Below are 251109 nucleotides of genomic sequence, written 5' to 3'. Positions count from 1 at the left end.
TGCAGTTGCCTTAGATTCACTTACCTAGTTAGACCCAGAGGAATTTCTTCTACTAGTTTTTGTCCTAAATGCCTTGTTTTCTCCCCTTTTGGTCTCTAAATGGCCTGGTTAGCCCTTAGTAATGCTCTTCCTCAGCTTCCATCTAGCCTGAGAAGGATGTTCTCCATATAGAGTTAAGTGAGTGCCTAATCCCTCTTTTTGTAAGATTGTTCCCACATCTTGAGGAACAACAGCTCCATCTTCAACTTCTTATTCTTTTGATTTTATAGTTTGGTAGATTTCAAACTGGAATAGCTAGCATGTGCTTGCTAAATAATTTTATGCCAGCCTTATCCTGTATCCTAGCTGTTCTTAATAGCAGGTGCAAAAATGCCTCTTTTTCAGCAAGGTTGAAATTGGGAATGTCCTTTTGAATCAGAAAAAATGGGCCATAGACTCATTCCCCAGCACAAATGGGCATTCTATGAAATGGTACTGGCCCCAGGAGGATTTCTTCAACCACTCCTCTACTCTTGGCCTTGAACCTACCTCTGGATTGGATCTTACTATTGTAGCTGCTCATAGCATCCTCCTGCATGCTTAGAGTAATGCTTTGGGGGAACACTGGTAAAACACAGTATTTATTTTTTCACCTCCTTTCAGAGGACTTGGAGGTAAGTTGCATTCATTCATTGACGCTTCCCTCTTGCCGTCTTATAAAAGCTTGCACTTTGTTATATCAGCATTTGTTATAGCCAATATTTAAGGATAAGATTTAGAAAGTCTATCATGGCCCATCATCAAACTATGGCTTAACCTTGCAGCATATCAACTTTTGTTTCAAGCTAGATATCTTTATTTGATATCTCTAGTGCAAGACCAACATATCAAGAGATCTAGAGACACGAAGGCAAAGGTCTTGTATTTTTTTCCATCCAGACACCTCAATTTATTTTATACATTTGTTGATTTTTCCTGTTATGTTTTATATAATATATGGAGTTAACTACAAAATAAAATAACAGTAATAAAATAACAAAAGAGGATAATATTTCCTCTTGTGCTTCTCTTTTTGTTGTCTACAGAATTTACTTCTTTTGTATTTTCCCTCTGCTCCTCACCCCCAAATGAATTTCAACCTAGTCTTTTTTTGAAATTATGCTTCATCCATTGTTAGATCATTAGCTCTACATGGTCTACATAGTCCAGAATGCTGTTCCTCTGACTGTCCCCGAAGGGCACATTGTGGGGCAGAGAGAGTTAAGGGGACTTCAAGTGGTTAGGGAAACTTCAGAGGTAGTATACGAAATGGGGGGAAGAAGCACTCATGTGGAATTCAGGAGAATTGGATCCTAGTCCAAACTCTGGCATTAACCGTATGACCTTGGGCAGGTCACCTAACCTAATGACTTTGAAATTCATCATCAGTCAAATGAGATGTTTCCAAATCAACATTTCTTCTGCTTCTGTAGTTCTGTGAATCTCATTTCTGAAAATCCTCAAGGAGGTATTTTATCATTTTTTCAGAAATGTCTTTTTATCAATACTCATAAAAGTTCTTCGTGTGTATATACTTCTTCCTCTTTTACATTTTGATCATATTTTAACTGCTCACCCAGAGGAGCTCTGGTCAGTATTTCCTTTTATCCTGTTGACAATAACTCTTAATGGCTGCCCTCTCTTGTATACAATGAGCCAATACTCTTTTTTGTTTTATATTTTCATACCTTCCCTTTTCCTGGACAAAGCATATCGAGATCCTGACTCAACCCAAAGAAATGTTCCTGCCTTCAGAGTGAGTAGGCATAGGTAAGAATGTGGATGAAACTTCTATAAATTGTAGTGTTCTTGGCATAAATATGAATTATATAGTTTTTTTAATATATGAAGTAGTTACTAAATATTTACTTTTTACTGAGGTTATGTATTTATTGCCAAGATAACTATAGAAGAATTTTCTGGGGAAATTCACCTTAAAATATTGAGATAATTCAAGAAATGTCTATAGAAAGTTGATTGATAATCTTAATTTTTTATGGTTAGTCCTTTCCGTTTTTATAAAGCTCCTCATTTATCTGTTTTGGGGAAGCCCAAAGTAAGTAGTTGGGACCTTATATTTGTTTTACCCTTATTTTTCCCATTAAGTAATGGTTTAAGAATACATCAAGCATCTTGATTTGTTGTTAAATAACTAGTATTTATGGGATTCCATTAAATTAATTTTAATAAGCCTACCAGGTTCTTGTGAAAACCCATATTGGGATGTGTTTGATTTGTTTCTTTGTTTTAATTCAGTGTTTAACCCTAAGGGTGTTATATATCCATAAATACAATATTATGAGAAGACATAGTGTGGGATAGGGACTTCTCTGGTGGTGCAGTGGTTAAGAATCCATCTGCCAATGCAGGGGACATGGGTTCAATCCCTGGTCTGGGAAGATCCCACATGCCACGGAGCAACTAAGCCTGTGCGCCACAACTACGGAGCCTGCGCTCTAGAGCCCATGAGCCACAACTACTGAAGCCCTCACGCCCTAGAGCCCACGTGCCACAACTATTGAAGCCCATGTGCTCTAGGGCCTGCGTGCCACAACTACTGAGCCCATGTGCTTCAACTACTGAAGCCCATGCACCTAGAGCCCGTGCTCTGCAACAAGAGAAGCCACCGCAGCCAGAAGCCTGTGCACCACAACAAAGAGTAACCCCTGCTTGCCACAACTAGAGAAGGGGCACATGCAGCAATGAAGAACCAATGCAGCCAAAATTAATTAATTAATTAAAAAGACATAGTATGGAATAGTAGGAAATGCACAGGTTTTTAGATAGAGGTCAGTTCCATTACCTACTATGTTATAATCTTTCCAGTAGGGCTACTGTAATGCACAACTTGGGGGGTTCACCATTCATATTTGTTGTGTCCCAGGGTTTGCCATTTTCATAGAGTATAATGTGACTAATGCCCCTATATTAGTATAATGATGGCCTTGCTATCTGAGCCTGTTTTCCTACACTGTAAATGGTCCCTGAATCAAACAGGGTTCCTTAGAACTCCCTAAATGATTAAGATGAAGATGAAAGATGATTAAAGTGTGTTATCTCCCAAGCCATGGCAGAAAGGAGCTTATATTTCTAGGCACAGCGAAGCTCCATTCTACACTGCCACCCTTCTGTTCAGTCTGTATTGTTCTGCCACACAGAGTTTGCCTAGATTATCATAGCTCCCTTACTGGGCTTGCTTATGATTCACTTGCTCCAATCCATCCTTTACATAGGAGCCAAACAACCTAAATTTCATATCTGAGCATGTCATAGCCTTACATTTATCTCCAGCATACCACTCTGTTTCAAGCTTTCATCCTTTTGCACATATTTTTTTACTGTAGTACAATATTGAGATTACTTGATTTTCTTTATAGTTTTCCCACCTAGATTGTGAGCACCTTGATGGCAGATAGTGTGTCACACATCTTTTATTCCCAATATCTAGCATAGTGACAACATGTAGTCTACTTACAATCATAATAACATTTACTGAATAGAGTTATCTCATTTAACACAGTTCAGTGGGGCAGATATTATGGTCTCACTTTTAAAGTGGAGCAAAAATGGTTTAGGGAAGTACCAACACAAATAACAGGTGAGAGAACCAGAATTCTAATCTAGATCTATCAAATTCCAGAGTTTAAATTCTAAACATCACCCCACACCATTCAACAAATATTTATTGAAATAAAAATTATGTTTTTGTGGCCTCTAGATGGATATCCTCATCAAATATCACTCAATATTAGCCTGAAAGTCAAATCTTAAGGATTACTCAGTAAGTTTGAGGGTTTTTTTACAAGTAGGATTTGTAATTTTTGTATATATTCAGGAGTTGAGTTTTATGAACTTAATAATTGGGTATTTTACAAACCTGGGACGGGATCTTTGACGGTGGTATATGGGCAAAAATTCTTAGGTTACATATGTTAATCTTCTTGGCACTGGTGTTTGCTGTCAAAATTTTGCATCCTTTTAGGGTTACCTTGTTAAAGAAATATATACACTTGAACAAGATGGTGATGAATTTATCCTGCAGCCACACTTTTTTTTAATGTGTTTAAATCAAACTAGCCCACAAAAAAAGTAGAACTAATAAATGAATTCAGCAAAGCCGCAGGATACAAAACCAACACACAAAAGCAGCTGCATTTCTATACACTGACAATGAACAATCCAAAAAGTAGATTAAGAAAATAATTCCATTCACAATAGAATCAAAAAGAATAAAATACTTAGAAATAAACTTTACCAAGGAAGCAAGAGACTTGTACATTGAAAACTACAAAATATTGTTAAAATAAATTAGGATATAAATAAATGAACTGACATCCCATATTCATGGATTGGAAGACTTAATGTTATTAAGATGTAAATACTACCCAGAGAGATCTACTGAGTCAATGCAATCCCTATGAAAACCCTAATAAAGTTTTTTGCAGAAATAGAAAAACCCATTCTAAATGTTGGTGGGAATGTAAATTGGTGCAGCCACTATGGAAAATAGATGGAGTTTCCTTCAAAAACTAAAACTATAACTACCATATCATCTAGCAATTCCACTCCTGGGTATGTATCTGGAAAAAATAAAAACTCTAATTCAAAAAGACACATGTACCCCAATGTTCATAGCACTATTTACCATAGCCAATATGTGGAAGCAACCCAAGTGCCCATCAACATATGATTGGCTTAAGAAGTTGTGATACATATACAATGGAATATTAGTCATAAAAAGAATAAAATATTGGCATTTGCAGCAACATGGATGGACCTAGAGAATATTATGCCTAGTGAAATAAGTCAGACAGAAAAAGATAAATACTATACGATATCACACATATATGGAATCTAAAAAATAATATGTGAATCTATATACAAAACAGAGACAGACTCAGACATGGAAGACAAACTTAGGTTACCAAAGGGGAGTTGGGAGAGGGACAAATTAGGAGTATGGGATTAATAGATACAAACTACTATACATAAAATAGATAAGCAACAAGGATTTACTGTATAGCACAGGGAATTATACCCAATATCTTGTAATAACTTAGAATATACTCTGAAAAAAAAAGTCTACTATGTTATACAGCTAACACAATATTGTAAATCAAATATACTTCAGTATTTTTAAAAAGTTATAAAAAGAACATAAAGTATTCATGCTAAGGAAAAAAGAAAACTCGTTCTAAAATTCATATGGAATCTTAAGGGGTCCCAGATATCCAAAAAGAAAGAAAAAGAAAGTTGAAGGACTCATTTCCTGATTTCAAGACTTACTACAGAGTTACAGCAAGCAAAACAATGTACTGGCATAAAGACAGACATACAGAGCAGTGGAATAGAGTAGAGACCCCAGAAATAAACCTTTATATGTATGGTCAAATGATTTTTGACAAGTATACCAAGACCATTCGATGGGGAAAGAATGGTCTTTTCAACAAATGGTGTTGAAAGAACTGTATATCCACATGCAAAAGAATGTGATGTACTTTACACCACAGACAAAAATTAACTCAAAATGGATCAAAGACCTAAACATAAGACTAAAACTATAAAATCCTGAGAAGGAGACACAGAGGGAAGCTTCATGAGTTTGAATTTGGCAATGATTGCTTTGATATGACACCAAAAGCACAGCCAAAAAAGAAAAAATAGGTAAATTGGAGTGTATCAAAATTAAAAACTTGTGTATCAAAGGATACTATCGAGAATAAAAAGGCAACTCACAGACTGAGAGACAATATTTGAAAATCATATCTCTGATAAAGGATTAATATACACAATATATAACCACAACTCAACAAAAAACAGCCTAATTGAAAAATGAGCAAAAGACTTGAATAGATATTTCTCCAAAGAAGATATACAGTAAGCCTATGAAAAGATATTCAACATCACTAATCATTAGGAAAATGCAAATCAAAACCACAATAAGCTACCACTCCACACCTATTAGAATTGCTATTAAAAACAAAACAAATGTTGGCAAGGATGTGGAGAAATTGGAACCCTTATGCATTGTTAGTGAGAATGTAAAATGGTGTGGCCACTGAGGAAGACAATATAGTGGCTCCTCAAAACATTAAACACAGATTGTCCAGCAATTCCACTTCTAGATATATACCCCAAAGCAGAGAGATACTGAAAACAGAGACTCAAACAGATATTTGTACACCCATATTCACAGCAGCAATTTTTTTTTTTTTTTTTTTTTTTTTGTGGCTGCTCTGTGCAGCATGCAGGATCTTAGTTCCCCTACCAGGGATCAAACCCGTGCACCCTGCAGTGGAAGTGCAGAGTCCTAACCACTGAACCACCAGGGAAGTCCCCATAGCAGCATTATTTACAATAACCAAAAAGTAGGAACAACCCAAATGTCTATCAACAGATGAAGGAATCAACAGAATGTCTATACAGTAAGTCCCCTACTTACGAACCTTCAAGTGGTGAACTTTCAAAGATGCATTCGCATGACCAATCACATAAGTTAGTTCACATGTCTGGCATACATTGTCATGTGCGTGCATCCTCCACAAGTGGTTGTGCTTTTGTGTACTTTATAGAGTACAGTAGTACAGCATCTTTATTTCAAGCCCAGGATGTCTGGAAGCAAGCGTAAAAGCAGCGGTGATGTAGCCAGTACTGCTAAGAAACGCCAAGCAATAACAATGGAAACAAAAGGTGAAAATAATTGAGTGGAGCAAGGCGAAAATATGGTAGATGTTGCTCATTCTTAAAACGTGAATTGTTCAACCATTGGCATGATTCTAAAGAACAAGGACAAGATCATGGAACATGTGAAGTTGGCTGTGCCGATGATGTCGACAACAATATCGAAGAAGCGTGTAAAAGTGGTGGAGGAGATGGAGAAACTTCTCAGTATGTGGATTCAGAATCAGCTTCAGCACTGAGTCCCACTAAGCTTAATGCTAATTCAAGAGAAAGCCAAAAACCTTTTTGAAGACTTGAAACGCAGTGAAGAATCAGAGGGCGCATCTTTTAATGCCAGCCATGGCTGGTTTCAAGGGTTCAAGGCTAGAGCCAACCTTTGCAATGTAAAAGTAAGCAGTGAGACAGCGAGTGCAGATGTGGTAGCTGCCCGAGAGTTTCATGAAACACTTTGAGAAATTATTTATGAAGGCACATATTGACTCAAGCAGGTTTTTTTGTTTTTTTTTTCCCGGACGCGCAGGCTCAGTGGCCATGGCTCACGGGCCCAGCCGCCCCGTGGCATGTGGGATCTTCCTGGACCGGGGCACGAACGCGTGTCCCCTGCATCGGCAGGTGGACTCTCAACCACTGCGCCACCAGGGAAGCCCTCAAGCAGGTTTTTAATGTGGGTGAAACAGGGCTGTACTGGAAGAGGATGCCAGACCGAAGTTACATCAGTAAGGAGGAAAAGTTGATGCCAGGCTATAAAGCAGCAAAGGATAGGATAACACTGTTGTTTGGTGACAATGCTTCCGGCAATATGAAGCTGAACCCTCTCTTAGTTTATCATTCAGAGAACCCAAGAGCCCTTAAAAACATAGCCAAGGGCTCTCTTGCTGTTGTGTGGAAGAGTAACCCCAAAGCCTGTGTTACACAGGCCATTTTCCAGGACTGGTTTTTCCACCACTTTATCCCTGAGGTAGAGAAATACTGCTTGGAGAAGGATGTCCCATTCAACATTGTTTTGCTGCTCAACAATGCTCCGGGCCACCCCCCATTCATGGACGACTTTCATCCCAGCATCAAAGCAGTGCATCTGCCACCGAATATTATGTTGCTCATACAACCTATGGACCAGGGAGTTATAGCGACTTTCAAGAAATATTTACATCACACTTTTCATCAAGCAGTAAAGACGAGTGACAGATCAGGAACAACCTTGCAACAGTTTTGGAAGGACTACCATCTAGAAGGCCTTAAAAAACATTGACTTTGCTTGGTGTGAGGTTACGGCTGTCACCATAAATGGGGTTTGGAAGAACATTTGCCTGCAGTTTGTTCACCATTTTCATGGATTTGGAAGGTGGATGAGGAGTCCAAAGAGGTCTTCAGCAACTTAGTGACCCTCAGTGAGAAACTGGAGCTAGATCTGCAAGAAGACTACTTCACTGAACTCCTTGCTGTGCAACACAAAGAGCTTACTAATGAAGACCTGATGGAATTGGAGGCCCACAGAAAGGATGAAGAGAGACAAGAGGAAGAAGAAGTAACTGAAGAACCAAAGAGAGTCATGATGCAGGAAATGGCAAGGGGATTTTCTTTATTTGAGGAGGCACTGTTAGTTTTTGAGGCATAGGACTGAACGAAGAACAGTGCACGAAGGTTGCAGCAGCTGTTCGGAATGCAATCCAGTGCTATCGTGTCATCTATGACAAGAAAAAAAGAGCTACTACCCAGACATCACTGGATCATTTTTTCAAGAGGGTAGATAGAATTGAATCCAGCAAGGAACCAGAACCTGTTCCATCAGCGTCAGGCGTGAGTGAAATTGCAGCTTGCCCTCCGTGTCCTGTTGCTGACGATCCTTCAGTTCTACCATCTCCCAGCTCCTCTCCCTCCTCCAGTCAGTAACTCTTCTTGCCTGTTCACTCAGTGCCAGTCCCTGTATGCCAGCTGTTGTACTGTACTACTGTACTTTTCAAGGTACTGTACTGTAAGATTAAAAATGTTTTCTTCATTTTTTGTGTTTTTTATGTATTATTTGTGTGAAAAGTATTATAAACCCATTACAATACAGTACTATGTAGCCAATTGTGTTAGTTGGGTACCTAGGCTAACTTTGTTGGACTTACGAAGAAATGGGACTTACAGACAAGCTCTTGGAATAGAACTTGTTCATATGTAGGGGACCTAGTATATATAAAATAGAATATTATTCAGCCTTAAAAGGGAATGAAATTCTGATATGTGTTAAAACAAAGGTGAACCTGGAAAACATGCTTAATGAAATAAACCAGACACAAAAATACAAATATTGTATGATTCCATTTACGTGAGGTATCTTGGAATAGTCAAATTCATAGAGACAGAGCAGTGGTTACTAAGCGCAGGAAGGAGGGGAAAATAGGGAGTTACTGTTTAGTGAGTACAGAGTTTCAGTTCAAGATGGTGAAAAAGTTCTGGAGATGGATAGTGGTTGCACAACATGAATGTACTTAATGCCACTGAAAAGGTACACTGAAAAGTGGCTAAAATGGTAAATTTTATGTTGTGTATATTTTACCACACACACACAAAAAAAATCAAACTGTCAGTATGCCTCTTGGTACCCAATGTTTAAGAGATCAGCCAACAGTAGGTAAGTGTACGCCATCACAAATACTGTTTACCTCAGCATCAAGTTGTTCCAGGGCACAGTGTTGAGAGCCCTAGGATATGTGCTTTGAGGGGTCAGAGATGGATAGGAGCCAATCCCTGCCTCCTTGGTACTTAGTTAAATTAGAAAATAGCAAACAAAAAATAAAAGATCATACCAGGTTGCTACAGACTCTGTTTAAGTGTCACAGAAAAAGAGGATATTCATCTCATCTTTATGTTTTTCTGAACAAGGTTGTTAACACAGTGTATCAAGCCCAGTTCACACCCCTTCTGAAGTTGTTTTACATCCACAGATCCTACTTAAACTCAGACAGCCATGTTTTCGGGGTGACTCCACCGTAGTCATAGGTGGTCAGATCAAGGTTAGAACGTGATCCAAGATCCAATCCATAGGTTAAACTGGGTCAATCTATTTATTTCTAAGGATTTTGTACTAAAAGAAAAGACCGAGTCAGATGATAATGGAATCTTGGACTGAAAGGTCAAGTAGGATGGGGCTAGAGCACTAATGCCAGGCCGTGAGCAAGCAATGGAAGCTGGTAAGAATGATATGGAATGAAAAATGAATGAAGCAGAAATGACAGCTTCAGAAAATGGCTTCAAAATTCCTGTCCCCGTGATGCCTGGCTGTCCTTTTTGTGTCCCTGGGTTGCTAACTTTCCAGTGAGATTTTTGTGTTCTTAAAACACCTCCCTCGGGACTTCCTTGGTGGCGCAGTGGTTAAGAATCCACCTGCCAATGCAGGGGACATGGGTTCAATCCCTGGTCCAGGAAGATCCCACATGCTGCAGAGCAACTAAGCCCACGTGCCTAGAGCCCGTGCTCCACAACAAGAGAAGCCACCACAATGAGAAGGCTGCGCACCACAACAAAGAGTAGCCCTCGCTCTCAGCACCTAGAGAAAAGCCCGCACACAGCAACGAAGACCCAATGCAGCCAAAATAACAAAATAAAACACCTCCCTCTGCCTAGCTGGAGTGTTCTTTGCAACTAAATGATCCTAAAGAGAGGACATTTGAATTTCCTCTGGAAGAATCTCCTGATCATAGATGAAAAGGACCACTTTGAAGAGCTTGTTGTCACTGGTGGGCTTCAAATAGGAATTTAATGTTTAATGAAGGAATTGGAATACATCAAGGTATTTTCAGACTATTATGGATCACTGGAAGTAGCATGAAGGTAGTATGATATAGTGGTAAAAGAGGATTTGAGGTGCCAGAAGTAGCCCTACATTCAAATCTTAGCTCTAACACTTCATATGTGTCTTAGATGCCTTAACTTCCTAAACCTCAATTTTCTCATGTGGAGAGAGAGAACACCTTGCAGAATTTGGGGGGAAGATAAATGTATATGAAGTGTGTGGCATATACACAGTAGGTCTCAGTAATTGAGTTTTTATTGTTAAAGCATGACTGATGTGGCTTGTTCAAATCAAATCATGATGGCCTTGGCCTGATTTGTGGTCGATTTTTAGTTAATAGAATTGTTCTCAAGTTTTTCCCCATTTGGCCCCACTTTGTTACTACCTGAATCCTAGCAAATGCCAGGGTGTAGGAAATAGATGAGTCAAATGGCAGGCAAATAGTAAGAGTAAAATTAGACTGAGCTACTTGGGAACAGAGAATAGGTTTTATTACATCTTTGTGTTTTCAGTGTCCAGGACAGGACCTGGCATATGGTAAGCACATATTAAGTAAACATGAATCAACTAAATTTAGAAATGCATGAATGTCCAAATATTTGAGCCAAGTGGTGGCCAGAGATTTCATACAGTGTCATTCTCTGTTCCCAGATAGCTCAAGTATCATGGGATCTGTCGAGTCATAGAGCCCAAGCAGCAGTGTTGATCATATCTCAGTTTTAATCTTTCAGTCCTTTCTTCCTCTGGGCCCCAATCAAAGGTTCCAACCTGTATGGTCAGGCCACTCAAGACGGCTGTACTCTTGTTCTCTGTAATGCCCTGCTCAACCAGTGCCTGCTTCACCAATACCTATTCACATTACTGACCTTCCTACCTACTTGCCCCAGGCCCCAGCTAAGGATTGTTCTTGCTTTAGATCAGAACATCTCCACTATGATAGCTTATCAAAGGGGTAGTGAAAGGTGGTGGTGTGCCCCTCTGCTGCTTTCCCTGGTAACTGAAGAGCCAACCTGACATCAATTCGCCCTATAACTGGTAACCTCCCCCTCCCCCTGGGAACAAAGACTGCCGCCATGTCCTGCCTCCCACCTGCCACACATGGTGGGGTGTTGCTCCAGTACCTTGCTTCAGACATGTGAGGTCCCCCTATCCATTAAATCATTGATGTCTCTGTTGCTGACTCTGGGCCCTTTGGTCTTGAAGCTGGGCAAGTACAGGGCTTGTAGGCCTGTGGGGTGCAAACCAACAAACCTGTATCTGCTGATAAATGGGTCTTAGCAGTAGTTCCAAGTGTAGAATATGCTGCCTCCAAAACCCAAAGAGACCTACCATATGTGTTTCTTGGTGCTAAGAGGTGCATTGTGCAATGGTTTTTTTGTTTCTTTTTTTTAATGTTGGAAGCAAGGTACTGGAATGCTCCAGATCATTCAACCTGTAAAAACTTCACTGATGTGGTAGGCCTCTAAATATTTGTATAGTTTCTCCCCCACGTTCTGGAGTATATATGCCTTACTAAGGTATCCAGAATACTTGCCACTTACTTCCTATCACATCTGATGGTATTGATATACTGGACTAATATCATTGTTAGAATTTTCAAACGGTTCAGATACCTTTGGACTATAATAAGACAGAGAATATGACACTGGGGCAAGACCATGAATGTATAGTTGCCCATCCTGTGTGATCCTCTTTCCAGATGGGTGTGGAAAAGAACACATTTTCTAGATCGATGGCTGTACACCATGTACCGGAGGCTCTGTTAATCTCCTCTAGAAAGATTCACATCTGGCCTAGCAGGTGTAGTTGGAGCCACTGCTTGATTAAGTTTGCATTAAGTTTGTCATCTGCAATGATCCATCAGTTTTTGCAGAGGCCAGACTGGTGAATTAAATAGGAATAGGACAGGAACCAACATTATTTCATTCTTTAAAGTTTTGAGGGAGGTACTAAACTCTGCCATTCCCCTAAAATGTGACAGGTTTTTAATTTATTGTTTTGACCATTGTCCAGGAACAGTTTCAGGGGCTTCCCCTTGGCCTTTCTTATTACTACTTAGTAGCTCTTATTCTACAGGTTAAGGAACTAATGTGAGAGTTCTGTTGTTTCGATGTACGCCCATTCCAATTATACTGTCAGGAATGGGAAATAACTGGGTAGGACCATACACCTAGTGGAACAACTGTGGTACAAACCTTGCCCAAGCCTTCATTTTATCTAACTCATATATGCTCCTATTCCAGTGAGGAGACCATGCTAATGCTTTAGGTCCCCAGGTACCAGTGTTAACTTGGACCCTGTCTCCAGCAACCTTAGAAAGATCTGGGTATTTTTCTTACTCCATTGTAGAGTTATCTGAATAAGTGGCCATAGATTGGGGAAGGACTGCAGGAATCACTACTATGTATACTTGCTGTGATTTTATAGGGGGCTTCCTCATGGGAAACTGGTCTCCTATAATTGATAGCTTCTGGGTCTGACAACAGGCAAAGATTTGTGACTTTCCAGTAGAGCAGCTGATCTCAGCCTTCTCATCCATTTTTTTGGTAAATAATTTAAAAATTTTTAAATTGTAGTTAAAAGCACACAACATAAAATATACCATCTTAACCATTTTTAAGGGTACAGTTCAGTAGTGTTCAGTGTATTCACATTGTTGTGCAACAGATCTCCAGAACTTTTACATCTTGCAAAACTGAAACTATGTCCATTAAACAACTCCTCATTTCCCCCTCCCTTTTCGTTATATACAATGGCCGTCCATCTATCTTGGCCCTAAGAACACCATGTTCTTTTTTTTTTTTTTCTTGTGCCACCCAGCTTTCAGGTTCTTAGTTCCCTGCCCAGGGATTGCACTCCGGGAAGTGTGGAGTCCTAACCACTGGATCACCATGGAATTCCCGGAACACCATGTTCTCTGAGCCATCGCCAAAATCCCTGCTGGCCAGACCCTCCTGGCTACTATTCTAACATTAAGCCCCACCGTTCTTCTGATGGTGAAGTACAGCCACCTGGTCTCTGCTAATCTGAGTTCTTATCCTCATTGCTACTAGGGAGCCCATCTCCTACCATCAGTCCTGACTTAGAGACCACAGCTGCTGCAAGATTCTCAATGATGCCGGTAATTTCCCTACCTAGTGCATTCTTTGTTGTCTTGGTAAATGGAGTGTCCTCCAAGCTTTCCAAAAAGCACGATTGACTGGTGGATTTTTCAGTCTTAGATAATAAACCCATTATTGCAGGCCCACTTCATTGAGCCTTTTGATTCCTTTTACCATGGCAGTTCTGGCATCTCTATTTATTTAATGTGTGGCTATCACTTTTTTCAAGTTTTAAAGAGCCATTCCAGCAGTGTATAGAACCATCTCTTAGGGGTCCTTGCTGAGTGTTAAATCCTGTGTCACAACAGAGAGCCCTGATATTGATGAACTCTCCCTTATCCAGCTTTAAATTCCCACCTCCATTTATCCAGCCCTCAGGCATCCTTTCCTGGTACTTGCCATTACGTGTAAATCAGGTGCTATAGCTATTTGGGGATATAATATTGCCTGATGGGCCATTTGATCCTAGTTATGAGTCTGGTGGCCACGAGGAGAAATCAGAGCAGATCCTGAGGAGGACTTACATTGTCTTATAAGGTACGTACAAAATGGGGAGGTATGGGCCTTTATCTTCCCACCTAGGCCAGAGGGGCACTTCTATAGGCTCAGAGGATTCAGAGGAGTCTTGGGATTCAAGCGTTTCAAATGAATCTACCTAGATATCTTCACCCCAAATCTCAAGGTCCTACTTCTTCCCCATCAGGACCCAACTCTTACGAGGAAACTTTCCTACACTGAGAATTCAGCCTTTTCTAAAATTCTCCCTTTCTTAAATTTCTGCTTGATAATTATCTCTGAATACTGGCTGCAAGAGATGAGGGTCTCTTTAAATACTAACAGTGAGGTCCTTTGTTTTAAATTGTTGATTAATAGATCTTAGGTCATTTTCTTTTATCAGTCTTTCATCAGACTCAGCATCAGTCACCCACTTCCACAATCCTTATAGTTGCTATTTCCCATATATTTTTCTTTTTTTTAGCCTTCAAAGTGTTTAGTGTTTTACAATTTAAAGGAAAAATCCACTAAGGAAAACAAATCCATTATATAAATATCAGTAAGACCCACAACTACATAGAGAAACTGTACAGGAGGATTATGGATTGTATAGAAACTGATATACATCAATGGTATCAGTTTTTCTCAAGTACATTAATATTTTCACACCACTATTAACAACATAAAAGTTCAAAAATTATTACATTTTATTCCCTCTTCTAAAGTTGCTACATAAAAATTTTTTTCTGAATATAACCACATTTAAACAGAAAATCTAATTATAACTGCTTCTTGTGTTTAGCAGCAGTGTATAAGAAAGCATGTTATCCTTCCCCATGGGGTGTGCTATAACCTAATCAATGAAATTCCTCTACTGACAAAATGTCTCTTAGGAGACATTAAATAGAAGAGAACTGGTGGAAATTCATTCCACAATATGAACAAAATTAAAGCAAATTTTGATTATAATAATGAGTGTACTATATTAACTTAGAAATGAGATTGTGTTCATGAAAAAAAAATGGAGATTCAACTCCTTGAGTAGCTCTATATATGAACTATGAAGCCACCATCGTATCTAAAATTGAATCTGAAATATGGATAACAAAATTGATCAAAACTATTTTCCATAACACAATGCAGCTTTTAAAAAGTATGCAGCTGCTAAATTGCATTGGAAATATAGGCAGATTATCTAATAGTTGAAACGATAAAGTACTGTTACTGAGCTGGTTGAAAAAAAAGTACAAAGAAACATACATTTTCATTCATTTGGAAAATGTAAAAATTTATATACTAATATATAATCTCTTCACTTTCTCTGATCTACAAATGGATACAAAATCTAGTTATTTTCATGCAGATAAATTGTTCAGAATTCAATTACCAAAGCAAACAAACAAAAATAGACCCTGTTGGGAACACACAGATGAATCTCTTTAAAGGTTTCTATTCTTTAGCAGTTTTTGATGATTTCAAAATTTGCAGCTTTAGCTCTTTTATCATCATCTCTAACTTCTGTCTTGCCTCCCGTTCCTGTCTGAGTTCATCTTGGAGTTCTTGCCTATCAGCCTCAGCATGGTCCAATCTCTGTCTCAGTTCTGCCAGCTGTGCTGCATATTCAGCTTCTTTATCTTTTTCTAAATTTGAGTCACAGGTACATTTTTGTTTCATTGCCTGCTCTAATTTTATGTCTAAATTTGTTCAACATAAAATTCTTCCACTCTTTGAGCATGTTCATTCTGCAAAGATTCAAGCTCTTTCTGTAAATTCTGCTATTCTTCAGGGAGTTCCTTCACAGCTTTTGAGCTACTCAACATTTCAACTTCCATCTGAAGTTGTTGCTTCTTCTGCAAAATTGAGTTCAGTTTTTCCTGTTGTTTTACATAAGTTCTCATTACTTCTTCCATGATTTTTCCATTATCATCCTCACAAATGACATCTTTGACAAGAAGTGGAGATGAAGCTGCAGCATCACAGTCAATTCCCGCCTTACTTGTGTCTCTGGCTAAGTTGCAAGTGGTAGACTCAGGTTTCCTTTTGCTTGTAGAATTATTTGAAACTGATGGATCTAAGTGGCTATATAATTCTCTACTTGTTTTTAGATCCATTTTCTCCTGTTCCTCTAGTGAGACATCTGGATAAGACACTGTTTTTTGATGTTTCCCACTGCTGTGAGGCTTCTCTGAATGTCTTAGTGTAGATCTACTTGCCTCTGTCTTTGTGACCTCTTTAGGCTAGGATACAGCCGAAGTAAGCCACACATTTGGGGCAACCACTTTATCACACATGTATAAGTAGTAGCTAGGGTGTAGAAATGAATGTGTCTGAGAAACATGGTCACCTTCCTGCTTTATAACTGGATACCATGACTATAATTCCACTCCTGGTGGTGTATCTATCTTGGATTGAGTCCTCTTCCCATTTCTCATGCTGAATTTCTCCTTCATTTCTTCTAAAATTATCTTCAGTTTCTTTTCTTCAGGTGTCCCTAAGTATTTTTGGTTCACGTGAAAATAGCAATGCCATCTGGCTGATTCAAAGCCCCAGTGGCAAGTCCTTTTGTCCGGTGATCTGTGAGAATGCATCACAAATGTCTGGAGCGCAAGCATTCCACAGCACTCCAGACGCTGAATACACGGAGCATCTGGCTGAACATAAAACTGTGGTGCAAATAAATCCTGACATTTGCCTAAGCATTCATGTTCCACTTCAAAGGCACTGCCAGTTACCTTCAACTGAGCCAATGAGTTTTTAGCAGGAAGTATACTACCATTTTGAGGAAAAGTATGTGGCCGCAATAAAGCATTACACAGTCTTTGTGCATCAGTTAATGTGATCAGCCCACAGGATAGGGCATTAAGTGGAAGTATTCCCAGGACCTTTAAGATATGAAGATGGTCTGATGTACACCTTGAACAATAGATGTACAATTCATCACATACTGTATTTATTTGTTGGAGTGAAAATTCTCGGAGAACAGAGTTTAGGGCTTGGGGCAAACAGTCTCTTTTCTTCTCCAACCTGAAAACAAGAAATAGACTCCCCTTCCAACAAAGTCTGGGTGAGTTCTGTGGAGCTATCAGAACGGATGAGCAGTGGACCAGGAAGAACCTGAGGAGATGGAAGAGGCAGAAATACAGTAGGTGACATGCTTTCTTGGGAATACTGAGCGGAAAATGCTGCTGGTCCACCCAGAGAGCTCTGACTACTAAAATGGAATTGTGCCAAAGTGTGTTTCAAACTGGATTTAAATGTAAAGGTTCAGGCACAGAGGCACAGGTTCTCTTGACATGCTCTTCACCAGTTTCCATTGGCGCTTCATAGTCATCCAAGTGTTCCTTCTTTACTGTTGGCATCTTGTTTATCATCATTTTTCCATTTGCGTGAATGTCTATCATCATTTTTTTCACTGGAGGGCTGCCATCATCTTCCGTCCTGTTCAGTTTTTTATTTGAGCCCTGAACCAAGGAAAAATTTGTCTGTAGGTTTTCCATTGCTAAAAACTATTGTGTTAAATAAGTCTGAGATTTGCGTTGTTAGTTACTTATTTGAGGAGAGAAAAGCAATATATACCAATACTTATGGTAACTTACTCTCACAGAAAATTTAAATTTCCAAAGAGACATCTCCCTAAATTAGTCAATAGATTTTGCAACTTTGTTTTGGTTCTGCTTGTACTCTAGTGTACTTTCACTGCAAGTGCTGTAAAATTTCTTATTTTCTGTCTAATAACAAAGCAAATAATTTTAAGAGGCACACGTCCGAGGAAGCCTTTATTTTCTTAAATTCTTCATATATATGTATTAAAATAAAGTTACCAGTTCTCTCAACTCAAGATGTCCAAGTTCAACACAACAGTTTGGTTTGGCTTTAAGCACAACATGTGAAAAGTTTATGCAATTACTTGTGTCAGAATTATGCACCCGAATTTAGTATTTGGTACCAAGGACACCAAAAAAGGAGAGAAAAAAGTATCTTCTGTAAAAATGATGATCTGTTGGTCTGTGTAGACAAAATGAAGGCTTGTATAAGTCCTCACACCAGTAAGAAGAGCTTCTGACTCCACTTGAACTTGTACAATTAAAAACGAAACCTAAAGAAAAATTGCCCAGTTATCTTCGAGGATTACTGTTCGTTTTTCTTTTAATTAATCTTAAAACAAACCCAAAGGGTTAAGGGCCAAGGCCACTAGCCAACGTACTGATTTCGCCCCCTACGGGAACACCTCAGCCAACGCAGGCCAAGGAAGAGGGCAGGAGGCGAGACCTAGAATGGGGGAGCCCCCAAACCCTGAAATCCTCGGCCCACGCAAAGCCACCCACCCACCTCAAACCCGAGGCGGCGGCGGTGGGGGGGGCCAGCAAGGGACCTGGGACGCCTCGGGGCGTGCAAGGGGGTCGCGGGAAGTGGAGGAAAAGGAGTCCCCTAACACCTCCCCTCCCCCTCCGCGGTCTCGGAACACCCCAGGGCACTCCCAACAGCGCCCCACTGAGGGGGCCGCGGGGAAGACTGTGGAAATCCCTCGTACACCCTCTCCCCAGGAAGTTCTCGGGTTTACCTCACCACCCCTAAGGCTGCACCTCCCTCGCCCGCCCGGGGTCAGAAGAGAGAGGGGCGCGTGGGGAGCCGAGCAGGGATCTCGCAGCCACTGGGCGCCAACCAGCCGGGTGGAGCCCGGGGCATCCCCGCGCGGCGCAGACGGGGGACGGGGGCGGGAGAGGGCGGTGACGGGCGTCCCGGTCTCCGGGGTCCCGACGGCTCCCATATATCTTTCACGTCTTAGACATTGCGCCAGTTAGACTGAGCATCCCCTTCCTTCCGCCTGTATTCCACCCCAATTCACTGTAGGTGCAAGTCTTTGCAATTACATTTACAGTATGCCAGGGAATCTCGTACTCCATCTACCACATTGCCATCCAGTCCTTGCGTGATCCAACTTGAGAATCCCATTCCTAGAATCTGCTTTCTAGGACTACTCTTGGCACCAAATGTCTTAGGTTAGGTTCCCTAGAAGCAGAGCCTGAGGGATTTGCTCTTAGGAAAAGAGGAGAGATAGAAGCAGCGTAGGAGAGGGGAGAAAAACAAAAGAAGAATGTGGTTTTGAAGACCAGCATTGGTCTAATCCCACAGGGAAACTCTAAAACAAGAACTGTGTCCCCAAATTAGTCTTTTAAGGCAAGGGATTATGTCAGACAGTCATTAACAGTTCATCTCCCCACTTCCGTCACCACCGAGAGAGGTGGCTCCTGTTTGGTTGAGGGCTAGTTCCAGGAAGGGGACAACTGTGAGTTGTTATCAGCCACCACTGGCAGCAGCTGGAGGATGGGTACATCAACTGGCAAAAAGGATTTGGGTTGATACCAACAGCATCCCTCATAAAAAATGCATATTTTCATAAGCTATGGAGACCTGCATACATACAGCACTCATATTATCTTCAAATAATACTAATACCTGTTTACAATCCCTTATCCACAAGTCCAAAACCCCAATTAAATTCAAGATGGTTTGCGAAGTTTATATTTTTAATAAACTTGGTGCAAATGCTGCAGAAATATAAGTGTTGGATTATGTCTTATAAGACATAATCTTATAAGACATATCTTATGTCTTATAAGACATAATCCAACACCCTCAGCTGGGGTGTTACTTATAAGACATATGTCCCATATTACTTTTTTTTTTTTTTTGCGGTACACGGGCCTCTCACTGTTGTGGTCTCTCCCGTTGCGGAGCACAGGCTCCAGACGTGCAGGTCAGGGTCCATGGCTCACGGGCCCAGCCGCTCAGCGGCATGTGGGATCTTCCCGGACAGGGGCACGAACCCGTGTCCCCTGCATTGGCAGGCGGACTCTCAACCACTGCGCCACCAGGGAAACCCCTATATTACATTTTTTTAATCCAAAAAAATTCCTTATTCTGAAAAAATCTGGCTCCAAGCATTTTACATATGGAATTATGGACCTGTAGCTACCATTTGTCAAGGTATTAGCATTACATCTGTCAAAAGTAATCCTTAACAATTCTGAAATGGAGACGTCCCCATTTTTCAGATGAGGGATCAGAGGCACAGAAAGGCTAACTAACCTACTCAAGGTCACAAGCTAGTGAATGGAAAAGTCCAATCTGTGAGACTTCAAAGCCTGCTCCTTCCCATTACATCATGGCATCTGCTAGTGAAATCATTTCCCGTTTATATAATACTAGCTGTCAGTAATCTGTGAAGTTTTGCAAAGAACACTGTGAGTTCCAGGAACTCTACTACCTGAACATATTTGAAAACCCCTGGATTTGATGACTTTAATGGTCTTCCCCCCCCCCCCCGGGATTCTGTGTGATTCTATAAATTCTAAGCACACTGCCACCGATGGATTTCTACCATTTTTATTTTATTTCATTATTTTTTTGGCCACTCCAGGTGGCATGCAGGATCGTAGTTCCCTGACCAGGGACCAAACCCGTGCCCCCTGCTTTGGGAGCAAGGAGTCTTAACTACTGGACCACCAGGGAAGTCCCCTACCATTGTTATTTAACATTTATGGAGAATCTGTGATTTAGCTTTGCACCAAAATGGCAGTTTTCTATTTTACTTACTAGCATTTATTCCTCTCACAGAATAATTTGCATGGGATTAGGAAATGACCGCTTATAAGTACATCATGGTCAAGTGAAAAGAAAATGGGTTTGGGAGTCAGATATAAAATCAAATCTAGTTTTTGCCACTTCATTTATTCATTCATTTGGGCTTCTATTTTGACTGCCAGACTTCTATTATGACTGGATACCATACGGTAGATTTTAATATATGTCTTCTTAATTTTTGCAAAATATGTACCAAGTAATAAATCAAAGTTCCTTTATGCAGATAACAAAAAATGTTTGTGAAGGTGTGACTTTTTCCTTTCACAAAATGAGTATAAGAACATTCATATCTTGTATATCCCTTGTGGAATGATTGACCACCAAGCTCAGGTTATCCTGACGATGACTGTATCCAGGGAGCCAGAATCTAGGCCAATGATTAACTTCCTAATGCTCATTTTATCTAATTAATTCTTACAGTGGTATTGGGATATCCACTCACAGCTCCTGGAGCAAATGGGACAGCAAATAGGACACAGAGATGGCTCTGTGTTGCATGGCTTCCTCAATAAGGCTCTGTGCTACCTGCCAGAGGCAATGGTTTCCTGCACCAGGGGCTACCTAGCCCTGACATTCATAAAGGGTTCAAGAGTATTCTTACGTTGCCACTGGTATTATTTTACCTTTTATCTGACTTTTCTTCTTTCCCTCAGGGGCTTGAGGTATATTTGGGGCAATAAAGCACAACAGTGAAACTCATTTGGCAATTGGTTGTGAGACTCATTTCCTTAACCTTATTGCCTGGGTCTAATAAAATAGAACTAAAATCCAAGGCGTAAGAATGTGAAGTTTTCCACAGCTTTGATTGTGCTCTATTCCCCAGACCATCATCCAATCATGACCTCTAATTTACTAAACTACATAATCACTTTTTATATCACTGATGAGCTTGTTCAGTGGGTTAGAAGAATTTAATTTTGGCTAATTTCAACTCTCAAGTTTGCATATACTGATCTCCAGGCACTGTTTTGGAGGCAAAATGGGAAGTGGCACTGATAGCCCATCTGCACACACACCCTCATCCACCCTGACTCCAGCTTTTCTCCTTCATTCTGTATAAAACACTTTTCGAGAGCCAGGAGTTCTCCCCCTCTGGATGGCTGTGTCAGTTAGAGTCCTCCAGGAAGCAGACACCAAGACAGAGATAAAATGCAATAACTCTATTGGGCGTAACATCTGTAGAAGATGAAGGAAAGAAGGAGCAGGAATAGTAAGTGACTGAGGGTCAGACCTTTTACAGTGTTTCCTTTCCTCTCTGAGTCATTGTTCCTTCCAAAATAAAATTTGGCTAATATCTGGATTTAAATATACTCATCATGAACTCTAGCATTTAAAAAGGCACATATTCGGGCTTCCCTGGTGGCGCAGTGGTTGAGAGTCCGCCTGCCAATGCAGGGGACACGGGTTCGTGCCCTGGTCCGGGAAGATCCCACATGCCGCGGAGTGGCTGGGCCCGTGAGCCATGGCCACTGAGCCTGCGCGTCCGGAGCCTGTGCTCCGCAACGGGAGAGGCCACAGCGGTGAGAGGCCCGCGTACCGCAAAAAAAAAAAAAAAAAAAAGGCACATATTCATTATGTTTAAGTGATCCTTTTCCAAGGGGGTTATTAGTCTGGGCCCTCAAAGAATCCAAGATAGGATTAATCATGCAAAGGTTTTATTATGGGAAATTTCTGGAACAGGCTGAGAGAGCTTTCAGAGTACCATGTAAGTCTGACCCTAAGTGAAGGAGAGAGGGAGAACAGATTGGGTGAAAGCACCCTAGGCTTCCTTGCAGTCAGAGGAAGGTTTGGCAAAGCCATATGGAATCCCCAAGCTAAAGTCAGTGATCAGAGAAGTCCCATGTCTCCCAGAAACAGGTCTGCCTTAGTATTCTGCCACACTCAGTAATTGATGGGCCAGCCCATGGGAGGCATGGCCTCAGTACAAATGCAGTGATGGATTTCACCCTTCAGCAGCTGGAGCCTTGGTCAATTACCCTCCCTGGTTGGAGGTCTCCCAAGTCACATTCTCATGGCTACCACAGAGAAATAATCATGAAAATATTTTGTAATGCATACATACATGGGCAGCAATATGCTTTACTTTTTTTTAATCATCATCTAAGGTGAGATCAGATAGCTTTACACCAATCATTCTATTTAATTCCAACAATAACTTTGAGATAGAAACTAATATTATGTTTGTTTTATCAATGAGGATAATATGGATCAGAAAGGTTGAGTAATTTGTTTGTAGGTGTGATCCTGGCTGGAATTTAAACACAAATAGATTTGTCTAACTCCAAAGCCAATGTGAAAGGTATTGTGCTTGGGCCTGCATTAGTGAACAAGATAAAGTCCAACCTTCACAGGAGTTTACAGTACCGATAATCCTCTATCCCCTAGTCTTGATAGCTATAATTTATTAATTACTTCTTTGTGCTAGTCACTATACTAAGACATTAGCTCACTTAGTCCTCAACCCTCTCCCTGCTGAATGGGTATTACTAGCCCTATTTTACATATGAAGAAACTGAGGTTTAGAAAAATTATAGCTATAAAGTATAGCTAATATTTATTGAGCTCTCACAATAACCTTATGAAATAGTTGCTCTTATTATTTCCATTTCACAGATGAGGAAACTGAATTGAAGCACAGTTGGTTTAATAGCCTTCCCAAGGGAACACAGCTAAGTGAGTGGTGGAGTCAATCCCAGGTACTCTGGTTTAAGAGCTTGCTTACTTAACCACTATGCTAAACTGCTCAATGCCAGGAGAGCTGGATTTGCATTCCTAGTCTGTCTGACTCCAAATTATTCTCTGTCCAGGCTATATATTGCTCTTCTGCTCAATTGTTCCCCATTCATTTACCCGTTTTTTTTTTTTTTTGGAACCATCTACTTTCTCAACACTCACTCACTGAGTACCTACTGTATATGATACGCACTAGGGAAACAGGATATCCAAACAAAGAAGGATTATGCAGCCATAGAAAAGAAAGGAAGGCCTTAATATACAGCATAATCTCTGGGAGATAGATATATATTTTTTTTTTTTTTTTCACCCCCTTTGGCTGCGCTGCACGGCTTGTGGGATCTTAGTTCCCGGACCAGGGATCGAACCTGGGCCCACAGCAGTGAAAGCATGGAGTCTTAACCACTGGACAGCTAGGGAATTCCCTGGGATATATTGTTAAGTGAAAAATCAAGGTGCAGAAGAGTACAGTTGGCCCTCCCTATCTGCGAATGTGTAAGAAAGAAGGGAACTATGAAACAAATGGTCTGAACTCTTCAAAAATGTCAGTGTGATGAGCGGCCAAAAACAGTTAAAAGGTAAATATTAAAAGACACTAAAGAGACTTGACAAACTAAATGCAACATGTCATTTCCCAATAGGATCCTGGATCTGGGGAGGAAAATGCTATAAAGTGTTAAGTCCTGCACTATAAACGGTCTGAGATGTTATCTCACTTCCACAGTTTTATACGCACACACACACACACACACATACACACACACAGGGGAACATGAAACCTCTGGATCTGGATCAGAGATAGAACTGTTTCTACTGACCTAATCTTAGCACCAGTTTTTTATGCCCTATTTTCCCATGGGGTGACAGAAAGAGGGCACATACAGTGGAGTTTGTACTACATAAGAGAAACTCCAAAGTTATGAATCCTAGAGCCTATCTAGCGCGGCCTTCATAGCTGCCCATCGTTCCCTCTAGAGGTGAAGAGAGATGTTTGCTCTGGAATGCAACAAATCCTATTTAGGGAGAGGTTAGAGAGATCTCTACTTTATCTTCCTGGAGAAAATAGCTATGGGGAGGGAGAAGACTTTTTATGTCTCCAGAAGTCTTTATCTTTAGGGCTGCTGTTCAATCACCCTTTAACCCAGGTTGCCAGAATTTGTTTTCTCAGAAAGACCTAACCATGCAGAAATGCGAAAATATTTGTGGAGAGGTTGTTTCTTGACCTAAGGGACATTAGTGGGACAATGAGTGAAATGTGCATATGGACTATATATATTAGCCAAAATATGGAATGAATGTTAAATTTCCTGAAATTGATAATCGTATTATGACATATTTTTAAATGTCCTTTCTCTTAGGAGTAAAGGGTCATAATGTCTGCAGATTGATCTAAAATGGTTTAGAAAATAATAAAAATAACACCATCAATACTTTGAAGAAAGAGAGAGAAATCAAATGGAGGAGTGTTAATAACAGATGAATTAGGTGAAGGACAGTTCATTAAACTATTCTTGCATCTTTTCTGTAGATTTCAATTATTTTAAGTAAAGTTTTTTTTAAATTTTTATTGGAGTATAGTTGATTTACAATGTTGTGTTAGTTTCTGCTGTACAACAAAGTAAATCAGTTATACATATACATATACTCATTCTTTTTTAGGTTCTTTTCCCATACAGGTCATTACAGAGTATTGTGAAGAATTCCCTGTGCTATACAGTAGGTCCTTATTAGTTATCTACTTTATATGTAGTAGTGTGTACATGTCAACCCCAATCTCTCAATTTATCTCTCCCCTCGACCTCTTTCCCCCCTAGTAACCATGTTTGTTTTCTACATCTGTGACTCTATTTCTGTTTAGTAAATAAGTTCATTTGTACCTTTTTTTTTAGATTCCACATATAAGTGATATCATATGATATTTGTCTTTCTCTGTCTGACTTACTTCACTCAGTATGACAGTCTCTAGGTCCATCCATGTTGCTGCAAATGGCATTATTTCATTCTTTTTATGGCTGAGTAATATTCCATTGCATATATGTACCACATCTTCTTTATCCATTACTCTGTAGATGGACATTTAGGTTGATTCCATGTCCTGGCTATTGTAAACAGTGCTGCAATAAACATGGGGGTGCATGTATCCTTTCAAATTACGGTTGTCTCTGGATATATGCCCATGAAGTAAAGGACTTTTTAAAAGAAAGAGGAAATAAACACAAACACTGTAAGTATTTTAGAAGCTACTAAAAATTTCTGCCTATCAACAGAGGGAAAAATGTGGTGGAGAAGATGAAATGAAGATTTCTCCAAATATAGTATTTAAAATATTTTGACTTTAGGCTATGTAAAATGTTATATATTCAAGATGTTATTTTAAAAGTAAACACTGTGGGGGGGAGGGATAAATCAGAAGCTTCAGATGAACACACACATAGTACTGTATATAAGATAGATAACCAATAAAGACCTACTGTATAGCACAGGGAACTCTACTCAATATTCTGTGATGACCCTATATGAGAAAAGAATCTAAAAAAAAATGAATACATGCATAGGTATAACTGAATGACTTTGCACTACACCTGAAACTAACACAACATTGTAAGTCAACTATACTCCAATAAAATAAAAATTTAAAAAATAAACACTAAAATTGAAGATAAATTAAAGCATATGGACCTAACTGTACATCAAATTATTACTATAATTACTAGAAAGAAAAGATTATTTCAAGTTTCTTTTGAACGTGGTGCTAAGTAGGATGTGGGAGAGTGTCTAAGGACAAGATCTGCAAAGAAATCTTAAATTTGATTCTAGTCTTATTGTTAGTACATTGGTATTATAATTTCTAAACTATTTCATGTATATTATAGGATAAAACAAATAAATAAATGTGTTAATGTTATTAGAAACCATGATTTTCATGTTAAGAAAAATAGATATAATAGCAGCTAAGAAAAACTTAAGCTTTAATTGGAAACATCAATATTACCTCATGATTTTTAAAATATAAGTTTTCTAGTTCTGTCCACTGAATAAGCCCAGAAGCAGTGACACCCCAGTAGCAATAAGCACATCTAATGCCTAGATCAGGGCTTCTAGGTATCATTCCCTAATAAAAGGAAACAGGGGTCCCTCCAGAAAAATGGCTGATCCCAGGTCTAGGGCAGAGAAAGTATGAAGTGAATATGGGATATCTTTTTGTTCCAGAAAATAAGGAAATGCTCAAAGAATGATGGAGCCATATCAAAATTATACAAGAGGCAGCTTGAAGGAGTTTGCACTGGCCAAATCTGGGACAATTTAAGCATTAAAATAGATAATGACAAACTAAATGCAATTGTCATTGTTTGTAGAATACTGAATAAGTAAAAATCTACAAACCCAAAGGGATACTATCTTAAAAAAAAGTAAAAGAAAAAATCCATTGCCACAATTGGAGGTGACTATTTCACCGACTCTTACTCTAAAAATTGGTAGTAAAATGGAAAAGAATTAAACATTTTATCATGCAATTTAAGAAAGAACTTTAGTTCATCCCATGTTGGAAACAAAAAGTTCTTTTCAAAAGAATGCCAGCCATAGATATAGAAGGAATGATGGAATTAGAAAATCACATTTCAACCACCAGTGAAATAACTAATTCACGCAAGTCTTTCAATAGATCCTAAACTATTAGGTGAGAGGTTGTTACATGGTACCAAAGCATATCACCATAGATTACTTGTTTATTGCAAAGGTGGGGGTGGGGGAGTGTGGTGATTGGCCGCCTTTAACCAAATAATCATAGCATCACTAAGAGTAGGCCAACTTGACATTATGTACCTCTCAAAGCAATTCAACATGAAGTTCACAGTATTACCTATGAAATAGTCTTGCCAAAAATGTTTAACCTATATTTAATCAAGCCTTTAGATTTAACTTCTACTTTATAAGAATCCAGACAATCAAGAATGTGGGACAGTCTTTAAGAAAATAGGCCTTTTTCTAAAAAGTCATTGTAATTGAAAAAAATGGGGTGACTATTTTAGATGAAAAGAATATTAAGGTACACAATGATCCAATGAGCTGCCTGAATCTTGATTGAAAATTGATTCAAACAAAACTAACTATAAAAGACATTTAGGGACAATTGGAAAAATTTGAACATGGGCTGAATTATAGATGATTTTAGGGAATTAATTTATTAGGTGTGATAATGGTATTGTGGTTCTGCAGGTGAATATCCTAATTCTTAGGAGATTTATGCTGAATTATGTAGTGGTAAAGTGTCATGGTGCCTGCAACTTCCATATAGTTAAAAAATATATACAAAGCAATAAATCAAAATGTTGATTATTAAACCTAGGAAGTTGAGTTCATGGATATTTATTTAAACTTTTCTGTATGTATGAGTTTTTCCACAGAAAGTTTTGGGGAAAAAGACATAGTCTCTATTCTCGGGGAGCTCACAGACTCCCTGAAGGAGGTGTCAGTAAACGTTAGTAAACTTGATGGGTGAAACATAGGGAGAGATTCTTAACTCTGAAGCCCAACCTTTTCTTTCTATGCTCATGTTGTTATTTATCTTTCTTCCCAGCTGAATTTTTGTAAGGTATATGCAAGCAGAGGCCATCTCTCCTACACTGGTGTAGTTAGTATTCAGTTAGGCCCTAAGCCTGTTCAATATATTTCTGTTGAGCGAATCCCCTACTAATGACACTTCAATGCTTCACCATCACCTAAAGGCAATTAGCCTGGCACTAAAAACCCTTTACTCCAGCCTCATCAATGACCAGGTCTTCCAAAATACTGTTCCTTCTCATGCCTCTGTATTTTTCTAAATTTTGCTTCCTCTGCCTGAAATGCCCTTTCCCTTTTCTGATTGTCAGATGCATCCTACCATCAGGACTCAGTTCTAATGTCACCTGCTCTGTATTTTCTTAACACTTTGTATGTGACTCAGCATATCATCACTATCATCATCATCAACTAGCATCCTCCATGTGCCTCTTTATACACACACACACACACACACACACACACACACACACACCCCACCCCACACCATCATGAATATTCTGAATCCTCACAACAACCCTTGAGGGAGGTGTCATTATCCTCTTTGCTCAAAGATACAAAGGGGCTTGCTTAGTTACATAGCTAGTAAGTTAATGAGCGTGCTTTTCAAACCCAGGTATATCTAATGCCAAAGTCATTGCAATTGTTTTTTCCACATAATTTCCTCAGAGGAAACTACTAGTGATTTCTTTTTATTTCCCCAGGGCCTACATTGTACCTAGTGAGTTGTGGACACTCCATAATACTTCCTTGTGGAAAAATTGCTAGTGCATACCATGTTAGATCCTGCTTCCATAAATGATTAGTATTTTCCCACCTGAAATGCCCTGCCTCCTCTTTGCCTATTTAAATTCTACCTGTCCTTTGAAATGCCTCCTCTGTGGATCCTCCCAGACTGTTGCAGCCTTCTGTTGCAGCCTTCACTTCTCTCTTTCCCCCCTTTCAATAATGCTGGCCTACACATTTTTCGCCTGGATTACATTCTACCCTACATTGGGCTTGTATTGTCTCGTTCATGGTTAGCTTCTCAGGACAAGGATAGAATCTTCCCTTTGGAATGCCTCGGAGCCCATAACACAGGCTTAATCACCTGGCTCACTGATTAGAAGACTTCTTTCATCTAGAGCCAAATAGCCTTCAGTAACACTGGGAGGTTACATTCAATTCTACACACTTCTGAAAGTGGCAGTTGAAATCCTACCCTCTAAGAACCTTCCTTCATTAAACAGGAAATAGTGATTTTTGCTGAGGCACGATCCTACTATTAACACAGGATAAGGGTTGAAAACTGAGATGAAAACTAACTATATTGAGTCCACCATTATAAGTCCAAGTTCTACTTTAAGTCCCAGAATCCTTCAATTGCACCTCTAGATTGTTCTACTGAAACTCCCAAGTTCTATTTTGTGAACTCCAGATTCGAATAGTGGACCTCCTGGTCTACTCTGAGCATATCTGACTCTACTAATACAAGTCCATATTCTACTATCATTCCGTAAAATTAATCTATTGAACTACAGATTCTACTCTGGGAACCCAATAATTTATGTTTGGAATTCCAGGTTGTATTCTGTGAGTCCCATATTTTCCCACTGGGCAAACAGATTGCACTACTAAAGCCAAAGATGCTGCTTTTGGAATTATACCTTCTATTTTGGCAACTCCAGATTCTATTCCCTAAATTCCAGATTCTAATATTCCAATAACCCCAGATTCTCTTGTCAAAACCCAAGGTTCTAATATTAGAACTCCAGGTTCTATTCTTTGAATCACATATCCTACTTTTGAAACGTGTTATTGTACTCTCTGAACCCAAAATCTTAATATTGGACCTTACATTCTACTACTTCAATTTAAGATTTCCTTATTGGAATCCCAATTTCCAATTTCAGAACTAAAGGATCCACTAATTCTAGATTCTGCTATTAAAACCCTAGGTCTCCCCAGAAAATTCTACCATTAAAACTCAAGGTTCTGGGACTTCTCTGGTGGCACAGTGATTGGGAATCTGCCTGCCAATGCAGGTGACACGGGGTTCAATCCCTGGTCCGGAAAGATCCAACATGCCATGGAGCAACTAAGCCCGTGCACCACAACTACGGAGCCTGAGTGCTGCAACTACTGAAGCCCATGCACCTTAGAGCCCGTGTTCCGCAACAAGAGAAGCCATCGCAATGAGAAGCCCGTGCACCTGAACGAAGAGTAGCCCCCGCTCGCCGCAACTAGAGAAAGCCTGTGCACAGCAACGAAGACTCAACACAGCCAAAAATAAACAAAACAAAACAAAACAAAAGAAAAACCCTCAAGGTTCTACTCTCAGAAACTAAAATTATACTATAGAAACTTAGACTTTACTCTCAGAACACAGATTCCATTATTGGGATTAGACCTGAAGGTTCAGAGCTGAGTCTGAAGTTCTGGTAGTAGAATTTTGGACTCCAATTACTGAGATTAAATCGATGTCTTCATTTGGGGCTCTAATTTCGGAATTGAATAATTTATGTTTTATTCAGTTTCTATTGTGTGAGTCCCTCGTTCTACCATTGGACATAAAGATTGCTCAAGATGCTGCTATTGGCATTATAGTTTCTATTATGGTAACTCAAGGTTCTATTTGTTACACCTCAAGTTTTACTAATGAAATTTAAAGTTCTTCTAAACTCTAGAATCTAGAGGTACTTATCATAGTGCTTAAAAGCATGAACTCTGGAGGCATACTTGCTTACAGTCAGATACCATCTCTGTGCTTCCCAGGTATGACCTTTGGAAAATTATTTAACCTCTCTATGCATCGGTTTTCTCATTTGTAAAATAGGGATGATAATAATAGTACTCACCTGACAGGTTTTTTCTGTGAGCACTAAATGTAATAATAATAATAATAATACATATAAAGGACTTAGAACCAGGGTTTAATCCCTGGTTGGGGAACTAAGATCCCGCAAGCCACACAGTGCAGCCAAAAAAAAAAAGAAATTCTACTTCTGGAATTTCAATAATAGCAACCCAAGATGCTATATGGAACACAAGTTCTAATCTGTGACTTTTGTATTTTACTTTTGACCTCCAAGTTCTATCAGAGTCTGAGATTCTAACACTGAACTCCAGGTGCCAAACTTGGAATTTCAGACGTTACTATTTTACTCCAGATTTCATTCCTACAACCCCAGATTTGACTCTTGATTTTCTACCTTCTCTCTAGAGGATGCCAGAAAGGTTTCTTGAGAATTTCCCAGGCATTCTTACTTGATTCTACACTGTCCTGAACTGTACTCTCCAATTCCTGGGGTAACAAACCCCCTGATGAATGGAGTCCTCTGGCAATGGCAAAATCAAGTTAATGACAGGTTAGCCTATGGCAAAATTAAGTTAATGTCACTTCCTATAGTTCCCCATCTTACCCCTACCTGCCATCTCATCTTTGTGGCTCTTCTTCATGTCCCCAGTGCCCTTATGAACACTTATTGCATCCACCCAACCCACTTAGGTCAAGTGGTTCTCAGGAATATATTTTAAACTTTTTACACTAAAGTGCAAATGAATTAAAGTATTTCATACATTCCCCTATCCCTACCCTCCATTTAAATATTTAAAATTTAAAGCCTCAGCCAAATATTTGATGCTCCTAAAGTAACATTTCACACATTTTCAAAAAAGGAGGGAGGTAATTTGGAAGGAAAATCACAGGGTCTCTGGTGGACCCTTGAAATCACCTTACCTAATTGATTGCTATTGTGTTCTGAAAATATTCTGGGATTTGGAAAAGTTCCCTTATTTCCCTCCTCATTTGTAAAGTGGGGGTTAAAAATTCATGTAGATAATATATGTAAAAAAGCTTTGTGAACATTATGCAAATATTAATTATTGTTGTTACCCCTCTCCCTTTTCAAAAGAGCACTTCCTTGGCTGCTTTGACCATGATTACTGTGCCACCTGTTGGACATAGCTTGAATTACACTGCTATCTTCTAAGTGTCACTCAGCAATCATTTTAGATTTTCCCTTAAGATAAAAAACTCCCTTGATTGGTTTCACTGAATTTATAATAAATGATTTAAGATTAATGAGTTCAACAAATAACTATTGAACATTTACCAAGTGGACAGGGCCAAGGACACAAAGATGGAGAAGTCTCCATGTCTACCACTGAAGGGATGAGGGATATGCCAGCGTGTTAGGGAAGACTTCACAAAGTAGGTGATCTCCTACCTGGGTCTCATGAAAGGAATTTTTGAGAGGAAAATAAGAGTATTTCAGGCAGAGAGAACAATATGAGCAAAGGCACAAAGCTGTGAAGGTGCCTTTGAGAATGATAACTTGCTCTGTGTAATCAGAGCATTGGATCTAAGGAAGAAGAAGATGGTGATAGTGATAAATAGCCAATTTTCACAGCCTTACTGTGTACAAAGCCCTTTCAAACATATGCCCTCAGGGAGACTCTAGCACAATGGCTTATACCATGAACTGGGATGACAGCTAGACCTGGGCTTAAGCCTGTGTTATATTTGATAATTATTTAACCTAAGTTTCAGTTTTCTCATCTGAAAATAAAAGCACCTACTTTATTGGGCTCTTGTCAGGATTAAATGAATTTGTCAAATTTTTGTGCACTAGCCAGCACTTAATAACTGCAACAATTAGTAGCTATCATAAGCTACTATTATTTAATGGATAAGGTAGAAATTACTATCCCAGCACCACAGAGAAGGAAAAAGGCTAAGTGGCTAAGGTGGGATGCCAAAACTTACACTTTTTTTTTTTAGTATACCAGAAGTTCCAGTCTGCAAAAGCAGGTTCGACCAGAGTGTTAAGAACTCTGAACGACAGTATAAAGTTTGGGCTTTATATCGTGTAGGGTATGGGGAGCCACTGAAGATTTTTAAGCAGGAGAGAGTTTTTTTTTTTTTTTTTTGCTGTACGCGGGCCTCTCACTGTTGTGGCCTCTCCCACTGTGGAGCACAGGCTCCAGACGCGCAGGCTCAGCGGCCATGGCTCACGGGCCCAGCCGCTCCACGGCATGTGGGATCTTCCCGGACTGGGGCACGAACCCGTGTCCCCTGCATCAGCAGGCGGACTCTCAACCACTGCACCACCAGGGAAGCCCCAGGAGAGAGTTTTGAATAGATTTCTGTTTAAGAGAGAATTCAGAACCTTATGAGTGGAGTCAATGGACTTAAAATAAACAATCATAATTATAATGATAATAAAAATGTATTGAACACAAATTATATATTGGACACTTGGAAGAAAAAAAGACTTCATTGCATTTTGGTTTTCAGAAAATAAGCAGTTAGATGGCATCGCCTCATTTTTTAAAAACTTGTAGGAAGAGAGAGACGGCTCTCTTAATATTCCATTTCTAATGTGATATTTTTTCCTTAAGTAAAAAGGAGATTACCCTATGCTTTCCTTCAACAGGTATTTCACAGATGTTACCCTAATCTTCAGAGCATTCAGAGCTTGGGGATATGAGCATGAGGGGATAACCCGCCCAAGGTCACAGACCTGGTAAAATGGCGGGGCTAGATTCAAACCCAAGCCTACTTACTCCACAACTCTCGTGATTTCATCAGCATCTCATTTCCTCCCAGTGGGGTGGGGGGAGGAGATATTTTAAGGCAGGAAGATGCCACCCTCAAATTATACTCAGGGTATGAGTGTAGGCTGGGTGTATGGGTGAAGGCTGGGGATCATTCCTCCCTTGAATGCAGAGAAGAAAACGAATCTGAATCCTAGGAGCTTCCAGTCATCGGCTGTGGGGGACCAGATGAGGATGTTGGGGGAAAGCAGGGAGGGCCCAGCCACTGATGACATTCCACCTGATGAGCATCCCTTCACCAGGTAACCAAGAGTTCCGGCGAACCTACTCTGTAGCAGGAATCTGGAGTTGTGGGAACTGATAAGTTCTGATCCCATACGATCAGAACTAGCAGGTCCCTCAGAAATTATGTCCAGTATCCTCATTGTACAGATAAGGAAACAGGCCCAGAGAGAAGCAGTGATTTGCCCAAGAGTCCCATAGCAGTAAGAGGCAGAATTTAGGGGCCCTGGCTTACTGGGATTTGCTTCTCCTCAATTCATGCCAAAGTTAAGTGTCTGATAGAAGATCCTTTCCCCAAAGCATGCTTTTAAGAGTAAAGAGAGCACCTGGGGAAGGAAGGGGATAGAGAAGGAGGAATAGGAGCCTCGAATCCTGGGGACAATCTGGCCCTCTCTCCAGTTTTCCTGGGAGCAGGCTTTGTTTGGGGATTTAAGAGGTTGTTATGTGGGAAGATAATGACTTGGGATTCTGGCAGGGAACTCCTAGGAGCAGAAGTGAGATTTGTCCCCCTTCCTCTACTCAAAAGCACATTTTCCCCACGTGGAATTCATTTGCTATGGAATATCTCAGTGTAAAAGGATCGTTGGGCCTATCAAAGAAATAGCAGAGCTCAGTTCTGTGGGAACTATAGGCTGGGAGTCAGAAGACCCGGTTCTAGCCCCAACTCTGCCACTATCATTCCAGGCAACACTTGTAAGCCCCTCCCCCCTCTCTGAACTCTAGTTTTTTGTTTTCTCATCAGTGTAGTGGGACGTTTGTACCCAACTATCTGTAAGAAGTCTTTCAAATTCTATCAATCTACAATTACACCTTTCTAGGGCTTAAACTTTTCATGTTGCCAAATAGTCCACACTACTGGGATCTAGGGGTCCTGATGGCCTGACCTTGTGCTGAGTCACATACAGTTCTCTAGTTGATATAACCTCCTCTAACCATAGGAGTTCCCTAACCTAGACTGATTTTTTTTCCATCTGGATAAAGACAAAGCCTTTTGACAGGAGCTTTATCATGCTAATCACCCTGACACCTACTCTGGGTTCTGAACTTCAGTTTCCTTACTTGGCATGAGACGATCATTGTTATACAGAGGGAAGCATGATATGGAAGCTGAACCTCTCTGAATCTCAGCTTCCTCATCTATAAAATAAAAAATCTGTAAAACCTGTAGAATACCTACATCACTGAGTTGTCGTGAGGCTTAGATAAGAAAACTTATTTGACAATATCTGGCATATATTTCAAATTCATCCACTCAGAGTTATCCATCTCCACTGCTACTACCTGAGATTAGTCCAAGCTACTGTCTTGCTTGGATTTCTGAGCCTCCTGTTCCCTGCTTCAAATATTGTTTCTATAATTCCATTGCCTCTCAGCAGCCAGTGATATTTTAAACATAAATTCGATCACATCCCTCCCCTGGTTAAAAACCTTCCAAGGCTTCCCACTGTCTTTGAGATAAAATCCCAACTGCCTGCCATGGGCTACACATCCTTTGTGACCTGACTTTTGCCTCTCTCTCTCTGGTCTCATCTCTTGCTACTTACTACTTGCTCAGGCCACTCTGGCCACACTGGCTGACTGTCACAGTTTCCCAGGCCATTGCACACGCTGTCTCCTGGCTCACTGCTACTTGGCCTTTAGGTCCCAACTTACATGTCACTTCCTTAGTAAGAACTTCCTGGACCCTCCTGAATAACTGCTTCTCAAAGACCTCTCTGGCTCAATTATTCTCTCTCCTAACAAACTACTTTTTATTATTAATGACTATCATTAATAATAATTCTCGGAATACTTCTAGGCCTGTGCTGTAGTACTTTTGTGCCATGGAAGACAACTAAATTTTGTGTCAGTATATCTGGGTTCCAGTCCTAAAATTTGTTCCACGAAGTTGGGCACCCTGTCTCTTTGAGCCTCATTTCCCCATCTATAAAATAGGTTTGGGCTTCCCTGGTGGCGCAGTGTTTGAGAGTCCACCTGCCGATGCAGGGGACACGGGTTCGTGTCCCGGTCCGGGAGGATCCCACATGCCGCGGAGCGGCTGGGCCCGTGAGCCATGGCCGCTGAGCCTGCGCGTCCGGAGCCTGTGCTCCGCAGCAGAAGAGGTCACAACAGTGAGAGGCCCGCGTACCGCAAAAAAAAAAAAAAAAAAAAAAAAGATTTACTAACCCCTACCCTACTCACCATACAGGGCTATGATGGGGCTGAAGCAGGATGGTGCATGTACAAAGGCCTTATAAACTGTAAAGGGATATATGTAAAAGTAAATTTCTATTATTATTAATAATCCTTGGCTTGCCTCCCAAGGAGACTCTGGGTAAATAATACTGAAGTGATGTTCCAAGTGATTGAGGCCAAGGAGAGAACTTTGGTCTGGAGGCCAAGTTTGAACATGATCCTCTTCCATGGGGCCAGGCCTCTGTTTAATCCTTTATTGAAGAGAGAAGCCTGAATATCTCCCCAATCTCTTTAATGCCTCAGGGCGTAAGGAGAGAAAAGTCCAAAAATAAGGCATGGCTTGTTTACCTGCCCTATTGCTGTCTGCCAGGATAGGCAGAGGCACCTGGCAGGTCTCTTCTTGTGTCCTGATTTTTCTGGCTCCTCGTTCCCCCATGGGAGGTACACAGCATCATTAGAACTCTGGAGAGAAGGGCTTTTTATTAGCTAAACTGATGACAACTGTTTCACACATCTTCACTGCCCATCCTCACTCTGACATGTCATGGAAAACATATTTTCCTGGATACCCAGGGAGGTGATGTTAAAGTGTAAAAGAATAGTACATGATTCGAAGGTTGACCATCCATCCATTCACTTGTTTGTGACCTTGGGCAGGTCCTGGGCTTCATGCCCCTAACATGTAAAATGATAAGAGATGCTGGATTATAGGATCATTGATGTCCTTTCCAGCCTATGGTGTGCTGGTATATGTTTAATAACCAGCTCTCTGAGTGCAGTTCCGACATGAATGTTGTTAACATTTTTATGTTAACAAGTAAGATGAAAGTGAAACAACAAAGACATCTATTGGAACTTCACTCATTTGTCAATAATATGAGTGACTTATTTGCTGAATCAGGTAATAGTTTTCAAATGCCGGAAGAATATTTCCTCAATTTTTGTTGTTTTTCATAACGTAACAGCTATAGATACAACACAATTTTAAGTTTAATCTGCATTATTAACATTCACTCTGTCACTTTCTTAAGTCTAGACAATTAACAAAACAAGCCCTGATTTGTAGCGTTTGCCAACTTCTATAGTATAAATAGTCCCACCATGACCAATTTCAGAAAATTTGAAATTTGGATGAAGTCCAATTTTTTCTTTTTTTTCTTTTTTGCAGTACACGGGCCTCTCACTGTTGTGGCCTCTCCCGTTGTGGAGCACAGGCTCCGGACGCGTAGGCTCAGCGGCCATGGCTCACGGGCCCAGTCGCTCCGCGGCATGCGGGATCTTCCCAGACCAGGGCACGAACCCGTGTTCCCTACATCGGCAGGCGGACTCTCAACCACTGTGCCAGCAGGGAAGCCCGAAAAGTGGTAATTTCTTAATGGTTAGCTGCAATGTGGAATCTGAAACCATACTGATTAATTTTTTGCACTCTGTTCCATTAAAATCTTTTGGTCTATATTACACTTTAAAGGGATATTTTACCCAATTACATATTTGTAACATAATGCGTTGGTCATTTGAAAAAAATACTAGTTCACTGAGTTATGCAGACCTTCCCAATGTTGACATATTTCATTACACTATTAAAAAAATACCAACACAACATTCCATAACATTTGTTAATAACCACCCATTCCTTCAGAAAGTTTGGGAAGCTGTCAAGTTTATCTTGGTGAATACAAGTTTTTCAGTATTCTAATATTTACCTGAAAGCTTGAATTTTATCATTGGCAACAAATCCTGTTAGTTGCTTTCCTTGAAGTGACAAGCTCACTTCAGCCATTTTCTAGAAAATGTCTGCCAAATTTGAATACTGGAGTTCATCTGTTCTTTAAAGTAAAAATGAGGTTCAAGTAAAAGTGGTGTGTGTGTGTGTGTGTGTGTGTGTGTTTTCTAGCTCTACTTACTGAGAGAGCCTAGAAGCAATGGCACCATAGTGGTAATGAGCACACCTACCACCTAGATCTTAATTTCTAAATACCATTCTCCATTAAGTGGAACTAGGGCTTTTAGGGGAAATGTAAATTGATACAGCCACTATGGAGAACAGTATGGAGGTTCCTTAAAAAACTAAAAATAGAATTACCACATGACCCAGCAATCCCACTACTGGGCATATACCCAGAGAAAACCATAATTCAAAAAGACACATGCAGCCCAATGTTCATTGCAGCCCTATTTACAATAGCCAGGTCATGGAAGCAACCTAAATGCCCATCGACAGATGAATGGATAAAGATGTGGTACATATATACAATGGAATATTGGGTCATTTGTAGAGATGTGGATGGATCTAGAGACTGTCATACAGAGTGAAGTAAGTCAGAAAGAGAAAAACAAATATCGTATATTAACGCATATATGTGGAACCTAGAAAAATGGTACAGATGAACCGGTTTGCAGGGCAGAAATAAGAGACATAGATGTAGAGAACAAACGTATGGACACCAAGGGGAGAAAGTGGCGGGGTGGTGGTCGTGGTGGTGGGATGAATTGGGAGATTGGGATTGACATATATACACTAATATGTATAAAATGTATAACTAATAAGAACCTGCTGTATAAAAAAATAAAATAAAATTCAAAAATTCAAAAAAACTGATGGTTAATGATTATAAAATTCACAGAATAAAATAAAAATTGATGCGTTTATCTTGATATAAATCAATAAATTGATAAACAAATAAATGGGGGGAGAAGCAAAAAGTTTGCCCATACAGTAGGAAGGCAAATAAAATATGTATTAGGAATGATAATGATGGAATTAGAAATTTGGCAACTACTATTCTAATAACTGTTTCAAGCAAGAATTATCAATGAATGTTAAAACTTGGGATCTCTCCACAAGATATTTATTAATTACAAAGAGCAAAATGGTTACTGACACTGCATAAACCTGGCAGATACCACCTTAATTAATCAAGTGAACAAAACTGCTGTCACCTATATAGGTGTCACATTTCTTCTGATGTGATGCATTGAGAAGGACACATCAATTCTGTAGTACTCCTGCCAAAAATGCATAACCTGAATCTAATCAAGAAGAGACATCAGACAAACTCAAATCGAGGGATATTTTACAAAATAAATGCCATAAAAATGGCAAGGTCATATGAAACAAAGACTGAGAAATGGTTCCTGATTAAAGAATATTAAAGAGATTTGACACTAATTATAATGTGTGATCCTGCACTGAATCCGGGGCCAGAAAAAAAAAGTGATTTTCTTTTTCTATAAAGAATATTAGTGGGACAATTGGCTAAATTTGAATAAGGTCATAGACTAAGTCATGGTACTGTATCAATATTATTTTCTGAGTTTGATAATTGTACTGTGATATTTGTACTTTTTTTTTTTTTTTGCCCCACCGTGGGGCATTTGGGATCTTAGTTCCCTGACCAGGGATCAGGCTGTGCAACCTGCCTTGGGGGCACGGAGTCTTAACCATTGGACCGCCAAGGAAGTCTCGGTATTTGTACTATTTTGAGGAAATATACTGAAAAATATTTAGGGATAAGTGGATCAGAAAATAATTACAGTAGTTTCTTTAAATACCTATATTTATATCTACCTCTCTGTAGAGACGGAAGAAAGAGTGAGAATGAGAGCACGTGTGCACACAAGAAAGAGACAGAATAAAGCAAATGTGGTTAGATATGGATGAAAGATATATGGGATTCTTTTGTAGTATTTTTGCAACTTTTCTTTAAATATGAAATTATTTCAAAATAAAAAAACCCACAAACATATAACATTTTGTACTATTTCCTTATAAATATATTTATATATTTTACAAATATATAAAAACATAATTGGGATCATACAATGATCTTTTTTACTTAACACAATTTGATATTGAATCATGAGCAGTATTCAATGTCTTTTAAAATTCTTTAAAAATGCAATTAATAGATGCACAATATTTCTTTGTGTGGAGGTACTGTAATTCATTTAAGGCTTTCCTTACATTTTTACGTTATAAATCTATAGTAAAATGTAAAATAAACATCTTTTTGCACATCTTTCTTCATATATTTGATTACTTCCTTATGCTTCATTCCTAAAATGGGAATTGTTTTGTTCCTTTTGAAATGACTCAAGTGACCTAACAAACTCCCAAACGTCCCCAATTTCCTTTTTAAGTTTGTGTTGCTTTACTGACTTCTGGCTTGCTCTAGGGCTCTCCTGTTTGGTAACAGGTAACTGTGAATTTTGGGTTTGATTCCTGGCTATGATTGGTCAGAGGGGTGGGGGAGACCATAGCTGGCAGCAGCAGGCTGGGGTCAATTCTGGGCTGCAGGGCAATCTCCTGTTGAAGGGGCATCTTACTCTTTGGTGGACCCTGGAAGTTAACAGGTAAGGCCTAAAAAGTAACTGAGTGGGTGGGATGCACTAGCCTGATGCACATCAGGCTAAGCCACAGCTTTGTTCAGCTTAACATCCCCTGAGGTGTACTCTGTGCTGAGACTGGTTGTGGGCACACAGAGATGAATCAAACATTTACAATCTGATAGGAGAGACATACAAGCAAACACATACTGACAGTGTAGTAATGAGTACTTATAAATTGGGAAGCACAAGGATTATTGGGAGCATGGAAGAGGTTTTGTGCTTTCTTTTAAACCAACTTTTATACAGTATGTACTCTTTTTTTTTTGCGGTACACGGGCCTCTCACTGTTGTGGCCTCTCCTGTTGCGGAGCACAGGCTCCAGACGCGCAGGCTCAGCGGCCATGGCTCACGGGCCCAGTCGCTCCGCGGCATGTGGGATCTTCCCAGACCGGGGCACGAACCCGTGTTCCCTGCATCGGCAGGCAGACTCTCAACCACTGCGCCACCAGGGAAGCCCCAGTATATACTCTTGTACACAAAGATAATATTCATTAGTTCCTCCTTCCTCTCTCCCTTCTTTCTTTTCATTCAGTGCATCTATAGAAGTGGAGTTGGAGAGAAGGAAAGAAATTTAATAAAAGCAAGAAGTAGAATTTATCAGGTTTAGTGAACAGTTGTCCAGGACAGAGACACAAGAGTTAAGGATGATTCCTATGCCATTCACCAAGCCAGAAAATGAGTATCATTTTGGTCTGAATTTTTTTTCCCAGCTATAACTGACAAATAAAAGGCCTGAATTTTAAAGGACAAATTTTAAGGAGCAAAGAAAATTTTGTTTGGAGTGCTATATTTTAAAATCATTTGAAGAAACCATTCTTAGAATACTGGCTTTCTATAGTATGTATACGGTATAAAAGCAAAAGTAGGTTTACCAGGTTGGGAATAAGGAGATTTTTTTTTTTTTTGCGTTACGGGGGCCTCTCACTGTTGTGGCCTCTCCCGCTGCGGAGCACAGGCTCTGGACGCACAGGCTCAGCAGCCATGGCTCACAGGCCCAACCGCTCCGCGGCATGTGGGATCTTCCCAGACCGGGGCACGAACCCGTGTCCCCTGCATCAGCAGGCGGACTCTCAACCACTGCGCCACCAGGGAAGCCCAAGGAGATATTTTAGAGTCACTGAATAGTAGTGGAAATCAATGCAAAACTGAGGGTAGGGTAACCAAATCAATTGACAGCAGGTCAAGGTAGATTAAAATGAAAGAGATTTACAGTAGGGGAGAAGAGAACAGATGAAAGACATTTCAGAAGCAGAGAGCAGATTGGGTAGGAAGAGTCAAAACAACAGAATAAAAGCATGGATGAAAAGATTTAAAGTGGACTACTATAATCAGGGAAGTGGTAGTGATGATAAAGGCAGCCTCTTTGAGCAACATAATTTGAAGAGAAGGAGGGAAAGCGGGAAGCAAGAGGAAACTGGTCCTGAGAACAAATGAATCATCTTCACGTAGTAGCTACACCCTGGGTAGCATGATTATTCATAAACAAATGCAGATTTCCTGCGGTGATAGTGAACTAGGCTTGGAAAGCACAGTGCTAATGTTAGGTTGCCATACTAATCTCAACTAAAGGGCCCATTTCTCTAGATTGAAATTTTTTTAGCAACAGTAACTTAGTCTTACAGTATTTTCTAAATACTGAAGAAAGGACTGTTAGGGCATCAGATGGGAGACTGAAGGAATCTCAGGGTCTACTTCCAGGTTTTCCTTACGTTGGATGCATTTCAGGTGTAGAATGGTGGCAGTATACTACTTAATTCATAGCGCTGTTGTGAGGATGAGTCACAGTTTCCTTCTGAGCCCCAGTTTCTCTTGTTATAAAAAGGGGATAGTGACTTTTTGGCGACGTGACTCAGAAGTAGGTGGTGAAGGTACACACAGGAACAGCTTTCATTGATTGGGAGAGAGCTGTTAGGTTATATTTTCTCTAAGGTGGCTGCTCAATTATTATTTGAAAATTCCCAGAGACCTTATATAACTTTCTCATTAAGATTTATTATTATTAGGACATAACCTAAGGTAAGGTGAAATTGCCTTATAATTCTTTTCTATACAGAAAACTATACTGGTTCTATCCTGATATCTGCCATGCAACAGAATGTCATAGGATCCAGTATACTAGGCTGTATTATTCTTCGGTGGAGGGATGTTACATAAATCCATTAGTGAAATTTAGGGAGATTTTACCCAGACCAAGAATGATGACAAATGATGCACCCATCTTTCAACAGGAACACACACACACACACACACACACACACACACACACACACATACAGATTGAGAGAGAAAGAAAAAGATGAGAACAACCTTGAATCTAAGAAAGACAGAGTGTTTTGGAACCAACGATAATAGGAACTAACATTTATTGAGTACCTTCCATGGGCCAGTTCCTTTACATAAATTATCTCCAATCTTCACAACAACCAGCAAGGTAGGCATCAGAAAACCAAGGTTCCGAAATATTATATAACTTGCCCAGGGTCATAGTTACACACCACAGAGCTGGAATTGGTTGTATCAGGATCTGTCTGCCACCAAAGTCCCTGCTCATTCTACTATACCACTTTATGATAAAATAATGTATACTATTTGTAAAAGTATGGGACCACAGGACTTGAAGAGTTTCTCTCTTTCCCTATTTTCCCTCTGACAGTCTTGCTTCTTTTGTTCTTGCTTCTGATTTTGCAGCCTAGAGTTTGAGTGGGATGGAATATGGGGTATCTGTAAACAGAACGATTCCACAGCCCCAGCTATATAACGATTTCCTTCCTTCAGAGCCTTACCTGGGATTTGGTGGGGGTTGGGGGTGGAAGAGTAGTGGAAGAGTAGAGATGGGGGTGGGGGAGTGGGTTAGTTAGAAGAGACGGTTGTTCTTCTCTTACCTTTAAGTTATTTATGAATTTCAGGACAACTCGTTGGCTATTGTCTTTTCTTCCTCAGCATGTTATTATTATTATTATTTTTCTGTTTTGGGGGAGGTTGGGGGTTAAGGGTTTGGTATCCGTAGGATAAATTCCTCAAATGCCCTGCCACAAGATCCAAAAAAATTACGGTCAAAGACAATTCCTTCACCTGTTTCGGAAGAGGATTGGGGGCGGGGGGAAGGTTGGTTCTGGGTCACTCTTCTTGCATCCAGACACACTGCAGGGATTAGGAGGGATCCCCCTTGAATCATGAGAGATGAAAACGAGGAGATTCCCTCACACCCCTGCTCTCAGGTGAAGGTCCGAGTGACGGGAACGTTCACGTACCTTCTGGAGAGAAAGAAAAGGTGCAAAGGTGCTCAGGGCCTGAGGACTGGGGAGAGGGGAGGGGACCCACCAAGGTTGGTGGGGACCGAGGGGCTTCCGGCTCCCGGGAGGCGTCGTCGGGGGCGGGCCGGGGGCCCGAGGGCTGCGCAGGGAACACGGGGCCCCGCCAACGCCAGGCCGCGCTCCCTCGCGTTCCCTGCAGCTCGTGCCCGGGCGGCCGCCGCAGTCCCCGCGCCGTAGCCGGGCGTGGGGTCCAGGGGGCGCTGTGGCCCAGCGGCGCCGGCGGCAGGAGCGGCCACGGCGACGCTGGAGGCTTCACGGAGGATCCCCGCTTGCAGCACCTCGGTTGTCCCGCCGCAGCCTTGCGCCCCCGGCCCGGCTCAGCGGCGCTCCTTCGGGATCCGCGTGGCTGCGGCGGCCCGGGAGCCCGATGCGGCTCGGCGGGCGCTGGGCCTCAGCAGCAGCGGCAACCACAGCTCCTTCAGGAGTGGGAGGCTTCGCGGCGGCGCCTGGGGCCGGGCCGGTGCCCTCCGGAGGAGGCTGTCTGCTCAGGGACGACCCCCACGGCCATGCTGAGGTGGCGGCGGCCGCTGCTCGAGGTGAGTGTGGCGCGGCGCGGCGCGGTCCCGTGCTCGCTGGCCTTCGGCCGCCCGGGAGGGTCCTGGGCAAGCCCTCGGGCCAGGCGGACGGGGCGTCCTGCCGCTGCGGCCGCCTCCCCCACCCCGCGGCTAGGGGGGGCCTCAGCCCTTCTTTCTCGCGTCCCCCGGGAGGCCGGAGGCGCGTGGGGGGCGACTAGGCCCCGAGTCGCCGGGAAGCCCTCGCCCCGGCCTGGGCTCCGGGGCGGCCGGGTGTGTGGAGCGGGGGACTGGCAGGGTAGCTGGCACCCTTCGGGTTGGCCCCGGCGCCGGGCCGAGCGCAGCCTCTTACCCTGGGCCCCGCACGTACATCCCGGAGGGAGGCAGAGGACGCCTGTTTGCGAACAGCCTGGGCTTTTCCGCGCCCCATGCTGAGTCCCGCAGAGTCCCGGGGGGAGGGGCGGGAGGGCAGGGAGAGAGAGAGAGAGCGCAGAAAGTGCGGGGCCCTGAAAGCCCTAGGAACTCCTGGAGTGTCATTCACCCACCTGACTGGGCTGAAAACAACCGTTTGCGTCTTATTTGAGGTGAAATTTCATCACCTACCGGTAGCTCATCTTTGCCTTCTTCTGTTACATTTTGCTTCTAAGCGTGGTTTGCCTTGGAGAAAGCCCCCTCCCAGCTTTGCGATGTTAAGTTTCCTAGATAAATACAATCAGAAAATATCTTAAAAAAACAAAACAAAACACCAAAGGTCTGGTCGCCCGCCCCGCCATGAGAGAGTGTAAATATTTTAATGCCTCAGTCCTCATTACAAAATTGTCTCCCTAAATAGATCCATAGGATAGATGACAAGAGGATTTTAAAAAGTCATGCTAATAACAGATACCTGATAGAAATAGGACATACTCTAAATTTTAGTAGTTAAGTGATTTGTTCTGGTATTAATTTAAAAAAAGTTAGTGATTACAGTTGGTACCATAAGTCAGATATTTGGGTGTTTGTGGTTTATGATAAATGTGGTTCAGGTTATTCTTGTTTCCCATTATGTATGTGAAGGTTGTAGGATTAATAAATACTTATAAAACTTTTATAATCCTGAAAAAAATATACTTATTGTAGAAAGTTCAGAAAGTACAGAGAGGTACTATGCCAACCCTCAGTGAATATTTAATAATGGGGGAAAAGTCACCCATAATCTCAGAACATTTTGATGGTCATTTAAAGTTTAAAATGGGCTGGTACTGTTGGTGATTAAGTTATTATCTCTGTATTAGGTTCAAAGTTAACTGTTCCATTTTACTGTTGAACATCCAGTCATTTGTATAAGACCTATAAAAATGTTTTACTAAATTACATTGCAGTCATAGTTGAATTCATCAATTAAAACAGAATAACATGGGTAACTACCTAAAAGACCCCTGATTTACCTTCTGTGCAGCATGTGAATCTCCAGGTCTAGGGAGGTTTTGGGTATTAAAGGATTTTTGGGGACCTATCCTATTCGATGCCATAGCCTTGCATTGTTTTTGTAAAATTTTTGCTTAAATATCTATAACTGTAAAATATTGGCTCCATTAAAAAATTTGGGGGAGGTAGATGAATTTAGGGTTAAAAAAATTTAATTCAGTTCTTAGTGTGTCCCTAAAGACTATGAACATTAGAATCAGCTAAGAGTGCTTATTAAAATATGCAGATTCCTGGCCACTTGAATCAGAATTTCTAGAGATGGTGGTGGCCCAAGGAGCTTCACTTTTATCAAGCTCCCCAGTTATTAGTCCTACTAAAGTTTGAGAATCACTGGTAATAAGTTTAAAGTTAATTAACCTTGTCAAACTGAGTGAAAGTATCTGTTTTCTAGCAAAGCTATAAATCTTGAGTGGCAATACAGTCATTTCTTATAGCGACAGATAATGGTGGTAATCTTAGAAAAATCATATTTCTAGGGACAGCTGATTCAACCAACAAACATTTATTGAGAGCCTTTTCTGGTAGCTGTGGTGTTACAGAAGGATACCTGACCACTTACCTTGGCTCTTAATCTTGGACTTCAATGTCACTGTCTGTAAAATGCAGATAGTTATCATACTTATCTTGCAAGGCTTTTAGGATAAATATATCTGAAAAAGCTTTGTAATCTGTGAAAGATCTTTATAAAATTTTAGCTGTTAATATTAAGTGCCAGGTCCTGTCTTTGGTGTTCTGAGAAACACAAAAATGACCAAGGTCTGTGCTAGCAGCTAGCTAATTGTAGAAGCAGGACATGTTTAATTAACTGTTTTTTTAAATAAACTTATTTATTTAATTTATTTATTTTTGGCTGTGTTAGGTCTTCGTTGCTGTGCGTGTCCTTTCTCTAGTTGTGGCGAGTGGGGGCTACTCTTCTTTGTGGTGCGCAGGCCTCTCATTGTCATTACTTCTCTTGTTGTGGAGCATGGGCTCTAGCCGCACGGGCTTCAGTAGTTGTGGCATATAGGCTCAGTAGTTGTGGCTCACGGGCTCTTGAGCACAGGTCAGTAGTTGTGGTGCATGGGCTTAATTGCTCCGTGGCATGTGGGATCTTCCCGGATCAGGGCTCGAACCCGTGTCCCTTGCATTGGCAGGTGGATTCTTAACCACTGCGCCACTAGGGAGGTCCTAATTAACTGTTATAAGGCAGAGTCAGATAAGTGTTGTAATTGAGTGGAACATGCTGGATCTCTATTTAAGGCTTCTATGTTTAATCCAGTAGCTTGCCCTTTAAGAATATTAATAATTTTTATGTATGGTCATTCCTTTTTCTTCTAATTCCTGATTCAGTATTTTATTCTTTAAGGAGAAAATTGTATATGTTGCCTGGTGAGCAATAGTTTTATGTTAACTCCTTGAGAAAGATGGTGTGAGTGGAGATGATCCCATTTCTTCCTGTTACATTCCATTCAGTAAACTTTTATTTGGCACCTGTTATGTGCTGGCCGCAGACTAGTTGCAGGGCACAAAGCTTCTTTAAAAGATGACTGCTTGGGGCGTCCCTGGTGGCGCAATGGTTGAGAGTCTGCCTGTCGATGCAGGGGACACGGGTTCATGCCCAGGTCCGGGAAGATCCCACATGCCGTGGAGCGGCTGGGCCCGTGAGCCATGGCGGCTGAGCCTGCGCATCCGGAGCCTGTGCTCCGCAACAGGAGAGAAAAAAAAAAAAAAAAAAAGATAACTGCTTAGATTTTTAACTTAAATTCTCATGTTGCTAAAGGGATAGTGTGTGTGGTGTGTTTTGTGGTTGTTAATTGCATGATGTGGTGCAGAATATGGAGTCAGATGTGAGTACGAATCCTTACTGCAATCTTACTGCACTCTTATAGCAATGTGACATTTAGATCCTGAGTTTCTTCTTATGTGCTACTGGAGTAATGGTACCCCTCAGTAGTCAGGGCAGTAGAACGGGTTCCATGAGATAAAAGTAATCAAAAGCAGGGGCTTCCCTGGTGGCGCAGTGGTTGAGAGTCCGCCTGCCGATGCAGGGGACACGGATTCGTGCCCCGGTCCGGGAAGATCCCGCATGCCACGGAGCGGCTGGGCCCGTGAGCCATGGCCGTTGAGCCTGCGCGTCGGGAGCCTGCGCGTCGGGAGCCTGCGCTCCGCAACAGGAGAGGCCACAACAGTGAGAGGCCCGCGTACCGCAAAAAGTAATCAAAAGCAATTAACTCAGTGTCTGTCACATAGAAGGTGCTCAATAAATGCTCAATTCCATTCCTCCTTTTGGAGAAAACAAAAACAAAAACCAGGCATTGGAATTTCTGTGTGACTTAAAACTTGGTAGCTTTAATTTTTTAGAGAATGAGTTTACTTTTGGAAGTTTTTGAAATTTTTGATAGAAAACAATTTTGATCTTAACTATTACACATATTTTCCATTTCATTTTTAGCAAATAAATTAGCTCTTCCCTATGTCTAGCTAATAAATTAGCCATTCTCTGTGAAAATATATTTGTTACATTTTCAGAGTTTTATTCATTTTTCAGTTATTCATTTTCAGTTTTACATGATCTTTGATTTTACTTGTGTGTACCTGACTTGCATTATATAGAACAACATTCTTAGTATATAATAATCAGTGAAAGATACATAGTTGCAGTTACCAAATAGAAATAGTTCATATACTTAGTTTTCAAAAAGCAGTATCATTTATTAAACTTACATTATTTAAGAATTGAAGAATCTTCAAAACATAGACTTTTCCTTACATAACTGCAGTAGATTAGAACTAGATTTTTATAACCTGTCAGATATGGGGTCCAGTCTTTTCTTATAACCTGTATAACCCTGGACAAGTTTCTTACCCCCTTTAAGCCTCAGTTTATTCTCCTATAAAACGAAGCTGATAATACCCATCTTATAGGATTATTGCGAGGATTAAATGATATAATGTGTAAGTCAGAGCTGTAATTCAGTCCCATGAGTCCTGGTAAATCAGTGTTACCCTTGAAGTGGAAAATATACTTCTTGTTTACTTCTGTTTGAAAGAGCTTGAAAGGTCATTATTTATGGAGTTTACTACCAAGAATATAAAATCAGTATGATCAATTTGTATTAGAGATTGCTAAATTAAGGAGAAACCAAGGTATCAGTATTAGTATTTTAACTGTGTAGTTAGTAGAATGTCTTCCACTTTATAATACTCCGTAAGTTTTATTTAATAAAATAATTTAAATGTTATTTATAAAATATTTCCTGTTAAAAATTTTTCTTTTGAATTATTATAAATAGCCCATTCACAGAACTGGACTATTAGAAAAATTAAAACAGTATATACTGTTTTGTATTTATGAAGTACTTTTTGAGAGCTTTTAATAAAATAAGGTAAAGATGAGGAAATTTCTTCGGACACACTGAAATCAAGAAAAAGGCATTGAATTCCTATTGGGCAAGGGAGGCTTAATGCATGTTGATGAGGCTGTTGAGGTGTTCCGGATTTTATATTACAGAACTCTTTGTAAAAATCCTAAATTTTTTTCTGTAAATTATCTTTTAGTTTAAATTTCTTACATTTGTTTATTTAAGCTTAAAAATGCTTTTGCGGCCTTAGCTTTTGACCATAATAGTTTCTTTAGTTGATAATTCTGTAGTGAGTTATCATCTTTTCAACTTTCTGGTTGTTTACGATAATACATCCTCAAGGATATATGACTTAATATCGATGATGGTAGTTCTGTTGCATTTTTAAAAAGACTGAAGTAGTAAATTCATGCCTTAGATTAAAAAAATTAAACTTAAATGGAAATTTGTTAAAAATTCTTTATTCTTTTTTATTTTGGCTGCATTGGGTCTTCGTTGCTGCGTGCGGGCTTTCTCTAGTTGCTTTGAGCAGGAGCTACTCTTTGTTGCAGTGCATGGGCTTCTCATTGCCGTGGCTTCTCTTTGTTGCAAAGCATGGGCTCTGGGTGCGCGGGCTTCAGTAGTTGCAGCACGTGGGCTTCAGTAGTTGTGGCCCTCGGTCTCTGGAGCGCAGGCTCAGTAGTTGTGGTGCACGGGCTTAGTTGCTCCATGGCATGTGGGATCTTCCCATACCAGGGATTGAACCCATGTCCTCTGCATTGGCAGGTGGATTCTTAACCATGGCGCCACCAGGGAAGTCCCCAAATTCTTTATTCTTGTATGTAGTATAGTCCCCTATTGTTTGTTTCCATTCAAAGTATTAAAGCTTTTCTATGAGGTTTTATAGGACATTGTTCAGAGTCAGCAATAATGACTTGCTAATGTTTCTAAAGCTTTTTCAAACTAGTTAGGAAATTCTGCAGGGAACCATTATTTGAGTAAACAGAGCGCATTTGGGGCCTTCATTCTACATACATTGGATCAGCCACAGTGTTTTCCCATTTGATTATGATCACTTTTAGATCTTTTAATGCTGATTTTGAACTGAGTGGGCTGAAAGTTATACAAGATTGTATAACTGGTTTGTTACACAATCTTATAGTTGCTTTGGATGCCATAATTTCTATATAAAGCTATAAAAAACAGCAGTTCTGGAGTCTTTTTGCTGGTATTAATGAAGAGGTAAGCATTTCTGTTTGTAACAGTTCTCTTCTAACCTCTCATGGTAGTTTATCTACCAGAATTTGTTTTATTAAAATGAAGAAAGAGTAAATCATATGTTTTATTATTATTTCAAAACACAACAGAGCCTATCTCAGAATTCTGTTTATTAAAATAAAGAACGAGCAGTATCAAAATTTTGTGAAAATATTCCGTCAGGGTTTATGTAATTTTTAGTCTCCATTTTTCATTTTCAATTGAATGAGAGAAACAACCTCTGAAAAGTAATTGAAGTAAAACACTGCAAGTTTGAGAAGAAATTTAAAACTTCAGAATACATCATCTAGACCTTTTTGTAATTCTGGTGATGTAATAGCTGCCAAAGTTTTTTGTTTTTGTTGTTTTAAAAAATTAGTAGCTAAAGTAAATTATTTTTGAGATTGTTGTGAGGTCACTCTTGGAAATTTCTGCTCAATGGTTAAAAAACAAGGTTAAGATTCTTTATTCTGGCACAGCCCTTCATGGTCTGGTTCCAACCTAATCCATGGGGTCTACTATTCATTGGCCAATGAGTATTGTATCATATTATGCCTATAATAAACCTCTAGCTTGCCTGGGCATTTTATAAAATGTGTGTGGCTAAAATGGGAAGTAAAATATAAAATGTAGCTGCATGCCCCATTATCCAGTCCTCCCAAGATTCCAGGTTTACAACATTTTCCTTGATTTCTTTTGCCTTTTATTGCTTATTAGTGTAATGGAAAAGTTTTGTCAATGGTGTGCTATCTTTCTGGTAGGTGTTTCATGTCTGTTATTTGTAATTCTTAAAATGATCCTATAATACCCATGGTATCATGGACGTTTTACAGCTGAAGGAACTGAAGCTTGGAGAGTTTTATTGACTTTCCTAAGCCCACATCCATGATTCAAACCATATAACTCTGACTACAAACTCCACACTCTTTTTCATCATGTGAACTTCCCCATGTGTTCTGTATTTGTTTTATTATAAGATTTTCCATAGTGCTTTAGGAAGTATTCAGATTAGAAGAGCACAACTTTAGTTGATTTGCCTTTGAAGTATGCTATTGGCATGTAGTAATTTGTATAAAAAAAAAGATATGTATGTGCATGTATTTTGGGAATTTCTCCTTTCATATACTTATTTTTGAAGTAGATAAATGCCTGCTTTGTGATTATTATATAAGTATACTAACTGATCTCTGGACCTCATTTTTCTGATCTGAAAATGAGTGGTGGGCTAGATGTTAAGGCCCTTTCCACATTTAATATTCTATTCAATATTTCTAAAGAAGAGCTCAATGAAAAGATAGATGGCATGTGGACAACTCTAGGCAATGGTGACTAAATGTCATTAATGAAGTAACAGCATGGGGGGGCAGTTGGCTGTGGGTAGTGGCTGAGGAAGATAGGAGAATCAAGACCAAGAGATTGTAATTTACATAAAAGTTTTCCTTGTAATGACTAAAGAGAATATATTTCTGAATAAAAACACAACAACTCTGGAAATTAGCTGGATGAATAGTTTGTGACTGAGGCCTTTTCCCTCTACCTGTTATTCCCTTTCTTCTGTCCTTTCTTGTGATGTGTTTATGTTTGTGAAAAATGCATATAGAGCTGTGTTATATGAAAGTAACCAGATCAAAAGTAGCACACTTGAAATAATTAAAGCTTTCATATTGCTCATAAAGTGGGAATTCAGTAATTAAAATGTGGGCCCATTGTTGTAGATCTTAAGAGAATTTGTTGAGAAAGCAAAGGAGGGCATGTTTTGCATTCAAAAAGGATAAAATGCATTTTAGTGACAAAACTTTTCTATAGCCTACCCACCCTGGAGGTATTAGAGATGCTAATATTGACGTGTAGGTAAACAGATGATGTTTTGACTGGTTGGAAAATTGTTACCCAGCTAGAAAATTGTCATACTTTTCCTTGTTCGCTTTTTCTGCAGTCCTTGGATCAGTGAATCTTGACTTAGCAAAGAAATCATCCTCGACCAGGAGCAAGGAAGTGTTCTTTAGTCAAATACAATAAATTTTTTTTTTTTTTTTTAGCATACTAGATCCCTCAGGTAGAGATTTGTAACTGCACATTCATATTTTAAAAACTGAGGAGTAAAAGTAAAGAAATTTGTTTCACTTTATTTAGCAGTATATTACCCAGACTAATTGGCCGTGGAACCCTTTTTATCCACATAATAGTAGTACAGCTTTTACTGATCTAGGTCAACTTTTATCTGTCTTATAAAGCCTCACCCTCACAATATCCATGGCTATTTGAACCCTCCGGTGATCAGTCCTGATTACTTCCTGAAGGACTTCATTCTGTTGTTGGTTACTGCTGATTATTAGAAAATTTCTTTTGTATTTAACCAAAGATCTGCTTTTCTTTAACATCTATCCTTTTGTTGTTTTCTTCTCTAAAATTATACAGAATAAGTACTCATTTTAATATCTGAAGCTGACAAGATAATATTTTGTCTTCCCTGGCATAGTAATTAAAAGCTCAGACTTTGGAGTTTGACTGCCTGGGTTCAAATTTTAGTTTCACTGCTTTTGCCTTGTGATCTTGCGCAAGTTAATTAATGTCTCTGTGCCTCAGTTTCCTCATCTGTAAAAAAGGAATAACAGTAGTACTTTAGTGGACTAAATGAGGGGATCCTTATAAAGAGTTAATTACAAGGGGCTTCCCTGGTGGCGCAGTAGTTGAGAATCTGCCTGCTAATGCAGGGGACATGGGTTCGAGCCCTGGTCTGGGAGGATCCCACATGCCGCGGAGCAACTAGGCCCATGAGCCACAACTACTGAGCCTGCGCGTCTGGAGCCTGTGCTCTGCAACAAGAGAGGCCGCGATAGTGAGAGGCCCACGCACCGCGATGAAGAGTGGCCCCCGCTTGCCACAACTAGAGAAAGCCCTCGCACAGAAACGAAGACCCAACACAGCAAAAATAAATAAATTAATTTAAAAAAAAGTTAATTACAAAATGTGTTGGTTTGGTCCTCTGGGAAGCATTGATATTTTTCTTTTGGCTGTGTTCGGTCTTCGTTGCTGTGCGTGGGCTTTCTCTACTTGCGGTGAGCGGGGGCCACTCCTCGTTGCAGTGCACGGGCTTCTCACTGCGGTGGCCTCTCTTGTTGCGGAGCGTGGGCTCTAGGCGCGCGGGCTTCAGTAGTTGTGGTGTGCGGGCTTAGTTGCTCCGCGCCATGTGGGATCTTCCCAGACCAGGGCTCTGAACCTGGCTCCCCTGCATTGGCAGGCAGATTCTCAACCACTGTGCCACCAGGGAAGTCCCCCCTGGGAAGCACTGAGATGGAGTTACTAGTGCAAGGGATTTTTATGGGGGTAGGTAATAGAATGCCTGTGAAGGGAAAGGGAGAGAAAGCTGAACTGACCAAGGAGAACCTCAGTCTGTGATGCAGATCTGGAAAAAAAAATCTTGGACAACCCAATAAGAAGCTCCAGAGCAAAAACTGCCTGTTAGAGGAGTCCTGCATTAGGAAGAAATGGCCAGGTTCTAGAAAATCCTCTGTGTTTAGTCACTGGCTAGGAGCTGCCCAAGGAGAGTGTGGACTCCCCTGGAAAGCTGAGATGAATTCTTATATGCTGCAGCTGGAGGCTACTAGCTAACTGTATTCCTTGCACCTGAATGCGGGTTCTTTTTTTGAAGGGAGATCCAAGTGATTGCCACAGTCCCTTTCTTACGCTGTGTGGATCTGTGTCTCTAAACATTTTCTGAGAGTAGCTCCTCCATTTCCATGGACCTCTCTTCCTAATGGGAAAGTTGAAAACAGGATAGTGAGACAGGCTTCAGCCTCCATCTCTGTAGCTGGTCTCCAGGTCACAGTGGTTCTCTTTGTCTCCTCCACTATCCAGTCTGAATTCTTGCCATTAGCTATAATTTCTGAAGTTCTTGGTGGTTTGTCTAGTGGTATGACCCAACCCTCATTTTTTATTTAAAATTTTATTTTTGGCTGCGTTGGGTCTTTGTTGCTGCACATGGGCTTTCTCTAGTTGCGGTGAGCGGGGGCTACTCTTTGCTGCGGTGACGGGCTTCTCATTGCGGTGTCTTCTCTTGCTGCAGAGCACGGGCTCTAGGCACGCGGGCTTCAGTAGTTGTGTCAGGCGGGCTCTAGAACACCGGCTTAGTAATTGTGGTGTCCGGGCTTAGTTGCTCCGTGGCATGTGGGATCTTCCTGGACCAGGGCTCGAACCCGTGTCCCCTGCATTGGCAGGCGGATTCTTAACCATTGCGCCACCAGGGAAGCCCCAGCCCTCATTTCTGAGGGGTGTGAGAACCATGCTCTTCTCAGGCTGGAGTGGTTGCATTTGTCTGTTCACAGTCACAGTTGCTCAGGGGAGTATCAAGTGGTACCCAAATGGATCATCTGAATTCCAGGTATACTCCTTGATCCCATTATGTAACAGCAGCCCTACTTCACCTGAGGATGAGGTTTAATTAGCCTCATTGTGGTGATTCTACTTCTTGTCTCCTGGTCGTGGGATACACCGAGTCCCAAATTCCCAGGCTGCAGCTGTAATTTATATAGTTCAATATGATCCTTGATATGTCTCCTGGTAAAAGTGTGCCTAGAACCTTCAACTTTTTTTTTTTTAGCATCTTTATTGGAGTATAATTGCTTTACAGTGTTGTGTTGGTTTCTGCTGTATAACAAAGAAAAGCAGCTATATGTATACGTATATCCCCATATCCCCTAGCCAGTTGGTCAGCTTGAGGCATAGTGCTGTACTGGGGGCTCAGTGTCGCTCATTGGTTGGATGTTCAGAGTTGGCAGAAGCCTGATTGGGCCTTGGTAAGTGGGCATCCATGCCTCCTTCTCTGCTTCCATCTTCATTTCTGTTACAGTGGCTTCTCTGTTCATGTTCCCATCATGCCAGTTCTGGGTGGCTAATGTCAGCTGTCTGAGTCATTTTGTCTATTTGGTTGTTCATTGTCTCTTCTGCATTGGATGCTTTCTGATGGGCATTAACACGTGAAAAAGATTTTCACACTTTATGCTCACTCCTGTATGTTCATTCATTTGCCTCCGCTCATATCTTCTTGCATCCACTGTAGAGTCTTTTTCCTTAAAGACCCCTAACCAGGTACTCAGTCCATTTGCCATTGCCCATGAGTCTGTATATATTCTCATCTCAGGCCACATTTCTTTCTACACAAAGTACATCACTTGAAGCTCCATCTTAGGGAGACTTTGCCTTTCTACTGTCATGGTCACCCCTAAGTGTGGCTGTAATGAACCTGTTGTTTTTTTTCAGCTTGCATTCACGTACTGAGCTGACCTATTTATAAGCCAAACTTTGGCTTTTATGTCCTCCTTAACTTGGTTGTATAGGATCCTCCAAACAGCTATAGATGTGAGCTGGGGAAGGGTGCTGGCACAACTGTGGTTAAGTGTCAGGGAAGTCTTGACTGCCTACTTATGTAGCTTACATGTGCCCTTTGGTTCTGCTTGGGTTTGATTTTTGATGTACTATTTCCATCTCATAATGGATTGTTACTGAGCTCACTTGAGTTTATGACTTGGAGAGTCCTGTTGAGCCCAGCTCATTATGGGCAGTTCTGGACATATGGTGCCCAATGGTCAAGCGTTCTATCTCTTCCAGAGCCCAGTAGCACAGCAAGAGTTGTTTTTCTAATAGCATGACTTTTCTGCAGAACTCCAGGGGCCTGCACTGTAATTCTCCCACTTGGGCTTGCTATAAAGTCTATACTGTGTCTTTCCCCACCATTTATACCTCCAATAGCATAGGAACTGCTTGCACTGCAACCTGGACCTACTGCAGAGTTGTTTACTCCACTCAAAGCTGGCAGCCTTTCATATTACTCAGTATGTGGGCCACAGCAGTGTATAGAATGTGTTGACTCTCGAATCTGAAGAAACCTAGCAGACCTTGTGCTTCCTTTTTTTTTTTTTTTAATAGTAGGGATGCAAGATGCAGCAGTTTGTCTTTTGCTTTGGAGGGAGTGTGCTGGCATAACCTTAACCACTGGATTCCTAAAACTTCACTGAAATGGCAGATCCCTGAATATTCATAGTTTTTCTCCCATCCTTTGGAGCACATATATCCTTCAGCATGCTAGCCATCTCTTGATCATCTTGCACAATCAACATGATGTCACTGATTTACTAGATTAGTGTGCTATTCTGAGTTCAGATCTCTTCAGACTATCTTAGGACAGAGTAGGACAATTAATGTAGCCCTGAGGCAAAACTGAGTGTATACTGTTGTTGACTCCATGTGAAAGGAACTATTTCTGATTGGGATAGAAAAGAACTCATTTGCCAAATCAATGGCTGTATGCCATGTACCTGAGGCTATGTATATCTGCTGTAGCAAACATATTACATCCAGCATGGTAGCTATGGTCATGGCTGCTACTTGGTTGAACTGTGGTAGTCTTCAATCATTCTCTAGGATCCAGCTGGTTTCTACAGAGGACAGACTAGTGAATTAAACAAACATATGAAAGGGACCACTACCCCTGCATCTTTGAGATCCTTAAGGGTGGCACTAATCTCTGCTATTCCTCTTACCTCCATCCCTGACACAATATTTTTTTGATTTACTGTTTTGGCCAAGGAGTGGGGAGACATTTTTAGGTCTCATCTGGCCTTTCAGTTGCTAAGTATGCCAATCCTGTTTATGTATTCAGGGCCTGGGAAAATAAGTGCTGGGTGGGTCAGTGGACTGTGGACCTACCATAAGCTTGACTTTGGCCAGAACTCTATTTCTTACTTAGTTCCTATATTCCTTCCCCTGTAACTGGGCCATAATTATGTTCCACGTTTCTAGATATCAACATTAACTCAGCCTCTGTGACCATTAGTTCTTCAGATGTCTGCGTATTTTCGTTTCCCCACTATACCTAAATAGTCACCTGAGTAAATACTCACAGGTCCCTTTGGGGAAATATATATATATATATATATATATATATATATATATATATATATATATATATATAAAAATTTGTTACGGGGTCCTTACTCCTGGGGACCCATCCATCTCTTTAAGTCCGTCAGTCTGGATCTGAAAACTGGCTCAGGTCCAGGAATTAGGCAAGGGATAGTAGCTTTTTATTGAGGCAACTACTCTCAGTCTTGTGCTTATCTGTTCTTGCCTTGCTTTGATTGTGTATATATTAATAAGCAGCACTGTTGTTGATTGCCTGTCTATTTTGCTCTAATGACACCAAGTTCTGTTAGCTCTCTCCCTGGCTCCCTGTGGGTCAAGCTTTATTGGCTGTCTCCCACCTTGCAAGTCATGATGATAGTGTGGTCCATTAGCTTCTGTTATTTTGTGTTTTTTTAATAAACTTATTTACTTTATTTATTTTTGGCTGCATTGGGTCTTCATTGCTGTGTGCAGGCTTTCTCTAGTTGTGGCGAGCGGGGGCTACTCTTCGTTGCAGTGCGCGGGCTTCTCATTGCGGTGGCTTCTCTTGTTGCAGATCACGGGCTCCAGGCAGGCGGGCTTCAGTAGTTGTGTGTGGGCTTCTGTAGTTGTGGCACATGGGCTTAGTAGTTGTGGCTCATGGGCTCTAGAGTGCAGGCTCAGTAGTTGTGGCGCATGGGCTTAGTTGCTCCGCGGCATGTGGGATCTTCCCGGATCAGGGATTGAAACCGTGTCCCCTGCGTTGGCAGGCAGATTCTTAACCACTGCACCACCAGGGAAGTCCCTAGCTTCCTGTTTTAAGTGCTACCACCTGGCTGCTCTTGCTTCAGAGCCCCATCATTGCCATCATCAGTGAACCAATTTCTGTGACAGCCTCTACTATAGAGGAGAGCCACCACTTAAATTCTTAGTGATGCTAAGGTCTGTCTCACCAGTGTATTCCTGATGGCCTTGGTGTGTGGTGTGTCTAATCGGCCCTCTTATGGAACATAATTGTCTGGTGGGTCTTACGACCTCCCATAATATATCCACTCCAGCATTCCCCCTTTCCTGAGCCTTTAATCCCATTGTCCTTTCTCTGCCATGGTAATTTAGGCATTTTAACTTCATTCAGTGTGGGCTGTATTTTCCAGGCTTCTGGGAGTCACCCTAGCAGTGAGTTACGAAACCCTAAGTCCTTGTCACAGTGGTAGTCCCCATATTCTGAGACAGTGGACTTCCACCTCCCAACCAAACTTTACCTTATTCAGTAATGTTTTGGCCTCCTTGATTAAGTACTCTCAAAATCCAACACTGTGGGTAGCCTCACTGATTCGGCTGGTGTATGTTGGCTAATTCTTGCAGCAACTTTGGGGCGTTGTCTCTTTTCTCTCTTATCAGACCCAAGATGTCCTTAACAGGATTAACATTAATTATTATCATGGCAACCAGGAGTGGAGGTGGGGGCAGATCTTGAGGGGAGCTCTTGTTGCCTTGCAGGTGAGAGGCCTCTGAAGTGTATTCCTGCACAGTGGGAAGTGCCAGCATCATCTCTGCAGACTCTGGGAGTGCAGAGGAGTCTGGAGAATCAAAATCTTTGGGGGCAACCATCTTAGTTGTCCCTACCCCATCTATCAGGCTTCCATGTTTTCCAAACCAGGACCCTGACCTTAGTATAGCAAACCTGCCCTGACTGAGCATTCAGTCATCTTTGAACCATTTCTGCCTTTAACTATCTTTTTCTGCTCTTTCACTGTAAGTGATAAGGACTTGTTTGTGAGCTACCAGAGAGCCCCCTGGCTTTCACACTTAGTTTCCAATTGTTAGCTGCCCTTTCTAGGGAGTCAGTACAGCTGACAGCCAGCCATTCCATTGTTCTTACTTGTATTGTTCCCCTTAGACTTTTCAGACATCACAGTCATTACGCCACATGGCATGTTCCTCTTTGTTTTTTTAAAAATTAATTAATTAATTAATTTTTGGCTGAGTCGGGTCTTTGTAGCTGCGCGTGGGTTTTCTCTAGTTGCAGCGAGTGGGGGCTCCTCGTCGTTGCAGTGCGTGGGCTTCGCATTGCTGTGGCTTCTCTTGTTGCAGACCACGGGCTCTAAGCGTGCGGGCTTCAGTAGTTGTGGCTTGCGAGCTCTAGAGCGCAGGCTCAGTAGTTGTGGTGCGCGGGCTTAGTTGCTCTGCAACATGTGGGATCTTCCTGGACCAGGGCTCGAACCCGTGTCCCCTGCATTGGCAGGCGGATGCTTAACCACTGCGCCACCAGGGAAACCTGCATGTTCCTCTTTGGAAGCATTATCCCAAAAAAGTTTTAGCACTTTTCCCAAGAAGGTTTTAGCATTTGGGCCACCATCTTGTTGCCCGGGGCTGTCCCAGGATGAGGTCCTATTGCCGGTGGGACAGTAAGTGATGTAGTTTCCAAACCGCATTCTTACTTTCTGCTTTCTCAGTCCATTTCTGGTACCCCCTGTGCCAATTTGAGTTCTTCTGGAAGCCGATGTCAAGACAGAATTAGGAATACAAGAGGTATAAGGGGGGAGGGGGAGGGGGAGGATTCCTATGAAAGGAAAGGGGAGGAAACAGAATTGGCAGGGAGAGCCTCAGAGTGTGATTCAGATCTGACAGAGTCTCAGTCTCAATGAGGGCTCCAGAGCAAAAATCTTCATTTAGAGGGTCTGTATTTGACAGAAATGGCCAGGCCTTAGAGCCGTGATATGATCAGCTGCCCAGGAAGAGAGTAGTAGTCTCAGCTTGAGAGCTAGGGATCCTGAAGAGACTATAGCTGGAGGCTGCCAGCTGACTTCTAGGCTATGCTATCAATTATTGGAGGGTTGGAAGCATATCTTGTATTTAACCTATATCCTCGTTGAATCTTCTTGTGCTATTCACGCTCTTTTTAATTCCCTCTTTTCTTTGAAGTACATTCCATGGAAAAAGTGGCTAGTTGAGTTTGCACATCCAACGATTGTGCAAATGCCTTCTTAAGACAACCGTCACACTTTGGCATGCAGCAGAAGTGCCTTATTTGTACTTCCCATTTTTTCACACAGATCATTAAAAAGACATTTACTCAAAGAGTTCGGGTTTAACAAAATTAATAATTTTTATTGCTTCATCGATGAAGTGAAACTGGCAGTTTTTTAAAACTGAGAGTGCATGGCAGTGAAGAATATGACTACTAATGAAATTTGGTGTTGCCGCCTTGATTCGTGCTAAAGTGCAGACAGTTCTACCCACCACTGCTTTTGCACTGTGCAAATTTGTCGATCAGTACAAACGTCAATACAGTGAAAAAGGCATACTAAGCTGTTATATCTTAGTGTTATTATGAAAAAGTTTTTTTTAAATTGAGATGTAATTCAGATATAACAGTTTCAGGTGTACAACATAATGACTCAGTATATGTATGAAAATAGTTTTGACCTCATATACTTCCTGGAAAATCTTGGGGATCTCCTCGAGTCTGTGGACCACACTTTAAGAACCACTTAGAGTAGTCTAAACTCATTCCATTTTGTGCTTGGATGCTTTCAAGCAGCCTGAACTTTATAAGATTACCTAGCTTGTTTTTAAACTTTCATAACAGCCTGGTTAGATAAGCTCTATTGAGTGTTTAACTGACTTAATCATTAAAAATGTTTTGATATTGCTTAGTCAGCACCCTTCCTTGTTTTTAGTCCGAATGCTTTACTGCTTGCTCATACCTATTAACTCTACCCTGATGAATTAAAAAAAAAATAGTTTTAAGGTTCGCACTCCATACTTAACTCTGAACAAATCTCTTAAAAAAGTGCAGCAGTTGATCTTTTGACATTTAAATCCTGTGAGATTCTTGCAACAAAAATCCTTGTTTCTCTAGCTCCTTTGGGAAAAGGTAAATAAATTTAGGCTTGGTGAAATATTTTTAGCAGACTCTTGAAATGAAAGCAAGTAGAAGTTTAGTTGCATTGTGGTATTATGTGCATTTTGTCATCATATCATACAGTGGTTTCTGTGAAATTTGGGGCTGCTTTAGGAGTGAGATGGGACTGCTTTCATTTAGTATAGTTCTTATTTAAGGGGACTGTTAAAATCTCTCATAAGTGGAATTTGAAAATAGAAACACATTAAGCTTGTGTTACATATTAGATTACTGAAGAGCAAATTCTAGATGGATTATCAGGATTCCTTCAGTATACTGAAATTGTATTTTATTGATTTTTATTGGAAATAATTGGCAGTTGGTCAGCCTTCATCTGATTCCTGCATAAACCTCATCTACTACTCTTCCACTCACTTAATCTTCTCTTTGTCCTTCCTCTTCCCTCTTCTTGGAACTCTTTTCCCCTAGATATTTGTAGAGTTGCTTCCTGACATTTAGGTATTGACAACAATTCATCTTCTCAGTGAGACTTTCTCTATGTATAAAATTGTAACCCCCAATCTTTCCTTTTCTTCTTAAATTTTTCTCCTTAACATGAATCATCTAGTTTACCATATACAGTATTTTACATGTTTATGTTGTTTATTCTCCATTTCCACCCATTAGAATGTAAGCTCCACAAGGGCCAAGGTTTTGCCTGTTTACTTGCAGCTTTATCCCCAGTGCTTAGACTTGTGCCAGGAACATAGCAGGTGCCCAAATGTTGGTTAAATGAATATTTATATCATATAAATATGAATTATATGTAGATTTTGATTGTAATTATATTTGTTGTAATGAGATTTGACTGAAAATCTTGCTCTTATGAAGTCTTTGTATCCTAGCTCCCTCTCCTCTTGTTCTCATTTTGATCTCAACCTATAGCAAGCTCTTATATATATGTGTGTGTGTATATCTATGTATATTGTTTAAGAAGATTTTTTAAAAAATACTTCTTTCCTCTTTTTTTCCAATTCTCCCAAATCTCATGTCTCTTTTTTTTTTTTTTTTTTTTTTTGCGGTATGCGGGCCTCTCACTGCTGTGGCCTCTCCCGTTGCGGAGCAACAGGCTCCGGACGCACAGGCTCAGCGTCCATGGCTCATGGGCCCAGCCGCTCTGCGGCATGTGGGATCTTCCCAGACTGGGGCACGAACCCGTGTCCCCTGCATGGGCAGGCGGACTCTCAACCACTGCACCACCAGGGAAGCCCTCATGTCTCTTTTAATACTCAGTTCAATGCTTTTCCATGAAGCCTTTTCAGATTATTCTAAGCTGTAATGATTTCTTCTAAGTTTTTATAATATATTAATATTTGTACATCTTTTACATTCTTTTTTGAAGTTTCTTTCTTTCTTTCTTTCTTTCTTTCTTTCTTTCTTTCTTTTTTTTTTTTTGCTGTGCAGCTTGCAGGATCTTAGTTCCCCAACCAGGAATTGAACCCAGGCCCTGGTAGTGAAAGCACAGAGTCCTAACCACTGGACCGCCAGGGAATTCCTGCTTTTACGTTTGTCATGTAATTTTTCTGAATTCTGACTTGTATTTTGCATTTTTACCTAACTTTTCATGAGTGTATGTCTTCCTAATTCTCCACTACATATTCATAAGTTTTTTGAGAAAGGAAAATTATATTTCTTAGTAGTGCCCAGTGAAGTACTTTACATTCATTCACTTATTTGCTCATTTAACAACAGTTATTGACACATTTACTCTGGCAAGACTGTGCTTAAGTGTTGAAGATAGAAAGAGGAATAAGACATCCTTGCTATCAAAGAATTAAAGGGCTAGTTGGGAAGGCAAATATGTAAATAATTAAATGCACCAGGTTCAGCGAGGACGATCAGTTCCACCGTGGCTTTACTGAAAAGGTGATGCTTGTGTTCAATATTGAAAAATTAGTAGGAGTTTTCCAGGAGGATAAAAAAGAGAGGGACATTTTAAGCAAAGGAAACCTTGGGCACAAACATGTGGAAGTACGTGCAACACGTTTTATTTGGGGAACTGCAAATAGTGTGGTATGGCAGTTTTGAGTGAGGACAGGAGAGGAGGTGGAGACCTAGGCATGGAGCCAGATGATGAAAAGCTTCATATACTATTTAAAAGAGTTAGATTTTTAAATTTTAGGTAGGGCATGGGGAAACCAGTGAAGAGTTAAAAATAGTAGACCAATTGGTCATTGAGCTTTTAGAACAATTATTTTGTTGTCAGTATAGCAGATGGGTTGGAGGAGAACCAGAATGGATACAGGTATACCACTTGGGAAACTATTGAAATCTAAGCCAGAGATGGTAGTATGAATTAGGGTAATAACATCTGGGATAAAGAAGAAAGGTTGGATGCAGGAGGTATTTATGACTTAGAAGTGTTAGGATTGTTTGGACATTGTTGATGAGGACAATGGTTCCTAGGTGTCTGGCCTTGGATTATTGAATGTATGGTGAAACCTTTACTTCTGGATGCAGGAGGTATAATAGGTCTTAGGGAGTAGTTAAAGCCACAAGAGTGGATGAAACCATCCAGTGAGAACAAGTAGAGTGAAGAGAGAAGAGGTCTGAGAACATGACTGGATAAAAATCATGCTTACTAGACACACAGGGGGAATGCCCACAAAAGGAGACAGAGAAGGAAAATCAGTAGAAAGTACTATCAAGTTTTGTAGGAGAAAGGAAAGAAAGGTTTTTTTAAAAAAAATTAATTTTAATTTTGGCTGCGTTGGGTCTTCGTTGCTGTGACGGGCTTTCTCTAGTTGTGCTTGCATGGGCTTCTCACTGGGGTGGCTTCTCTTGTTGCGGAGCATGGGCTCTAGGCCCACAGGGGGCTTCAGTAGTTGTGGTGCACGGGCTTAGTTGCTCCGCGGCATGTGGGATCTTCCCGGACCAGGGATTGAACCCGTGTCCCCTGCATTGGCAGGCAGATTCTTTTTTTTTTTTTTTTTTTTTTTTTGCGGTACGCGGCCTTCTCACTGCTGTGGCCTCTCCCGTTGCAGAGCACAGGCCCCGGACGCGCAGGCTCAGCGGCCATGGCTCACGGGCCCAGCTGCTCCGTGGCATGTGGGATCTCCCCGGACCAGGGCACGAACCCGCGTCCCCTGTATCGGCAGGCAGACTCTCAACCGCTGCGCCACCAGGGAAGCCTCAGAAAAAGTTTTAAAAAGGCGTGTTCAGCTGTGTTGGTTCCTCTGGATAGGCTAAGATGAGGCTTTAAAGTGTATATTGGGCTTGGCACTTAGAAAGCATTTAGAGCAGTTTCAGTGGCTAGAAAAGAGAGTGGATTCGTCAATTTTTTTTTTAAAACGCACTTGACTGTGAAGGGAAGGTGAAAAGGCAGTAACTAGAGGGGAATGTAGAGTTGAAGGAAAGGTTATAATGCTTGCTATTAAAAGATTAAAAGATTCCTGTTATTAAAAGATATCTGAAGATATTTATAGACCATTAGAGGAAGAAGTTGAAAAGACAGAGGGGCAAAGACACTCAGTGCTTGTTGGAATGTAGACTGGTTTCAAAATTAATTGATGTGTGTATTGGGAGATAAATTAATCTCCAGTTAGCTAGACTAATTATGAATGTTTAGGATATATTTTTGTTAAAATTTATTAGAATAGCAACCACCAACAAATAGAACACTCAAAGTCAATTTTAGAAGTCAGAGAGTAGTTAGAGATTTTCTACACTAGTTCCTTCATTGGACAGATGAGTGAATTGAGATCTAGGTTAGTACTTTTAAATTATTTAAGTCTTTTAAGTTATTAATTTTATCTAAAATTAATTAAATTAAGAAGCTTATGTACTTGAATTTACTTTTTCAGGCCCAGTCTTTTGTTACATATATGCTTGTTTAGATAAAATACTTCCAATTTTTAAGATTTTCTAATTACACATGTGACTTTAAAAAATAACAACAACAAAAGACCAGCCTAGGCTTCCCTGGTGGCGCAGTGGTTGAGAGTCCTCCTGCCGATGCAGGGGACACGGGTTCGTGCCCCAGTCCGGGAAGATCCCACATGCCTCGGAGCGGCTGGGCCCGTGAGCCATGGCCGCCGAGCCTGCGCGTCCGGAGCCTGTGCTCCACAACAGGAGAGGCCGCGGCAGTGAGAGGCCCGCGTACCACAAAAAAAAAAAAAAAAAAAAAAGAAGACCAGCCTAGACAAGTCAACATGCGTACTTTAAAAAGAATGACTTATGCAGGAGACTCATGCCTCAGATTCCACATTCACCTCAAATATCTCTTTTGATCTTTCCGACTTTCTGTCTGCTGAACTAAATGCTGTGTCTCTGTATACCCATCTGTCATGGATTATATTGTATTGTCAGCCCCTCCCCCCACTGGGCTGGAAATTTCTTATTTTCAGAGCTCTTAGAATAGCTTTGAGCGTATATAGTAGGTGATTGGTAAATATATTCTTTTTTTTCCAGGGGCTATGCCACGCAGCTTGTGGAATCTTAGTTCCCTGACCAGGGATCGAACTGGGCCCTTGGCGCTGAAAGCACGGAGCCCTAACCACTGGACTGCCAGGGAATTCCTAAATATGTTCTTGAGTAGATATATGCTTGGATGAATTCATAGACTGGACAGAAAGATAGACTTTCCTTCTGTTCATGCATGAATTTGCCAGTGTCCAAGGCAAGGAAATGTCCTAAACCTGCAGAGGTACCACTCTCACTCTGGATAAGTTTCAGCAGTCTTTGAATTTATGAGCTTTATTTTCAGTGTTTAGGTGTAGTAGTAGTAGTCTCCCCGCCCGCCGCCCGCTTGAAGCTTCATAATCACATGTATTTGTTGAGTTGTCTGCCCTCAGCCTCCATATTTATAATAGTGGATGTTTCAAAGATATAATTGACGTAAACCAGTGTCTTCCTTACCAGTTATGAGTTGTCTTTTATTGTGAAGATTAGCCAGAAAATGTGTTTTTTAAGTTTTTGAAAATTGTGAACATACTTTTAGAATTCCTTTATTGTTAGGTGCTTTCCCTCTTCTGTTATTCTTTTAGCTTTGTCTTCAATACAAGCTTGTCAGAGCTTTTCCTTTTGTAAAAATAATTTTTAAAAGACAGTTAAAGTAGGGGTGGATGGGGCTGTAGACAGGACATCATGGAGTTTTATAAACTCATGCAACTGTTAGGTAACTTAATACAGTTTTTATCCTTGGGAATATACCTTTCTAGCTGGCAACTTTAAATTAGGTTATTTCATGTTTCTGATTGTCCTTTTGGTGTTTCTTTAATGACAAGTGTGGATGCCTCCCCAGGGGTTCTTATTTTAGATTGCTTAGGGTGGTGTTGGAGAAAGTGTTACTTTCGCTCAGATATTTTTTTGTAGTATTTTAAAAGTAATATTAAACAGGTCAACATGACATTTTTGTGGCTTAACTACCTTAAAAGCGTTAAGGAAAATAATTTTGAAGTCAGCTTTTTCAGATTTATTTATTTATTTATTTTTGTCCTGCTCAAAACCAAAATTCTTTCTTGACTGTCTAGGAAGATTATGACTGATAATGATCCTTTAGATTTAAGAAGTTACTAATGTTCAGTATAAAAGAATTGATAAAAAGCTTTGTAAATCCATTGATATACTATTTTTTGTTTTGGGGAGTAGAACCTTTTAGGTCTGTCCCTCTAGTACAGCACCACATGCCCATTCCCAGATTTATGCTCTTCTTAAGAAGTGTTTGATATTTTAATCATCTTACTTGTCCAGCCTTTTCATTTAGGAGGTAATAATTGTACCTTACAGAGTGCTTTCTCTTTTGATTTTCATAGCAATCAAGTAAAGGGTTAGGGGAGATAATTTTATTATCCCCATATAGGAGGAATTAAAAAACAGGTAAAAAGAAGTTAAACAACTTTTATAAGGTCACACTATGCTAAAATTGTAAATTCACATGGAGAGCCTTATTTCGACAGAATTGTCAATGCTTAGTGTAGGTACTTTTCATGAAATTACAAGCTGGGAAATGTTCAGGAATGTCTAAAATTCCTTTGCTTAGCTTTGTTAGACATTTCATATTAGTCCCTGATAAATCAAACAAATAAAATATGGTATTTATTGAGTTAGAAATTTTAATATAGAGCTTTGCTAAACACTTTAAAATCCTTTGTTAAAAATAAAATTGCTTACTTTCTTCAGCATTTATCATAGTTGGCATTTGATGAATGTTTTGAAAAATATGATTTGATTAAAAATAATAGGGCTTCCCTGGTGGCGCAGTGGTTGAGGGTCCGCCTGCTGGTGTAGGGGGTGCGGGTTCGTGCCCCGGTCTGGGAAGATCCCATGTGCCGCGTTGTGGCTGCGCCCGTGAGCCATGGCCGCTGAGCCTGCGCGTCTGGAGCCTGTGCTAAAGATTTGAGGAAAAAAAATAATAGATTTGTAGTTTTGTACAAAAATAGTTTTGTAGCCCTTAAGATGAATTTCTTGTGAGAGTACTGGTTGTTAATTTTCCCATTTTATAATTGAAGATTCATTACAGTGGCTTTTTTTTTTCTGTATGCGGGCCTCTCACTGTTGTCACCTCTCCCGTTGCGGAGCAACAGGCTCCGGACGCGCAGGCTCAGCGGCCATGGCTCACGGGACCAGGCGCTCCGTGGCATGTGGGATCTTCCCGGACCAGGGCACGAACCCATAACCCCCGGCATCGGCAGGCGGACTCTCAACCACTGCGCCACCAGGGAAGCCCTACAGTGGCTTTTATATGCTTGATGGACATGGCCAAGCATGCATGTTAAGATCAGGCAGATTAGAAATAATAGTTATTTCTAGTTTTATTTTAAAAATAGCTTTATTGAGTTATAATGCACATACCATAAAATTCACCTATTTAAAGTATACAGTTCAATGGTGAGAGTTGTACAACTATCACCACTAACTTTAGAGCAATTTCATCACCCCCATGGAAACTCCTTTCTGATTAGCACCCATTCCCTGTTTCCTTTCATCACCCTTCCTCGGTCCCTGGTAACCACTAATCTATTTTTTGTCTCTATGGATTTCTCTATTCTGGATATTTCATATAAGTGGCATCTGGCTTCTTTCACTTAGCAAAATATTTTAAAGGTTCATCCATGTTTGTAACATGTATCAATACTTCATTTTCTTTTTATTACTGAATAATACTTTATTGCATATACCACATTTTATTTATCCATTCATCAGTTACTGGACATTTGGCTTGTTAACACTTTTTGATTATTGTACCCAGAGCTGCTGTGAACAGTTGTGTATAAATTTTTATGTAGGCATATTCTCTTGAGTGTTTACCTAGGAGTGAAATTGTTGGGTTGTATGGTTATCTCTATGTTTACCTTTTTGAGGAACTGCCAAACTGGTTTACAAAGCTGCTGCACCACTTTACTTTCCTGTCCAGTGTATCAGGGTTCCAATTTCTTCATCTCATTAACACTTGCTATTGTTTTGTCTTTTTGATTCTAGCCTTCCTAGGGGTTGTGAAGTGATAATCTCATTGTCATTTTGATTTGCATTTCCCTAGTGACTAATGACTTGAGCATCTTTTTATGTGCTTGTTGTCCATTTGCATATCTACTTTGGAGAAATGTCTTTTCATATTCTTTGCCTGTTTTTAACTGGGTTATTTGTCTCTTTTATTTTTGATTGTAAGAATTAAAAAACATATGTATCCTATATGTAGGGACTTCCCTGATGGTCCAGTGGTTAAGATTTCACTCTCCCAGTGCAGAGGGCATGGGTTTGATCCCTGGTCAGGAATATCGGGCATGCCATGTGGCATGGCCAAAAAAAAAAAAAGATACACACACACATCATATATATCTTTATATATTCTATAAGTCTCTTATCAGATATGATTTACAAATATTTTCTCCCATTCTGTGGCTGTCTTTTCACTTTCATGATGGTATTCTTTGAGGCACAAAAGCTTTAAATTTTGATGAAGATTAATTAATCTAGTATTTTCTTTTGTTACTCGTTCTTTTGGTGTCATATTTAAGAAATCATTGTTTATTTTCCATGGATTCTTTGGGCTTAAGGTACATTAAAAGGGAGACTGCGATTCTGGGACTTCCCTCGTGATGCAGTGGTTAAGAATTCGCCTGCCAATGCAGGGGACACGGGTTCGATCCCCAGTCCGGGAAGATCCCACGTGCCACGGAGCAACTAAGCCAGTGGGCCACAATTACTGAGCCTGCAGTCCACAACTACTGAAGCTAGTGCGCCTTGAGCCCGTGCACCACTTATTTTTTGGAGAATAAAACCACCTCTGAGTGATTAAAATTTAGACCAGCTAGTCAAAATGCTTTATCACCTGTTCTTCTAAAACACTAATCAACGGAACAACTTTTACTAGGGATAACAGTGTAATTGTATTCTGGAGTTCATATCGCCATATGGTTTTTGACCTTGATGCTGGATCACATGTCAGTTGTATAACTGCTATTAATTGTCTGTTTGTATCACATGATCTGAGTTTAAAAAAAAATCATTGTTTAATCCAAGGCCACAAAGATTTGCTTTTATGTTTTCTTTTAAGAGTTTTAGCTCTTGCATTTAGGTTTAGGGTTTGTCATAGATGGCATTTATCAGGTTGTGGAAGTTCCTTTATGTCCCTAGTTTGTTGGATGTTTTTATCATTGATGCTGAAAACTTGGCCTCTGTGCACTGGTGCCGAATTGAATCTCAGAGACAGAGTTTTGGGTGAAGTAGAAAAGAATAGCTTTATTACTTTGCCAGGCAAAGTGGGACACGGCAGACTCCTGCCCTTGAAAACTGTGTGTCCCAACCCTGGAGGATTTGGTGAGGAGTTCCTGACCAGGGCTGACAGGGCTACCTGTAGCTCAGGTAATCTTTTGATGAGTTTCTCTGGTTCCTTTAATCTGGCCTCAGGTGATCTTCTCTGGAATGAAGAATGCCCGACATCTTCCATTTGTTGGGGGTTTTAGTTCTATAAAGAGCTTAAAGATATTGTTGTGTGTATCCCTTGAGGCAGAACCAGCACCCTGCCCCAAGGCTGCACTATTGTTTCTTGGCTGCTCCTCCCTTGTCTCTGCATCCCCTCCCTTCCCTGATGAGCAACTGTTTGAATCTGCCCTTTGGAACTCAGGGAAGGTCATGGAGGCTGGAGTCTGTTCCCTACAAACAAGAAATGGGGGACATGGAAAGGCTTCTGTGCCCAGGAGCCCCACTTGCTCCTGCTCAGTTTCATCATGAAAGGGTGTTGGATTTTGTCAAATACTCTGTTTGTCAAATGTGTGTATTGAGAAGAACATGCAGTTTTTGTCCTTTTATTAATATAGTGTATTACATTGATCAATTTTTATATATTAAACCAATGTGAACGAGTGGAATAAATGTCACTTGTTCATAGTGTATAATCCTTTTCATATGTTGCTGGATTTGGTGTGCTAGTATTTGGTTGAGGATTTTTTATGTACTATATTCATAAGGGATATTGGTCTGTAGTTTTCTTGGGATGTCTTTGATTTGGTATTAGGGTAATATTGACCTCATAGAATGAATTGGTTAGTGTTCTCTTCTGGGGAAAGATTGGTATTAATTTGCTTTTAAAATATTTGGTAGAAGTCACTGGTGAAAATCCCTGGCCTTGGGTAGGAAGTTTTAAATTTTTTTTTTTTTTTTTTTTTTCGGTACGCGGGCCTCTCACTGTTGTGGCCTCTCCTGTTGCGGAGCACAGGCTCCGGACGCGCAGGCTCAGCGGCCATGGCTCACGGGCCCAGCCGCTCCGCGGCATGTGGGATCTTCCCGGACTGGGGCACGAACCTGTGTCCCCCGCATCGGCAGGCGGACTCTCAACCACTGCACCATCAGGGAAGCCCTGGAAGTTTTAAAATTTAATTTGTGGGAAGTTTTGAAATTAATAATTCAGTCTCATCAACTAATTTATAGGTCCGTTCAGAGTCTCTATTTCTTTTTGAGTCAGTTTTGGTAGTTTGTTTCCACGAATTTGTCCATTTCATCTAGATTGTCTAATTTGTTGGTGTACATTGTTCATAGTATTCTCTTACAATCCTTTTTGTTTCTGTAAGGTCAGTAGTCATGTCCCCACTTTCATTTCTGATTTTAGTAACTTTAGTTTTCTCTCTTTTTCTTGGTCAGTCTAGCTAAAGATTTGTCAATTTTGGTCATCTTTTGAAAGAACCAACTTTTGGTTTTATTGATTTTTCTCTATTTTTTTTCTACTTTATTTCCATTCTAATTGTTACTGAACTCAGGTTCAGCTTCTTGCTGCTTAAAAGTTAATACTCAAGAGGAAGGTATTGGATTGGTTTGAAAAGGTATGGCTGCTTTATTCAGGAGGCTGACAATCAGGAGAAGGCAGACTCCATAACCAACTCTGAAGATCCTGCTCGACCATGAAAGTTTTTAAAGGGAGAATCATTTGGGGAGGGGGGTCAGAGTCTCTATTATCTTCCACTGTGTGTGGACTTTCTTCTGATCAGTTGGTGGTGAGGTAACAGAGTGGTGTTCCAGGAACCTTGTGCTTAGCTTGAAGTTACCATCCTCCACCTGGGTGGGGACTTTAGTTCCCACAGAAGAACTCAAAGGCTTTGTTATGTATATTCCTTGAGGAGGAACCAGGACCCTGCCCCAGAGCTGCACTATTGTTTCTTGGCTGCTCCTCCTCCTTCTGCATTCCCTCCCTTCCCTGATATGCAGATGTTTGAATTTGCCCTTTGGAACTCAGGGAAGGCCAAGGAGGCTGAATGAAACCTATTTCCTACAAACAAGAAATGAGGGACGCAGAAAAAATTTGTACCCGGGAGGGCCCCACAAGGTCATGCTTTGTTTCATAATCTTTATTATTGATATTTCCTTCCTTCTGCTTGCTTTGGGTTTAGTTTTCTCCTCTTTTTTTTAGTTTTTGAAGGTAGAGAGTTATTATATGTAATTTTACTTTTTTAAAACACTGTAAGTGTTTATAGCTTTAGGTCTTCCTGTAAGCATTGCTTTCACTGCGTCCCATAAGTTTTGGTATGTTGTGTTTGCATTCTTAGAGTATTTTCATTTCATCAAAGTATTATCTAATTTTCCTTGTGATTTATTATTTGACATGTTGGTTATTTAGTGTGTTGTTTAATTTCCACATATTTTTGAATTTCCTTCTGTTATTGATTTCTAATTTCATTCCATTGTGGTAAGAAAACATACTTTGTATGGTTTCAGTCCTTTTAAATGTATTGAGGCTTGTTTTATGGCTTAACATAAGGTCTCTCCTAATCATGTGCACTTGGGCAGAATGTATATCCCTCTGCTGTTGGATGGAGTGTTCTGTAGATGTCTGTTAGGTCTAGATGGCATACAATGTTCACGTTTTCGATCTCCTTGCTGATCTTCTCTATAGTTGTTTTATCAATAATTGAAAGTTGGGTAGTGAAGCATACAGCTAATATTGTTGAATTGTCTGTTTCTCACTTCAGCTCTGTCAGTTTATGCTTCATATATTTGGGGTCTCTGTTGTTAGGTACTTTAGCTTTAATTCTGATGCATAATATGGATTGGATGCTTATGTATGTGAACACTATTGATATCTCAATAAACATGTTCCATTTTATGTGCTGCGACCAATAGAATTTATTTTGGTATGGCTTTCATGCTTAAATGATTTTGACTAGTAGTAAGTTATTTTGTCTAGGTTACATAAAGATGTACTTGTCTCTGAGAAGACTTAACTTCACTAGGGCAGTGGTTCATTTTAAAGGTTTATGTGTGTGTGAGTCAGTGAACTGCAGCAGTTTAAACGTGGCAGAGATAAAGTATTTAATAATGACTTTGCCAGTACTGATTTTTTTCTTCTTTTTTGGGAACAACTTCTTATTAAAGTATAGTTGATTTACAACATTATGTTAGTTTTAGGTGTGCAGCAAAGTGATTCAGTTTCATATATACGTGTATGTATATATGTATATTTTCAGATTCTTCTCCATTATGGGTTATTACAAGATATTGAATATAGTTCCCTGTGCTATACAGTAGGTCCTTGTTGTTTATCTGTTTTATATGTAGTAGTGTGTATCTGTTAATCCCAAACTCCTAATTTATCCCTCCCCCCTTACCCCTTTGGTAACCATAAATTTGTTTTCTACCTCTGTGAGTCTATTTCTGTTTTGTAAATAAGTTCATTTATATCATTTTTTTAGATTCCATATATGAGTGATTTCATGTGATATTTATCTTTCTCTGTCTGACTAGACAGTATTAATTTTTACTGAGATTAAAGGGCAGATGATAGTGTAATGTTCCTTGACTGTCCCTAGAATAATTTGGGTCAGTACCAATTATTAAACTATTAACAGTATCTGCCTTTTATACAACGAAGTCCTAAACTATATCTGGCTTTGGAGGAAGAAGGAAATAGAGAAGTATCCATTATATTATATTACATTGATATTATTTCTTTTTAATCCTCATAGCAATCTTTTGACATGGGTGGTATTATTCTCACTTTACAATGAGCAAATTGAAACTCAGAGATTTATTATTTTAACGAAGGTCACTGGTGAGTGCTCTTTTCATTTTCTGTCATTCTTTTAGTCTTTCATTCAACAAATACGCCAGGCTTTGGAGATGCAGCCATGACCCAGTCAGACATGATCCTTGCTCTCATGAAGTGAATTGTTTGGTTGAGTCCTTTCACTGAGTCTTTGAGCCCTATTTCGTATAGTAGTAACATATTTGTAGAATACTTTATAAAATATTTCTGCATTTTAATCTAATTTTATAACTCTTATTGCAGCCTTCTGACCCAGGTGGGTTAGATAGTAGTGCTGTTATTCCCATTTGAAAACAAGGAGACTGAGACTTAGGGATATTTAGGTCATTTAGTTAGTAAATGGCTGAGTTAGTATGCAAACTCAGGTTATCTGGCTCCAAGGATCCTGCACTTCTTCCATTATGCCACATTGTCTCACTATTTCACATGAAACTACAAGCCTATATCACCAAGAGTGATATTCTGGAAAGTAACCAGTCTAGCAGTACTTAGCACACCAAGAGTGATATTCTGGAAAGTAACCAGTCTAGCAGTACTTAGCAAAGCAGAGTTCTACCTGGCAGGGCATGTGGGAAGAGGAATCAGGAGGCCTAAACAGCTGTGTCTAGTGTGCTGGCATGGATTTATTCCTAAATAACACATAGAGAAGGAATGCTTTGGAGGGAGACTAAAACATGAGAAACATTGCACAGACATGGTCTCAGCAGCACCTGCATGGACTCATGGCACAATAACTGCCAGAGACATTTTTTTTTCTAGAACAAAGGCTTGAAACAGACTGAATTTAAGACGAAGTGACCCAAACAACACGGGACTCCATACAGAGCTATCTGCAGCTACAAATCAGAGTGTAATCTTTATATGAGGAAGGGATTGCTTATTTTACATTGATTACCTCAGCTGCCTTTGTGCAAGTACAGAGATAGTAATCTATTCAGTAAAAACATTTGAGTGCTTCCTCTGTGTAAAAGCACTGTTACGCATTGTGGGAGTGATACCAACATGGGTATGACACCATCCTTGCCCACAAGGAGCTTGTAACCTTGTAAGGAAATTTTGCATTCATTCAAACAATACTTGTTCATCCAGAGTTTATTATGTCAGACCCTGTAGCACATGTTAAGCAGACAAGAGTGGATGAGATAGAAACTATCCCTATGCATTTAGCTTATACTTTCCATCACCTGGAGAGTATTTCCTTACCTCCTTCCCCTAAGTCTAAGTAATTGGAAACCTTTTAAAGTAGAGAGCAGGATATGAAATTCTCTTAGCAAAATAGTAGTCAGTGGTATTCTTGTGACTTGGCCACAAATAGAACTCGATAGCTAATGGGTCAGAACTTAGGTGTCATGCTAGAAAATATTTGCATCACGTTTAGCGATCACATTCAGAAAAGTATAAAACATCACAATAGAAAAAAGTGGACAAAGTATTTTAACAGGAGATCACAGAATAGGAAATAAGAAAGGAAAAAATATATGTCAGTCTTTCTAGTAATGAGAGAAATGTTAATTAAATATTGAAATAGTGTTTTTACCTCTCATTGGCAAAAATAAAAGTTGATAAGAGCAAATTTAAGTAATAATGATAAGAAAACTTTATTGAGTACTTTCTCTGTGGCAGGCAAAAACAGTCTTTTACAACAGTCCTAGTGAGGTAGGTACTATTATTATTATTGTTTTATTGATAAGGTACTTGAGGTACAAGGATAGCGTAACTTGTCCAAGGTCAGACATCTAGTACTTATTGAGCCCAAATTTGAACTCAGGCAACCTGTCTCTAGAGCCTGCACTCTTAATCACCAAAGTGGTGCCTTTGTCTGGATTGGTTATCATAATGCTCAGCCTCTAGAAGTGTCTACCGCAAAGAAAGCACTTAAGTATTTGTTGAATGGATTCTTAAAATGAAAATGTTTAGGGGACTATCCTGGTGGTTCAGTGGTTAAGAATCCACCTTCCAATGCAGGGGATGCAGTTTCGATCCCTGGTCGGGGAACTAAGATCCCACGTGCTGCGGGGCAACTAAGCCTGTGCACTGCAACTACTGAGCCCATGCACCACAACTAGAGAGAAGCCCATGTGCCGCAACGAAAGATCCCACGTGCTGCAACTAAGACCCAAAGCAGCCAAAGATAAATAAATTAATTAATAAAAATAAATAAATTAATTAAAAAAAGAAAGAAAATGTATTAGGCACATCGTTTTTGGAGGGTAATTTATTGATATCAAAAAACACATACTAATGACTCAATAATTCTGTTTCTTAATGTGTATCTTAAAAAAATGTATATAAGGAGGCATGTATTATACATGGCCACATTCTTGGTACTTGCAGAAAAATAAGAGAAAATGTAAATGTTCATCAGTGCTATAAGTAACTAATAATATAACTAATGTATAGCCTTATATAATTATTAAATGACTAAGTAAAACTACGATATAGGTATATTTCAGAATTCTATATGCACAGTTAAAATAAATGAAGTATTTGATCTGGAAAGGTATCTAGGATATACTATTGAATGAGAAAAGCAAGTTACAGAACTTTTCCTACCAAAATAGATTCTAGATGATGAAAGAGTAAAATAAACAAAAATAACCATGAAAATAGCAGAGAAAACATGGGTGAATATTTTTATAATACTGGAAGGAGGAAGGCTTTTCTAAGCATGATATGAAATGTAAAAGCCATAATGGAGACTGATGAATTTGATTACAGAAAAATGGATGACTTCCATATAGAAAAAAAAAGAACAAACATTAAACTGGAATGAAGATTCTAATCATGATATATATATATAAAGGATATTTGTAGGCAATTTGTAGAAAGGCCAGTAGGCATATGAAAGATAAATAGATGTTCAGCTTTTACTCCTAATTAAAAATACAAATTAGAATATCAGGTCCCGTTTACTACCTGTGAGATTGGCAAAGGTTGATAATAGTAATGACAAGAGCTTATAGAAAGAAATTTTACATACTCTTGGAGGAAATAGAAATAAGCACAGCATGTTTGGTGGAAACTTTGGCAACATTTATTAAAATTTAAAATGCATAATACTTTTGTCTTAAATTCCACTTTTAGGGATTTATTATATATTAAAGTGTAAAGATATGTTTATAAGGATATTCATTATATTGTGTATAGGTATAAAAATATGGAGAGAATCTAGATGTCTGTTGATAGGGATGAGAGTTAAATTGTATTGATAATACATCCATATAATGGAATGCTATTCAGCTATTTAAAAAGACTGTGGCAAATCTATTCACACAGCACGGCTCTGTAGTGCTGATTGATTATAATGCTACATTAAATAACATATGTATGAACATACTATAACAGTAGGCATGTGTATGTTTAAAGAGTCCATTATAGTAACCTGTTGATTTATATCTCTTCCCCTGTTCTTTTCTCAGTACTGTTATCTGTAGTGGGAGCATTAATAAATTCAGACATACTGTAGTCTAATGTTCAGATGTTATTAAACTAGAGTTTCTCTTTCTCTTTCTTTTATTAGCAGAAAGAGTAAGGACAATTTATAGCTCATAGGAGCATTTTTATACTTCTGCAAGTACTTCTGAATGCCAAAGAGTAGAAGTGAAGGAGGAATGTTGTTTCCAAACGTATACATACCTAGAGGTTAAGAGTCTGAGATGTGAAACCAGAATGCCTGGGTTCAAATCCTGGTTTTGCTACTGTGTGTGACTTTGTACAAGTTACTTACCTTCTTTTTGCCTCCATTTCCTTATTATTCATCCAACAAATATTTGAGTGCCTACTGTATGCCAGACACTATTCTGGATGCCAGTGATAAAACAAGGAGGATTAAGACAAAATCTCTACCTTCTTGCATATGTACATTCTGGAGGACTTAATTCTATACCTACTATTTAGGGTTCTTAAGAGAATTAAGGGTTTAATATCTCTAAAGCCCTTGGAATGAAGTCTGGTACATAGTAAGTGGACAATAAATAATATTACTATTATTCTCCCCTCTAAAATAAATAGGCATACAGAGTGTGGTTTATTAACTATTTTATGGAAGTTTTTGTCAAATACAATGACATTCAAGGATATATGAAACAATCTATTTCAGTGTATTCTTACATTTGTCCGCATTCTAGATGCTCACATACACTCTCAGTCATTGAGCTCTAGCTTGGCAGATAGTACTACACACTGTTGGCCACTGAACCTTACCATACACCATGTTGCAAAAGCTCTCAGCCTGTGAGTGTTCTACCACCATATTTTGAGTGTGCTAGATGTTGAAGTGCAAAATTTACAGTAGTTCTTTTAAGGAGTCTTGATGGAAATGCTAGAGAAATCAAGAGAGTAAAGATCAGAAAGTTATTAATGGGTAAATTGAAGGTCATCATAAACATCAATGAAGCCTGGGAGGATTGACTAATAATTGTACAGCATTTACTAGGAGAAGTTAAATGTTGTAGTTACATTTAATAATTTGTGAATTTACAAAATCGCAGCATATATTCATAGAACAAATATTTATTTACAGCCTGCTATGTGCTATGTTAAATGCTGTCAGTTCTTTGGTGAACAAAATAGTCATGGAACCTGTCCTCATATAGCTGATATTTCACAATGTTACAAAAATAATTTTAGGGTTACAAGAGAACTATGCAGGAAGCCTAGTCTGAGAGGTCAAAGGAGGTCTTCCTTGTGGAATTGAGATTTAATCAATTTAATTCAGTTCAGTCCCCTGAAGGTTGAGTGAGTTTGTATTAGCCAGGAGGAGAGAGTCATAAGAAATGAGTGGGAAACAACAATGCAAGGAGAGGGGTCAGCATCAAGAAAGAACCAGAGGTGGAAAGAACATGATACTCTTGAGGAATGGGAAGATGTCATTGTGGATGGAGAGAAGTAAATGGAAGGGAAAGTGGCAAAAGAGTAAGCTGGAGAGTTAGGCAGGGGTTAAATTTTGCAGGACCTTACAAGGTCAGAGTAACGAGTTTTGATATTATTTTAAGTGCAATGGAAAGCAATTGAAGAGTTTCAAGTTGAAGAATCACTTGATTAAATTTTTAAAATTGAGGTATTATTGACATATAACATTCTATTAGTTTCAGGTATACAGCATAATTATTTGATATTTGTATATACTAGTGTGGAATGATCACAATAAGTCTAGTTAACATCCATCACCATGTATAGTTAGAAAAAATTTTTTCATTTTGATTAAGGACTTTTAAGATCTGCTGTCTTAACAACTTTCAAATATGCAGTACAGTTTTTGGTGAAGTCTTTAGGGTTTCCTATATATAATGTCATGCCATCTGCAAACAGTGACAGTTTTACTTCTTCCTTTCCAATTTGGATGCCTTTCATTACTTTTTATTGCCTGATTGCTCTGGCTAGGCTTTCCAATACTGTGCTGAATAAAAGTGATGAGAGTGGACATCTTCGTCTTGTTCTGATCTTAAAGGAAAAGCTTTCAGTTTTTCAGCATTGAGTACGATATTAGCTATGTACTTGTTATATGTGGCCTTTATTATGTTGAGATACTTTCCCTCTATACCCACTTTTCTGAGAATTTTTATTATGAATGGGTGTTGAATTTTGTCAGATGCTTTTCTGCATCTATTGAGATGATCATATGATTTTTATCCTTCATTTTGCTAACATGGTACATCACACTGATTTGCAGTTGTTGAATCATCCTTGCATCCCTGGAATAAATCCAACTTAATCATAGTGTATGATCGTTTTAATGTATTGTTGAATTTGGTTTGCTAATATTTTGTTGAGGATTTTTGCATTTGTGTTTATCAGGGATGTTGGTCTATAATTTTCTTTTCTTCTGGTGTGTGGTCTGGTTTTGGTATCAGGGTAATGCTGGTCTCATAAAATGCATTTGGAAATGTTCCCTCTTCTATTTTTTCAGAGTTTGAGAAGGATTGGTATCCTTCTTTAAATGTGGCTGACACTGGACTTTTGTTGGGAGGTTTTTCATTACTGATTTAATCTTCTTACTAGTAATCAGCCCATTTGGATTTTCTATTTCTTCATGATTTAGTCTTGTAAGGTTGTATATTTCTAGGAATTCGTCCATTTTTTCTAGGTTGTCTGATTTGTTGGTGTATAATTGTTTATAGTAGACTCTTTTGATCCTTTCTATTTCTGTGGTATGTTGTGATGTCTCCTCTTTCATTTCTGATTCTATTTATTTGAGTCTTCTTTTTTTCTTGGTGAGTGCAGCTTAAGGTTTGTCAATTCTGTTTATCTTTTCAAAGACCCAGCTTTAGTTTCATTGATCTTTTCTATTGTCTTTTAGTGTATATTTCACTTATTTTCACTCTGATCTTTGTTATTTCCTTCCTTTTACTAACTATGGGCTATGTCTGTTCTTCATTTTCTAGTTCCTTTAGGTGTAAAGTTAAGTTGTTTATTTGAGATTTTTCTTATTTCTTGAGGTAGGCATTTATTGCTATGAACTTCCCTCTTAGAACTGTTTTTGCTGCATCCCATAAATTTTGATATGTTTTATTGCCATTTTCATTTGTCTTAAAGTATTTTTAAAGTTCTCTTTTGATTTCTTCATTAACCCCTAATTAGTTCTTTTTGAAGGTTACTTTAACTGCTGAGTGAAAATGGACTGGGGGAGATGACAAAAGTACTATGAGGAGATCATTGAAGAGATTATTTCTGTAATCCAGATATGGTATAATAGTGGCTTGGACCAAAGTCGTGGTTGTAGACAGAGAAAATGGATTTTTATCAATTTTAGGACATGACTGAATGTTGATGATGACCATTATGGAGAGGGAGGGATAGAGAATGACTATATCATGAGCATCTGGATAGTTAATGATATAGGGAACAGAGAAGAAATGGCATTGATTATTGTGAGAGTGGATGTACATATTGAATTTGAGATGTCTTTGAGACACAGAGACATTAAATAGGCACTTGTGTATATATATAGGTTTAGAACCCAGAAAAGAGGTCTGAAGTAGAGAAAAGGAAATTAGGACTTGTTAACAGGTAGTGTTTGAGGCAATGGTAGTAGATAGAATTCCCTTGGAAAATAATATAAATCAAGAAAGAAGAGAACTGAGTATAGAACTTTGAGGAATTTCAACATTTAAGATTGGCTAGGGACTTCCCTGGTGGTCCAGTGGTTAAGACTCCATGCTCGCAATGCAGGGGGCCTGGGTTTGATCCCAGGTTGGGGAACTAAGATCCCACATACCGCAACTAAGCCCACACGCTGCAACTACTGAGCCCTCGAGCTCTAGAGCCTGTGCGTCGCAACTAGAGAGCCCATGAGCCATAATGAAGATGCAGAGCAACCAAAATAAATTAAAAAAAAAAAAAGATCAGGTAAGGGTGAAGGAGTCAGGGATGAAAGTGAGAGGGTTAAGCCAAAGAAGTAGGAGAAAATCAGAAATTTTAGTGTCACATAAGTAAGTCATGGAAGAATAGTTTCATAAAGAAGGAGGATGTGATCTACCATAACTGAATGTTGCTAAGATGGGGAAAGAAGCCAGAAAAGAGTGGGGCATGCATGGGAGGTGAAGGGGAGACATTGAGAGTAGACAACTCTTTTGAGAAAATAGTCCTCTTGGGACTTCCCTGGCAGTCCAGTGGTCAAGACTCTGTGCTCCTAATGCAGGGGACACAGGTTTGCTCCCTGGTCGGGGAACTAAGATCCTGCATGCCACACAGTGTGGCCCCCCCCCCCAAAAAAAAACCCAACAGAAAATAGTTCTCTCGAGTGTGAAGGGTTAACTGTCTCAAATTCGAGGTATAGTGGAATATCCAAATGGAGAAGTATTGTATATCAGGTAGGTTAAGCTGTGGCCCTGGAATTTGAGTGAGAGGTGAGGGTTAGAGAAATCTGAGAGTCATTCACATGGAAATGGTAGTTGAAGACTTTAGAAGAAAAGGGAGCCAAAGATAAAACTGTGAGAGCACCTATAGTTAGAGATTTTCTTTGGATTGTTATTAATAAATAACATTGTAGTGTTCATAGTACAAGTAATTTGAGCATGGACTTGTTTCATCCAACTCAGTTATCCCAAGCTTTGGCTGATACAGTTCAGGTTTTGCTCTTCTTAAATTTGACATTGGTAAAAGTAAGATGCAGTGCTCTAAATACCCCCCACCCCCCACCTCCCCAAGTTGTCAAGACAGGAGCAAGCACAATATCTATTTTTACTGCAGGTGTTAAGGTACACAATTTTATTTTTGGCTAGTTTTTCATTAGTTGGTAGTTTGTACCAATATATCACTTGTAGTGACTAGATTAATGGTGAGTCATAACCCTGCTTTACACAAACTCTTGTTATTACTTTTGGTACATACAATTTGTGCTGTACAAATTATATCTCCCGATGAATCTGCTACCTAAAGTGATCTGAAAAATAAGACCCTCCCCCCAATGAATTTATCTCTTGTTTATTATCTACTGTAGATCATAGAATATCTGAGCTAGTGTCTGATCTTTGAAATTTTAGGTATGTGATTAAGGTTGAAACTCTGATTTTCATGTCATTAGTCTCAATTTATATCATTCTGTTGGGATATGTTTGTTAAGATTATTGTTGCTAGTTAAAGCAACCAGTTGGAGCTTACTTAAGGAAAAGGGGAGTGTTATAAGGATACTAGGTAATAAACTGGTTAAGTTGATTGGTTCCCCAGAATATGGTTTTATTTTGCAATACAAATTTATGTGTGTGTATGGAGCAAGAGGCAGGCAATCCTAGAATTCTGTTGGCAAAAATAATCCAATAGATATCTACTACCTAAAAATTAAAGATAAGGACTTGGGCTAATATAGTGTTAATTAGTGGTTCCAGTCATGGACAAACAATCTACTTGCTACTTTAGGAATGTTGTATATCTGAATAGTATTCCATATATACACAAATTTGTTTTTATGTCTTGAGTCTTATTACTCTAGACTTGAGAATTACGCATGTTATTTGTTTTAGTGCCAATCTCAGAATCAGTTGCTGTTCTAAAGGTTTCAGTGCATACATATATTTGATACATCTGTTATCACTTTTCCCAATATTTGTTCAACTCTGCTTTTCTTCAGTGTGTACTAGGAGAAAGCAACTACCTGGTACTAATAGCTCTTGACTGAGAATTCAGTGTTTGTGAAAGATGCCAGATTGATATCCTGGAAATTGAAACCCTCTGTGAATGTGGTGTAGCAATAATGTCAGCTTCCCACATCTTGCTTTCTTAATGTACTTTGGTCTTGATCTGCAGGAATAAAGCTCTTTTCAAAGATTATCTCATTTCTTTTTTCTGCCACTGTGAGTGAGGTTGTTTGTATTCAAAGCATGCTTTATAGGATCAGATATATTTCGCCTCTTCAGAAAGTTGAACAGTCAGGTTACTTTTTTGTTCCTGTGTTTCATTTCATTGTTCAAACTTGAATTGATTACTTAAAACCAGTGGCCCTGATGGATTATTAATTGTATAAACAAACCAGTCCTGTGGTTGGCTTTATGGTTCAAATCACATTCTGCTTTTCTTTTGTAATTCTTTCACACAAATTGCTTTTTGATGATGAATAGTAATGGCTACCACTTATTGAGCACTTAAATATGAGACCTAAGGAAGGCACTTTATATAAATACATTCTTCATTATTAAAACTATCCTGGGAAGTATAGTGTTCATACAAAGTATAAAGAAACTGAGACTCAGAAAGGTTTATTTAATTAACCTCCTCAAAGCAGCAACAGCTGTTAAATGCTAGAGCATGAATTCAAACTTGGATTTGCCAGAGTCCTGTGCTAGTGTTTTCACCAAACTCCACTGATGCTCATAAAAATGTTCATTTGAATTAAACATCAGAGAAGCAAGTCTGTTACATATTGGTAATTGTTGATTTGAAATTCTAATCCCAGTTTTTCTAGATATTCCATTGTATTTACAGATACCCTTGAATCACACCTTTTTTTTTTCTTTAAAGGTGAGTCATCAAACTAATAGAAGCTGTTTGAAGTTGTGATTAGAATAGAAAACCCTGGTAAAACATAGTTTAAGTTTGAACTTCAATATGCAAACTAATAATTTTATGTTGGCATTAATAAACTTTGAAATAGTAAGTATATTAGAGCCTTAGCAGTCTCAACACAGCTCTTGGGATCCTTCCTATGGAAAAATTTTGCAGGTGGAAGTACTTTGAAAGTTAGTCTTTTAGTTATTTTACTTTGTATCACAAGTGGTTAGTGAGCACTTACTCTGTGCCAAGCATTGTGCCATACGCACACACACACACACACACACCGGATATAGTGATCAATAAGTCAGAAGTAGTCTCTTTTCTGGAAAACATCAGTATGAGCCTGGAAAGAGGAGACAAACAGTTAAAAAAAAATCATAATTCAGCTGGTAAGTGCTGTGATAGAGGAAATGAAAGATATATGGAAAGAAGGAGCACCTGTCCTAGACCTAGAATAGAAGGGCTTCAAGGAAGATGTGATGTATAGGGTCGGATAAGGAGGATAAGCAAGAATTAGTCGAGTAATAGTGGTGGGGGCAGAATATTCCAGGCCTAAATAATAATGTGAAGGCCTGTTTTTTCCCCAATAGTTTTATTTAGATATAATTCACATATCATAAAATTGTCTCTTTTAAAGTACACATTCAGTGGTATTCAAGTATATTCACAGAGTTGTGCAACCATCACCACTGCCTAATTCCAGAACATTTTCATCACCCCAGAAAGAAACACCATATCCATTAGCACTCACTCCCTATTCCCTCCTCTCCCTGGCCCTTGGCAACCACTAATCTACTTTCTGTCTCTAAGGATTTGCCTATTCTGGACGTTTCATATAAATGGAACCATACAATATGTGGTCTTTTGTGACTGGCTTCTTTCACTTAGCATAATGTTTTCAAGGTTCATCCATATTGTAGTGTCTATCAGCATGAAGGGCTGTTTTGAGGAATGGAGATGAGCAATATTGAGAATTGAAAGTTTAGTTGATCAGGATGATCAGTGCATAGAGCAAGAATTTGAGAATAAAGACAAGGTTTCATACTAGAGAGGTAAGTAGAAACCAAATCAACAAAGCTATGTTATAGAAGTACGGACTTTATCCTAAGGGCAATAGGATACCATTGAATGGTGTTAAGTATGAAAACAATATAATCAGATTTGTGTTTTTTAGTTGTGTAGAGAATAGGCTAGATGGACACAAAATGGGGGGCAGGGAGACCAGTTAGTTTTCTTGCAAAAATCTGGGCAACAGAAAGATGTCAGTGGTGTGGGATATGGCCTGGGAATGTAGAGTAGTGGATGGATATGAGAGATTTAAAAGGCAAGATTGGCAATACTTGGTGTTAGAGTGAATGTAGAGGTGGGGGAGAAGGAGAGGAAGTATCTAGAATGGCGCTTAAGTTTTAGGATTGGTGAGCCAGGTGGATTATGATACATAGACTAATTAAGGAACTGGCTAGATAGATGAATTCCCAGGGTGTCAGTCCATAAGGAGTACTAAATTGGCACGGGGAAGTTAATGAGATGAAAAAATGAATTTACCGGAACTCTTTTCTTATTAGTAGAATACTGTATGTTGTTGGGGGGAAAACTTTGGTAAGCTTCTGGAGAAGGAGGTAAGACCCCCCTCCCTCACCTAGCTTCTTGTTTGAATAATGAGATGTTTCCTAAACTGTACTCTAAGAAGCCCAAAGGCTGTTTCATTGAGTGCGATATGTAAATTTGGAACTGGAGCTAAATAAGTCAGTAGAGGAGAAGCTGCCATCATGGTTCTTCTTTTTTGCCTGTTCATCTTCTGGTTCTTACCCTTTTTTCTAGACTATTTATATAAGATCGGGTTGAAGAGTATCAAATTACTAACCTACTGTTGCATATATCTATTGTTATATAATAATTTACACCAAAACATAGTGGCTTACAACAACAATTTAATTCTCTCTTGTGGTTCTAGGGGTTGCCTGGACTAGCTAAGAGGTTCTCTCTTAGGGTCTTCATGAAGTTGTAGTCACACAGTGGCTGGGGCTAGGGTCATCTTGAGGTTTGCTCATTCACATATGTGAAGGTTCATGGGCCAAATCACCTACATGTAGCCTTTCCCTGTAGTCTTTCTGGCATGATAACTGGATTCAAAGAGTGAGTGTCCCAAGAGAAACAGGCAGAAACTCTATTACCTTTTATGACCTAGTTTTAGAAGTTGTGTCCCTCCTGTTTTGCTCTATTAGTTGAAGTAGTCGTGAAGTTTTGCCCAGCTTTAGAGGAAGGGGACATAGAGTTTACCACTCTTGTAAGAAGATCATGTGGGATGGGAGGTACTGCAGCAGACATCTTGGGGTTTTTTGTTTGTTTGTTTGGCTGTGCTACATGGCTTGTGGGATCTCAGTTCCCTGACCAGGGATCGAACACAGGCTCTTGGCAGTGAAAGCGTGGAGTCTTAACCACTGGACCACCAGGGAATTCCTCATCTTTGGAAATATAATCTGCCTTACCTACCTTGAGAGCCCTGCCCAGACTAGGATAGGAAACCAAGAAAGAGGACTTTGGGATTTTGAAGCAATTTTGTATATATTGAGTTTAACTCTTTGTCATACTTCTTGGTGGAAATGCTATTAAGAAGTTTGTTTACTAAGCAGATACTGAATTTGTTCTGTGGTGAATAGTTTTAATTAGAGACAAGACCAGAAACATTATTTAACTGAGGATATTTTCTAGTTTATTCTTTTTCTTTTTTTAAACCTGTGGCCAGGATTTTGGAAATTATTACCTTAATAAATGTCTTCTGTTGTAAACAAGCCCACATCAGAGATTCCTATAAATTGCTTGTATTTTAAATATCATCTTTATTCTTGTCATTTTTCCTTATAGGTTTATTTTTTAAGAATATCTTGGTTTCTTAATTTTAGATGATTCTTCTTTCACTTTCCCCATATTATAATTAAAATTTTAATTCTCTTTTTACACCCCAGGGAGATAATCTTTTAAAATACTTGTCTTTCCTATTTCCTTCCTTTTTCAGTTTTCATATTTGAAAGTAAAAATTTAAGTAGCTTGGGTTTTTATTAATTGAAATTCATGGATGCTCAATTCTCTTTTCTTTTATTAACAAATAATATACATTCATCCTAAGAAAAATTAGTACTATAGGTAAGCTTGACTAAAATGTAAACCACCCAAACATTATTGAGACTCTCTATTATATTTTAGTGTATATATTTTTAAAGACTTTTAAGTCTTTCTGCAAATATGGAGTCTTACATTTGTACAACATTTTGTAAATTGATACTTCCATTTGACATTTAGATTTTTCTCACTATTTACTGTTTTAAACATCAATCTAACAGTTAACTTGTTTTACATCTTTTGTATTTATCTAATTGTTTCCTTAAGATAAATCTCCAGAAGGGTAATTATTATTTTAAAGGGCCTGTATTTGAATAATAATGATAACATTTCCCAATTATTTAAATCCTTGTCACTTTTTCTCTCTCCTACTAGAAAATTTCTGTTTTTTGCTTCTCTCTTGTATTTGCTTACTGTCCTTCTCTCCTACAACACACACACATTCACAAATATTTATTTCTTAGGGAAGAAGAAATCTTCATCATGAGGTTGATTACTTAAGTATGAACTTTATTAGTTTCATTCAATTTACTTCTTCATGAGACATTTGTTGAACACTGTGTGCTATACCCTGGGTTAAAGAGCATGAAGGCATAGCCCTGATCTCAGTGAAACGGTCCAATGGGGAAGACAAACAGGATTACCCATAATGTAAATTCATTTGGTCTCTGCTGCCATTAGTAGAGAGATGCATGACAGGAACATAAAACATGACTCTTTTAAAACAGTCTGTAGAGAATTGAGGAAGGCTTCCGAGGTTGAGGTGAGAATGAGTTGAACCTTGGTAACGCAAGTTAGGCAAATAAAAAGTAGTTCAGGGGCTTCTCTGGTGGCACAGTGGTTGAGAGTCCGCCTGCCGATGCAGGGGACACGAGTTCGTGCCCCGGTCTGGGAAGATCCCACATGCCGCGGAGCGGCTGGGCCCGTGAGCCATGGCCGCTGAGCCTGCGCGTCCGGAGCCTGTGCTCCGCAACGGGAGAGGCCACAACAGTGAGAGGCCCGCGTACCGCAAAAAAAAGGGAAAAAAAAAAAAAAAAAAAAGTAGTTCAACATAGGTACAGAACATGCAATGATAGAGAAGCATGGCAGAGCATCTCACAAGAAATATTAGTAGTTTGGTATGATTGGAGCTTTAGAAAGTAGTGGGAGAACAGGTTGGAAAACAAGTTCTGAAGGGATCTCTATGCCATGCTAAAAAACTACACTTCATTCTGGGGGAAAGGAGGAAGGGGATCCATTTAGTTAGCTAGGAAAGCACAATCAGTCTGGGTAGTATATGTAGTAGCAAATGACGACCCATCATTGTGACCTCCAGAGATATGTCCATTAAATAGGTGAGATGGGGAGCTAGTTAAGGATTTTTAAGCAGAAGAATAACATGATCTGATTTTCTTTTAGAAAGCTATTTTGGTAAGCCTACGAAAGGATATATTTTCTAGACCAAAAGAGACAGTGACATTAGTTTGGAAACTATATTGAACCAATCTGGGAGATAACTAATGAGGGCCTAAACTAAGGCAGATGTAGTAGAAATAAAAGGAGGGGGATAAAATTAGAAGCTATTTATTTGGAATCCTTGCCATGGGAGTGTGTTATATGCTATACTTAATGAAATCATCCCACGTATTTTTAATACCTACTATATGACAAGCACTGTGCTGAGGTATTGGGATAAAGGGATGAATAAAAGGGGTTTCCTGCCTTGCGTGGTGTATTATTTAGCGGCGTGCAACAGATTTATAAAGGGAGAAGCTACCATGTAATGTGAAAAGTGTTGTTGATATAAATGTACTGTGAGAACATAGAGAACATAGTGATTGTTAATTTCACATTGGGAGGTGACATTGAGCAGAATACTGAAGGAGTTCTTTTTTTTCTATGTATCTTGAACTGTATTTAAGGCATTTTATACTGTATTTTATGTTGTATATCTGTCCATTTACTGAATTTCTTTTGTTCCTTCCAAAAAAGCAATTCCATGATGCCAAAAGTCAGTGCACTAATATTTGCATTATAGGGATCCCAGAAGGAGAAGAGAGAGAGAAAAGGCCTGAGAACATATCTGAAAACATAGTAGTTGAAAACTTCCCTAACCTGGGAAAGGAAACAGTCACCCAAGTCCAAGAAGCACAGGGTCCCATACAGGATGAACCCAAAGAGGAACACACCAAGACACATTGTAATTAAAATGACAAAGATAAAGAGAGAATATTAAAAGCAGCAAGAGAAAAGCAACAAATAACATACGAGGGAACTCCCAATAAGGCTCTCAGTTTCAGCAGAAACTCTATAGGCCAGAGGGGAGTGGCACAATATATTCAAAGTGATGAAATGGAAAAGCTTAAAATCAATAATACTCTACCCAGAGAGATCAAAGGCTTTACAGACAAGCGAAAGCTAAAAGAGTTCAGCACCACCAAACCAGCTTTACAACAAATGTTAAAGAAACTTCTCTAGGCAAAAAAGAAAAGGATATAATTAAAAACAAGAAAATTACAAAATGAAAAAACTTACCAGCAAAGGCAAACATACAGTAAAGGTAGTATATCATCCACACACAAAGCTAGTCAGGAGGTTAAAAACAAAAGTAGTAAAATCATGTATATCCTCAGTAACAGTTAAGGTATACACAAATCAACTGGATGTAAACTATGATATCAAAAACAGTAATTGTGAAGGGAGGAAAATACAAATGCACAGTTTTTACAGTGCATTTGAAATTAAGAGATCAGCAACTTAAAACAAGCATGTATATATAGACTGCTATACAAAAACCTCATGGTAACCGTAAACCAAAAATCTATAATAGATACAAAAAAAAGAAAAAGGAATTCAAACATAACACTAAAGAAAGTTATCAAATCACAAGAGAAGAGAAGAAGAAAGTGAATAAATCAAAAAACGAATCCAAAACAACAAAATGGCAATAAGAACGTACATATTGATAATTACCTTAAATATAAATGGACTAAATGCTCCAACCAAAATACATAGGCTGGCTGAATGGATACAAAAACAGGACTCATATATGCTGCCTACAAGAGACTCCTTTCAGATCAAGAGCCCCATACAGACTGAAAGTGAGGGGATGGAAAAAGGTGTTCCATGCCAATGGAAATCAGAAGAAAGCTGGAGTAGCAATACTTATATCAGACAAAAGAGACTTTAAACTGAAGACTATTACAAGAGACAAAGAAGGACACTTCATAATGATCAAGGGGTCAATCCAAGAAGAAGATATAACAATTGTAAATATATATGTACCCAACATAGGGAGCACCTCAATATATAAGGCAAATGTTAACAGACATAAAAAGGGAAATTGACAGTGACACAATAATAGTGGGGAACTTTAAGATCCCACTTACATCAGTTGATAGATCATCCAGACAGAAAATCAGTAGGGAAACACAGGCCTTAAAATGACACATTAAACCAAATGGACTTAATTGATATGTATAGAGGATTCCATCTGAATGCAGCAGAATACACATTCTTTTCAAGTGCACATGGAACATTCTGCAGGATAGATCACATGCCAGGCCATAAAATAAACCTTGGTCAATTTAAGGAAATTGAAATCATATCAAGCACCTCTTCTGACAAGAGTGCTCTGAGACTAGAAATCAACTACAAGAAAAAAACTGTAAAAAACACAAACACATGGCGGCTGAACAATATGCTACTAAACAACCAGTGGATCACTGAAGAAATCAAAGAGGAAATCAAAAAATACCTAGGGACAGATGAAAACACAGTGATCCAAAACCTATGGGATGCAGCAAAAGCAGTTCTAAGAAGGAAGTTTATAGTTACACAAGCTTACCTTAGGAAACAAGAAAAAAATCTCAAATAAACGACATAACATTACACCTAAAGCAACTAGAGAAAGAAGAATAAACAGAACCTGAAGTTAGTAGAATGAAAGAAATCAAGATCAGAACAGAAATAAATGAAATAGAGACTAAGAAAACACTAGAAAAGATCACTGAAACTAAAAGCTGGTTCTTTGAAAAGATAAACAGAATTGATAAACCTTTAGCCAGACGCAGCAAGAAAAAAAAAGGGAGAGGGCCCAAATCAATAAAATCAGAAATGAAAAAGGAGAAGTTACAACCGACACTACAGAAATACAAAGGATCATAAAAGATTACTATGAACAACTATATGCCAATAAAGTGGACAACCTAGAAGAAATGGACAAATTCTTAGAAAGGTACAATCTCCCAAGGCTGAACCAGGAAGAAATAGAAAATATGAACAGACCAATTGCCAGTACTGAAATTGGATCAGTAATTTTAAAACTCCCAACAAACAAAAGTCCAGAACCAGATGGCTTCACAGGTGAATTCTACCAAACATTTAGAGAAGAATTGACATCTCTCCTTCTGAAACTATTCCAAAAAAGTGCAGAGGAAGGAACCCTTGCAAACTCATTCTGTGAGTTTACCATCACCCTGATACCCAAACCAGACAAAGATATAAGAAAAAAAGAAAATTACAGGCCAATATCACTATGACGAACATAGATGCAAAAATCCTCAACAAAATGCTGGCAAACCAAATCCAACAATACATTAAAAGGATCATACACCATGATCAAGTGGGATTCATCCTAGTGATGCAAGGATTTTTTAATATCTGAAAATCAATTGGTGTAATACAACACATTAACAAATTGAAGAATAAAAAGCATATAATCATTTCAGTAGACACAGAAAAATCTTTTGATAAAATTCAACATTCATTTGTGATAAAAACTCTCCAGAAACAGGCACAGAGGGAACATATTTCAACATAATAAGTCAATATATGACAAACCCACAGCTAACATTATACTGAATGGTGAAAAGCTGAAAGCATTTCCTCTAAGATCAGAAACAAGATGAGGATGCCCAGTCTCGCCACTCTTATTCAACATAGTTTTGGAAGTCCTACCCACAGCAATCAGAGAAGAAAAAGAAGTAAAAGGAATAGAAAATGGAAAGAAAGACATAAAACTGCCACTGTTTTCAGATGACATGATACTATACATAGAAAATCCTAAAAACACCACCAGAAAACTACTAGAGTTGATGAACGAATTCAGTAAAGTTGCAGGATGCAAAATTAATACACAGAAATCTGATGCATTTCTATACACTAACAGCGAAATAGCAGAAAGAAAAATTAAGGAAACAATCCCATTTATTATCACATCAAAGAGAATAAAATACCTAGGAATAAACCTCCCTAAGGGAGGCAAAAGACCTGTACTCCAAAAACTATTACGGTGCTGATGAAAGAAATTGAAGACAGCATAAACAGATGGAAAGATATATTGTGTTCTGGGATTGGAAGAATCAATATTGTTACAATGATCATACCACCCAAGGCAATCTACAGGTTCAGTGCAATCCCTATCAAAATACCAATGGCATTTTTCACAGAAGTAAAACAAATAATTTTAAAATTTATATGGAAACACAAAAGAATACTTCTTGAAATAGTCAAACAATCTTGAGAAAGAAGAATGAAGCTGGAGGAATCAGCCTCCCTGACTTCAGACTATATACTACAAAGCTACAGTAATCAAAACAGTAGGCACTGGCACAAAAACAGACCTATAGATCAGTGGAAGAAGATGGATAGCCCAGAAATAAACCCATGCAGTTATGGTCAGTTAATCTATGACAGAGGAGGCAAGAATGTACAGTGGAAAAGGCAGTCTCTTCAATAAATGGTGCTGGGAATACTGGACAGCTACATGTAAAATAATGAAATTAGAACATTCACTAACACCATATACAAAAATAAACTTAAAATGGATTAAAGACCTAAATGCAAGACTGGTTACTATATAACTCCTAGAGAAAAACATAGGCAGAGCACTCTTTGGACATAAATCACAGCAATATTTTTTTTGGATGTCTCCTCAAGTAAAGGAAACAAAAGTAAACAAATGGGATCTAATTAAACTTAAAAGCTTTGGCACAGCAAGGGAAACCACCAACAAAATGAAAAGACAGCCTACTGAATGGGAGAAATATAAACAGCTCATACAACTCAACAGCAGAAAGACAAACAACCTGATTAAAAAATGGGCAGAAGAATTGAATAGACATTTTCCAAAGTGGAAATACAGATGGCCAACAGGCACATGAAAAGATTCTCAGCATCACTAATCATCAGAGAAATGCAAATTGAAACCATAATGTGATATCACCTCACACTTGTCAGAATGGCTATCATTGAAAAGAACACAAATAATATGTGTTGGAGAGGGTGTAGAGAAAAAGGAACCCTCCTACACTGTTGGTGGGAATGTAAATTGGTGCAGCCACTGTGGAAAACAGCATGGAGATTTCTCAAAGAACTAAAAATAAAACTTCCGTATGACTCAGCAGTTCTCCTGGTTATATATCTGAAAAAGCCAAAAACACTAATTTGAAAAGATACATGCTCCTCAGTGTTCACAGCAGTGTTATTTATAATTGCCAAGGTATGGAAGCAACCTAAGTGTCCAGCAATAGATGAATGCATAAAGAAGATGTGGTATAGACATACAATGGAATACTACACTACTCAGCCATTAAAAAGAATGAAATTTTGCCATTTACAGCAGCGTGGATGGACTTGGAGGGCGTTATGCTAAGTGAAATAAGTCAGACAGAGAAATACAGATATTATATGATATCACTTATATGTGGAATCTCAGAAATACAGCAAACTAGCACATATAACGAAAAAGAAGCAGATTCCCAGATATAGAGAACAAACTTGTGGTTACCAGTGGAGAGAGAGACAGGGGAACTATAGGGGTCAGGGAGTGGGAGGTACATACTGTTGGATGTAAGGTAGGCTCAAGGATGTATTGTGCAACGTAGGGAATACAGCCGATAGTTTGTAATAACTGTAAATGGAAAGTAAGCTTTAAAAATTGTATAACATTTTTTTAATTAAAAAAATTTAAAAATAAGCTATAAAGGAAAAAGTAAAGAAAGGTTTTAGAACAAAGAAGCTGTAAAGTGCTTGCCTGCAGAGGGAGACGTGATGAGAAGGAAGTCTTTACCCCCCACAGAACCTTAGAGAGTCTTGTGATGTGGAGGCTCTAGGGATCTCTAAAGTCTTAGTTGAGGTGGGGTGTTGAAAACGGAGATTGTTTGCTACGAGTGGTTTAATTTTGCAGGTATTCTACCTTATCTTTTTTAGTCAAGTGACTTTCCTCATTGTCCTGCAGGAGACTAGAGGGTTATTTTCTGGTAGAAATGGATTATGAAAGCTTTGAATTGAGGAATTCCAGGCATATCCGAAGGTGAAGATGAGGTACAGGGTTGAAAGTAGATTAACTAAGGAAAATGTAGTGTGAAGTCATAAATGTGAAGTTGAGAGGAGTCACCGTCTTTTTTTTGTTTGTTTGTTTTTGTGGTACGTGGGCCTCTCACTCTTCTGGCCTCTCCCATTGTGGAGCACAGGCTCCGGACGCGCAGGCTCAGCGGCCATGGCTCACGGGCCCAGCTGCTCGGCGGCATGTGGGATCTTCCCGGACCGGGGCACGAACCCGTGTCCCCTGCATCGGCAGGCGGACTCTCAACCACTGCGCCACCAGGGAAGCCCCGAGTCACCGTCTTTTATGATTCTCCTTTAGCCACACTTAAGCTGCTTAGGGGAATGTATGGAGTAGGTAGACAGTTGGAGTTAACCGGGTTTGAGACTTTCCCAGCTGAGGCTAGAAGGTCAAAGGGATCTAATTCCAGAAGGAAGACCTATGATTTTTGAGACAGTTACATAATATTATTGGACTTGCCTCACACGTTAAAATAGACACACATACTCAGAATTTGAATTTGAATTTATAGGGTTTATTTTATTTGTTTATAAAACTCTTTAATTGGCTAGATATGAGAGGTATTACTTTGACCTCATTCTCATTTTGACCTTGGAATTTCTATCCCATACAGCCCTCTTTCATACTTCTGATATGATTTAGTCCTTTATTTGATAGATGTTAAGTCTGTTTCTTAGCATCAACAGCACTTCTCATTTAGAGTGTATAGCATGTACATATTTTTTCAGGTTCTCAAGACAGGAAAATCTTTCATCAGTGATTTCCATTCCATATTTTTTATTGTTCTCTGAAAACTTGAATTTCCAGCCTTTTAGAATATTTGCTTATTATTTTAATAAGCACATCATTTTCACATCAGATAGAATTACATTTGTAATAATGTCAGGAAACATATTTTTTTAGTGCCTCAGTTTATCTTTAAAATTAAGTGATGTTTGGATTTCCCTGGTGGTCCAGTGGTTAGGACTTTGCCTTCCAATGCAGGTGGTGCAGTTTCAATCCCTGGTCGGGGAGCTAAGATCCCAGGCCAAAAAAAACTGAAACATTAAGCAGAAGCAATATTGTAACAAATTCAATAAAGACTTTAAAAATGGTCCACATCAAAAACTAAATCTTTAAAAAAAAATTAAGTGATGTTTATTAGATCATGTCTGAGATACTCTCCTGTTTTGAAAATGCTGTGATTGTAGGTTAGATACTTTATACAGATAATATGAGATACTTAGTTTTATTCTGATTAGTTTCAACTGCTAATCCATTGCTTCTAAGCAGTGGAGGAGGGCTGAAATCATAAGGGACTCCATTTGGAGGAAAAACAGTTGTTTGGCAATAAAAAGTCCCAGCAGGAATCTTTTGGATCTCAATTTAAGAATTCTGTATGTGTAGAAAAAAAAATCACACTAACAGAGGCCATTCTTGTGAAGCAGCAATTTTGTTAGCTTTGGATTCTTGGAGGGCCTATTGAAATATAAATAAGTAGTATTTTTATGAATTAACAGAGTCATTGGATAGAAAATGCCTCTGCCTTTGATCTTTCACTTTGTATTACTCATTGAAAATAAGAAGTGTGCAGAAATTCTTAACTGTTCATTGAAATGTTTAAATTTGGGCCTTCTTAGACAATATAATGTGTGTGCTACTGCATTCCATGCTGGCCAGGTCTTTGAATCTGAAGGTATAATTGTAATTTATTGTTTAAGTCCCATAGCTTTTATTTGTCTGGCTATGATAGATTGATATGAAGAACATCAGGGCTTATTGCTTTAGGAAATGTAATGAGCAATGTGTTTTTTCTTTAGCATCAAACAGAGCATACTGAAACAGCAGGACTGGCTGGTGGTGCAGCAAGCATCATGAGTAAGCACAGAGAAGTCTGTTCCTTATCACGTGTGTAAGGGAAAAAAGGTAAGAAAACCAATGATCTTGTTTCTCTTAAGAGAGATTGAACTTGAGAAAACAGATCTATAGAAAATAATGCTCATGTATATATATGCTGCTTGCTTCATTTATAACATTGTTCCTTATTAAATCAGGAATATTGTTTTTTTAAAAAAAGATTTGACTTAAGTCCAGAAAAAAAGGATATTTTAAAATTCCTGTTGACTTATGTCAAAATGCTAATTTCTCTACTAGTACTTGGCTTCTCCCTTTTAGAGTCAGCTTCTACCTTGAGCATAGAAAGGTAATTTCAGCATGAAAAAGAACATGGACTTGAGCAATATTGTTAGGAGAAAATAGTGGTATATTTACCCAGTTAATGTCATTAATATTTCTTAGTCAATCACGCAAGAGCTAAGCAGTGAAATCTTATTTTAGAGTGAGGAATCAGAAATACAGATTCAATTATTTTATTTTGTATGTTTAGACTAGTTGTGATGAGCAGTCATTTCCAGCAGAAAATTAGAAGTATTTTATTAATTCTTATAGAGCAAGACTCCTTAATCATTGACTTTTTCCTGACTAGGAATCTTCTTTGCTTTCTTTCAAGTATTATGATTATTTAAGGGGTAGAAAATGGTGGTGGGAGGGGAGGGTGTGCGAGTGAGATTGGTTTCAGAAACTGATTATGCCATTCACTCATGGAGTGTTGCATGCTCTGCTGAGTTCTCTGATTTTCCACGTAAGCTTCGAGGATAGAGGCCTGGGCCTTACAGTGTGTGGCAAGAGACTGAGTTCCTAAGCACTTAGCCGTAGTACCTTCCTCACCAGAACTTCTGGGCTTGCAGTTGGCAAGGTATTTCTCATCCCCTAGCTTTCTCACATGTGAGTGTGAGAGGGAGTGCCTTTGCCTTCATCTGGCAAAATCTTATTCTTCAGGCATCTCCTCTTTAGGAAGTTTTCAACCCACTGCAAAGACTATCAGTAATAATAAATAATAATTATTGGAGTATTTGTTACAGTAGCCTACCCTACCCCAAATAATATACTGCTGCCTCAGTCTGATTTGGATTTACTTCTTCTTTGGCTCCATAGTACCCAGTGCATATATCATTTAGTACATACCACAGTGTTTCATATTTTAAGTTTACTCATCCATCTTCTATGAAACATTGGGCACCTTTAGGTCAAAGACATTGTCTTAGTTGTCATTGTAAAGTAATGACTAAGACAGTACGTGGTACATAGTAGTTGCTCAATAATGTTTTATGTATGAATGCACACATGTTCATTGTAAGTAGTATATGGTATAAAGAGGAAGTAACAGTGAAGGAGATATACAAGGAACAATCAGATAAGTGCTGTAAAAGTCACACCCTTAAGACTGAGATTCAAGACAGTGTCTAAAAGGACTCTGGTCAGTAGAATAAAAAAGAAGAGATTCTCAGGAAGAAACTGTATTGAATTAAGTAATTGTATTCCTCTTTGAGATGTACCATTGACCCTTGAACAACGTGCAGGTTAGGGGCACTGACTACTCTGTGCAGTGGAAAATCTGCATATCACTTATAATCAGCCCTCCATATACGTGGTTCTTCCATATCCGAGGTTCTGCATCCATAGATTCAACCAGCTGTGCATCATGTAGTACTGTAATATTTACTATGGAAAAAATCCATATATAGATAGACCCATGCAGTTCAAACCCATGTTGTTCAAGGGTCAACGGTATATATATGATATTTAGTGACTTCTATTTTGAATAAGAGTTGCATGCTTCTCTAAGGCAGGTAACGAATCCTGACATAAGATTTAAATCTTCAGAGAGGGAACTTCCCTGGTGGCACAGTGGATAAGACTCTGTGCTTCCAATGCAGGGGACCTGGGTTCGATCCCTGGTCAGGGAACTAGATCCTGCATGCATGCTGCAACTAAGAGTTCGCATGCCGCAACTAAGGAACCCACGTGCTGCAACTAAGGAGCCGGCGAGCCACCACTAAGAAGCCTGCAAGCTGCAACTAAGGAGCCTGCCTGCTGCAACTAAGATCCAGTGCAACCAAATGAGTAAATTAAGAAAAAAAAAATTCTTGGAGCGGTCCAACTTTTACAGTGAGAAGACTGCTCCTCTCCCATGTTCTTGGGAGACCACAGGTTTTTCTTGGAAAATGAAACTTAAGAGGATCAACACTTGGGGACATTAGACATAACAGATACCAAGGGATGAGGCAGCAAAGTAAATGCAGGAGGATAAGGGGAAATCCTATATATTAAAGTGAGATCCTTCCCCTCACCCGTTCCTCTACTCTTCTTTCAGACGGTGATTACATCTCTGGTGTTACATCTCTACACCCCCTTACAGGAGATTATAAGACTGTTTTCTGGAGTCCAAAGAAAAGACCTACATATACTGACATTCGGAGGTCTCCCAATGAAATAGCTGTGTTCCCACCCAATCACCATGCAGTGGAAGCCTCCCAGTTGAGAAGCCACACATGCAGAGCTTCCAGTTGGCTTTTAGTACTTCATTTGTTCAATGTTAGGCATTTGGGGAAAGCGTCCAGTGTGAAGACAGAGATCAAAACACAAAACAGGAACTTGGAGGAAATAATATTGAAAACAGAAGGAGGTTTGGGGAAAAAAAAAAAACAGACTAAATTATAGGTAATTAGAATGGTAAGAAAAAAATTATATCCATGAAATAAGCTCAAGATGTCATAAAAAGGATCAGAAAGAGAAAGTGCCCTGGAAATTAAAAATATGATAGTTTTTGTGCATTTAATGTTTTTTTAAAAAACGATCTCAAGTTTATAGACAGTTTGCAAGTATAGTACAGAGGTCTTTTTTCTCTGAACCATTTGAGAGTAAGTTGCTAGCTGCATCCCCTACCACCTTTGAAACTGTGTTTCCTACAAAAAAGGACATTCGCCTACATGACCACAATACAGCCATCAAATCAGGGAATGAGCATTGATGCATTACCACCATCTAATTATCACACCTTATTCAAGTTTTGCCAGATGTACAAATAATGTCCTTTATGTCAAGAGCACCGAGTTTAGAATCACATGTTGCATTTAGTTGGGAGACCAGCCAGTGTCCCATGCAGTTTCAATCCACCCTACCCACTCTGTTTTGGGAGTAAACAAGGGTGTGTACGCTCATCTTGGGCTTCCCACAGCCCTCCTGTTAGTCCCACCAGCCCTCCAACCAGCTAAGGGGACTTGTCTTCCTGGTGTTGGACCCCAGGGCTGGGGCTCCCAATATGTGGCTCAAACCACTCACTCCCCAGGGAGGTTCTCCACCCATGAAATCCCCCTCCTCTTCTGAGTCCCCTCCCAGGGGCATAGGTCCCAACCTGATCACTTTTCTTCCCTTCCTGCCTGATTCCACGTGGATCTTTCTTACAGCCTTGGTTGTATAAAGGTCTTTCTGCCAGTCTCCAGTTAGTTTTCAGTGAGAATTATTCCACATGCAGATGTATTTTTGATGTGTTTGTGTGGGGAGGCAAGTTCCACTGTTCTCCTAGTCTACCATCTTGATCTCTCTCTCTTCAATAGACTTTATTTTTTTTAGAGCAGTTTTAGGTTCAGAGAAAAATTGAGCAAGAAGTACAGGGAGTTTCTGTACACCTCCTGTCCCCGCCGCCCCCCAGTCCTCCCACAGTCTCCCCTAGTATGGGCATTGCTGTGTCCTCTTCATTGCAATCTGTCAGGGAGCATGGATTTTTGTTTGTCCTATTACTGATGGTGTTCACTTTGATCACTTGTGTAACGTGGCATCTGCCAGGATTTGCCTCTGAAGTTACTCTTTGTTTTTTTTTGTAATTAGTAAGTATTTTTGTGGAGAGGAACTTTGAAACTATTTAAATATCCCATTCCTTATCACACTTGGAATTCATTCATTTATGTTGTAAAGACTTATGGCTTTCTGTTTTATCCAGTGGGTTATAATCTGTTGCTACCATTATTTATTTTGATGCTCAGATTGTCTCTGATTTGGTCTGTGGAAGCTCCTTCAAGCTGGTTTCTTTGTCCTTTTAACATGTCCCCATCATTCTTGGACGCTTCCTTTTTTTTTTTTAATTGAAATGTAATTCACACACCATACCATAAAATTCACCCTTTTAAAGTGTATAGTTCAGTGGTTTTTATATATTTATAGAGTCTTGCAATCATCACCACTGTCTAATTCCAGAACATTTTTCACCCCAAAGAGAAATCTTTCATCTGTTAGCAGTTACTCCCCATTTCCCTCCAGTTCCTCCCAGCTGCTGGCAACCCACTAATTTACTTTCTGTTTCTGTGCCTGTTTTGGACATTTCATATAAATGGAATCATGTAATCTGTAGCTTTTTGTGTCTGCTTCTTTCAGTTACCATATTTTCAAGATTCATCTATGATGTAGCATACAGCAGTACTTTATTTTAATTATCATATAATATTATATTTTGTCAATGTATAATGCCACACTTTATCCATTTATCAGTTGATAGATCTTTGTGTCATTTTCATCTCTTGGTGTTATGAATAATGCTGCTATGAGCATTCACGGATAAGTTTTTGTGTGAATATATGTTTTCATTTCTCTTGGGTATAAGCCTAGGAGTGGAATAGCTATGCCATGTGGTAACTTTTCTTAACTTTTTGAGGAACTGCCAAACTGTTTTCCAGGGTTGCCACACCATTTTACTTTCTTCCCAGCAATGTACGATGGTTCATGTTTCCCTCCATCCTCATCAAAGTTCTTGTATTTTTTCTACTCCAGCTTTGGAATCAGCCATTTTTCCATGGAGCCCTTGTTCCTTTTAGTGAATAACAATATTTATAAATCAAATCTGGTGCTAGGTATGCTCATTGCTACATGGAATTGAGCTGAGGATTTGCTGCTCCAAGATTCTTTGTGTATAGCACTAGAGAATATATGTGTACACACACACACACACTTTTACATCTATGTTTATTGCTATGTTCATTGAACACAACACTATGTTTATTGCTATAAGTATGTTTATTGAAGTCCATGAGTTCAAACTGATACCCCAGATTCCAAACCAACACTGCAGGGTTCTTTGCAGTTATCTCTTTTTCTGCATTTTAACCCCTTCTCCAACAGTGAGAAACCTTGCTCCGATTGCCCTTCATGTAGTCACTTACTTGATCCATCTTTCTACATGTAACCCGTGTCCTATCACTCTCTTCTCCCCTTGGTCCTTCTAATCCTGCTCAGGCTCTGACCCGCCACCCTGGACTGCCCTCTTATATCTCCTCCTCACCCCTCCTGCATATGAAGCCGCCTTACCCACTTGTGTTCTCTGTCTGCCAGACCATCCCCTTCATGTGGATGCCTTCCTTACCTCTGTTGGGCTCTAACACCCCACACTGGGCTGTCCTGTGTAGGCAGTTTCCTTCCCCCTGGGGCTCTGACACATTATGCCGGGCCACCCCTGTGCAAGGACATCTGCTTCACTACACTTGGGCTCTGACTCCCCCCTTACACAGATGCCCTCTTCATCTGCTCCCTGTTTATTGAATTTTTAATAATTTTTCCCTTTTATTTAAATTTTTTCAACTTTTTATTTTGAAGTAAATATAGCCTCACAGGAAGTTGCAAAAATACTGTAGAAAGTTTCGTTTACACAGTTTTTCTCATTCGTTACACCTTACATAACTCGAGAAAATATAAAACCCAGGAAATTAATATTTTATTTGTTCATTCATCAGTTGATAGATATTTGGGTTGTTTCTACCTTTTAGCTGTTATGAATAATGCTGCTGTGAGCATATTCACGAGTGTATGTAGTTCTCTCCCATTTATCACAGGTAGATTTATGTAACCACCATTACAATTTAAGATACAGCACGATTCTATCACCACGGATATATCCCCTGTGCTACTCCTTTACAGTCACATGCATTCTTCTCTCCCCACTGTCCCATATTTAATGACTTCTTAAAATTAAAAACATTACTGCAAGTCACAGGAAGAGGAGAGCTGAGGAAGAGGAGATAAACCATGTTATGTTCATGAATAACAGTTTCATTACCAATCCTGAGGGAGGAACAGGCTAGGAATTCTGATTTCTGAAAGTTGATTTTATTGGCGCACTATTCCATCCTGCACCATTGCTGAGTCTTGGGGCCACTTGGGGCACTTTTTTCTCCAGCTCCTGGCTTTATGCAGAGAGCCCCGTCTGGCCTTCTGTAATGCAGAAACTTCTAGAAGTTTATAGCACATACTTCCCATCCTACCTGCTAGCTTTCAAATCCCAGGTCTGAAGGTTGCTGTCTAATTCTGTAACCTCTGTGAACTGCCACACTTCAGTTCTCACTCATCGCCGTGGCTTGATTTCTTCTTGGTTAATGGCATATTTCTCTATCTTGTTTTTGAATTTCACTGTATAAACTCTTTAAAAATAATCTATTTTGTCTAGAATTTCTGTATTCAAAGTGGGAAGGAATGCTTCCCACCACAAGCTCAGTACACTTTTTACCTTTTCTTTTAAAAAATTTCAAGCCTATAGAAAAGTTGAAAGAATAGTACAGTGAAGACCCATATATCCTTCACCAGATTCATCAGTTTTTACCATTTTGTCTCTTTCTTGAGCACCTCTCTCCTCACCTCCTCCACCCTTGCCACTCACTAACACTCACATACTTTTTTCCTGAATTATTTGAAAGTTATTATTTGAAAGTTAGTTACGGATAACATAACACTTCTTCCCTAAATAGTTCAGCAGGCATCTCCTATGAGTAAGGACATTCGCATACAAAATTTAAATACCATTATCACATCCAAAAAAATGATTATTAATTCAACGTAATACTAATGTATAGTCCAAATTCCCCTGATTATTCCTTAAATGTCTTTTTTTTTTTTTTTTTTTTTTTGCTGTGTATGGGTATTTGTGTATTTTCTTTTTTTTTTAATTAATTTATTTTTGGCTGCGCTGGGTCTTCATCGCTGCGCTTGGGCTTTCTCTAGTTGGTGGCGCTCGGGCTTTCTCTAGTTGCAGCGAGCAGGGACAACTCTTCGTTGTGGTGCGCAGGCTTCTCATTGTGGTGGCTTCTCTTGTTGTGGAGCACGCACTCTAGGTGCGCGGGCTCAGCAGTTGTGTCTTGCAGGCTCTAGAGCACAGGCTCAGTAGTTGTGGCGCATGGGCTTAGTTGCTCCGTGGCATGTGGGGTCCTCCTGGACCAGGGCTCAAACCCGTGTCCCCTGCATTGGCAGGCAGACTCTTAACCACTGCGCCGCCAGGGAGTCCATATTTGTGTATTTTTCTTGATCTAGGATCCAGTTAGTGTTTATGCATAGCATTTGGTTGTTTAATCTCTTTAGTCTCTCTCAATTCAGAATGATCTTGTTTTTCATAACACCGAATTTTTTGAAGAGTCCAGGACAGCTGTCTTACAGAATGCCTCACATTCTAGATTTGTAATTGTTCGTGATTCAATTCAGATTAAACAGTTTGGAGAAGAATAACTGTGGGTGATGTTTTAAGTTTATTGCATCACATCAGGAGATACATATTGTCAGCTTGTTAAACTGTTAGTGATGCTAAGCTTGATCATTTGATTAAGGTAGTGATTACTGCATCTCTTCACTGTAAACATACATTTTCTCCTTTGGAAGTAATAAGTCATCTGTGAAATGATATTTTGAGGCATTGTGAATATTTTCTTCCCCACTAACTGTTTACCTAAAAGCATCTGTTTTAGATAATCAATAATTATCGATCATAATCAATCAATAATTATCAATCATAATCAATAATTTTAATTGAAGTTTAACACAACTTCTTGAGTGTAAACAGAGTATAAACACTAACTGTTTATACTGTTCATTTATTCATTCCACAGGTGTTTATTGAATAGGTACCACATCAGGTTCTGTGGGAATCACATGGTGAACACAGTCTAGTGGGTGTCTTTGTGGTGTCTACAGTCTGGTGGGAGAGATTGACATTAATCAAATAATCACACCAATGTATGTTTATAGATTGTGATAATTATTATAAAAGGAAAAGTGGAGGTGCTGTGAGAGATTATAAGGGGAGATCACTTTTTTTAGGGGTTCAGGGAAGACTTCTTTTTTTTGAGCTAAGAGCTAAAAGATGCAGAGTTATTGTGGCAAGGAGGGGGAGACAGATAAAAGGTCTTGAAGAGGAAAAGGGCATGGTACATTGAAGAAATGTATATTCAAGTAGTGTTCCAGCACCAAGCATAGTGTCTACTCATAATAGGTGCTCAATAAATATTAGTGGAAGGGAGGATGGGGCTGAAAACTAGCCTGTGTAATCACTGTTGTTAGGTTATTTATTTTATAATAAAATGATCAACTCCAAGGCTTAAAAACTTAAATAATTGCTTATGAAGCACTTATCATGTGCCAGGCAGTGTTTTAAATGTGTTACCTATGTCAATTTATTTAATCTTTTGGTATGTACTATTATTACTCAGTTTTATAGATGAAAATTAAGTCTCAGGTAAATTGATTAACTTCCCCAAAGTCATATAGTTAGTGAGTTAGAAACTAGGATTAGAACTTGGACAGTCGAGTCCTAGAGTTCATGTTCTTATCCATTATGCTATAGTACTTCCCATTGCTTAAAGTATAAACAATATCTTTCTCAGACTGGCATTCCAGGGCTTCCATAATATGATGCCTGTCTGTGTTTCCAGCTGTGTCCTGCTGTTACCCATGTAAATAAATCCTTGCTCCAATTTCACTGATCCCTCAGTAATTGCCTATTCCTAGATTACTCCTTGCATGTCTCTCCCTGTTTGAAATTTCACTTCTGCATCTTCCTCTCTGGGGTTATCTGTTAAAATTTTATCTGTGCTTCCAGACTCAGCTCAAATCCATAAATAATGGATTTCTTGACCATCCAGACTCGTGATCTGGTCCATTTCTTGAACTTTTAAAATATTTATTTTATTTATTTATTTGGCTGCGCGGGTCTTAGTTGTGGCACGAGGGATCTTTAGCTTTGGCGTGCAGACTCTTAGTTGCAGCATGTGGGGTCTAGTTCCCTGACCGAGGATCGAACCCGGGCCCCCTGCATTGGGAGTGTGGAGTCTTAGCCACTGGACCACCAGGGAAGTTCCCATTTCTTGAACTTTTACAGTACTTATTCAGGTACACTTATCTGTTAATTTATCTGACAGATTAATCACGTAGTACCTGTGTCTCTTGTGCTGTGTTGTTATTAAAATCATTTATTATTATTTAAATTTTCTTATTTAGCATTGTTTACCATTAAGTAAATGTTAAGATTCTTGATGTTAGGGATGATATCTGAGACTTCAGTTGATCCCAGTACCCTGCATACAGTAGATGCACTATAAATATGTTGATCTGATTGTTTGTTTACTAATATTTTACATATAATGACCATGAAATGCTAACTATTGTAGGTGTATATTAAGTATGCTAGATTGTGTGTTGTGAGAAATTTTATTGATCTCTTTGCATTGGACAGTCTAAATATGCAGTCTTTATTAAAAAAATGGCATGTATATGAAACTTTTTTGAACTGTAAGTCATTAGACACAAAAGACAGATTTAAGAAAAACCATTCATAGATTATGCAGCCTGCTTGTCTACCTAAACTTAAATTACCTAACAGGAGCCAATTAATAAATAGAAGTTGACCATGGTGATCATTTTGTAATTTATAGAAATATTGATTGTAAATTGCTACGTTGTACACTGGGAACTAACATAGTATTGTAGGTCAGTTACACTTCAAAAACAACAAAAAAACAAACAGAAAAAGACACCAAATTTGTGGTTATCAGAGGCATAGGGTGGGAGGAGGGAGAATTAGATGAAGGTGGTCAAAAGGTAGAAACTTCCAGTTATAAGATAAATAAGTACTAGGGATGTAATATACAACATGATTAATATAATTAATGCTGTTGTATGTTATATATGAAAGTTGTTAAGTGAGTAAATCCTAAGAGTTTGCAACACAAGGATAAAATTTTTTTCTTTTATTTTGTATCTATATGAGATGATGGATGTTCACAAAATTCAATCATTCCATGATGTATGTTAGTCAGATCTTATAACATTGTATTAGTTTAAGTTGCACAATGTAATGATTTAATATATGTGTATATTGTGAAATGATTACCACAATAAGTTTACTTAACATCCATCACCTCACATAGTTATACATTTTTTTCTTTTGATGAGAGCTTTTAAGATTACCTCTCTTAGCTACTTTCAGATATATGATGCAGTATTGTTAACTATACCTACCATGCTGTACATTATATCCCTAGAACTTATTTATCTTATAATTGGAAGTGTGTAACTTTTGACCACCTTCACCTGTTTCTGTCATCCCTTATACCCTGCCTCTGGCAACACTGAATCTGTTCTCTGTTTCTGTGAGTTTGGTTGTTTTGGAATCCACGTATAAGTGAGTTCATCTGGTATTTGCTTTCTCTGACTTATTTCACTTAGCATAATGCCCTCAGGGTCCATCCATGGTGTTGAAAATGACAGGACTGCCTTCCTTTTAATGGCTGAATGATATTCTATCTTATACACACTAGTGCACGCACACACGCATGCACAAACACACCACGTTTTCTGTATCCATTCATCTTTTGATGGGTATTTCGGTTGTTTCCATGTCTTAGCTGTTGTAAATAATGCTGCAGTGAACATGGAGGTGCAGACTCTCTTCCAGATATTGATTTTCTTTCCTTTGGTTGCGTACCTAGAAATGGAATTGCTGGGTTATATGGTAGTTATGTTTTTAATTTTTTGAGGAAACTTCATACTGTTTTCTGTAGTGGCTGAATCAATTTACATTTTTACCAGTAGTGCACAAGGGTTCTCTTTTCTCAGCATTCTCTCCAGCACTTGTTATTTGTTTTCTTTTTGATGATAGCCATTCTGACAGGTGTGATGATATCTTTATGGTTTTGATTTACATTTCCCCAATGATTGGTAATGCTGAGCATCTTTTCATGTGCCTGTTGGCCATCTTATATCTTCTTTGGAAAAATGTCTATTCAGATCCTCTGCCCACTTTTAATTTTTCTTTTTTTCATGTTAACTTGTATGAGTTCTTTGTATATTTTGGATACTAATCCCTTGTTGGATATATCATTTGCAAATATCTTCTCCCATTCAGTAGGCAGCCTTTTGGTTTTGTTGATAGTTTTCTTTGCTGGGCAAAAGCTTTTTAGTTTGATGTGGTTCTATTTGTTTACTTTTGCTTTTGTTTCTCTTTGCCTGAAGAGACATACCCCCAAAAAACTGCTAAGACTGATGTCAAAGAGCATATTGCCTATCTTTTCTTCTAGTTTTATGGTTTCAGGTCTTAACACTCAAGTCTTTTTATCCATTTTGAGTTTATTTTTGTATATGGTGTGAGAAAGTAGTCGGTTTAATTTTTTTTTTTTTTTTTTGCATGTAGCTGTCCAGTTTTCCCAACACCATTTATTGAACAGGCTGTCTTTGCCCCATTCCCTTTGTCATAAATTAATTGCCCATACAAGTGTGGATTTATTTCTGGGCTCTCTGTTCTCTTCCATTGATCTATGTGTCTGTTTTTGTGTGAGTACTATACTATTTTGATTACTGTAGTTTTGTAGTATAGTTTGGCATCAGAGAGTGTATTATGGGATGTTTTTTAATTAGTGATCCAATCACCTTATTAGTAATTGGTCTGTTCAGATTTTCTTTTTTTTTTATGATTCATTGTTGGTAGGGTGTATGTGTCTAGGAATTTATCCATTTATTCTAGGTTGTCCCATTTATTAGCATGTAATTGTTCATCGTAGTCTTAAGATCCTTTGTATTTCTGTTTTACCAGTTGTAATGTCTATAAATAATATTTTAATAATTGAAAGTGTAATACAAATTTGATCTATTTTCTAGATTTAAACAAGTCTCTTGAGTGGTGTTTTCTCACCGATGGAGAATTACTTCCAAGCAGAAGCTTACAACCTGGACAAGGTGTTAGATGAATTTGAACAAAACGAAGGTGAGAATTTACTTGGTGACTCTGTTTGAATGTATTTATGATATAGAAAATGTGGGATTATAAGAGGATGCAGTACTTAAAAAAAAGAAAGGAAGGTCCAATGCCTCAATAATGATAGTATTATATATTAATATTCAGAGGAAGAACTAACATTTTTGTTAGCACTAACTGTGTGCCAGATACTATGCTAAATCATTCACATGGATTATATCATTTAATCTTTAAAATAATCCCATGAAAGTAAATCTTACCTACATTTTACAGATGAAGATAGAGGCACAGAAAGGTTAAGCATCTTCCCCAAGTTAGTTTGTTCATAAGTGCAGGATTAGAATCCAATTTATGGTCAGGAAAAGCTTTAGAATGTGTGATTGTATTTCCCAAGTTAAGAAAATAGCTTCTTTCATATTGATTGACCAATAAAGCAAGATCCATTTTAAACCTAATTTTAAAAGATTTACATTTTTAAGTATCTACCAAATGGTTAATTAAATTATATATTCTCAAGGCCCAGTCTAAAAATGTCTGCTAAAGATTCACTTCATTTAGGGAATTTTCCTTAAATTCACCTTTCAGTATGACTAGAATGTGTAAGCCATAATTAAATATCTGTCTTTCACTTTATCCTGCTTCCCTGGTGTTCTTGGTTTCTAACAGAAAATGGCATGTAACAAGTTTACAAAGTGATATATTTCCATCTAAAGCCCATGATTTTAGTAGTAGTCTCCAAACCTTTACTATATCTGGTGATTCAGGTTGTTCTTTGATAGCAGTTGGGAAGAGAGATTAGTTTTGATTTTGTTGTTTTGGGCCTATGCTAGAGCAAGCATTAAAAAGATATGTGCTCATGGGAGTAAGAAGGGAGAAGAAAGATACCTGGAATGGCCTGCTCTTACATTTTACCGTTGATGACCCAAAGCTAACCCGTGACCCTAGCCTAACTCCTGATTCATGTAAACGTGAAACCGAATCTTTTTGGATTTTTTGGGATCTAGGTGGGCTTTATACATACCAAGGTGGAAGGTATATTATCCTCTTAGTTTCAGTCATTTATACAAGTATTTTCTCAATCCCTTCTTTGGTTTGGCCCTATCACAGTTATTTGTCATCTACACAAATGCTACACCTAATCCTGTGAATACTATTCTTCTAGAATACCACTGACTCTCATTAATAAAATTATTTGTTCTTTACATCAGTCTCTTTGTGACTTCTGTAGATTCTAGTAGGGTATTTTGTATATAGTTGATTTGCAGTACATTTTTGTTGAGTCAGTAAAAATTGTCATTTTAGTTTGAAATACAGCATTTGCTTACCAAAATAACTCCTTTAGAAGGAGAATAATTTCAGAAGCCAGCTTGTTTGTAACTATGCTCTTCATTTGTTTTCAACTATTTTTTAAACATCTCAGTACCAGTTGCATTAAAACTACCACCTCTAGCCTGGTACCTTTCCAAATATATTTTTTTAAAAGTGTTTTCTCATTTCATGTTAATTTCCTCCTTTAAATGAAAAATGTACCACACACAAACTGTGATGACATTAGATAATTAACATTATACCCAGTTGGTGGTTAAATAATGAAATTTTTAATACATTATCATTTCTGTTTGAATATTATTAAATATTCTTATAAGAGGCAGTGTTTCTTTTTTATTTCTGTGAACCAGCTTGGAAATACGATTTCTTTTTTTAAAGGAAATACATGTTACCAAATCTCAAGTCTCTGCTAGCCCAAATTTGGTAAACTCAGGATTTAACACTCAGAGCATATTAAGCCCATTCTTCACGCAATCTGATTTTTTATGGCCTTTACAATCTGACCTTTCTAGCTTCTTTTCACTACTTTCTTACACTAATTCTTTTTTCAACCCAAACTGATTTACTTAATTGCTTTCTCAGATTGTTGTGTTTGGGGCTGTACTTTTACTTGTTCCCCTCTTACGAATGCCCTGTTTTCCAAACTTTTTGTAAAATTGTCCTTGAAGCCCAGCCCATTTCCTCCTGCTTCCATGAATTCAAGCTTGCTGCCTCAGCCTGTAAAATACCTTTGTCCTCTCAATTTATTTTCTACTACTACATAATAGTTTTTGAATACTTATGCTATTCTGTACTGCTAGTTAGCGATTCATGTGTATTGTATCTATTTCTTATTTTTCCAACTAGATTATATACTTCTTGGAGCTATCATTTAATCTCAAAGTCCACCCAATGCTTTTACAGTGGTAGATACTCACATAGCATATATTCATGGTGCTACAATAAATATATGCTACCTACTACATATCAGGCGCTGTGCAAAACAAGGATTTACATTGATGGAAATAAGTGGTTTCTACCTGAAAAAGTCAGGTAAATAAACCATTGCAATGCAGTGTAATAAATGCTTTAATAGAGATATGAACAAGGTGCTAAGGGAGCATTAAAGATTTATGAGAGGAAAGCATGTCTGTATAACTTCAGGGCTGTGATTATCATATTTACTATAGGAAAACAGGAAAAGCAATAAGTGCATAATTTCTTATTTCTCTAATTAGACACATAGCACAATAACTTGGGAAAATGCCATCATAGTTATGATCTATTAAAAAATAAACAGAAACATTAAATGAGAGTATGCTTATTGGTAGAATATAAGAAGGTTGTTTTAATATGGCAAATGATACTTTCTGCCAAATTTCCTCAGATAATAGTGTAAATATGAACCTAAATAATAATATATTGTGACATGGTTATAAGCAGAATTTCACATGCTGTAACAAACTTTTTAGCTTATTATTGTGGGCAAATTTCAAATATATACAAAGTAAATAGAAGAGTGTAATAAACTCTAGTGTACCCATTACCCAACTTCAGCAGTGATTGACATGCTGCCATTTTTCATTTATATATCTTCATTTGCTCCTCCCTGCTTCATTGTTATTTTTTACAATTTTTTGAAGATAAAATTTATACATTGAAATGTGTAGATCTTAACTGTACAGTTTTGACCAAGAGATATATCCATGTAAGCACATCTCAGTCATGATGTAGATTACAGAGCATGCCATCTCCACAGAAAATTCCTTTGTTTTCCTTCCCACTCAATTACTGTATCCTCATCACTGTTCTGATTTTTCTTCCACCTTAGATTAGCCCCCTACCCCATGTTGTGCTGGGCCAGTCCAAGGCCTTCCCCATTATTGCCCTCCCCTCCCCAGCCCCAAAGTACAGCCTGGGGGCCACTTTAATTATGCCAACTAGATTGAAGTAGAATTCTTTTGTTGTTTGGAATGTTCTGAGATATTACCATTTGGTGATATATAATACAGGGAACAGTCTTAAATGTATTTTCTTATCCTTAGCTAGAAATTAGAAACTTCATACCCTAGGAATATTCTGTTTTCACATATCCTAGGAATATTTTAATTTCAGGGCATATTTGCAAATGTAGTTGATTAACTTAGTCCTAGCCTTATCAGTGTTACCAGCAGACTTATTATAATTATTTATTTTTTCAGATGAAACCATTTCTCCTATTTTATTGGATACAAGGTGGAATAAGATTCTAGATCCCCCTTCTCCCCGACTGTCATTTAACCCTGCATTGGCCAGTGTGAATGAACCTACAGTTTCTGAGTCACAGCCACAGCTGAAAGTCTTCTCCCTGGCTCATTCAGCTCCTCTTAACACAGAGGGAGAGGACCATTGTGCTAATGGACAGGACTGTAGTCTGAATCCAGAGACCAACACAATGTGGATTGATGAAAATGCAGTTGCAGAAGACCAGTTAATTAAGAGGAACTGTAATCAAGATGATCAATGTGGTACTGTCGAAGTGGGAGAGAAGAAATGTGGAAACCTTCCTTGTCTGCCAGATGAGAAGAGCGTTCTTGTTGTAGCCGTCATGCATAACTGTGATAAAAGGACATTACAAAGCGATTTGCAGGATTGTAATAATTATAATAGTCAATCCCTCATGGATGCTTTTAGCTGTTCACTGGATAACGAAAACAGACAAACTGATCAATTTAGTTTAAGTGTAAATGGGTCCACTGAAAAAGATATGAACTCAGAGAAACAAATGGATCCATTGAGTAGACCAAATGCAGAGGGGGATTCTGTTAAATACATATGTACTACTTCATCTGATAATCTAGCCAATGTCTGTACCCCTTCACAGTTACAGGATGATGAAAATATAGATAGAGACCCCACCATGTCTGTGATTACAAGTTTAACACCAGATTCAGTAATCTCATCCCAGGGAACAGATGAAGGTCCTGCTGTAAAGCAAGAGGACTCTACACCAGATGAGGTTCTCACTGGCAAAACCAGCTCTCCTAGGACAGATCTAGGGAGTCCAAACTCCTTTTCCCACTTGAGTGAGGGAATTTTGATGAAAAAAGAGCCAGCAGAGGAAAGAACAACTGAAGAATCCATCCAGTCTGGTTTACCTTTGCTTCTCAAAGCTGACATGCCTAATGGGTCTGGCAGGGATGATAACGGTGAACAGTTTTCAGATTGCCTTGTGCCTGGTGAAGTTAGAGCTGATGAAAATGAAGGCTGTAAACATGAAGAAATTCTTGGCACTACAGAACTTCTTAATATGACTGAGCATTTCTCTGAATCTCAGGAGATGATTAATTGGAAATTGACTAAACCAAACAAGATGAATGACAGCCAAGTAAATAAAGAAAATGAGAAGTTTCTGCACATGAATCAGCCTGAAGATACTTATGATGATAGTGGAGGAGAGTGTGATAGAATGGCAGAAGCAGGTCTAGATTTAAAACAAACTTGCATGAATGAAAGTGAAGGATGCGATTTCTCCACTGTTATGGATACACCAGCAGCAAATTCACTATCTAACTGTTGTGATTCCTATGGAATGCAGAGCCCAGTTGTTTGTTTTGTTCCAAAGACTTTACCTTCCAAAGAAGATTCAGTAACAGAAGAAAAGGAAATAGAGGAGAGCAAGTCAGAATGCTACTCAAATATTTATGAACAGAGAGGAAATGAAGCCACAGAAGGGAGTGGACTACTTTTAAACAGCACTGGTGACCTAATGAAGAAAAATTACTTACACAATTTCTGTAGCCAGGTTCCATCAGTGCTTGGGCAATCTTCACCCAAGGTAGTAGCAAACCTGCAATCTATCAGTGTTCCTTTTGGTGGTGCAAGACCCAAGCAACCTTCTAATCTTAAACTTCAAATTCCAAAGCCATTATCAGACCATTTACAAAATGACCTTCCTGCAAACAATGGAAATAATATTAAAAACAAAAATGATGTTCTTGGGAAAGCAAAATTAGGGGAAAACTCAGCAACCAATGTATGCAATGCCTCTTTGGGAAATATCTCTATCGCTGATACAAATGGGGAACATTTAGAAAGTTATGAGTCTGGGATATCCAGTAGACAGTGCGTTGCATTACCTCCAGAAAGCCCAGATAATGATCTCAGAGCTGGTCAGTTTGGAATTTCTGCTAGAAAGCCATTTACCACTCTGGGTGAAGTGGCTCCAGTATGGGTACCAGATTCTCAGGCTCCAAATTGCATGAAATGTGAAGCCAGGTTTACATTCACCAAAAGGAGGCATCATTGCAGAGCATGTGGGAAGGTAAGTTGGGTGTATCAGCTCAGGAATCTGGCGTGTGCATTTTGTAATGCTCAATTAGAAATTAATAAAGGTAATATAAGGTGAACATACTTCTCCTTGAGATGACATCATAAATAGTTTTTGAGCATGCAATTCTAGTAAATTTCCAAATGAAAAATCACCTTGCTGTTTCTTAGTGTTTATATAATTTTTTTTTTGTTGTGAAGACTTAAGCTGAATCAGTTTTCATGAATAGATGAGAACTGAGGAAGTGGTAACTTTGGTTACTGTATTGATACTTGGTTAATGGAATAGCTTGAAATAAGGAAGTTATTCTTTTGATTTAAGAAATGTTTGTGATTGACTTCATATTTTTTAATTCTTGAGTAATTGGATATTATACTTAGAATCCATCCCAGTTTTTGCTATAGGATTTTTGCCATTGTACTAGACATTCTGGAACTTTTGGTACACATATATATTTTTGTCTTTCCCCCCCCATATAACTTTGATACAAAAAAGAGTTGAAGACTATAGATCCTTGTGACAAGGTTATAAGAATAGGTGATATTCCTTAGCTCTCCCTAAATTCTGTTAGCTAGTACCACATCAATATACTAGTCTGTTTTTTAAACAAGAACTGTAAGTAAACAAGGAGGAAATGGGATTTTGTATTTTTAAAAAGAATGTAAGGTTTGGTGTCAGTTCTGGATTTGAACTTCAGCTTTGTTACTTTTAACTATATAACTTTATTAAGTTTTATTTTTTCATAAAAAATGAATCAAAAGATAATTTTCATCGGGCTGTTGTGAAGATTAAATGAAATTACATGTAATAGTAAGTACTCAGTAATTAACCTCTACTTTCCTTCTTGCCTGATTTATTGGTCTGTCTGTATTAATTCAGTTGACTTGAACTTCAAGGAACAGAATATCTGGCCCTCAGTTACTTAGACAAAAGTAACATTTATTTCATATAACAAGAGGCCTGAAAATAGAGACTCTGTTATGTCTGGGTGTAGAGTCAGGATCACTGAAGTTCTCTTGGCCTTTCCCTCGTGGTCTCAAGATAGTGGCACAGCTTTAAGCATCAAGTCCAACCTGACTACTTCCCAAATGCAGAGAAATTGGTTGGTGGCAAAAGAGCCTATTCCTCTTGCTGCCCTCTCATCAGGATAGAAAGAATCCCCAGCAACTTCTTTCAATTTATTAGCCAGTTCTAGACCACAGGTCCAATTTAAACCAATGACTGACAACAGGGAACAGGATTGCCAGGATTGGCTAAGATCAATCATGATTCATCCCCTGGGGCTGAGCCCAGTGTTGCCTCAACAAAAGTGGGATTCTCTTAATAAGGAAAAGGGGGAGAATGGTTCCTGGGTGGGCATTCAAAAAGGGCTACTATAGGGTCCTAGAACAAAAGAACCAAATGATGGGGAGCAGAAAGTAGTTAAAGCTGAAACTGGGCTGTTAGTCTCTGATTATTAAAATTTGGAGAAAATAATGTGTCTAATTCCTAAATATTTCGCAGTCTGAAGTAAACCTATGGTCAGTAGCCTGAACAGTTTTCTGTTAGGGGATTAGAGTCATCATTTTTTCGTTGTTCTATGTTTTGCTTACTGTGTATAACACTTTCAGAAATTTTTGCTTGTTTTTTTAAAATTTCCTTCCTATTTATCTATTTATTTAGGCTGTGTCGGGTCTTAGTTGTGGCACACGGGATCTTTCGTTGTGGCGGGTGGGCTCTTTGTTGCGGCATGCGGGCTTCTCTCTAGTTGTGGCATGTGGGCTCCAGAGCACGCAGGCTCAGTAGTTGCGGCACGTGGGCTCCAGAGTGCACAGGCTCTCTAGTTGTGGTGTGCGGGCTCTCTCATTGTGGTGCGTGGGCTCCAGAGTGTGCAGGCTCAGTAGCTGCGGCATGTGGGCTCTCTAGTTGTGGTGCGCGGGCTTAGTTGCCCCGCGGCATGTGGGATCTTAGTTCCCCGACCAGGGATCGAACCTGCATCCTCTGCATTGGAAGGCGGATTCTTAATCACTGGACCACCAGGGAAATTCCAAAATTTTGCTTAAGCAAATAATAAAAATGCTTTTGTTCCAGACCAGCATATACAGATGTAATGACTAAATAGGTAACTTAGGTGGATTCAGAAAGAAAATGGGGCAAAATGCACATAAGCTGAAAAATTACATGGAATTTTTGCTGAGTGGAATTTGCAGAATTTATAAATTTATGGCTTCATATGGATTATGGATTCATATTCCATCTTTTTTTCTTTTTCCATCTCCATTTTCCTCAGGGATGTTCTAGGATTGTTGAGGTAATGTCTGTAAAAATCCTTGAGCTCCTCAGAAGAAAGGGGCTTATAAACTTAGCTATAGTTTTTCTAGATAGTAAATTAATCAACTTATACTTGGAATTTAGCTAGAAAAATACCCCAAGCAATGTGATTTTGTAAAATAATGTTTACTGTTGAAAAAAGAAATTTAGTTTGTTCCATTCTAATATATCTACTATCCAGTTATTTCCAATAATTTCTTTATTTAATATCTATAGCTAATAAATTCTCTTTACTGTAACAAGCATATATTAAGCATCTAATATATGAAAGGTTCTGGAATAGGTACTGGAGATTCAGATATACATAAATTGGAATGTATGACCTCATAGAGTTTATAATCAGAGGCACTGATTTCACTGTGTGGGAGAGGAGTGTCTGGATTTCCTGTAGTTTTTCAAAAATGCTAAAAAAAATCATTGTGAACTATTGATCTGAGTAGACAAACAGACCATCCCACAACAATTTATAATACAGTGTATTAAGAGCCAGTTATGTGTGCTTTATATTCATTCCATTACTGTCTTGTAGAATACCCATTACTGTCTTGTAGAATGGGTGGTTAATTTTTTACTATTTGACAGATCAAGAATTAGAGGCTCAGAGAGGTCAAGGAATATGCCCAAGGTCACACAGCTTGAAAGTACTAGAGCCACCTTTAAAGCTAGGACTCTTTGCTTCAGACATACTGCTTCTCCTAGCATCTCTCCTCATTCATAATAGCAGTATGAACAAAATGCTTTAGGCATGTTGAGAAATGAGAGCTTAATTTTTCCCAGAATGGCAGGAGTCAGGAAAATCATGATACAAAAAGTGACTATTTGGGACTTCCCTGGCAGTCCAGTGGTTAAGACTCTGCACTTCCACTGCAGGGGACGCAGTTTCCATCCCTGGTCAGGGAACTAAGATCCTGCATGTCGTGTGGTGCGGCCAAAAAAAAAAAAAAATAAGTGACTGTTTGGAGGAGGAGATATAAGAAAGTGGATATAATTTATGGATCACAGTTCTAAAGTATGTGAGGAAAATGGGATCACAGCAGAGCACAGGTGGAGAATTAGCAGTAGGGAAAGGGAAATCATCGTACAGGAGAATGGGCCATGATAAAAATTCACTTGAATATAGAAGGAGTTAATAGAAAATTGTGGGAAATTATTTAGCAAAACATAGGGCCTATATCCAGGTCTTGATGAGTAGTAGATATTATACTTGTTACAACATTCATTTATCTTGGTATAATGTCATTAAGAAGAATATAAAATAATTATGTTGAATTTATGAAAGTGTTAAAATACTGCAGTTTATTTCTATATTGTTGTAATGGACATCAGGACATCTGGATTCTATTCTTGTCTTCATTGTTAATTGGAAAACTATGTCATACTCTAAAATGCTCAGCAAATGTGAGTTTTATTTTATGATTTCACACATTATTAATTTAGATAATTGTTCCATATAGCAGCATAATCTCTACTTCGGCTGTATGATAGGTGATAAATTACAGAATAGAAAGAGTACAGAGGGGAGTTCCCTGGTGATCCAGTGGTTAGTGCTCAGCCCTTTTCACTGCCGTGGCCCCAGGTTCAATTCCTGTTCAGGGAACTAAGATCCTGCAAGCAGCATGGCGCGGCCAGAGGAAAAGAAAAAGGTACAGGGAACTCCCTTCCAGAAAGGTGCCCTCTAAGTTCAGATGATCACTGTTATTATATATCCATAATAATTTCCTAGAGAAATCACTGAATCTAGCAGAATATGGTTATTCATTCTCTGTCAAGTTCCATTTGCCCTGAATATTTTGACCCTTTTTTATTTGATTATTTGACTTCAAAGGCCTAAGAAAAGCTTTTGAGTTTAAGAGTACAGGAAAGAGGTTTTTGAAAGTGGAGAAGAATTTTTAAAGGAAAAGTTTTTTATTTTTTATTGGTCATTCACAAGGCTTTATCACACTTTATCCATTACTGCCACTTATGTGGCAGGTTGTTACTTACGAGATGCTAGCTGGTTAATGACTCTTCTGTCTACTGAAGTAGACATAAGAATAGCCTTTAAAGTAAAAATTCTTGAACTGATACTTACAACATAGAAACTTTGTTTAGGATGGTGTGAAAGATGAGAGTAACATTTTTTTTTAACACTTCCACTTTATGCTAGGCTTATCTGGTCTAACAACACAATTCTCTGAGATACAGTTACAGGGGAGAAAAATGTGCCTCAGAAAGGTTAGGTAACTTGCCTAAATTCTCAGAGCTTATAAATGAGAGTGCATGGATTTTAACACAAATTTATCTGACTCCAAAGCCCTTTGCTCTTTTACTACACTGGACATAGCAACAAAATTTATCTGTATTTGGATTGCTTACTAGAAATATAAGTCATGGTCTTTGGGTGAACATCAGTTTTGGACAGTGGTAAAGGATTGGGAATTTGAAAGGAAGACAAAATGCTCAGTGATTGGTGCTATCAGTTGATGGGGGAATCTAGCAAAGGTAGCAGGATTTTAGGTTTTACTTCACCTATCAGGTCTTGAACTACAAATTAGGAAAAGAACAATATGGGTGCCAAGTCCTGGAATAAGGAGAGATTTAGTGACAGTAATATATACCACTCCAGTTTACTTACTATTTTTCCACATTAACTGACTTTAAAAGTAGAATTCAAAATAGATGAGTTTTTTTTTTTACTGTGTTTGAATAGATGGTGATTTGAATAGACAGGACAGAGAAGAGAACTGTAGGACAGGTAGTATGAAAAGAACACTGAAATGGGTATGAAACAGCTCTGGGCTTCTGTTTCCTCTGCTGTAAAAGGAGGGGATTGCATAGACTTTATCTTTGTTTCCTTGCAGCTCTGAACGTCTGTGTTTAAATAAGGAAGAAAAGGAAATGGAAAGGTTTGTGCTAGCCACTGATTTATCTCTGTAAAGTTATTGTTAAACATACTTGATTAACCAAGGTCACTTTGTGGGAAGAATATGCCATTAAACATTTTGAAATGTGCTGTGCTGAAAGTATGTTTTCTGGAAATCATCTCAGTTCGACTGGGATGCTGTGTATCACAGTACCACTTAAGTGGGCTACACTGGGGATTTTATTTTGCAGTTACTCTTTCCCTTTTGATTCATTTCCAATAGTACCAGTCCTTTTAGCCACACATGATCTTCATCCCATTAGTTTAAAACAGCTTGATGACATGTATAATGTCAAAATGACATATTGAAAACTGATCTAGATTAATTTTTAATATAGTTCTAGAAAGCCGTCTTCCTCTACACACTGGGGATTATAGGTATTTAACATATAATGAACATTTATAAATGTAATTATAAAATGTTATATTTTATATAAATTTATATTTATATAACAAAGTTTTATATAATTTATATAATATTATATATGTTTATGTATAAAATGGCAAACTACAGTCAGTATTTTACTCTGTGCTTTTAATTTGAATTACTGTTCCATAGTAGTCAGGAGTAATTTTGTCTATAAAAGAACTATATATTTAATAATATTTTGATATTTATGTCATTATAGTATATTTTTAGTTTAAGTGAAAAATACTTTAAAGAATTAAAATATCATGTTAAAAATAACTGTTGAAATTGAAAATAAAACACACATTTTTAGATGGGATAAAGAGACCTGGTACTATTTTTATTTTAAACAAAGTAATATTTATATCTTGAAAGATGGCAGTCTTCTACCTACTTTTACATATCCCTAGTCCCTAGTCCAGCTCCCTGGACATACCTACTTTAAGAAATTAATAGTCTTTTTTTTAAAGTTAAAGTATAGTTGATTGGGCTTCCCTGGTGGCGCAGTGGTTGAGAGTCTGCCTGCTAATGCAGGGGACACGGGTTCGAGCCCTGGTCTGGGAAGATCCCACATGCCGTGGAGCAACTAGGCCTGTGAGCCACAACTACTGAGCCTGCGCGTCTGGAGCCTGTGCCCTGCAACAAGAGAGGCCGCGATAGTGAGAGGCCCGCGCACCGCGATGAAGAGTGGACCCCGCTTGCCATAACTAGAGAAAGCCCTTGCACAGAAACGAAGACCCAACACAGCAAAATCAATTAATTAATTAATTAACTCCTACCTCCAACATCAAAAAAATAAAAAAGTATAGTTGATTTACAGTATTATGTTAGTTTCAGATGTATAACATAGTGATTCAGTATTTTTACAGATTATACTCTGGTTTTTTTGGCTGCACTGCATGGCTTGTAGGATCTTAGTTCCCTGACCAGGGATTGAACCCATGCCCTTGGCAGTGAAAGCGCAGATTCCTAACAACCACTGGACCACCAGGGAATTCCCTATATTCCATTTAAAGTTATTATAAATAACGGCTGTATTTCCCTGTACTGTATAATACATCCTTATAGCTTATTTATTTTATGCATAGTAGTTTGTACTTCTTAATCCTCTACTCCTGTCTTGCCCCTCCCCTCCTCCCTCTCCCCAGTGGTAACCACTAGTTTGTTCTCTATATCTGTGAGTCTGTTTCTGTTTTGTCATATTAATTCGTTTCATTTTTTAGATTCCACATATGAGTGATAATATAGAGTTTTGTCTTTTTGTGTCTGACTCTTTTCACTAAACATAATACTCTCTAGGTCCATCCATGTTGTTGTAAATGGCAGAACTTCATTCGTTTTAATGGCTGAGTAATATTCCATTGTGTGTGTGTGTGTGTGTGTGTGTGTGTGTGTGTATGCACTACATATTCTTATTCCATTCATCTGTTGATGGACACTTAGGTTGTTTCCATAACTTGGCTCTTGTAAATAATGCCATGATGAACATAGGTGTCTATATCTTTTTCAAGTACTGTTTTCATATTCTTTGGATAAATAACCAGAAGTGGGATAGCTGGATCATATGTTAGTTCTATTCTTAATTTTTTGAGGAATCTCCATACTGTTTTCCATAGTGGCTGCACCAATTTACATTCTCACCAATAGTGTACAAGGGCTCCCTTTTCTCCAAATCCTTGCTGACGTTGTTATTTGTAGACTTTTTGATGATAGCCATTCTGACAGGTGTGAGGTGATATCACATTATGGTTTTGATTTGCATTTTCCTGTTGGATTAGTGATGTTGAGCATCTTTTCATGTGCCTGTTAGCCATCTGTGTGTCTCCCTTGGAAAAATGTTCATGTGTTCTGCCCATTTTTAAATTGGGTTGTATTTTTTTTATATTGAATTGTTTGAGCTCTTTATATATTTTGGATATTAACCCCTTACTGGTCATATCGTTTGCAAATGTTTTCTCCCATATTGTAAGTTGTCTTTTTGTTTTGTTAATGGTTTCCTTTGCTGTAGAAAAGCTTTTCAGTTTAATTAGTTGCCATTTGTATATTTTTGATTTTGTTTCCTTTGGCTTAGAAGACAGATCTAAAAAACTATTGCTGTGATTTGTGTCAAAGAATGTTCTCTATGTTTTCTTGGAGTTTTATTGTAAAATAAATGTAGCTGTCCAGTTATCCCAGCACCACTTATTAAAGAGACTGTCTTTTCTCCATTGTATATTCTTGCCTCCTTTGTCATAGATTAATTGACCATGAGTGCATGGCTTTATTTCTGGGCTCTCTGTTTTGTTCCATTGATCTGTATATGTCTTTTTGTGCCACTACTGTGCTATTTTGATGACTGTAGCTTTGTAGTATAGTCTGAAGTCAAGGAGTGTGCTAACCCCAGCTTTCTTTTTTTCAAGATTGCCCTGACAACTCAGGGTCTTTTTTGGTTCCATATTAGTTTTAGGATTATTTGTTCTAGTTTTGTGAAAAATGTCATGGGTATTTTGATAGGGATGGCATTAAATCTGTAGATTGCTTTGGGTAGTACAGATTTTAACAATATTACTTCTTCTAATCCATGAACATGGGATATCTTTCCATTTCTTTGTATCATCTTCAGTTTCCTTCATCCATGTGCTATGGTTTTCAGTCTTTCACCTCCTTGGTTAAGTTAATCCTAGGTATTTTATTCTTTTTGATGCAATTTTAAACGAGATTATTTTCTTGCTTTCTCTTTCTGGTGGTTCATTATTAGTTTATAGAAAAGCAACAGATTTCTGTGTATTAACCTTGTATATTGCAACTTTACTGAATTCACTTATTCTAATAGTTTTTCAGAGAAGACTTTAGGGTATTTCTATATGTAGTGTCATGTCATCTGCAAATAATGACAGTTTTACTTCTTCCTTTCCAATTTGGATACCTTTTATTTTCTTTTTCTTGTATGATTGCTCTGGCTAGGACATCCAATACTATGTTAAATAGAAGTAATTGAGAGTGGGTATCCTTTGTCTTGTTCCTGATTTTAGAAAAAAAAGCTTTCAGCTTTTCACCATTGAATATGGTGTTAGCTATGGGTTTGTCATAAATGGTCTTTATTATGTTAAGATATGTTCCCTCTATACCAACTTTGATGAGAGTTTTTTCTTTTTTTTAATCATGAATGGCTGTTGAATTTTGTCAAATGCTTTTTCTCCATCTATTGAGATGATCATGTGATTTTATCTTTTTGTTAATGTGGTGTATCACATTGATTGATTTGCAGATATTGAACCATCTTTCATCCCTGGAATAAATCCCACTTGATCATGCTGTATGATCCTTTTTATATAATTGTTCAATTCTGTTTTCTAATATTTTGTTGAGGATTTTTTGCATCTATATTCATCAGAGATATTGACCTGTAATTTTCTTTTTTTTGTAGTGTTTTTGTCTGGCTTTGGTAGGGTAATGGTGGCTTTGTAGAATAAATTTGAAAGTGTTCCCTGCTCTTCAATTTTTTTAGAATAGTTTGTGTCTTTCTTTTTTTTGGCCACTCCACACGGCTTGTGGGATCTTAGTTCCCCAACCAGGAATTTAACCCGTGCCCCATTCGATGGACCACCAGGGAATTCCCAAGAGTAGTTTGAGAAATAGTTAGCTCTTTTTTATATGTTTGGTAGAATTCTCCTATGAAGCTGTCTGGTCCTGGACTTTTGTTTGCTGGGAGTTTTTTGTTTTTTGGGGTTTTTTTTTAATCAAAAATTCAATTTCACTACTAGTGATTGGTCTGTTCACATTGTCTCTTTCTTCCTGATTCATTCTTGGAAGGTTATGTGTTTCTGGAAGTTTGTCCATTTTTTCTAGGTTGTCCAATTTATTGGCATATGACTGTTCATAATATTCTCTTATGATTTTTTGTATCTCTGTGGCATCAGTTGTTATTTGTCCTCTTTCATTTCTTATTTTGTTTATTTGGGTCCTGTCTCTTATTTTCTTGATAAGTGGGACTATTGGTTTATCAATTTGGTTTATCTTTTTTAAAAAAACAGCTCTTGGTTTCATTGGTCTTTTCTGTTTTTTGTTTTTTCTTTTTAATTTCTATTTTCTTTAAATCCACTTTGGTCTTTATTATTTTCTGTTTTCTACTGACCCTGGGCTTTGTTCTTCTTTTTCTAATTCCTTTAGTTGGTAATTTAGGTTTTTATTTGAGAGTTTTCTTTTTTTTTGAGGTAGGCCTGTATCGCTATGAACTTGCCTCCTTTAACTGCTTTTGCTGCATCCCATAGATATTTGGAAAGTTGTGTTTCCATTTTCATTTGCCTCAAGGTATTTTCTGATTTTCTCTTTGATTTCTTCATTGACCCATTGGTTTTCTAGGAACATCTTGTTTAGTCTCCACGTGTTTGTGTTTTCCCCATTTTTTTTCCTGTAGCTGATTTCTAGTTTCATACCATTATGGTTGGAAAAATGATTGATATAATTTCTATCTTCTTAAATTTGTTGAGACTTGTTTTGTGGCCTAGCATATGATCTATCCTGGAGAACGTTCCATGTGCACTTGAAAAGAATGTGTATTCGGTTTTTTTTAGATGGAATGTCCTGTAGATATCTATTAAGTCCAAGTGGTCTAATGTGTCATTTAAGACTACTGTTTCCTTATTGAATTGACTATTTTTACAGCAGAAAAATTGAACAGAACGTATATATACCCCCGCCCCCCCAGTCGACCCCATTATTAACATCTTGCACTAGTGTGGTACATTATTGAAATTGATGAACCAATATTGATACATTGTTATTAACAAAAGTTTTATAAAAGAAATACATGCTATAGTTTTTGTTAGAGTTTACTCTTTGTGTTGTACAGTTCTATGGGTTTGATAAATGCATATTATCTATCCTATTACAGTATCATATAGAATAGTTATACTACCCTAAAAGTCCCTTGTCCCCCACTTATGTATTTCTCCCTTACTTTCTCTGAACCGTGGAAGCTACTGATCTTTTCACTGGCTCTGTAGTTTTGGCTTTTCCAGAATGTCTTATAGTTAGTATCATACATTATGTTGGCTTTCAAACTGGCATCTTTGACTTAGAAATATACATTTAAGATTCTTTTTTTTTTTTGCGGTACGCGGGCCTCTCACTGCTGTGGCCTCTCCCGTTGTGGAGCACAGGCTCAGCGGCCATGGCTCTCGGGCCCAGCCGCTCCGTGGCATGTGGGATCTTCCCTGACCGGGGCACGAAACCGCATCCCCTGCATCGGCAGGCGGACTCTCAACCACTGTACCACCAGGGAAGGCCCCCCACTTTTTTTTTTTCAAAGAAGTCCCATTTTATTCCTGAGAGCATACAAATCCCTTTCCTCATAAGGAAAAGTACTTTCCCTTTCTCTTGGGTGATAGATACACCTCTTCCACAGTTCCCAGCATTCTCTTCTACCGGTACTTTCCACGTCAGTTAAATTATTTGTGGAGATAGCTGATGCGTTTGTTCAGGTTGTGCAGGTCATCAATGAACATCCAATTTCCAACCATTCTCTTCTTTCGGATACAACGCTGCAATTCATTCCCCTTCCAGCCTTGAAGCCATATGGGGCCCTTGATCAGTTCTTTGGGGTGCTTTTCAAAGTTTCCCAGGATCCCGATGTTGTCATATACCCCGAATGTGGCTCTCTTCTCATTCCAACAATCAACCACTTTGCGGGGTGGGAGGGTGACCCTCACATGGAACAGTCTGGGAACACCTCCTGTCCTGGGGGTGACAGAGTGGGTCATGGTCCCAGGGGCACGGCCACTACCCAACTACAAATGCGGCATCTCCAGCAGGCACCGTCAGGGCCTCCTCTCCACCAGCCGTGAAAAAGGAGGACCCTGTGGGGAAGATTCTTCCCTGTCTTTTTTAAAAATTGAGTATAATTTACATATAACATTATATTAGTTTCAGGTGTATGACATAATGATTTGATATTTGTATATATTTTATATACTGTGAAATGATCACCATAAGTCCAGTTATCATCTGTACCATACATAGTTACAAAATTTTCTTATGATGAGAACTTTTAAGATTTACTCTCTTAGCAACTTTCAAATATGCAATACAGTATTATTAAGTATAGTTAGGATGGCATGCACTACACCCTATGACTTATATATTTTATAACTGCAAGTTTGTGTCTTTTGAGCACCTTCATCTGTTTCACATACATCCTCACCCCACCTCTGGCAACTACCACCAATCTGTTCTCTGATTCAGGGAGCTCATTATTTGTTGTTGTTTTGTTTTGATTTGGTAGTTTTTAGGTTCCACATATAAGTGAGCTTGTCTGGTATTTGTCTTTCTCTGTCTTACTTATTTTCACTAACGTAATGCCCTCAAGTTGCATCCATGTTGTTGCAGATGTCAAGATTTTATTCTTTTTTGTGGCTAATAGTCCATTTTGTGTGTGTGTGTGTGTGTGTGTGTGTGTGTGTACACATACATACATAAATACATACCAGAATTTCTTTATCCATTTATCTATTGATGGACACCTAGGTTGTTTCCATATATTGGCTATTGTAAATAATGCTGCAGTGAGCATGATGGTGCAGGTATCTATTTGAGTTAGCAATTTTGTTTTCTTTGTATAAATACCTAGAAGTGGAATTTCTGGGTCATATGATAGTTCTATTTTTATTTTTTTTGGGAACCTCTGTACTGTTTTCTGTAGCATCTGCATCAATTTTCATTCCCACCAACAGTGTGCAAGGGTTCTCTTTATTACATCCTTGCCAACATTTGTTATTTGTTGCCTTTTTGATAATAACCACTGTGACCGGTATGAGTTGATATCTCATTGTGGTTTTGATTTGCATTTCCCTGGTGATTACTGACATTGAGCACCTTTTCACATACCTGTTGGACATTAATATATCTTCTTGGAGAAATGTCTATTCATGTCTTCTGCCCATTTTTAAATTAGCTTGTTTTCTTCCTATTGAGTTGTATAAATTCTTTGTACATTTTGGATATTAACCCCTTATCAGATATATGACTTTCAAATATTTTCTCCCTTTCCATATGTTGCCTTTTTGTTGATGGCTTTTACTGTGTAGAAGGTTTGTAGTTTGATGTACTCTCACTTGTTTATTTTTGCTTTTTTTGGTCATTGCTGAAACCAGTGTCAAGGAGCCTCCATGTCTTTTTGTGACGTGATACCTCATTTTTTTAAATTGCTGAATTGTGTCCTATTGTATGGGTATACCACAAGTTTGTTTATTCATTCAGCTATTGAAAGACATCTTGGTTAATTTCCGTTTTAGGCAATTATAAGTAAAGCTGTTATAAATATTCGTGTGCAGGTTTTTGAGTGGATGTAAGTTTTTAGTTTGTGTAAATATGTAGGAGTGTGATTACTGGAGAGTATGGTAAGCCTGTGTTTCTCTTTGTAAGAAGCTGCCAAACTGTCTTCCAGAGTGGCTGTACCACTTTTGCATTCCCATCAGCAATGAATGAGAATTCTTGCTGTTCTACATCCTCAGCAGAATTTGGTCTTGTCAGGTTTGGACTTTAGACATTTAATTTAATTTATTTATTTATTTGGCCATGCCATGTGGCTTGTGGGATGTTAGTTCCCCTACCAGGGATTGAACCTCTGCCCTCAGCAGTGAGAGCAAGGAGTCCTAACCACTGGGCCACCAGGGAATTCCCAGATTTTAGACATTTTAATAGGTGTAGTTTCTCATTTTTAAAAAAATATTTATTTATTTATTTGGTGGCCCCGGGTCTTAGTTGCGGCATGCAGGATCTTTAGGTGCAGCATGTGAACTCTTTGTTGTGCCACGTGGAATCTAGTTCCCTGACCAGGGATCGAACCTGGGCCCCCTGTATTGGGAGCGTGAGTCTTAGCCACTTGGACCACCTGGGAAGTCCCCTCTCATTTTTGTTTTAATTTACAACTCCCTAATGACATAAGATAATGAACATCTTTTCATATGCTTATTTGCCATCTGTGTATCTTCTTTGGTGAAGTGTCTATTCAGATCTTTTGCCCATCTTTTAATTGGGTTGTTTGTTTTCTTATTGTTGAATTTTAAAAGTTCTTTTTTATATTTTGATTCAAGTTCTTTATCAGGTATTTGTTTTGCAGATACTTTCATTTTCTTAGACATATCCACTTTAAATTCTTTCACAAATATCTGAGTATTAAACTATACACTTACAATGTATTTCAGTGGAATTATTTAGCTGTTTCTTGATTATCAATTCTAGAAATGATCTAGTGAATTTTCAATTTTTCTGTTTATGTATTTTCATGTTTATTATTTTGAGTCTAAAGCTCCAAAAGGGTAAGGATCTTATCTGCCTTGATTGCTACTGTATCCACAGCTTTAGCACATAATAGGTGTTTACTAAATATTAGTTGGATAAATGAAGAAATGAATAATATCTCTTAATGCAGCAGAACATCTTTTTATACAACACCTTGAGACTTTGGATGATGGCATCAAATACAGAATATAAGGGATGTAAGGACTTTGGAAAATATTTTAAGTTAGTCATATATGTTTTTCCTACTAAAGATAGGTTCAAACCAAAACAAGCTTATTTTCCTAATCGTCTATTTACTTACCTATTGATGGGAAACAATAGATGTCAGAGTAAGAAACAGATGCTTTAAATAGAATATTGCATGGTAATTTAGTTTCCCTCATACTCTGCCTGAAAACCTGTTTGTCCTGTCTTATCATTTATGAGTTTAACCATTCTGGCATGGTAAAACAGGATCAACATTTTGGATTAATCTTGAGTTCTAATGAAGCTAGAAAATATTTTCCATTCACACCCTTCAAAAGGCTGTGTTGGCTAAAAGTCAGTCTCATCCATGTCATAACACTTATCATACAGTATTGTCTTTGTCTTTCTCCCCCGTTTGTCTGTAAGAATCTTGTGATTATGATTTCTCTTTGTATCCCCAGCATCTAGCGTAGTGCTCAATAAATGTTTGTTAATGAACGAATATATGAATCCCAGATCATTACTTTTTTCAACAAACACTGAGTGCTTGTTATTTTTGTCTGTCACTGTGCTGGGTGCTGAGTTTATACTAATGACATTATGATCCCTACCCTCATGTAAAGATTAGTGGAAATAACCAAAAGCAAACAAACAGAATTACAAATTGTGATAAGGGATATGAAGGAAATTAACAAGGAGGGATAATATTAAAAACGGAGAAGGGGAGGAAGGTCTGAAAGTCCTCTGAGAAGTGACAAAGTTTTAGGTGATACATGAAATTTGAGGAGTCAGCCATTCAAAGAACAGAGAGAAGAATGCTTCGGGAAGAGTAAACATCATGGACACAGTCTCTGAGGTAGGAAAGCACCTATTCAAGAAACTGAAAGGAATACAGTGTGGTTAAAGTATAGCAAGTAAGAGAGGTCACATAAAAAGAGGTTGGAGAGGAGATCAGGGAATAGATCATGTTGGCCTTTGCAGCTCATGTAGGGAGTGCAGAGAGAAGCCATGGGAATGGATGAGCTCACCTAGGGAAGAGTGTACAGAGGAAAGAGAAAGGGCCCAGGGCTGAGCCACTGAGGTCAAGTGGAGAAGGAGGACCCAGTACAAGTGACTGAGGAGTGGCCAGAGAGACAGGCAGAAAACCAAGAAAATGTGTTGTCTCGGAAGTCAAAAGAAGAATGTAGTTTGTCAAAGGATAGGGATTATCACCTATGCCAAATGCTGATCAGGGTCAACAAGATGTGGACAGGAAAGGACCCACTGGACTTGACTACATCAGGGTCATTGATAAAAGCAGTCTTGGTTGAGCTGTGCATACAGAAGCCAGAATGGGTTGAAAATGGAATAAGAAGTGAGGAGATTGAGATGTCCTTTTCAGGTTTTACTAAGGGAGAACAGAAAAAATTGGGGCAATTATTAAATGAAGATGGTGATTATGGGTGAATTTTTTTTAAGGATGGGAGATACTACTGTATTTATATAAAATCATGAATGATCCTCTAGGCAAGTTGTTTTAGGAGAAAAAGGGGATTGATCAAAGGAAGAGAAAAGTTTTTGAGAAGGTCAAAGGGATGGGATTTATTCATCTATTGAGGGTTAGGTTTTCAACAAGGGGAAGAAAGGTGGGGAAAGACAGAGGTAGATTTTTGTATTTAGTGGTGAGAGCATTAAGAAATTTCTATATCCTTGGCTCATACTTCATATAGGAAATACAAACATTGAGAGAAGGTGAAATAGGGATAGGTGATGAAGGTTTCAGAAAAGAGAATTAGTTATATTGGAGTGGGAAAGTAAAGCCTAGTAGAAAATTGAAATTTTCATAGCCCTGTAAGACTTTGTATCAAACTTTCAGCCAGTTTATACTAGTCCAGTCCTGACTGCATGGGATAGGGTCAGTATTTTTCTTTGGAAACATTTTGAGCTTGTTACATTATCTTAGCAATACAAGCACTTTTGAATGGAGAAACAAGTAAAGTCCTATAGGGCCAATCTGTGTTGCCATCTGTTCATCCATTTCCGTTTATTTGTTTACTCATTGATTCATTCAGTGAGAATTATTTATTGCTTAGTGTTCTGGTTTTAACCAAAGAGATGCAAAAAAAGGTAGAAAAATGGCCACTTTATTAAAACATACTGTTCACGTTTCTATAGATGACAAATCTTAAGTATATGAAATAAGTAACAAAACAATTACAAAGCTGCAGATGCTTTGCAGTTGGAAGCAGACAGATGGTGATGGTGGTGCTAGTGGCAGCAAGGAGAATGAGATAGGTGATATTCATTGAGTGTTTATCATGTGCTAGACACTTTTCTAAAAGCTGTTTATCTTACCCTATTTAATATATGTAACTCCTTATGAGGTAGGTAGTGTTATAATCCACATTTGACAATAGGTCTAAAATGATTAACTTGTTCAAAAATCACACAGCCAATAACTAGAGTTAGGAATCAAACTCAGATTCTTTGACTTCCAGAGTCCACACTCCAAAGCAATATGCAATGGTTTTAGGAACAAACAGAATAAGAGAGTGATGAAACTGAGGTCTGTAGTACTAGTGCCACTTCTCTAGCAACACCGGGACTATGACCACAGAGTTCCTGGGCAGCCAGCTAAAAGAGAATCAGAAGGGAGCTAACATTTATTTAGTACATACTCTGTAATTTGTTTATTATCTAGTTTACTCTTTCTAGTAAACCTTTGTAAAAGGTGATATTATCCTTATTTTACAGTTGAAGAAACTGAGATACTATGAACCAACCAAGGTTTTTTTGGCTGTATAACTCATGCTTTTTCCCCATAGGTGTAGTGGAGAGCATAAAAATTAAAAACTCGTTAGGTTTTATGGCGATTTTTATGTTATTTTCTTAGCATTTCTGAGAGGAATATCTGTATTTATACCACGTTTTCGAAGCAAATTTTATACTTCATTCAAAAAGAAGGGTGAAAAATATCTGATTTGTATTTTATTAGATGGCAATTTGTTATTTTAAATGAAGTTATATATTAAATTAGTTGCAATTTACTTTTGAATAACTGGCATTACAGTAAGTTTTGTTTAGCATTTGGGAATTTTGGTGGTGAATACAGAATAACCTTTATAAGACCCTGAATTACAAGGTCTTTATAAGACCCTTAATTACATTAAGATAATCTGTTGGCTTATAACTTCAGAGATCAATTTTCTCAAGGTCTTTTTGTCCTCTGGTGTTAAAACATAGCCACTGGCTATACTCCTTGGGAAGCAGAGAGGTAGTAATTTCTCAGACTGAAAGTGGGTTGAATTGTGGTGTTAAGAGCATTGTAATGAGCAGAAGAGATCAATATTTCTAAACAAACCTAGGTTCAGAATACTTCACAGCCATTTATTAGCTTCTTCATGATCTTGGGCACAAGGCACTTTCATCATCTGTAAAATAAAGGTGAAAACACTTAAGTTGCACAATTACATATAATAAAGATCTGTTGAATGAATGAATTATGCATATTAGAAGTAATAAATATGTTACCTACCACTGTATATAGTGTGTTATCCCTAAATGATAACTTATTATTTTAATTATATCTTTATGGAAAGTTGACTGTGTTTCTTTATAAAGTATTGGTTTTTGTTATTGAGTGGTAGAGTTCATTATATATTCTGGATATCAGATTCCTATCAGATATCTTGATTTGCAAATATTTTCTCCCGTTCCTTGAGTTGCTTTTTCACTCTGTCAGTAACGCCCTTTGATGCACCAAAGTTTTAAATTTTTTTTTTTTTTTGCGGTATGTGGGCCTCTCACTGTTGGGGCCTCTCCCGCTGCGGAGCACAGGCTCCGGACGCGCAGGCTCAACGGCCATGGCTCACAGGCCCAGCCACTCCGCGGCATGCGGGATCTTCCCGGACTGGGGCACAAACCTGCATCCCCTGCATCGGCAGGTGGACTCTCAACCACTGCGCCACCAGGGAAGCCCCAAAGTTTTAAATCTTGATGAAGTTCAACTTACCTGTTTTTTCTTTTGTTGTCTGTGCTTTTCGTGTCACATCTAAGAAAGCACTGGCAGATCAAATGTCATGAAGCATTTTCCCTATGTTTTTTCTAAGAATTTTATAGTTTTAGCACTTACATTTAGGTGTTTGATCCACTTCAGTTAATTTTTGTATATGGTGTAAGGTAAGAGTCTAGTTTCATTCTTTTATTCTTTTCAATGTGGATATCTAGTTTTCCCAACACCATTTTTTTTTTTTAATTTGGTTGCACTGGGTCTTAGTTGCAGCAGGTGGGCTCCTTAGTTGTGGCATGCGAACTCTTAGTTGCAACATGCATGTGAGATCTAGTTCCCTGACCAGGGATCGAACCCAGCCCCCCTGCATTTGGAGTGCAGAGTCTTAATCACTGCACCACCAGGGAAGACCCTCAACACCATTTGTTGAAAAGACTTTTTTTGCCATTGAATTGTCTTGGCACCCATGTCAAAAATCATTTGACTATCTATATATGTGAGAGTTTATTTCTGTGTTCTCTGTTTTATTCTCTTCTTTGTGTCATTATTTATACTACTATCACACTGTTTTGATTACTGAAGCTTTGTAGTAAATTTTGAAACCATCAAATATGAATCTTCCAACTTTGTTCTTTGTCAAGATTATTTTGGCTGTTTGGGATCCCTTGAGATTCCTTATGAATGAATTTAAGGATGGATTTTTCTGTTTCTGAAAAAAAAAGTCTTTGGGGCTTTGATAGGGATCGCACTGGATCTGAAGATCACTTTGGGTAATATTGACATCTTAACAATGCTAAGTCTTCTGATCCACGGACATGGCATTTCTTCTTGAAATTTTTTTTGTCAATCTTCTGTTGTCTTCAGTGTACAAGTCTGTCATTTTCTGAGTTAATTTAATTCCTAAGTATTTTATTCTTCTTCATGCTATTGTAAATGGAATTGTCTTCTTTCATTTTTTGGCTTGTTCATTTTTTTTTTTAACTTTTTTTTTTTTTTTTTTGGCTGCACCGCATGGCATGTGAGATCTTAGTTCCCCCACCAGGGATCGAACCCACACTCACTGCAGTGGAAGCATGGAGTCTTAACCACTGGACAACCAGGGAAGTCCTTGTTCATTATTATTAAAAATTTTTTTATTGAAGTATACTTAATTTACAATATTACATTAATTTTAGGTGTATAGCATAATGAATCAGTATTTTTACAGATTATACTCCATTAAAAGTTATTATAAGGTAGTGGCTATGATTCCCTGTGCTATGCAATATATCCTTATTGCTTATCTAATTTATACATAGTAATTTGTATCGCTTAATCCTGTACCCCTAATTTTCCCCTCCCCCTCTCCTTTTCTCCTTTGGTAAGCACTAGTTTGTTTTTTGCATCTGTTAGATCTGTTTCTGTTTTGCATGTACACTCATTTGTATTATTTTTTAGGCTCCACATATAAGCCGTATGATACAGTATTTGCCTTTCTCTGTCTGACTTACCTTACTTTTGGCTTGTTCATTCTTAGTGTATAGAAATACAAGTGATTTTTGCGTGTTGACTTTGTATCCTGCAACCTTGCTGAATTTCCTTATTAGTTCTTACGTTGTGTGTGTGTGTGTATGTGTGTGTGTGTGTGTGTGTGTGTGCAATCTTTAGGGTTTTGTACGTGCCATCTCTGAACAGAGATAATTTTACTTCTTAATTTCCAATTTGAATGCCTTTTATTTGGTTTCCTTGCCTATTTGCTCTGGCTAAACTTCCAAAACTGAGTTTGAATACAAGTGGCAAAAGTGCATGTTCTTGTCTTGTTCCTGTCTGAGACGAAAAGCTTTCTGTCTTTCACTGTTACATATGATGTTAGTTTCGGATTTTTTATATGTGGCCCTTATTATGTTGAGGTACTTTCCTTCTATTCTAAGTTTGTTTAGTGTATTTATCATGTAAGCATGTTGAATTTTGTTGTGCTTTTTCTGTATCAGTGATCATGTGGATCTTTTTTCATTCATTTAATGTTGTGTATTACATTGACTGAGTTTCCTTTGTTGAACCATCCTTGCATTCAAGGAAAAAAATCCCACTTGGTTATAATATATAATCCTTTTTATGTGTTGCTGAATTTGGTTTGCTAGTATTTTGTTGAGGATTTTTTGCATCAGTGTTCAAAAGGGATATTGGTCTCTAGTTTTCTTGTATTTGTCTGGCTTTGGTATCAGCAATGCTGGCCTCATAGAGTGAGTTAGGAAATATTCCTTCCCTTTCAGTTTTTTGGAAGAGTTTAAGATTTGGTGTTCTTAAATGTTTGGTAGGGACTTCCCTGGCAATCCAGTGGTTAAGACTCTGCGCTTCCACTGCAGGCAGCATGGGTTTGATCCCTGGTCGGGAACTAAGATCCCATATACCACACAGCATGGCCAAAACATAAAAAATGTTTGGTAGAATTTACCAGTGATGCCCTCTGATTTGGAGCTTTTCTTTGTTAGGAGGTTTTTGATTACTGATTCAATCTGTTTGCTATAGATGTATTCAGATTTTCTATTTCTTCCTGATTCAGACTTGGTAGGTTTTGTGTTTCTAGGAATCGGTACATTTCATCTAGGTGGGTCACAATTTTTCTAAATCAAAACAGAATTAATTGAAAAACTCAGATTAGGATATTGAGTCTTAAATCAGTGCTTCCTTTGACAAAACAAATCAGAAGGTGGTTATAGGATGTCAACTAACAATGTGTCTTTGCTATATAATGCATTCATTACATTTTCAATATATAAAAGGGCAAAAGAAATGTTTAAGTGGGTTATTAACAGTGGAGAAATATTTAAATTTATATTAAGAAGTAGAAATTAAAATTATGCCTAAATAGCAAAAAACCAGAAAATGTTGATAATACACAATGAAGGTGATGTTAAGTTGAAATCAGCATGATTATATTCAAAAAGCTATATGTATCAATTCTTAGAGTTATTAATTCCTTTTGGGGGAAATAATTCCGAAGAACGAGGTTTGTAATCAAAAAGATGGTCATTTTAGTGTTACTTTTTTGTTTTTAATTTTTAAATTTTATTTAATTTTTTTGGCTGTGTTGGGTCTGTGTTGCTGCATAAGGGCTTTCTCTAGTTGTGACGAGTCGGGGCTACTCCTTTTTTTGCGGTTCGTGGGCCTCTCACTGTTGTGGCCTCTCCCGTTGCAGAGCACAGGCTCCGGACACGCAGGCTCAGCGGCCATGGCTCATGGGCCCAGCCGCCCCGTGGCATGTGGGATCTTCCCGGACCGGGGCACGAACCTGTGTCCCCTGCATTGGCAGGCAGACTCTCAACCACTGCGCCACCAGGGAAGCCCCAGGGCTACTCTTCATTGCGGTGCGCAGTCTTCTCATTGTGGTGGCTTCCCTTGTTGCGGAGCATGGGCTCTAGGCATGCGGGCTTCCATAGTTGTGGCTCGCAGGCTCTAGAGCACAGGCTCAGTAGTTGTGGCACACGGGCTTAGCTGCTCCGTGGCATGTGGACTCTTCCCAGACCAGGGATCGAACCTGTGTCCTGTGCATTGGCAGGCAGATTCTTATCCACTGCACCACCAGGGAAGCCCTGGTGTTACTTAAAATAGCAAATAAATTTGAAATAATTTCTGTACAAAATTGGATAGTGATAAGTTAAATATAATAATGTAATTTGATTCCACCATTAAAAATTTTTATAAAGCTGTATGGAAAATGCTTATGATGATGTATGAGTAAAATAAAATGCAAACTCATAGTTATACTTTGTTTTTAATTATAAAGATTATTCTTGGGCATACAAATAAGTATATCTAAGAGGAATGTGTAAAACTGAAAATGGATCATTTTGTTTGGTGGAATTTTGGATAATTATTCTCTTTTCCTCTCTGTTTTTAATTCTTAGAGTGGTTCTTAATATTGATTCAATTAAAAACAAGTCAGGATCTGTAAAATAATCTTGCCCAAAAAAGTCAAACTCAAGTCTGATCAAATGTCTAGATTTTGCAATCAATTTTAGGAAATACAGAGAGAAACTCACGTTAAACAACACCACAAGAAGGCAATCAATGAAATCCAGATTGTGGGAAAGTACAGGACAAATGACTCAATTTCTTCAATAAAATCTTTGTGGTTTTTTTTTTTTTAAAAAACACTGTATCATACACTATTTTAAAATTTTTAAAAATCTTTTTAATTATTATTATTTTTTTTGGCCATGTGGCTTGTGGGATCTCAGTTCCCTGACCAGGGGTTGAACATGGGCCACAGCAGTGAAAGCCCGGAATCCTAATCACTAGGCCACCAGAGAACTCCCTTCAGTAAAATATTTTTGAAGGAGAACCTATATATTAAAAGAGACTTGAGACAAATTCACCAGTCATAAAGTGTGGACCTTATTTGATTCTTGATTCAAGTATAACATTAAAAAACTAAATAAAATTAAAAATTTAAATATATTCATAAAAGCTTAATAAAAACACTATATTAAAAATATAAGACTCATACAGCATTGAATGCATATATTAGAAAAGAAAGATCTGAAGTCAGTCATCTAAGTGTCCACCTTAATAAACTAGAAAAAGAAGAGCAAATTAAATCCAAAATAATCAGAAGAAAAGAAATATTAAAAATTAGAGTAGAAATCAATGAAATTGAAAACAGGAGGTCAGTAGAGAAAAATCAGTGAAACCAAAAGCTGGTCTTTGAAAAGAGCAATAAAATTAATAAGCCTCTAGACAGGCTCATTAAGAAAAAAGAGTGGACACAAGTTACTAATATCAGAAATGAAAGAAGGAACATCATTACACATTCCATTAAAAGGGTAATAGAGGAATACTGTGCACAAGTCTATGTCCACAAAGTTGGTAACCCAGAAGAAATGGACCAATCCCTTGAAAGACACAATTTGCCAAAACTCACACAAGAAGCAGTAGACAATGTGAATAGGCTTATGTCTATTAAAGAAATTGGGTCGGTAATTAATAACCTTCCAAATCAGAAAGCACCAAGCCCAGGTGGGTTCACTGCTGAATCCAAACATTTGAGGAAGAAATTATACCACTCCTCCATAATCTCTTTTAGAAGATAGAACCAGAGGGAATACTTCCACACTCATTCTGTGAAGCTGGCATTCCTCTAATAACAAAACTAGACAAAGACATTACAAGAAAACTATGGACCAATATCTTTCATGAACATAGATGCAAAAATCCTCAACAAAATATTAGCAAATTGAATCCAACAGTGTATAAAAATAATCATAAACCATGACCAAGTGGGATTTATCCTAGTTATGCAAGGCTAGTTTAACATTAGTAAATTAATTAATTTTAATCCATCACATCAATAAGCTAAAGAAGAAAAATCATGTGATCATCAACAGATGCAGGAAAAACCATTTGACAGAATGTAACACCCATTCATTATAAAAACTCAGTAGATAAGGAAGAGAGAGGAACTTCCTCAACATGATAAAGAACATCTACAAAAAACTGACAGCTGATATAATAAATAGTGTGAAACTTGAAGCATTCCCACGAAGATCGTGAATGGGGCAAGATGTGCCCTCTCACCACTGCTTTTCAACATTTGTACTGGAAGTCCTAGCTCAGGCAATAAGACAGGAAAAGGAAATAAAAGGTATGCAGACTGGGGAGAAAGAAATAAACCCATGTCTTTGTTCACAGATAGCATAATCATCTATGTAGAAAATCTGAAAACATTGACAAAAAAACCCCTCCTGGAACCAATAAGTGATTACAGCAAGGGTGCCAGATAATAAGGTTAATATGCAAAAGTCAGTTGCTTTCCTATATACCAGCAATGAATAATTAGAAATCGAAATTAAAAACATGATATCATTGATGTTAGCACCCCCAAGACTAAATACTTAGGTATAAATCTAACAAAATATGTTGTATGTACAAGATTTATGTAAGGAAAACTACAGAACTCTCATGAGAGATACTCCATGTTCATGGATTGGAATACGCAATATTGTCAAGATGTCAGTTCTATAGATTGATCTATAGATTCAGTGCAATCCCAATCCCAACCAAAATTCCAGCAAGTTATTTAGTGTATATCCACAGACTGAATCTAATGTTTGTATATAGAGACTAAAAATCCAGTGTAGGCAACACAGTATTGAAGAAGAATAAAGTTGGAAGACTGGCACCACCAGACTTCAAGACTTACTATAATGCTGTAGTAAGCAAGACAGTTTGGCATTGGCAAAAGAATAGACAGACAGATAAGTGGAACAGAAGAGAGATCCCAGGAAAAGGCCCACAGAAATATAGTTGACTTACCTTTGACAAAGGAACAGAGGCAATACAATGGGCAAACTGGGCATCTGCATGCAACAGATTGAGTCTAGATGCAGATCTTACACCTTACACAAAAATTTACTCAAAATAGATCACAGACCTAAATGTAAAATGCAAAAATATAAGACTCCTAGAAGATAATGTAGGAGAAAATCTGGATGACCTTGGATTTGGTGATGAGTTTTTAGATGCCAAAAGCTCAATCCATGATAAGAATTGATAAGCTGGACTTCATTAAAATTAAAAACTTCTGTGAAATAACTTGTGAAGAGAATGAAAAGACAAACCAAAGACTGGGGAAAAATATTTGCAAAAGACATTTCCAATAAAGAAGTGTTATCCAAAATATACAGAGAACTCAATAAGAAAACAAACAACTCAATTTAAAAGTGGGCCAAAGACCTTAACAGACACCCCATGAAAGAAGATATACGATGGCAAATAAGCACATGAATAGTTGCCCACGTCATAAGAGTAATGCAAATTAAGACAACAACTACTACACACTTATTAGAATGGTCAAAATCCAGAATGCTGACATCACCAAATGATGGTGAGGATGTGGAGCAACAGGAACTCTCATTTATTGCTGGTGGGAATGCAAAATGGTACAGCCACTTTGGAAGACAGTTTGGCAGTTTCTTACAAAGAGAAACATAGGCTTACCATACAGTCTGGCAATCATCCTCCTAGGTATTTATATAAATGAGTTGAAAACTTATATGTTCACACAAAAACCTGTACGTGAATGTTTATAGCAGCTTTATTCACAATTGCCAAAATTTGAAAGGAACCAAGATGTCCTTCAGGAGGAGAATGGATAAACTGTGGTACATCCAGAAAAAGGAATATTCAGTGCTAAAAAGAAATGAGCTTATCAAGCCTTAAAAAGAAATGGAGGAATCTTAAATGCATATTATTAAGTGAATGAAGCCAATCCGAAAGGGCTATATACTGTATGATTCCAACTATATTACATTCTGGAAAAGGCAAAACTATGGAGACAAAAAGATTGGTGATTTACAGGGGTTAGTGGAGAGGGAAGGATAAATAGGCAGAGCACAGATATTTAGGGGAGTGAAAGTACTCTGTATGATACTATAATGGTGCATAAAAGTCATTATACATTTATCCAAACGCATAAAATGTATAAGACCGAGAGTAAACCCTCATGTAACTATGGACTTTAGGTGATAATGATGTATCAGTGTAGATTGATTGATTGTAAAAAATGTACCATTCTGGTGGGGGATGCTGATAATGGCAGAGGCTAGGCACGTAGCCGGGGTAGGGGGTATATGGAAAATCTCTGTACCTTCAGCTTAATTTTGCTGTGAACCCCAAACTGCTCTAAAAAATAAAGTCTATTAAAAATATATATGTGACTTTTTAAAATGTTGATACTGCTTGGATATTTGATATTAAGAAATTGTTCATTTTTAAGGTGTGTGGTTTTGTTATGTTAAAATAGTCCCTATGTTTCAGAGATTATATATTGAAATATTTAAAGATTAAATGATACCTGAAATGTATTTCAGAATGATTAAATGGGGGAGAAGTGGGTGAGGATTGACTTTGATAACGGTCTCACCTGGGTAATGGGCACTTGGGGTTTTGTTATGCTGTTATGTATACTTTTATATGATTGAAAATTTCTATAATAAAAAATTGTTTAAATCAAGAATGACCAGAGTATGGTTACAAAAATAGGGATATGTTTTAATTGCTTGCCTTTTTACAAATTAGCACTTTTAACCCACATATTACTCTTATAATGCATTATAAGTGTGTTATTTACAAGGTAATAACAGGATATATAAAAAATTAATTCAGAGTATAGTAAAGGATATGAATCTGATAACTTCATACAAGTTTAAGGTTTTATGTTGAATCTTATTTTCTTACAACTCTTTCTGTTTATATAGCCTCACTTGGAAATAAAGTTTGAAGGTTTGGTCAGGGACCCTTTGGAGCCAGATACACTCTTAAAATGACTCTGATAATTATTGTTTTCAATTAATAACAGCAAAGTTGCAGCAGGTGTTTAGACAGAAGCAGGGTTTGAATCTGATTGAACTGCTTTAGTTCTTATTACATTGATTTTGGTATTTGTTAATATGCAAGGGTAAAGTACTCTTTTGCACTTAAGAATTTTTACAAGTTATTACTGTCACTGGTCTTTGTGAGTGGCTGGATATTGGTCAGTCACAAGCACTTTCCTCTCCTGGTTTTTGTTCTTGCAAGGCAGTTATTTCTGTCATAATTACAGGGCTTTTTGAAGACTTGGGACATCATTCTTTCTACTTTCTAATTTGGAAAGAAATAAGTGAGCATTTGATGATTTGAATTTTCAAGAATTGCAGTGGAGTATTATTCACATTTGTAAGGGGGTATAAATAGGTACAAAAAAAGGTACTGAATATGAAGCTTGTGCATAAATTTTGTAGTAGGGTTTGTTATGTGGAAAGCCATGAGTGGGAAATTTTAAAAGGAAAGGGATGTAAGGGCACCATCATATATTTAGTACCTATAATGTGCTACATTTTACATGGGTTATCTCATTTAATCTTCATAAAAACCTTACATGGAGGATATTAATATTTCAGTTTTACATATGAGGAAAAACTGAGGCTCAGAGATTTTAAATTATTCCCATAAAATTATTTGGCTAGTGAATGATAAAGTTGAGATTGGAACCCAGAAGTGCCACATTAAAGAAAATTACACACAAACGGAACATTTTAACCAATATTTCGCTGGAATATTATATAGCATATGTATTATAAATCATCATAATTTGTCTCTTTACAGTTAGTTGGATCATACAGATCCTGTCATTTAAGATCATTCATAGCCATTTGGCCTATAAAACTTGAGGTCACTATTATTAATAAACTGCTTAAAATGTGTTTGTCACTGTTGAAGTTGTGAATTTGAGCATGTATGATATAGCCCTTCCTTGATAAGTGCACCTTAATGTTTGTTTCTCCATTCATATATTCGTTTGTGCAATCATTTTACTAATCCAGGAAGCAATAAGCATTTATCGAGAACCTATGTTATTTCAGGCACTGTGATATCAGTATTAACAATACTTTCATTCATTGTTCCATGGAATTTACATTGTAGTTTGGGAAAATGGAGAATAAGTTAGATAAATGCAATAGATTGTGTTAGTTATGGTAATGAAGGTATATGGTCTGATACTTCAGCAATATAAGAAGTTCACATGTACAAATATATAATTCTCTTCATTTCTAGAACTGACTTTACTCATCTGAGCCTATAGCTCAGAGAACTAAGGAAGATACTTAGATGATATTTGGAATGTGGTGGGTTATTTCTGGTGGTCATAATGACTAGGGTCACTAATGGCATTTAGTAATCTGGGACGAGGACTGCTAAATGTCCTGTGTTAAACAGGACAATGCTGCCCAGTGAAGAATTGGCCCACCCAAAATGTCAAGACTGCCTTTGTTGAGAAACACTGACTGACCTGGCTCATGGCAGACAATTTCATCTTGGTCTTCTAGGCAAATCCAATATTATCCAGTAATTTAAAATCCAGGATTATTAACCCTTTCTCAGTCGGTTCATATCTCTTAGATTCTGTCCATCTTTTCCATGGTACTAATTCTAATGACCTGAGGGTCTTATTATATCATAATCTTTGTCTTTTTGAGAATGAGGGTCAGTGTTTCCAGGTCTCTCTTTCATTTTATATTGTAGTACACTATCTATTGATATGTCAGTCATAGGCACTGTCCAGTAGTTTTGTGCTGTTATGTTACACTCAATTTCATGTAGTTCTGTGGCATGGGTAATCCCACAGAAATGTAAACCTTTGTCTGTCTGCCATTTCTTTGCCATTCCAGGTAGTCCCTTGGCAAGTTATCCACTTTTCTAACTACTGTGTCTTTCTCTAAGCCCAATGGAAGTGTAAAGGATTCCCTCAACACTGTTCATAAGCCTGTGGGGTATTGGCAAGGATGGGTATTCTTGGTTCCTTCTGTTTAACTGCATTCTGCTGCACCCTAGCTCGTGCTTTTAAAAAGGTATCTTTGTTTTTGGGGTTTTTTTCATTCTTTTTTGATGTTATTTTCCCAAAGCACGAGTCCTCTACTTCTGAAAGTTCACAACTGTGCTAGTTTGCTAGGGCTGCTGCAAGAAAATACCACTAACTGGGTGGCTTAAACAAAGGGAATTTATTGTGTCACAATTCCAGAGGCTAGAAGGCTGAGATGGAGGTGGTGATAGGGTTGGTTTCTTCTGAGGACTGTGAGGAAGAGATCTGTTCCGTGTCTCTCTCCTTGGTTTATAGATGGTTGTCTTTATGTTCACATGGTATTCTCCCTGTAAGCATGCTGTGTCCAAATTGCCCATTTTATAAGTTCACCTGTCCTCGTGGATTAGGATCCCACCCTAATGACTTCATCTTAACTTGTATATCTCTGTAGAGGCCCTATCGCCAAATGATGTCATATTCTGAAGTAATAAGCATTAAGACTTCTTATGTATTTAGGGGAGATACAATTCAACCCATGGCACCAATTAATATTCTTTTTTCCTCTATTTTTTTTAATACAGAAGAAGCTCTACTCAAAGTTAAAAGATCCCAATCCAACACCTAAAAAATTTATGTAAAGTAAAAGGAGAGAAAGAAAAAGCCCCTATTTCCATCCAACTCTCATCCCCAACTTGACTGTTACTTTTCCATGACAGTCAGTACATAAAGACTATCTCATTTTTAAAATTTATTTATTTTTAAAATTTATTTTTGGCTGCGTTGGGTCTTCGTTGCTGTGCGCTGGCTTTCTCTAGTTGTGGTGAGCGGGGGCTACTCTTCGTTGCGGTGTGCGGGCTTCTCATTGTGGTGGCTTCTCTTGTTGCAGAGCAGGGGCTCTAGGCGCATGGGCTTCAGTAGTTGTGGCTCGTGGGCTCTAGAGTGCAGGCTCAGTAGTGTGGCACACGTGCTTAGTTGCTCCGCGGCATGTGGGATCTTCCCCGACCAGGGCTCGAACCTGTGTCCCCTGCATTGGCAGGCGGATTCTTAACCACTGCACCACCAGTGAAGCCCCTATCTCATTCTTTTTAACAGCATGAATTGCATTAGGTTTTATGGTTATACTGCGGTTTAACCATTCCTCTTCTTCCTGATGAACATTCAGGTTGTTTTCAACTTTCGGCTATTACAAAGTATACAGAGATAATTCTTGTATACACCTCTTTGCATATGTGGGTTTTTTTGGTAGGATAAATTTTTTAAATTGCATGTACTGAGTCCAAGGAAATGAACACTTAAAAATTTTAAAGGTATTGTTAAATTAGCCTACCAATTTATGCTACCATCAGCAGGATATGGGAGAAGGTTCCTCTTTTCTCTAAGCCCTCTCCACCACTGAATGATGTCAGTTTTAAAAAAAACCAAAAATACTTTGCCTGTACCATAGAATAAGAATATCTCATTCTTTAATTTTTATTTTGTCACTAGTGATACTTAGTATCTCTTTATTTATTGGCTATTTTATTTAATTTTCTGTGAATTTATCTCTGTGAGTTCTCTGCCTGTTTTTCCTTGGAGGTACTTGTATTTTTCTTATTACTTTATTGAAGCTCTTTATATGTTATGGATTTTATATATAGCACCTTTGTCCATTATATATAGCACAAATATTTTATCCAGTGCGATATTTTATTTTTTATGCTATTGTAAATGGAATTGTTTTTGTAATTTCCTTTTTAGATTGTTCATTATTAGTATGTATAGAAATACAACTGATTTTTGTTTATTGACTTTGTATCCTGCAACTTTGCTGAATTCATTTATTAGTTCTAACACATTTTTTTGTTGAATCTTTAGGGTTTTCCACATACAAGATCACATAATCTGCAAACAGAGATAATTTTACTTCTTCCTTTCCAATTCGAATGCCTTTTATTATTATTATTTTTCTTGCCTAATTACTCTGACTAGAATTTCCAGTACCATGTTGAATAGAAGAGGTGAAGGCAGGCATCCTTGCCTTGTTCCTGATCTCAGAGGAAAAGCTTTCAGTATTTTACCTTTGAGTATGATGTTTGCTGTGGGTTTTTCATATGTGGCTTTTACTATGATGTGGTAGTTTCCTTCTACTTGTAGTTTTTTTTATTGTTTTTATTATTAAAGAGTGCATTTTGTCAAATGCTTTTTCTGCGTCAATTGATATGATCACATGTTTTTTCCCCTTCATCCTGTTAATGTGTATTATATTGATTTTTTTTCTTTTTTAAAAATCTATTTATTTTACTTGTTTATCTTTGGCTATGTTGGGTCTTCATTGCTGCGCGCGGGCTTTCTCCAGCTGCGGCGAGCAGGGGCCACTCTCTGTTGAGGTGCTTAGGCTTCCCGTTACAGTGGCCTCTCCTGTTGCAGAGCACAGGCTCTAGGCGCATGGACCTCAGTAGTTGTGGCACATGGGCTCAGCAGTTGTGGCTCGTGGGCTCTAGAGCGCAGGCTCAGTAGTTGTGGCGCACGGGCTTAGTTGCTCCGTGGCATGTGGGATCTTCCCAGACCAAGGATCAAACATGTGTCCCCTGCATTGGCAGGTGGATTCCCAACCACTGCGCCACCAGAGAAGCCCTCTATTGATTTTTTATGTTGAACCATCCCAAATTTATTCTTGGTCCCCTCTATTTTTCCCCCACGTTGCAGCCATGCAGATCTGATCATGTCTTTTTCTTTGATTAAAACATTTAAGTGATTTCCCATTGCTCTGTTAAAAAGACCAAAACTGTTAATACAACCTAGAGAACCTTTGCTTGGTCTGGCCTCGTCTCATTGCATGCATCCCTTAACTCTCAGGGTCTCTAGCCACATTAACCCTTTTTAGTTTCTTGAAAGAGCCATGTTCTAACTCTGATGGCACCCTGGCACATGGTATTTCTTCTGCTTACTCTTGTTTCTTTCCTTGGTACCATTTTATGCATAGAAAACTTACCCATACTTCAGATTTTATCTCTGTCATTTCCTAAATAAAATCTTCCCTGACCCTGCCAATCTAGGTAAAACCTAGATTACATGATCTTATTTTACCATGTACTTCTTTTGAAGCAAGTAATTTTACACTCACTTGTGTTATTATTTGATTTTAGATTATAACCTCTGTAGACTGTAAATTCCACAAAAGCAAGGGCCATATCTGTTCTGTTCACTGCTACACCCAATAGGGTAGCCCAGTGCCCAGTACATAATCAAAGCTCAAATATTTGTGGAATAAGTGAGTGAATGAAGGCTTCTTGGTTTTACTTCTTGATTAGAAAGGTTATTGAAGGATTTCAATATTAACAATTCAATTTAATTTTTAGGAAGTTCTATCATTTGGCATTTGTGTGAAAGATGAATTGGACAGACACATCTGAAGGTTAGGAGGACAGATAATAGATTTTGATGATCTTCTAGGCCTCATATAATAAAGGCTTGAATAAAGGCAGCAGCATAGGATGGAGAGGAAGAGGTGGGGTTTGGGGAGAACCATTTAAGAGAGAGAACAACAGGACTTAGTGACTGACTGGATGTGGTCATAGTGATGGAGAAGGAAAAATCAAAGTCTCAAAATGATACATGAATAGTATGAGACAGCATTACATAGTGGTTAAGAACAGAGCCTTTGGAGACTTTTTATGTAACCTACTAGCTGTATGACAGAGCAGTTTTTCTTCACCTTTGTTTATTTAACTCTGTTAATTATAAATGAATGCCTTCATAGAATTTATGAGGCTGAATAGGATAATACATGTATGTAAAGTGCCTAGTATTCATACAGTTTGCTGTGAACTTGAGCAAGTCTTTTAACCATCCAAATTTAGTTTCCTCTGATAGAAAATAAGGATAATATATCCCCTGTTCTCCCTGTAGCACAGAGTTACTTTGAAAATGTGAAGCCTCTGAAAAATGTAAATGTTAGCTAGGTATATTAATTACATCTAGTAGAAGAAGAGATAGATGATTGCTCTCACTTTGTCTTTAATAGGACCTCATCTCTTGTTTCATCTTTGTAAGATATAGGATACATACTGTCCATAAAAACTGGATTAGTAAAATTTACACTACTGGGAACACCTTTCTGCCTGTATGGAGCTCTCTGTGATAAGGGACTAATGAGTTCTCAAGAAGATAAATCTTAACAGGGAGCTAAGGCGATCCTTGTTGCCTGGTATGGAAGGAAGAAGAAAGTAAGATTGTCGGGAACTGACCCTGGAAAGTGGAAATAAGGTGCTGGAAATTGGCATGGCCAATTTTTGGTTGTCTGCTCTGATTCCCTGTAGCTGGGGCTGTGCATATTTTTATGATTGAGTTGTGTATTTTGATCTTTCCTGGCCTTCATAGCAAACCAGTGAAAGCAGATGGTATGATTATTATTCTGCACATAAGGACAGTAAAAAAAACAGAAGTTAAAGCCCAGAATTACCAGTCTTTGTTTATTTCACCTGCTATATTGCCTCTTCAAACAGAAATAGCAGATGTTACTGTTCTAAACGCCCATGTTATGTGATATTGTGTACAGGAATTTTGCCTAAGGGCAGCTTAGATATTTTTCCCCTGCTATGTATTTGGTGTGTAATCTTGGCTGAGATTTTTGTTCTCAGCCAGCAATTTCACTTTCCTTATTTTTGACAGACATGTTAATCTCTTTCTTGCTTTTGAATTGGGTCTTGTACCCAGCTTCCTCAATTGCATTTTCCTTTGAAGTTTTTAGTGTTGTATTAGTACTGTTCCCTGTCTCTCAGTGTTGGTCAGTATTGGTTTACTTCCTTTATACTGTGATCCTAAGTAAATTTAGTATATTCTTTTTCCTGCAGGTTTTCTGTGCTTCCTGCTGTAGCTTGAAATGTAAACTGTTATACATGGATAGAAAGGAAGCTAGAGTATGTGTAATCTGCCATTCAGTGCTAATGAATGGTAAGTATTAAAACAGGTTGAATTCACAGTTATTGAGACGGAACAAGAGAATTCCAATGAAGAGACTACTGTTTTTTCCTTCCTTGCTCTACAAGTTGCTCACCTTCTCAAATGTCATAACTTTACCTGAAAATTTTAAAAATACCTTAGCATTTCAGAATTCCTGTGCCTAATTTAATGAATAAATGCTAAAGTCAGGTAAGTTTTGTAGGAAAAAAGGAAATTCTTGTGGAAATCTGGTGCTCTGTGGCTGTTAATGTTCTTGTGAAATGACTGGACTGGGAGTGGGGAGGGGGCTATTGACCACTGAAATGATTAAATATTAAAATTGGGCTGATGTTTTCCTTTTAAGGGAAGCTTTCTCTTTCTAGGGAATATCTTAATAATTTAGAACACATTCTTATTGACACTTTGGTTCACTCATCTTGTTAAAAATAAATATTTTAGCATCTCGAATCAAATAGAAAATTGCATTTTTCTGTCACTTATCATCTTAATACTACTTAGATTTGTCATAAGAGTAATAGTTTTTAATTTACTTATGTGGTAAAAGAATATGGCCAGGAGAAGGTAAATATAGCTTAGCCAGTGTTCACCTTTTGCAGGACTGGAAATAAATCCAAGGGCATTTTAGTTAAAACAAAACTCCCCAAACAGACAACCCCCGCCCCCCAGAGTATTCTTGTAAAGAGATACAATAAAATTGATTAGGCTGTATAGTATTTTCTCTTTGAGTGCATCTTTGTACAGTTGCCAGAACAGTTACTAATAGACATAAAATGTTGAACTTAGACACCACTGCTGCTTGTGCCAGGATAATGTGTCTCCTGGAGGCTGAAACTTATCTGCTCAAGGCCCCTCCTGCTCTGTGTGTCTGCATTGCTCATAGTGATGTTTTCCTGTTGCTTCCTTATTAACCTATTGCATGTCATTTAATCTGATCTGTTCTAATTTCCTATGGTCCACCCAATTTCCTCCCATTTCTGAATTCTTATAATTTTGATCAAATATGAATTCATTCTCTTTACTCTTAAGGGTCATTTTTCAGATGGTGGTTATTTCACTCAGTGATGATTTCATTTTTGGATATTCATCCACAGATAAGAGCATGCTGCTTAATTTCAATACCTGATACCTCTTTTATTTGTTGAGGTCTTCCAACTTGATGGCTTTTTTTTTTTTTTTTAACTTGGCATAGCTAAAGATGAAGGAAATGGCAGAGGATTCATATGGAATACTTACTTTTTATTAAGCCAAGGATGCCCTTAACAAGGGGATCCTAAAATAATCTACTTTTTGTGGTTTTTCCAACGTCTTTTCCTCTCGCATGGCTTAGCCTGGTCTTTTACTGAATATTTGATTTGATGCTTTTCAGTGTTCCCTATCCCTTTTCCCCTTTCTCCTTTTCTCTTCCTTCCCTCTTCCTGCCAGTGCTTTCAAAGGAACATAGCTGTTGTTTCTAGCTTTGTCCTGCAGTTTGGAGGCAATAAGTATTCAAAATCTTATGGATCATTCTTTGATGTAGAATGAGATTTTTAAAAAGATGCTCCAAAAATTGGGTGGTTTCTATTCCTGGGCATGTGATATTACCTGAACCCAGAAGATAAAATTTATATCTTTCATTTCTGTAGTATCTTTCATCCTATTTACTTTAAAAACAATAGTTGATATGTCAGTATTTAGTTAGTAAAATTATAGAGTATACAGAACCTTAACACATTTGTGATCATTCATATTGGTTGATGGCACTTATGTGATATTGGCACATTTTCATGTTCAAATGGGTCCTGTGCTTTTGAGACACACCAAAGATGTGAAATGGTTGTTTTTGATGGATACTTTTACACAGGGTAATGATTGCACAAAAGCAAAATTCACGGAAATGTTGAGATGTGTTCTCCTGAGCTTTAGGCTTCAGAATTTTTAAAATGAGATTTTACCTCAACTAAGAAGAGCCTAAAAACCTAGAAATGAATCAAAAGATATCATATAGTGGAGTTATGTTATTTTAGCCCCTGATTTTGATTTTTGACAGAATTTTATAAAATGCATTGAATATTAAACCTGCCCTACCCACCAGGAATGTCTAAATGCTATCCCAGTTGCAAGTCCTTAATAAATTTAATGTTGTTTTACTCCCTCTTAAGGGAGTATATGGTCCCCTTTAAAGAAGCCAGGGGCCTAGTCATTAACCTCAGACTGATCCGCTATCAGTTTATATCAGAAGTATCATGTAATTCTTATTTGTTGCTTCCAAATAGCTTACTTAACTACATGGTCTCCTTTATTGAATAAAATCACCTATCTCCTTAATACCTTCACTAGCTGGAAGAGAGACATACTATGAGTGTTAATTAGGAGGAACTACATTATTTATCCAGTATTGTGGAGGTCTTGATGTCCATATTTTGCAATCCATTCACATTGATTGTGTCTGTATTTGCTTTAGCTCAAGCCTGGGAGAACATGATGAGTGCCTCAAGCCAGAGCCCTAACCCTAACAATCCTGCTGAATACTGTTCTACTATCCCTCCCTTGCAGCAAGCTCAGGCCTCAGGAGCCCTGAGCTCTCCACCTCCCACTGTGATGGTACCTGTGGGAGTTTTAAAGCACCCTGGAGCAGAAGGTAGGGGATCATGTGCTATTCTCTCTTTTTCCTCACCAAGTTCCTCTGAAAAGGTGCTGATGTGATTTTACATCACAAGTCTTTAACACACTGCAGATAAGTCCCTTTGGGTGGTTCTTAAAGTGGAAGAACAAGGTGAGAAATGTGTTGAGACTATTTCTGGGCAAGTAAAGAAGAATATTGTGTTGCCTGATATTTTGGAGGCACCTCTAAAAATATGCCAGTACCCTCTCCAACTTAAGAATGGAGTAATTACTTTGCTTTTATTTGAAAAGAGTTGCAGAATTTGAAATCAGCCTGCAAAATCCTAGCGTCATGCCTACCATAGTGTTCTTTGCAGGAATTTAGTAAGTGATGAAAATAAGAATTCTTTTTTCTGACCAGCCCATTCTAGTATTGCCTTTTGAAATATATATTGCCATTTTCTCTTTTCATTTTTAATCTGTTCCTGTAAAAATATGAAAATACTGTGTTAGGTACACAGACATTTATAAAATCCAGAACTTTAATTCTGATTATATCATATGATAGGTAGAAAATCATAGGCTCAACTTATTTTAGTTTATTATATCTTTATGATTATGATATTGTCAGATGAAAGGCACTTTGTAAGTTCAGGGGATTATCAATAGTAAAAATAACAAATATTTCCTTAAAATGATCTGTCAAGAAGTCTCCCCTGATAATTAAACTCTGTCTTCTTTCATTAATTTCGTATCTTTTTGTCTAGCAATATTCCTTTCCCCTTGTAAAATAGCCCTCCCCTTTTGAAGATCAAAAACTTCTATTGACATTATCATACTCTTCTGAGCTCAGGCTTTCGTTCTTAAAATCTTTATTCTCTTTACTTCATTTGTTGTTTTTGTTGTTCTTCCCTGGTCTCTCTTTGTTTTGGCCATTTGAATTGATTTTCAAAACTGGATTTAAAGAGATCATTTCGTCAGACTCAGTTTTCCAGCTTTTCCCCATCCTTTTACTAAAATGCAGACTACTGCATTTCACTATCTGCACTGCCAGATCAGTCTTTTTCTTCTTCAGTTACACTTTAGCCAAAGATCTGGTCAGTTTGCTTCCCAATTCTTACATATCTGTGCCAACTCTTCTTTTATTAATTAATAATTCTTCAACATTCTTCAGGGCATCTTTTGCCTTTTAAAAATACCATATCACTTTTCTAGATATTTTATTCCTACAGAAACCTCATACTTTTAGGAGCTGTGGATGTCTATTTCTAGATATTTTTTCTGGGCTATTAGTTTATTTCCTAGGCACTTCAAACACCTTCCCTAGTTTCTCTGTTAGTGATATGGGACAGAGTATGTGACATAATCATAGGCATATTTAATGCTTTAAAGCGAAGTGTTTTAAATCTTTACATATAAATTACAGAAGTAAGGAGTATATTTAAATGTGTATTTTTATTAATTTATAACCACTTTTATACAGTTACAATTATATTTAGAAGTATAAAATGCTAAATAGTGATTTTTTTGTACATCTGAGATTGGTGACCTTCTCTTCTTGATGTTAGAAACCCTATCAATGTCACAGTGTTACCTGTTTTATTTTTCTGGCTCCTCAAGTGGCTCAGCCCAGAGAGCAGAGGCGAGTTTGGTTTGCTGATGGGATCTTGCCTAATGGAGAAGTTGCTGATGCAGCCAAATTAACCATGAATGGAACTTCCTCTGCAGGAACACTGGCTGTGTCACATGACCCAGTCAAGCCAGTAACTACCAGTCCCCTATCAGCAGAGGTAAGAAAACAAAACAGCAACTAAAGTTGAGTACTTACTTTACTCAGCACTGTTCTGCCTCTGTCTTGTCTTTTTCTAGGTTGACTGACCTTTCTTTGGAACACCATAGACTTCAGATACAGCTTAGTGCATGTGTGTGTATGTGTGTGTGCATTCTTGTGTGTGTGTCTAGGGGTAAAATAAATGTGGCAAAACCAGTTGTTCTTGTTTGTTCTATATTTGGAAGTTTTTTCAGGAGAAAGATCCTTATAAAGGTTGTTCTCAGGTGAGCTCAGTCTACTACTGTAGCTAGAGGCTGTGCTAGAGCGAATCCTGGTCCCTTGATACCTTGGTTTTCAAAGCATATTCCCCAGGTTCTGTGGTAGCTGCCAGGGAGTTGCCGTGGTGAGGAAGGGCCAGGAAATAAGAATGTGGCTGAGGAATCCTTCTATTCCTTTGTGTTCAACCCAAGCATCTCTACTTTTTTCTGGTCTGCCTGTTGTGTTTCCAAATAAGACTTTTTAAAAGGATTCTAAAGCTTAAAAATAAACCACTGACTTAATGGATGGTAGACTCATAATTTATGTAAGGAAACTAGCTCGTGCTGTGATGTCACATTTACTTTGTCTCTATAGGATACACTGGTCACAGTTTGGGGGCTAATTTTCAGAAGGGTCAAATACTAGCTACATTTTTTTGAGTCTGTGAAAGAATAGAGCCACCTAGGACCATAATTGGAAAGTATACATGTAGGATCGTTTATACAGTGGGTCCCTTTCTTATTGCTGTTTGCCCCATTGAATATGGTGGTCAAGATTATAATAAGGTGATTAGTTCCAACTAAGTAAGTGTGTCTGGCTTTTTTTTTAAATAAAATAAGAGGATCAGAGTTTGGATAAAGTGTTTACTTTTGAAGTGTTCATGGTTACTGTTTATTTACATTTATGTTCAGTAATATTTTTCTAGAAATTTACATAATTTGCGGATTTGGTTATAATTGAAATTGTGCATTATTAAGATTAGATTTATTGACATACAGAGATAAATTTCCTGTTTGGTGAAGGTACATTAAACCATGTTACTGTCTTTAAATATGTCTAAGTCTGTTTTGGGGTATTTTTCTGTGGCCGCAGAGGACAGCAGCCAGAACTGTATGACGTGTTCTTCTTTGAATCTATACAGTGACTTTGTCAAGAAAATTTCTTTTTTTCTCCAATTGTTTATGTGGAAAAATTTCAAATCCACAGAAGAGTTGCAAGAATAGTACAGTGAACCCCCATATACTCTTCACCCATATTCACCAATTGTTGCCATTTTGCCACATTTACTTTACCCCTACACACACACACACACACACACACACACACACACACACACACACACACAGTTTTTTGAGGAACCATTTGAGGATTAGTTGCACTTTATCACTTAATACTTCAGCTCATGTTTCCTAAGAACAAGTGATTTTCTTATGTAAGTACAATATAATTATATGAGAAAGAAATTTAACATATAATTCTATGTATTATCAAATATATAGTCCATATTCAGATTTCCCCAATTGTCCCATGATGTTCTTTATTCTTTCATTTATACACGTGTGTGTGTGTGTGTATATATATAAATTTTTTTATTAAAGTCTTTTTTAAAAAATTAGGATACCATCAAGGATCACAATTGCATTTAGTTCTCATGTTTCTTTGATTTTCTTTAATTTAGAACAGTTCTCCCACTTTTTTGTCTTTCACATCATTAACATTTTGGAAGCATTTAGGCCATGTTTGGCATAAAGTTCTTAATTTCTGTTTTCTGGTTTTTTCCTCATGATTTTAGTTTCAGATTAAATATTTTTTGCAAGAATAATACTACCATAAGTGATGGTCATTTCTTAGTGGAACACATCAAGAAGTATCAGTTTGATAATTGGTTAAATTGATGTCTCCTGTGTTTCTCCACTGCAAAAGTAGCTTTTCCTCTTTGCAATTAAAAAGTAAAGTGAGGGGTGATACTTTGAGACTCTGGGTGTCCTGTTCCCCTACAATCTTTCAGTCAATGATTTTACTGTCCTTTATATATATATATATGTGTATATACTTTTTAAAGATTTCTTTATTATTTATTTTTGACTGCTTAAGGTCTTAGTTGCAACACGTGCGGTCTTCGTTGAGGCGTGCAGGATCTTTTGTTGTGGCCCCTGCGCTCTTCATTGTGGTGCGCGGGCTTCTCTCTAGTTGTGGCGTGTGGGCTCCAGGGCATGTGGGCTCTGTAGTTTGCGGCACACAGCCTCTCTAGTTGAGGCGCATGAGATCAGTAGTTGTGGTGCATAGGCTTAGTTGCCCCGCGGCATGTGTGATCTTAATTCTCTGACCAGGGATCAAACCCGTGTCCCATGCATTGTAAGGCAGATTCTTTACCACTGGACCACCAGGGAAGTCCCCTGATTTTACTGTCCTTTGACAATCTTACCTAAATCAATTATAACTATAGTGTTTATACAGTGATGACTTTTTTCTTTCTACAAAACTTCGTTTACATCTCTTAAATTATATGATAGGTTCTTTTTTAAAAATTTTTATTTATTTATTTATTTATTTTGGGGGGCTGTGCTGGGTCTTCGTTGCTGTGCATGGGCTTTCTCTAGTTGCGGCGAGCGGGGGCTGCTCTTCATTGCCGTGCGCAGGCTTCTTATTGCAGTGGCTTCTCTTGTTGCAGAGCACGGGCTCTAGGATCACAGGCTTCAGTAGTTGTGGCGCGTGGGTTCTGGAGCGCAGGCTCAGTAGTTGTGGCGCATGGGCTTAGTTCCTCCGCGGCATGTGGGATCTTCCTGGACCAGGGCTTGAACCCGTGTCCCCTGCATTGGCAGGCGGATTCTTAACCACTGCACCACCAGGGAAGCCCCGATGATAGGTTCTTAAAGCATAAATGTTTTGAATGAATGAGGAAGCTCTAGTGAATTACTATTATAAGGAAACAAAGTTCAGGTCAGTTTAAGAGAAACAAACAAGTTAGTTATTTTATTTCTGTGCTCTCACATTGTTCAACACTTTATTTTAATATTTATCTGGTAAAATGAGGGAAAACAAATTCTTTAGGGCCAGAGTTGAATATATTTTTGTCATCTTTATGACCTAATAATAGAGTGCCTGGCGCTTAAAAGGTGCTCAGTAAATGAAACAACTTCTTTTCATAGATGATATTTAAGTAGAAACCAGATGACCACTTCTTACAATATCAAAAGGTAGATTTATGCATCACTAAATAGCAAGTTAGAATAGGTTACTTTATTTCCTATTCTAAATCTAACTTTATTGATTTACTTCAAATCAGTAATGTTTAGCCAATACAATTTTCCACATTTCCTAATAGGACGATGTACTGAGAACACTGCAAAAATTTTAGCAAAAACCCACTAAAAACTTACAGTCCTAAATTATAGACAGTATAGACAAAAATATAAGACATAGGCATTTTTTAAAATAGTTTTAATCTTTATTCAAGTATAAAATATATATAGCAAAGTACTTAAGGAGCATTAATCTTTAGGAAACACATGATGAACATACATATATGTGTGTGTGTCTCTATATATACATATAGACACACACACCCGTGTAACCACCACCTAGATAAAGATACACAGAACATTTCTATCACTATAGAAGTTTCCTTCATGCCCTTTTTCTGTCAATACCTGCCCCCTTTCCCCCAAGGTAACCATTATTTGGACTTGTATTACCATAGATTAGTTTTGCCTGTTTTTGAATTTCATATAAATGGAAAAATATAATATATAATGTTTTGTGTCTAGCTTCTTAAACTCTAACACTTAATGAGGTACTTCCCTGGTGGCACAGTGGTTAAGAATCTGCCTGCCAATGCAGGGGACACGGGTTTGAGCCCTGGTCCGGAAAGATCCCACATGCCGCAGAGCAGCTAAGCCTGAGCGCCAGAACTACTGAGCCTGTGCTCTAGAGCCTGTGAGCCACAGCTACTAAAGCCCGAGTGCCTAGAGTTCATGCTCCACAACAAAGAGAAGCCACTGCAATGAGAAGCCTGCGCACTGCAACAAAGAGTAGCTCCTACTCATCGCAACTAGAGAAAGCCCGCGCGCAGCAACGAAGACTCAATGCAGCCAATAAATAAATAAACTTATTTTAAAAATACTTAATGAGATTTATCTGTGTTGTGTGCCTCAAAAGTAAATATTTTTATTTCTGAGTAATATTCCATCATATGGCTGTACCACAATTTATCTATTTTCCTATTAATGGACATTTGGATTGTTTCCACACTTTGGCTATTTGAGTAAAGCTGCTATAAACATTTTTATACATGTTAAACAGTTTTTTTTAAATGAGAATCCTATGTATTTAAAAAATTTTTTACTTATTTTATTATTCATCTGGTTGTTCCGAGTCCTAGTTGCGACAGGCGGGCTCCCCAGCTGCGGCTCGTGGGCCCCCCAGTTGCGGCTGGCAGGCTCCCTAGTTGCGGCATGCAAACTTCCAGCTGCAGCATGCATGCGGCACCCAGCCCCCCAGTGAGGGACCAAACCAGGGCCCCTCGCATTGGGAGCACAGAGTCCCAGCCACTGTGCCACCAGGGAAGTCCCTAAACATGTTAAAAAGTTTTTATATGCTTTTCCTTTAACTTCTTAAAAGCTTTCTTTTTAAAAAATGGAAGTATTATTGATTTACAATGTTGTATTAATTTCTGGTGTACAGCAAAGTGATTCCGTTTTTATATATATATATATATATATATATATATATATATATATATTCTTTTTCAGATTCTTTTCCTTTATAGATTGTTACAAGATACTGAATATAGTTCCATGTACTATACTGTAGGACCTTGTTGTTTATCTATTTTATGTAAACTGGTGTGTATCTGTTAATTCCAAGCTCCTAATTTATCACCCACCCCCCACCCTTCCCCTTTCGTAGACATAAGTTTGTTTTCTAAGTCTGTGAGTCTGTTTGTAAATAAGTTCTTTTGTATCATTTTTTTTTTAGATTCCACATATAAGTGATATATTTGTCTTTCTCTTTCTGGCTTACTTCACTTAGTATGATAATCTCTAGGTCCATCCATGTTGCTACACATGGCATTATTTCCTTCTTTTTTATGGCTGAGTAATATTCCTGTGTGTGTGTGTGTGTGTGTGTGTACGTACCACATCTTCTTTACCCATTCATCTGTCAGTGGATGCTTAGGTTGCTTCCATGCCTTGGCTATTGTAAATAGTGCTTAAAACTTCTATTTCTTGCTTAAGAAGAATATAGAGCATCATTTTAATAGATCTTTGAGCATATTCTATTAAATTGTTAAGTGGATTTAACCCCAGTCAATGTATTTTGCAACATTATACTTTATTAAGTGTAGTTAATGTGATCTTCATATTAATGCAAAGAAAAATGAACTTGAAGTTTAATTTCATGACAAAGTAAATGAAAACTCCTTCATCAAAGTTAATTATTTTTATTGTGGTAAAAAAGACATAACATAAAATTTACCATTTTAATCATTTTTAATTACATTCACATTGTTGTACAATGGTCACCCCAATTCTCAAGGTTCAGAAATTACGAGATAATATTGGAAGTTTTTTTCTGTTGCCACTGCAAGTTTAAAAAATATTTTTCTTTTATGGCAAAAGAAACCTTGGTAAAGGAAGCTTTAACCCAGGTTACAAGATCTTTTCTCTCATTACTATGATTTGATGATGCCAAAAGGAGAAACTATACAATTATAAACATTTTCATAGTATAAGCCCAGTCCTTGGGAAACCACAGGTTAATGAGTATCTTGTGCTCTCTTTCAAAAAGTATGAATATGAAATTTTCACTTAAATTCCCATTTGTAGTCTTGAGTTTATTCTGCAGAAGTCTTCAACTGTGTGTAATGCTCTCTTTGCTTATTTGCTTTTCCTAGACGGATATTTCTCTATTCTCTGGAAGTATAACTCAGGTTGGAAGTCCTGTTGGCAGTGCAATGAACCTTATTCCTGAAGATGGCCTTCCTCCCATTCTCATCTCCACTGGTGTAAAAGGAGGTATGTGGACTTAGATGTTTAAACAGGGATAGTTATATATGCCAAATGTTGCCTTCTAATTAAGGGAAGGAGATAGAATTCAAGTGATAATCACCTTTCTCTTCTCCAACAAAGAAGGTGACTACTCAGTGCCATGAAAAGCATTGGTGCTGTTACTGATTGTTTTAGAGAAGATATTTATGTTTTTATATTATCATTTCCTATGTTGGAAGGATGTAATATTATTTTTAATTCCCACTGTGTATAAATGTAGCTTATTGGCAGTTCTTCATATTCCAAAGCACATAATACTCTGAAGAGTTGCTTATAGTTCTAGGATTAGCCCATATGATACAGTCAGAACATTAATTTAACTTTTTGTTTTGAAGTACAATACACATTCAGAAATGTGTATATAATAAGTGGAGAGCTCTGAACTTAAGTAGCAATTTTCTGTTAAAAAATATTTTTAGTGCGTCCTGGTAAGACGCAAAGTTACTAATCAGTCAAAAGAATGCTTACCTTGGGCTTCCCTGGTGGCGCAGTGGTTAAGAATCCACCTGCCAATGCAGGGGACACGGGTTCGAGCCCTGGTCCGGGAAGATCCCACATGCCGCAGAGCAACTAAGTCCATGCACCGCAACTACTGAGCCTGCGCTCTAGAGACCGTGAGCCACAGCTGCTGAAGCCCACGTGCCTAGAGCCCATGCTCTGCAACAAGAGAAGCCATCGCAATGAGAAGCCGGTGCACCACAACAAAGAGTAGCCCCCGCTCGCAGCAACTAGAGAAAGCCCGGGCGCAACAATGAAGACCTAATGCAGCAAAAAAGTAAATTAAAAAAAAAAAAAGAATGCTTATCTTTATGCAAAAGTTTCTTGTTGATAGATCCAGATCAGCATCCAGTCAGTACATTTTCAGGAGATGATTTATCAGTAATCTCTCCTCAGTTTTGTCGAGATGGTTTATCAATAATCTCTCCTCAGTTTTGTCGAGATGGTTTATCAATAATCTCTCCTCAGTTTTGTCGAGATGGTTTATCAATAATCTCTCCTCAGTTTTGTCCTCGTCTTTTACCTGGTCTCCCTGCCTTCAGTCTTTCTCTCCTTTATTTACTCCTACATATTGGTGCCAGTTCTCTTTCTTTTTGAAGTATAGTTGATTTACAATGTTGTGTTAATTTCTGGTGTACAGCAAAGTGATTCAGTTATACATGTATATATATCCTTTTTGATACTATTTTCCATCATGGTTTGTTCCAGGATATTGAACATAGTTCCCTGTGCTATACAATAGGACCTGTCTTTTATCCATTCTATATATAATATCAATAGTTTGCATCTGCTAGTCCCAAACTCCCAATCCAACCCTCCCCTGCACTCTCCTCCCCCCTGGCAACTACAAGTCTGTTTTCTATGTCTGTGCGTCTGTTTCTGTTTCATAGATAAGTTCATTTGTGTCATATTTTAGATTCCACATATAAGTGATATCATACGGTATTTGTTTTTCTCTTTCTGACTTACTTGGCTTAGTATGATAATCTTTAGGTCCACCCATGTAGCTGCAAATAACATTATTTCATTCTTTTTTATGGCTTAGTAATATTCCATTGTGTGTGTGTGTGTGTGTGTGTGTGTGTGTGTATACACACACACACACACCACATCTTCTTTATCCATTTGTCTATCGATGGACACTTAGGTTGTTTCCATGTCTTGGCTATTGTAAATAGTGCTACTATGAACATAGGGGTGCATGTATCTTTTCAAATTATAGTTTTGCCCGGGTATATGCCCAGGAGTGGGATTGCTGGATCACATGGCAACTCTTTTTTTAGTTTTTTGAGGAACCTCCATACTGTTCTTCATAGTGGCTTCACCAGTTTACATTCCCACCAACAGTGTAGGAGGGTTCCCTTTTTTCCACACCCTCTCCAGCATTTGTTATTCATAGACTTTTAATGATGGCCATTCTGACTGGTGTGAGGTGGTACCTCATTGTGGTTTTGGTTTGCATTTCTCTAATAACTAGTGATGTTGAGCATCTTTTCATGTGCCTGTTGGCCATCTGTATGTCTTTGGAGAAATGTCTCCTTAGGTCTTCTGCCCATTTTTGATTAGGTTATCTTTTTGATATTAAGCTGTTATGAGCTGTTTGTATATTTTGGAAATTAAGCCCTTGTCGGTCGCATCATTTGCAAATATTTTCTCCCAGTCCGTAGGTTTTCTTTTTGTTTTGTTTATAGTTTCCTTTGCAGTGCAAAAGCTTGTAAGTTTGATTAGGCCCAGTTATCTTTTTAAACGTAGGTATTATCATAGATTGTTCTTGCTTAGAAAATTCAATGGGTTCCCAGTGCCTTCCGTATAAATTGCTTACCATGGCATACAGTGTTCCTTGTAACCTTATCTCAACTTATCTAATTTTATTTCCAGCCAACACCCCGGTACTTTACAGGCATGCTACAGGTTATTTACTGTTTTCTGAATATTCACATTTCATACTTCCATGCCTTTTCTTATGCTGTGGAATTGTGGGAAGAGAATGGATTTCAGAGCTGGACCAGCCTGAGTTTTAATCTGGTAACAGTCCATTCCAGCTGTATGATCCAGTGGGCAAGTCATTTATCCTCTCTGAATATTTTTCCTAGATTTTTTTTTAAAAATTAGGTAACTATAGCTAATTAAGAGTCATTATGAATAATAAATCAGATGTCATACCTGAAAGTACATAGCAAGAAAATTGGTACAAAGTAGGCATGTAATTAATATTTTTTTAATCTTTCTTTCCTCTGTCTAGAGTAGAATGCCCTTCTATATGCTAGACTCCTTGAATAACTCCTCAACCTTTCAAAATCCATATTAATGGAAAACTTCTCTGAATCCTACCTCGGCTGTCTTTGTAGTAGTGTTTTACATCCTCATTTCTGTTCAAATAGAAATTCTTATAGACTGTTACTATATTAACACATTTTTCATTGTAATTTAGATATTTATAGGTCTGATTCTTTATTCTCTATAGACCATGAATTCCTTCAGTCTGAATTCATGTTTGTGTCTTCTGCTCCTAGCATGGTGCTGGGCCTATATTAGGCTCTCAGTAGTGTTGGCTGAATGATCATACTATCAAATGCAGCTTGCGCCTCAGATAGTTCAACAATGAACTTTCACATAAAGTTAAGCATTCTTTTGATTGTATAATGCCTTTGCTCCTTTACTAGGACCCTCTAAAAATATTCTTTTGTAAGTAAATTTGCTACTTAGGTTTCAAATTTGGGTTATTTTAATAAATCTTAAATTAATAAGAAATTAAATTGGCCTACTCTGCTGTTAAAATAAGATTTCAGGGTTCCATTTTCATTAAAAGTCACATCCATTAAATCTAATTGTCAAAACTTCTCCTACCAAGAAGCAGCAACTAGTTATCTATTGTATATTCACTTTCTTAAATCATATTACTATGTCTTAACCAGAATTTTGCTATTTTGTATTCCAGTGGAAAAACTTAATTAAAAAAAATTTTTGAAAGTCACTTAATATTTCTCTTTTCAGTAAATATTTTCATTGATAGTGTATACATTTCCAAAATACATTTTGGTTTCTTTTGGTCAGTGGGAAATGGTGTTATTTTGTACTGAACTCTTTCTTGACTTATACTTAGAGGAATTGTTTCATAAAACCAGTCGCTTATGATACTTTTATTGTTTGGGTGCATTTTTTAGTTTGATTTTTTTTAATGGTAAAAAATCTCAACAGTACAAAAGCATATAGAGTAAAAAGTAGGATTTCCCTCTGCTTCAACCCCTAGATATCCTTTCTAGAGGTAAATAGTGTATTATCACTTACTTGTATATCATGGATTATTTTAAATGTTGGTCTTAGAACATGTAATATGTGAAATTCTTATTATGATAGTTGGAGGATTTTTGTTAAATCAAAGGGTTGTTTTTAGACTGTGGCCTAAATCATTGCGTGGAGAAGTCTATAAATAGGATAACCATGTTATCATCCAAACTGGACTGGAGCACTTTTAAGAGTGAAAGGGGCACTATTAATATGCCACTTGGATAGCAGATATAAACCTGTGTTCACCCTGTGAAACCTGTGTACAAATCAATTGCTTATCTCTTTCCTGTGAATAATAAGGCCATTCCTCCAACAGATTTCTGTCTTGATTTGTCTCTTTAACCAATGGCTTACATTGTTTTCTCCCTTTACAGACTATGCTGTAGAAGAGAAACCATCACAGATTTCAGTAATGCAGCAATTGGAGGATGGTGGCCCTGACCCACTTGTATTTGTTTTAAATGCAAATTTGTTGTCAATGGTTAAAATTGTAAATTGTAAGTTGGAAATTTGTTTTTTTAAATTAAAATGAGATACTGAGTCATTAAATTCATTACACGCAAGTATTTTTATGTAGAGCCACATCTTAATGAAAACTGGGTACGGAAGAAGTTGGTTTGTATAAAATTATATATCCCCAAGGACAACTGTTGGACTGATTGAGACTTGCTTTTAGTCAAGGGTGAGATAGGTGAATTCTCCATGGAGGAAAGCCAAACGAAACTTGAACTCATCTGAGTTAAGTTCTTCCTGAGATGGGTATGCTAAGTCACAACTCACCACCAGAATAACTGGAGGTGGATAAATTATCCAGGGGGGTCAATTTACATGCTAGGTTTAAATCCCAGAAACCTTAATCATGGTGCAAAACCTTATTTGGGAGAAGTGTTAACTAACACATAGTAAAACTTCAGGACATCACAATTTAGGATTCAGAAGAAACTTCTCAGTTCTTGGTGCTAGCTTCTTAGGTATCAGAATAAGAGAGAGGATAGTAACCTAGAATCTTGAATCCAGTATGGTATTGGAAAATAGAGAATGCATTTATACTGGATGAATGTTAATAGGCAGAGTTTTGGAGAGAGGAAGGAAGCATTGGGGAACAGTCCTCCAGTTCCCATTATGTATTTCTTTTAAGTTGTCCTTGGAAACCAGAAACACCAATATACTAAATTCTTCAGAGGTTCTGTATAAATGAAATGCAGGTTTCTGGTTTGTTTGCTAATCACACCCTTGTATGTTTGGCCAGCTGCTAATGCTTGCCACCTTTCCTTCTAGGATCATATTTTAAAATAATTTGCTGGAAATTTCGATTTACCGTATCTAGTTTATAAGTTATGCTTAGAAAATAGCTAACCTAGAGTTCCTTAAGTGTGCACCATCTTAATATAGTTGGATTGGCACCTCTTGTTTAGGTATATAAAGAAACAATTCACAGAATGAAAGAAAGGAATCTTTTATTAGTGTTGATTTACATCATGATATCCATAATTTTATTTGAACCCTTTTTCAGTTCCATTGGGGATCTTGTTGTGTTGGCATACAAATAATAAAAATATCAAGGATTGAACATTATTTTTGAACTACGTATAGCTTGTGCTGTTGTGACTCTACATAGCCTTAAAGTGAAGAAGTAGAAGTAATTAGTCCAGAAAAGCCATCTGTTTCACTGCTTTTTACCAGATGAAGTCAAGTAAAGTCCTGTTGCTGATTATCTAGAATTTTCTCCCAGGAAAACTATAATTTAAATAGCTAGACTCTTTTAGTCACAGGTTAAATTTAATAAGTATATATCAAAATATATTTTCTTTAGGCCATAGCCTGAATCCAAGGCTATAATAATTGCTTTTATTGTTTTTCTTGTTTCTAGTTTTAATTATTTCCCTTAGTAAAGTGATTTAATTATACACACACACACACACACACACACACACACACACACACACACAGGTGGGGGAATATATCCTTTAATCATTATAGCTGAGGATGCATAGTTTGGTTTAATTTATTTCATTGTTAACGGAATGCTGTTTCTTTTAATACACCTTTTTATAATAGAAGTTAAAAGTTTTTAGTGCACTTTCTTTCACTATTACTTCTTTTACTTCCCTTCCAGTTGTTTTTCTAAGTGTTTGCTTAGAGCAAGAGGCATTGGTATGCTTTATTTTCTGCAATAGTCCTTTGGCTCAGTGCAGTGACAGTTCACAGCAGAATTATACAGACTCAGTGTGATCTATTTTATTCTTTGGTGTATTATAACAAAGATGTCTGTGCATTTCTTAAGGGTAAGGATTGAAAAGAATGTCTTCATTTCTTTTTATTTCATCTACAGATGTGAACAGGAAGTGCTGGTGTTTCACAACCAAGGGAATGCATGCAGTGGGTCAGTCTGAGATAGTCATTCTCCTACAGTGTCTACCGGATGAAAAATGCTTGCCGAAGGATATCTTTAACCATTTTGTGCAGCTTTATCGGGATGCTCTGGCAGGTGGGGATACTTTCTGACTTAGTCTGCACCCTTTACAGATGATAAAAAATTTTGGACTCAGATGCAAAATAATAGTCTTAAATTTGGAAACCTGGCATTGGACTTTGGTAGTATTGGCAAGTTAGAACTTGGCATGGTTTTTGGAAGTTATAACTTTTAATACTTTATGTGAAACATTGTTACTATTTTATAATGGCTAGAATCAGAGTTGTAAGATAATCCATTGACCATGATGTAAGAATATTTTCCTTTGAGTGGCCTAGGGGATATAGTATTGGTATCCGGTAGAAGGAAGCATAATGATAACTTACTACTTCAGTTAACAAGATTTATATAATCATAATGTAAATATTCATTTAATTTTCAAGTTTCAAAAACCATTAGCATGGACAACTTTATTATGGTTTCAAAATAAATTGTAAATGTTGTTACCTGTAACAATGTAAAAGTAAATGCATAGCTATTAGAAGTTGGAAAAGACTAAGGATACTAATATAAAGACATACTATTAAAAGCTGAGAGAGAATTAAGTGTATTATTTGACATTACAAAGTTAACCTTCCGCAGATTTAATAGAGGAGGTAAGAAGTAGTGTAATTGAGCTAAGTGCTCATTTATCATGATAAAAAGTCAAAAAATAATATCTGTAGTTGATAAATAGGGAAAGTGTAGTATAAGAACTAAAGCAAGTGAATAATAAATGAGATTATCCCTGAGAAGCAAGGCTGGGGTGGGGTGAGGGTAGCCAAGGTATTACAATTATTTTCATATGTTATTTGATAATGTTTTAATAAATATATTAAAATAGTAAATTATTCATACTTTCTGAATGCAGGTAATTCCCCTTGTGGGATTCTATGCCAAAGAAATTATCTGAAATGTAAAATACACTTTGTACATGAAAGTGTTTATTATAGTATTACTTAAATTTAACACAAAAGTTTAGAGGCAACCTAAATGCCCAGCTATAGGAAAAAAGTTTAAGTGTGTTATATTTTTTAGATGAATGCATCTTTTTTAGAATATTTTTTAGCTATTAAAAGTAGTATTTTTATGGAAAATGCTCTTGAAATAAGTACAAAAGCATGATACAAAGTTTCATCTTTAATGTGGTTATGGCTTATGCATAAAAGATTATGCCTTTATGTCATAATTATGATATTTTAGGTGAAATATTACATGAAGGCAAGGTGCTATGTTAGAAATTGACCACATGATACCTGTGAAGTACAGTTCAGTATTTACTGTTCAGTATTTGTGTTAGTTCCAAAATGTATGGGGTTAATTTGAAGTCATCTGGAGCCTCTAGGCCTAAATTTCATTCCAGAAATTACTTGAAACATTCTTTTTTTCCCCCTCAGTTTGAATATATTCAGATTGCATGTTTATATGTTTTTTTTTTTGTTTTTTTTTTTTTGCCATACGCGGACCTCTCTCTGTTGTGGCCTCTCCTGTTGCAGAGCACAGGCTCCGGACGCACAGGCTCAGCGGCCATAGCTCACAGGCCCAGCCGCTTCGCGGCATGTGGGATCCTCCCAGACCGGGGCACGAACCCGCGTCCCCTGCATCGGAAGGCGGACTCTCAACCACTGTGCCACCAGGGGAGCCCTATATGGGTTTTGAGAGGGCATCAGGGACTAGGGCATGGGAGGTTCATGAATGTCTTGATCAGGAGTTTGTCCTTTATTCTGCAGGCAGTGAGGAGCCATTGAAAGAAATGAATGACATAACCAGATTTGCGTTTTAGAAAGATGACTCTAGAAGCAGTATGAAAATGGATCAAAGTCTGTGTGTCTGGTAGCAGGTAGAGCAGATAAGAAGCAATTACAGTGGATAAACAAACTTAAAGTGGATGAGCACTAGAATACGGCATAACAATGAAAGATAAGCAAACTGCTGATACATGCAGTAACATGGATGAAGTTCACAGACAGTAATACTGAACAAAAGAAGCCAGACACAAAAAAGTACATATTATGTGGTTACATTTATATGATTCTCTGGAATAGGCGAAATGAATCTGTGGTGATGGAAATTAGATCATTGTGTGTCTGGGGTGAGGTGTGGGTGCAAGCACTAGAATTGATTGTAGACGGGCCCTGGGAACTCTCTGGGTTGATATAAATGTTCTGTATAGTGATTGGAATAGTGGTTACATGGGTGTTTACATTTTTCAAAACTCATTGAACTGTATAATTAAAATATGTAGGTATTATTCTATGTAAATAATACCTCAATAAAATTGACTTAAAATTTTTATTGATATAATTGACACATACATTATATTAGTTTCAGGTGTACACTATAATGATTCGATATATGTATACATTGTGAAATGATCAATAAGTCTAGTTAACATTCATCATTACACATAGTTACAAATTTTTTTTTCTTTGTGATGAAAACTTTTAAGGTCTACTCTCTTAGCAACTTTCAAATATATAGTACATTACTGTTAACTGTAGCCACCATGCTGTACCTAAATCCTCAGTACTTGTTTATCTTATAACTGGAAGTTTGTACCTTTGGACTGCCTTCACGCATTTCACTTGCCCTTCAACCCTCACCTCTGGTAATCACCAGTCTGTTCCCTGTATCTATGAGTTCAGTGTATGTTTGTTTGCTTAGATTCTACATATAAGTGAGATCATACAGTATTTGTCTTTCTCCAACTTATTTCACTTAGCATGATGCCCTCAAGGTATATATGTGCTGTGGAAAATGACAGGATTTCCTTCTTTTTAATGACAATAATATTCCATTGAATGTACATACCATGCTTTCTTTATCCATTCATCCGTCAACACTTAAGTTACTTCCATGTCTTGGCTGTTAAAAATAATACTGCAGTGAACGTGGGGGTGTGGATATCTTTCCTAGTTAGTGTTTTCATTTCCTTCAGATGAATACCCAGAAGTGGAATTGAAGGATCATATGGTAGTTCTATTTTTAATTTTTTGAGAAACCTCCATACTGTTCCATAGTGGCTGCACCAATTTACATTCCCACAAACAGTATACTAGGGTTCCCTTTTCTCCATATCCTTGCCAACATTTGTTATTTTTAAAAAAGCTATTGTCAGGATCCAGTAAGAAATTAGGATATTACCAATAATGGCAGTGGGAATAAAGAGTATTGAAGAGATATAAAAGAGTGATGCCTCAGTTCAATAAGATTTCATAACTAATTGGATGTGAGGAGTGAGAGAGGACAAGTCAAAGTTGGCTTTAGATTTCTGGCTTGAGCACCTGAGTGGACTTCGTTCTTATTCATTGAGGCAGTGAATAGAGGAAAAAGAGCAGATTTGGCAGAGGAGTGGGAGATGAGTTCTTGGTTCAGTGTGTTGGATTTCAAATAATGGCAACAGATGGTAATATGTAAATGAAAGATGAATACATAAATAGAGCCTTCAGGAGGTAGATCTGGGCTAAAATACAGATGTGGAAGACCAGCATTTTTGTGATAGTTTTAAACTATGGCTCTGAATGGGATAGGCCAGTGTGAAGAGACTAGATCTATGAATGGAACTCCAAGAAATACCAACAAGGAAAGGATGTGAATCATTACATGAGTCATTAAAATATATGTTTACCATAAATGGTTACTCATCTTTTAAAAGTATCCTTATATATCAATAGAGTGCATTTTGAACTAGCATATTGAAATGCAAAAATATTACAACAAAAATCACTTGGAACTGATAGTAAGACTAAGTAAGACTAAGGTCAGACTGTAATACATCTAAGCTGTATTAAATGTTATCTGTGAGGTGAGGGCATATATGAACATATCTAAGTAAATAGTATTTTAAGTAATGAGTGAGCTGTAAGGCTCTGTCTCTGTCTCTCTCCTTGAAAAGGAATCATTTCACAGCTTACAAAATATTGGAGCTAGTAGGGAACTTACATTATCTAGTATAATGCTTCATTTTTCAGATGAAGAAAGTGAGATCTAGAAGTGTTAAATGGCTTGCTCAAATCACAGACCTAGTTGGTGACAGAATTAGGACTAAAGTAGTCTATGAATTATATCAGTTGCCTATGTGTGTATATTAATAGTATAGCAGTTTTTAAAAAACAGATATGGATAATACATATGTGCTATGCGTATTTTATTAAGAATCCCATGTGTAGATAATCAGGGTAGAAGCTTAGTATATTATTTCACTGTGATTTTTGTATGAACATCCATGAACTCTCTTTATAATATTTTTACAGATTTTTAATCTAAACTACATGTATTAATAATAATATGTGTGTATGTATATATATCTATGTCTATGTATGTTTCTCATTTAGTATATATAAAATTTTTTTGTTACATGTCATTGCTTATGCTTTCCACAGTGAGGGGGAAAATGGTATTTTGTGAAAAATAACATTCTGAGAGTTTCAGGGTGCCTTCTGGATAATGTAGTGCCATGGGAGGTTCTAGATTGTATATTATTTCTCCCCTTCTCCCCTCCCTTACTCTGTTTTTTATTTTTTTAACATCTTTACTGGAGTATAATTGCTTTACAATGTTCTGTTAGTTTCTGCTGTATAACAAAGTGAATCAGCTATACCTATACATATATCCCCATATCCCCTCCCTCTTGTGCCTCCCTCCCACCCTCCCTATCCCACCCCTTTAGGTGATCACAAAACACTGAGCTGATCTCCCTGTGCGATGCAGCTGCTTCCTACTAGCTATCTATTTTACATCATTTAGTAGTGTGTATATGTCCATGCCACTCTCTCACTTCATCCCAGCTTACGCTCTCCCCACCATCCCCTGTGTCCTGAAGTCCATTCTCTACGTCTGCATATTTATTCCAGTCCTGCCCCTGGGTTCATCAGAATCATTTTTTTTTAGATTCCATATATATGTGTTAGCACACAGTATTTGTTTTACTCTTTCTGACTTACTTCACTCTGTATGACAGACTCTAGTTCCATCCATCTCACTACAAATAACTCAATTTCGTTTCTTTTTATGGCTGAGTAATATTCCATTGTGTATATGTGCCACATGTTCTTTATCCATTCTTCTGTCGATGGACACTTAGGTTACTTCCATGTCCTGGCTATTGTGAATAGTGCTGCAATGAACATTGTGGTACATGTCTCTTTTTGAATTATGGTTTTCTCAGGGTATATGCCCAGTTGTGGGATTGCTGGGTCATATGGTAGTTCTATTTTTAGTTTTTTAAGGAACCTCCATACTGTTCTCCATAGTGACTGTATCAATTTGCATTCCCACCAACCATGCAAGAAGTTTCCCTTTTTTCCACACCCTCTCCAGCATTTATTGTTTGTAGATTTTTTGATGATGGCCATTCTGACTGGTGTGAGGTGATACCTCATTGTGGTTTTGATTTGCATTTCTTTAATGATTAGTGATGTTGAGCATCCTTTCATGTGTTTGTTGGCAATCTGTATAGCTTCTTTGGAGAAATATCTGTTTAGGTTTTACACCCATATTTGGATTGGGTTGTTTATTTTTTTGATATTGAGCTGTGTGAGCTACTTGTATATTTTGGAGATTAATCCTTTGTCAGGTGCTTCGTTTGCAAATATTTTCTCCTGTACTGAGGGTTATCTTTTCGTCTTCTTTATGGTTTCCTTTGCTGTGCAAAAGCTTTTAAGTTTCATTAGGTCCTATTTGTTTATTTTTGGTTTTATTTCCATTTCTGTAGGAAGTGGGTCAAAAAGGACCTTGCTGTGATGTATATCATAGAGTGTTCTGCCAATGTTTTCATCGAAGAGTTTTATAGTGTTTGGCCTTACATTTAGGTCTTTAATCCATTTTGAGTTTATTTTTGTGTATGGTGTTAGGAAGTGTTCTAGTTTCGTTCTTTTACATGAAGCTGTCCAGTTTTCTCAGCACCACTTATTGAAGAGGCTGTCTTTTCTCCATTGTATAATCTTGCCTCCTTTATCAAAGATAAGGTGACCATATGTGTGTGGGTTTATCACTGAGCCTTCTATCCTGTTCCATTGATCTATATTTCTGTTTTTGTGCCAGTACTATATAGTCTTGATTACTGTAGCTTTGTAGTATAGTCTGAAGTCAGGGAGCCTGATTCCTCCAGGTCTGTTTTTCTTTCTCAAGATTGCTTTGGCTATTCGGGGTCTTTTGTGTTTCCATACAAATTGTAAAATTTTTTGTTCTAGTTCTGTGAAAAATGCCTTTGGTAGTATAATCATTTTCACAATGTTGATCCTTCTAGTCCAAGAACATGGTACATTTCTCCCTCTGTTTGTGTCGTCTTTAATTTCTTTCATCATTGTCTTATGGTTTTCTGCATACAGGTCTTTTGTCTCCTTAGGTAGGTTTATTCCTAGGTATTTTACTCTTTTAGTTGCAGTGGTAAATGGGAGTGTTTCCTTAATTTCTTTCAGATAGTTTGTAATTAGTGTATGGGAATGCAAAAGATTTCTGTGCATTAATTTTGTCTCCTGCTGCTTTACCAAATTCATTGATTAGCTCTAGTAGCTTTCTGGTAGCATCTTTAGGATTCTCTATGTATAGTATCATGTCATCTGCAAGCAGTGACAGTTTTACGTCTTCTTTTCTGATTTGGATTCCTTTTATTTCTTTTTCTTCTATGATTGCCGTGGCTAAAAATTCCAAAACTATGTTGAATAAAAGCGGTGAGAGTGGGCAGCCTTGCCTTGTTCCTAATCTTAGAGGAGATGGTTTCAGTTTTCCACCATTGAGAATGATGTTGGCTGTGGGTTTGTCATATATGGCCTTTATTATGTTGAGGTAGGTTCCCTCCCTGCCCACTTTCTGGAAAGTTTTTATCATAAATGGGTGTTGAATTTTGTCAAAAGCTTTCTGCGTCTATTGAGATTATTGTATGGTTTTTATCCTTCAGTTTGTTGATATCGTGTATCACATTGATTGATTTGCATATATTGAAGAATCCTTGCATTCCTGGGATAAACCCCACTTGATCATGGTGTATGATCCTTTTTATGTGTTATTGGATTCTATTTGCTAGTATTTTGTTGACGATTTTTGCATCTATGTTCATCAGTGACATTGGCCTGTAGTTTTCTTTTTTCTTTTTTTTTTTTTTTGCAGTACGTGGGCCTCTCACTGCTGTGGCCCCTCCCGTTGCAGAGCACAGGCTCCGGAAGCACAGGCTCAGCAGCCATGGCTCATGGGCCCAGCCGCTCCGCAGCCTGTGGGATCCTCCCGGACCGGGGCACGAACCCGGGTCCCTTGCATTGGCAGGCGGACTCTCAACCACTGCACCACCAGGGAAGCCCTGTAGTTTTCTTTTTTTGTGACATCTTTGTGTGGTTTTCATATCAGGGTGATGGTGGCCCTGTAGAATGAGTTTGGGAGTGTTCCTCCCTCTGCTATATTTTGGAAGAGTTTGAGAAGGATAGGTGTTAGCTCTTCTCTAAATGTTTGATAGAATTCGCCTGTGAAGCCATCTGGTCCTGGGCTTTTGTTTGCTGGAAGATTTTTAATCACAGTTTCAATTTCAGTGCTTGTGATTGGTCTGTTCATATTTTCTATTTCTTACTGGTTCAGTCTTGGAAGATTGTACTTTTCTAAGAATCTGTCCATTTCTTCCAGGTTGTCCATTTTATTGGCATATGGTTGCTTGTAGTAATCTCTCATGATCCTTTGTATTTCTGCAGTGCCAGTTGTTACTTCTCCTTTTTCAATTCTAATTCTGATGATTTGAGTATTCTCCCATTTTTTCTTGATGAGACTGGCTAAAGTTTTATCAATTTTGTTTATCTTCTCAAAGAACCAGCTTTTAGTCTTATTGACCTTTGCTGTTGTGCCTTCATTCCTTCTTCATTTATTTCTAATCTGATCTTTATGATTTCTTTCCTTCTGCTAACTTTGGGGTGTTTTTGTTCTTCTTTCTCTAATTGCTTTAGGTGTAAAGTTAGGTTGTTTATTTGAGATGTTCCTTGTTTCTTGAGATAGGATTGTATTGCTATAAACTTCCCTCTTAGAACTGCTTTTGCTGCATCCCATAGGTTTTGGGTCGTCGTGTTTTCATTGTCATTTGTTTCTAGGTATTTTTTGATTTTCTCTTTTATTTCTTCACTCATCTCTGGGTTATTTAATAGCATATTGTTTAGCCTCCATTTGTTTGTATTTTTTACAGTTTTTTTCTTGTAATTGATATCTAGTCTCATAACATTGTGGTCGGAAAAGATACTTGATACGATTTCAGTTTTCTTAAATTTACTGAGGCTTGATTTGTGTCCCAAGATATTATCTATCCTGGAGAATGTTCCATGTGCACATGAGAAGAAGGTGTATTCTGTTGGTTTTGGATGGAATGTCCTATAAATATCAATTAATTGCATCTGGTCTAATGTGTCATTTACAGCTTGTGTTTCCTTATATATTTTCATTTTGGATGGTCTGTCCATTGGTGAAAGTGGGGTGTTAAAGTCCCCTACTATGATTGTGTTACTGTCGATTTCCCCCTTTATGGCTGTTAGCATTTGCCTTATGTATTGAGGTGCTCCTATGTTGGGTGCATAAATATTTACAATTGTTATACCTTCTTCTTGGATTGATCCCTTGATCATTATGTAGTGTCCTTCTTTGTCTCTTGTAATAGTCTTTATTTTAAAGTCCATTTTGTCTGATATGAGTATTACTACTCCAACTTTTTTTTGATTTCCATTTGCATGGAATATCTTTTTCCGTCCCCTCACTTTCAGTCTGTATGTGTCCCTAGGTCTGAAGTGGGTCTCTTGTAGACAGCATATATATGGGTCTTGTTTTTGTGTCCATTCATCCAGTCTGTGTCTTTTGGTTGGAGCATTTAATCCATTTACATTTAAGGTAATTATCAATATTTATGTTCCTATTACCATTTTCTTAATTGTTTTGGGTTTGTTATTGTAGGTCTTTTCCTTCTATTGTGTTTCCTGCCTAGAGAAATTCCTTTAGCATTTGTTGTAAAGGTGGTTTGGTGGTGCTGAATTCTGTTAGCTTTTGCTTGTTTGTAAAGGTTTTAATTTTTCCATCGAAGCTGAATGAGATCCTTGCTGGGTAGAGTGATCTTGGTTGTAGGTTTTTCCCTTTCATCACTTTAAATATGTCCTGCCACTCCCTTCTGGCTTGCAGAGTTTCTGCTGAAAGAGCAGCTGTTAATCTTATGGGGATTCCCTTGTGTGTTATTTGTTGCTTTTCCCTTGCTGCTTTTAATATTTTTTCTTTGTATTTAATTTTTGATAGTTTGATTAATATGTGTCTTGGTGTGTTTCTCCTTGGATTTATCCTGTATGGGACTCTCTGCACTTCTTGGACTTGATTATTTCCTTTCTCATATTAGGGAAGTTTTTAAATATAATCCTTGAAATATTTTCTCAGACCCTTTCTCTTCTTTTTCTGGGACCTCTATAATTCAAATGTTGGTGCTTTTAATGTTGTCCCAGAGGTCTCTGACACTGTCCTCAATTCTTTTCATTCTGTTTTCTTTATTCTGCTCTGCAGCAGTTATTTCCACTATTCTATCTTCCAGATCACTTATCTGTTCTTTTGCCTCAGTGATTCTGCTATTGAATCCTTCTAGAGTGGTTTTAATTTCATTTATTGTTATTTATCATCGTTTCTTTGCTCTTTATTTCTTCTAGGTACTTGTTAAACATTTCTTGTATTTTCTCCATTCTGTTTCCTAGATTTTGGATCATCTTTACTATCATTACTCTGAATTCTTTTTCAGGTAGACTCCCTATTTCCTTTTCATTTGTTTGGTCTGGTGGGTTTTTACCTTGCTCTTTCATCTGCTGCGTATTTCTCTGTCTTCTCATTATGTTTAACTTACTGTGTTTGGGGTCTCCTTTTTGCAGGCTGCAGGTTCATAGTTCCTGTTATTTTTGGTGTCTTCCCCCAGTGTGTGAGGTTGGTTCAGTGGCTTGTGCAGGCTTCCTGGTGAGGGGGACTGGTGCCTGTGTTCTGGTGGGTAGGGTGGATCTTGTCCTTCTGGTGGGCAGGGCTGCATCCGGTGGTGTGTTTTGGGGCATCTGTGAACTTAGTATGACTTTAGGCAGCCTCTCTGCTAATGGGTGGTGTTGTATTCCTGTCTTTGCTAGTTGTTTGACATGGGGCATCCAGCACTGGAGCTTGCTGGCCATTGGGTGGAGCTCTGTCTTAGTGTTGAGATGGAGATCTCTGGGAGAGCTCTTGCCAATTGATATTACTTCAGGCCGGGAGGTCTCTGGTGGTCCAGTGTCCTGGACTCAGCTCTCCCACCTTGGAGGCTCAGGCCCAACATCTGCCCAGAGCACCAAGACCCTGCCAGCCACATGGCTTGGAAGAAAAGGAAGAAAAGAAAATGAACAGATAAAACCCCAAAACAAATGTTAAAAGCAAAACAAAACAGACAAAATCATAGAAAGTAACATACACATGCACACTCACAAAAGGAGAAAAAAGGAAAAAAAAAAAAGGAAACAAACCAATAAACAAACCCACCAATGATAACAAGCACTAAAAACTAAACTAAGATAAACATAAAACCAAAAACAAGTCAGATGCAGAAAGCAAATCCCAAGTCAGCAGTTGCTCCCAAAGTCCACCACCTCAATTTTGGGAACATTCATTGTCTATTCAGGTGTTCCACAGCTGCAGGGTTTATCAAGTTGATTGTGGGGATTTAATCCACTGGTCCTGAGGCTGCACGGAGAAAGTTCCCTTACTCTTCCGTGTTCACACAGCTCCTGGGGTTCAGCTTTGGTTTTGACCCTGTCTCTGCACATAGGCCACCCTCAGGCATCTGTTCCCCACCCAGACAGGAGGGGGTTAAAGCAGTGGCTGATTAGGGCTCTCTTGCTCACTCAGGCTGGGGAGAGGGAGGGGTATGGTAGTTATAGTTGGAATGTGGGACGAGCCTGCGGCAGCAGAGGCTGGCATGACCTTGCAACAGCGTGAAGTGCACCATGTGTTCTCCCAGGGAAGTTGTCCCTGGATCACAGGACTGTGGCAGTGGTGTGCTGCACAGGCTCCCGGGAGGGGTGTGGGAAGTGACCTGCAGTTACACACAGGATTCTTGGTGGCAGCAGAGGCAGCGTTAGCAGTCCATGCCCGTCTCTGGGGTCTGAAATGATAGCCGTGGCTCATGCCCATCTCTGAAGCTCACTTAGGTGGTGCTCTGCCATCTGTGGGCATATGGAGCAGGAAGCCCCTCTGCTTGCACACCCCGAAACAGTGGTCTTTGGCCTCTCCAGCAGGTGAAGACTTTTTCCCGGCCCCCTCCCAGCTAGCTGTGGCACACTAGTCCCCCTTCAGGATGTCTTCACACAGCCAGCACCAGTCCTCTCCCTGCGGTCTGATCTCCAAAGCCCAAGCCTCAGCTTCCAGCCCCTACCCGCTCTGGTGGGTGAGAGACAAGCAGTCTCAGGCTGCTGAGTGCTGGTTGGCACCGATCCTCTGTGTGGGAATCTCTCCGCTTTGCCCTCTGCACCCCTATTGCTACACTCTCCTCCATGGCTCTAAAGCTTCCCCCCCGCCCACCCGCCATCCCTGCCAGTGAAGGGACTTCCTAGTGTGTGGAAACTTTTCCTCCTTCACAGCTCCCTCCCAGAGGTTTAGGTCCCATCCCTATTCTTTTGTCTCTATTTATTCTTTTTTCTTTTGCCCTATCCAGGTACGTGGGGATTTTGTTGCCTTTTGGGAAGTCTGAGGTTTTTTTCCAGTGTTCAGTAGGTGTTCTGTAGGAGTTGTTCCATATGTAGATGTATTTTTGATGTATTTGTGGGGAGGAAGGTGATCTCCACATCTTACTCCTGCATCTTGAAGGTCTCCTCCTCCGTGTTTTACTCTCATGTTTTGCAAACAGACATTCAGAACATGAATTTGAATGAATTGTTATCTATCAGATTATTTTTTTGGAGTTAATCTCTGGTTATTTCCCTCTCCTACTCAAAAACCTTTATTGGCTTTGTGTTGCCTTTAGAATAAACTGTGTACTCTGATATTCAGTGCTCTACATAATCTGATCCTATATTTCCAGTCTCATTTCCCACTAGTAGTCTCCCCATACAGTGAAGCCAAACTAAACAGTTCTTGGTTTGTTGTATACTTTGATGATTTCCTCCTTCTTTACCTGTGATCCTGATGCCCCCCCACACACCATGCTATTTCCCGAAACCCCAACTATCTATATCCTATCAGTTCTCTTAAGCCGTATCAATGACCACTTTCTCCATGAGTTCTCCCCTGATGATCTTCCCAGATAGAAGCAATTTCTTCTTCTGAATGCATTTAATTATCTTTAAAAACTATTTGGTAAAGCAGAAACTAACACACCATTGTAAAGTAATTATACCCCAATAAAGATGTTAAAAAAAAAAAAAGAAAGAAAAACTATTTGGTATGTAGAAAAGTGTATAAGCATATATATTAGTAATTGTTCAAGTTATAAAGCCTAATAACTAAATAACCACCCACAAACAAAATACCCAATTTGGGAGATAAAAATGACTAATCCACTGAAACTTTCCTTTTTCTTTCCTGATTATATCTTCCTTCCAGACTTCCCATCCTCAACCCCCAGGGTAACCATTGTCTTTAATCTTGTGTTATACTTTTCTTGCTTTTTTTTTTTTTTACGGTATGCGGGCCTCTCACTGCTGTGGCCTCTCCCGTTGCGGAGCACAGGCTCCGGACGCGCAGGCTCAGCGACCATGGCTCACGGGCACAGCCGCTCCGCGGCATGTGGGATCCTCCCGGACCGGGGCACAAACCTGCGTCCCCTGCATCAGCAGGCGGACTCTCAACCACTGCGCCACCATGGAAGCCCCATTTTCTTGCTTTTTAAAAATAATTTTATCACAAATGTTTGCATCTCTAAGGATTATAATATATTACTTCGTATGTTTGTGAACTTTATACATATGTGATCACACTGTACACATTTTATGTGCTTTGTTTTTTTCACTCTACCATATGTTTCTGTCATTCATTCATGCCTCTAGTTCATTCATTTTCAGGCTACTGTTTTATATGAACTACATAAATTTACCACAGTTTATTCTCTTTATGATGAACAGTTTGCTCTTCTTACTAGTTTACTGTTTTTCAGATATGTTCTTTAAATTTTTTTGTACATGTATACTTACAAGTTTATAAAGTATGGATTTCTTCAACTTTATTAGATGATGTTAAATTATTTCCCAGAGAGGTTTTCCAGTTTTTATCTATCTGTCCCCATTTTCAGTGTATAAGAGTTGCCAACATTTGATATTATGAGAGTTTTAATTTTTGCCAGTCTGGTGGATATAAAACGGTGTCTCATTTCGAACTGCATTTCACTAACTATTATGTTCATATATTTATAAGGCATGTACATTTTGTATTCTGTGACAAATATGTCCCTGTTTATGTCTTTTACTCATGTTTCTATTATGTTAGCATTTTCTTTGGGATTCCTTTAATTTTTTCAACATAAACACTCAACTATGACCTTTTTCTGACAGAGTTGTTATTCAGTATGTATTAGCTTTCTATTACTATATTTCTAAGCCACAAACTTAGTGGCTTGAAACAACACAAATTATTATCTCATAGTTTCCATAGGTAAGGAGTCCAGGCACAGCTTAGCTGAATCTTCGGCTCAGGGTGCCTCAAGGTGTCAGCCATGCTGGCCTTCTCATTTGGAGCCCAAGGTCCTCAGGTTGTTGGCAGAATTCACTTTCTTACAAATCCCTGCTTTCTTTTAGCTGTTGGTTGGGGAGTACTCTCGGCTCCTAGAGGCTGTCTGCAGTTCCTTGCCTCATGGCTCTGTAGATAGTTTACAACATGGATGTTTCCTTTCTTTCAGGTCATCAGGAGTGTGTCTCTGCTTTGGTTCTCTGACCTCTAGACCTAGATTTAAAGACCTTATGTCAGGCCCAGTCTGATAATCTCCCTGTTGATGAACTCAAAGTTTCTTAATTAGTAACCTAATCATGGGAATGACGCCCATCATATTCATAGGTCTTTTCCCCACGCAAGGGGAGGGAATGTACACCAGGAAGCAGACAGAATTCTGCCTCAGAGCGTTTCTGTCCTCCCAAACGTGACACAGACCTAAGCATACTTCACTCGTTTAATATCTTTACCATTCTTACTATTGTTGTGGTTGGTTTTACCTTTTGTAAAAGAAAAAATAATTGTTTTTACTTAATTCAGTTATATTCAGTTTTTAATATCAGTATAAAAATCAGTATCAGTATTCAATTCAATCAAAATTATTAAGTTTGCCACTATATTTTCTCTATATCTGCTATTTTAGTATCCCATATTTCCATTAGGACTTGCTTTTCTTATTGAAATACATCTTTTCATTAGTTCTCTTGGTGAGGGCCTATGGTTGTTAAACTCCATTAGTCCTTGTATGTTTGAAATATTTTGCTATCACTCTTGAATAATTAGTTGGCTACAAAATTCTAGGTTAACAGATTTTTTTCCCTTCCTCTCTTCCTTCTTTCTCTCATTCCTTCATTTCTTCCTTAAACCTCCCCTTAGCAAGTACTTTGAAGGTATTACTTCCTTGTCTTCTGGCATCTCCTGCAGTCTACTTTTTTTTTCTTTTTTAACAGGTAGTTATTTGTCTTTTCTCTTTGGCTTTTAGGATTTTCTCTTTATCCTTGATTATCTGTAAGTCCACTATTAAAGTTCTCTGTGAGTTTTTGTTAGGTTTATGACGTGTAATTTATATCTCATAATATGTGCCTTTTCAGACATATATTACTGTATATAAATATACATATTCAGTTCAGTGAGTCTAGACAAACAGATACAGTCAGGTAACAACCGCCAATATCAAGATATATAATGTTTTCATCATCTCTAAACCTTGCCTCATGTCCCTTTGTATTTAATCCCCTCCCCTTACCCTCTGTCCCTGGCAACTATTGATTTGATTTCTGTCCCTCTAGTTTTGCATTTTCCAGAAGGTTGTATAAATGGAATCTCACTGTTATGTTTGGCTTATTTCACTTAACGCAGTGCTTTTGAGATTCATCCATATGGTTGAATGGATGTCTGTACCACAATTTGTTTATCCATTCACCTGCAATGTATGAAAAGTTCCAATTGTTCTGGATCCTTGCCACCACTTGATACTCCTTTAAAAAAAAAAAAAGCCTTTCTAATGAGTGTTTAGTGGTATCTCTTTGTGGTTTTAATATGCATTTCCTTAATAACTAATGATATTGAGTGTCTTTTCATATGCTTATTTGCCATCTGTAGCTCTTTTTTGCCCATTTAAAAATTGGGTTGTTTTCTTAATGAGTTATTGGTACTTCATAAATTTTGGATACAAGTCTTTTATCAGATAGTGCGCTTTGCAGATATTATGTTCCAGTCTATGACTTATGTTTTTCATTTTCTTAACTATCTTTTAAAGAGTAGAAGCTTTAATATTTGATAGAAGTCCAATTTATCAGTTTTTCTTTTATAGTTTATCTTCAGTTTCCTAAAAAATCTGCCTTAACCCAAGGTCACAAAAATTTTCACCTGTATTTTTCTGGAAGTTGTATAGTTATAGCTTTTACATATAGATCTATGATTAATTTGGAGTTAATTTTTGTACAGGGAATGAGGTAAGGCTTGAAGTTTTGTTCTCGAAGTTTTGTTTTGGGAATTTTTTTGTGCATTTTGTTTTTGATTTTTTCCTGCTTATAGATAGATATTCAGTTGTTCCAGGGCCATTTGTTAAAGACTATACTTTTGCCATTGAATTACCTTGGTCCTGTTTTTGAATGTTATTTTACCTTATATGCATAGGTTTCTTTCTGGACTCTATTCCATGGGTCTATTATGTATACACATATGTGGATTTATTTTTATTTTTACTACTGAGTACTAAAAGTGTACTTTTGATCTGAAAACATTTCTTTCTTTACTTTGGAAAATTCTTAATTATTATCTCTTTCAATGTTACTACTCTTTTATTCCCAATGTTGTCTATTTTTGGAAACCTTTTTTTGATGTTGGGGCCTCTGAAATCAGTCTTCAATATCTCTTAACTGCTCTTTTGTATAATTTTTCTCTTTGCTTTTTTGTGCTGGAACCTGGGTACATTGTTCAGTGAATTCTTCCAGTTTAATAGTTCTCTCTTCAAGAAGATTATTAATTTAAGAGAAATGTTAATGTGAATTGATTAATATTTAATAATCAGTTATAATAATTATATGATTATTAAGGATATAATAAGGTTTACACTGTTACTGATTTTCAACTTTTAGATTTAACTTCAGAACAAAGCAAGAAGACAATTATAAGCACAGAACATAAATATTAACCTTGTAGGTTAGATCATTTCTACATTTGAAAACAACTTTTTGTTCCCTTTAAATTATTCAGAATTTTACATTTGCAGACTTGTTTATCTTCTCTCAACTATTTCTTGGGTGTCCTAAATCTAATCCTTATGAATTGAGAGCACATTTGTGTAGCCTAGTAACATGGTGATGAATATGATGGCACGATTAAAGCTACCTTAAACCTTCCATTGTCTTCCCACTGCAATTAGAATAAACTCCATTTTATAATGATCCTATATGTTCTAGTCCTTAAAGGTCTCTTTGACCTTATCTCTTAATAGTCCTCAGTTTGCTTTAGCTACATTGATCATCTTTGTGACTTTTGAACCTGTCATACTCATTTCCGATTCATGATTTTTGAATTTACTCCTGCCCGACCTGGAGTGCCGTTCTTTTCAGAGCTTTACTGGCTGATTTCTTCTCTTCATTCAGGTTTGTTCTCAAATGTTTCTTTCTCTGAGGATTTTCCCTGACTCTCATGACTAAAGAAGTATTCTCTCCCCTGCCCCCATCAATTATTCACATTACCTTCCTTGTTGTATTTTCTTCAAAACATTTACCACTAACTTTACTAACTGAAATTGTTTGTCTTCCTTCATTAGGATATAAGCTCTATGAGGGCAAGAGTTTTATCTGTCTGGGTCAACTCTGTATACCAACCTTTAGAACAAATGGTCTGGCACGTTGGAGAGGCTTAATTTAAAAACTGTGAGTTGGGGAGTAAATCAGTTGGGGTGATGTCACTAGCAAGCTTTTTTTGTCATTTGGTGGAAAAGCACCTGGAGGAAAGGAGTCCTGAGAGAACACTTCTATTAATAAAAATGCTGTGCTTATTATTCCTGACTTCCTGTTCCCGGTGGGACTTGGAGACAAGGGAAAATACTATTTAGATCAGCTTAAGAGTGTTTCTGAGACCCAGTGTGTCTCTGGTCCCTGAGAAAGAAATACCATGGGTCACTCAAGCAGGTCACTTGGGAAGTTTCTATAATTTCAGATCTTTGAAAGATCTTTTTCTTTTTATTATCTCTTTTAGTCACCTACTCTCATTCTGCAGTCTTCCTTATTTTTTCCTTTAAATTGTAGCCAACCTGGGTTAACCCAGATGCACTTTTGATTAGTTTAAATTTCTTTCTTATATAGATTTATCAAAAGGCAATGTAAACTTTAAGGCACTATATTACTGATTTGTATGGTGTTAATTGCATTCAACTTCTTTGAATTTTATTTTTATTAATGTGTAATATACTAATAAAATTACAGGCCACAAACACAATGAAGTTTGATCTTTCATTTTGAAAATCTACTTATTTATTTATCTGTTTACCTACCTATTTATTTATTTTGGCTGCACTGGGTCTTGGTTGTGGCACACGGGATCTTTTAGTTGCTGGCATGTGGACTTCTTAGCTGCGGCATGTGGACTCTTAGTTGCGACACACGGACTTCTTAATTGCGGCATGCGAACTCTTAGTTGCGGCATGCATGTGGGATCTAGTTCCCTGTCCAGGGATGGAACCCGGGCCCCCTGAATTGGGAGCATGGAGTCTTACCCACTGGACCACTAGGGATGTCCCTGATCTTTCATTTTTTTAATGTGAAAGTTTATCTCAGCCTAAGAATTAACTTAGACAAAAATGTATTTAGAATATTTTTAAGCTAATTTTTGTACTTAAAGTGTACTTTTGATCTGAAAACACATTTCTTTCTTTAATTTGGAAAGTTCTTAATTATTCTCTCTTTGAGTATTACTTCTTTTTCACTCCCAACATTGCTTTCTTCTGGAATTCTTTTTCATGTTGGAGCCCCAGTTTAAGTCTTCAAATGAAAGCTCTTTTTGGTCAAATTCTCATACCCAATATTTTATTTTAGTTGATATCTATACCCATGGAATGTTACTTATTTTTAGATGAGGTGATAAATGGCAATCTAAACTAAATTATTCATTAGAATTGATAGAGATCTATCAATTTTTTTTTCAATTTTTAAGAAAGTAAATGCTTAAATAATAAAAGATATATTTTATAATGTAAAGACATAATGAAGAATCTGAGTGTGATTGGGTAGGGAGGAGGGTTTTTAGGTGGTAGAAGCAGAAAAGTTATTAGTATCTGTGGAACAATAACCAGTAATAGATTCCAGTCTCTTATAGGGAGATCCCAAAGGAATAATGAATGAATGCTTTGAGTACCAAGCTTAACACAGTTTTCACCTCTGAGCTGTATTCACTAGGGCATTCTTGTGAAAGATAAACATTATGCTGTCATTAGAGCTTTAGAGGACTCCTGTGGTGTAGTCTCCATTGTGGAGGGAAAAAAATCTTCTCTTTTGTTTCCCATTCTCTCCCCACACCCCAACTCAAGTGAAAAGATGAAAATTTATAAAAACCTTACTCTAAAATCTTTGATAAAGCAAAGAAAGTTGTATAATGTTTGGTTGATCATTCATTATATGTATATTTGCATTATAAAAGTAATAGTTAACATTTTTTGAGAACAAACTGTGCAAGGTGCTGCTTGTCATTTTACATATATTCTATCATTTATTCACATCAGGTCTGAAACTTAGTATAATCTTCCCTTGTTGTCATAGATGTTGAGGCTCAAGTCAAGTAACTTGCCCCCAATCTCATAATAGTAAATGATGGGACTAGTGTTCAAACCCGTGTCTCTGAGACTCCAAAATCTGATTTTTTTCAAAATAACGTACTACTTCCTTGATACGGGGATTATTTTGGGTTTTTTTTTTGTTTTTTTTGTTTTGCGGTACGCGGGCCTCTCACTGTTGTGGCCTCTCCCGTTGCGGAGCACAGGCTCCGGACGCACAGGCTCAGCGACCATGGCTCACGGGCCCAGCCGCTCTGCGGCACATGGGATCTTCCCGGACCGGGGCACGAACCCGTGTCCCCTGCATCGGCAGGTGGACTCCCAACCACTGCGCCACCAGGGAAGCCCTATTTTGTTTTTATAGATCTGGCCCAGCAGCTTAAATGTAAAGCCAGATTTGGGGTTTTTTCCCCCGTAGGTTCTCATTTATTTTTTAATTTAATTTAATTAATTAATTTATTTTTTGGCTGTGCCAAGTGGCATGCAGGATCCTAGTTCCCCAACCAGGGATCAAACCCGGGCCCCCTGCATTGGGAGCGTGGAGTCTTAACCACTGGACCGCCAGGGAGGTCCCCCAGATTTCGTTAATCCTGGGGCAAGGGTACTACCCCTAAATGTATTTGGCAGGTGATGATGTGCAGGTGAACATGGCTTTCAGTCATAAAGTTTCTGGTTTTGTGGGGAAGTCTTCCCTTCACTTGTGTTCCCTACTGTCAGCATAGCTTCCACTTCACTCAAGGATTCTGTTCCATCATTGAACTGTTCTGCAAATAGACTCTATTTTTCAAGGAAAGTAAGCATTTAACTTCTCTGATGGCGATTTCTGTATTTGCTGTTATTTCTTTCAGAGACATCAAAGGAAGCTTGCACATGTCTAGTGAACAAATCTGCTGTTACATTATTGAACAGCTCTTGTCATGAAGTTCTTTTGTAGTTCTAAACTGAGGAAAATGTCTCCTTAATGAAGGGCGATTTGTTGCTGTTTCATTCAGAAAATATTTGAATTAGAAAGTACTTAGTTAAGAGCATTTGCAACTAAAAAACAAAAAACCTGCCTAATATGAATTTAAATAAACCCTAAGTTGTTTATGTTTCATATTTGTCTCAACCAAAAATAGAGTAAATCCTGTCTGTTTTACTACTTTCTCCATAAATTTTCTTCCCTTAATATCTCATATATATAGTTGTACTTAATGTCTTAATTCATTATGTTCATGAATTGAATTTATTTACTCAATGGGATTGTAAGCTCTGTGAGAGCAGGTACCTAATCTTAACCTTTTTTTTGTGACATTTGAGGCAATAATTTTTATACTGAGACCTCTAAAGTAATTCATACAGTAAGTTTAATCTAAAGGAAGGCATCAATATTTTTGGCTTTTAGCCAGACAAACTAGAATGTGATAATACAAGGTATTTTATGCTCACCAGAAGCCCTGATAAAATTGGAAAACAAGTTTTCATTTAATAAATGCCATTTATTTAAAAACAACTTTATAAATATGTGTCTTTCATAGTGAAAGGTTGGGAATAATAATTTGGGAATTATTATTGTGCTGATAATAATGATTATTAAAAATATGATTGATTTATTGATGGTAATTAATGAACTTTTTTGTTTTAGGGAATGTTGTAGGCAACTTGGGACATTCCTTCTTCAGTCAAAGTTTCCTTGGCAGTAAAGAACATGGCGGATTCTTATATGTGACATCTACTTACCAGTCACTGCAAGACCTAGTACTCCCAACCCCACCTTACTTGTTTGGGATTCTCATCCAGAAATGGGAAACTCCTTGGGCTAAAGTGTTTCCCATCCGACTGATGTTGAGACTTGGAGCCGAATATCGACGTAAGTATAAAATACCCTCTTCTAAGCATTATGACCAAGACGTAATGACTAAACAGACTTGAGATATTCAGAGAGCCCCATGGTGATACAATTAAACGGAAGTATTCTTTTGGAATAGCTAAGCTAAATTTGGCCAGTGTCTCTACTTATTTTGGGTATAATGGGAAGAACTCAAAATAACATTATTGCCTTGTAAAATTACTGGTTTTATAGGTTAATTGATAGATACATGATCATCTTCAGAAAAAATGAATATCAACTTAACAAGTAACTTTATTTTTATAGTAGCTGTATATGGTAAGTATATTTTTTGTCACTTGGTTAGAAAATAGTTATGACAAATTATATTTTATATAATGTAACAGATACTGGAAGCTAGTGGTATAGAGATCACTCTCAGCTGGTAAAGTAAGCAACAAAAGAACCTCCTTGTCCTTGGCCATAGCAGTGCAACTAAGCTGTGATTGTTTTTAAAGATATTAAGGCCTAAATGCAAGCTTTATTTTATTTTATTTTGTTATTATTTTATTTATTTATTTATTTTTGGCTGTGTTGTGTCTTTAGTTGTGGCACGCGGGATCTTTCTTTGCAGCACACGGGCTTCTCTCTAGTTGTGGCGAGCAGGCTCCAGAGTGCGCGGGCTCAGTAGTTGTGGCACATGGGCTCCAGAGCGTGTGGGCTCTGTAGTTGAGGCATGCGGGCTCAGTACTTGCAGCACGCGGGCTTAGTTGCCCTGCAGCATGTGGGATCTTAGTTCTCTGACCAGGGATCGAACCTGTATCCCCTGCATTGGAAGGCAGATTTTTAACCACTGGACCACCAGGGAAGTCCCATGCAAGCTTTATTTTAAACTTTATATCTTTTCCTAATCAACGTTGCCCTGGTCTAGGAATCAGACCACTTGAATAACGTTCTTAACTCTGCCATTTACTAGCTCTGTAACTTTGGGTGAAGTCATTCAAGTTGTCTGATTGTCAGTTTCCTTTGCAACTGGAGATAATAATACTTGCCTTTTATATTGCATGGTATTATTAAGAGGATCAAATGAGATCATTAAAAATTATTTTATCAAACATAAAACAGTGTATTATATGTTTTCAGCAGGTCACCTTCAGTCTTTCACTTATTTATTCATTCATTCAACAAGAATTTAATAAAGGCCTACCATGTGTAATAAATCCGGAATTCAGAAATGGCTGAGACGTGGTTATAGGCTTTTGGGAACTTTTGTAAGGAAGACGTAGAAATCATGATTATAGTAGTATATTATGTCAAAACACATGTTCAAAGTTAACAGATTTCTTTGGGAGTTCAAAGATGGGCTCTAACTTCACCAAGAATGAAGGACCAAGGTACCTCTGGACTGAACTGTGAAAGAAGCATATGAATCAGCTAAATGAAGTAGGGAAAGGAAAGGATTGTGTGCAGAGGAAAAACATTTGTATTTTCCTGTGTTGTACAGGCAGTTGAAACCGTAAAGTTCGAGGAGTGAGCCAGCTAATAGGATCACCTGGTGTTTGGCTTGTCTAAGGAGGGTTCTGAGTCAGAAATGTGTAAGAGTGAACTCTTTTAGACTTCCTGAGCACAGAGGAATCAGGAGATACTTGTTTCCTGGAATATATTAATCCAGTTTGGAAAAGAGTGCTTCTTAAGACATGTAGTTCATTTTTGAAACAGCTGCATCAAAAGACTGGTGTGGTTTGTAGAAGGCTCCAAATTTGTCTGTGATGCTGTTATGGTAAATACTTTCTGAGCCCTAAATTTTATGCTCTAATGAGTCATTACAGTTATATTTTGAGAACTCTATGAAACGTGATGTCTCTTTTACCAAAATTTTAAGCTGCCAAACTTAGTCTGATCATTTCTCATTTCCATAGTTTATCCTTGCCCACTGTTCAGTGTCAGATTTCGGAAGCCATTGTTTGGAGAGACGGGGCATACCATCATGAATCTTCTTGCCGTAAGTTGGGAATTTTTATTTTCTTTTTCCTTACTGGGGTTTGCATGAGAAGGGAGAGAAGGATTTTATTATTTTGTTAATACCCTGCCGCTTCACGTAGGTGAAGAGTTACTATAGGAAAAGAACAGAACATGTATATTCTTTGGAAAGTATATGGAGGTTTGGAATGAAATAGTACAGGATTCTGGCTCTTGGTTATACACTAAGTAAGTGACCTTGCAGGATTATTGTGAGTAGTTATAATTAAAGCACCCAGCATTATGTCTTCTTTTAATTTTAAGCCTGGCATCCTGATGGTGTCCCCTGTGTCTGTGTAGCTTACTGTTTTGCCGAAGATTGGTCAGAGATTGTGTTCAGATACCTCTAGGCAGTAAGGCATCTATACTTTCTTGATGGATCTGCATGGACTGGGATTCAAACGTCATTCTTTTCTTTTCTGCTGGACTCGCTCATGTCTCCTCTGCACATGCACGGGCTCTAACCCTGTTGACCAAGAATGTTGCTTGGCTTGGGCCCATTAAGGTCACTGCTGCACATGTGCACAGACTAAGGTCAGTCCTGGGTATTTGGAGAGTTTATGAAGTTCCCTATGTCTGTCTCATTCCCAGAACTTCTTGTTAAATCTCTCACTAGTCTGCTGCTCATTACTTGCTCCAAATAGGCTAGCATCCTCAGACTAACAGGGCCACTGGTCCTTTTCACTAGCCACTGAGATTACCACTTTAACTGAGACACTCCAAATCAAGCAAGATCCTTCAAGCAGCAAAGCTTATTGTTTTCACAAACTACCTTGCCCTGGCTGAACTATGAACAGGGCTAAAGGCAGCCCCAGGCAAGAAAATCACAGATTCAACTCTATTCTTCTTACTTGAAGTTCAGTAGTTTTTATGAATGAACACATCTCAGTGTATTGTATGTCTTTGGTCTAATTCCAGGGCACTGAAATGTTTTTTTTTGTTTGTTTGTTTTGTTTTTTTAATAAATCTACCCAACTGTTTAGTTGCTTTTGGGAGACTTGTTTATTTCCTCACTCTGTCATGCGATTGTAGTTATAGTTCCAGTTATCTTTTAAAGAGATGTAAACTAAGAAAGCTTCTTGTAGGTTTACCCATGTAGTTGCCATTTCCAGTGCTTTTCATTCCTTTGTATAAATCTGTATTTCCATCTGTTGTCATTGTCCTTCTACCTGAAAGATTTCCTGTAATGTTTCTTATAGTGTGGATTGGCTGGTGGTGAATTCTTTTAGCATCTGTATTTCTAACAACGTCCTTTCTATTTGAAAGATGCTCTTGCTGGATGTAGAATTCTAGGCTGACAGTTTAATTCTTTGAGAATTTTAAAGATTTGCTCTATTGCCTTCCAGTTTGCATTTTTTCAGATGAGAAATATGTTTTCCCTCCTTTGTTCCTGTCTACATAATGTTTTACCCTTCTCTCTTTGCTTTGAAAGTTTTCTTTTTATCACTGTTTTTGAGCCATTTGATTATGTGCCTTGGTATAGTTTTTTTCCATGTTGTTTCTTGTGCTGGGGTTTTCTGAGCTTCTTAGATCTGTGGGTTTATAGTTTTCATCAAATAATTGTTCTGTCCACCCCTCCTCTCCTTCAGGGACTCCACTGTTAATAGACTTATTTGAAATTGTTTCACAGCTCACTAATGCTCTCTTTTTTTTTTTTAATTTATGGCTGTGTTGGGTCTTCGTTTCTATGCGAGGGCTTTCTCTAGTTGTGGCAAGTGGGGGCCACTCTTCATCAAGGTGTGCGGGCCTCTCACTATCGCGGCCTCTCTTGTTGCAGAGCACAGGCTCCAGACACGCAGGCTCAGTAATTGTGGCTCACGGGCCTAGTTGCTCTGCGGCATGTGGGATCTTCCCAGACCAGGGCTCGAACCCGTGTCCCCTGCATTGGCAGGCAGATTCTCAACCACTGCGCCACCAGGGAAGCCCACTAATGCTCTCTTTATTTCTTTTTCAGTGTTTTTTTTTTCCTCTGTGTGTTTCATTTTGGACAGGTTTTTTTTATTGCTGTGTCCTCAAGTTCACTAATCTTTTATTTTTATTTATTTTTTTCTGAGTTGGAACTTTTAAATTTTTTTAACATCTTTATTGGAGTATAATTGCTTTACAATGGTGTGTTAGTTTCTGTTTTATAACAAAGTGAATCAGCTATACATATACATATATATATCCCCATATCCCCTCCCTTTTGCATTTCCCTCCCACCCTCCCCATCCCACCCCTCTAGGTGGTCACAAAGCACTGAGCTGATCTCCCTGTGCTATGTGGCTGCTTCCCGCTAGCTATCTGTTTTACATTTGGTAGTGTATATATGTCCATGCCACTCTCACTTCATCCCAGTTTACCCTTCCCCCTCCCTGTGTCCTCAAGTCCATTCTCTATGTCTGCATCTTTATTCCTGTCCTGCCCCTAGGTTCTTCAGAACCTTTTTTTTTTTTTTAGATTCCGTATATATGTGTTAGCATACAGTATTTATTTTTCTCTTTCTGACTTACTTCACTCTGTATGACACACTCTAGGTCCATCCGCCTCACTACAAATAACTCAATTTCGTTTCTTTTTATGGCTGAGTAATATTCCATTGTATATATGTGCCACATCTTCTTTATCCATCCTTCTGTCGATGGACACTTAGGTTGCTTCCATGTCCTGGCTATTGTAAATGGAGCTGCAGTGAACATTGTGGTACATGACTGTTTTTAAATTATGGTTTTCTCAGGGTATATGCCCAGTAGTGGGATTGCTGGGTCATATGGTAGTTCTATTTTTAGTTTTTTTAAGGAACCTCCATACTGTTCTCCATAGTGGCTGTATCAATTTACATTCCCACCAGCAGTGCAAGAGGGTTCCCTTTTCTCCACACCCTCTCCAACGTTTATTGTTTGTAGATTGTTTGATGATGGCCATTCTGACTGGTGTGAGGTGATACCTCATTGTAGTAATCTTTTATTTTGCAGTACTTAAACTGCCATTGATTCCATCCTTTTTCTTTTTTCCTGTAATTTCAGCCATTGTAATTTTCATTTCTAGAATTTTGACTTGGGTCTTTTTCTATATCTTCTGTGCCTGTACTTAACTTTTTAAACATATGGAATATAATTATAATAAGTATTATGATGTCCTTGTTTGGAAATTCTAACGTGTTTCATTTCTGACTCAGTTGCCATTGATTGATTCCCCCCCACCCCCAGCATTTTGAGTTGTATTTTCCTGCTTCTTTGCATCCTTGGTATTTAAAAAATTTTTTATTGGATGACAGATATTGTGATTTTACCTTGCTGGATGCCAGGTATTTTTATGTTCCTATAAAAATTCTTGAGTTTGGTTACAAATAACACAGTTAATTTATCTAAAAAATAGGTTGATCCTTTTGAGTCTTGCTTTTAAGATTTGTAAGGTGGAACCAAAGTCTTATTTAGTATAGGGCTGATTATTCCCCACTACTAAGGCAAAACCCTTCTGAGTACAGCTGACCCTTGAACATCGCTGGTTTGAACCATGCGGGTCCACTTATACGTGGATTTTTTTTCGACAGTAAATACTACTGTACTACCTGAGCCATTCTTGGTTAAATCCTCCAATGCAGAACCACGGATATGGAGGGCCGACTATAATTTGTACATGGATTTTTGACTGCACAGAGGGGGTCAGTGCCCCTAACCCCCACATTGTTCAGAGCTCAGCTATATTTGTAATGACTTTTGGTGTTGTCTGGAATTAAGCCAAACTTCACAGATTAAGCACAGTCCTTCACAAGACTGCCATTACTTCAGATGCTAGCTGCAAGTTCAGGGGTCCCCAGACCTCCCACGGTTCTGACTAACTAGATACAAGTGTGGGAGATCCCACTAACCTGTCAGGGTTGATAATTTACTAGAATGATTCATAGAACTCAGCAAAGTACTATGCGGTTAACCCTTAAACAACAGGGCTTGAACTGCTCAGATCCACTTATACGTGGATTTTTTTCAATAAATGTGTACTACACAGTCCATGCTTAGTTGAATCCACAGATATAGAACTGCACTTCAGAGAGCTGAATGTAATATTATACATGGATTTCCAACTTTGCAGGGGTTGACGCCCCAACCCCCATGTTATTCAGGGGTCAACTGTACTTACGATACAGTTTTATTATAACAAGGGAGATATAAATCAGGAGCAGCCGATAGAAGAGACACGTAGTGCAAGGTCTGGGAGGGTCCCAAACAAGAAGCTTCTTTGTCTTCGGGAACATGTCACTTTCCACATACATTGATGTGTAACAATACATATGGAGTGAGCTCCTAGGCATCTGTGTCCTGAGTTTTTATTGGAGTTTCCCTACAAGGCCTGATTGATTGAATCACCGGCTGTGTGATTGAACTCAGTCTCCAGCCCCGCTTCGGCACTCGGCAGAAGTCAGGCTGATATCACGTGCCTCAGAGCCCCAGCCTCTCATCACATGGTTGATGTTTCTGAAATGGCCAGCCCCCAGCCCGAGTTATCCTTTTAGCATCAGTGTCATCAAACTGACACAGACTCTCAGAGTCTGCCAGGAATAACAAAGGCACTCATATCACTCAGGAAATTCCATGGGTTTAGAGGTTACCTCCCAGGAACCAGGGGTAGAGGTCAGCCAAATTCTTTATTATACAGTAATACTTTACCCAGTGCCCATGAATTATGAGCTTTTTCTATCTGGGTTTTGGGAATAGGCACTATTCCCAGACCTGTGTAACAGATATGCTCCCAATAATCATTTCAGGCATTTCTTTCACTAGCCTCAAGAAGTTTCCTCACACACATTTGCTAATCAGAACACTGCTATTCTGATGGGACCCTGTGTGAACCTTTGGAGTTCTCTCTCTGCAGTTCTCTCCTCTCTGTCCTGTGAACTCTAGCTACCTTGATTTTTTTCTCGATTTTCAGTTTTGTCTCCTCAACTCAGGAAGTCTGCCAGCCTCTGCCTGGGTTCCCGCTTCCTGCATCTGAGCTTGGAAACGCTCCTAAAGCATAAGCTGGGCAGTCATAGAGCTCATCTTGTTTGTTTCCTGTCTCTCAAGGACCACTGTCCTTTGTTGTCTGAAATTTGGTGTCTTGGTGATCAATGTTCCATGTGTTTTGTGTGAATTTTGGTCGTTTAAGGCAGAAGGCTAAATCCAGTCCCCTTTTCTCCATCTTGGCCAGAAGTGAAATTTTTTAAATTATATTTTAATCTATAAGATCTCTCTCTCTATTCTTCTATTCCTACCCCCATCCCTTTGTCCCTCCTTGGTAACTTTAGTTTTTAGTCACATTTTTGACAAGATAGTTTTTCTTTCAGATTGTAATCTATTTTGGAATGAAAAGGAGATATTTATCCTGTAATCAAGCAACAGCAGCCTAAGGTTTTTATGGCCTATCTCAATTCATTTTTACAAATATTTATTGGATTATCTACTGAAGCATCTCACTCTACATAATCACTTTCTCCCTAGTTTACCGGGATTTACAACCTATTGATTTCAAAACCTTTTCACTGTTTCTCACTCCTCCGGCTTTTCTGTTTATCTACATTAAGATTCCATGGTTTCATCATTAAAATCACTTTTTTACATAATTCTAGTTCTTTTTTCGCTTTTACCCTGTGTTGTGGTAGCCTGGCAAAATGTAAACCCTGATTAAATCTACCTCTTTGTTTAAAATTATTTTTTTCAATTTATGTATGGTAAAATCCACCTTTTTTGGAGTACATTCCAAGAGTTTTGACAATGTATACAGTTATGTTACTACCACTGTCACAATCAAGATACAGAACAGTTCCATCACCAGAAAATTTGCTGGTGCACCTGTAATGTCTGGCAACCATTGATCCTTTGTCCCTATAGTTTTAGTTTTTTCAGACTGTCCTATAATGGAAATTATACAGCATGTAGCCTTCTTAATCTGGCTTCTTTTACTTATCATAATGCATTTGAGATTAATCTGTGTTGTTATATGTATTGTTGGGAAGGAAATAAAATCTTTTTCTTCTACTCATCTCAGGTTCTTCAGCTGGGGCCCTCTAAATTAGACTGGCCAAAGACTGATTAACAAGAGGCATATTTAGGGGTACTGTATTCTGGTACCCTTCAGTATCAATAGGTCATTCATTTTTATTGCTGAGTAGTGTTGTATTGTATGTATGAACTACAGTTTATTCATTCACCTGTTGATGCATATCTGGGTTTCTAGTTTCTGGCGACTGGGAATAAAGCTGCTATAAATATCCATGTATTAAGTTTTGTGTGAATATTTAGTTTTCATTTCTGTGGGAGTGGGATAGTTGAGCCATATTGTATGTTTAACATTATAAGGAACTGAAATTGTTTTCTAAAATGCCTGCAGTATTTTGCATTCATCAGGTATAAGGATCCTTTTTTTTTGGCCAGTACTCATTATTTCTCCTTTTTGGTTTTTAATTTTTGCCATTCTAATAGGAGTCTAGTGGTTTTAATTTTTGTGATTTTAATTTGTATATTTCCTGTGATGAATGATTTAGAGCATCTTTCATTTGCTTATTTTGTCTTCTTTATATCTTTAGTGAATGTTCAGATTTTTTCAACTGTTCATATTTTAAAAATATGGTTGTTGTTTTCTTATTGTTGAGTTTTGAGAGTATTTCATCTATTCTGAATGTAAGTCCTTCGGTAGATTTGTATCATTTAAAAATATTTTCTCCCAGTCTGTAATTTATCTTTTCATTCTCTTAACAGTGTCTTTCACAGAACAAAAGTTTTTAATTTTGTTGAAGTCCAGTTTATTAATTTTTTTATGGAGTGTTCTTTTTATATCATATCTAAGAACTTATTGACTGAAACTTATATCACAAACATTTTCCTCCATGTTTTCTTCTAAAAAGTTTGTAGTTTGGGATTCCCTGGTGGCGCAGTGGTTGAGAGTCCACCTGCCGATGCAGGGGACATGGGTTCATGGCCCGGTCCGGGAAGATCCCACATGCCGCGGAGTGGCTAGGCCCGTAAGCCATGGCCGCTGACCCTGCACGTCTGTTGCCTGTGCTCTGCAACGGGAGAGGCCCACGTACCACGCAAAAAAAAAAAAAAAAAAAAAAGTTTGTAGTTTTATGTTTTATATTTAGGTCAGTGATCCATTTTTAGTTAATCTTTATGATTGTTAGGCATTGTTTGAAGTTCTTTTTTTTCCCACTTGTATGTCCAGTCATTTCAGTATCATTTGTCATTTACTTGCCTTTGCACCTTTATCAAAAGTCAATTGATTATACCTGGTTGGATCTAATTCTTCCTTCATTCTTAACTTACATCCAAGCTTAAATATGAGTGAAGACAAAAAGAGTAGCATATTCACCGGTCTCATTTTAGATTCATGACCAATACCATTAAGGAAGCTCTTGGACCTACCTGGCAATCCTTCCTGGTCCATAATACATTCCTACTTCCCTGGATGACTATTTGCATGTGATCTCTTCTCAAATTTCCAGTGCCTCCTCTCCTTTCCTCAGTTTCAGCTGATGGCTTAGCCCAATTTCCCTGAGTGAATAGAAGCAATCAGAAGATAATTTTCACACAGTTCCATCCAGCAACTTACTAATATCTACACGTTTTCTTTTCTTAGCCTCCAGGACACCATTCTTGCTTGGTTCTTCTCCTGCAGTCTTCTGACTTCCCCTTCCTATCATATTCTACATCTCAGTAAATGGCAGTTCCTGTCTTCAACTTGCCCAGGCCATGAAATTCAGAGTCATCTCTTTTTTTTTTTCACATTCCACATCCAACCTAAGGGCAAATATTGTCCTTTTTCCCTTCAAAATATATTTAGAGTTTGATAACTTCTCACCATCTTTTGAACTGTTAACATCTTGGTTCAAGTTATCACTGTCTTTTGCCTGGATTATTTTTATTATGCTTATCTGATATCCTTTCTTCTATTCTTGTTCCCTTTCCATCTATTCTTTACAGAGAAAGTCAGAGAGATCCGTCAAAATAGGTCAAAAGCCTTCTCAAAGTTAAGGCAAAGGTCCTTGTGGTGACCTACCAGACCCTATGAAATCTAGCTGTGTGCTATCACTTTGATCTCAACTCCTACCATTCTTGCTCATTTTGCTTCAGCCACACTAGATGTGGAGTATATATGCGTGCATGTTTTACTCTACAGGTATTCATTTAGTCCCCAGGATGTTCCAGGCATTTGGGATATAACAAGAACAAAACAAGTGAGCATCCTTACCCTATTGGAGCTTACCTTAGAGGGAAGAGATAGTTAAATAAATACAGAAAATGTTAGGTGGTGACAAAGCAGGGATAAACATTCAAATATTTGTTTAATATTGTATATAAAGGGTATATGAAACTTTTTAGTCTGCTTCTTTGTAAGAGTTTACAGACTAATCAGAGAGTAGAATATACACAATGGGGCTTTCATTATACATTTTCTTATTATTTAAATGAATGAGATCTTTTAATTTTGACATTCTTTTTATTTATGCTCATTTTATTACTATAAATTAAATCCTGCCATTGATGAATTCTTTCTTCCACTTCAATCTGGTTTTGCCTAGGACTTTAGAAATTACCAGTATACATTGCCAGTAGTTCAAGGTTTGGTGGTTGATATGGAAGTTCGGAAAACCAGCATCAAAATTCCCAGCAACAGATACAATGAGGTAAGATTTCCCATGAATTTTTCATAATTGAATATCATAAATGAAGATGAGAAATACATGATTACATGTAAAATTTTAGTTAATCGACAGTGAAGTCAGTTCATAATATTATATGACTTAGATCAGTGATAGGGAATTCCATAACAGAAAGACAAAACGTTAAATTTGTGATTTATGTAGTCTTTGCTTGTGTCATGTGTTGTGTTTTGACCTTTTGATGCTGACAGTCAGTGACAGATTTGCTTTTTGAGGTATAAAATTAACTTTATAATATTTATTAGTGGTGGGATCTTTTATTTTTCCCTCTTTCTATAAGTATATATTACTTTTAACTATACTTAATGTTTAATCATAGCTCACCTATAAGTCCCAAAATTATTTTTAAATAAGTTTTTGAAAGCAAATGTTTGCATTTTGAATTAAGCTGTATTTTGTAACTAAAATGAAATTGTGCATACTACACATAACAGAATTATGTAATAACTGTTCTTGCCTATTTGCCATGTGAAGTAGTACTTGAATTTAAAAATTTCTTAAAATGGGTTCTAAAGTGTTGGATAGTAATCATTGTGATTTAAAATAGAAAATTTAAAAATTAGTTTGATATAATGTTAAAATTTGTTGTTTTATTAGACAGGGTGATAACTCCACAGTTACTTCTTCCACCATATCTTGGTATAAAATAACTTCTTCCCTCCTTCTCTTTCTTCCTTTCCTTTCTTTTTTCCTTTCTCATTCAGCCATTTATTCACTTACTCATTTGTACATTCAATAAACATTTTATACTTGATATACACTTAAAATCACAGAAATGTCTTACTGGACTTTTAAGCTCAGGGCTCAGTATTATTATGTAGGAATGACCTATTTGAAGAAAACATTTACCCTGTGACTTTCTGTCTGATGGCTTTTATCAGGACACTAGAAAATAGTAGTTAGAATGTGTGCTTAATTTTTCCTGGGATACAATTAGCTATTAGATAGTCCTACCTTGGAACCATGCTAAACTAGAGTCAAATCTTTAAAGAGAACTATTTTTATGTAATTTATGCCCTAAATAGTTTTTAAAGGAGGCTATGCTTTGAAAACTTATTTTATTTCCCATATTTGAAATGTTATTATCTATTTCACAAACGTCTATTAAATATATTCCGTGATATGATACAAAGATGAATCAGACATTTTGCCTGCCTTCTGGGAGCTTATTGCCAGAAGTGAGATGATCAGATGTCAGCTCCAAGTGGATAACATACATTGCTATCCTTGATGTTTACAAGATGGTACTTTGTGTTTGGTAATTAGATCTGTTTATACAAGTATATTTGTAAAAGCTTTGAGGCCCCCATAATTATTTCAGTACTTGACTGAGGACATTCATGACAACAACTGCCATTCATATTATCTGTCTTTATCTGAATTCTGCCTCCTAGGTTTATGGTTGTGCAGGTTCAGAAATCTTTATTCAAAAACAGTAACTGTATTTCTTGTCATTTATTACATTTAATTTTCAATAAAGTTTACCAATTATATATCACTTATTTTTCTTACTTAATTTAGCAGACTGACTTCCCTTCTAATTCAATTTTTGTTTTAACTCAGTGTAATTTTATTTCTCATGATGTTGGACAGTTGAATTGTCTTGTGTCTAATAGTTGAAAAAGTAATTTCTTATACATTATTTCATTTAATCACCACAATATTCCACTTTTCCTCTCATTCATTTTTCTTTATTTGCACCTTTAGTTTTTCTTATCACTCCCTGAACTATGTTTTCTTTTGTTTATAGCCTTTGCACAAGCTATTTTCTAATTGTTGCATTTCCCCTACTCTTCATTTGCATAACCCATACTCAATTTTCAGGTTTCAGTTTAAATGGCATTTTCTCAGATAGGCTTTCATTTTTCCACATATTTATTTCAGATAGGCTTTCATTTAATAACACACATTCTATGTGTAATACTCACTATATTTGTAATTCCTTATTCAGTGTCTGTTTTCTCTACTAGACTTTTAGTTCCATGAGGGACTGTGTCTGTCTTGTTTACCACTGTATCATTAACAGTCTATCTAGTATAGAGTAATTGCACAAGAAATATATATTGAATGAAACAGAAATAAAATATAAACAACATAAAATGTAAAAACAAAATATAGATATATAAATAATATAAAAATAACTAAAAGATAAAGTAATATGGAAGTAAGTGCTGAAACTTATTGGAAGTTTATTAAAGATTCAAAGAAGGGAGAGCTCTGATAAATGAAGCAGTCAGGAATTTGCTTTATGTCTAAATGAGCCTGAATCCCTAACAGCCAGAGCAGCACATTCCATGTAGATGTTTATAAACATGCATGTAAATGTAAATGAAGGAAAGATTTGAAATGGACAGTGAAAGATGTATAGGCACTATAAAGTGAAGGGTGGAAAATAAGTGAAAAGAGGGATAGATACCAGCCTAAACAAAAGGCAGGAAAGCACCAGGAATGGGCATGTCTGGTAGGGAGGATGGGAGATATCAACCTGCCTAGTGAAGAAGAGGCTAAAGGCGACTGGGAAATGAAGTTGTACAAAGAGACTGCTGGATATTCAGAGGCTTTCAGAAACCACACAAAGGAGTCTAGACTCTAATATGATAATTTGTAGAGATTTTACAGGTTCTAAAGCAGAAAAGTGAATTAACCAAAGTAGAAGTTTAGAAAACTGAGTTTTGGCAGCTATATGTAAAATGTGGAGAGAGGAGGCCTCTAAGTGTCAACTGAAAAAAAAAAAGAAAAGCACAGCGTAAAAGTTGAGAATTGTGTTTTATACAGTGGCCTTATTGAGGACTATAGCCCAGGATACAGCCTCTCAGATAGCTCTGAGGAGCTGTTCCAAAGAGGTAAGGGAGGAGCCAGGATATATAGGAGGTTTTGCTGGGAAAAAACAAAACAAAACATGTAGTTGAACATCAGAAGAGTACTGCTAATCATAAAAAAACCCAGACATCTCAAGTTAATGATTTTAGTGCTTTTCTATTTATGGGAAAATGCAAGAGTCAGGGCTCACTGAAATTATTCCTTAGACAGGCATCTTAACTCTCTAGGGCCAGTATCCTGTTTTTCTCCATCCTGATTTACCCTAAGGGTGCACTGTTGGTGGCAGGTGCAGTGGCTGATGACTTGATGATAGGCAACATTTGTTGTTTACCAGAATGGCAGGCAACATTCTTTGCTTACTGAAATGGCAGGCAACATTTTTTTCCATATAAGGAAAGACTTTAAGCTTAGAAAGCTAGAAGATAATATTTCTGAAGTAGTAATTTTAATAAATGAAGTAGTCATTGTATATAAATTTTCTAATCTCCTTCATCAAGGCCATGCAAGATCTCTGTTGGTCTAGGTAACGCTACTCATGTTCTTATGATGAGATTATTTTGATCATTGTGTTAACTAACATCTATTTAGGGTATATTATATATCAGGTACTATTCTAAGCATCTATGTATCTTCACACTATTTCTGTGAAATGAGTAGGGTAATTACCTTTTTACAGATGAGGAAATTAAGACACAGAGCGAGCAAGTGTTGGAGCTAGAATCAAACCCAGACACTCTAATTCCAAACCCAGACACTCTAATTCTACTCTTAAACACTATACTAAACCAATTTTCACAGACATCAGTTTAATGATTACATCTGATTGTAGGGCTGATTATAGGGTCTTTACAGAGGTAAAGCCCTAATCTAGTATGACTTACAAGAAGGGGAAATTTGGACATAGATATGCATAAAGAGAAGGTGATATGAAGAGACATAGGGAGAAGATGGAAGTCAGGTCAAGTCCTTGACTCTGCAAGTCAAGGAGAGAGGTCTGGAACAAATCTTTCCTTTTACAGCCCTCAAATGGAACCAGCTCTGGTGACATCTTAATTTTGGACTTCTAGCCTCCAGAATTGTGAGACAATAAATTTCTATTGTTTAAGCCACCAGTTTGCAGTACTTTCTTATAACAGCACTAGCACACTAACATAGCAGTCCACTGTAAATAGCTAAACATCAAGACAAAATATGTGGGGGGGAAATACAAAGGACAATGGGGCAGAGAAGGTGAGCCCTATGATTACCCTACTTTACTGTCTGGAGTTTCCAGGCCATAGAGCAGTTAGGGGGGGAACCTAAACTGAGCCTAGAGGTCTCCCTGCATTGAAGACAGTGTAGGGAGGGCATGATGGCTAGAATTTACAAGACAGATTATGGAAATAAAAGAACTCTGGAGATCTGCAGGAGGTTCCTATTGTGTCTTCAGCTGATTACTAATCAGTGCATGTATGTGAGAAAAACACTGGAAAGGAGCAGGGAGAACAGTTCTCAGAGGTCCAGGAATAATTTGTATTCTTATGAGCTAGAGTAAGAAAGGGACAAATAATTCCTAAGGATCGAAGTTATCCATAAATTTGGGCTGCTCTGATCCTACCTAACAAGCTTAAAATAAAGCTTTAACAAGATCAAGGCACATACCTGTTAAGGAGAGACACAGAAAATATAAAAAAGACCCAAATCAAGCTTCAAGAAGCAAAAATGACAATGAGATGAAAAATACATTGGATGAGATTAATGGCAGATCAGACACTGCTGAAAAAATTTAATAAACTTTAAACAGCAATAGAACTATCCAAAACGAAACACAAAGAGAAAAGGCTGAAAAATTAAATGAACAGCACATGATTGAGATGTGGGAAGTGTTGGATGGCCTAACTCTGTAATTGAAGTCTCCAAAGGAGAGGAGTGGGTTGACAGAAGATATTTGAAGAATCAGTGATCAAAAATTTTATAAATTTAGGGGCTTCCCTGGTGGCACAGTGGTTGAGAGTCCACCTGCCAATGCAGGGGACACGGGTTCGTGCCCCAGACCAGGAAGATCCCACATGCGGCGGAGCAGCTAGACCCGTGAGCTATGGCCACTGAGCCTGCCCGTCCAGAGCCTGCACTCCACAATGGGTGGGGCCGTGGCAGTGAGAGGCCTGTGTACTGCAAAAAAAAAAAAAAAAATTTATAAATTTAATGAGAAGTATAATCACATAGATTCAAAAAGCTCAATGAACTCCAGCTGCAGGAAACAGGATGAAAACTACATTAAGGAACATTATAATCATCATAATCAAATTGCTTAACCCCAGAGGTAAAGAGAAGAATCTTAAAAGCAGCGAGAGAAAAAAATCCACATTGTATACTGAGGAATGAGTATAAGAATGACAGCAGACTTCTCATCAAAACAGTTCAATCCGCAAGACAGTGTACAAAACCTTTAAAGTATACTGAAATAGATAACTGTTAACCTATATTTTATACCCAGTAAAAATATGTTTCAAAAATGAAAAGCAAAATGCTTTTTCAGAAATATAAGAGCTAAAAGAATGTATTACCAGCCATCTATTCCACAAGAAATGTTAAAGGAAGTCCTTCATGGAGAATACCAAATAATGGAAATCTGGAACCACACAAAGTAATGAAGAGCAGCGGAAATGGTTAAATATATAGGTAAATATAAAAACTCTTTAAAAGATAATTGTTTAAAGCAAAACTAACAACAGTGTTTTGTGGAGTTTATAACTTAGGTAGAAACAAAGGGTATTTCCAGGAAAGGGGAAATAGAAGTATACAGATGTAAAGTTTCTATATGACATGGGATGTGGCATAGTATTACTTGAAAGTAGATTGATAAGTAAAGATGTAGAATAAAAATCTAAAAGCAACCACTAGAAAAATTTAAATGGAGAGGTATAGCTAATAAGCCAACAAAAATAAACTGGAATTATATAAAGAAGGCTGAAAAAGAAGAAAAGGAGAACAAAGAGGAGATATAACAAATAGGATATAAGTGGCAAGATGCTAGATTTAAATCCAGCCATATCAGTAATCACATAACTATAAATGACCTAAGCACCCTCAATTAAAAAGGGGAAATTGTTAGATGGATAAACAAGAAAGATTCAGCTATATGCTGTGAATAAGAAAACCACTTGGAATATGAGGATACAGATAGTTTAAAAGTAAATGGATGGGAAAAGATATACTACAGTAATACTAATCAAAAGAAAGCTTGAGTGGATAGAGTAATATCAAAATGTATTTCAGAATAAACAATATTACCAGGGATAAGGAGACACATTTCATAACTATAAAGGGATCAATTCATCAAAAGGGTACAACAATCCTAAACATTTGTGCATCTAATAACAGTGCTTCAAAATGCATGAAGCAAGAACTGTTAGAACTATAAGGACAAATATAGATAAATAGAACTACAAGGATGAAGTCACAAGTATATTATGAGATTTCAGTAACCCCCTGTATCAATAATTGATAGAAGTAGACAGAAAATCATCAAGGATATAGAAAACTTGAATAAAATACACACTTCTCAATAACCAATGGGTCAAAGAAGAAACCTAAAGAAAAATTAGAAAATATTTTGAGCTGACTGAAAATGAAAACGTGGCATATCAGAATTTGTGGGATGCAGCTAAAGCAGTGATTAGAAAGAAATTGATAGCATTAAACTTCTATATTAGAGAAAAAAGACATCTCAAATCATTGACCTACTCTTCTACCTTAGGAAATTAGAAAAAGAAGAGCAAATGAAACACAAAGCAAACAGAAGAAAGGAAATAACAAAGACCAGCAATTCACAAAATAGAAGGCAGAGGGCTTCCCTGGTGGCGCAGTGGTTGAGGGTCCGCCTGCCGATGCAGGGGACGCAGGTTCGTGCCCTGGTCTGGGAGGATCCCACATGCCGCGGAGCGGCTGGGCCCGCAGGCCACGGCCGCTGAGCCTGCGCGTCCGTAGCCTGTGCTCCGCAACGGGAGAGGCCACAGCGGTGAGAGGCCCGCGTACCGCAAAAAAAAAAAAAAGGCAGAGAAACAATTTAAAAAATGAAACTAAAAGTTCTTGAGATCAATAAAATCAAATTTCTAATCAGATTGATTAGATAAATAGTGAAAACACACAGGGTACAAGAAAGGTGGTAGAGTAGGAGGACATGGAGCTCACTGCCCATCCCCCCCAACAAACACATCACCAGTGCATCAACATGTGGAGCAGTTCTCACTGAAAACTAACTGGAAACTGGCCTAAAGATTCTTGTACAACCAAGGCTCTAAGACAGATGCACAAAATCGGGTAGGAAGGGAAGAGAAGTGATCAGGTCAACCTGTGTCCCTAGAAGGAGACACAGAAAAGGAGGGGGATTACATAGGCTCAGAGATCCTCCCTGGGGAGAGAGCTGTTCAAGCCACATATTGGGCACCCTAGCCTTGAGGTCTGACACTGAGAAGATGAGCACCTTAGCTGGTTTGAAAACCAGTGGGACTAACAGGAGGGCTGTAAGACTCTGATTATGAAGTGCATGCAAACACTTGCTACTCCTGAAAAAAGGTGGAGGAAGGAGATTAAAGCTGCATAGAACTCTGGCTGGTTTCCCATAACCACTGCAGCATGCACCCCAGCCTGAGCTGAGTGCCCTTTCCATCCCCAGTTGCTCCATGACACAGTTCCACACTAGGGCAAGGGCTGCTGCAGCCAAGGGGAGTGCATGGTTGTGAAGGACAGAGCCAACGTGGACCCAGAAGGGCATCTGAATGGGGTAGGGGCAGCCATTGCTGGTGTTTATGGAGGCAGTGCATCTGAAGCACTCTAGGACTCTGACTGGGACCAGGACTACCATAGCCCGCATTGCAACCCATGCTGAGCACCCACTTCAGCCCTTCTTGCTCTAGTACTGCTCCCCTCCGGAGCAAGGGAACTGGTGCTGGGAGTGGGAGATCACACACTTAGAGGGAACTGAGACAGCTTGGACCTGACCCTCAGGGATTCTGTTCCAGCAACCTGGGGCCTCACTGCACCCCAAATAGGGTGTTGATGGCCACCGAGCAGAGGAGAAACCCCAGCCCACACCTGGCTCTCTTCCTAGCCACTCCACCTCCAACCCCACTTTGTACCAGGGTGATAGCTGCCAGCACAGCCAGGGGGAAGAGACTGTTTGTGCTTGTGTCAGATGCAGCACTCCCACCAAAGCCAGTCGGCACGTGCACTGTATAAGGACACTCATACAAGGACAGCCATTCAAGACCAGAATAGATAACTGTGCCACCTAATTTTGTAGACACAGAGAAAGTTAAGCAAAATGAGAAGACAGAGGAATTTGTTTCATTTGAAAGAACGAGAGAAAACTCCTGAAAAAACAACTAATGAAACAAATAATTTACCAGATCAAGAGTTCAATGCATTAGTAATAAGAATGCTAACTGAATTAGGGAAAATAATAGATGAACACAGTAAGAATTTTAACAAGGAACTAGAAAATATTTAAAAGAACCAGTCAGAACTGAAGAATACTATAACTGAAATGAAAATTGTTGACATAAAGTGTAGGAAGATTTTCTTAGATCTGTCTCCTAAGGCAAAAGAAATAAAAGCAAAAATAAATAAGTGGGACCTAATTAAATGTAAAAATTTTTTTTTACACCAAAGGAAACCATCAACAAAATGAAAACACAACCTCTTGAATAGGAGAAAATATTTGCAAATGATATGACCGATAAGGGGTTAATGTCCAAACTATATACATGGTTCACACAACTCAATATCAAAAAAACAACCAACCTGATTTAAAAATGGTCAGAAGGGAATTCCCTGGCAGTCCAGTGGTTAGGAGTCAGTGCTCTCACTGCCGGGGCCCAGGTTTGTTCCTTGATCGGGGAACTAAGATTCTGCAAGCTGCACGGCATGGCCAAAAAAAAAGGTAAGAAGACATGAATAGACATAGTGTCAAAGAAAATATACACATGGCCAAAGGCACATGAAAAGTTTCTCAACATTTCTAATCATCAGAGAAATGCAAATCAAAACCCCAGTGAGATAGCAACTCACACTTGTCAGAATGGCTATCATCAAAATGTCTATAAGCAGCTATACTCCAATAAAAATTAATTTTTAAAAAAGCCTATAAATAACAAACGTTGGCAAAGCTGTGGAGAAAGGGGGATCCTAGTACACTGTTAGTGGGAATGTAAATTGGTACAGCTACTATGGAGAATATTATGGAGATTCCTCAAAAAAGTAAAGATAGAACTGCCATATGATTCAGCAATTCCACTCCTGGATGTAGATTCGAAGAAAACAAAAACAGTAATTTGAAAATATACATGTACCCCAATGTTCATAGCAGCATAATTTACAGTAGCCAAGATATAGAAGCAACCTAAGTGTCCATGAACAGATGGATGGATAAAGAAGATGTGATACATAGATATATCTCTTTATCTGTCTATCTATCTGTCTATCTATGTAATGGAGTATTACTCGGCCATGAGAAAGAATGAAATTCTGCCATTTACAACAACATGGACGGACCGAGAGGGTATTATGCATAGTGAAATACGTCAGACAGAGAAAGACAAATACTGTAATGCTATCACTTGTATGTGGAATCTAAAAAATAAAACAAACCAATGAATATAACCAAACAGAAACAGACTCACAGATATAGAGAATAAACTAGGAAGAGGGGAGTGGGGAGTGGCAAGATATGGGTAGGGGAGTAAGGAGGTACAAACTACTGTCTATAAAATAAATAAGACTAGAAGGATATATTGTACAGCACAGGGAAATATAGTCACTATTTTATAAACTTTAAATGCAGTATAATCTATAAAATATTGAATCACTGTTGCACACCTGAAACTAATATTGTAAATCACCTATACTTCAATTAAAAAATAGTAAAAACACAAATTAACATTATGAGATGTGAGAGAGAGGGATATCATTACAAGTCCTGTAAATAGTAAGAAGACATTAGGGCATATTATGAACACATTTATGCTAATACATGTCCAACTTGGAGAAAATGGACAAATCCTTTGAACATCAACTTTCATACCTCTGTCAAGAAAAAATAGGTAGCTGGAATAGCCCTGCGTCCATTGAAAGAGTTGAATTTATTATTATAAACCTTTTCACAAAGAAAAGCCCAGGTCTAGATATGTTCACTGGTGACTTTTACAAAATGAAGGAAGAAATAACACCAGTTCTATACACTCTTAGAAAATAGATGAGGAGGGAATCTCTTTCGATGGGGCCTTCATTACACTAGTATCAAAACTAGAAAAAAAATTGGAAGAAATGAAAACTGCAGACCTATATCCCTCATAGGTGGTTGCATAAATACATAACAAGTTTTTAGTATATCCAATTCAGTAATACACAAAATAATAAGGTACTTCATGACTAAATGGGGCTTATTCCAAATATGCTAAATTGCTTTAACATTCAAAAAATCAATCTGTAACTCAGCATATTAACAGGACAGAAAGGAAAAACACGTTAAAAGAAAAAGCTGCTGCAGAAAAAGCATTTGATGAACTCATACTTCCATTCAATCTCTCTCTCCCCCACACCCTCTCTCTCTCTATATATATATAGAGAGATATCTATCTATCTATGTGTATGTGTGTATATATATATATATATATATATATATATGTATCAGCAGTTTAAAAATAGAAGAGAACTTTTACAATCTAATAAAGAGAATTTATGAAAAACTTAAAATTAATATATCTAACAGTGACTTGATTGACTGGTTCTTCTTTAAGATTGGGAACAAGGAGATGATGTCTACTCTTATTTCTATTTAGCATTTCAGTGGATCTTCTAGCCAATGTAATAAGGCAATAAAACAAAATTAGAGGAATACAGATGAAAAAAAGAAGTAAGATTGTCTTTATTCACAGATAACATGATTGTCTATGTAGGAAATTCTAAAGAATTTACAGAATAGTACTAGATGTGGTCCAATGAATTTATCAGAGTTGCAAAATCATTGTGTAAAAGTCAACTGTATTTCTGTATACTAACAATCAGAAATTGGAATTTAAAAAAAATACAGTAGGGCTTCCCTGGTGGCACAGTGGTTAAGAATATGCCTGCTAATGCAGGGGACATGGGTTCGAGCCCTGGTCTGGGAAGATCCCACATGCCGTGGAGCAGCTAAGCCCGTGTGCCACAACTACTGAGCCTGTGCTCTAGAGCCTGCAAGCCACAACTACTGAACCCCGCAGGCCTAGAGCCCATGCTCCGCAACAAGAGAAGCCACTGCAGTGAGAAGCCCACACACCGCAACAAAGAGTAGCCCCCGCTTGCCGCAACTAGAGAAAGCCCATGTGCAGCAAGACCCAATGCAGCCAAAAATAAATAAATAAATTGTTTTAAAAAACAATACTATTTTCATACACTGAAAACTACAGAATATTGCTAAGAGAAATTGAAGACCCAAATAAGTGAAGAGATATACTATATTTATGAATCAGAAGACTCAATATTGTTAAGATGTCATTTCTCCCGGAATTGATTCATAGCTTCAATACAGACCCAATCAAAATACCAGCAGGCTGTTTCAAAATAGAAACTGAGACACTGATTCTAAAATATATATGGAGATGCAAAAAATCTAGAATAGCTGAGACAACTTTGAAAAAGAACATAATTCAAAGACTTACACTACCTGATGTTAACGCTTATTTTAAAGGTAGGTTAATCAAGACAGTATGGTTTTGGTATAATATGTATTTCTAGATTGGTGGAACAGAGTAGAGTGATTTCAAATGCTGTTTATATGGGTATATACACATACCAAAATTCATCAGATTGTACACTTTAAATATGTACTGAATATGTACATTTTGCCAACTATTTTAAATATAACTAAAAAATAACAAAAATTTTCAAGAAATGTAGTGGACATTCAAACTTTCATCATGTCACAGGGGGAATAGAGCCAAAGAGTTAACCTCATGTCAAAGTTTCAAGCAAAAAGGAACAAAATTGTATTAATTCTTTACTCAAAACCAGAGAGAAATAGAGAAATTTATATTGGTTGTGATATAATGCAAGAATCTGTGAAGTTGTATATCTATGTAATCCCTGTCTTGTATAATTTAGGCTGAATGGCCTCTTGAGATTCTTTTCCCTGTGTAATTCTAAAATCAGAGTTTTGGTTTATTTTAGTTCAAAGCTACACATACTCTTCAGAGAAATGTGAAGTTACAAAAGCATAATTTTAAAGGTTCATTGTAGCACAAATAAAAACAGATGGCCCTAAAATCTGCTTAAGGAATGTTTTATTTTCTGGCCCTCAAGGAATACATTTCTTTTCTCTTGGGATGGAGGAACTGATAGTCTTCTTTTCAAAAGAATGAAAGGAGTTGGTGAAAACTGCTCTGGAAAATAGTGCAGAGGAAGGAGGTGCTGTTCCATTGATTATTAGCATAGCTGTTCCCAGTGTTATACATGGAAGACAGTATTTAACCACAGGTTAAATGAAAATATAAGGATCCCCAAGAAGGAGCCCTGGCTGCTCTCCCTCCAGTGACTGCACCAGGAGGTCACTGCTGAACACTGCATGTTCAGAGTAAGATTGTCTTCCCCTCCCTCCAGTGTCACTGCATGCCCATTGATAGGGGTGAACAGTGGCTTCAGAATGCTGTTTCTAGCCAAACCCCTGGCCTTCCCTATCTCCCAGCACTTACAAGCTTGCTGCCACTTTTGGCTTTGAGACTACCAGCTCTAATCTCATTGTGTTCAAGCACCACAAGAAACCCTGGACTCCTTCGGCATCCCTCATCTCCCACAATTTAATTTCTATCTCTGTACATCCCTCTTTCTGACCCCATATTTCACTCATTTTGAAAAACTCAAGGACTCAGTCCCTCTAAGTTTTATTTGTCTCTATCCATTTCCTTGGTGAGCTATCCAGTCTCCTGGCCTTAAATACTGTCTCTATACTGATGTTGTCTTCCAAATATCTTCCTTCAGCCTGACTGTCTTCCCTGTTTTGTTAGACTTGAGGGTCTTTTTTAAAAATTAATTAATTAATTAACTTTGTTGGCTGTGCCACGTGGCTTGCAGGATCTTAGTTCCCTGACCAGGGATTAAACCCCAGCCACGGCAGTGGAAGCTTGGAATCCTAACCACTAGGCTACCAGGGAACTCCTCGACTTGAGTGTCTTCTTGCGCACTTGACATCTCTACTTACATAGGCATCTCAAGCTTAGCAAGTTCAATTCTGACTTCCTGATCTTCCCTCAAAACCTCCTCTTCTTGTAGTCTTCCCTAAGTTAATGGCAGTGCCATCCTTCCAGTTACCAGGCTTAAAACTTTGGAGTCATCTTTAAGGCTTCTTTCATATTCTGTGTCCAGTCTGTTAGGAAATTCTTCTGGCTCTACCTTCCAAATATATCTGGAACCCAACCACCCCTCAATCCTTGGGCCAGTCTTGGTCTAAGTTAATCTTGGATTTGTGTAGTGGTCTCCTAACTGGTCTTTTTTTTTCATTATTTTTAACATCTTTATTAGAGTATAATTGCTTTACAATGGCATGTTAGTTTCTGCTTTATAACAAAGTGAATCAGCTATACATATACATATATCCCCATATCTCCTCCCTCTTGGCGTCTCCCTCCCACCCTCCTTATCCCACCCCTCTAGGTGGTCTCAAAGTACCAAGCTGATCTCCCTGTGCTATGTGGCTGGTTCCCACTAGCTATCTGTTTTACATTTGGTAGGGTATATATGTCAATGCCACTCTCTCACTTTCTCCCAGCTTGCCCTTCCCACTCCCCATGTCCTCAAATACATTCTCTATGTCTGTGTCTTTATTCCTGCCCTGCCCCTAGGTTCTTCAGAACCATTTTCTTTTTGATTCCATATATGTGTGTTAGCATACAGTAGTTGTTTTTCTCTTTCTGACTTACTTCACTCTGTATGACAGTCTCTAGGTCCATCTACCTCACTATAAATAATTCAATTTTGTTTCTTTTTCCATTGTATATATGTGCCACATCTTCTTTATCCATTCATCTGTCGATGGACACTTAGGTTGCTTCTGTGTCCTGGCTATTGCAAATAGTGCTGCAGTGAACATTGTGGTACGTGACTCTTTTTGAATTATGGTTTTCTCAGAGTATATGCCCAGTAGGGGGACTGCTGGGTCATATGGTAGTTCTATTTTTAGTTTTTTAAGGAACCTCCATACTGTTCCACATAGTGGCTATATCAATTTACATTCCCACCAACAGTGCAAGAGGGTTCCCTTTACTCCACACCCTCTCCAGCATTTATTGTTTGTAGATTTTTTGATGGTGGCCATTCTGACTGGTGTGAGGTGATACCTCATTGTAGTTTTGTTTTTCTTTAATGATTAGTGATGTTGAACATCCTTTCATGTCTAACTGGTCTTCTTATTGGTAGCCTTTCCCCCATCAGTTTATTTTCAACACAGCAGCCCAAGTGATCCTGTTAAAACTAAGTCAAATCATGTCACTCCTCTGCTCAAAATTCTTCAAAGATCTTTCATACCAGTCAGAACTATCACTGAAGTCTTCTATAGCATTTGTACTTCTTAAACCATTACCTGTCTAACCTAACTTCTTATACCTCTCCTTTTCCAGTCACATTGTCCTTAATTAATGTTCCTTGAAACTGCCCGGCTTGCTAACATGCTACAACCACACAGCCATTGCACCAGCTATTCTAAATGCCTGTAAGGCTCTTCCTTACATATTCCCATGGCTTTTCCCTCACTTTTCAGTAAGACCTCTTCTAAGTATCCAATATTAAATTGCACTAGCCAGTACTCCTAGTCCTCCTTCATGCTTTATTTTTCTGTATAGCACTTATCAATGTCTAACATTTAAAGTATTTTACTTATTTATTTAATTTTTTTCCTCCCCCTTTACACACAAGAATCTAAGTTCTGTGAGGGAAGATTTGTTTGTTCACACTGAATAAACCAAGTACTAACACAGTGCCTGGTACCCATTAGATGCTCATTGAGTATTTGGTACATGAATGAGTGAAGGTTCATGGTTCATGATATGTAGACCCATATACCTGGAAGGTAGATGCCAGGTTCTAGACACAAGTGAACCCGAGCTAACTGGAAGGACAAATATTTATATCGTCCCTAAATATCTCCAGGGAAGGATATTCCTCCACCTGTCCCATTGTTATTCATTTCGGTGTTCCTTTCTCAGTTCTGTTTCTCTTCCTTTACTCATGCTTTTCTCTTTATCCAAAGTGTTCTTCCTCTGTACCTGATTTCAAAACCAATTCAAATGTTAAAGCTTTTAGGAAGCCTTCCTATAATTCTCCATTTTCCAGACAGTATCACTCCTTCTTTCCTCTGTTCCCATCTTTTTTTTGGGGGGGCCGCCTTTTCAGATTATTCTAAGCTGTAATGATTTCTGTTTCCTCTAAGTTTGTATAATATATTAATATTTGTACATCTTTTACATTCTTTTTTAAAGTTTCTTTCTTTTTTTTTTTTTTTTTTCCACCATGAGGCTTGCAGGATCTTAGTTCTCCGACCAGGGATCGAACCTGGGCCCCGGCAGTGAAAGCATCAAGTCCTAACCACTAAACCACCAGGGAATTCCCCTAGAACTATATTTTTTTAATTGGTTTTTGTGATTGTGTGAATGGTTAGACTCTGGGGGTGGGAAACACAGGAGAATAAAGCTTATGTACTGCTTCACTTGGTATGTTAAAATGGTCCTTTTGATATAAGACCAAAATAGAATTTAGGTCAGTGCCTGGCTCATGGTTGGCACTTCATAGATGTTATCGATTTTGCACATACTGTTGTTACAGAAGTTGCTTCCTGCCTTTTATCAGTATGTCATTGTCACTAATTTGTGAGCTCTTAGGAAGGTCTGAATCCCATTATCTCATAAGATGTACTCAATTGAATTATTTGCTGCTGACTTGAAGGTTGCTTTACAATTTTATAAGCAGTGTGGAGGAGATGAGCATACAAATTTTATTTAACAAACACTCGAGCTTATTATGCTCTTGGTGCTGTTCTAAGCACTTTATTAATATTAATTTGTTTAGTCCTCATCACATGAAATAGTTACTTTTTTAAATTTATTTTTATGTATTTATTTTTGGCTGCATTTGGGTCTTCGTGGCTGCGTGCAGGCTTTTTCTAGTTGTGGCGGGCAGGGGCTACTCTTCGTTGCAGTGCATGAGCTTCTCATTGTGGTGGTTTCTCGCGTTGCAGAGCACGGGCTCTAGGTGCTCAGGCTCAGTAGTTGTGGCTCACAGGCTCTAGAACACAGGCTCAGTAGTTGTGGTGCACAGGCTTAGTTGCTTCGTGGCATGTGGGATCTTCCCAGACCAGGGCTCGAAACCATGTCCCCTGTATTGGCAGGCGGATTCTTTTTTTCTTTTTTAATTTATTTATTTATTTTTGGCTGCTTTGGGTCTTTGTTGCTGCATGTGGGCTTTCTCTAGTTGCAGCGAGTGGGGGCTACTCTTCATTGTGGTGTGCAGGCTTCTCATTGCAGTGGCTTCTCTTGTTGCGGAGCACGGGCTCTAGGTGCACGGGCTTCAGTAGTTGTGGCATGTGGGCTCAGTACTTGTGGCTCGCAGGCTCTAGAGCACAGGCTCAGTAGTTGTGGTGCACGGGCTTAGTTGCTCCGTGGCATGTGGGATCTTCCCGGACCAGGGCTCGAACCCGTGTCCCCTGCATTGGCAAGCGGATTCTTAACCACTGCACCACCAGGGAAGCCCCCAGGCGGATTCTTAACCACTGCACTACCAGGGAATTCCCATGAAATAGTTACTTTTATTATCCCATTTTACAGAGGAAGAAATTGGGGCACAGAGAAATCAAGTAACTTACCCAGTGACATACAGCTAGTTAGTAGCAAAGCCGGGATTGAAATATAGGCAGTCTGGCTTGAATCCTTGCTATTAATCAGATCCAGGACTGAATGTGGATGATGCCATGTAAGAAATGCAAAGAATGTGCTATGGCAGTTCAAAGAAGGGAGTGATCACATTAGTGTCTGATAGGGAATTAAAGAAGGCTATATGCAGGAGTTGGTGTTTTTCCTAAGCCTTGATTTGGAGTCAGCTTTTTCAGGTGCTTGGATATGGGAGAAGAAAAGGGAGACTAAAAAATAGCATATGCTAAAGCTCAGAGATGGAAAATGGAAGCAATCCTGCTTGTAAGGATACAGTAGGAAGAGAGATAAGACAAGAAAGTTGGTTTGGGGTTAGAGCATAGGACGCTTGCGATTTGAAGGGAGGACAAGGTGGGGAAGATGTGATATGATCAGAGCTGTGCTTTGTAAATGTGGGAACATTCTGTGTGGACTAAAAATTAATCAGTCAGTCTAAGAAAGAAAAGAAAAATTTTATTTGAGCCAAATTGAGGATTATAACCCAGAACAGCATCTCAGAAAGCTCTGAGAAATGATATGCCCATTAGAATTCAAAGCACAATTATAAGTTTTTTGAGACAGAGTGCTGTACACTAAATGACATATTACTGACAATTTACACAATCCAGATCTGCAAAAAATGGCCCCCTTACAAGATCCAGAAGCAATGTTATCTTTTAAGTGGTCTTGTTGGAGCTAGGAGAATGTTGCATTCATGGTTAAGCAGGTATTTCTGCCAGTGGGGAGGTTTGGTGGATGCATAATGCCGATTCACAGTGCACAGTAGTAGAGGGGAGAGAGGAAGCCAAAAGGCAGAGAGAATTTTTTATGTTTAAATTTTTCTTGTGTTGCCATAAACTATGAATTTTATTTCACATGTGGAATGAGTCAGTGCTGCTAGAGACTGACTATAGATAAAACAGTTTTAAAGTTGTTATTATATCCAGAAAAGAGGTAATTGGTCTTGAACTGCAGTGACAATAGTGATAGGTCAAGAGATATTACAGAATTTGAATTGACAGAGCAGAGAAATGGCACAAATAAAATGGAAAATCCAGTATTTATATCATCATATGACAAGTGTAAGTTTATTTTATGTTCAGTAAGATCCTTTGAATATCTGGAAAATTCTCCTTTTGGTATAAGTGAACATAGTTTTAAGAGAAAAAAATCTGTTCATTCATTTCTAAAAAAATACGAAGTTTTTAAAATCTCATTGGGCTTGAAATTGACATCCAGGGAAATGATTTTCTTAGAGGCTAGCTAATTTATTCAGAATGTCTGAATCAAAAATATTTATTTATTAAAAAAAATTTTTTGGCCATGCCGTGCAGCTTGCAGGATCTTAGTTCCCAGACCAGGAATTGAACCAAGGCTTGCAAGTGAGAGCGCTGAGTCCTAACCACTGGACTGCCAGGGAATTCCTGAAAATATTTTTAATCTGTTCAATGTAGACAAAATTAGAAACCACTTTAGCCTAATGATTTGGAAGAAACGATGGATATATTTTTTTAGAATTGCTGTATATGATTGTAGCCGTTTCCCTCATGTGATACAAGTGTAAATTGCAAATGAGAACCTAAATTAGTCTATCTATTGACTTCCCTAAGTAGGAATCTTCTAGCTGACTTATCTTATTTGCAAAAACTTATTTAAAAGTAATCTTTGGAAAACCCTGATAGAACTGGTTTGTTTTAATGGGTTGATAAAAGTTAGTGTGAGAGGAATATTTAATTATTGTTTGGATGCCTCTGGCGATACAGCTATATATCAAAATATTAACTTTGTAAGAGTTATAAACATAACAAAGTCAAACCAGGAGATGATGATATCTCAGAATTGTATCGATACAATACTGAGAAATAAATTTACCAAGGAGGTAAAAGACTTGAAACCTGAAAACTATAAAACTTGTTGAAAGAACTTGAAGAAGACCTAAATAAATGGGAAGACATCTCATGTTCATGTATTGGAAGACTTAATGTTGTTAATATGTCAATACTACCAAAGTGATCTACAGATCCAGTGCAAGCCCTATCAGAATTCCAGTGGCCTTTTTTTTTTTGTAGAAATGGAAAGCCAATATTCAAATTCATTTGGAATTGCAAGGGACTCTGAAGCCAAAATAATCTTGTGAAAGAACAAAATTGGAGCCTACACATTTCCCAATTTCGAAACTTATTGCAAGGCTACAGTAATCAAAATAGTGCGGTATTGGCATGGAATAGAATTAAGGTCCCAGAAATAAATTCACACATTTATGTCCAGTTGATTTTGACAAGCATGCCAAGACTATTTAATGGTGAAAGAATAGTCTTCAACAAATGGTACTAGGACAACTGAATATCCACATATAAAAAGAATTAAGTTGTACCCTTACTTCAAACCATAAACGAAGTTTAACTCAAAATGGATCAATGACCTAAATATAAGAGCTAAATCCATAAAGCTCTTAGAAAAAAACATGAGGATAAGTTTTCATGACCTTTGATTTGGCAGTGGATTTTTAGATATGACACCAAAAGCACAAGCAAAAAAAGAAAAAACTACATAAATTGGACTTAATAAAAATTAAAACCTTTTGTGCATCCAAGGACATTAACAAGAAAGTGAAAAGACAACCAATACAATGGGAGAAAATATTTGCAATCTATATATCTGATAAGGATCTGGTCCCTAGATCTAGAATATGTAAAGAACTCTTATAACTCAACACAAAAGACAAACAATCCAATTTAAAAACGAGCAAAGGACTTGAAGAGACATTTCTCCAAAGAAGATATACAAATGGCCAACAAGCACTTGAAAGATGTTTAATGTCATCAGTCACTAGGGAAATGCAAATCAAAACCACAATGAGGTACTCCTTCATACCTACTAGGATGGCTATAAAAAACAACAAGAACAGTGGAAAATAACAAGTGTTGACAAGGCTGCAGAGAAATTAGAAACCTAGTACACTGTTGGTGGAAATTTTAAATGGTTCATCCACTGTGAAAAACATTTTGGCAGCTCCTCAAAAAGTTAAACATAGAATTACCATATGACCCTGTAATTCTACCCCTAGTATATATTCCGAAGTATTGAAAACAGGTCCTCATAACAAGTACATGTACACACATTTTCATAGTAGCACTATTCACAATAGCCAAAAGGCCGACATAGCCCAAACATTCATGGATGGATGGTTAAACAAATTGTGGTGTATATGCACAATGAAATATTATTCAGCCATAAAAGGGAATGAAGTATTGATATATGCTGTACCATGGATGAGCTCCCAAAACATTATGCTAAGTGAAAGAAGCCAGACACGGTAGTCACATATTATGTGGTTCCATTTATATGAAATATCCAGAATACAGACAGAATGCAGATTGGTGGTTGGAGGGGGGAATGGGAAGAAACTGGTTAATGAGTGAGGGATTTTACTTTGGAATGAATGATGGAAGTGTTTTGGAACTAGATAAGAGTGGTGGTTGAAGAACGTTGTGAATGTACTAAATGCCACTGAGTTGTTCACTTTAAAATGGTTAATTTTATGTCGTGAATTTTATTTCAATACATTTTTTTGAGTATAGTGATACAAGAATATAAAAGGTATCAGAACACTCATCTGCTGTTTTTCACACTGCAGTTTATAATGTAAGAAGAAGAGGGGAGTAAAAGAAAATAAAAGTTTTAAACTAGAGTTTTCAAAAGATCAAAGCCATTTAAAAAGATTGAATTAGAAAGTTGAACAAATGATGACATGAAGGAAAAAATGGGAATAAAAACAAACGAATAAATTATCATTAGCCTGTTTCAACGAGAAGCCAGATTTTAGCATCAAGATGGTATAAGCTCAGATTTATTTACTAGATACAAAGTGGTGGCCGATGAGTTTTTCCAGGTTAGGTTCAGAATTATCACCTTAACTCTCTTTATAAGAACAAAGCAAAATATTAGTAAGTGATTTCATTGAAGATATCAAACATAAGTTAATAAAACTAAGAAATAATGGAGTTCATATATTTGTAGAGGAAAGCACTCCTTTGTATGGATGTAGAAAAAGAAGGCAAGATAGACTTAAATATGGGACATTCTTTTGACTTAGAATTTCAGTGTATATATATTCTCAGAGAATCCAGTGGATAGGAGAAACTATTGTAATTAGCTAAACTAATTTTAGTTACTTGCGTTTAGTGCAGCAATAAAAAGACAGAAAATGAATGCAAAATGTCATGTGTTTGGGTTGTAATATAAATCACCTATAAACTACAGAGAGAATTCAACAAGTATGTGAATTTTTACTAATAGTGACTGATTTTTCACTTTGTTTTCATTATTTGGTAGCTCCTTTGTCACTTTAATTAAATAATAATATTCTCTTTTGTCTTTGAGAAGTTGTGGAGTGGTGCTATGTCAGACACACCAAAAAATGCCCATTCTTGGCAGAATAAGAAAGTTAGCCTTTCTTTGATTGCAGATGATGAAAGCCATGAACAAGTCCAATGAGCATGTCCTGGCAGGAGGTGCCTGCTTCAATGAGAAGGCAGACTCTCATCTCGTGTGTGTCCAGAATGATGATGGCAACTATCAGACCCAGGCTATCAGTATTCACAATCAACCCAGAAAGGGTGAGTGTTTGAGCTGATTGAGGTTATAAGAATGGAAGATTGTACTGGAACTGGAGAGTTGGATATGTCAGCCCCATAACACTCACTGTCAGAATAGGTGACCACAGTTTGATTAAATTAACCTTTCCAAGCTTATTCTTTAGGAGTATGTTGACTACCCAGACTTAGAGTTGCAAATGGGATCTCTGTTATTGAGGGGAGCATCTTGAAAATACTGCCTCAGGATACTGACAGAGCCAGCATTGATATTTGAAGGTAGAAGACTAGGCCCCATGGTGAGAATATGCTTAGGTGGATTTAGAGCTTTTTGAATGACCATACCCAAAGAACGTTAATTAAATTAATAGGTTGACAGGATTCTGAAGGAAGCCTTCCAGATTCGGTGGTACTCAGAATGTGGTCTCATCACTTAGAAGATTGTTAGAGATGAAGACTCCATACCCCATTTCTGCTAAGTCAGAATTTGTGTTTTAACACAATTGCTGTGTTATTCAAATACACATGAGAATTTAAGAAGCATTGCTCAATGTGCCATTTCCTAAAGTGTCTTATCAGCTTCTATGGTTTTTTAAAATATTCACATAAATAAATAAAAGTTTAGCTTATTATATTAGACTGAGAAATCCTATGTTAAACAAGTTTAAGCAGATTTCTTTACTGCAGGACTTTTCAGAGCCTTTAACAAACTGATGTGTATTGTGATTTTACAAAAGCAGGATAGTGCCTAGACCTTCCCAAATTTATTTGACCATGAATCTTTTTTCCCCTCAGAATATCTCCTAAAACTAGCTTTCTTTAGTATGCTTTATGAAATACTTCTCTAGTAGACATACTGTAGGTCATTGTCTTCAGTGTATTTTTTAAATCAGTTGTTTAGTAAAGGCGTAAAAGGTACTGAGCACATGTATATTCAAATATACTATCTAAAATAGGTTGGTGATAAATCCACTATGCTCCCTATTAGTCAAATCATGTCTATAATATTTGAATAAGTTCTGGATATCATTAACGTAATTGGTGATAAAACTAGAAGGTCTTTAGAGGATGATTCAAGGCCTGTGAGATGTTTAGAAACTAGGTCAAAGGAAGACCTCTTGAATAAAGTATAAATGTTTAACCTGGAAAAGTACAGATTGAAAGAGGGTGAAAAATAGCTATCTCTATTTTTAAGGTTTTCTATTATGTGGAAACAATATTCAACTTACTCTCTATAGCTGCAAAAGACCAAAACCAGCACCAGTGGGTGAAAGCTACAAGGATCTAGATTTGGGCTCAATTTGAGAGCACACTCTGTAACACTGAGAGCTATCCAGAAATAGAAATGGTTGCCTTGTGCTTTGTGGGCTCCCTGTCACTAGGAGTCTCTGACAAAGGCTGGATCACCTACCCATTAGAGATACTGTAGGGCCAATGGGTAGGAAGGTGGAATAGCTCAGTCCAGTTTAAGATGTGGAGAAATAAAAAGTGTAGTGCAGTTTTCATAAAGCTAAATGTAATTAAATATCCTTTCTTTCATGAAGAGGTGTTTGTCTTTTAAATAGGTGTTTGTTTTTTTAATAGCTCCACTTGGTAAATAAAATAGTTGGCAACCATATCTCCATATTCAAAATATATTTGATCTAAAAAAAGCAATGAATTAGATCAGGGGTCAGCAAACTTTTCCTGTGAATATGATAAATATTTTAGGCTTTGCAGGCCTGTGGTCTTTGTCGCCAACACTCTGGCATCATACTTCAAGAACAGCCATAGACAATATGTAAATGAATGGATATGGCTGTGTTCAAATAAAATTTTGTTTACAAAAACAAGCTGCAGACCAAGCCCTAGTCATGACCACTAAGATTTCTTTGCTTCTTGATTGAAGGAAGCACAAAACAGAATGGGAGAGTATATCTTAAAACCTCATTCTCTAAGCTATCATTAGTATTTGAATTATTGGTTACTTGTGTATTGTGGTGTGTAGAGTCGGTGTTTTTTGTTTTCTGTATGATGATGGTTGGAGTCCCCAACTACCAAATATTTCATTATTATTTTCAACCCCTCCAACTCAGAGTCTTTCTTCATTAAACTATTTCTATTGCTATTTTAGTGACTGGTGCCAGTTTCTTTGTGTTCAGTGGCGCTCTGAAATCCTCTTCAGGATATCTTGCCAAGTCCAGTATTGTGGAAGGTAAAGAATGAGTTATTTACTGCATGTACATTAGTTCAGTCCTAACTGTACAACTGAAAAACAAGGGACATTAAAGGAAGCCTTGGGCTTCCCTTGTGGCACAGTGGTTGGGAGTCTGCCTGCTGATGCAGGGGACGTGGGTTCGTGCCCCGGTCCGGGAGGATCCCACACGCCGCGGAGCGGCTGGGCCCATGGGCCATGGCCTCTGGACCTGCGCGTCCGGGGCCTGTGCTCCGCAGCGGAAGGGGCCGCAGTGGTGAGGGGCCTGCGTACCGCAAAAAACAAAACAAAACAAAACAAACAAACAAAAAAGGAAGCCGTGTCACTTTTGCTGTAGACATTGTTTTTCTTTTTTGGATTGACGTCTAATTCCAGCTAGTCTCATTTTGACAGTGCTACCTGTCAACTCTAAACAAATGAATTAATCTGAGTACTTTCTTTTTTTTAAATAAATTTATGTATGTGTGTATTTATTTATTTATTTATTTATGGCTGCATTGGGTCTTCATTGCTGCATGTGGGCTTTCTCTCTAGTTGTGGCGAGCAGGGGCTACTCTTCCTTGCGGTGCGCGGGCTTCTCATTGCAGTGGCTTCTGTTGTTGCAGAGCACAGGCTCTAGGCACATGGGCTTCAGTAGTTTGTGGCACACGGCCTAAGTAGTTGTGGCTCGCAGGCTCTAGAGCACAGGCTCAGTAGTTGTGGCACAGGGCTTAGTTGCTCCGTGGCATGTGGGATCTTCCCGAACCAGGGCTCGAACCCGTGTCCCCTGCATCGGCAGGCAGACTCCCAACCACTGCACCACCAGGGAAGTCCTGCCATAGACTTCTGACTCCTATTATTTATTCAATAGCATCTCACTCTACAGCTAATTAAAACTGTCATAAGGTTGCCTAGCTCTCCAAAGAAGGGAGTAAGTGGTAGAGGTATCATGGGACACCGACATAAAAGTTAAGAGATGGCTTTTCAGAGCTCTGGAATAAGGTGCCCAAAGGGTCATAGTCTGAATTCAGATATATCACTGGTGTGAATCTGTAAATATGTAGATGAAGTTCAGCCCCAATTACCCACAAGAATGCTGCAATCACCATTTGGTGTACAGAATGGGATTCATTTGCTGCTGGTTTGCTATAATTGACGTGAAAAGTTAATTAAGTGAAATTTAATGAAAGGCTAATGAGCATATTGGTTATTTTCTTTAATTGATTTTTGTAACTTATTTTATTGAAGTTTAGTTGATTTATAATGTATTAATTTCTGCTGTACAGCAAAGTGATTCAGATATAATACACACACACACACACACACACACACACACACATACATTCTTTTTCATATTCTTTTCCATTATGGTTTATCACAGGATATTTATTTTCTTTGTCAACTATTCTTCACTTTTTTTTGATCTAGTTTACTCTTGTTGTATAACAAATTAAACCAGAATTTAATGGCTCAAAACAACTATTTTATCATGCTCACTGATTCCTCTGGGTCTGCCCTTGACAGGGCAATGCAGGGTTGGCTTGACCCTGCTCAGTGATGTCTGGGGCCTCAGTTGGGATAGCTTGAAGGTTGGTAGTTACTTGATGGCCGGGAGCTAGAATTATCTGAAAGTTTTTTGACTCACAAGTCTGGGGCCTGTGCTGGGATGATTTAAAGACTAGGAGTAATGACCAGAGTCCTTATCATCGGACTCCTTAGCATGCTGCCTTGGGATAGTTGGACTTATTACATGGTGGCTCAGAACTCCCAAGCACAAGTGCTCCAGCACAAGGCAGCAGCCGCACTGGTTTTTATGACCCAGCCTTGAAAGTCACACAGTGTCATTTCCACCATCCTCTAGTGTTGGAAGTGGTCATAAGCCTGCTCGAAGGGAGAGAAGTTAGACTCCATTTCTTGATGGGGAAATGGTAAGGTAGCATTGTAGAAAAGCATGTGAGACGGGACATATAGTGGTCATCTTTGGAAAATATAGTCTGCACACACAATGACAGGTTTTCATTTCCACAGTAGCTTACTCCAGTACCCTAAGGGCAGTTTTTCCTGAGGGTAGATTCCATTGTGTTAACTGAAATACATAGATAATCTTATGTGTGTTAAAAGAGATTGACTTTGATCTCCTCTATTGGTAAACTTAATAAGACAGCAAGTGAAGAGCAAAGTATGCTATTATACTACATAGCAGAAACACTCTATTAAGAAATTAAGATATCTAGGAGCTAAGCAGTTCTTTGGTCTTAAATGACTGATTAATGCCTATGTGATCAAATATTGACTACCTTTGAAATTGTGTCTTTATAAGGTGATTAAAAAGCACACCTTCAATGTTGTCAAAATGATAAATTGAACTGACACAGATTCTTACAAATGCAAAGCAATGTATTTAAAAGTTATATTTATGTCTTTGGGTTGGGAATTTCTTAGGCCTTACACTTCAATGTGTGTGTGTGTGTGTGTGTGTGTGTGTGTCAGTAGAGTAATTAGCTGCCTATTTATGAAATTTTTATTGAAGCTCTTTAGAAATTATCTTAGCTGAGAAAATTTTGTGTCAGCGAAGCAGGGTAATTGCTCAGCATGTGACAACTTTCTCCCTCAATTTCAGTATTTGCCTTTGACTCAGCTAGGTAGCAGCCCCAAAATAGTTATCATCTGTTGGCTACATGGTAGCCCATATAAGACACATGTGGTAGGTTTGCCTTATTGCTAGTCAATAAATGGATTTATTCCCCATCCCACTGCTGTTGTTTATTCAGTGATTTATTTTCAAACACTTACTGGCTTTCACTGTATGCAGTCTTAGTAAGGCGAGAGATGCAAACGAATAAATATGATCAGAGCATGATAGATGCATCAGTGGAAATACGAACAAAATCCTCTGTGTGTCCAAAAGAGGGACTTGACCATGTGTAAGTTTTCCCTTTGAGCAGTCTCAGGACAAACTTTGTTGTGCCTGAAGTGAAATCAACAGGCAAGTGTTTGAAGCAGAATCCATCCATCTTGGCATTTGCTCCTCATAACACTTTCAATGAGTAAGAGGTTCAGCTCAAAGAACAAAACCTCTTTGTATCTGTCAGCTTCAGAAAACAGAACAGAGTTTTACATTTAATCCTAGAGGGATTTGCTAGATGCCAGGTACAGGGTTTCACCTGCCCTTCTACCTGGCTTTGCATTGTTTCCATCTGTATTGTCTTGGTGCTGATTCTCAGATGGCGTTATGGTCCAGATCACTGCAGAGAACATGGATGCCTTGAGGCAGGCGCTGCGGGAGATGAAGGACTTCACCATCACCTGTGGCAAGGCAGATGCCGAGGATCCCCAGGAGCACATCCACATCCAGTGGGTGGATGACGACAAGAATGTCAACAAGGGGTAAATGCGGCGACCTTCCCCCCTTGTGGCATTTCGTTATGGGCTAGGCTCTGGGTTTGGTCTATACTGGTGTTTTATAACTTTACTGAAAGCCCTGCCTAAGAAGAAAGGACTGCTTTGTATCATAACATGGAATTTTAAATTTCTGGTTTCTTGGCTTAATTTCTGAAGGAGTTTCTGTGCATATTTTTGAAGGGAGGAGGAGGGAAGGAGTTGATGAAACAAAACAATCCCTTTAAAGTTTTTGAGATAATAGTAAAACCTAAGCCTTTTTTGGTTTACAAAACACTTTTGCGAGTTTTGTTTCATTTAACAACTAGTATTGTTATTTCTGTATTACAGATGAGTAAATAAACACCAAAAGGATAAATGACTCCATAAAGCTAGGAAGTGGCAGGGCTAGGACTGAAAACCACCTCCTTGGGCTTCAAATCCTATACTCTTCTCTAGTACATGGCAACTCTATTCTGATGGTTTAAGCCCAAACCTTGGAGTCATCTTTGACGCTTTTGTCTCACACCCTACCACCTAGTCCAACAGTAAATCCTGTTAGCTTTACTTTAAAATATTTCCAGAATCGTACTACTTCTCACTACCCCTGCTGCCATCATTTGGTCTGCATTATTGCAGTCGCCTCCTAATTGGTTTCATTGTTTCTAGTCTTGGCCTCCTCCTTCCCCCAGCCTAATCAATTTCCAGTACAGCAGCCAGAGCATTGTCACTTCTTTGCTCAAAACCCACCACTGGCTTCCAGTGTCATTCAGGGTAAAAGCCAAAGTCTTTTACGACATACAAGGCCTTACACAATCCCTCCGCCCACTTCTCAGAAGCAACACCTAGCTTCTTGCTCAAATACATCAGCTGTGCTTCTGCCCTCAGACCTTTGTACCTTCTGTTTTCTCAACTTATACCCTGTTCCTATATAGCCACGAGTTGCTCCCTCCCTGCTTCAAGTTTTTTCTAAAATGTCACTTTCTCAATAAGGCCTTCCCTGGCCAGCCTACTACATTATAAGCCTCTCATACACATTTCTTCCCTCCCCTGAATTATATTTAAGAGCACCTATAACTCTCTAACATATATTGTTATTTATTTATTTTATTATATTGCCCCTGGGATGTAAGCTCCATGAGGGCAGAAATTTTTGCTGGTTTATTTACTTCTGTGTCACCAGCACCTAAAACACTGTCCAGCACCAAGCAGTTCTTTTTTTAAAAAATTATTTATTTATTTTTGGCTGCGTTTGGGTCTTCGTTGCTGCGTGCAGGCTTTCTTTAGTTGTGGAGAGCAGGGGCCACTCTTCGCTGCCATGTGCGGGCTTTTCATTGCAGTGGCTTCTCTTGTTGCGGAGCATGGGCTCTAGGCGCAGGCTTCAGTAGTTGTGGCACTCGGGCTCAACAGTTGTGGCTTGCAGGCTCTAGAGCGCAGGCTTAGTAGCTCCGCGGCATGTGGGATCTTCCCAGACCAGGGCTCGAACCCGTGTTCCCTGTATTGGCAGGCGGATTCCCAACCACTGCATCACCAGGGAAGTCCCCCAAGTAGGTTCTTTAAAAAACTGATTAATTGAATAAATATGTCATACTTCATTGTATTAAGCTTTCTCCCATTCATCCTTCAGGCAATAACTCTATGTGTGGGCTTCTGAAAATACAAAAATGAAGTCCACGTGGTCCTTGCTGACAGGTGACTTACTCTGGTTTTGAAGATAGTTATAAATAAGTCCACCAAAGTTCGGAAGATGCTCATAGAAAACTCTATAGGAGACAGTGAAGATAAAAAAGAAATGAGGAACTTGGTAGAGGTGGTCGGGCAGTATTCGGGAATGACTTCCTAGAGGAATGGCTGCTGCTTGAGCTGAGTCTGGTAAGATGAGTAGACATTTGCTGCATAGCTGTGGCAGAGTGGGCATTCCATTCTGAGGGACTAGCAGAAGCAAAGGCAGGTAGAGGGCATTTACAACAAGATTTTTTAAAAAATCGTTTTAAAACCTTTGTTATTGAACAAAAGGAAGCAATTTCTAAATCAATGAGTGTGTTTGCCTACTTTACAAATAACCCTTTATCTTCCCATACTTCCTGGAAAATTTCAAAATCAATTTGTGTTTAATTCTCTATTATATTTGGTTATTAGGTTGATGGTGTGAACTGATGAACAAGTGTCTATATTATCTGTCACAACAAATTCCATGGTTATTAGGACAAAAAAGTTGATAAACTGAAAATCTGATGCCTTAAGGTATTGGTAGCTAACAACAAGTAGGTTGCCCTTTCCTACAGCACGTGCCAGTGGCAGCATCTTAGAACAAAGGACAAGAACTAGTCAGGGAAGACTCTTGAACCCAGGAGTTTAGTTTGCAGTGTGTAGACTGAATGTTTTCCAGCTTGTTCCACAGTGTCAGGGTAGCCTTTCTCAAAAGAGTGTTAATCAACTGAGGCTGCTCTATTTTTGACATTGTCTGATGAGTTAGAAGTTAAACTTCACAGTGGTTAAATAATTTTAATTCAGTCAAATGAAGCAAATCCCAATTTAGGTTAAATTTGACCTTTTGTACATAGAGATTCAAAAACATAAACAGGTTTGAAAATTGTTAGGAAAAGTTTGGAATCTTTGCAACAATTCTTTGGAATCCTCATTGGAAGGAGTATGTATCTCCACGTATTTATACTTGCTGTATTTTGGAGAGGGCACGACCATAAAATGTGGCCTTTCTATTCAGGAATCTAGAAGTGATAATGTAGCACTGAAGGGAGTCTGTTGTGATAGATAATATAGATACATGTTCATCAGTTCACACCAGCACTGTCATAATTAACATACTTGGTCAAATAATTCCTTTACTCAATAAATACTTATTAACTGCCTACATTCCAAGCAGTGTATCAGACCTGGAAATGTAGCACACAGAGGTGAGTATATCGTATACCCTCCCTTTCGGAAGTTCATTTGTGAGGCAAATACGCAGACGTCTGGAGAGTCTGATGTGATGAGTGTCGTCACAGTCAGGAGCGGAGTGCTGTGGCAGAGCCAGGGGAGAGCAGCATCGGTGGGGCTGTGCAGTCACTGAAGGGAGGAATACTGGAAGAAGAGAGCAGGCTTGAGTAAACAGTTTCTTTACATTAAATAACCAGCTCCTGGAATCAGGACTCCTTTGTCATATGTGTGTTCCCTGAATTATTTCAGTGCAGAGGCCCTTCCCTGAGAGCTCTGTTCATGTACATTTTTGTGCAGTGGCTTCTTCTTTTATGATGTTTTACACATGTGTTCAGCAAGGCACCCAGTGTAATTAGTAAAAAGACTTGACAAGAGAAGTGGTTCTTCTAACTTTGAGCTGCTTACATCTCTTTCCTTTTGTCTCTGTTTTAGTGTCATAAGTCCCATAGATGGGAAGTCCATGGAGTCTATAACAAGTGTGAAGATATTCCATGGATCAGAGTATAAAGCAAATGGAAAAGTCATCAGATGGACAGAGGTAAGGAAATGAAACTTGGCATCCTTGACCTCCTTTGAAGACAACTTTTGCTCGGCCCAGAGACACATTCTGGGCTGATTCTGGAGGATAAGAAAAATAAATAAATAAAATCTCTCTGTTTACCTTCTATACTCCAATTCTCTCTGGTCTATCTTAGCTCACTAGAAAGAAATGCACAAAGTGCGGCCTGCAGCAGTCAGACATCTCCTCCCGATGAACTAGTTTTTAGAGATTTGTTCACATTGGAACTCAAGAAGGGTGTATCTCTGAAGGGTGCATACCATCTTTGCTGGATTCTTCAGAAAGCTGGGCTGGTTATGCTGCAGTTATAACTGTCTTGGATAACGCAGTCTTTAAAAAATAGACTTATCTCACCAATAAGAAAACTAAAGCTCAGAAACTAACTTGTCCAAGATTACATGGCGACTAAGTAATGGCTGAGTCCTGATTCAAACCCAGATCTGGCCAACTCCTAAGCTCTTTTCCACTTTATTGTTCCTTAACGTGAAAGCTGTGTTAGAGGCTAACTTGGGAATGAGAGGACAGGGCAGAAACCCTGTATATGTGTACATGTCAGACAAATCAGACAAATCAGAAAGTTTATTTTCTGAGAGTAAACAGGTAGGTCCTGTGTCTCAGCTTCTTTTGAACCTCATTTATACTTGTCTATAAAATAAAGTATTAAATTATAAGATCTCTAGGATTTCTGGCAGCTTTAAAAATCTTATTTTTTTTTTTAAATCTAAGAAGTTCTTTGACTTCTACCTTTTCCATTTTACACACAGGGTAACTGAGGCCAAGGGAGGAGGTTAAATGCCTTACCCAAGTTTACTAGCTGATTCCTGACAACACATAGACTAGAGGTTCTTCAGTTCTTGAGCTGTTGTTCCAAGTGGCTTATCTTTCATACCATGCTTGGTGTTTTCATATGCGGCTGAGTGGTTTTCTCTGCTTGCTTTGTAATGATCATCCCTTTGATATATTTTGAGTAATGCAGGGTCTGGAACATGTAAATGTCTTTATTGCTTACAAAGTAGTTTGACCTGTTTCCTCCTTTTTGCTCCCTAGTAACCCACTGAAGTAGGGAGATGAGAAATGAGAAATTACATAATGAGTAAACAGTCTCAGAGAGACCGGGTGACTTGTGACTTGCCTAATGCTGGTTGCTGGCAGAGCCAGGGCCAGAAGTCTCCTGAGTCCCACTCCAGAGCTCCTTCCATCATTTCATGCTGCCATTCTCACTAGTGCATCGGGCGTAGGGCTTCAGAGTGGCCCCTTTGCAGTATTCTTAGTATAAGCCACTGCTTGAGCAGTAAGCTAGGGCGTGGTATATAGAAGCATTGTGTATTTACGTATCTGTATCTTTTACGTTTTGCTTTTATATCATTTAATTTTTATAATAACCAGAGAGAATAGGTGCTTCCCATTTTACAGAGGCAAGCCGGGCATTAAGAAGCTAAAGGACTTGCTCATGACCCTCCTCTATGTGACTAGGACTCAAGTCTCAGTTCCAAATCTGCTATGCTGCTGCTTGCGCCCAGTGCAGTGCTCAGTTCAAGGACACTGACACAGCTCCGGCCTCAGCAGTGGCAGAGCCATGTGGTGGGAAAAACTGTCTGTGATAAGAGGCAGATTCTGGTCTAGGCCCTGAGCGAGTCACCTCCCTTCTGTGAGTAATCAGTAATATGAAGGTGTTGGGTGACATGATCTATAAGGTCCGTTCTCTTAGAAAGTTGTCCACATATTAGGGATTCCTTTTACAAGTTTACAGTGCAAAATGTAAGCCATTCCTGGTTCTGCGTAGAACATACCATTATGAGCATGGCCATGGCTTTCAGGTAGATAGGCAGATAGCAGCTACCATTTTGTGGATGCAGAGACTGTGAGAGACAGAGGCTGTCTCTTAGATGTAAGATGTCAGTGCCCTACTTTTCTTGGCCCAAGGACCTCGTGGTGTCCGAGGTCTTCCTGCACATCTTAGGGAATCAGGTTGCTCATACACGTGAGTCGGTGTACTCATTTCTTCCTACATCTCCTAGGCACAAGTTTAAAAGTCTCTTTTGTTTGGGGACCAGGTGTTCTTCCTAGAAAATGATGACCAGCACAGTTGCCTGAGTGATCCCGCAGATCACAGCCGACTGACTGAGCATGTTGCCAAGGCTTTTTGTCTTGCTCTGTGTCCCCACCTGAAGCTTCTGAAGGAAGATGGAATGACTAAACTGGGACTACGTGTGACACTTGACTCAGATCAGGTAAAGAGTCTCAGCCTTTGAAGCGGGCCTTGGGCAGTTTTCTGACATGTTTTCTGACATGTGAGTTTTCCTGCTGCAACCCAGAGAGTATAAGTCTCTGGACCTTGGGCCTGACCAGATATAGTATTTAGCCTTCCCTCTGTTGGTAACACAGCTGGATGTGCTGCTTGGTCAGACTCCCTGAACCATTGGAACTCTCTGGCTTCCTCCCCTGAATTCTTGCAAGGACTTTTCTTTTTAGTGTGGGCTAAGAAATGTGTGTGAGGACCGGCCACCTCCGGTGTGAATGACATCAGGGCCAGCCTTTGAGACTCCCCAGCCCCGCCCTTTGGGAATCATTCTGCCTCCTTTAGAGAACAGGTCCTAAGCTGTCCTATATCCTGTCGTTTTCTTAAACTACAGAAGACTTCTGCCGACTGGCCTCTGCAGCTCCCACCCCTTACTGGCAACATTTCCAAGCTAGTTCGTGGCTAGGACTTGAACTATTTCCCCATTGGGTTTCCTGTCAGTTCAGGTCTCCTGTGGCCGGGCTTCCCTCCCTGTCTTACTTATTAACCTTTTTGTATGCTGTTTGTAGCCACAATCCAGTCTTCGTGCACCCTGCCCCCACTTCCTTTCCCCAGTGTCTCTCTCCTGTGGCCTAGCACTCTAATCTCCCTACATTTCTTTTGGATTTTAGATCCATGTGACATGTCCCAGTGTTCTGCTTTGATGCAGAGTTATGTCATTATCAGGGAAAATGTGAAAGGTTATATGTTTGGCTGCATTTCCTGACTAGTCATCAGTCAACAGATACAGTCATTTTCTACTAAAGGTCTTGCCCAGTGCTGTACTAAGCATGTCAAGGTAATACAAATGAGGTATTACGGTCCTTTCTCAAATGGTACTGAAAATCTGGCTGGAGAATTACCGCACATAAAACAATTTAAGAACAAGCATTTTTCTGCTAAATGTGTAGGGCTGTCGAGGGCAGGGGCCCCGTTTACATTCATCCTTGAATTCCTGTGTTTGTAGGTGTTCAGAAGATGGTGTGTGGAAGAATGGATGGAAGAACAAGTGTTCATTTCCTGTTGTGTTAGGGAGTTTACCCAGTATATTTCTCGTTTTAATTTTCACAACCAAAGGTTTACGTATTACTGCTGACATTCCATACCTCTCTGTGTCCCATCCCCCCTTCCTGGGAAACTAAGACCTAACATTAAGTGTCTGGCCCAAGGTCTCACAGCTATCATGTGGCAGAGGCAGGATGAATGATAGGATGGTAAGTGACAATTCAGGGAAGAGAAGGAGAAGTTTGTGTCTACTGCCAGTTCTAGCCCCTGGCCAAGAAGGACATCTTTCCTGCTCAGCCTCCTTGGCCCTCAGCCCTCTGAGAGATCTTCTCTGTCCAGTAACCTCTCATCCCCTTCTTTCTGTGGTGTAGGTTGGCTACCAAGCAGGGAGCAATGGCCAGCCCCTTCCCTCGCAGTACATGAACGATCTGGACAGCGCTTTGGTGCCGGTGATCCATGGAGGGGCCTGCCAGCTCAGTGAGGGCCCCATCGTCATGGAACTCATCTTTTATATTCTGGAAAACATCGCATAGACAGAGAGGACTTCATTTTTTTCTGTTCAGACCTGTTGCAACAGCAGTCATACCCAAATCATTTGCACTTTAGAACTGGAAAATTAAGATTTTGTTAACACTATTAATGGGGGAGGGGGTGGGGTGGGGGTTTGGGGGACGGGGTGGGAAAGGGTGGGTGGGGGGACAGATGTTCCATAATTCTAAGTCTTCTATGCATTGTCCACCGAGAAGATCTGGGCAGCTTCTGTTACTGCACCACAGTTACGCTATCCTTGCAGCTAATCCCCTTCTGTTACTGTTTAGACAAGAGTTCTGCTCCTCTGTTTTAAGACTTACTTTTGGTCTTGTGCTCAGAAATGTTCAGATGGGTACAGCCATCACCAAGGGTGGGGTGGGAGGGCAGAGGGGAAATAAAAAATGAAGCATCAGTCTTGAACTCTTTGTATAGGATGGATATAAAAAGGACAGTTTCACGCTGATCTTGTCCCAGTTACATCACAGCAACTTCAAGTAGGAGTCACACTTAGATTTTTTGTTTTTACTAGATTATTTATTGAAGTGAATCAAAGACCCAAAGGATTATCTCTCTTCTATTCAAGGAAGGGCGACTCAGTGTAAATGAGGTCACCTGGATAGTAGAGCCAATTACAGGATCTCTCAAGATCAGCCAGAGTGGATGAGACACTGAATCGGGCCTTTCTGTGAAAGCTGACAGAATATACCCAAGACATTTTTAGTTATAATATACACTAGAGATATTTTATTTTATGCCATGCCATGCCCTGCCGCTTGCAGGATCTTAGTTCCCTGACCAGGGAATCGAACCTGGGCCCTGGCAGTGAAAGTGCAGAGTCCTAACCACTGGACCACCAGGGAATTCCCTACACCATAGGTATTTAAAAAAATATTTTATTGAGAAATAATTTAAACTTCCAGGAAAGTGGCAAGTTAAAAAGTCCACCACCACCACCACCTATGTATGCTTTACCCAGATTCAGCTATTGTTCACAGATTAACTCATTTGCTTTATCAGTGTTCCTTTCCTTTTCTCTCTCCATAAAAAATTGAGGCACTTGAGAGTAAGTTGCATACATCATAGCCCTTTATCCCTAAATACTTGAATGTTTGTTTCCTAAAAATTAGCACATTTTCTTACATAACCATAGGACAGTTCTCAACTTCGGTGTGATACTTTAACCTAGCATCTGTCCAATAATGTCCTTCACAGCATCTTTCCCCTCCAGTGAAGCTCCCAGCATGATAAGACAGACATGGTAAGTTGCTGTTATGACACCTTTATCTTTTATGTCATTGGTATTTTTGGTGAATAAGGTTCCCCCAACTCATTTCTTAATAGAAAATGCCTCATTTTGCATTCAGTTGGTATTTCCTCATAATTAGGTGAATTACACATTGTTGGCCAGAATCCTACCTAAGTGATGTTGTGTCCTTCTTAGGACACAACAGGGGTCACTTAAGTGACCCACATCAGGGGTCACTTAATGTCCTTCTGCCCCTCACTGATGGTAAATTTTCATCACCTGGTCAAGGCGTGGTCCAGTTTGTCCACTGTATATTTTTCCCCTTGGAACAAATAACCAATATGTGTAGAGATATTTGCAGATCATGCAGATATCTTGCTCACTGAAATTTCCTCTTACAAGTTAGCATTCTCTGATGTTTCCTGTCTGAATTGATCTTTTACTATAATGGCTACAAATGATTTCTCAATTCCAGCGCTTCCTCTACCTTTATCAGTTGCACTTGATTATCTATAAGCAAAAGCCCTTCCTTCTTATTTATTCATGTAATTAGTTTTCATTATGGACTTGGGATTACTTTTTGAATGGTTCTAATTCATTATTTTGGTGCTCAAATGGTCTCAGCTTTGGCCAGAGAGAACCCCTTCAGGTGAGCTCCTACATCCTTGTGACATGCTCCTAACATTTTTCTGAACACTTCCTTTTCTGGCCTAACAAGATGCCCCAGGGCCATCTTGGGCTAACCCTGTCCCAGCCTTGGAATCAGCCTGGTTTTTTTTAATAGAGGAAGTGGTATTAGAAGCCAAGATTTGATTTACCAAATTATTTACCAAATAATATTTGGTTTACCAAATAATATATGTGATGCACTCTGATCATTTTCTCCTTCATTAAGAATTTATTTTGGTCACAGACCAAATAGATTTCACAACCCACAGTTTGAAAAACACTGCTCTAGGGCAACTCACTTCCTTGGCACTGGCATCTTCTAAACACCCAGGCCAAGCGAGAGGTTGGTCCCTCTTCAGTGAAAGCACAACTCCAAGAAGCCCCTGGAAGCTAGTGCGGGCCTCTGAGACAGTGAGAGGCTGCTCCTCAGTGGCTGGAGCTGGGCTTAGCACTTGGCAATTACAGGCTGTGGAACTACGTTTAGGGCAACAGCTGTTTTCTGAGGCCCAAGTGTGTCTAGCTAGGTTTAGTTCTCTTCCGTCGTGGGGGAAATCAAACTTCTACATCTGCCTCTCCACAGCCTTCGCTGATGGTGGCTGCAGAGAGCTGGGATTGTGACCTTTCCCGTAGACTTGGAGCTTCTAAGGCAAGAAAAGAATGGGAGCCCACCGAACACCAGCTTGTAAGGACCGAGCCCTTGGACTGTCACCCCCCAAACCTGACAGGCACAGGATGCACTTGGGTATTAATAACAGGGTTAATAATACTAGTAGTAGGTATTTGGGTGTAACATCTAGCTTGGTCTAAATATAAATCGGAGCTTCTGTAGGAGCTGGCTCCCTTGGTCCTGTCCTCCTAGAGAAGTTACCTTTCTTCCTGCCACCTAAATAGATCTTGCAGTTATACATACCTTTTGGGATCAGTGCAAACTTTTAAATTCCCCTACTCTGGCCCTGCACAGTCAGGTCCATTCTCAATTGCATAAAATGTCCTTTATGTTTAGTAAAATCATCTTGTGGAATTGGGCATAAAATAGCCAAAGCTAGTTCACTGTTTTCCCTCGTTTCATTTTTGTGTTTATACACTGTATGTTGTATAGAACTGAAACATCACATTTCTAAATAAGGCAGATTCTTCTATAATGTAAACTTAGACTGAGATACAGAGATCCTTATAAAGAGGAACAGAAATTGCCATTCTGGTAACATTAAATTTTTAAAAACTAAATTCTTCCCAAATGCTCGGCAGTGTAGTTTCTCCATTTCTTTTTATCAACTCTTATCTGAGCCCCTACCAGACTCTAGGGCTACAGAAATATGCAACTTTGCCCTGTATAAGTTCCCATCTAGTGTCTTCCCTCATGCACAGTGTTTCCTGAATGCTGGTGAGCTCAGAATTTCCAACTGAATTTACTTCTATCATAAATAGTCATCTGGGGAATAATTTATGCATTTAATGCATTTCAGACAACAAGCAAGCAATCTGCTTAACACTGTTTCTAGAGCAAGTTTGTGACGGTGGTTTCTATTTTAATAATAATGCTAAAATAATTTTAATAATGACAGTAATGGGATTTGGAGGATTGTAATGTAGCCAGAAGGGATAAGGAGCAGAATAGGAATGATAACGCTTATTTTAGAGTTTGGGAAGCTGAGGCCCAGAGAAGGGAAGAATCTATCTGTGATGGAACTGGACCAGGTGCAAGCTACCTGCCTCTACCTTCTACCAGTCTCAGGTCCACAGTTTCATCTTAAAAGCAGTTGCCTTTACTTTTTTTTTTTTTTTTTTGTGGTACGTGGGCCTCTCACCGTTGTGGCCTCTCCCGTTGTAGAGCACAGGCTCCGGATGCGCAGGCTCAGCGGCCATGGCTCACGGGCCCAGCCGCTCTGCGGCATGTGGGATCTTCCAGGACCGGGGCACGAACCCGTGTCCCCTGCATCGGCAGGCGGACTCTCAACCACTGCGCCACCAGGGAAGCCCTGTAGCCTTTACTTAAGGGGCAAGATCTTTTAAGAGCTGCCCACACATATTTGGAAAACAAGCGCTCAAAAATTGGGAAGCAACAATGCAGGTTTCAGAATAGTGCTATAAGAAAGGAAAATAATAAACTAGTCTGCCCTTTAATTGTGAGCAAGACTTCCTGATTCTGAGATAAATTTCTTCCATATTTTGTTCAGTTCACTAATTCAAAAGAAAATGTGCCTTGCACTAAATTGAAAAGAAATTTTAAAATTTAAAAATGATTTGGGTTGTGGCTGGTTCTCAACTGCTCATAAGTCACTAATCTGCGATGCTGAGTTGCTGCATTTGGATAAATCTTAGGAGAAGATGAAGCTGGGCAGGCTCCTCCCATGCCACTGACCCCTGCATGCTGTGGCTAAAACAAAGGCCTTTTAAGAACCTTAGTCTCTAAGTCCAGTGGGCGGCTTTGTCTTGCCTCTCTCAGCCTGGAAGTTCTGTTTTCCAAAAAGCAAAGGGCAGTTAAGCAGAATGAAATTGAACAGGTTATGATGGGAAATCTCTGAGCCACAGAAAACTTCCTATCAAATTTCTAGCAGAGGAGTGAGTTTAGAAATTCCTAGGGCTGGCAGAAGCTTCAAGCCCTCTTAGCACTGGTGAGTTGGGTGCAAACCCTGCGGGGAAGACTAGGTTGAGTCAGGAACCCTCTCTGCCACCCCGCTTTGCTCTAGGCCACCTTAGGAGGGCTAACAACCCTCCTTTTCATTCTAGATGGCTGCTTGTACGACATATAGATATGACTGCATTTAAGGGTTAAGGCTCACATCAGTGGAATTTTTGGTAGTTCACTCTGATAGGTAAGACTGGCCAGCAAGCTCTCAGAAAAGTTATTTGTTGTCCCTGCTCTGTTACCCACTATAAGCTCTGCTCTTAAGGGCAGGGAAGCATGGTCCGGCTCCATCCCAGAAAAAGACACACACACAAAAGCTCAATCCCCGAGCTGTGCATTTGCAATGCTATAGTGATCAGTAAGTTGAATGTATCTGCTTTACATAAAGCCTTAAAAAATTATCTTCAGGAATGCTTTGTTGAACTTAATGCTTCAAAAAAAGGGGGAAAAAAGATGCGGTATTAAAGTTTATTTCTAAGAGATGTAGAATATTGCAGTTTTGAACATTAAATCTGTTGCAACTATAAATCCCTCCATTATTTCCATCCATTCAGAAAAACAAAGCCAAAGGAGAATTTTTTGGGAAGAAATGAAGGGATTTCCCTAGGTGATGAGCTGAAGAGGCAAGGCTTCCCCTGCCCTGTCTCTAGAGGAAGCCATAGCAGCAGTTTCTGTCAATTAACAAATGTTACTGCCACTCTGGCTTTAAAAAGTGACAGGGAGCAGCAGGGCTTTTGTTTAGGACTTTCATGGTTACTTTGTGAGGAGAGTGTAAATCCCCTACAATGAGTTAATTAATTAGACCTAGTTTCTTAAATAAAATCAGCTACATAATATATATACACATATATATATAGTTTTTCTTTCCTAGTTAACATTCTTTCAGTCTTAGGTACATGGACCAAACCCAACACAGCCCTACCCTTACTTCCCACCACACAGTCCTGAACAAACTTCCACTGAGAGCTCTGAGAAGCAGGGAGGCTAGTGCAGCAGCTGTCAGGAACCAAGGCACAGGCACAGGCAGGGCAAACTGAGGGGGTAAACTGAGTTGTGTGGGATAGGCTGCCACTGGCCACCTGGAGTCACAGAACCCTGCCCCCACCCTAAGCAGGGGGTGTGGCGGGGTGTCCAGATCACACTCGAGTTTTCCCATCCCTTACAGTTCTATCTTTTAAAGGCACATCTAGAAATGGTGCAACTGGGGGCTGGGGCAAGCTGCAAGCAGTTGCTACCCAGGGGTTAAGGGGTGACAAGACTCCATGGCAGAGCAGTGAGGCTGTCCTTGCCCTCCCCCAGATGGAGGGGTAGGGGGAATCTTGGAATCCAGCCTGTTTGGGTGGAGGCCTGGGGAGGGGCCAGCAACAGGAAAGACTAGGGCCGTGGTCAATATGCAAGTACTTAACAGGTCTTTGGTGCTTGTGCAGCAGCATCTCCTTTATGTACAATGACCGCTATCGCCAGCAAAGCCGGGGGTGGGGGGAAGCTGGAGAGGAATTGCTGGCCTGACTCCACTCCCTACATTGACCCTCTGTTGCACAAGGGCACAAAGCTCAGGAAGTCTAAACTGCAGCGAATGTACAAGTAGATTTTAGAAAGGGTTTCCTGAAGACAGACCTGGGAAAGTTAACTTCCTTCCCCAGTTCTGCTGAAGATCACGAGACACTGAGCCTGAGCACTACCCAACCAACAGTTTTGCCTCTTGGTCTTCCTCACAGATGAGAAATTCCTAGGCTTTCTCCTTAGATATGAGTTGAGTACTGGAAGGGTCCCTGGAGGGCCCAGGCAGTGAGCAGGGGACAGAGGTTCTAAGGGCCCAGAGAGCTGCCCACCTCACAGGCCCCTGGGCTCCAGGACCAGCCAGTTCTCGGTGACCATCTGCACATCCTGGCCACTCAGAGGCTCCCGCAGCCTCACCTTCACCTCCAGCTTGCCCCCAGTGGGCTTCCTTCCGTCCAGGACCTGTGAGGACCACGGAGAGGGAGATGGTAACTGAGGGGAAAGGGGTGGGGAGCAGGGAGCTCCCTGTGCTCACAGGTGAGGAGAGAGAGGAGCTAAAAGCATCCTGCATCTCAACACCAGAGTCTCCATCTCAGGACAACCCCACCCTCCTGCTGTTTGATGGTGGTGGTTTTAGGTAAGTCTTATTAAAAAAGTCATATGTAAATCCAAATAAGCACCAATGCTCTGAAGTGGAAGTGAGAAACCTAGAGCTCTGCTTACTCAATTTTCCCCACAATCCCCTTGGCAACTCCTGGAAGAAATGCTCTGGCTTCAAGGTGCAGCCTGAAAAATCACTGAGCCCAAAACTTCAGTTCACAGATGGCCCAGAGAAGTGAATGATACCGTCACACAGCCACTGTGCAGCAAGGTCAGGACGTGCTTGTCTTTCCAGCCGCCACGCTACTTCCCTCCTATGCAGGAGACGGGGCGGCTGGAGTTCAAAGCAGTGCTACAGAATTGTGAAGTCTAACCAACCTCACTGGGGCTGATACAGGCCCCACTTAAGAACTCCCCCTAACAGGCAGAGGCAATGTAGTGGGAAAAGCCCCAGCCTACGAAGGCATCAGCCAGGGTCTGGGCCTCGTTGTGCCAGAGAGGCTCTGTCCGAGCTTGTGGAACACCCTTCTCCTCTGGGAACCTTAGTTGCCTCATCATCAGGGGCAAGTTCTGGGAGTCCCTGTGAAATTCAGTGAGTTCAGGGAAGCTTAAGGAGCTGTCTGGGGCTGATTCCTAAACACGGACTAGCTGTGTTCTGGTGGGTCCCTCCTCAGGAAATACATTATCAACTTTATATCCAGAGCTTGTTCTACTTCATCACGTTGCCAGACAACTGCCTCAACCATAACCTGCCGCCAGACACCTAGGAATCTGTGTGTGCCAAGTTGACAGCTGTGATCAGGCCCCTCAAAAGCCCCCTAGTCCACCATCCCTGGGAGCCTGAGTAGTGCAGAGCGTCTTGGAAGGACTGTAGCTACTTCCTCTCTGGGTGACGCTGTGAAATTTTCTCAGACCCTCTGAATCTCTTCATTTGTGAAATGGGCATAGCACATACTCTATAGCACACTTATGGATATTTTTAAATTAATGGGCACAAAAAACCCACAACAGGGACTGATGTTCAGTGAACGTTGGCTCTTTTCTTGCCAAGTCCTCCGATTTGCCCACCCTACCTCCACAATCTCTCTGATCTCACACTCATTCTCCAGACGCTCCAGTTTCAGGTGGGCTGTGCCGACCAGCTTGTCACTTCTGAAGAAGGATCTGGAAAGCCAAGAGTCAGCAGAGGATTGGACTGGGCAGGGAAGGCAGAAATGAGCTGGCTAAACCCAGCACAAGAAAACTGAATAGTAGCAGGGGCAGCAGCAGCAACGGAAACCAATCCTTCCCCCCAGCCCACCTTGGCAGTGTGCCTGACCAGAGCCCTCACCCTTTGTGGAAGATTTCAAACTTGATTCCTTTGCTTTGAATCACCCTCCTGAAGCCCCGGTGGTTTCGGTTGATGTTTAGTTTGAAGAGCTGATTAAATTCTGCAAGAGTGGGGAGAACACAGAGGAACTTGGCTCTCAGGGATTTCCTGACGAAGTGGAAACTGGCTCAGGGCTGGCCTCTCCTCTCAATCTTTCTGCCTGCAATTCGGAGTCACTGCCACCAGAGGGAGGTAGAGAGAGCATCGAGGTCCTGGCCTTGAAGTCCACTTGGACAGTTCTTGTTAGACACAGATCAAACCAAAATGGGAAAGGCTTGGAATTTGGAGTCAGGATTCCTGGATTCAAGTCCTGTTTCCACCATCTCCTTGCTGTGAGGCCCTAGGCAAGTCCCTCTACCTCTCTGAGCTTCAGTTTCCCCAATTACCTTAGAGAAGTAGTAGTAATACCTGCCTTTATCTCCTAAGCTGAGAAGACCAAGTAAGATAATAGATCTGAAAGCACTCTGGAAACACAAGTGCTGCACAGATATATCAGAGGGTGAGAGGGAGGAGAAAGCAGCCCTCACGTGGGTCCTCACCTGGAGAGTTTGTGTTTTTCACCACAGCTGTTTTGTTTTTTTGAGCCTGGTCCTAAAGCAGTGAGAAGAGAGGAGTCAGGACAGCTTGAAAAAACAGAGCTACAGGGCCAGGAACTCTGGGCTACATCAATGCTGAGGGAAGGGACCCACAGAGGGAATGGGCCCAAGGGTCTTCAAACCCCTCCCTATAGCCAGACTCCAGGGATGGGGAGAAATAGAGCACAGGGCCCTGGAAGGGAAGATGGGGTTCACAGGATCCTATTGCTACCTGAATCTCACCAAATTAGGATAGTGGAACTCAAACCGCACAAAAGCATCCAAGTCATCAGGGGTCACCCCTATGAAGAAGAAGCAGGAGTCAGGGTCAGAGGGAGTAGCCAGGAGTCCAGCACTTGATGCAGAGGGAGAGCCAGTGCCTCCTTAAGCAGCCAGGAGTGGAGAGTCTAGACAAGTGCCTCTTAGAGTAGGGGTGGCCCTAGGGCTACCTGGAGGGGCTGGGAGGTTCATTCCCCGGACAACAATCAGATGCATTTCTGTGCTGTTCAGTTCTGCGAAGATCCTAGAGCCACGAAGCAAGGAGAAAGAGCCCAAAGTGAAGGAGAGCAGTAGGAAAAGGTCCCCTCTTCCAGTGGCTGCCTACCCAGCAGGGTGGTGGCCAAGAGGAGAGTGGGCCCAGGGAAGCAAAGCTTGTCTGAGTAGAAGCAGCAGAGCTGGCGTGCAGACCTCGGTCTGTGACCCCTAGTCCAGGGCTCTTTCCCCAGCCACCACACAGCTCTGAGCCCCTCCTCACAGACAGGCACCATGTCCTACTGCTCCCCAGCCCCAGGGCCTACTTCAGGGTCAGGCCTGGGAAGCTTCACTCAAGGGGCCTAAGTCTCCACCCCTGGCTCCCAGCTTCTTGCCCAGTCCCTGCCTGGAGCCACGGTCTCCCTTAGGCTTTGGCACCTCACAGTTTGGAATGTCTTCAGCTCAAAGTGGTGGCTGGGAGGGTCAAGGCCCTGGGCCTGGGCCAGCTGCAGGATCTCAAGCTGCTTCTTGCGGTCTTGAGCAAGATTCTCAAACCTGACAGGGACAGGTGTGCACATCAGCATGGCAGGGCTCATTTTCTGCTCCCCACCCCACAAGCTCCAGCCCCAGCCCCGCACTTACCGGGTAGTCTCGGCCACATTGCCCTGGTGCATAAACTGCTTGGAGAACAGCACACACTTCTGAAAATGGGGGCTCAGAGTGAATCCAGAGTCCAGAGCAGGACCCGTCTAGGTTGGCCTTCGAGGCCTGACTTCTGAAAGGTCCAACCTTCTGTAGACTCACCCCTCTCCTCCAACACGTACCTCAAGTTCACTGCTCCCAAGTCCCATTGCACTTCTCTGAGTTTTTGCTGTTTCCTCTCCTGAGGATAGCCATTCCCCTAAATTCCCTTAGCAAACTCCTATTCTTCATTAAAACCTAACAGAAAGGGACTTCCCTGGTGGTGCAGTGGTTAAGAATCCGCCTGCCAATTCAGGGGACACGAGTTCGAGCCCTGGTCTGGGCAGATCCCACATGCCACGGAGCAACTAAGCCTGTGCGCCACAACTACTGAGCCTGAGCTCTAGAGCCCACGAGCCACAACTATTGAGCCCGCGAGCCACAACTACTGAAGCCTGTGCTCCTAGAGCCCGTGCTCCACAACAAGAGAAGCCACGGCAATAAGAAGCCCGCACACAGCAATGAAGAGTAGCCCCAGCTTGCCGCAACTAGAGAAAGCCCACGCGCAGCAAAAAAGACCAAGGCAGCCAAAAATAAACTAATTAATAAATTAAAAAAAAAACCTAATAGAAATATCACTTTAGAAAGCAGACTTGCAGGCAGCCGTTCAGATAGATACACATACACCCAGTTATACATCTATGTATATCTTACATACATACATACACACACACACACACACACACGCACGCACGCACGCACGCACGCACGCATATCTGTCTCCCCAAACACTTCTTCCTCCCATCTTCAAAGTAATTCCCCCTGCACTCTGTTTGAACTTCATAACCACCCTGGCAAGAGGGGCATTAATCATCCATTTTATAGATGAGGAAAATGTGGTTCAGAGAAGGGAAGTGCCTTACCCAAGATCACACAGCCAAGTAAGTAGAAGAGCTAGAATTTGAATCCTATCTTGCCTTTCACCAAGGGGAGGCTGTGGGCACTGAAAGGGGAGGACAGACAAGCAGTTTACTGACCTCATGTTGCTCCAGAAGCATTTTTTGTAGCTGGGCATACACCTCCTCAGCCTTCTGAGAGAGTCGCAGGTCCTCATGGTGGATCAGGATGAAGTCGCCCTCCTCATCCGTTAAGGGTGAAGGCACCTGCCCAGGTCACAAGGCCCCTCAGGGGCCTCAAGAGTTAGATTATTCCTCTACTGAGCCTAACAGACACAGGAATCCAAACGAAATGTTTCTCCAGCCTCTAGTAACCTCCAGTGATGGGAACTCATTGCCTGCCATCCTATCCCAGGCTGCTACAATGCTCTGCTTTCCTCTGGCCTTGCCCGTCCTGGTCAGCTCTCACCACAGGCAGCCCCCCTGGCCTCCCCTGGCCTCTCTTGGGGTCCTGGGACAGAGAGATGCATAAGCACAAGGCTTTCTCAGCTGTCACCACATCCTACTCAGGTCCCACCTCCTCCAAGCAGCCACCTTGTTCAGTCTGCATGTCCAGCCGGCCACCCACCTCTCTGCCTGAGAAGTCCTGCTGCTCATTAACCAGGCGACACTCACCTTGGAGAGGTCCACAGGTCGGCCAGCCCGCACCTGGATGATCTGAGCCTCAAGGGATTTGGCCACCCGCAGATGGGCTTTGGCCTGCTCCAGGTCCTGGCCACGCTTGGCCTGCAGGGCTGCCCGCTGGTATTGCAGTTTCCGTGCCTGCAGCAGGGCCACCTGTTCTTGCACTGGAGGGAGGGGACGCTGGTCAGAGCCATGCCTGCCTCTCACTAGAGCCTTCACTCCTCCATCCCTCTTCTCCCCAACTCACCAGCCGGACTCAGTGACTCCTTAGAACTCGAGGCTTTGGGCTCAGGCAGGGGCCGGGATGAAGGGACCAGAGGCTGTGCTGGCTTCTTGGCCACTGGGGCCTGGGCTGGGGGCTCATCCTGCAGGTGCCCAGGAGGCTGTCACAGGAGGCTGTTCCCCACCCCGGCCATGGCAGTTTCCAGACTCGGGCTCTCTTCCTAACACTGTACTACTTACTCACTGTGTGACCTGAAAGGAATGGCTTTCCCTCGTGGGCCCTAGAGAGTCTCAGAGCTAGAAGAAGCCTCAAAAGCTCTCTGAGCTAACCTCCCAACATGAGACAGCAGGGTAATGGGGATCAAACCTGGGCTCTGGAGTCAGAAACACCTTGGTCTGAATCCAGCTCTGCTAATTCCTAGCTGGGTGCCCTTGCCCAAGTTTTTTCTCTGTAAAGTAGAAGAAAGAATATCTACCTCGCTGGACACCAGTGTTTGGGTTCACCCCTCATCTGCTGTTTCCCCCCACCAACCCCTGGAGCCTCGGGCACTCAGCCAAACCTTGTCCTCGTCCTCGTCTTCCTCTGCGGGGGCTGCATCCTCCGAGGAGGCCAGTTTCTGGGCAGCTGCTAAAGTAGCTGCCACCGCGTCCTCCTCGGTACCCACAGGGGGCTCCCAGCCAGGTATAGGGGGGAATCCTGTAGAAGAGAGACAACGGGGAGAGGGTTCGGGTAGCCCTGGGGAGGCACCCGATTGCTGCCGGTCCTGTGTGGGTCCTCCTGGGCACGGCTGGGATGGGTGCCTCCCCCAGAGCGGAGGCAGATCTGTGAGAAATCGTTTCCCCTTCCCCCCATCCTGCTCAGGGACCTCATAAGCCCCCAGGCCAAGCCCCACTCACCTGGAGGAACAGGCAGCTCAGCAAAGTCAACTTTCCGTCCCGCTCGGTGGGCTCGAATGGCATCTTGATATTGCTGCAGGGAAGGAAGGGAGGGGTTGATGGTGGGCAGCAGTCTGCAGGCTCCACTCAGGGAGAGACAGGAAGAGGACAAAGACAGCAGCCCCAGGAGGAAAAAGCACCCCTGAGGCAGCAAGAGCTCCAGAGAGAGACAGACAGATGAAGACTCAAAGACCAGGGAGCAGACAGACAGCAGCCAGCCAAGGAGGGAGGCTGCAGGCCCACCTTGGCAATACGCTCGTGCATCCGGGCCTTGCGCTCATCCCCACTGCCCCGAGCCTGGGTGCCTGCCTCACGGTACTTGTTCAGCCTCTGCTGCAGGGCGTCTAGCACTGTCTGTGGCTCAGCAGGGGCCACTTGAAAGGAGAAAGGAGACGGCCTCAGCTCTGCCTGCCTCCCCCCAGGCCCCCACTCCATAGTCTCATCATCCGGTCCTACCTGGGGTGGCCGGGATGTCAGGGGCCATCACTGGCTGCACTCGCTCTACTGCTGGGTGTACCTCTGCGGGTGCTGTGGAGGCCTTGGAAGCCTGTGGGAGGGGCTTCAGGTCTGGGGGACCCAGAGCAGAGGTGTAGATGTAGGTGTGGGTGGGGTGCCTGGCCAGCCCCAGCCCCAGCCTGAGCAGGCTCCCCCCGCCCATTCCCACACTGACCCTCAGGTGCTGGGGGCATGGCACTCAGGTCGACAGGCTGCCCCTTCTCCAGGGCCTCCAGGACGGCCCCAAATCTCTGCAGCAGGAAGAAAAGCAGGTGTGGGCATAAGCCAGGGAACCCCAAGGATCTGGGCTGAAAAACTCCCCCCCAGGCCAGTCTCACTGAAGCCCAGTCGAGCTGTGTGACCTTGAGCAGGTCACCGCCCCATCTGTGAAATGAGGGATTGGACACAGGACCTCTGAACCAGATGCCATACCTTCCCAATCCTCATGAGCTCTCGGGCACGATCTAGGTCTCCAGCCCGCTTGGCGTTCAGGGCAGCCACTTTGTACTCTCTCTGTCGGGCCAACAGCAAGGCCCGTGGGTCTGGGTCTGAATCAGGGGGCCCAGAAATACTAGGGCTGCCCAAGAGGCTTGTCTCAGGCTGGGAGGGGTTGTCTATGGAGAAACAAAAAGTCCACAGAGAGGACATGAAGGTCAAAGAAGAAGGTCACCAGTGCCTCCAGGTCTGGTTGGCCTGAGGACCTCTTAGGGAAGGTGTGACTGACAGCAAGGGAACAATGGCAGGATGGGGAGGCAGGCCTTGGGCTCTGACCTTGGGAACCAGGATGGGATCTGACTCTCTCCAGATACCTGGCTCCACGGAGGGGGGAGCTGGGGGTTCTGCTTCAGGGTTCCTGCTGGTTGTTTCCTGAGGGGCCAGGGGCCTCTTGCCCAAGGCCACTGGAGGTGGGATCTCATCCTCACTGATCTTCCTGCCCTTCCTCACAGCAGCCAGCTGGGACTCCAGAGTCTGAGGGAGAGAAGAACCAGAAACCTAGCCAGCCATCACGGCCTGGACCCTGCTCAAAGACAGGCCCAGGATCCTTCCCCTCTGCGAGGCTGGCGGGGAGGCTTCCCCTCCGCTGGCCCAAGCTCCTCCGGTGCCTCACCCTCTGCCCTCACCGCCCTCAGCCCCACGACTAGCCCTGCTCCCCAGTCGAGCCCAACCCACCTTCAGGCCGCGCTCACAGCGCCTGGCTTTGGCCGCTTCACCTGTCTCCTTGGCACTGGCCACCGCCTCCCGGTAGTTGTGGATCCGATCCTCCAGCAGAGCCTGCAGCCCCTGAGGCCCTGCAGCCTGTAGATACTTGAGTTCAGGGCCCCACCACTCCAGGGCCAGCCAGGCCCTTGCTGCTCCCTCCCTGCAAGGAAGCTGCCCCGGAAAACGAAGCTCTTGGATTCAAGGAGAAGGAAGAACCTAAAAGCCTCAAGGTGGGAGGCAAAGACTCACTGGAGAGGCCAGAGGCCATGTCAGAGGCAAACACAGAGGCCCAGACAATCTGTGGAGGCCAGGAAATGGCTGCAGGGGGCGGTCTGGGAGAACAGAGAGGCCTTTGAGGCCGGCAACCACCAAGGAGTTTCTTGGGCTCAGCCTCTGCTTGGGGCAGCTGCTGAAGGAGGGCCCTGGAAAGAGTTCACAGTATTCCCAGGCAAGCCGTGCTCCGTGTGTGTTATACATGGACATGCAGGCACAAAGGACAGGGACAAAGGCACAATGGACCCTCCAGAACCCACCTGAGCCTCTGGGACTGAAGCTGTTAGGAGAGCTGTCTGCACTGGAGGTTCAATGTTCTCCTGTTCCTTCTCAGAGCCACCCGGGCTGGCTGTCTCCTCGCCATCCAAGGGCCCAGCCTCCTCATCTGCACCCAGGACCTCCTGCAGCTCAGTCTGGGGAGACACAAGTCCCAGGAGCTGGGGAGCCTCATGACCAGACCCACGACAGGACCCGAGAATCAAGGACACTCTCCCCCAGCAGTATTTCCCAGTATCACTCACTGTGCCTGAAAGTCCCCTTTACCAAAACACTCCTTTAATCTGACCAGGGATAGGCTTGAACTCAGTGAAGCCTCCAAATCTGAAAATCCCCAAGTACAGAGCTCAGACCACACGTCAAAGGGGACAGATCTCACACCACACAGTCAGGAAAAGGGCCCAGGAAGGGCAAGGCACTCAGTCAACATCAGCGCACACAGAGGGAAGCACCCCAGGCCTCCTCCGCAGGCTTGACCACAGAGCCCTCCAATACCAGCCCGGCAGACGCACCAGCAAGTCTGCATCGTCCTCCAGCCCTTCCTCCTCTTCCTCCTCCACATCCCGCAGGCAGTCTGCCGCCAACTTCTCGATGTGGGCCATAGGCAGTGTGGCTGGGGGTAGAGGGTCACAGCAACTCAGAGAAGATTCCCAAGGAGTAAAGGAGGGACTTCAATCCACTGAGCTGGCAGGCGCACCCAGGTAGAAATCCTCCTTCCCCCCGACAGCCAAAGTCCCACCTCTGCTCTTCCTTTATGACCCAGTGCAGAAGACCCTCAGCAGGGAAACCTGTCCAGGCCCTCCAACAGGCAACAAGCTGCTCCCTTCTTGGCACTTATGCTGTGGTAGTTATTCACAGACATATCCATCCATTCCCCCTAACCACACCTTTCACATATATATAAAGATTTTTAACATTCATTTGAGCTTCACAGTAATTCTGCAAGATAGGTAATACTGGGAACTCCTGGCGGTCCAGAGGTTAGGACTCTGCGCTTTCACTGCCGAGGGCCTGGGTTCAATCCCTGGTTGGGGAACTAAGATCCCACAAGCTGTGCAGTGTAGCCAAAAAAAAAAAAAAAAAAGGTAATACTATCCACATTTTATGTATGAGTAAACTGAGAACTTTATTAATTTTCCTAACATTGCAATCCTGGTAAATGGCAGAGCCAAGATTCAAACCCAGGCTCATCAAACCCAAAGCAGGTTTGGACTGAGAGAGAAGTGATGGCCATCGTTCTCCCCAACCAGTGAGCCCCTTCTTGGGTCCTCTCCTTGTCCTCAGCTCAGGAGCACACGGGATGGGAGATGGTTCTCTCTAAGGGTTCCTGGTTTAGACCCTCTGACCCTCCCAGGCTTCAGGTCTCTGTCCTCTTCCAAGCTGGGGAGGGAGATACCACTTATTCATTCATTTGACACAATTTCTGTGCACTCATTATGTGCCAGTTCAGCCTGTCCTGAGCCGCTAGTCTATACCAGGCCCTGGCTAGGGCTAAGGATAGGGACCTGAGTCAGCCTGCAACTCAGACTGCTGACTGTCCACAAGGGAGAGGACGCAGTCCAGAAAGGAGTGAGCTCCCCATCACACAGCCAAGTGAGCAGGGCAAGATGGCCTCTTGGTGGGAATGCTGCAGAAGGGACATGGATATCAGAAGGACCGGATGATCTGGCCGGCTCCCCACCCCCTGCAGAGCCCACCTGGCCCCAGCATCAAGTGCTCCAAACTCACCCTGCCCCTTGGGTGCTGGCTTCTTGCCTGTGGTCCCTGCTTCCCCAGTGAGGGCCAGCAGCTCAGCCTCCAGGTCCCCATCATCTTCAGTCTCCTCCATCCCCAGCAGCATGTCCTCAGGGCTGAACTCCATAAACAGCCCAAGCTGAGAGGAGACACACAAGGAGGCAGAGGGTGGAGCCCAGCCCCAGAGCCAGCCTCCAGGAGCTCAGCGGCTCCTTCGCTGTCTGTGGGGCCTAATGTGCAGAAAGGGAAACTGAGGCCTGCAACATTACCCCCTGGGATGCTTATCTCCCTGGTGACTCTACAAAGAACCCAGTAAGACCACACTACCATTATGATTACATCAACACTAACAGCACTAGCTGCGGGCAGGGTATGTAGCAGCACTCTATGTGACCATCTCAGTTACTTCTCATAATCCTGAGATACGTCCTATTTTCTTTTAAATTGTGGTAAAACACATGTAGCGTGAAAACCACCATCTTAACAGTTTTTAAGTGTAGAGTTCAGTGGCGTTAAGTACATCCACACTGTTATGCAGCAATCACCACCATCCGTCCACAGAACTCTTATTATCTTGCAAAACTGAAACTCTGTAAACTCTGTACCCATTAAACAACTCCCCATTGCCCCCCCACCCCGTAACCACTATTCTACTCTTTGTCTCTATGACTTTGACTACTCTAAGGTAGGTCCTATTTTTATCTCCATTTTCAGATGAAACTGAGACAGCCTTGTAAGTGGCAGAGCTAGAATTTAAAATAAGGTCTTGTGTCTTGAGTCTCTGCCCCTTATCCTACCACCTCCCTTACCTGCCTCTTTTAAGACAATAAAAATGGGCTAAGAAGTCTCAGAACTTGCACCCAGAAGAAATAAAGGGAGAAAATTAGAGACCCCATCAGTCCCCGACTTGGGCCACAGCCCAAGTTGTGGGCAAGCAAAGCTGTGGCCCTAAATGAGGAATCCATGAGCGCACTGAGACTCCATCAGAACACCCTAAACTCTGGCGGTTCCCGAACCCTCCAGAGCATTCACACAGAGGTGGCCACGGCAGGAGGAAGCCTGGGATGAAACACACGAGAGTGCAGGCCTCATCTCCCACAGGTGTGTGGCAGGGGCGGGTCAAAGGGTCTCTAAGGGTTCTGCCAACTCCAGGAGGCATGGCTCAAAGTCTCTAGACGAACAGGGAAACCACACACGTGACCCAGTTTGCCCGAGTTGTCAGAGACCCTCACGCTCAGACTGACCCAGAGGTGAAGGTGAAGGTAAAGGAGGCTGTATATCCGTACCTGCTTGGCAGCTGCCACACCCTGGTCACTGGCCTGAGGGCCCTTCCGAGGTCTTGGCCCTGGCATCTTGGCAGCCTGGACACTCGTCTAATGGGGAGTCGAAGAGGCTCAGACTGGAGCAGCCTAGAAGCCCCGCCCCCAATGGGTGTGGTTAGTAAACTCCCAACTCAGAGAAAGAAGGCAATGCTTAACACCCAAGGCTAAAACACCAGCCCTGGAAGTATAGCACTGAAGCAAGCACCATGGAAGATGAAAGGGACGTGGCCACCTGTTAATAGGCTTAAGGGGGGGAGTGTGGACACAATAAAAAGTTACCGAACTGACTGACAAATTTGGATTAAACCCAAGTGGTTGAGTGGTGAGTGGCTTAAGAAGGCAGGTTCAGGGAAGTAACTCTAGGTACAGGGTGGGTATAAGGCTGGGTAGGATTCAGAAAGGCTCTAAAACTGTGTTGTTAAACACAGTAGCCATATGTGGCTGTGTATGTTTAAATTTAATCAAGTTAAAAATCCTGTTCCTCAGCTAGTGGCTACCATCAGCCAGCACAAATAATGAACATTTTCATCACTGCAGAAAGTTCTATTGGACAGTTCTGCTCTAGAGAAATCTGACTCAGCATTCTGATTCACTCAGAGACCTCACAACCATTCATAGAACCTACTGTGCATCAGAGTGTCCTGGGCATTGGGAGCGCAAGAATGAATCCGACATGGTGTCAGTCCTCAAAGAACATTTACATGGTGGAGCGTCCCTTATCACTGGACAAAACCCACACAGGGCTGCGCCAGGGGCCATGGGTGCCCACGGGCGGCCCCTTACCCAGCAGAGAGAAAAGGCTTCTTGGAGACGGTGGTGCCCGTGCTGAGTTATGAAGGTTTTGGGGGGAAGGAAGGGGAATAGGATTCCAAACATAGGGAACAACCTGATAATGGTTCTGAGGTGACAACAGCTTGACCTGCACAGGAAAACTATACTGGGATTAGTGGGGCATAAAGTGTGAGGCAAGAAATGGTACAAGCGAAGCTGAAAATGTGAGCAAGGGGCAAAAGAGAAAAACCTTTAAGCCTAAAGGAGTTTGGGCATGATTCTGAAGGCAATGGACGTGATGCGATCAGGTCGGCGATTCAGAAACATCCCTCTGGCTGCAGAAAGGAAGGAAGTAGGAGGGCGAACCCAGGCTGGAAGCCGTCTCGGCACCGAGCATCTTGCAACGGTCTCGGCGAAAAGGGAGAAGCTGAGACAGCGTGGGGGCGGCATTGGGGATGGAGAGAAGTGGACCGACTCCAGTTAGGGGGTAAAATCAACAGGGCTCGGAGGTTAACTAGATGTGCACTCACGGGAGGGGGCGCTCAGGATGACTCCAGGCGTCAGATTTCAGTGACTTGGGTGAACAGCTGGCGGTCAACTGAGCGGGTGACACGGAGTCAGCGGGTCAGTGAGACGCGCCAAGTCTGCGGCTCCGGGGGCACCGGGCTGGGGGCAGCGGTGCTGTACCAGGCCCGGGCTCAGGCGAGAGAAGGGCAGGGAGTGCGCAGGGGAGGGGAAGCCGGGGACCCCACTCCCGAGCTGCAGGACGCGCCGCCCTGCCCAGCCGCCTCCATCTCCCCCGCCGTCCCCTCCTCTTCCCTCGCCAGTGGGCGGGATCGCGGCATACCTCGAGGCGGATCCGAAACCGATCCGGGCCTTCTCCCGCCGGGGACCGCCCAGGCCTCCCGCGGCCCCTGGGCCGCCGAGGAAGCCGCGACAGGAAGCGCCCCGGCGGGAGGCGCCTCGCGCTCTAACACGTGACTCCACGACCGGTGCGGCGCGTATTACGCATGCGCAAGGCAAAGCGGGCGTGGCGCTCCAACAGGTGACTCCAAGGGTGAGGTTCTCAGCGCGCAGGCGCCTTCGGGCAGGTAACGCAAAGTTTTCATGGAGGGTTGTTGTACAGTTCAGGGTTGTCCGGCTGCTTGTGCCAACGCAGCAGGTTTGAACCCTGTCCTTGCCCATTTATTAATACAATTTACCCGCCAAGCTTCTCCCTCACTCCCACTCTGAGGCTGTTTGGGCGTAAGCTCCCTTATCTAGCCTCAAGTCCTCGTCCCGCCCCTCGGCGTGGAGGTGAGGATGGTGCAGCCTCCGCCCTAGAGGAGCGGTTTCTCTGCTCACCATCTTCCGCAGTGCCCTGTGTAACTGAGTCTCTAAGAAAGAGAAATGGGGCTCACCATCTTCTTATTCAGCACTTAAATGTACCTTTTCCAATCAGAAGCGGGTTGAATACCTAAGATATGAAAGGCAGTGTTCATTGCACCTCTTTATAAAGTTACTTCAGACAGTTCTTACTGTCTTTTAACACCAAGTTCTTACTCCGCTATCCGGTAGGGCAATGCAATGCAATTGGAGGGTAGGGGGAAGGAATCTTCCATCTAAAACCTTGCAAATCTCTTCCTCCTGCCTATTTCCTAAACTTTTATCTTCCAGTTTCCTTGGACAAAGAGCTTTTCCACCTCCTTATTGCTTTTTGGTGATTTCCTGAAGAAGAGACTGTCTTTACTATTTTAAAATGGAATGTTCAGGGAACTCCCTGGTGGTCCAGAGGTTAGGACTCTGTGCTCTCACTGCTGAGGCCCCGACTGCAGTTCTTGGTCTGGGAACTAAGAGGCTGCAAGCCATAAGGTAGAGCAGCCAAAAAAAAAAAAAAAAAAGAATGTTGAAAAGAAATAAAATGGAAGTTTCACTCCCATATTTCTTCTCATTAAACTTTAAAATGTTTTATAATGAAACATTTAAGACATACAAAAATGTACAATATTTCACATTTGCTAGAATGCAAACTCCATAAAGGCAGGAGCTTTTGTTTGTTCTTTAACTTCAGTGTCTAGAGCAGTGCATGGTACACAGTAGGCACTAAATAAATAGTTACTATTTATTATGTGAATTAACAAATACATGGGCTCTTACCGCAAGTTTAAAAAAAACCAGTACAATACTCTTGAAGCCCCCTCGCCACCTCTCATGTTACAACCCTTTCCCAAAGAGATATTCAATCTCCTGAATTTGGTGTTTATTATTCCTGAGCATTTCTACTATGTATGTGTACATCCTTAAGCAAACCATAGTATTTTTTTTTTGCAAGCTTTGACATTATATCATTGTTATCACTGCAAATATTCTTCAACTCCTTTTTTTACTCAACCTTGTTTTTAGCTTCATCCATTGATACTTATTATTTTTCATTTCTGTATGTTATCTCACAGTATGAAAATAATTCACTTTTCCAATGGCTTGCCATTACAGTGCTATGAATATTCTTGTATATAATTCCTGGTGTTTACATGTGTTTCTCTAGGGTATATTCCTAGGAGTGAAATTGGGGGCTCATAGGATTTTATAGACTAAATATTTCCAAATTATCTCCAATGCAGTTGTTCTAGTTTACACTTATATCAATGGGGCATTTGGTTTCCAATTGTTCCATATCACCATGGAAAGATTTTTTTTAATAGATGTGAAAGTGTTTTGACTTGCAGGCCTCTTTTACTATGTTTCCATTTTGTTGGTTATATTTCTTATTCTGTGGATGCCTTATTTACCCATTTTCCTTTTTCTTATTGTATAATGCTTTAAAATATTCTGATACTGATCCTTAGTCCATTACGAGCAGTTATAAATATATGTATCTATGTATTTTTTGAGCTATTTAATTTGTTGCAGATGTTATAGTTCACTCATAAATGTCTTATCATGATTCTCTTAAGAACAAGGACATTCTCCTACACAACCACAATAATTTATCACACCCACAAAATTTAACATTTACATAATCCTATTACCTAATATGAATATAGTCCATAATAATGCTTATAACTGTTTGTATCTCTTAAATCCATGACCCAATCAAGGTTCTTACAGTCTACTTAGCTATTTAGCTCTCATTTCTCTAGTCTCCTTTAGTTTAGAATAGTTTCTCCATTTTTTTCTTCTTTTGTGATATGAATATTTTTGAAGAGGAATCATTGCTTTGTGAATATTTTTCCCTCAATTTTGATTTACCTGATTATTTTTCTCATCAGTAGATTGAGGTCAAACCTTTCTGGCAGGACTATGACATGGATGATGTATTTTCTCAGTAGCTGACATGAGGTTTTTAGATGTCAGTTTGTTCTATTGTTGGTTTATCAGAATTAACTTGCAAAGTTATACCAAAAAACCCTACCAAGATTTTAATTGGAATTGATTTCTATTTAGAGATTAATTACATTTATTAGATTTATTCCTAGGTACCTTATATATTCTGTGCCATCTAAGTATTTTT

The 251109-nt window shown here is 39.2% G+C and overlaps 2 protein-coding genes and 1 pseudogene across 11 annotated transcripts; 1 reads left to right on the top strand and 2 right to left on the bottom strand.

Moving 5' to 3' along the window:
• Positions 1 to 14143: 14143 nt before the first annotated feature.
• LOC101282829 (ski-like protein) lies at positions 14144 to 19803 on the bottom strand (annotated as a pseudogene).
• A 24301-nt stretch (positions 19804 to 44104) lies between these two features.
• On the top strand, positions 44105 to 231095 carry ZFYVE9 (zinc finger FYVE-type containing 9). 6 transcript variants are annotated; one of them, XM_004273853.4, is made up of 19 exons: positions 44105 to 44245; positions 95757 to 95862; positions 107734 to 107839; positions 111340 to 113441; positions 146673 to 146772; positions 149222 to 149398; positions 150982 to 151151; positions 157068 to 157188; positions 161382 to 161504; positions 163340 to 163495; positions 184006 to 184230; positions 186108 to 186190; positions 194741 to 194845; positions 216080 to 216230; positions 218320 to 218400; positions 221604 to 221766; positions 225130 to 225235; positions 227311 to 227487; positions 228911 to 231095. In XM_004273853.4, the coding sequence occupies exons 3-19, from the start codon at positions 107770 to 107772 to the stop codon at positions 229070 to 229072; spliced, it is 4272 nt and encodes a 1423-aa protein (XP_004273901.1). In that variant the 5' UTR covers positions 44105 to 44245; positions 95757 to 95862; positions 107734 to 107769; the 3' UTR covers positions 229073 to 231095. The 6 variants fall into 6 exon arrangements, with proteins under 6 accessions (XP_004273901.1, XP_033291417.1, XP_004273902.1 ...); XM_033435526.2 differs by having other exon boundaries at positions 228502 to 229052; XM_004273854.4 differs by lacking the exon at positions 149222 to 149398.
• Positions 231096 to 234068: 2973 nt separating this feature from the next.
• Positions 234069 to 248788, bottom strand: CC2D1B (coiled-coil and C2 domain containing 1B). Of its 5 annotated transcripts, XM_033435519.2 has the most exons (25): positions 248467 to 248607; positions 248150 to 248217; positions 246813 to 246935; positions 245521 to 245665; positions 244305 to 244405; positions 243777 to 243929; positions 243214 to 243339; positions 242853 to 243012; positions 242476 to 242657; positions 242219 to 242294; positions 242005 to 242115; positions 241792 to 241922; positions 241510 to 241582; positions 241173 to 241309; positions 240638 to 240755; positions 240382 to 240554; positions 239848 to 239973; positions 238772 to 238830; positions 238568 to 238684; positions 238108 to 238181; positions 237902 to 237960; positions 237623 to 237674; positions 237045 to 237144; positions 236788 to 236878; positions 234069 to 235576 (listed from the first exon to the last, which is right to left on the bottom strand). In XM_033435519.2, exons 3-25 carry the CDS (start codon positions 246876 to 246878, stop codon positions 235448 to 235450), a joined length of 2559 nt encoding a protein of 852 aa, XP_033291410.1. In that variant the 5' UTR covers positions 246879 to 246935; positions 248150 to 248217; positions 248467 to 248607; the 3' UTR covers positions 234069 to 235447. The 5 variants fall into 5 exon arrangements, 4 of the variants coding, with proteins under 4 accessions (XP_033291410.1, XP_033291413.1, XP_033291414.1 ...); XM_033435522.2 differs by lacking the exon at positions 248150 to 248217 and having other exon boundaries at positions 248467 to 248601; XR_007472336.1 differs by lacking the exon at positions 234069 to 235576 and having other exon boundaries at positions 236841 to 236878; positions 237891 to 237960.
• Positions 248789 to 251109: the final 2321 nt, after the last annotated feature.

This window comes from Orcinus orca, chromosome 1 (genome assembly GCF_937001465.1).
Source record: "Orcinus orca chromosome 1, mOrcOrc1.1, whole genome shotgun sequence".
In the NCBI taxonomy this organism is placed as follows: domain Eukaryota; kingdom Metazoa; phylum Chordata; class Mammalia; order Artiodactyla; family Delphinidae; genus Orcinus; species Orcinus orca.
Note: the sequence above shows the minus strand (reverse complement) of the source record. Positions and strands in the feature narration are given on the sequence as shown.

Coding starts and splice junctions, on each gene's coding strand:
- ZFYVE9 (XM_004273853.4), top strand. CDS start 107,770: ATGGAGAATTACTTCCAAGCAGAAGCTTACAACCTGGACAAGGTGTTA. Junction 146,773..149,221: donor CCATTCAGTGCTAATGAATG/GTAAGTATTAAA, acceptor TATTTGCTTTAG/CTCAAGCCTGGGAGAACATG. Junction 194,846..216,079: donor CCAGCAACAGATACAATGAG/GTAAGATTTCCC, acceptor CTTTGATTGCAG/ATGATGAAAGCCATGAACAA.
- CC2D1B (XM_033435519.2), bottom strand. CDS start 246,878: ATGCCAGGGCCAAGACCTCGGAAGGGCCCTCAGGCCAGTGACCAGGGT. Junction 243,013..243,213: donor GCTGTGAGCGCGGCCTGAAG/GTGGGTTGGGCT, acceptor TCTCTCCCTCAG/ACTCTGGAGTCCCAGCTGGC. Junction 240,555..240,637: donor GGAGTCACTGAGTCCGGCTG/GTGAGTTGGGGA, acceptor CCCTCCCTCCAG/TGCAAGAACAGGTGGCCCTG.